Raw genomic sequence first — 228,212 nt, 5'->3', positions numbered from 1 at the left:
CCTTTATGGCTCAGCTCCTGCCCACCAAATGCTCCCTGTGTGCATAGAACAATATGTGTAATTCTGCTCCAGAAAATAGCCACAATGTTTTTCCGATAGGATACCATTTTAAAACCTCTCTTACTCACTTTCTGTCCCATTTAACAAAACTGAAGAGAAACTCCATGATAAATATATATATGGGAGAGATGGGTTATTGGTTTGTTTTGTCCGTATTTATGTTTTTATTATGCATTTTGTACTTTTTTATCTTGTATTTTTATGTTGTGAACTGCCCAGAGATCTATGGATGAAAGACGGTATACAAATTTAATAAATAATGATAATAAATATATTTAAACAAACACTTAAGATTGGTCCTTTGGAAACACTGTGCACAACTGGTATTACAAATGTTTTTGGTTTGAGATGGTGATTTTTCACAATAATTGTAACAACACAATCCTTTTTGAGACACAATGTTCCTAAGGGAGTGGAGTCTTTCTCTATTATAAGACATTGTGAAGGCCACTAACTGTTATTTAAACAATAAACAAGATTAAATGAATTCCTGGTCCACCTAAGGAAAGCTGTCTGAGATACCTCCATGGACAGAGGTACTGTAACTCTGAAGACCAGATCTTGGGAACAAAACGCAGAAGGGTTGCTGCCTTCCGGCCCTCCTTATGACCTTCTAGAATACATTTGGCTTGCCTGCTTTTGGTGGCAATACGAACGCTGGCCCCGATCCTGCGAAGGCGCGCTCTTTAACCCTCTTTGGCACTCCTGGAGCATTGTTTGGCCTACGCTCATCTCTGCAGCGCGCAAGGCAGCCTGCAAGCCGGAGGCTGATGCTGTGCCCGGGCTCCGGCGATAGGAGGAGCAGCAGCAGCTAAATAAAGCCTCTCTTTACTTTTCCTCTTTAGGGGAAAGAGGAGGGAGGGGAGAGAAAGAGAGAGAAAAGATAAGCAACGAGCCTGTGCCAAAGAAGGCCACGTGCTTATGGAGCACTGGCAGAGCAGCAACCCAAATAACATTTAATTTTTTTTAATTTCAAAAGAGCAGGGCCTGCTTGTGTGCGTGTGTTGAACGGCCTCTCCTCTAGCCTGCTTTACGGTTCTTCCTCCGCCGCCAGCAGCAGCAGCAGCAGCAAGCAAGCAAACTCAGCCGCTCCCCTCCCCACCGCTCACCCGGGGGAAAGAAGAGGCGGAGGAAGGAGAGGAGGTGGTGGTGTAGGAGGACGACAGGCAGCCGGGCAGATCCTGTCTGATCTCTGCGCCGGTGATGGGTGGTGGTGGTGGTTTGTTTTCCTTGCCGCCCTCCCCGCGGCTCCCATCCTCTTCCTGCAGCCGGCTAGCCTAAACCAAGGCGAGGCGCAAAAGCGAAGCGCAATTACGCGCGCCTGTTTGTTTTTTTGCCCTCCGGGTTCTTGATAATGGAAAAAGTGCCCAGAGAAATTTCTGGCGGCGATGGTGCTGGTGCCGGCGGCGGCGTCCCTCCTCTTTTTTTTTCCACCAGCAGCGGATCACCATTGTGTGGGAGGAGGGCAGCGGCGGCAGCAGCGGCGGCGACAGGGATGGACTTGGTCTTTGGGATTTCTTGCTAAAGGGAGCAGCACAGACACCCGGCGCACCAGACCAGCAGGGAGGCGGACGCGAGAGGAGCTGCTGCGCTCACTTGCTGCCGTTGCCTCCGCCTGGGCGCACCATCGCCTTCTCTGCCGGCAAAGCCACAAGGCTCTTCCGTAAAGAAGCGCCTGGCTTCTCCCTTCCTGCCTTCGTCTTCACCGCCTTCCCACCTTGCAGCCTCCCCGCTGCGGCAGATGTGTTTGGGGTCACCGCGCAGCTGGGACTATGGTGAAATTTCCGGCGCTCACTAACTACTGGCCCCTGATCCGCTTCTTGGTTCCTTTGGGCATCACCAACATAGCCATCGACTTCGGGGAGCAGGTAAGAGGCCACCCGCGGCCAGATAGCCGCCCATTCTTTTTTTAGTTTATGGATTTATTTTTATTTTTACTTGCAACTCTTTCCTGCGTACTCCCAGGGAAAGGAAGCCGTCGCTGGGCGATGCAAATCGCCTGCAAGGTTGCTACGGTGCTTTTGCCCGGTCTATTTTTAGGCTCCCTAATGCTGAGTGATGACAAAACGCGCAGCGCACTCCTTTTCCTCGGGAGCCCAGAAGCTCTGGCGGAGAGCAACAAAGCGCTGGCTGGATGTTTGAATGTCAGAAGCCAGCCGGCTTTCCTTTTCCAGAACATGCAAGGAACAGAGACCAGGCGCGGGGCGGGGGGGGGGGATGGATTGTAGGGATGGGCTGGAGGGGGTGTGCAGTGCAAAAAAGCAACCAGAGGGAGGGGGGTGATATAACACTCTGAGGAAGGCACAGCCGACCTGCTTTGGGGCTGATTCAGGCCACGATTGGAAATGCAAAACAGCCATTCATCTTCCTGCGTCTTGCAGGAAGGGGCTTTTGCTGTTATCCAATGTATGTGCTTTTAATTCTCCAGGCTCTTAGGCATCAATGTTACTGGGGATGCTCCAGGCATCAGTGTTACTGGGGATGCAGCAAAGGCCTGAAAAGCTGCTCACAGAAGAATTATGTAATTTGGAATGCCACTAAGTACTGGCTACGCGTACATACCTTTAATAGGACACCTCGGCTGAGTTTCTGCAATCTGGGCGGATGTCAGGTCCATTGTTTATTAGTGCTAAATAATGCTCAGGCTGGAGGTGGTGATTATGGGTGTTGCACGCACGTTGTTTTGCAGAAACATTTACAAATTCATCTGCTCACAGCTCAAGCTTGTGTATGTTTACTCGGAAGCAAGTCTCACAGTAATCCCAAATGAGCCTGCCCTTAATTGCTGATTTCCCCCTCCTCCTGGGGAGTTGTGGTTGTGGGTGAGGACTGAAGGCGCTAAACTTTTTTGCAGGCATCCATATTATTTTTCCCTATTCATGGTCTCCCCCTCCCTTCACAGAAAAGCAGGTGATGCTCTAACCCCTTCAGCCACCAATGAGCCAGTGGTGGGAAGGTGTCAGCTCTGCTTGCTTGACTTAAGCTGCCCTTGGATGACTGAAGATGCTGTGTAATAATAGCATTAGGAGAGAGTGAGTGCAGGGGGTGGGGAGGAGAGCCGGAAAGGGATCATGCTGCCAAACGCTTCTGCTTAGAAGTGAGGCCTTGCTTGTTAGGACTTGTGCAAACGTTGTTTTCTACAGAGTAGACTTTGAAAGCCTATTGTTTTAATCCTATAGTATTAGCATTAGCCGGGCCTGTTATTCTTTAGTTGCAGGATAAGTTAGACAAATGGTTTTCTGGTAGTTTTCTGCAGTAAACAACTGTGTGCATTTCAGCTTTATATGTCCGCTTGCTTGGTTCCTGTGCTGAGTAGCAACATGAACACTCTTAGGTCAATGAAGTAATCACAGTGGGAGAGCTGGGAAGCCCCTGTAATTTTCAGGTGTTTGTACCCACCAGAGATGCTTCACATACAATAGTGGTTTTATAAAAGGTATACTACTATATATATTTTTAATATACACCAAAAAATGTAAAGTATGAATGTGGTGAACAGGTGTTTAAAGAAATTCATATCCAGCATCTTCATTGGAGTGCCAGGACTGTGTCTGGCTTTCTGCTGCATGTATCCGCTTTTGCAAACCCAGGTTTGTTGCTGTGCCATGTGTGAAATAGCCCTTATTCCTTTAAGTGCCAGAGTGCGAACTTTGAGCTCCTTGATATTTGCATTATTTGATACTGCTGTGTTGATGAGCAGCAGAGTGTTTTTCCTTTTGTGTTATTGCTCAGTTGACCAGGGCAGCATCACTCATTAGGCAGTGTTAAGTACTCTTTGGGCTGCACGAAACTCTGTGTAAGTGATTAGCAAATGCTAGAGAACAAAGGTTGACGCACCTCCTAGGTAGCTCATGTTTTCAACTGCTGGTTCATTCAAAAAAGTGAATGGAAAAAGAATCCCCCAGAATGCATGTGTGTTAAAGGTGTGACTTGTACTTCCCCATGCTTTCCTCCCTCTGAGCCACTGAGGAGGAGGGAGCCCTCCATCACATACTTAAGAGCACAAGATTGTTCTCCACATTAAGTCACCCAGTGGTGACTCCTTATCAATTCATCCAGGCCAGCTGCTGCCCTTCTGAGTTCCTCATCTCACAGCGCAATCCTACATAGATATACTCAGAAGCAAGCTCTGTTGAATTCAATGGGGCTTACTCTCAAGAAAGGATTGTACTCAACAGTATGCAGTATGAATGAGAAACTGCTTCCCTTCCTTTTTAAGGATGCATTGAAAATGGAAAGCGTAGTTGCAAAATGGTAGTTATAGGGTGCTGATGTGTAACTAATTTGTGTTAACTGATCTTGAGTTTTCTTGGAGGAGGACGAAGATGTATCTTTGACTGCAGGGCACTCTTCATAGCATCATAGTGGGAGTTAATGGGGATTACGGGCTGGGATGGAAATAGCAATGTGATACGTATATGGTTTTTACATGTGGCTTCTTACACTTAAGACTTTCAGTCAGCTGTTATTATACAGAAGACACACAAACCTATTTTTACTGTTTGTAGACTCGAATAATTCTTTATCTCATTCTCTCCCCGCCCCAACTGAACATAATAAAGATGCTTGAAAGGGAAGCAAGGCATGCAAAGTTAGAGAAGTACAGTACATTTTCCTCCTCTAAATCTATTAGGTAGGTAATTGCCTCATATAACAATTCCACTTCAACCATAACATCTTACTGGGGTACCTGGGAGACTGTTACAGTGACCCAACAATCCAAGGTTTACTTTTAAGCTTGTTGCTCCCCAAAGTACCATTGTCAGATCCAAGTGAGCAATTGGTTGAATTTTGTTATGTGAATCTCAAGAGAAGGGTGGGGAAGCATTTGGCTTCTGTGCCTACTCTGTTCTTAATCCCTTTTCCCATTCTGCTTGGCGAAAAGGTCCTTTACAACATACAATGTCTACATACTCCGAACAGCAGCAGATGGGGATCCAGTAAAAATATCAATATATTCCAACTGGGTTTATTCTATAAGAACAACCAAAAAAATAAAATAAAAATCTCCCAATCAAGAGAGAAAATGTCAGTGTTTTTTTTTAAAAAAAATTCATAACATTTTAGTGCCTTCTGGTTTCTTGCAAATTTACTGAAGCAGAGCTAACTAGGAAGCCATAGCCAGCCCCATCTGCACTTCTGAAAGCGTTGCAAATGAATTAGGCATAATTGGCTCAAAGTGTGACCACCCCACACTCCTGAGTTATCAGTCGATTCTTGGCTTCTTACTTTTCAGAGCAAGGTCCACCTAATTCAGTTTTATGTTGCCAGTAGTGGCAGCCAGATACTTGTAAATGCTAAGTACTGGGTCATTGTTCTTTGTCCTCAGTATCTAGAACAGTCATACCTCTGGTTGCAAACGTGATCCAGAGGTCTGTTCTTAACCTGAAACTGTTCTCAACCTGAGACACGACTTTAGCTAATGGGGCCTCCTGCTGCTGCCGTGCCGTGGCGGCATGATTTCTGTTCTCATCCTGAAGCAAAGTTCTTAACCCGAGGTACTATTTCTGGGTTAGCGGAGTCTGTAACCTGAAGCTTCTGTAACCTGAAGCGTCTGTAACCCAAGGTACCACTGTATTTAGAGGTATACTGCCTCTATTCTGTGTAGCTATGGGGGTGGCGGGGGGGGGGGGCTGATAGCCCTTTGTTTAAAGCCACCTAAACTGGCAGCAATCGCCAATAAATTTCATAGTTATGTGTTGAACTACAGTTCTTTTTGGCTACAGCATATAAAAAACAAGTGTTAGAAACTCAGCTATCTATTATAACCCCCAAATGGCACCTTAAACCTAGTTTATGGTTGCCATAATGGAATGTCTAGGTGCTGTTTTGTTTTTAAAATTGAGTTTATTATTATTATTATTATTATTATTATTATTATTATTATTATTTATTATTATTTATTATTATTTTATTTACTGTCATTCATATCATTTCTACACCACTTTATATTTTAAAGAACAAATTTCAAAACGGTTTACAACCCATTTAAACCATCAAATAAAGCAATCCGGAATAAAACAAATTCAAGCTTCATGGAGAATATTTCAGACCCTCCTTCTCTTAAGTAACATCTTGCTTTCCCCGGTTGCAAACCTGGCATCCATAGATCTCCAAGTAGTTGCAGCTGGACCCACACCAGTCACAAAATGCACCCAGCGCCTGGCTAATTTATAATACTGTCAAACACATACCTGGGACCGCAAGTTCTGCAGGCTTATTGGAGGTGGTTATAACAATTGGGGCAGTAGTTTTGATGTGTTGAGAGTAGCATAGTATGTGCAAGTGCAACCAAATAATGCCTGTGCTATACTTTCGCAAATACCGGCACATGTAAGGACAGTGTTGGCAGCCAGTGCCTCTACCTGTGATTGGTAGTATTCTTACTAATGTTACCTTAGGCAGAATTACTCTATATTAGGAATTCCTTCGGTAGAATCTAAGTCTACTACACCATTGTACTGTGACTCATTTAACAGAGTAAAATAAACAAGGCCATTGTGTGATAGCTAGCCAGCTATATGAGCTAGCTACTTTTTATAGAATCATAGAATTGTAGAGTTATTATTGCAAATGAATTAGGCATAACTGGCTCAGAGTGTGACCACCTCACACTCCTGGGTTATCAGTCACTTCTTACAAGAATCGCTTTGCAGAGCAAGGCCCACCTAATTCAGTTTTATGTTGCCAGTGGTGGCAGCCAGATACTTGTAAGTGCTCGAATTTACGTCTACTACACCATTGTACTGTGCCTTATTTAACAGAGTAAAATAAACAAGGCCGTTGTATGATAGCTAGCCTGCTATATGAGCTAGCTGCTTTTCGTAAAGGTAAAGGTAAAGGTACCCCTGCCCGTACGGGCCAGTCTTGACAGACTCTAGGGTTGTGCGCCCATCTCACTCAAGAGGCCGGGGGCCAGCGCTGTCCGGAGACACTTCCGGGTCACGTGGCCAGCGTGACATTGCTGCTCTGGCAAGCCAGAGCCGCACACGGAAACGCCGTTTACCTTCCCGCTAGTAAGCGGTCCCTATTTATCTACTTGCACCCGGGGGTGCTTTCGAACTGCTAGGTTGGCAGGCGCTGGGACCGAGCAGCGGGAGCGCACCCCGCCGTGGGGATTCGAACCGCCAACCTTTCGATCGGCAAGCCCTAGGCGCTGAGGCTTTTACCCACAGCGCCACCCGTGTCCCACGCTGCTTTTCATAGAATCATAGAATTGTAGAGTTGTTGTTGTTATTGTTGTTGTTATTATTATTATTATTATTATTATTATTATTACTACTACTACTACTATTATTTACTGAATGTATATACCATCCTATACCCGGGGGTTTCTGTTGGAAGGGACCCTGAGAATCCTTTAGTCCAAGCTTGTACAATGCAGGAATATGTAGCTTCCCCATACAGGGATCAAGCCCGCAACCTTGGCATTATCGGCACCACGCTCTACCCAACTGAGCTATCTTGTGCGCCCTTGTGGGGAATGCGCTTCTAAATAATCCCTGAAATAAAAAGAAGCTTGCGTATTCCCACCCACCCCAGATTCTCAAGGCCTGTTTTCTCATCTGGGTGTCCGATATTGTAAATGCTCATTGTCACATAGCATTTCACTACCTACCATTACAGAAAGCACATGCACACACATTTTTTTTCCCTGTCATGGGCCAGGAACAACAACAAGAAGAAGCCTGGTGATACTGAGTTGTGAATATGGTTGCATGTTTAGAAATCTGAGATCTGGTTATTCAGTTGACTCTAGAGTTTTAGCACTGATCCGTCCTGAATAAATAGGACCAGCTTTTGGCTTGAGGGGCACCTGTCCACTCTACAGGGGTGTCCCAGGCAGCCATAATGGGTGGTGGCTCTATGTTGGGCCTTTCACAGCATTTTAGGGAAGCTAAATAGGAGGCCCACAGGTGCCCCATTTGAGAGTCCCCGGACACGTATCGGCAACAGGAAGGCCCCATCAGAATTATGAGGCCTAAGCAGCTTCCCCAAAATGGCAGGTATTGCTATAGACCAGGCATGTCCAAAGTCCATTTCGGGGGCCTAATCCGGCCTGCTGGTCCATTTAATCCGGCCCCTGTGGCAGTTTATTTTCTTTCCTGGGGGGAAAACCTCAACAACTTCAATCCTGAAAGAAACTCAATAACTCCAACCCTAAAAGAAGCTCAACAACATCAATCCTAAAAAAAGCGCAACAACCCTGGGGTGAAATCATTAAAAAAGCTCAACAACTACTTCAATCCTAAAAAAGGTCAATAACTTTGGTTGGCCCTTTGGTCGGCCCCCACAGCCCTTCACTTCATCAAATCTGGCCCTCTTTGAAAAAAGCTTGGATACCACTGCTATAGACCATGTAAATAAATGACACATTTGAGGAGGGATGGGGGGGAGGAGGAATGTTCGGCGATAATAAGAGTATTCAAAATGGCAAAAGGCCCAAGGAAGAAGCCTCAAAATAATCCTCTATTAGTTTTGGACATGACAGTGTGTGAATCATAGAACTGTAGCGTTAGAAGGGACCACGGGGTTAATCTGTAATAATAATAATTTAATAATTTATTATTTATACCCCGCCCAGCTGGCTGGGTTTCCCCAGCCACTCTGGGCGGCTCCCAACAGAATATTAAAAACACGATAAAACATAAAACATTAAATGCAGGCATCTTTTGACCAATGTGGGGCCCAGACCCATGACCCCCCAAAGTCTCATGCTATACTGGCTATGTCAGATAATTTTTTTTTTAAAAAAAGCATATATAGTATTACATTTTGGTATGCCTACTTTAAAACAATGGCTGATAACTTTTCAACTTAAACCGATTAAGGGCAGAGACTTGAGGATGGTTACTTTGGAAGCAAGGCCTGTTTACATTATTTGAGGCTTGCTTCTAAATAAATGTGGTTAGAATCGGGCTACAAAAGTTTCTTACCTTAGCATGCAACTCAATTCAGCTTTTATCATTTTGGATGCTGAAGGATTATCTGTAAACTTGAAAACTTCTGTATCCTTTCCCCTGCCAGATGTTGATTTAACAAAGAGAGCATTTTAACTGTACAGAAAGCACACTTGGGGTTGTGTGGGAGAGTGTGTCACAATTTTCTATTGTGATGACATCAGCATATTGTGATGACATGGGTATATTGTAATGATGTAACAATCAACATCCCAGAAGAAAAAGTTGAAGAAAAAGTTGAAGCCTACAAACCTTTCAGTGTAAAAGGAAACATGGAAATAATTTCAAATAACTGTAAAATGGCCTTCTTCCACTTGCGTTGTGCCAGTTTGGAATAATTCTCAAGAAGGTGCCCTGGAATGAATCCAGCAGTAGCTGAAATATTAGGATTTGGCTCATACATAACTGAACGCCGAGAAATGTGAGCTTTTTGTAGAAATATTGCTGGCTTAGCTGCAGTGGAAGACAGCTGAATGTTTCGTTAGGTCAGATTGCTTCGTTTTCCAGTTTTTCTGAATAAGGAGAGTGGAGAATGTGACAGAATGAGCGGATATTTTGAAAGGGACTTGAGAGATGGAGCAGCCACCCAGAAAATCCAACTGACTAGCTGAGAAGCCAAAGTAAGTGAAAATGTATCAAATGATTGCATCTGGCCTGTTTGTTGCTTATGATTCTACACAGGGACGGTCGCTTTCAGATTTACTCCAAACAGCCATGGGTAAAATGGCCACTTGTTTGGTTTTTAAATGGCTGTTGGGTTTAGTGACTATCTGACTTTTAGAAGACATCTGAAGGCAGCGTTGTTTAGGGAAGTTTTTAATGTTTGATGTTTTGTTGTATTTTTAATATTTTGTTGGAAGCTGCCCAGAATGGCGGGAGAAACCCAGCCAGATGGGCGGGGTTGTTGTTGTTGTTTAGTCGTTTAGTCATGCCCGACTCTTCGTGACCCCCTGGACCAGAGCACGCCAGGCACCTCTGTCCTCCACTACCTCCCGCAGTTTGGTCAAACTCATGCTGGTAACCTCGAAAACACTATCCAACCATCTGGTCCTCTGTCGCCCCCTTCTCCTTGTGCCCTCCATCTTTCCCAGCATCAGTGTCTTCTCCAGGGAGTCTTCTCTTCTCATGAGGTGGCCAAAGTACTGGAGCCTCAGCTTCACGATCTGTCCTTCCAGTGAGCACTCAGGGCTGATTTCCTTAAGAATGGATGTTTTTGATCTTCTTGCAGTCCATGGGACTCTCAAGAGTCTTCTCCAGCACCATAATTCAAAAGCATCAATTCTTCGGCGATCAGCCTTCTTTATGGTCCAGCTCTCACTTCCATACATCACTACTGGGAAAACCATGGCTTTAACTATACGGACCTTTGTTGGCAAGGTGACGTCTCTACTTCTCAAGATGCTGTCTAGGCCTGTCATTGCTCTTCTCCCAAGAAGCAGGCGTCTTTTGATTTCGTGGCTGGGGTACGGGGTACGGGGTACAAATAATCAATTATTATAATAGTGAGGTATTCTTTGGCTGATTCAGGTTTCCTTCTGGCTTCCCGAAGGCACTACTAATTTGGTCGCAGTCTTTCCTGTGGACACATTCGGATCACAAGTGCTTTACCATTCATTCGATTCCTTCGCAAAACAGGGATTTATGCCTCAAGGGTGTGGGCGGCAACCACTTTGCACGGGGCCTTCTGTTTCTAGCCCCCGTGTGCGTCAGCAGAGCGCACTTCAGCCCTCCCTATCTTGCTTTCTCCCGGGTCCAAATGGACCCTCACATTGGCGGTCACTCGCCAATTCTGAGGGGCACAAAATGGCCTCCCTCTTGTATAAAGTGCCAAGTCCCACGGGGAGTTGCTCTCAGGCAAGTATATACAGTGGTACCACTAGCTGCGGACACAATCTGTTCTGGGGTGCCGTTTGCACCCTGAAAAGTCCGCAAATAGAGTGGCGCTTCTGCGCAAGTGCAGAGTGCGATAGAGCGCTTCTGTGCATGTGCAAAGCGCGCAGAACGCTTCTGCACACACGTGTGACGAAACTGGAAGTATACACTTTCGGGTTTGCTGCATTCGCAAGCCGAAAAGACGCAACATGAACCTAACGCAACACGAGGTATGGCTGTACAGTCATACCTCTGGTTGAAGTACCGTATTTTTCGCTCTATAAGACGCACCAGACCATAAGACGCACCTAGTTTTTGGGGGAGGAAAATAAGAAAAAAATTATTCTGAATCCCAGAAGCCAGAACAGCAAGAGGGATCACTGCGCAGCGAAAGCAGCGATCCCTTTTGCTGTTCCTGGCTTCTGGGATAGCTGCGCAGCCTGCATTCGCTCCATAAGACGCACACACATTTCCCCTTACTTTTTAGGAGAGAAAAGGTGAGTCTTATAGAGCAAAAAATACGGTACCTTCGGGATAAGTATTTTCAGGTTGCATGCTGTGGTGACCCGGAAGTAACGGAGCGTGTTACTTCCGGGTTTCGCCGCTCGTGCATGCCGCAGGCGGTCAAAATGACGTCATGCGCAGAAGCTGCGACGTGCGGACACAGGTTGCGTTCGCTTCCGGATTCGAACGGGGCTCCGCAACGGATCCCGTTTGCATCCAGAGGTACTACTGTACAGGATTGCAGCCTATAACAGTTGTTACAAGAAAAACTGCTTCCTTTCCCTTAAGAGCCCGTATAGAGCCCTTAAGTAGGTTCCCTATCGGTAGGAGAAATTAACAGAGGCCAACCAAAGTATATTGAGAAGCAAAGCGGCTAGTAAGCGTGATCTTTATTCAAGGAACTGTTGGAACCGGGTCCCCACACCCAGGAAGGAGGAGAACCCTGAACAATGGTGCGCATGCGCTTGTATAGACTTTTGAAATTGCCCATCCTGTAGCCGAAGACACCCCCCCAACACCCCCCCATCATACAAACATCACAGAAGGGAGGTAGTCTATGGCAGAAATCCTGATAATGGTCGCTGATTGCAATACCTGGGCAGCCTGGCCATTCTTTTGTGATGGTTAATACTTTAGTTCCTGAGTCCAGGTCGTAGGCCCAGCCTATTCATACACAAATATGCCCATAAGACAGGATTTGCAAGCAAAAAGACAATGGGAAGGCTTTCCCCCCCAATTTGCCTCCCTTACAGCAGGGGAATATTTGAGGTCATTGGGAGAGTCAGAATGGCGTCAGGATTGCTCTCCCATACTATTTCAGACGCGTGGTTCATATATTTAGATATGTGTGCATTTATGAATATTTATTCTGTATTTGAGACCTTAGAATTCTTATAACACAGACGATGCGCATGATGGCACATACAGGCAGAGATTGCGCATGACGTCATCTCCCCCCCCCCATGTCGGGCGCAACTCTGCACGTGTGTATATGTGTGTGCTTGTTTGTTGGCTCATGTCCATGCACATTGACGGGTGTGTATATCTCAAAAGAAATTACCTGTATTAGCGGCGTGGAATAGGTGGGATAGAAAACTTTTTACTGGAGTTATAAAGAAGAGGGAAAAATCATAATATAAGGATCCCCAAAAAGCGGTGGATTTTTTTTTTTAATTGGTGTATGTAAAACTGAAAAATTCAAATATATATTTTTTAAAAAAGAAAGAAAGAAAAACTTTTTTATTTGATGGAGTTTTCTGGCCAGTTTGATACCACTGATGATTCGGCCCAGGATAAGAGAAATCTCTCGCCTCAGTATATAGTGAGTTTGGTTAAGCGATGCCCCATAGCAGAAACACCCTCACAAACATTTGGACAAAAACAGCTTACAAGGATGTTGTTATTACAATTTTATTAAGAAACCTTATGCATAATTTTTTAATGAACGTTTCCTTTGCTGGTTCCTCCCCTCCCCTTCCCACATTTATGGGAGGAAACATCTTAGTGTCCCTTCTTCTCTCAGGAGATTTATAGGATGCAGGTGTAATTGGACATGTTAATGTGCATTCTGTATAACCCAAAGTAGTAATTAGAATTGTAAAGTGTTCTGGTGGCGGAGCATTAACTTGAATTTTATATCATGACATTAGGAGTGGCTTAATAGTCATAATTTAATATCCCCTGCCAACCCCCCCCCCCCACACCAGGGTTCTGTATGGTGCCTTACAGATTCCTCTAATCCAGTAATTTTGAACTGTTGTAAAAGCACCATTCTTCCCTTGCATTAATATAAGGTTTGTGAACTGATAGTATCCTAACATTATTTGTTGTTCTGGCTCCTTACAAACAGCCTCTGCTTGAGTATGGTTGTGGTTGTTGTTATTTAAATTTCTATCCTGCCCTTCCTTCCAGGTGAGCCCAGAGTGGCAAAAAACAAAGCAGTCAAAATACAATTAAAATAAAAACACACTTAAAAACAAACCACCTACTCTTCCGGCTATTTATTTAATGTTTTAAATTCCTCCTGTATGTTGTTAATAAGGGAAACAAACACAATCCACTGGGGAGGTAAAGGGACCCCAGACCATTAGGTCTAGTCGTGACCGACTCTGGGGTTGTGGCGCTCATCTCGCTTTATTGGTTGAGGGAGCCGGCGTACAGCTTCCGGGTCATGTGGCCAGCATGACTAAGCTACTTCTGGCGAACCAGAGCAGTGTACGGAAATGCCGTTTACCTTCCCACCGGAGTGGTACCTATTTATCTACTTGCACTTTGACGTGCTTTCGAACTGCTAGGTTGGCAGAAGCAGGGACCGAGCGACAGGAGCTCACCCCGTCGTGGGGATTCGAACCACCGACCTTGTGATCGGCAAGTCCTAGGCTCTGTGGTTAACCCACAGTGCCACCGGGGAGAGCATTCTGCAAACCGGTATTGCCGCTGAGGAGGGGTCCTGTCGGATTTCAGCACCAGATTTCAGCTTGCTATGCGCAGACATGGAGGAGACTCTTTATCTCTGTGTGAGTCAGTGTTCTGGGCTTGCCTCCTATCAATCAATAGGCATGCCTAGATTAGTTACTCATTAGAGCCACAGGGGATTGGCTCCTCTGAAGGTGGGCAGTTTTTTTAACACTTACCTAAAAGCACGTATTTCAGAATTTGAAACATGTGTCCAGGTTTCAGGCAGTGTGCCTCAACCTTTTGCAAATCGAAGTCGCTGCCGGCAGCAATGATGTTTCGTTTTGTTATAATTAAGGTCACTTGTGGAGCTTTATTGATATTTTTTAACATTTCCTGTGGCTTCCTTACAGCTGTTTCTTTGTCTCTCGGAACAAGGTAACGAACTCTACAGTTTCTCATTGCAATCCTCCGAGGAGCTCCGTGTTCCTTGCCATCTTATCCTTTGAAATAGTGAAATGGGACTTTTTGTTAATGTGCAACTAGGTCACTAGATTACATTTCTTTCGGGCCGCTTGTAACGTTACATTCTGTTGCTATGTCTTCTGATAACGTGGATCTAAATTAGGCCATGGATAGGGGGGAAAAGAGAGATTGTGTCATGTAAACTGAGCTGAACTACTGGGGACACCAGGAGTTCTTGTGGAGTTCATCTTTTCTCTTGGTTTTTTTCTAGATTAGGGGCTGTCTCCTCATGATTTTTTTAGTTTAGCTGTGAGAGCACAACCCAACATGAACTTAACTGCATGGTAATTCTCCCACTGAATGCAGAGTGTTCACCCCACAAATGGCTGGGGTGTGGTCCTTGATCTGGACTATAGAATGGGCAGCAGTGGTGGTGTTGGTGTTGTTTAGTCGTGTCCGACTCTTCGTGACCCATGGACCAGAGCACGCCAGGCACTACTGTCTTCCACTGCCTCCCGCAGCCTGGTCAGACTCATGTTGGTAGCTTCGAGAACACTGTCCAACCATCTCATCCTCTGTCGTCCCCTTCTCCTTGTGCCCTCCATCTTTCCCAACATCAGGGTCTTTTCCAGGGAGTCTTCTCATGAGGTGGCCAAAGTATTGGATCCTCAGCTTCAGGATCTGTCCTTCCAGTGAGCACTCAGGGCTGATTTCCTTCAGAATGGAGAGGTTTGATCTTCTTGCAGTCCATGGGACTCTCAAGAGTCTCCTCCAGCACCATAATTCAAAAGCATCAATTCTTCGGCAGCAGTGGTAGGATGCTGTAAATTTAACCCTTTGTCCCCACTTCAGTCCTGATTCAGATCAGACCCCACCCCCCAACACCTGCAATTTGAATTGCAGTCTGTCTGTCTGTCTGTCTGTCTGTCTGTCTTTCTCCCAGTGCATGGGGGTCCTCATCTGGATTACAACCACAGCAAGCACGGAGCAAAGGCTTAAAGCTCCCTATCTGCCATGCTGTGGCTCACCTGGGATAGCTCAATTGGTAGAGCATGAGACGCTTAATCTAAGGGTTGTGGGTTTGAGTCCCACGTTGGGCAAAAAAGATTCCTGCAATGCAGAGGGTTGGACTAGATGATCCTTGTGGTCCCTCCCAACTCTACAGTTCTGTGATTCTGTGAAGATCAAGGCCCCTGTCTGGCAATTGGTGGGGGGTAATCCCCACTGCACTTAAAGGGCAAAACTTTACGGTTCTGGCCTCTAACCCAGGCATCCCCAACCTTCGGCCCTCCAGATGTATTGAGTCTACAACTCCCATCATCCCTGAGCTCTGGCCTTGCTAGCTAGGGGTGATGGGAGTTGTACTTCAACAACATCTGGGGACCCACAGGTTGAGAAAGGCTGTTCTAGAGTAACCCCTTTTCCTGCAAACTCTAATTAGGTGCTTTTTCTGTAATAATATTCTGGGCCTACCCAACATGTTGCCCTCCATATGCTGTTGGTTAAGAAGTCATGCTAATTTAGTTGAGATCCTTGCATTGCAGGGGGTTGGACTAGATGACCCTTGGGAACTCTTCCAATTCTATGATTCCAAGTCCCATCAGCCCCACCCAGCTTAGCTGATTGTAATGGGTGATGGGAGTTGTCTCTTTAAACACACGCCCAACGTGAATGCCTTGGACCAGATATCTGGGCCAGATAGCAATAAATTGGTGCCTTACTCATGAATATGGAGGTGGAAACTGTCATTAGGGGTGTGTGTGTTTGCTCACAGTTCATTTAGATGGCATTGAATAAAGGATTAGACTATCTATACCCATTACCCATAATGGCTAAATGGAACCTGAGTGTTCTAGGGCAGTATTCCTTTGAAGGTGACTAGAAGTGGGTTGTTGTATTCATGTTCAATTTAAAAGTTTCCCAGAAGGATCTGGTTGGCCCAGAACAGGGGTCAGCAACCTTCTTCAGGAGGGGGCCGGTCCACTGTCCCTCAGACCTTGTGGGGGGCCAGATTATATTTTTTGGGGGGAGGAAATAAACGAATTCCTGTGCCCCACAAATAACCCAGAGATGCATTTTAAATAAAAGCACACATTCTACTCATGTGAAAACACGCTGATTCCCAGACCATTCGTGGGCTGGATTTAGAAGGCGATTGGGCCGGATCCGGGCCTTAGTTTGCCTGCCCATGGCCTAGATGACGCCCAGTCTCACCTAGCAGCGCCATTTGTGCCTTATGAAACACAGGAAGCTCTGGTATTTATTCTATGACTTGCCCATATTCATGTCAGCTGGCCCAGGACTGTCCTTTGGTCTGGCAATAGATGGCCACTTTTAGTGCAGACCTGATTTAGGACATGGGAAAAAGCGCTAGGCAAACCTTTGTATTCTGCACCATAGCTCATATGTAGAAAATTCTGAGCCACAGAAGCTGTATAGCATGAGAATTATTAGGGACCTGTCCTTTCAGCGACTATTGTGAAGGCCAGGTAGGCCTTTCAAACCTTGCATGAAGTGTAATAACTGCTGTTCCAAAAATCCCCTAATCCCGATGGCTTATCGCCACAACTATTATTGTTGTCTTGACTCACCAGTTTAATTGGTATTTATGAAAACTGCTGACGTTCCATTGATAAAGGTTTGTGTGCGGAGTTGCCCTTCTGTTGGTGGAAGTGATTTTGATTCAGCATGGAGGCCTCTGCTAAGAGAAGGGAGGAAGTAATTTTATCTGGACCCCCCCAAAAAAAGATTGTAAGGGGTAAACTGCCTTGGTCCAGTATACCTGAAGGAGCGTCTCCACCCCCATCCTTCTACCCGGACACTGAGGTCCAGCACCGAGAGCCTTCTGGCGGTTCCCTCACTGCGAGAAGCCAGGTTACAGGGAACCAGGCAGAGGGCCATCTTGGTAGTGGCACCCACCCTGTGGAACGCCGTCCCACCAGATGTCAAAGAGAACAACAACTACCAGACTTTTAGAATACATCTGAAGGCAGCCCCGTTTAGGGAAGCTTTTAATGTTTGATATATTACAGGATTTTAATATTTTTTTGGAAGCTGCCCAGAGTGGCTGGGGAAGCCCAGTCCGATGGGCGGGGTATAAATAAATTATTGTTGTTGTTGTTGTTGTTGTTGTTGTTGTCGTCAGTGGATTGCCCCCCAGAGCAGCTGAGGGGAAGGGCATTTGCATAAATTGCCTCCTCTCTTCAGTTAGCACTGACCTTGCCTCAAATAGGACTTTTTCCACTCTTTGAAGGGTATCATTGGACACAGTCCAATGTTTCAGCTATCCCAAAGGACTTGGGATGGAATTAAACATTATTATCGGCAAATGTGTGGCCCCTTGTACACTGATTCTTCTTTGCAGATGCCTGCTATCCAACAACTGCAACTATATTTCTTCCACCTGGTCCCACACCTGATTTTGAAGCTGGGCTAGAGGGGGAAACAATTTAGAACTGCCTGCTTGGGCATTTGCAGTACAGAATTGGTGAGTGGTTAACGCTCCCCCCTCTCTGCATATTGTAATAAACAAAATCTGCCCTTATTCCCTTATGGGGTACACAAGAGCCCTTGTAGAGTCCTTTGTAGGTTCTCCATCGGTAGGAGAAAATAAGAGACCAACCAGAGAATATTGAGAAGCAAACAGCTAGTTAGCTTGATCTTTATTCAACTATTGCAGCAGGGTGCCCCCTCAGAGACAGGAGAAAGGGGGAGGAACCCCTAACAAAAGCGTGGCTGCCCTTATATAGACATTTAAAGTTGCCCACCCTCAAGTCCAAGACCACCCCCAGAAGCATCATACATACAACACAGAAAAGACAGTCTACAACAGAAATCCGAGTGCGTTGCTTATTTCCTGTCTGGTAGCTTACCTGTTTAATGGTCACTTGATTGGATTACCAGGGGAGCCTGGCCAGTCTTTTGTAATGATAAATACTTCGTTCCTGAGACAGGTCACAGGCTCACACCCTATTCATATCTTAAAATGTACCCTTAAGACAGGATTTGTGAAGAAAGAGACAATGGGGAGGTTTCCCACTTGGGCCTTGCAGATAAATATGAGGTCAATTTGTTGAGGTCAAATATTTGTCAATTTGTTTTTCTGTGGGGTTTCAGACATGTGGTTTATATATTTATGTACGTGTTTGGTTGTTACATTTATGAACATTTATTACATATATAAGACGCGGGTGGCGCTGTGGGTTAAACCACAGAGCCTAGGACTTGCTGATCAGAAGGTCGGCGGTTCGAATCCCCTCGATGGGGTGAGCTCCCATTGCTCGGTCCCTGCTCCTGCCAACCTAGCTGTTCGAAAGCACGTCAAAGTGCAAGTAGATAAATAGGTACCGCTCCGGCAGGAAGGTAAACGGCGTTTCCGTGCGCTGCTCTGGTTCGCCAGAAGCGGCTTAGTCATGCTGGCCACATGACCCGGAAGCTGTACGCCGGCTCCCTCGGCCAATAAAGCGAGATGAATGCCGCAACCTTAGAGTTGGGCACGACTGGACCTAATGGTCAGGAGTCCCTTTACCTTTAAGACCTTAAAATTCTTATAACAGTATCATCACTTCTCCCCTGCAAGTGATATGTAGGACCCATAACACCCACATTCTGAGGGAAACACAGGGTTTTCTCCTCTTGACATCTAGTTCTGCCCTCGAAATATCTACCAATATACAAGAGTTGCTATAAATAAAAGAAGTGTGTTTGCCAGCAGTTGCTAGTACAGTATGCTACCAGAAATACAGGAAAACACTGCTAGCCTCCGTCCCTCATAATGTCCCACAGAATCACACTACTGTACTTAATGGTGTACTTTGTAATTAAAGAGTCGTGCTTTCTTGTGGGATATTTCTGCAGGACATCGGCACCCCTGATCTTTGTTTAGCAGTGTTGGTTCACAGAGAGGCTTGCAGCACTAATAATTCCCCTTTCCAGTTGTTAGTGCCATTGCAACAGGAACTTGTTTAGAGACTTTTAAAAGGGTTACAGGTGTGTGCCTGGACTCACCTGTGTGCAGCCACCACTCATGTATGTTCATAAACACACTGCTGAAATGTTTAGGATCTTTTGCTGGTGCTTGTTATGAACGTGTTAACCTGTAACCTTATGCCCACAAGGAGCTCTCTCTCAGAGAGGAGCAAAGAAAGCTTAGTTTATTGTATGAAATAGGAGTGTCAGAATATATGTAAATGCTGCTTGAGACAGCAAAGTTACAATTTGATGAGGTAGCAAATTCTACAATACATACACACCTTGATTAAATATTAAAAGATTCCCTAACTATTTTTAAAGGCCTGTAGAAACGTGGGCATGAGGATTTTGCTATAACCCGACACTAGAAGTGGGGAGAAGGGAGAAGGAAAGTATAACTACCAGAAAGTATGGGGTTTAAATAACATTCTTGGCTAATGCTTCCTAATAGGGAAGGGAGGGGTTTTGAGATGAGAAATTCCTCTCTTTATCTCCTGCCCATTTCTCCCCTTGCCCATCCTAGTGAGAAAATGACTGAAAACTGGCCATCCTGTTTGTTTAACAAAAGGGTGAAAGACTTTGATAGTGAGTCATTATTTGGCCATCTCTGCTATCTGCATTCAGATCACCTGGCCATTGTGCTGATGGCTCCCATTGAGAAGTTGAGTACATTGTATGTGGCAACTAAATTTGCATGTGTTAATCTTCAAGTCAGATATGGGTGAACTCTGGATATACCTGCATGCCTTTTAGGAGGAGGCTGGAATCAGGTTTGTTCCAGGGTCACCAAAGCTCATCATGGAGGGTCTTGTGTCATATTGGAGTTATGCCAGCCTTATTATTAATGCCATGATCTACAGAGATAAACCGTAAGTTCAGATTCACACACACCTCTTTACAGGAATATTCAGCAGTATATAAATGCTAATGAATGAATGAAAATGAATGAATGGTGCTCAGGTTACCATAACACACAATGGATTCTACAGAAGCAAAATATATTCAGAGTGGCACATAGTTGGATTGTCCCCAGTATTGCCAGTCCCTGGGCCAGCTTTTGTGATGTCACCATGGAAGATTGCAATTTACGTATTTTGATGGATCTTGGGAGCCCATACCTGAAGGTTTCCTCCTTGGAAACCACTCCCATTTTCCTCCTTCTTTTGACTCTTACTTTGTTTGGATTAATTCAGGTGCTTAACGTGGACCGTGTGTTTGTTTGTTTTGTGTGTGTGTGTGTGTGTGTGTGTGTGTGTTGTATGGTTCCACCTTATTAATACAGAGTTCCAGTGGTGTATGAAAGAGGATGGCTTGGATTACTGAAAGGGTTTGCCAAGCGTTCTCCAACCAGCCATGGAATAGAGCAACTGGAGGGGCTCTGTAAGCATGTTGTCTAGCTATGGATCTGTTTGCACAGCCAGATTGTTGACTAAGAAGAACTCTGCTGAATTGGACTAAAGGTCTATCTAGTGCATGGGTAGGCAAACTAAGGCCCGGGGGCCGGATCTGTCCCAATTGCCTTCTCAATCCAGCCTGCAGATGGTCCAGGAATTAGTGTGTTTTTACATGAGTAGAATTTGTGCTTTTCTTTAAAATGCATCTCTGGGTTATTTTTTGGATATAGGATTTCGTTCATCTCCCCCCCCCCCAGAAAAAATAAAGACCGCCCCCCCCAAGGGACAGTGCACCTGGCCCCCTGCTGAAAAAGTTTGCTGACCCCTGAGCTAGTGCATCATCCTGTTGTCCGCCGAAGCGTTCCTTGGAAGAGCATACACAGTGGATGACAAAAGCCGTTGTCCTTTCCTGGTTGTTCTCCAGCAACTGCTATTCAGTACAGTGCTGTCTCTGAACCCGGAGGTTCTTTTTTTGAGCCACCTTCATTCCCAATAGCTATTGATAGACCCGTTCTCCAAGAATTTGCCTAATCCCTTTCCTAAAGCCATGTGAGCTAGTGATCATCAGCACACCGTAGGACAGTAAATTGCATCCAAGAATCATGTGTGTGGTGTGAGTTACTTTTGGTTGTTTGCCAGTTTGATCTGCTCACATTGCCTGTTTTTTTGTTTTGTTTGTTTGTTTCAAAAGGCTTGTTCCACAGGTTAGAACTGTGTATTATTAGTTTCCCTAGATGCTTTCCTTATCAGCATGATGTTGGCAACAGCTAAAAGTAGGGAGCAGGCAAACCACTGAAGGGAATCGGTTTGTGGTAAGGAGGAGCCTGGCAGAGATATCGAATACGTCTAATTGCAGACGTATGTAATCCTTGAATAGAACTGTGTGTTATGCAGCCTGTTCTCCTTTTTAAACTCACTGCTGCTGCTTCTTTGCAAAGCAGTATCAGGGAAAGGAACTATGTGGAAAAGGGAGCAGGACGAAGGATAAAGGTAAAGGTATAGGGACCCCTGACCATTAGGTCCAGTCGTGGCCGACTCTGGGGTTGCAGCGCTCATCTCGCTTTATTGGCCGAGGGAGCCGGCGTACAGCTTCCGGGTCATGTGGCCAGCATGACTAAGCCACTTCTGGCGAACCAGAGCAGCGCACGGAAATGCCGTTTACCTTCCCGCCGGAGCAGTATCTATTTATCTACTTGCACTTTGACGTGCTTTCGAACCGCTAGGTTGGCAGGAGCAGGGACCGATCAACGGGAGTTCACCCCATCGCGGGGATTTGAACTGCCGACCTTCTGATCGGCAAGTCCTAGGCTCCACCTATGTCCCCAGGATGAAGGATACTTAATCCTTTTCTGCCTGCAACTTTACTCTCCCATTGCTTTCCCATGGCCCACCCGGCAAGGAATCCAGACCATTGTTTCCTGCAACCCCACCTAGAAGAAAAGCAGTAAGTCATCCTGCAGGACAAGACACCTCTGTCACCTGCTTCCTGGTTGCAAATCTTGCCTTGTAATGCCAGCTTGCAGAGGAGAAGGGGCGGGCAAGGTCTAAAGAGCTGAAGCTGCCTGGGAAACATTTGATTCCATCCGTGTGTGTGTGTGTGTTTGTGTGTACACATGCACTGCATTCTCTATCTCATTCACCTCGGTTATTTGCTTGCTCCATCATTCCAGCTGCTGCCAACATCTTATTGGTAAGGGAAGCCACTAGGGGAAAAACAACTGCTGTCTGTATAGTCACGGCTGGCTGGGCCTCTTCATACTTCTAATGCACTTAGCCTCCTATCTAGATGTTGTTGTTGTTTTTTTATCTCTAACATATTTAGCATAACAAGTTGTTTCAACAGTTTTTTGGAGCCTTTGATCTTTAGCCTTCCTTTCAGAAGCTGAACGCCTGCGTTATTTATAGCTCTCTGAATCCCGGCCAACTAAAACGAGCGAAATTTCAGATATTATCTTGGGGTCTTGCAGAGCTGTCGGCCAAGGTTTCCCTTTTAAGCTGACCTTTATTCTTTCAGTTAAAATCCTGGAGGTCCCTATCTATGGGGCCTGAACAGCTAGCGACCCACTTACCTTAATGCAGACCACCCAGTGTCTCAGAGACAGTGGAGTGCTTCTCTGGGGGCAAAGTCCAACTGCTGGAGAAGCACAGTGCCTGTTGTGGCTGCAGAGACTGGTAACCCATAACTGCTGCATCCTGCGTTGTTTTTACTGTGTTAGCAGCACTGAAGTTACTTCTCCAGGGCACAAGCCTGGGCAAGTGTGTATGGGGTTTTTATCCTGCCCAGATGATAAGACCCCCCTCTTGGCTTAGCTGATGTGGCCCAAGAAAGCAAAGCAATACATTTGGCACCAGCTTGGCTGCAGGAGTTGCTGGAAGGAGGCTTACATGACGCCATCAACTGTCTTTGAGACTCCACTCTGGATTGGTGAAGCGTTTACTCCTCAGCCTTTTCTTCACCTGAAGGTGTCCCACAAAGCAACGGGGACATACTTTTCCTTGGGGTTTACTCCTGAAGCCTTTCTTACGAATAGCCGCAAGGCGCAGTGGATGTTGGGGTTCAGAGTTTTCCTTCATCTAGGTCATGGCAAACTAAGGCCCGGGGGCCAGATTTGGCCCAATCACCTTCTAAATCCGGTCTGCAGACGGTCCAGGAATCAGCATGTTTTTACATGAGTAGAACGTGTCCTTTTATTTAAAATGCATCTCTGGGCTATTTGTGGGGCATAGGAATTCGGACATTATTTTCTTCAAAATATAGTCCTGTCCCCCACAAGGTCTGAGGGACAGTGGACCGGCCCCCTGCTGAAAAAGTTTGCTGACCCCTGATCTAGGTGGGCCAGCTTCCCAGGTTGACTAGCCCCGTCTGCCGCTAACTTCCCTCAACCGCACGGGCAGAAACTGCCTTCTTGACCGTCGGATCCACTATTGGTCTTGTCTGCTCAATTTGCCAGAGCCTGTATTTGCATGCAGGGGAAGTCCCTAACTCATCAATGGTTTGAGACCTATTGGCTACCCTCACCTGGTTTAGTCGGTCAGTCAAAGCCATTTCCCGGGGTATGGATGCTGTCATATGCTGACAGCTTCAAGGAGCCACAGGTGAGAGCTGAGTACAAGTGGACAAACTACTCCAGAAGGAGCATGACCTGTCCCCTACCAGAAGTCCCCCATATCCTAGTTTCCAGATTAGGGACACATGTATCATGAGGCTTGTCACACTGTTTGGCTGCATTTGGGGCTACAAAATTATATCTTAATCTGCTTGTCAATAATTGGGGAAATTGTAGGGCAGCTGCGTTCACTGAGTTGCAGTTCTTCCCTTCCACTTTCACAAAGCCTCGGCTGTCTTGTCCTGCATTCTAGTAAATGAGTGCTGTTAAAAAATAATAAGCACAAAGTGAGATTTGCCATATTTAAACCTCTGGATTCATGCTGCTGAGTTAGCATTATACAGTACAGGGACCACCTAGCTTCCAGAGACATTTTTCACAAAAATTGACCAGAAGGAACGGAGTCATATGGGGTCAGGGGGCACAGAATAGAGTGCTGTTTTCCAGCTGCAGTAACAATAACCAATAGTTATGACCCACACAGCAGTCTCAACACAGCACTGAACATTTTGCAGAAGAGCCTCCCATTTTCTTATGGTGCAAAACTCATGTGCTTTGAGTGTTTGCAAAATGAATTATCTGCTAAGCCTTGAGAGATGAGAAACAAGTATGCATTCATTATTTAATATACTGGTTGATCCCTACACTGGAATTTAGAAAATGGGTTGTAGAATATATTGAAGTGCTATCCCAGAATAAAATGTAATGCTTTTAGCGATTGCATACTTTCATTAGCCGGCTTTTAGGTGCTCAGTGAGTGCAATTAGATTACAAACGTGGGAATTTCTCTTGCATAACCTGTTGTGTGGATACACTTCAGTTCTTCCCCCCATGAAAAGGCTGACCTTAAATGAACAAATGATGAGAGTATAGTCTTTATAAGCACTGAGTTTGCAAGTTTTTTTCTCCAGGCCTTTTCTTTCCAGCTACTAAAGCATGACGACTTTTCTATATTTGCAGGGTTGTTTTCCCCCCTCTCTCTAAAGAGGTTTGTGAGATATTGACAACGGTCTGTTGGTTAGGCTCAGTTCCAGCATTGTAACATGCTCTTAAAAAAGATCATTGAGGAAAGGTTGTGCAGACCTATGAAGATGTTTATTTTACAAACCAGCTCTCTTTCTAGACAGTAGGACTTCTGCAGGGAGAGCTTTATCAGCCACTTGGTTGGCATTCACAACCTTTTTTGTGCATTTTGAGACAAGGAATAAATTTATTTGTACATATGTGTGTATTCTAGAAAATATTTTAGAAAACACTTACTGCTGTTGGTTTTTTTTGGGGAGGGGACGCGGGTGGCGCTGTGGGTTAAACCACAGAGCCTAGGACTTGCTGATCAGAAGGTCGGTGGTTTGAATCCCCGTGACGGGGTGAGCTCCCGTTGCTCGGTCCCTGCTCCTGCCAACCTAGCAGTTCGAGAGCACACCAGTACAAGTAGATAAATAGGTACCGCTCCGGCGGGAAGGTAAACGGCATTTCCGTGCGCTGCTCTGGTTCGCCAGAAGCGGCATAGTCATGCTGGCCACATGACCTGGAAGCTGTACGCCAGCTCCCTCGGCCAATGAAGCGAGATGAGTGCCGCAACCCCAGAGTCGGCCACGACTGGACCTAATGGTCAGGGGTCCCTTTACCTTTACTATAATGTTTGTGGAGAATGCATGAAAACAGCATACTGTGTCAACTCAAGTAGGTTCTATGTGGGTGTTCTGAAGGATTTCACTGGATGAATCATGCAAATTGTAGAGTCCCTAGGGTCTCTGGATGAATCATGCAAATTGTAGAGTCCCTAGGGTCATCTGGTCCAATCCCCTGCTATGCAGGAATCTCAGCTAAAGCATCCATGACAGATCGCTTGAAAACCTTCAAGGAAGGAAAGACCACCAGCTCTCATGAGAGTTTGCTCCACTGTCAAACAGCTTCCACTGTAAGAAAGTTCTTCCTGGTGTTTAGTCGGAATCTCCTTTCTTGTAACTCAAAGCCATTGGTTTGGGTCCTATCTTCCAGAGCAGTAGAAAACAAGCTTGCACCATTTGCCATGTGACAGCCCTTGAGATATCTGAAGGTGGCTATCATATCTCCTCTCAATCTTTTCTTATCGAGGAGAGACTTGCTATCTCTCCAAACCTGATCCACTCCCCAACCCCCTGCTAATCTCTTCCTTTTTAATCAAATCAAGTAAGCAATGGAAGCCTAAACTGCTTTGGCCTTACATACCTGAAGGAGCATCTCCACCCCCATCATTCAGCCTGGACACTTGAGATCCAGCTCTGATGGCCTTCTGGTGGTTCCCTCACTGTGAGAAGTGAGGTTACAGGGAACCAGGCAGAGGGTCTTCTCCATAGTGGCGCCCATCGTCCCTCAGACCTCATGGTGGGCCGGACTATATTTTGAAAAAGAAAAAAAATACGAATTCCTATGCCCCACAAATAACCCAGAGATGCATTTTAAATAAAAGCACACATTCTGCTTATGTAAAAACACCAGGCAGGCCCCACAAATAACCCAGAGGTGCATTTCAAATAAAAGGACACATTCTACTCATGTAAAAACACGCTGATTCCCAGACCGTCTGTGGGCCGGATTTAGAAGGCTATTGGGCCGGATCCGGCCCCTGGGCCTTAGTTTGTATACCCCTGATTTAAACCATCTGTCTTAGGTTGTGGCTTGCCCTATTCTCTCCTTTACCATGTCATTTTTGTGCGACAACTGGGCTGGACAGCTCCACTAGGCATCCTTCTAAAGCAAAAGTGTAATCTCTTTGCCAGCATTATGACCTCACAGAGCCAAGCCCGTCAGTTTTGGCAGGAAAATGATTCTGTTTCCTTCATCCTTTTCAGTTGTTTTTGGAACAAGTTCAGCATGTACATAGGGACATGCCTGTCAGGAGGTTGTATGCTTGTGACATATGCATCATTCCAAAGGAGGCCATCAATGTGTTGTTGTTTTTTAATTAAAAAAACACTTTCCCCCCAAAATAGTGATGGATAGATTATCTGTATTAATATACAATGCTAAGAATTCTCTGGCCTCTTGTGTCAGGCCTTGCCCCATTAAAATCTCCTAAGGGAGAAAAGTTGTTGAATGAGTGTAGTACGTATCCCATTGGCGATGGCGTTTCTACCATTAAGCTGTTGCTGGATTGCACTTTTATTTATTAGAACGGCTTTGTCTGTTTACAGCCCCATTCAACAAATGCTCTTTTATGGGCGTTGAACATTTCGTGAAATCCTGTGTGATTCCTACAAGGTTTTTTTTTGTTTTTTGTTTTTTGCACCCTTACGATTGTAGCATCAGCTGATGCACTAGAGGTTAACTGAGTTAATGATGTTGCTTGTCAGCATCGGTCAGAATTAGACCACAAGGTGTCCACCAATCCTCCTCCTCTTTCAACCACAATGTAATTGCACCATTGAACAAAATGGAGACGGCCTTCTTTCCTTATGTTTGTACAGATTATGGGTAGAATTCCATGCATCTGCACAAGCTTTTCAGCTTACCAGACAGAATGGTTACCCCATCTTCTCCCCCCCCCCCAATTTTCTGGTGGCTTTCCCACCCCCACTCCTGCCAATTTGGGTGTGGGGTGGGGAAGTTTTGTTGCGCAGACAGTGGAAATCCTTCTGCTGCTGGGTTAAGCCCACCCAGATTTTTTTGCAGAGGCGGATTTAGGACCGTGCAGTTGAGGAGGGTCCATTCTTAAGGAAATCAGCCCTGAGTGCTCACTGGAAGGACAGATCCTGAAGCTGAGGCTCCAATACTTTGGCCACCTCATGAGAAGAGAAGACCCTGATGTTGGGAAAGATGGAGGGCACCAGGAGAAGGGGACGACAGAGAATGAGATGGTTGGACAGTGTTCTCAAAGCTACCAGCATGAGATTGACCAAACTGCAGGAGGCAGTGGAAGACAGGAGTGCCTGGCGCACTCTGGTCCATGGGGTCACGAAGAGTCGGACACGACTAAATGACTAAACAACAACAAATTTGAGGAGGGTGCTTGTTCAGCTTTGAGAAGGAGTTGTGGGGGCTTTGACAGGGTCCTAGAGCCCTGCTTCCTTTGCCAAACCAGGCAAGTGCTTACCAAGCTTTGGGAAAGAGGCCTTTAGGACCCTGCCAGAGACTCACGCCTCCTTCCCAAAGCTCAGCTTAAGCCACAGGGCGGCATATAATCAAGGGTCACCCCTGTGTTTGTTATCCCTAAGTCAAAGGAATGTTGCAAGAGAGCAATTTTTGGAGCAGGACCGTTTTTGCTCTGTCCAGCGTTGAACCCGATGCCAGAGCTGAGGGGAAAACAGGGGCGATAAGTTTGGGCAAGTCTTGGTTATTTGGTGCTTCTTGTTGCCGAAGGAAGAAGCCTTGCTTTCTACCTTGTTTGCATGGCTTGCCATCTGTTGACTGAAACGGAGAAAAAGCTTGATATCCTACTGTTACTGTAAAGTCTTGCACAACTAAACTGTTGGACAGGGACTGTAAGGTGTTTCTTAAGACCAAGGTAAAGCTGTCAAGCTCCCTTGTTATTTTTGCTATTGCCAGAAGGTGTTCCCTTGTTAGTGTAATCTTGTTATATTGATAGAGTGGCTGGGGAAACCCAGCCAGATGGGCAGGGTATAAATAATAAAATAATTTATTATTATTATTAATTAATTTAATTTAATTACTGTACTGTGGTGTTTTTTGTATGATGCTATATTGGCTATTATGTTGTTATGAAATTGTTCTTCCTGTTTTCTTTCTTGTAAGCCACTTTGAGCACAATTTGCTTTCGTGCAAAAGTGGCATGCAAGCAAAATTATGAATAATAGCAGTGAGACAATTCATTGTTTGTACCCCGCCCATCTGACTGGCTTGCCCCAGCCACTCTGGGCGGCTGCCAATATATAAAAATATATAATTAAACATTCAAACGCTTCTGTATACCGGGCTGCCTTCAGATATCTTTGAAAGGTTGCATAGTTACTCGTCTCCTTGACATCTGGTGGGAGGGCGTTTGCTACCACTGAGTGAGAAAGCCCTTTGCCTGGTTCCTTGTAGCGTCACTTCTTGCAGTGAGGGAACCGCCAGAAGGCACTCGAAGCTGGACCTCAGGGTCCGGGCAGAACGATGGGGGTGGAGATGCTCCTTCACGAACTTGGGGGGGTCCACCCCCCATTGGCCCTGTTGTATCCAAGAGCCCATATAGAGCCCTTACATAGGTTCCCTATTGGTAGCAGAAAATAACAGGCAAACCAGAGAATATTGAGAAGCAAAGCAGCTGGTAAGCTTGATCTTTATTGATCTGTTGCAATAGGGTGCTCCCCTCACCCGCAGGACAGGAGGAAGAACCCAGAAAAATGGCGCGCAAGGCCTTATAAAGACTTTTGAAATTGCCATCCTGTAGATCAAGACCACCCCCAGAAACATCATACATACACCACAGAAGGGGGTGTAACCTAAGACCACCCCTCAGATACATCACACCTACATCACAGAAAACAGAAATTTGAATGTTGTTTTTCTCCTGTCTGTTTATCTCCTGTGTGGCAGGTTACTTGATTGGATTGCCTGGGGAGCCTGGCCATTCTTTTGTAGTGATAAATACTTAGTTCCTGGGCCAGGTCACAGGCTCACATCCTATTCATATCTCAAATGTGCCCTTAAGACAGAATTTGTGAGGAAAGAGACAATAGGGAGGTTTCCCACTTTGACCTTGCAGAGACCTTGCTCAGTTTAGGAATCAAAATGGTTCCAGGTTGGTCTTCCTGTGCTGATCTATGTACATGCTTGGTTGGTATGCTTATGGACAGTAAAGGTAAAGGTACCCCTGCCCGTATGGACATTACCATATATCTAAGACCTCAAAATTCCTATCACAGCCCCAATTTTTTTCCTGCCTGCCCTGCAAAAACATAGTGAACCAGAAATATGAGTTTTGGCTTCAATTGATCAGTTTTGCGGGCCCAAAGTAGTAGGGAATTTTGTATTTCGTTTTTGAAACCCATCACAGTCATGAAAGATTTTATTAGTATTTCTTCATGTGGGAACCGTATAAAAACAACATTTATGTTATAATGGAAAATGCCCCCCCTCCCCATGTAGCTGGTTCAGTTTTCACAGCTGCATATTGTTCTCTCACCCAGAGCTGGGGAAGGCCAGCTCCTTGCTTGAGCAGGGCTGCCCTTGCTGGTGATGGTGGACCTGATAAACAAATAGACTACTGTTGAGAGTTTATGGAAGGAATGAGTGGGAGCGGAAGGCAAGGGGGTTCCTGGAAGGCTGCAAGAGGGCTGATGAGAGCGGGCCAAAATTGATAGGGAAAGGATTTATTATCTGAATGTTTGAAGAGCCCAGTGCCACAGGGGAAAGACAAAGAACAGCGCCCTTGAATTCCTTGTATCACGTGCAGGCTTATCTATTCAGCTTCACGTGCTAATTGCGTATCAAAGACAGGCTTCGGTGTTTGTTTTGCCATTGATCCTGGCCTAGAAAAGTCTTCTGCGCAAAGTACCTTTTACGTTTTTCTTCACTTGCGCCGCTATCAGGATCACCGCTGGTTATTTTTGTTACCGGCAGCAAGCAAACGATAGTGCTTTTCAGCCAGATTCATGTACCCAAAATGTGCAGTAGATCTTTCTTTTTTTTATAAAAAATTTTTTATTAAGAATTTCAACACAATAATTTTAACAATAATACATCATCCACGTTATTTCCCCCCCCAGTCCTCCCCCCCCGAACATATACCCACCCTCCCGTCCCCACCCCCCGGCTTCCCTCAGCTCCTATCTCTGGTTTCTCAGCATATATTTTCATCTGCATGTTATAGAGTTGTAAAGATCCTCAATTTATGTGTCTATATTTTACCAACAAAGATTTTGTGAATGTTTATTCAAAACCCGCCAAAGAGTCCAGTTCGTATTGTTGTTTCTTCAGATATTTCGTAAAAGGTTCCCATTCGTCTTTAAAATCACAGTTATCCTTGTTATGTAGTTTGTGTGTCAAAAAAAAAAAAAGTGCGGTAGATCTGGTCTGTTTGGATTTTTAGCAGAGCTTTCCATGCGGTACTGCATTGGAAATCACTCAAACCATTAAAAAATGGGTATACAGTCATACCTCGGGTTAAAGTTGCTTCAGGTTGAGCGTTCTTGGGTTGCGCTCCGTGGCGACCCGGACGTAACCCTTTCTGGTACTTCCGGGTCGCCGCGGGACATAACCTGAAAGAACGTAACATGATGTATGACTGTAGTTGTTTATTTCCTTGACATCTGATGGGAGGGCGTTCTAAAGTGTGGGCGCCACTATGGAGAAGGCCCTCTGCCTGGTTCCCTGTAAGCTCACTTCTCGCAGTGAGGGAACCACCAGAAGGCCTTCAGAGCTGGACCTCAGGTGGCTGAACGATGGGGGTGGAGATGCTCCTTCAGATAATTTGTTGTGACACTTCATCAGTTACCAGGCTTAGGAAAGGCCAAGCATTGGAGCTTCGAGGGAACTGTTGCTTCTGCAGTTGCTCAGTTTAGACTGAGAGCTTATATGGGCTCCCTCCCTTCTGGCTTCTCAGCCAGGCCCTGACCCAAGCAGTTGCTTTCATGAGCTTCACCTTCCTCCTGAGGAGATGGCTATCTGGGTACTTCACCATCATCTTTGAAGATCCTGCCTGAGTGCTCCTCTGCTCCCTTGGGTGTGTGGGTGTCTGATAACTATCCAGGAACCCAGGCAATAGGTGTAGAGACTTCACCTCCAAGAAGACTCCTCTTCTAACTCCTTTTCCACCCCCAAATACACTCATGTGTTTGCAAACCTCCTTTGTAGAACTTGAGTGGAAATATTATGGTGATCTTGTCAAAGGAACAACAAATAGGTGGTTAGATGTATAGCACAGAAATAGCAGCTGCACTTCAGCTACACTTTTGGTTCGCAGCCTTCAGTTACTACTGGTGGTCCAAGGCCCTGAATTTTATCAAACTCCAAAGGAAAAAGAAATGCATTGTATATCTTTGCAGCGGCAGAAAACCCCTCCATTTAAGTCTTCATCTGACAAATGATTGCCTTTGCTGAAGTGGCTCCAAATACCCAACAGGAACAGAACATGAGGTACTCCAATTACTCTCCTCAATAGTGTTTTTCCCCCCTCTTCAAGAATTGCCTGGGTGAGATAAGAAGGAAAGGTGCGGTGTCCACACCTAAACTGAAGAGCAAAGCTTTTCACTGAAAAAGAGGACGGGGAAATACAAAGAAGAGAAAAGGATATCTTAGAATTGGAAAGGAGTCACAAAGTTGAGCGGCACGAACTCTGCAGAGTTTTTCCTTTTTTAAAAAAAACATCTAACACTGTAGTCATCATATTTCCAGTATTTTCAGAACAAAGGGCCTATTATGTTGGGATGCAGAATACAGCAAAAGCACGTAGAATATGCCAGTGAGTAAGGTTGCTGATTGCGCAGAAGAAATATAGGACAGTTCAAGGCAGGAGCAGTTTCCACACAGTGTTCGCCTTCGGCCACCAGCCAGGTTGCCTGTCAGGAAAACATACAATTAAGCAGGCATATTGCTAAACTTCACACGCACAGCAACTCCCTGGCTTAAACGTGTCATTAAATGTTTTCTGCATTTGAGAATGGCTTCTTTGAAAGGGTTTCTGAACCTGTGGCAGAAAGGCAGACTTAGGGCTTGGTTCACACATGACCCCAGTGTGTAATCTTCAGTGGTGGCAGTGGTTCTGTGTAGTACATATTCTCAATGAAGCAATTCAACTCAGCACAGATAGTAATGAAATCAGTGTTTCTGCTTTCATTTCTCAAAATTCACATCCCAGTGGCAAATAGCGTAGACTCAACCTTTTCCAACCATTGTTTAGCAATTATAGGCCACAGCTTTCTTTTCTTTTTTCTTAAATCATCTTTATTGAATTAAAATACAAATATATATACATAAGGTAAAGGGACCCCTGACCATTAGGTCCAGTCGTGGCCGACTCTGGGGTTGCGGCGCTCATCTCGCTTTATTGGCCGAGGGAGCCGGCGTGCAGCTTCTGGGTCGTGTGGCCAGCATGACTAAGCCGCTTCTGGCGAACCAGAGCAGCGCACGGAATCGCCGTTTACCTTCCCGCTGGAGCAGTACCTATTTATCTACTTGCACTTTGATGTGCTTTCGAACTGCTAGGTTGGCAGGAGCAGGGACTGAGCAACGGGAGCTCACCCCGGCGCGGGGATTCGAACCGCTGACCTTCTGATCTGCAAGTCCAAGGCTCTGTGGTTTAACCCACAGCGCCACCCGCGTTCCAATATATATATACATACATAAAGAAAAAAAAGAAAGAGGAAAAAACACACACATACAAAACAAGAATTTGCATTATTATATTGCACCATTGAATTTCTAAATAAGACTTCCAATTCTTCTCATTGTACTTGTGTTGTTATTTACGTTTAATGCATAGCCTTCTATTACCCTAATTCGTTTTTGTAATCTGGGAGGACAGGCAAAGGTGTGTGATCTTGCCAGAGCCAGGTCATAAAACTATAGCTAGTATTTGTGTAGAGCACCGACCAGGTATCTAACCAAAGTTCAACATGCTTTGAAGTCTGATTTCAGGAGAGAAGAGAGTTGAACTTACTGCAAAAAAGTGAGACTTAAGAGGGGCTTGTGTTTGTTTGAATTATTTCCCATGTTTGTTTGAATTTATTCGCCATGTTTGATATTGCCGAATGGTATACAGTTAAGAACCACAACACAAAGAAACAAAGTCTAGCCGGAGTTATTAACTGGCAGTGAGCAAACGTAAAGCGGTTTGAAAACAAATCACTTCGTTTCATGAAAGTTTTCATAAGGGAAGGTTATACAACAGTTAGAGAGAATAGAGAAGATTAGGCTAAAATGATGTTTTTAGAGATTCTTGGTCAGGAAGGCGCAACAACAAAGCCTGACAGCGTAGAATTTCTTGTGAAGTGTGGGGAGGGGAACTCACAAAGTGTTGTGTGCACAAATGTTCACAGTTTGGGAATACCGGTGAACCTGAAGCCTGCGAGTATGTTCTGCAGCAATTTTGATGCTTTGCTCTGGGTATCTACTACCTGCCTTTCTGTCATTCTTGCATGATAGAAGTTTGACATGAGCAAACTGGGGAACATAAATGTTTGGAGAACATAGAAGGTATCATAGAAGGTGAGTGCCTGGAGGCGGTTGGAGGTTGGATGGCGGCTAACAGATTGAGCTTGAATCCTGACAAGACAGAAGTACTGTTTTTGGGGGACAGGAGGCGGGCAGGTGTGGAGGATTCCCTGGTCCTGAATGGGGTAACTGTGCCCCTGAAGGACCAGGTGCGCAGCCTGGGAGTCATTTTGGACTCACAGCTGTCCATGGAGGCACAGGTCAAATCTGTGTCCAGGGCAGCTGTGTACCAGCTCCATCTGGTACGCAGGCTGAGACCCTATCTGCCTGCGGACTGCCTCGCCAGAGTGGTGCATGCTCTGGTTATCTCCCGCTTGGATTACTGCAATGCGCTGTACGTGGGGCTACCTTTGAAGGTGACCCGGAAACTACAACTAATCCAGAACGCGGCAGCTAGACAGGTGACTGGGAGCGGCCGCAGAGACCACATAACACCGGTCTTGAAAGACCTACATTGGCTCCCAGTACGTTTCCGAGCACAATTCAAACTGTTGGTGCTGACCTTTAAAGCCCTAAATGGCCTTAGTCCAGTATGTCTGAAGGAGCGTCTCCACCCCCCATCGTTCTACCAGGACACTGAGGTCCAGCACCGAGGGCCTTCTGGCAGTTCCCTCACTGCGAGAAGCCAAGTTACAGGGAACCAGGCAGAGGGCCTTCTCAGTAGTGGCGCCTTCCCTGTGGAACACCCTCCCACCAGATGTCAAAGAGAACAACAACTACCAGGCTTTTAGAAGACATCTGAAGGCAGCCCTGTTTAGGGAAGCTTTTAATGTTTGATGTATTATAGTATTTTAATATTCTTTTGGAAGCCGCCCAGAGTGGCTGGGGAAGCCCAGCCAGATGGGCGGGGTATAAATAATAAATTATTTATTTATTTATTTATTTATTTATTTAAATGGTTTGCACTCTCCTTTAAGAAAGAAAAAGTAGTCCCCCCCCCAAGGCAGCTAACAATCCAAAAATTTGCAAATATTAAAACAACTCATAATCAACTCAATTCAATCCACCATAAAAACAAACAGCATGAACAAACATGGCAACATGATAAAAACAATCCCAAGCTATAGCAGTATGAAATGTTTATTTTGTACCCCTTACAACAGCTTTGTAGGATAGGTCTGCTTTGGATATTTCCAGGAATAGGGGGGAAAGTAGCAGGCAAATTCCACTAAGATGGATTTCTGTCCTAGGCACCACAGTAGAAAAGAATATTTACCTGAGTAAAAAAGGTATGCATCATAGAAATATAAAATTTTCAGGCATTGGAAACAGAAGCACTTTGATCACTAATATCCATCAATGCTTTGGGATGGAATTTGATTGTGTCACGTTTAGATTTTCTGTAAGATGTGGCCATTTTCTTCCACTGAAGTACAATGTGTTAATTCAGCCAAGTAAATATTCTTTTGTCGCTTCAGGTGGCATGTCACAACACATTTAACACTTGGGTGCACGCATTGGCCGGGAGGGAATTGCAAAGTAGTGTAATAACCTAAGAACCCAAAACCTCAAATCAACTCCATTGTCCTCGGAAAACAAGAATCCTCAGGGAAAGTTTTAAAATAGTCTTGTGGGAATGGGGATACATTTTAAAATGCACTGGAATCGCCTCTAAAACCAAAGCAGCTTTCCACCCTTTTGTTTAGAATGTGGAAGATTAGTATGTTAAAATCTGTGGAAGTTGCATATTTGGGGAGAAGGCTGGGTTAGGGAGAGGAAGAAGGGAGAGGAGGAATGATACTGGCTTGGATGCTAGTACAAGTGTTATAAGAAAAAACTACCTTAGATATCCCTTGTGGGGTATCTAAGAGCCCGTATAAAGTCCTTATTATGTAGGTTTTCTGTCAGTAGGAGAAAATAACAGAGGCCAGCCAGAGAATACTGACAAGGATATACCAAGAGCTCTGGCCACAAGTTTCAATATAAGGAATAATTGCTTTATACAAGTCTCAATGGCAGTCAAAAAGAGTCCATATTATATATATAATATGGACTCTTTTTGACTGCCATTGAGACTTGTATAAAGCAATTGTTGTGTACTGGTATTTTATGTACCTTCATACTATATCACTGCATATTTGAAACTACATTATTTCTGCACTTAAACGTTGTATCTAAATTTACTATTACCTTAAAACTATCGCACTTACACGCTGTGTTTAAATTTACTATTGGCTTCTAACTGTTATTCTTAGCAGAATGCACATGTTTTTCTTTTCAACTCTTGAGTAGGAATTATTCCTTATATTGAAACTTTTGGCCAGAGCGCTTGGTATATCCTTTTCAGAGAATACTGACAAGCAAAGCAGCTAGTAAGCCTGATCTTGATTAAACTGTTGCAACAGGGTGCCCCTCCGCCCCCCCCCCCCCGTGCAGGATGGAGGAGACACCCAGAACAATGGTGTCCAAGCTCTTACACAATGGATCCTCAGGTTACATTACGTTCAGTTTTGCCGCATGCGCAGAAGCATTCTATCGTGCCATGCGCAGAAGCGGTGCCTCTTAGATGCTGAGTTTTCAGGGTACATACGGACCCCCGGAATGAATTAAGTTCGTATCAGGAGGGTACACTGTGTAGACATTTGAAATCGCCTCCCCTGTAGCTCAAGACCCCCCCCCCCCAAGAAAAATATCATACATAGGAGGTGGTCCCCAGCAGAAATTTGAGTGTGTTGTTTCTCTCCTGTCTGCCAGGGTACCTGATAATGCCTTATCTGATTGCATTTTCTGGGTAGCCTGGCCCATTCCTTTGAGATGGTAAATACTTAGTTCCTGAATCTCTTACGCATATTGATAGTGTGCTCAGCTTAACAGATACTTGCCAGACTGTGTTTCCAGGGAGGTGTAAGCCCCTCAGACCAATGACAATTGGAAAGCTTTTCCCATTTCCTTCCTCCTTGCAAATAAATATTTGAGGTCAGTTTGGGAGAGTCAAAATGGCTGAAGGATTGTTCTCCTGTACTATTTCAGCCACATGATTTATATACAGTCATACCTTGGGTTACAGACGCTTCAGGTTGGGTTTTTTCAGCTTACGGATGGTCCGAAACCTGGAAGTACCAGAATGGGTTACTTCTGGGTTTCGGAGGTTGCGCATGCGCAGAAGCGCTAAATCGCGCTTTGCACATGCACATAAATGCCAAATCACAACCTGCAGGTGCGGGTTACGAACGCTGCGGGTTGCGAATGTGCATTCTACACGTATCACGTTCATAACCAGAGGTACCACTATACTTATGTATGTGTTTGCCTTGTGCATTTATGAACAATATACATATATATTATATATGAATGAGACCTTGGAAGTCCTATAACACAAGTTAAGGATGTTCATGGAAGTAAAGTTTATTTCCTTTCCTTCCCCGTGCAGCCTCTTGCACCTCCCTCCCCTCCCAAAAAATCTCTCTGGAGGGGTCAAAGGTCTCTCCTGAACAATGTGGGATGAAGTCAGGGAGGCAGCCAGGGGAGGAGGGATGTTCGCTCACGAGCCAAGCGTTATGAATTGCTTCAGATGCTGCACTTAGGGTACCCAATAGTACTGTGTGATCTTGAGTAGCCAGTCTCAGTTTCAGGATGGCTTTGGAAGCAGTCTCGGTTGATGTGGGAAGTGCGTGTGAGAAGTATTAAAACTGCCTGAAGAAACATGCCATTGGACACTGCTGCCTGCAAGGGGTGCAGCTGGATTTGCTGATAAAGCATTTCTTGGTGACACGAGGGAAGCTGCTTCTTGAAGAAGAAGCAGAAGTTTAAGGTTTATTCTATCTGAAAATGCCCTTCATATTTTCCTGCTAACTGACCACCCGTCTTAATTTCTCTTCGAAAGTTCGTTGCTGTCCAGTCCGAAGCAGACTCCTGTTGAAAATCGGTGCGGCTGTTTTAAGTGTTGTTGTTTAGTCGTGTCCGACTCTTCGTGACCCCATGGACCAGAGCACGCCAGGCACTCCTGTTTTCCACTGCCTCCCGCAGTTTGGTCAAACTCATGCTGGTAGCTTCGAGAACACTATCCAGCCATCTCGTCGTCTTCGCCTTGTGTCCTCCATCTTTCCCAGCATCAGGGTCTTTTCCAGGGAGTCTTCTCTTCTCATGAGGCGGCCAAAGTATTGGATCATTAAATTCAGGATCTGTCCTTCCAGTGAGCACTCAGGGCTGATTTCCTTCAGAATGGATAGGTTTGATCTTCTTGCAGTCCATGGGACTCTCAAGAGTCTCCTCCAGCACCATAATCCAAAAGCATCAATTCTTCGGCGATCAGAAATAACATTAATGTGCCTTGACATTTTCTGTGCTGGCCGAGATAATTTCAAGCCTGGTATTCCAACAGAAGAGACACACCAATGGGTGGAAAATCTGATGATGATTACTACTACTGTTAATTATTAAATTGCTTATATAACTTTAGTGCTTTATTGCCCATTCTGGGCGATTAAAGATGGGAGCAGATGCCTTTCTATGCTAGTAAACATACTGGAAATGAAGCGCTGACGTCAGAGACTAATGGCAAGAGAAAGCAAGCCTGTCTTAATTTTGCTACTCAAATCCAAGTACTGAACATACCAAACAATGGAAAAAATGTATATAAGGAACATTTCCAGGTTAAGGATGACTTGCCCTTTGTGACAAAGTGCTAATCCTTTAAGACACCAAACAAATAAAGCCATTGTATTATTTCTCAATTAAGTTCCAGTGGCACACATTATTCCAAACAGATTTAAGAACTTTTTGGTTCCAACTCCAGAAATTGCAACCCAGTCAAACATTATTTGTGTGGTTGGAGTGTTGCGATTATTGGAAGCGGCACGTGTGTTTTGCTGGTGTATTTTGATAATGTGATACATTTATCCAAGCTCATAAAAGTGGTGGCCATTTAGATATTGTCGTTTTGGAAATGTTTAAATAAAAAAGTCTAGATCTTTGATTCTAGATCTTAACAGACAGGCAAAATAAGGCAAGTTTTATCCCCCCCCCCCAAAAAAATACTAGCTGGATGTGAAATTATTATTATTATTATTATTATTATTATTATTATTATTTACTGGGCTATGCTACCACAGGTTGAGAACTAGAAAGAAAACAGAATGCCTCAAAGTCCATAAAGTGATTTGACTTTTAGAGTCAGAGTTCTAGCACAGTTTTGAATTTCAGTGGAACCACATTGTACTGTTGGTACGTTGATGTTCAAGGTGGCTGAGGTGGGTTGGATGATGATATAGCCAAAAGCATTAAATATATTTGGTGAATTATGTAGACACTATACCATAAATGTAGTGGTTAGTTATACTCAAAAGATCGGGCTCCTGTAATAGTTTGAATAGACTACAGAATTTCACTAGGTGCACATCCCCCCCCCCGTGTCAACAGTGCACCTCACACTGTACAGCAGAGCTTTCAAAATGGTGTGTCACGACACATTAGTGCAGGGGTCTGCAACCCGCGGCTCCGGAGCCGCATGTGGCTCTTTTACACCTTTGCCACGGCTCCAGGGCGGATACTAGCGAGGGGAGGAGGCGCATTGTGCGCCCCGACACTCCCCACTGTGGCGGGCGCTGTACTGGCTGTGATGTCGCATGGGGGCGGTGCGTGCGTTAGTCACGCACCGTCCCAACGTCACCTTTCCGCCCGCTACATTGTAAGGGGCATGTACGCTGGTCACTGTTTTGAAGGGGAGTGAAGAACACACACACACAAAAAGGTAACTTGTTAATTTAACGTTTATTTCTATGAGGAGGAGTAATTCTGGGGAGTCAAACAAAGAAATAATAAAAAAGTGACAAAAATGTTATTTTTATAATGACGAGTTTTGCGGCTCCCAGGTTTTTTTTCCTTCGGAAACGGGTCCAAGTGGCTCTTTTTGTCTTAAAGGTTGCAGACCCCTGCATTAGTGTGTCGGCCGCGTTGTGTTGGTGTGTCGCACGAGCACTCCGCATGCTCCTCCCAGGGCTGGAAAGGGGTCAATTGAACCTCTGGTTTGCTAGTAAAATTGAATTACTGTGTTGCGAAATGATGCATGTCTAAAAAGCGTGTCACCAACATGAGAAGTTTGGAAAGTTCTGCTGTACAGGGTGACACAATAAAACCGGCCCTGATATAAGGAGCTTCCAGGAAAAGATGTCAAGCGAGCCTTCATAAAATAAGTGAATATTTTTTTTTTTTACTTTATTTTTCAGTTTCTGCAGATTCTGCTGGGGTTACGTTCTGGGGATAGCGCCGGAAGCCAAAATCGCATATAGTCAAAACACATTGGGTTCAATGGTGGGTGGGATTGCCAAAGCTCCCTCCTGTACTGAATGCACCATACAGTTACAGAATTATCCTTGGCTTTTTGTGGCTTAGTGCTCTGAGATACTTTATTAGACACTGGAACGTAGCTCCTATGGAGAAATGTATCCCGCCATGCCTAGAGTTAAGTTAGTTGCTGTTTTCACATATTGTGTTAATATATTTCTAGCTGCAGACATGAAAAAGATTAGTTGGTCCTTAAGCAGTAAAATATTATGGTCATATAAAAAACAGATTTAATGAAGCCTGCCTTGGGTCAGGCTGTATCAGGTTGCAGTAGCTATTTTCCTTGTATGGGAGCACAGTATTGACGAAGGATTTCATTGCAGAAAGGTAGCACTAGGTAATGGTTCATCAAAAGTTCTTTGCTTAAGAGGCAACAAGGGACAATTAATGCTATAAAGCATGGGTAGGCAAAGGCCTGTGGGCAGGATCCGGCCCAATCGCCTTCTCAATCTGGCCCACGGACGGTCCGGGAATCAGCGTGTTTTTGCATGAGTAGAATGTGTCCTTTTATTTAAAATGCATCTCTGGGCTATTTGTGGGGCATAGGAATTCATTCATATTTTTTTTCCAAAATATATTCCGGCCCCCCACAAGGTCTGAGGGACAGTGGACCGGCCCCCTGCTGAAAACGTTTGCTGATCCCTGCTATAAAGCAACAGCAGACTTGCTTGTGGCTGAGTGTAGTAGAATTGTTGGAGGAGAGGGGAGAGGCTGAAGTGAGGCCCACATGAAAAAATATATATTTCTAAAGGAATATAATAGAAACGTGAATCTAAAATGCGAAGCCCTAGTGAAAGCGCAGTTGCCCCCTAAATAACTGAGCTGTGTTTCAGACAAATAAACCTTATTTAGATGTAGTGCTGAATCGTGAGAATGAGCTGCGGTTAGTCTCAGACTTTCATCCAACCCCCAATCCCCCTTCTGGGTGCCACGAGGAGGAATTTGGAAATTTCCCCTTCTTTGGGGTTAACCTGTTTAAGCATACTAATCTTAACTGGAGTTTGTTGGAACAAACGCGCTTCAAACCATGGTTTACGAAGCTGATTCGTTACAACACACCATGGTTAAGAATAGCCACAGTATGGTTCAGATGACTCCCTAAACCAAGGTTAATCTGAAACAGAACTGGAATCTATAATTCTCAGCTCGTTCTCATAGCTTCACCAGGGGAGGGGAGAGTAGAATGTGTGAACCTGGGAATCTTACATGTCCGAACGCAGCCACCATAGGATTCCAAAGCGGGGCCAAGAGATAATAATAATAATAATAATAATAATAATAATAATAATAATAATAATTTTTTATTTATACCCCGCCCTCCCCAGCCAAGGCCGGGCTCAGAGCGGCTTACAAGCAATAATAAAAACAAGAAGAATGATTACAACTTAAAAACAAAAATAAAATACAACATTAAAATAATGGAACATTAAAATATTAAAATGTAGCCTCATCACAGGAGGAGAAAGGAAAAAGAAAGGGGGAGGGAATCAAATTGGCTCCAAGCCAAAGGCCAGGCGGAACAACTCTGTCTTACAGGCCCTGCGGAAAGAAATCAGATCCTGCAGGGCCCTGGTCTCATGAGGCAGAGCGTTCCACCAGGCTGGAGCCAGTGTTGAGAAGGCCCTGGCTCTGGTTGAAGCCAATCTAACTTCCTTAGGGCCCAGGACCTCTAGGGTGTTGCTATTTATGGACCTTGAGGCTCTCCGTGGGGCATACCGGGAGAGGCGGTCCTGTAGGTACGAGGGTCCTAGGCCGTGAAGGGCTTTAAAGGTCAAAACCAGCACCTTAAATCTGACCCTGTACACCACCGGGAGCCAGTGCAGCTTGAAAAGCACTGGGTGAATATGCTCCCATGGCAGAGACCCCGTGAGGAGCCTCGCTGCAGCATTCTGTACCCGCTGGAGTTTCTGGGACAGCTTCAAGGGCAGCCCCGCGTAGAGCGAATTACAGAAGTCAAGCCTGGAGGTGACCGTCGCATGGATCACAGTGGCCAGGTCGGGGCGGGAAAGGTCAGACTTGGTCTTACGAAATGTGTTTGGCATCCATCCCAAGCAGATGTTTGCAAATCTTCTCGAATCCCGGAGCCACTGTTGTGATTCTCTAATGTCTTTCGGTCCGAAGTTGAGTATCAGCCCCCAGTATCGTTTGATGTGCCATTAATCCTAACCAGATTTGTTGTTTTGCAAGGAAGTACAAAGGCAAGTGACTCAGCACTGAAAAATACACTTTGTAGCATGTCCCGGAAGGAAGATTAATATGGAGAAAGTAAACAGTGCACAAATGACCCAGCAGATACAATTTATGAAGGGCAGTGAAGCTGGCAAATCTAATGGGAGTCCCTGCAGCTCTAAAGTAGTAACGCACAGCTAAGAAAAAGGGAGCGTTCTGTACAAGGTTTTTGCCTGCATTCTGCAGGAATACACAGGGCCGGATTTAGGTCTGACGAGGCCCTAAACTAGGGAAGGTATTGGGGCCCTTCATATGCCCAGCTGTCCTTTGTCAACAACAAATTGTCGCTGTGTTTTTTTTTTGGTGTTGAATATATGCTATATGGTAATTTATGGACCTAATAGGTACCTAAAGCCATTTGCACATGTTGCAAGCCACCAGTCCATGCAGAATGTATGGGTACCACTGTATAGGGTACCTCAGGTTACATACGCTTCAGGTTACAGACTCCGCTAACCCAGAAATAGTACCTTGGGTTAAGAACTTTGCTTCAGGATGAGAACAGAAATAGTGCTCCAGCGGTGTGGCGGCAGCAGGAGGCCCCATTAGCTAAAGTGGTGCTTTAGGTTAAGAACAGTTTCAGGTTAAGAACGGACCTCCGGAACGAACTAAGTACTTAACCTGAGGTAGCACTGTATATAGAAATGAGCAAACCAGTGATATTTTAGGGAGCAGGCTAGCAGGTGGGTCCCATTACTTACATCATAGGAGCCTACACAACGCAAAACACTGTTGCTGTATGAAGGTTTTATTTTAATGTTAAAATGATGTGAGATATAAAATAATATGGCATTAGTGAATAAGTTATGATTATGCAATAAGGAATGTAATAGGGATGAAAGTTTGGAAATAAGATTTACTTAAATATTTTAATAGATAACGAGATTTGAAAGAGGATAGGGATTTGCTGAATCTGATGGTAAACAGGAACACAAGGAAGGGAGGTGTGGGGAAGCCAAGAAACAGGGTTAAGAAATTCAGAACTTTAAAGGGAAAAATGTTTATTCTTTCTTTTTTTATGTATTCTTTATCTTCTTTGCTTTATGTTTTGTATTGTTTTATTTTTTATATGTTCTTATGTATCTCTCTAAAAAATCTTTATAAATATCTTATATAAAAAAAGAAGGTTTTATTTTATTTGTTTTTTATCTTCTATTTTGGAAATGTACATCCAGGGTTTTTTTTTTCATTTAATTTTTTGGGGGGGCTCCCAAGAGAGTGGGGCTGTAAGCTATAGTTTGTTTAGCTTATACGTAAATCTGGCACTGGGAATACATATGCACAAGCTGCATATACTGTCATAGGTATCTTAGTTTAACTGCAGCGGAACAAGATATGGAAAGGGTGAAAATACAAACTAGCAGAAATGTGGATCATGCAGTAGTTCCAGCATCCCTTGTTGAATTATTGCACTTCCACTCTGTACACGTAGCAAAATACGCCATGTTCTGATGTTCTCGCACGGACTGTTTATTCCACGCACACCTCTCATATCATTGACTTTTGCTGACACAGCGCAACAGGGCGACATAGGGTAAGGTTTCGTCTCATTACAACCAGGTGTGCAGTATGTTGTTTTCACATAGGGCGTCTTAATCGCTTAAATGTTCCCAGTATTGTGTGGTGCGTTCTTTAGAGATGACTGCGCCTGTGCTGATATTCTAAAAATGGAAAACAAACAGAAAAGCACAAACTGTGTGCACCTTACTGTAAGAAATGGCAGTATTAATTCCTTCCATTCAAATTCCTTCCATTCAGTTACTGTGGATTAGTCAAATAGGCAAAGTTGCCGTACAAAAGCTAAGGGTGGATGTAGTACCGTATTTTTCACCCTATAGGGCGCACCTAGTTTTTTTTTTTGGGGGGGAATAAAGGGGAAAAATTATTTCTCCCCCAGGCGTGGGGCTGGGACGGGGGAAGCCCGAGCTTCCCCCGACCCCAGCCCCCAGAACAGGCTGCTATCCGCAAGCCTAGGGATATCTTACCTTCGGATATCTGTCCGAAGCCCAGGGCACGCTCCGCTGCGCGCCCCAGGCTTCGGGATGCAGGCTGCTGTCCGCAAGCCTAGGGAGCCCGGTGGGAAGTCGCGCCGGGCTCCCAAGACTTTTGGAGAGCTGCCCGAAGCCTGCATTCGCCCCATAGGACGCACACACATTTTCCCTTCATTTTTGGAGGGAAAAGTGCGTCCTATAGGGCGAAAAATATGGTAGTTTTCAAGGTTTCTAAACTAATCCTAAATGCTAGGGAAACTGGGTTATAGGTATACCAGAGTGACTCAGAGGTTCATTTTGTTCGTCGAGCTGCCCCCTAACCTTGTAGTGTTGGGAAAATCATGTGCTCTGTACAAAACTCACGGCACTTGCGCAACTATGGGCTGGAAACATTGGCTCTTAAAATATGGGTTGAAAGTGATGGATTTTCAGGGTGTGCCTGGTATGTTATCTGTTTGTCTGTCCATATCTTCTGACAGGATTGATTGATTTTAAGTGAGGAAGAATGAGCTATGTCAGGTATAATGCAGGGAATTCAGCCTTCCTGGACCTGTATGCCAGAGGTCAAGGTTGGTGGAGGAATGCATACAACTTGTACCTTTGTACGGTAGTCTACATTCCAGTTGCATGAAAGCCAAAAGTTTGTGGACGCGCGCACGCGCGCGCGCGCACACACACACACACACACTCGCACATCTCCCTTCATCCGTCCAGGCAGGCAAGAGTTATCATCACAAGGACACATTTCAACAAGTCAAAATCATCTGGAGTAAATGGAGCAGGTCCAGCAATGGGTGTGGCTTGGGGAGAGTTCAGAGGGCCGGACACAGAGGACTGGGGGCCATATTTTGCCCCTCCCATTCGGAAGTTCCCCATTCCTAGGGTTTATTCGTTGTTGCTTTCAATCAAGCTTATAAATGGCCACCTATGGTGAGCTGGCAAGGACACCTTCCTAAATCAAGAAAACAGCTACTTCTCTCCCAGGCCTTCTGTATGAATTTATTAATGCAAATGAGCTAGTAAAAAAAATATAAAATCAAACCAATTACAAAATACAGTGATTGTTCAGTCGAGTTACCAGTACAATTTTGCTCCTACCAAGCCTCTCAATGTGCTTTGGGGGCATTAATTTATGGCTATATACAGGGTTGTTTTAAGCATATGCAGCGCCAGGGTGCAACAATCTCTCTCTCTCCCCCCCCCCCCCCCGGGTTGCCCAGTCTCAGGTGCACAGGAGGACGGAGCCAGCCACCTGCCTCAGCGTCTTGCTGACTTGGTTGCCCCCGAACTCACGGCGCAGAGCCGCCCCGAAATAAACTCTTGGGCCCCAGACTCTTGGCCTGGTGCCCCTGAGAGCTCGGCGCCCAGGTGCCCCACACCCCTAGCGCCTATGGGTAAGATGGCCCTGGCTATATAGTTGTCATTCTAATACACTGAAGTTACGATGCGTAGGGAGAAACTATCACAGGGCTTATGCTATCTATCTATCATCTATCTATCTATCATCTATCTATCTATCTATCTATCTATCTATCTATCTATCATCTATCTATCATTTTTATTAAGAATTTCAACATAGCAAATTATCAAAACACATTATCTTCATTCTTCCCCCCATTTTTTCTCCCTCCCGCTCCCCAAGAAAAACCCTCCCTCCCTCCCTCCCTCCCCTCAGCTCCTCTCTCTGATTCTTCAGCACCTGTTATTCTCTGCATATTGTAGAATTGTAAATTATCTGTCTATTATGTTAACAATAAAAAACTTTGTGTATGTTTATTCCAAACCCGCCAAGAAGTCCAATTCATTTGGTTGTTTTTTTAAGTAATTTGTAAAAAGTTCCCATTCTTCTTTAAAGTTTTTTTTTTTTTTAACCTAGATCTTCTATCTGTCTGTACTTCAGATATTGGTTGTTTTCTTGAACATCTCCTAATTGATGCTTTGCTGTCAACAGTTTGAACCGTTAACCTTTTCGCCAATACAGCCGCTTTACTGAACAAGCAAAGCTCTTTTGTAACTCTCACAAGTAAAAACAAACAAACCTCTCAGCAAGTGATGCTGCGTGCCACATATGCGATAGCTTTGGGGTTTGGTTTAAACACCTATCCCACCACCCCCGGTGTTACTGCTTTCCCACCCTTTGACGTCAAATGCCTTGGAATAAAATTAAACATGCCTGCCGCAACCCTAAAGTAACATTTCTGCAAAACCACTTCCTTTCTTCCCCAGGAGTTTGTTGTATTTTGCTTGGCTGGCTCCTTCACTGAGGGATTCTATAGGCGAGAGGTCACTTGGGTTTCTGCTGTACTATTGATCACAACAGCTATCCTCTCAAGAAAGCTTGTCTTCTGTGACCTAAGAAATAGGTTTTTGTTATGTGGATGGTGATGAAGGCATTCTACCATTGCACTGTGGAGAGCGTGCTAACTTATGGTCTGTGCGTGTGGTTTGGGAGCTGCACGGCCAGGGAAAAAAACAATGCTATCCAGGGTTGTAAAGACTGCAGAGAGAATTATTGGGTGCACTCTTCCCACCTTAGATCAAATCTATGCTGCCAGGTGCCATAAGAAAGCGGCAGAGATAGCACATGATAGTACGCACCCCGGAAATGATCTCTTTCAGCTTCTGCCTTCTGGAAGAAGGTATAGGGTTATAAAGGCCAGGACTAGCCGCCTGAAAAACAGTTTCTACGCTAATGCAATTCTGGTTCTAAACGCAGCATAAGGGGTCTCTGTAGTATAGTGTTTTTTAAAATGGGGTTTTAGAGTTTTTAGGGGTTTTTGAATGTTTTATGTAGTTTTGTAGTACTTTTAAGTAGCTTTTATGTAGTTTTGTGGTAGTTTTAATGTAGTTTTATGTAGTTTTCAATTTCATTGTTCCGCAAGGGACAATGACAATAAAGATATCATATTGTATCGTATCGTATGAACCAAGTCAACCACATAAGGCCTTCTTGTTGAATATTAAATATGTCTACAATCCAGAGAGGGACACTATGAGAAGGGAACGTGAAACCCCGCTGACTGGATCCTCTGTTCTCAGATGTCCAGTAGAATTATATCCATTGCCATATTGGCAGGGTTCAAAATTAGCAGGGGGCCAAGCGCATTTTGCACCACAAGTTTTTCCATTTGCAAGCACCTCCAAAAGTCTGAGTGCCATTTTTTTGCGCTTGGCTGACACTCAAATGTATGTGCTTTGAAGCATTGAAATATTCGTTAAGGAGTTTAACAATAAAGAGTAGAGTGTTTTGAAAATATGTTTTAACAATTTCTGCTAAAAGTGTGATATTAACGTGTCACTTATGTGAATTGCGTATTAATTCATGCTTATCAAAATACAGTGGTACCTCAGGTTACATACGCTTCAGGTTACAGACTCCACTAACCCAGAAATAGTGCTTCAGGTTAAGAACTTTGCTTCAGGATGAGAACAGAAATCGTGCTCCGGCGGTGCGGCGGCAGCAGGAGGCTCCATTAGCTAAAGTGGTGCTTCAGGTTAAGAACAGTTTCAGGTTAAGTATGGACCTCCGGAATGAATTAAGTACTTAACCCGAGGTACCACTGTACCCACAAATTCTTGAAACATCTCCACAGCCCCAGTACTGATCTTTATTCAGAATGAAGAACTGGAATCCATTTAACAACACTGTGCTTACTGGCTCTCAAGCCATTACGGTGTATTTTCAATATCTTGAGAATAAATAACCCCTGTCAAATTTTGAAACGAATTTACAGATAAGGTTAAATTTGGCTAAATGGTTACATCATTCTTCCGAATGCTTCTTCCACATACCTTTTAGTCGATCTATCGTTTATGAAGAATAGAAAAATATGTGCAGAATATTTTTCTCCGCCTTTACTAATTTTAAATGCAGATTATTGGCAACCATGCCATCTTGCAGTCACAGGATACTTTGTTTTTTGTTTTTCTACCCGGCCATCGTTACGCATCATCTGTGCTTCACCATATGGCTCATTTTTCTCTGCGTGGAAAGTGATGCATTTCAAGGGATGACATTGGATAAGGTAGTTACCATGAAATATTTTGTTCATTGGTTTAGACAAATGATGTCAGTTTCTCTGTTTCAGGAGGAATAATACTCTTCCCCCACACCATAAATAAACCATTTCGACCTGATAAATTGATTTAAATTAAGTACAGGTATGATTTTAGTGAAACTATTGTCCAGCACCTGGGGTGGGGGTTGTTCAGTTGCATCCAGCAGAGTACTGTCTAAACCACTGAGCCTAGGGCTTGCCGATCAGAAGGTTGGCGGTTCGAATCCCCGCAACAGGGTGAGCTCCCGTTGCTCAGTCCCTGCTCCTGCCCACCTAGCAGTTCGAAAGCACGTCAAAGTGCAAGTAGATAAATAGGTACTGCTCCGGCGGGAAGGTAAACGGTGTTTCCGTGCGCTGCTCTGGTTCACCAGAAGCGGCTTAGTCATGACCCGGAAGCTGTACGCCGGCTCCCTTGGTCAATTAAGCGAGATGAGTGCCGCAACCATAGAGTTGGTCACGACTGGACCTAATGGTCAGGGGTCCCTTTACCTGTTGCTCAGCGCTGGGGGGGGGGGTTGTTCAGTTGCATCCAGCAGAGTACTGTCTTGTCCCCCATGCTTTTAAAAATTTATTTGAAAGTGCCACAAGGAGATTTGGAGTGAGATGTCACCAATATGTGGATAACACCCAGCACAAGCTCTTTGTTTCACCTAAATTAGGCAAGGTAGTCCAGGAGTTAAATGCTGTTAGGAAGCAGTGATGGGCTGGATGCGGGCAAGCATATGTTAAAAGCTGTGCGTTCCACTTACATTATGCATTTATTTGTTTGTTTATAAAAGTACCGGTATATCAAAGCAGTTGACAGCAACCATTCCTTTATACAATAAGACCGCGTGTAAAATAAAACCTGAGATTGATGACTGAATTGCCCACATAAGCTTGGCGGCATATAAGAGATTCCAGCATCTCCTGAATTTCTGTTGGAAGAGTGTTCCGTAGAATCATACAGTTGGAAGGGACCCAAGGGTCATCTAGTCCAACCCCTTGCAATGCAGGAATCCCAGTTAAAGCATCCATGACAGATGACCATCCAGCCTCTGTCCAGAGTGCGGGGGAACCATGATCCTTTGCAATTCTCCAGTGCATGTCCAGAGAGTGTCGCCAAGTGTTTGGTGATGCAAGTCTCCTTGCAGAGTTTATGAGCGCAACCAATGACTGGTCTAGTTGCAGCAAAAATAATTGTTGCGGGACATATGTTCTCTATGAAACTTCTATGGATGTCAGTTTTGATCAGTTTCCCTTCACATATTGGGGCATTTAAATTAATGTCCACTTCTCTGTACATTGGTAGATAGGAACATGCATGAATACAGTTTTTATCCAATTATGCCATATCTTTACCAAAGACATACCATACATTTCCGTGTATAAGACAAGCTTTTTGTCAGCTAAAATCATCTCAAAAATTGTGGGTCGTCTTATACATGGATAGCACGTAGTGGTGACAGGGGATTGGTTCCTGCTCAGCAGATTGCCAGCAGTGATTGCGCTGTTGATTGGTGTCTGTGACAAGTGCTGCTTTCGATTGGCTGTTGCTGTGGCCAATTGGTGGGTGTTTGGCCGCTGCTGTGGGCAGGGAATTTATGGCTTCCGCGATGCATCCGTTGATCAGGCTGGTGAGCAATTTTCATTGTTCTCCACCCAAAAAAGCTCCACAACTCTGAGAGCAATCCTCCCCCCAAAAAAGTTCAACAACTCTGGGCAATTTCCCCCCATTTTCTGAATTTTGAGTCCCCCAAAATAGGGGGGTGTGTTATACATGGAAAAATGTGGTACTCCAGTCCAGCATTTTCTATTGAAAAGCAGCCAATCAAGCATGGGATATACAAGAGGAACATGAAGTTAATAGCCTTCACTTCTTTCTCCTCGTCATCTTGCATTCGGATGCCTCTGAACATGGACATCGTATTTAGGTAATTGTTGTTGATAGGCATCCATTAATGTGTCTGACCTTTTTCTAGTCCTGTCTTGTGGCAGCAAATTCCATGAGTGAATTGTGTGATGTGCAAAGGCTTCTTATTGTATCTTACATTTCATTTCCATAGAGTCTTTTAGAGAGGGAAGAAACCCCATGCCTTTTTTTAGTCAATAGACAGATGTGACTGCTAGTGTCCACCTGTGCATTTTACAAACACATTTTTTTATCCGACATGTCCTCAAAGTGGCATTTGTAGCCCACTCTCCCTTTTATCTTCACAACCACCCTGTGAGGTAGGTTTTTGCTGTGACAGGTACTCCTACTTGAAGTTGACTCATTGAAATTAATGGACAAGAGTCATGACTGACTTAGGTTCATTTATTTCAGTGGGTCTACGGTGCTGTTTTCCTAGAAAAAGAGGAGCTGGAACTCACTATAAACGCCTCCCTTGTTTTCTTACAATGACAATGGCGCCCACCTGAGAGGTGCCGGAACTGAGTTCCAGCAAGTTCTGACTGGGGAAAAAAGCCCTGATCTACTCTTGAGTAGAACTTGGCTGAAAACAAACCAGTGATTTACCCAGCGGTCTCTAAAGTCAAACTCTCAGGGTGCCGAGCTACAACTCCCAGTAGCCTTTGGTCATGATCGCTGAGGTTGATGGGAGAGATATTTCAGCCACCCCTGATCTAACTGCTGCACCACACTGCCTATTATTACTTTGCTTTCTAGTAACACCTGACACCTTGGCCAGCGACACAGACATCCGCAGCGTCAGTTCCCATTAGTGTTAGGTCTGTCGCTCGCAGAAAATGCTTAATCCGTTGCGCTGTTGTTAAGTTAATTTAATTTTGCCGCCTGACGTAATGTTGTTAAGTGTAGAAGTACTTCCCAGGATGCCTATTAACAGTGTTTGATAAGGGCACCAGCTGCTTTGAGCGGGAGAGGACAACGAAAGGGGCATGACAGGAATATCCTGGAATCAAAACGTCAGTTTTAAAGCTGGTGCAATAACTTCTACCTTCTGATTGCTTTCCTTGGCTTGGTCGCTGATGGACTTTGCTGCATTCCATAGCCTGTAAGAATTCTTGGAATCCTGCCTGTCATTCACGTGGGCGCCACATACCCATGAGATGACCACCCTCATAATTGCTCAGCACCAACATACTCCTTCTGGGAAATCGCCAGGTGGAGTCCTTCTTTGATATTGTACCACTTCAGATGGGCATCTGTTCTTACCAGAGAGCCAGTGTGGTGGTGTGGTTAAGAGCGGTAGATTCGTAATCTGGGGAACCGGGTTCGCTTCCCCGCTCCTCCACATGCAGCTGCTGGGTGACCTTGGGCTAGTCACACTTCTTTGAAGTCTCTCAGCCCCACTCACCTCGCAGAGTGTTTGTTGTGGGGGAGGAAGGGAAAGGAGAATGTTAGCTGCTTTGAGACTCCTTCGGGTAGTGATAAAGCGGGATATCAAATCCAAACTCTTCTACCACCGACCTGTCCTGTGGATTGTATTGTAAAGCAGAGTTGTGCATCACATGCCATGAGATCTATTTATTTTTCCACCATGGTGGCAAATATGAAAATAACCATATTGCACAGAAACACACAACAAGTGAATAGCTGGAATGAATTGGGATAATGATTGTAAGGGGCAGTGAATTAATGCGAAATTAGAGAGGATGGGTACTGCAAAGATCTGGACTCTAGCTTTCCCCAGAATAAAAGCCCTTTCCAATTTGCTATTTTCGGACGGGCTTCATTTATTTGTCTCTGACACTTAGCAGTCCAAGTGTGAATTGCTTTATTCCTCCTTGACGCCCCCTTCCTGCTCTGACAACTGATCAGCTGATGCTCCGCTGTTATTGACCCTTTACTTTCTTCAGCCATGAGTGATTTCCAGCTCCCACACATAATTCATGGTTCAGTGGGTCAGCCTATATTAACCTCTGCACTGATACCAACATCTACCCTGCCTCTTTGCAGGGGAGAGTTCAGCTAGCAACACAGCTGTGCATCTAGACCGATCGTTAATTCATAAATTAATTCTGTAATTGGTGCATTTACAGTCGATACATCTTTGGTGCAGATTGTGGCTTTGTTACAGGGGGAATCAGCATGATAATTCTGGGCAGGAGTTGGGACGTTGGATGTGCACTAAATGATCAAATTTTATACCATCAATAAATCTCTGGGAATGTGCTCTGAGGCAGCCCAAATTCAGTGCTCATCATTTAAATTGCCCATTCTCGGAGCTGCTATTTTCTGCGCGAAAGTGCCATATAGATAGCTACCTGCATATTTTCTTCCCAGGGATAAGTTCAATTGGGAAAAATGCTCAGGGAGAAAAAGTTAACCTCCGACTTTTCCAGTGCAGTGGTTGTGCTATGATTTTGGTCTTCCTTCTCCCCGTAGCTGCTTTTAACTTACTCTTTTTTAAGTAAAGCCCTGGGAGATTTTCATCCTCACATCTCATTTAGTTGTGCCCTGACTGGGGTTGTCAGCCCATGTGTCTAGGCCTGTGCCATTTCATCCTGCACATGGGGGTTCTCATGAAAAAGGAATTTTCACACAGAGAAAATTAGTGTGTCAGGGAGAAGAAGGAAGCTCATCTCCTTTATATCTAGGAGGGTGGAATTTTCAGACACAGAGTTGCCAGTACAAAATGTTACAGCTCAGATACAGGTTTACCACTTCAACAACTAACTACAGTCATACCTTGATTCTCAAATGCCTTGGCACCCGTACATTTTTGCTCCTGAACACCGAAAATTCAGAAGTAAGTGTTCCGATGTCTGACGCGGCTTCTGCTTGAGTGCAGGAAGCTCTGGCAGCCAACTCGAACGTTTTGGAAGTCAAACAGACTTCCGGAACGGATTACGTTCTAGAACCAAGGTACAACTGTAGTAGGTCAGAGTCGCAGCATGGTTGCTGCTCTTTCACATGAGCACAGGAACACAGCAGCAAGAATGCACCGCTGCATCACTCCCAACCTGGAAAACCATAGTGAAGGAAAATAAATTCAGATGTACCCAATTTCTCTGAAGGAGATGGCCCTGATTTAATCTTAAGACTGAATAGTCCTTCTTTGTTCCGCAGAATCGTGAGGGGTATGCCAGCTATTAGGACAAGACCAGGAGACACCATGAATACATTAAAAGAACCACACACACACACACACACAGTGGTACCTCAGGTTACAGACACTTCAGGTTACAGACTCCTCTAACCCAGAAATAGTGCTTCAGGTTAAGAACTTTGCTTCAGGATGAGAACAGAAATCGTGCTCCGGCGGTGCGGCGGTAGTAGGAGGCCCCATTAGCTAAAGTGGTGCTTCAGGTTAAGAACAGTTATAGGTTAAGAACGGACCTCCGGAACGAATTAAGTACTTAACCCGAGGAACCACTGTATATGTGTGTGTGTGTGTGTGTGTGTGTATGTGTGTGTGTGTATGTATATATATATATATGGAATATTATTCCCTAGAACAGTAAGGTGCAAACAGTTAGCAGACATACTCAATAGACCATCGGATATGTTTCCTTGATGAATGGGACCTCACTTCTGACAAGGAATGGAGACCCCCTTCCTATATGAGCCACCTTTTCTTATACCCTAAATTTTGTCAGCACCAGCTTCTTGGGACCTACATAAGTCATGATGCTACCCTTCATCATTCGATTGGCTACAGACCCCAAATCTTCTCATTTTTGCAGAGACCCTTGAAACTGGTTGTTCCTCATATTCTGTCCGCCCGAAAGGTTGACTCATCTCCTGTCTTCTTCCGTCCTCTACTTCGCCCAGGAAAACCAGCGACCTGCTCTGAGTAATGCCCCCACGTGTTCACTTTGCCCCATAAACTTGCAGTTTCAGTTCCCCATTCTTGCGTGAACGTCCATGTTCTCATCACATGTACCCAAACGTACAAGAATATTCTTGCAATCTCCGTTAGTAATGTTTTTCCAGTCTTGTCCTCTCCCCACCCACCCCCCAAATCTCAAGCAGTTTTCAAAAAACCAGATCAGCATATCAATACAGCTTAATACAGGGGTCATTGAGGCCTTCCCCCTGAAAGCTTGAGCTGCTGGGAAGGCTTCAAAACACCCACACCTACAAAACCGTTCTTGACCCCCCACCCCACCCCAAGATGCCATAACTGTTTCTCAGTCTTTGTGCTTTCTCAGCGAGCAGCATGTGTGGGAGAGGTGATTATTTTCTGTGATATAAAAAGTTATTTCCGTCACTGTGTAGGCTTGGCTCCATCCATCATGCCTCGTTTTTTGTTTTGCTTTGCTGCGTCACTCTCTTCCCCGGCCCTGACCTACAGTTGCATGAAGTGGGCACTATGCCCTTAGAATAACGCATTAACCTTGGCCTGGAGCAACATTGTTGGGACGTGAGTGGAGAAAACTGTCACAGGTTACTGGGTGCTTGAAGCTTTATGGTAGTAGAAAAGACTGTTTCTGAATGTCTCCTCTTCGCAACCACCACACGTTAAAATAGATTACCTAGGAAAAGAAAATGCTTCCAGAACGTGTAATTGCTTACAGATAAGAGATCTGAAGAAAGGGGCAAACAGCAGCTTCTGATGGGGTGGGTGATGGATGGACAGCTTTTGCTGGGGGGAAATGGTGCAATGGTTCAGATTTGAAATTGGGCTAATAGGTTTTTCTTTTGGAACCCTTCCAGTTGGGATTCAGGCCTCATCACGGGACTGAAACTGCCTTGGTCGCACTGGTTGATGATCTCCGGCAGGCTAGGGACAAAGGTGAGAGCTGTTTCCTAGTTCTGCTGGATCTCTCAGCGGTGTTTGATACCATCAACCATAACATCCTTCTGGACCGTCTTGAGGGGCTGGGAACTGGGGGCACTGTCATACAGTGGTTCCGCTCCTTCCTCCTGGGCCGTGTTCAGAAAGTGGTGGTGGGGGATGAGTGTTCAGACCCCTGGGCTCTCACTTGTGGGGTGCCTCAGGGTTCTGTCCTCTCCCCCATGCTTTTCAACATCTACATCCAGCCGCTGGGAGAGATCATCAGGGGGTTTGGGCTGGGTGTTCATCAGTATGCGGATGATACCCGGCTCTACCTCTCTTTCAAATCAGAACCAGTGAAGGTGGTGACTGTCCTGTGTGTCTGGAGGCAGTTGGAGGATGGATGGCGGCTAACAGATTGAGATTGAATCCTGACAAGACAGAAGTACTGTTTCTGGGGGACAGGAGGCGGGCAGGTGTGGAGGATTCCCTGGTCCTGAATGGGGTAACTGTGCCCCTGAAGGACCAGGTGCGCAGCTTGGGAGTCATTTTGGACTCACAGCTGTCCATGGAGGCACAGGTTAAATCCGTGTCCAGGGCAGCTGTGTACCAGCTCCATCTGGTATGCAGGCTGAGACCCTACCTGCCTGTGGACTGCCTCGCCAGAGTGGTGCATGCTCTGGTTATCTCCCACTTGGACTACTGCAATGTGCTCTACGTGGGGCTACCTTTGAAGGTGACCCGGAAACTACAACTAATCCAGAACGCAGCAGCCAGACTGGTGACTGGGAGTGGCCGCCGAGACCATATAACACCGGTCTTGAAAGACCTGCATTGGCTCCCAGTACGTTTCCGAGCACAATTCAAAGTGTTGGTGCTGACCTTTAAAGCCCTAAATGGCCTCGGTCCAGTATACCTGAAGGAGCGTCTCCACCCCCATCGTTCTACCCGGACACTGAGGTCCAGCACCGAGGGCCTTCTGGCGGTTCCCTCACTGCGAGAAGCCAAGTTACAGGGAACCAGGCAGAGGGCCTTCTCGGTAGTGGCACCCTCCCTGTGGAACGCCCTCCCACCAGATGTCAAAGAGAACAACAACTACCAGACTTTTAGAAGCATCTGACGGCAGCCCTGTTTAGGGAAGCTTTTAATGTTTGATGTATCACAGTATTTTAATATTCTTTTGGAAGCCGCCCAGAGTGGCTGGGGAAACCCAGCTAGATGGGCGGGGTATAAATAATAAATTATTATTATTATTATTATTATTATTATTATTATTATTATTATTAAAATGCATGAGAATCCTATTCACATAGCTCTCACATCATGTCCTATTGGGCCCTAAGATATACCACAAGACCTCTGCCAGAGGGGGGGGGGGCAGAGGCAATCGTGCTGTTTAGCCCATATACAGAGCTGCCTTCAGATGTCTTCTAAAAGTCAGATAGTTGTTTATTTCCTTGACATCGGATGGGAGGTTGTTCCACACATCGTTCGAAACTCCCATTGTTCTAGGCACATTTTGCGACAGGGAATCTCATTAGCACGAGCAGTTTCTGAGCTCTGGGCGCAGTACTCCGCCTAAGATTTCAGATTAAAACTGCAGAGTGGAAGGAAAGGAGGTCCTTTTTCTGCCTCCCCACTTCCAGCTGCTCTCTGAAGACTGGAGAAGAGACCCTCGTAAGAATATTAGGGGGTTGGGCAGGGGAAGGACTGGACCATGTGAAAAATGAACACAGTATTTTACCTGGAGTTCGTTCATTTTCAGCTTTGTATTCTTGCTATATAAAAAAGCGTGCCTTGACATTCCATTGTTGAGCCCATAACCTCGGCTTAAGGTGCCATCAAGCTCTCAGCCTTCATATCTCAGTTTCTAACACTTGGTTCCACAGGGCAGGGGCCACTACCAAGAAGGCCCCCTGCCTGGTTCCCTGTAACCTCACTTCTCGCAGTGAGGGAACAACCGGAAGGCCCTCAGAGCTGGATCTCATTTCTCCATTCTGCCACAATTTAGATTATCCCCACAGACCCAAATGAAATGTGATTGTCTTGTTTTCCTTCTTGCGTTGCCTGTTTATGGACCTTGCTTGGTGTGGGGTTGTGGGATATGAAGGCATCATTTATAAGAAGTTAAATTTTCCTAAATTAAAAATCTAGACTTGGCTGTCTCTTCAGTTTGTCTGTGGATGCTTTCTTGATCCTCAGGGCAGTTGGTGCCAAAAATATGTTTCCTAGATGAAGAGCAACATGTTTGGGGGATCAAAAATATCTGAGTGCTCTGAAAAGGAACAGGAGTATGTCATGTTTCAGATTTGTCATATCAGCCTGATAGGTCTTGTGCAGTTCTTCCTGAGCAAATTTCTTTGGAAGAGGAAAAAAAAGGAGTAGATAACCTACACAACAGCAACATATTCCCGTTTTTCTCCTCCAGACTTCCTGTTGCTATAGAGACACAAAGAAGGGAGAAGCAGCAGAGGGCAAATTAAGACTGTGGTTTAACGCAGCAGTACTTCAGACATGAAGCACAAGGCAGATTATATACTGAAAGCTTCAGGCGAAAAATATTCATTTCCTGACCTGCTGGGGCATTTGTGATAATTTAAAAATGTCTTCGAACACTTAAAACCATCAAGATTGTAATCAAGAGAGTCTGTAAAAGTGGTTCATGGATTACCTCTTGACTGTGGGTTTTATTTACTGTGTTGGTTGTCAGAAAATTGATGTAGGATGGCTTTGTCTCTTTACATCTATGGAGAATGTGGCAACGACAGAGCAGTTTGCTCCAGAAGCTTAATAAGTCGTAAGGCAGGGTACAAAAGTTTTTTCTTTTCTTTTTAAAAGTGGATTCAGACAGCCCAGGCCTTAATCAAGGAGCAGTACCACTCTGCATCCCTCCAGATACTTGAGATTCTTCCCTCACCCCAGTGTCTGTTTCAGCTTCTATGGGCATGCTGTTGAAATGTCTCTATTTCAGAATTCATCCATATTTCGAATGAAAAGTTTTATTTAGGAAAAATAAGTTGTTTTGAAAGACTCCCATATTTTTGCCCCATATTGTATGCATGATTGTCTCATTGCTTGATGCCCACTTCATAAACTACCATCAGTGATGATCTTGTTCTTATGATGGGGTAGGAAGCAAGGAACAGTCCTTGCTTCTCCCCTGGGTGCAATAGGCATTCCCCTGTACTCTGCTGTAGCCACTATCTTCCACATAGCAAATACTGAGCCAATAGCTCACTCACTCTTTGAGTCGTCAGGCGGTGCAGAGAGAAAGGTCCTGGGTTGCCTTCAGACTTCGCTGTTTTGCATGTAGGAACAACACCCATATCAGTAAATGTGCGTAGGCTCAACAAACCCACTTTTTAAAAAAGCAAAATAAACTTTTGCAGTAAGGAAAGTGATGGGGAGATGCGCTAGAAAGTGTGGGATGCTGGAAGAGTGACGGGAAATTGTACAACCTCAATGCAAACAAATTAGGGTGAATACGCAGTTCAGGAGTGGATGCCATAAACCTCTGCACAAGCTTTGTGAAAACAAATTGGGTTGAATGCTCATTAAGCAGGGCGCATCTGGAAGCAAGCTCCAGGCACCCACGTGTAGGAGCTGAACAGTTTCAAAATCCCATCCTTGGCAGCAGAATTAAAAGCAAAGAAATTAGACAGTGTCCAAGCTATGATAATAGGTGGCTCTCTCCATCTTAACCCTGCTTAACAAAGAATCAGGCAGCAACTTGTAAAGTAAATTTAAAAGTAAGATTTACTTTATTTATAACCATGCATTGGTTCACAGCAATGGCAGCAGTAAAAACTATGCAGGCAAAATACTTAGGTTTACTTATACTTTGGCTTGTGCCTAGAGGTGGAGCAAGTGTTAGCTGGTCAAAGGAAGAGAAGAGGCCTTCTCTACCAAATACATTCTCTATGGTCTGAGTATCTGCCTATCAGCAATACAGCTCTGTGGACTCAACTGCTCATGCTAAGTAAACAGGTCTGCCTTCAGATGTCTGGTAGTTGTTGTTCTCTTTGACATCTGGTGGGAGGGCCTTCCACAGGGCAGGTGCCACTACCGAGAAGGCCCTATGCCTGGTTCCCTGTAACTTGGCTTCTCGCAGTGAGGGAACCGCCAGAAGGCCCTCGGTGCTGGACCTCAGTGTCCGGGTAGAATAATGGGGGTGGAGACGCTCCTTCAGGTTGGATTGGGTCCCACATGTTGAAAGTTCCTGGCTTGAATTTGCCTTTGCTAGGACTCGCCAGAAAAGAGCACATTTCTGCAAAGTTGTGCTCCATTTAACTTCTCGTTAAAAATGAAGTATTTAAAATCAAGGCCCTATCCGATCCCACAGATAAAGCCGGAAACATTTTCACTGTAGCTTTAGTAGTCCCGTAGTCTTCATAATATGTACATATAGAAGCATCTGGAAGGAGCAAAGCCAGAATTGCTTTGATTCACAACTTCCTCCAAGTTTAAGGCCAATGAGAGACTCTTACAAGAAGGCATCCTTTTCGTCTGGGTTGAGTTGGCATAAACAACAGAAAAGTACAACTGCCTGCGTCTAGAGGAACTGAAGCGTTTTGCCTGGCAAAAAAAAAAAAAGGTTTAAAATTAGAAAACACATTAATGTACCACAAAAGCCTCAGAACAAATTCTTATTTAACTCCACCTTCGTGTCGGTGGCAAAACATCCTGGCCACACAAACCAAGAGAGCATCCTTTGTGGAAAAGCTGGCTTCAGTGGCGATTACTCACAAGTCCAAACAAAATGATTGATTTTGTTTTTCAGTTTGATCCTCCACTCCTTCAGTCTTCAAAAGAGAGTGGCTCATTCAACTCCCATTGCTTGTTAAGTATATAGGATGACTGGGGTTGCTATCTTGCCAATTTATAACTGTTTGGACCATTTTATTAAAAAAAAATATTTTAAATACACCCCCGTCTCAAAAACACCACCACCACCACCACCACTCACTTCTATTTTAATGTTTGGCAGTGTGGATTTTGAAGACTGCATATATAGAACTGTGAAAGCAACCAGTGGTTGCCATATGCTATGGAGCTGTGTGCACTTAAAACGTATCCAAAATAATGGGACCATTTGCACATAACAACTAATCAAGATTTTAGCTGGTGGAATTGGCAAGTGTATCTGAAAAACACTCTTCAATGTGCTGCTTTGAGCAGATATTTCAGTATGATGTGACTTATGTAAGGAACGGGGCACTGAAAACCTAAAGGAATATGCAGTTTCTGAGTCATTTATTTAAGGGCATTCGTGTTTACGGGAAGATCTCAGGAGCAACAGACTCCAAATCTGACAAATTCTTAACTAACTACCCTGATTTAATTGCTCCAACCCTAGGCTCATCAGACAATGCCGTAAGCCGAAAGCAAAGAACCCACAGATAATTGAGAGCTCTTATGCTTATCTGTTACATTTTCAAATAAGTGACCTTGGATGGAAATTGTATGAAGTTTGCAGAGGGAGATGGAGTCTCAGATTTACTGCAAAGGCTCCTCGTGTTAAGATGATCATTTTCAAAATGTGTGCACCACCCTATGCCAGTCTGATTTCATTGCAGCTTGCAATCTCATAAAATAAATGTGTCTTGCTGAAACTAGAGTAAAGCAGCGGAATGCAGAAAGAAAACCAACTGAGATCTCTAAAAACTCTGAGTAATAGCCTTAACCAACTGCCTAATAAAAAGCAAGGAAGTTGCCAGTTAGGTCTCCTTTAGCAGGTATCAAGAGCCAAAAATGCCATATGTTTGTCACGACCCACCTGATTGCTTCTACCCATTGTTATGGGAGATCATGTACCTGAATCACCCAGAGATTCTTGCATGGGGAAGACCTGATCTTTTGAGAAAGCAATCCCGTACAAGCCTTTGAACTGTGTAAACAACAATGACAACAGAAAGTGCAATACTAGACAGCAACTGTGGCTCTGTGGTCAATATCCTGTTGACGGTGAGATGTATTATAGCTCTTATCCTTGCTGGCTTTGTTGCCATGGATACAAGAGTCTTAAAAAGGGGGTGATAACTGGGGGACATGATGTTCTAGGAAACGCAGATGGATTTAATTGAGTTAGTGTCTCGGCATCCAAAAGTAACCCAGGCTGATTTCTCAAACAAGTTTGCACCTGTTCTCTGGCTACATTTGATGACAAATAGCAGTCAGGACATCTCCCCACACCCATATTCCCAGGAATATATCTTAACTTTGGCTGCAGGATCAGCCACCACAGAAGGGCAGAAGCTGCAGCAAGCTATTTTCAGCACAGCAAATTTAAGTCAGTTGTGGAAAACAACGCACCTGCATGAAGACTTCAGTATCGATAAGTTATTACTATTATTTATCAAGTTGTATACCACCCTTCACCCAGGGACCCCAGGGCAGTTCACAGCATGAAAATACAAGATAAAAATGTAAAATACATAATGAAAATAAAAAACAAAGCAAACCAATAAACCACCTGCCCCGGTGCTTTTAAAAGGATATAGGACAGGCTTCCTCAACCTCGGCCGTCCAGATGTTTTTGGCCTACAACTCCCATGATCCCTAGCTAGCAGGACCAGTCGTCAGGGATGATGGGAATTGTAGTCTCAAAACATTTAGAGGGCCAAGGTTGAAGTCTGATATAGGATGTTCATCAACCAGAGGTCTGGTTGAAGAGGAACATTCCACAAACAGGGAGCCATTGCAGAAAAGGCCTGTTCTTGTGTTGCCATCCTCTTGGTGTCTCATGGAGGGGTCACACGAAGGAGGGCCAAAGATGATGATTGTAGAGTCTGGGTCTGTTCATATGGGCAAGGACAATCTTTGAGGTATTGCGGTCCCAAACAGATCGCCTTCCTTGTTCTCTTAGAATGTCAATGGCACCCACCTGAAAGGTGCTGGAACTGAGTTCTGGCTGGGGAAAAAAAGCCCTGTAACTATATGGTTAGAGCATGGGTAGGCAAACTAAGGCCCAGGGGCCAGATCTGGCCCAATCGCCTTCTAAATCCGGTCCGTGGACTGTCCGGGAATCAGTGTGTTTTTACATGAGTAGAACGTGTGCTTTTATTTCAAATGCATCTCTGGGTTATTTAGGAATTTGGTCATTTCCCCCCAAAAAATATGAACCGCCCCCCCCCACATGGTCTGAGAGACAGTGGACTGGCCCCCTGCTGAAAAAGTTTGCTGACCCCTGGGTTAAAGTGTTGGACTAGGACCTGGGACAGCAGGGTTCGAATCTCCATTCAGTCATGAAGCTCACTGGGTGACCATCTCTAAGCCTAACCCAACTCAGAGGGTTCTTCTGAGGATGGCATGGGGAGGAGAACGATACATATCACCTTGAGACCCTTGGAAGATAAAGGTGGTATATAAATGTAATCAATTGTGATATATAAAAATAGCTATACGGTGATACCTCGGGTTAAGAACTTAATTCGTTCCGGAGGTTCGTTCTTAACCTGAAACTGTTCTTAACCTAAACACCACTTTAGCTAATGGAGCCTCCTGCTGCCGCTGCACCACCAGAGCATGATTTTTGTTCTCATCCTGAAGCAAAGTTCTTAACCTGAAGCACTATTTCTGGGTTAGCGGAGTGTGTAACCTGAAGCGTATGTAACCCGAGGTACCACTGTATATATTAAACAGCATGACCCTTGCCACATTGCCACATTACCTCGTGAGGCAACAGAGCCTGCAATGCTGGTGTTGGTGAGATGAGAGCATAAGAGCCAGTTTAGTTTTGTGGCCAGAAGACTGAACTCTGAACTGGGAAGGCCCTGGAACCAAAAAACCCCTCACCTGTTCCACAAACTTTCTAACTAGCCTTAAGTTAGCCTTCGTGTTCAGTCTCACATTTGCAGTATGGAGATAATAACATTCTCCTGCCTCACAGGGTGGCTGTGAGACCTCCGACAAGATAACGTTTGCGAAGTGTTTCAAACAGTCAGGAAAGAATGCCATATAAACACTTCAGTATTATTATTCTGCAGCGACACCCAGGATTTATTCGGTTCCAGCTGTAATTTCCAAACAAGTGCTAGGTGATCTTTAAGCAACTCGGGAAAACGTTCCTTCTTCATTGGCAGAACACCGCATTTGTCTAGTTGATCCCAGATAAGGAGGTTTTGCAAACAAGACTGTCTGGCAGTGCTTCGCAGTCAGAATTTAATTTCCTCCAAAGATATTGCCTGAAATCCCCTTTGAGAGTACTTCAGAGACTCGAGGTTGTTTTCCTGATAGGTATATTGGGGTATTGTTCAGTAATTTCATATAGCCTCATACCTTGACAGCCAACTCTACTAGCGATTTCTTCCATATGTGCCTTCAGTTACATTTAAAGTAGCTGTAAATAAATGCTGAGGAGTAATTGCTCTTATTATTTAGACGCTTCAGGAGATCTCTTGAGTGTATCCCTTTGTCCTGAAACCTTAGGAGTCAGTGCTATAATTGTAACAGGTGACTAGCCAGATGAGTTGAGGCACATGATGGAAAAGAGTCGTCATGCGCACTGCAGAAGTGTGATTCCTCGCTGTCTTGTTCCCTTCACCCCTGGTGTTTACTATATTTAACCCTGTCCTACTTCTTATCAAGGCAGAAGGTGTCTAATGCCAAAGGAATATGAATGGCACATATTTTTCTTTTTTCTTCTTTTAAAAAACCTCTTTTAAAGAAGTAATTTGAAGAGAAAAGATAAGTTTGTATCTTCACACAAAGAGCAGCCAGTGTGACAGTTCTGATATGTTGTAGGACTCTGCAACTCCTATCATTCCTTATCACAGGCCACGTTGACTGCACTGACAAGAGTTGTGAGTCCCAACAACACCTGTCTATTACCCCTGCTTTGCACCAGCCTTCCCTGACCTGTTTAAAAACTTTCTGTGGGAAACAGAACTATGTGTGAATTCTAGTTAGTGCACGAAGGGGTTAAGAACACAGAGTTGGATTTCTAGACTCATCTAGGTCACTCCCACTACTTCTCTGATGAGGGAGGTAACCCACCAGGGAGAATGTGTCTTAAGCAAGCTCAGGGCGTGCGTTTGAAGCTATCTTTCTGTAGTTTCTCCCCAAGAGTATTCTGCCTATGTCCTCCTTGCTGCTTGGATAAATTCATGAATCTGCCTTTGAATCTGTAAGTAAAGCATTTTTAACTTACCTATCAGTTTGTGGTCTGTTCATTGCAAGATGGGTAGAAGGAGTGAACTGCCCTGAGACCTCCAGGTATAAAGTGGTATATAAATCACAACAACAACATAATATACAGCTGCTAAACTTTGATGAGCTTACACTCTGCTACCTGGGGGCTCTTTCCTGCTGGAGAGTAAGTTCAGCCCTGTGTTTTCAATCTATACACCCAGCCAATTCTTTTATTATTCACCCCACACACAAGGGTCACAAGGATTCAAATTCTCCCTACACACACTTTCAAGTATATTGCCCATGTCGTTGCTGCTCCCTACTCCAAGGAGCTTACTTGTAATCATTTATTAAGAACTTTTTGACAGTGCAGCGGACTCCCTCGAAAGGTAGTGGACTTTCCTTCCTTGGAGGTTTCCAAGCAGCGGTTGGATGGTCACCTGTCAACGTATGATCTAGTTGAGATTCCTTCATTGCTGTGGGTTGGACTAGATAACCCTTGGGGATCCTTTCCAGTTCTACAATTCTATGATTCTGTGCTTGTTTCCCAGAAGAAGAAAGATACACTGGTACCTCAGGTTACATACGCTTCAGGTTACAGACTCCGCTGACCCAGAAATAGCACTTCAGGTTAAGAACTTTGCTTCAGGATGAGAACAGAAACCGTGCTCCGGCAGCGCGGTGGCAGCAGAAGGTCCCATTAGCTAGAGTGGTGCTTCAGGTTAAGAACAGTTTCAGGTTAAGTACGGACTTCCGGAACGAATTAAGTACTTAACCTGAGGTACCACTGTATCAACACACATCTTTTGTAACACAGCCATGGACAGGTGGCATAACTGTGGCGCTTTACAGTAAACAGATTGGGATGCAATATCTTCTTCATAAGGAGAAACGTGTCATTAGGGTAAGCAATGATCGCTTGACGTTAAAGTAATAGCATTATTCATACACAGGTTATTGGCACGATAAAGCAGAAAGAACTTCAATTATGCAGTAGAACGCGTTGTAAACAGCCATAGTTAGCATGCATAACAGAAGGCAAAGGGAGAGTGAGAGCACATGACAGTAGCTGGATGGTAGACACATGTCTCCTGTTCTGTCGGTAAGGAAGCCATGTAATTAAGACCTTTCCCGTTCTTAATGGGCTTCGTCCAAAAGCCTGCCTCGATGCCAGCCAGTGTGTAGGCGGTAAGGCCTTGCACACCAAAAAAGGAAAGGAGGAAGGCCTAACCATAGTGCGGATAAAGACAGACAGATAAACATCTATAAAAAGAGAATTTGAAAACCATGACTTTCAGGGAGACGGGGACCCATGGAGCTCTCAGGGCTGAAGCATGTTGTACTCCTTGACCCTGCTGATTTATAGGAACAGATTAGTTCCCGAAAGAGAGGAACAGTGGGTTTTCAGGGCAGTCGGTGGTTACCAGATGGTGCAGGGTGAAAAATTCCTCTGACAGGGATCTTGTACCTAAGACGGGGCGGTGTGGGGACAGGCCAAAAAGGCAGGCATTAGAACAGTCTTCATTCTCTGTGAAAATTGTGCTTAGGAGAAACAATATGAATAAAATAAAGGTGTAGCTAAAGGAGAAAGAAGCCTGTTTGCTTTAGAATGAATTTATCCCTCTTTGTTTTTCTGTGATTCTGAAGTTAGAACATTTCCCAATACAGGCACCTTAGTTGTTGTTGTTGTTGTGCCTTATTCCTCAGTTGCACAAGTTTAATGGCCTGCTCCTTTTGTGGGTGAAGTATGTAATGTATCAGAATGCAGTTTTAGTATTAATTCCAGGAACCCACCCACATGGTGTGGTTCAAAAAGATCCACAGAATACTGGGACTGCTGTTAGCTGAAAGCAGCAGTCTTGCATCCCACTGACTTGGTGGAGTTCCATGATGCTTGGTAAGATTGACTTCCTTGCCTTCCTTGTTTTCTAGGCAAGCAGAATAGAAGACTTGTGATACACTGCTTAACAGTGATACGCTGTTTAACAGGAGCCAGTGTGGTGTAGTGGTTAAGAGCGGTGGACTCGTAATCTGGTGAACCGGGTTCGCTTCCCCACTCCTCCACATGCAACTGCTGGGTGACCTTGGGCCAGTCACACTTCTCTGAAGTCGCTCAGCCCCACTCACCCCACAGAGTGTTTGTTGTGGGGGAGGAAGGGAAAGGAGAATGTTAGCTGCTTTGAGACTCCTTCGGGTAGTGATAAAGTGGGATATCAAATCCAATCTACAGGCTATAGAATCATAGTTGGAAGGGTCCAACCTCCTGCAATGTAGGAAACTCAGCTAAAGCATCCACGACAGATGGCCACACAACCTCTGCTTAAAAACCTCCAAGGAAGGAGAGTCCAAAACCCCACAAGGGAGACTTCCAGTGTCAAACAGCTCTTACTGTTGGAAATATTTTCCTGGTGTTTAGTCAGAATCTCCTTTCTTAGAGTTTGAAGCTATTGGTTTGAGTCCTACCTTCTTTCTGGAGTGGGAGAAAACAAGCCTTCACCATCTCCTACGTGACAGCCCTTGAGATATTTGAGGATGGCGATCATATCTCCTCTCAGTCTCCTCTTTTCCAGGCTAAACATACTCAACTCCTTCAACCGTTCCTCATAAGGCATGGCCTCTAGACCCTTGATCATCTTAGTTGCTCTCGTCTGTACAAATTCCAGCATGTCAACTTCCTTCTTAAATTGTGGTGCCCAGAACTGGACATGGTATTCCAGGTGTGGTCTGACCAAGGCAGAACAGAGTGGTACTATTACTTCCCTTGATCTGAACACTACACTTCTGTTGATGTAGCCTAGAATAACATTTGCTTTTTTCTTTTCTTTTCTTGCTTATTCTGTTGCATCACACTGTTGACTCCTGTTAAGCTTGTGGTCCTAGATTCTTTTCCACATGTACTACTACGCTATGGGCTTTTGCCCCTTGTTTCTGCTTTTCCTTCTTTAATTATCAAGAATAGATCATTAGAAGAATAATGCCAGGATTTGAAATAGCAAAGATACGTGCCTAGGACTAAAACCCAAACAACTCTTACCTCGTCTGTGTTTAGGGATGCTTCAAATAACCATGATTTAATGTTTTGATGAGAGAGCTGCACATTTCCTGTGGCTGAACAGGTGACTGGATGTATAAGATGTGTAATGCAGAACAATGAATCATCTGTGTTATAGAGACATGTCTGTGCTTTCCAAAGGGGAACGTGCTACCCCATGAAGCCAGTTGCAGATAAAAAGGTAAAGGGACCCCCGACCATTAGGTCCAGCCGTGACCAACTCTGGGGTTGCAGCGCTCATCTCGCTTTATTGGCCAAGGAACCCGGGTACAGCTTCTGGGTCATGTGGCCAGCATGACTAAGCCACTTCTGGCGAACCAGAGCAGCACACGGAAACACCGTTTACCTTCCCGCCGGAGTGGTACCTATTTATCTACTTGCACTTTGACGTGCTTTCGAACTGCTAGGTTAGCAGGAGCAGGGACCGAGCAACGGGAGCTCACCCCATTGTGGGGTTTCGAACCACCGACCTTCTGATCAGCAAGTCCTAGGCTCTGTGGTTTAACCCACAGCACCACCCGCGTCCCAGATAGTGGCTAACAATTATGTGCAATGAAGTCTGGTATTCAAATATGATTCAGATCTCCATTTCATTGCCTAGAGAGAGATGACTGCTTTTGAATGGGAAGCATGACATGCAGTTAAGCCCAATGCATTTGCCAACGTGTTTTGGAGATACATTGCAAAAACTATATCTGCGTTTGCAGATGTGCCCCCAACATGTAATGTCATGTGTAATGTAGGGATATATGAAGAAATGGACAGGTTTTGCACATTCCTATTGTAGCATTTGCCAGTCAATACCTCTCATGTCTTTCAATGTGCTTTTTCTGCCCGTCGCTTTTCTTCTTCATAAACTCTGTGGAGTTGCACATAAGGATCCTTTACCTGCAGAGAGCCAACTCCAGGAACATACAGTGGTACCTCGGGTTAAGAACTTAATTTGTTCTGGAGGTCTGTTCTTAACCTGAAACTGTTCTTAACCTGAAGACCACTTTAGCTAATGGGGCCTTCCATTGCCACCGTACCATTTCTGTTCTCATCCTGAAGCAAAGTTCTTAACCTGAGGTACTATTTCTGGGTTAGCAGAGTCTGTAACCTGAAGCGTCTGTAACCTAAAGCATCTGTAACCCAAGGTACCACTGTATTCAAGTTAGAGAGCTTGTCTTCATATTCCCTCTCCTTGAGAGCAGATATTAGACCGTGTGTGCACAGGGACTTTGGCTATCTTTAATGATATGGTGCCCTGTGTGAAGCCAAAATTTGGCACTTCCAGATGGATCTTCTCAATTTTTCGCCCCCTTGGCTTGGCGCCCTGTATGGGGGAACTGCCCACACCTCCCTAAATTCAGCATTAGAAACTGAGATATGAAAGCTAGGAGCTAAATGACAGCTTAAATCTAGGTTATGGGCACCACAACGGAATGGCAAGGCGCGCTTTTTTGATAACCAGAATACAAAGCTGAAAATTAATAAGCTGCAGCTAAAATCTTATGTTCATTTTTCACATGGTCTAGTCCTCATCTGAAGACTGCAAAAAAACAACCAAACCAAACCAAACCAAACCAAACCAAACCAAACCAAACCAAACCCATGCTTCCCTTGCTCGCCCCCCTAATATTCTTATGAGGGTCTCTTCTCCAGTCTTCAGAGAGTGGCTGGAAGTGGGGAGGCAGAAAAAGCTCCTCCTTTTCTTCCAGCAGTGGCAGTTTTAATTAGAAATCTTAGGCTCAGTACTGCGCCCAGAGGTTAGAAACTGCTCATGCTAATGAAATTCCCTATTGCAAAACATGCCTAGAACAATGGGAGTGTTGGACGCTTTCTATATTCTATATTCCCATTTAACACTCCCATACCCTTAGGAAACAAAATGGTGGACCAACACCACTTCGCTTTCTACGGTCTTGAGTTGAGGATCTGTCCTTTGGTGCTGACAAATTGTTTGGTACGAGAAGACAACCCTGTGGTGACAAAAAAAGGAGTATCCAACACTAAAAGGGGTTTTCAAATCTCTTCATCAGTTCTCCTCACCACCAGAAAGCCTTTTATCAGGAAAGCTTTTGTCCTTGATGTAAGGAAAGCTTTTGTCCTTGATGCCAACCAGTATCATTTTGACCCCCTTTCACTTAGAACACCTGAGTTATTTCTTCATTACATGTTGATGTGGCAGCAGTTTCTGCCTTTCAGTTGCTTTTTCTTCTTCACCACATAGTAGAGCAATTTTTAAGGGCCTCTCTGACTTGTACCCATCAAACTGCAAAACGCGAGATTGGGATTTATCCTTGGCCCTCTCTAAGCTTTCATACACACCTCTTTGGCCTTCTGTCGTCAGATCTGTGCCATCTCGTTTTTCTGCGCGGAAAGTACAACAGCTCGGCAGGCCTGTTAACTGTGTGCTCTTTGGAACAACCCACTTCTTTATATGAACGGAGGCAAGGTCATAGCATAGCCTGATGCTGCTTTTCTCTGGCAGGTGGGGTCTGGCTTTCATCTTTCATGCGCGCGCGTGTGTGTGTCCTCATGCCTTTCTTTCCTGATCTACCAAACAATAAAGGGAAAAACCTTGCAAACCCCAGATGTGCACTCAGACTTGCCCTTCGCTTTCACAAGACTCTGCAATGGGGCAGCCCAGTCGGTAGACTCTTAATCTCAATGTTATGGGTGCCAGCCCCACATTGGGCAAAAGATTCCTGCATTGCAGAGGGTTAGACTAGTTGACCCCTGTAGTCCCTTCCAATTCTACAACTCTACAAGGAAAAATTGTATGAGAACAATTAATTTGCCTGCTTCAAGAAGGATAACTAGGGTTTTCTTCTCCAAATATTATTTTGGTGTCTTGCTGTTAAGCAGCCCATTCAATCTGGAGTTGAGAATCATTCTGTTGGGGGCTTGCGTTATCACCTGCTTTTTCTAGAGGCATATAGCCATTATCTACAGGTGCAGAGGGACGCAGGTGGTGCTGTGGGTTAAACCACAGAGTCTAGGGCTTGCCGATCAGAAGGTTGGTGGTTCGAATCCCCACAACGGGGTAAGCTCCCGTTGCTCGGTCCCTGCTCCTGCCAACCTAGCAGTTCGAAAGCACGTCAAAGTGCAAGTAGATAAATAGGTACCGCTCCAGTCGGAAGGTAAACGGCGTTTCCGTGCGCTGCTCTGGTTCACCAGAAGCTGCTTAGTCATGCTGGCCACATGACCCAGAAGCTGTACGCCGGCTCCCTCGGCCAATAAAGCAAGATGAGCGCCACAACCCCAGAGTCAGTCATGACTGGACCTAATGGTCAGGGGTGCCTTTACCTTTACAGGTGCAGAGTTGTACCATGTATTCCCCTTCATAAATATTACGCAAATACCAGCAAATGGGCAAGGGCTGACATGCATTTGGCAAGGCTGATCTTCTGCAATTTGTTCTCCAAGGGATACCTGCTCCCTCCTCCTGGAACATATGCCAGCCATGTGTGATTCTGCAGAAACCACACACAAAAAATGGGTTGCTTACCTGTAACTGATGTTTTTTGAATAGGCGTCTCTGCAGTTGTGCAACCCCTGCATCTTTCCCAAAACAGGGATGTGAGTCCCTTTATGCTGTGCTTGCAGAGAGATTGAATAGGAAGCTGCCCATCTTTAACTATTGGGCCTATGCTTCTAGTATGTCTTTGACATATTTCTTGACTCCCTGACTGGAGCCATAGAATTATCCAGGATTTGGCTTTATTGATCTGCTTGCGGGGTTTTACTAATGAACACCTAAAGAACATCAGCTACAGTTAAAAAACCTGTTACCTTTTCCACCTCCAGGACTCTACTCCCAATAAAAACGCAACCATTGTTTTTGTATGTTTACATACTTGGTTGTTGTTTTTTTCTGCTAATTTTATTTTTGTAAACTGCTTTGAGCTTTTATTACAATCAAGAAGCATATAACTCTTTGTGAAATAGGAAAGAAATGAAGAGCAGAACAAATTATTACCTTGTTCCTAGACATGCTTAAATTGCATTGTACATCATCCCGGATGACTTATTTTGTTATCCAGTACAGTTGTGTTTCCAGGGACTGAAATGATGTCCCAAGTTGTTGACGTGGAAGTAATATTTAATACAGGTGCAAACAGTGATCCAGCTGACATTCCCCACAGTCTCATTTTAACTGGATTTATCTTCAATGTTCACAGCCCATTTATGTTTCCAGACGTGCCCCAGTGTGATCCTTTCTGTCCCACTGTGGCACCGGTACATTGCAAATGACTAACCTGGAATTTATTAATTGTATTTGTAGTTGAGGTTCTTTAAATATTAATTGCTGGAGAGAGCGAGAGATACTATTTCAAGACGTTCTGCTGAGATGATGCCTTAACAACATAATTAAACGGTACCAGCTGCGTTGCCTCCATAAGCTATTATTTTTGGATTTCTGGTTCAGATGCGTCAGCTTGCTCTGGACAGACGGTTGGGGAGGATTAAAACGACTTTTTGCATTATGGTGGCTACCTATAAATCTACTAAATTGTGAATGTGAGGTATTGGCCATGGGCAGCATGCAGTTCATGTGGCGATGCAACTTTTGCCATGTTACATTTCAGTCAGAAGAGTGGGTTTGCATTTGATGGCACATATAGAACAACCTTATATGAAGGTGGGCCATCAATACACTTAGTGGGGTGTTAGGGGAGGGGTAGTGGCTCTGGTGTGGGACGCGGGTGGTGCTGTGGGTTAAACCACAGAGCCTAGGGCTTGCCGATCAGAAGGTTGGCGGTTTGAATCCCCGCGACAGGGTGAGCTCTCGTTGCTCGGTCCCTGCTCCTGCCAACCTAGCAGTGAGAAAGCCCAAAGTGCAAGTAGATAAATAGGTACCACTCTGGTGGGAAGGTAAACAGCGTTTCCGTGTGCTGCTCTGGTTCGCCAGAAGCGGCTTAGTCATGCTGGCCACATGACCCGGAAGCTGTACGCCGGCTCCCTCGGCCAATAAAGCGAGATGAGCGCCGCAACCCCAGAGTCGGTCACGACTGGACCTAATGGTCAGGGGTCCCTTTACCTTTACCTAGTGGCTCTGGTACGGGACATGTCATGTTCTTTCTGGGGTAGTTTGTCCATGTTTGGTCCCTATCCTGCACTCAGCTCTCAGGTGTGACTCCCGAAACTATCAGAATACAACAGCAGCCACACCATGGGAACGGCTTCGACTGGCTGACTAAGCCAAGTGAGGGTAGCCAATGGGTCTCAAACCCTCAGTGAGTTAGGGACTTCCTTCTTACAAAGACAGGCTCTGGCAGATTGAGAGGACAAGACTAATAGAGGGTCCAACATTCAAGAAGGCAGTTTCTGCTCGTGCTGTGGGGGGAAGTGAGGGGCAGATAAAAAGGTAAAGGGACCCCTGACCATTAGGTCCAGTTGTGGACGACTCTGGGTTTGCGGCGCTCATCTCGCTTTATTGGCCGAGGGAGCCGGCGTACAGCTTCCGGGTGATGTGGCCAGCATGACTAAGCCGCTTCTGTCTTGTCTGTGCAGCCCAGAACCTCCATGCACACTGCCTAGGCTTACGCCCCAGAGAGGTCACTTGGGTGGTGCTAACACAGCAGTTTGACCACCCCCGGTAGTGCACTCCATTGTCTCTCCCTTTGTGTCTTCCAAGTGCATTCAAGTTCCGACACGTAGATCAGGCCTGCATAACACTCAGCTGCCAGGCAGCTCTCCTGTTTTTTGTAGTCCCAGATAAGAAGACAGATGGTTTATTGAGCCTGCCATACCTTGTCTGGGGACTGCATTTGAGGCGATGGGGTGTCACAACTTAATAACACCTCAGGTGCTAGTCTTACTCTAAAAGACAAATGCAGTACATGGAAACCCAACAATTATACAGGAAGTTTGAAGCAATGTCATTAAGAAAATCCTAGAGATTAAATAGAATTGACTTTAATAAATGTTTTGTAGAAGTGAACTACTAAGATCATGACCACTGGTCCCATCACCTCCTGGAAAATAGAAGGGGAAGAAATGGAGGCAGTGAGGGATTTTACTTTCTTGGGCTCCATGATCACTGCAGATGGTGACAGCGGTCACGAAATTAAAAGACGCCTGCTTCTTGGGAGAAAAGCAGTGACAAACCTAGACAGCATCTTAAAAAGCAGAGACATCACCTTGCCAACAAAGGTCCGTATAGTTAAAGCTATGGTTTTCCCAGTAGTGATGTATGGAAGTGAGAGCTGGACCATAAAGAAGGCTGATCGCCGAAGAATTGATGCTTTTGAATTATGGTGCTGGAGGAGACTCTTGAGAGTCCCATGGACTGCAAGAAGATCAAACCTCTCCATTCTGAAGGAAATCAGCCCTGAGTGCTCACTGGAAGGACAGATCCTGAGGCTCCAATACTTTGGCCACCTCATGAGAAGAGAAGACTCCCTGGAAAATACCCTGATGTTGGGAAAGATTGAGGGCACAAGGAGAAGGGGATGACAGAGGACGAGATGGTTGGACAGTGTTTTCGAAGCTACCAACGTGAGTTTGACCAAACTGCGGGAAGCCTTGGAAGACAGAAGTGCCTGGTGTTCTCTTCTCCATGGGGTCATGAAGAGTCAGACATGACTAAATGACTAAACAACAAAGAAGTGAACTATTATGGTCAGTCTTACCCCCCACCCCAGCCAACTGATACCAGTGTCTGAAATCTGTATTGCTACTTAGCTGAAGAAACTCACTGCCAGAATCTTGTACTGAGTCGACCCCACAAAATATATATTTGTGGATGGCACATGATTTGTGTGATTTGATGAAATGGAATGGTGAAATGTTCATTTCCCTTAACTACTGGTGTGGTCCGTCTCTCTCCTCCCCCCCCTTTCTCTGACATTACACCATGCTTCTTTGCTTCCTCTGAAGCTTCAGGAAGCTGTCTTATGCAAAACATTATTCAGTTGTTCAAAATACATTAACATAGATGGGCATAGATATCAGCAGCTCCTTGTTTCAAAGCAGTCATTCAGAGCTTAGTAAGGAAATTTGATGGATGTTACTGGCCTGACGCAGAGACAAAGAGCAGGTCAGCGCTTCCCTAGGAAGGATGCAGAGACTGCAAGCTAAACTTGTAATTTCATGCAGAATGTTGCAAGTTTGTTCCTGGGTCTACTTGCCAATGCTGTCTGAAATTGGAGTAGCAATATATCCAAAACAGCCTTCATGATGCAGCTGCCCTTGTTTATTTTAATGGAGGGTAGTTTGTTGCAGATGCGCTTTCAAGTTAAAGCTTAATCACGATGACACAAGGGGACAGGCAGTATTGTCAACACTTCGATAAAAGCACCCCGGCTATGTTTAAACTAGACTGTTTTTTAATCAGCTTATTGCAAACCCGCAGTTGGTGATCAAAGGGCCTTAGAGATAATACAATATCCTTTTTATTACGCTACCCGTGAACCGTTTTGAATCCTGCTAATATTTAGAAGTCTGTTAGTAAAAGAGAAACAAAGCCACACTTCCTTTTGGGCAACAGAGCTTATGGTGTGCAGTTTATTCAGGATGTTGACTTTAACTGTGTGTCAGCACCCTGAATAAACTGTGCGGGCTTCACATGGATGTATAAAGCACAAATGCAATTATTTTGTTTGGCATGCCGTAGTATCAAATCATGATGGAGGCAATTAAGTGCTTTCTTAAGTACTACGAAGCCAATACTTCGTATTCCTTGGATTATCATTGAAACTAGGGTCTGCTTCCAACAGGTTCATCAGTGGAAAGTTGAGCACATGGTTAAGATGGTGGTTATGGTACATGAAGGAAGAGGCAGGGTTTTTCCCCCCCAGCAGGAACTCACCGGAACTCAGTTCTGGCTCTTCTCAGGCCATTATAAAAGAATACAGGAGACGATTGATCATGGTGAGTTTTGGTACTTCCATTTTCCAGAAAAATAGCACTAGGAAGAGGTACTTATGGGACAAATCCATGATTTAAATGTTTTACTTAAGCTGTGGCAGACCTGTCGTTAATTACAGAGTTCCTTTTGAAAACCTTTTCCTAAAAGGAAATTTCCTAATAAGTTGTTGCCAAAGCAGTTGCCATCTCTTCTCATGGAGGGTCCTCTTCCCTTGCTTTCTTCAAGTTGTTAAACTTGGACACTTGCCCTGAACACAAAATAGGCACTAAAGATGATGTATGATTGTTACACGTACTAGAATAGTGCTACACCATGGAATGGGATGCGGGTGGTGCTGTGGGTTAAACCACAGAGCCTAGGACTTGCTGATCAGAAGGTTGGCAGTTCGAATCCCCACGACGGGTTGAGCTCCCGTTGCTCGGTCCCTGCTCCTGCCAACCTAGCAGTTGGAAAGCACGTCAAAGTGCAAGTAAATAGATACCACTCCGGCGGGAAGGTAAACGGTGTTTCCGTGCGCTGCTCTGGTTTACCAGAAGCGGCTTAGTCATGCTGGCCACATGACTGTGGAGCTGTACGCTGGCTCCCTCGGCCAATACAGCGAGATGAGCGCCGCAACCCCAGAGTCGGCCACGACTGGACCTAATGGTCAGGGGTCCCTTTAGCTTTATGTTACACCATGGAATATTTTATTATCCATATGAATGAAGGGTGTTGATAAAATGGCAGATGAAAAGCCAAATGGATGGCAGTTTTCTCAGAGGGTTAGTGAAGACTGCAAAGTGGCACATCAAATACAGGTAATGCATTCTTCATGCCATAAACCACTAAAATAAAAAATAAAACAACAACAATAATTTATGCCCGTCTGACTGGGTTGCCCCAGCCACTCTGGGTAGCTTCCAACAGAAAAGAACAAAGCAACAGCTGAAAACATGCAGCAGGCTATAGCAGTGTATCTGAACAGCGATAATTTAGTCTTCTTTGGCAATCACTCGTAGCTGAGTAAGATTGTCTTCCATAAACATGGTTTTAACAGTGAGTCCGTAAGTGACTGTGGAGGCCAATTCTGGATCCGCACGTCCTTCCACAGTGGGGACATGGGTTTCTGGGTGGGAGTTGATCATGGTGAGTGTTTGCCAAGCGTGCCTTCCTCTTATCACATTTCTCCCTTGCATCCTGAGTTCGAGCGTCTTCAAAGCCCATGACACCTTTGGTAAAGTCTATTCTCCAACTGGAGCGCTCGCAGGCCAGTGTTTCCCAATAGCGCCAGACACTCTGGGCAGCTTCCAACAGAATACAACAAGGCAACAGCTGAAAACACAGGGTATCTGCGAGAGTTCAGTAATAGTTCCAGGAAAGGTCCGAATTTAGTAGTAGTTCCTGGTGGTGTGTATGTATATAGATTTGGAGGCCTGACCCAGAAAAAGGACACGAGTAATTGTATCCATGCTCTCTATTAAGAGCACTATTAAGCTCTCTTCGTAGCCTTAGGCAAGTCATTATCTCTTGACGAAGTCTGTTTCACAGGGTTATCATGAGGATAACACATCATTCAGGCAACCCAGTACCATGCCTGTATTAAGCAGGGATGGAAGGATCTGTCAGTTTCAGTTATCTCAGTCTCTCTTTTTTCCGGCGTTAAATTCAGTTTGCAGCCTTTCTGTACCAATTTGTGATTTTTTTTAAAAAAAGATCCTCATGAAAATTCTCCAGCATTTGTTTGATTTTTCTCCTACTAAACACATTTTTTATCTGCGGTTTTGACTAACATACACAATTTTTCAATAAAAAATCTTTTTTGCTGATGTAATGCATTTTGTATGTTACTTCAGTACACGTTTTCTCCTAAAATACGCATTTTTATAAACTGGTTGAAGAAGTGCAAAATTTGGACGATTGCTGTTTTTCAGTTCTCATAGTGTTTCAAAAAGTATTTGATAGCTGGCAGCTTTAAATGCAACTTGGATTTAATTTCCCCTCCATCCCTACTCTGAAGTAAGTCCTACTATGCTTTGTAGGGCCTTCTTTCAGGTAAATGTGGGGAAGGTTGCAATCTGAGTTTATTACTAGAGGGACAGGATTTGAATGAAACTAATATTTAAAATAGTAGTGCTCTCTGCGCATTCTCTTGGCGGAAATAGAAACCATTATTCATAACTACAGTTTGTGTTCCATCAATGTGTTCTTTAGACTCCATAAATGCTTAGTTTAAGGCTTTCGTCTTAGTTTTGATTTATGGTCAAAAAGAAAATCTTGCAGGGCAATATCTCTGGATGTTTGAAGATTTGTTACAGTACAGTGGTACCTCGGGTTAAGAACTTAATTTGTTCTGAAGGTCTGTTCTTAACCTGAAACTGTTCCTAACCTGAAGCACCACTTTAGCTAATGGGGCCTCCCGCTGTCACTGCGCTGCCAGAGCACGGTTTCTGTTCTCATCCTGAAGCAAAGTTCTTAACCCGAGGTAATATTTCTGCGTTAGCGGAGTATGTAACCTGAAGCGTATGTAACCCGAGGTACCACTGTATAGTTTTAATCATGCATTTCTGCTAAAAATGTGTGAGGGTTTGAATAAAGAACTCACAGGGACAGTGTACTAAATTGGTGCATAGAACATACAATTCAGAAGCTGAAAAGCTGACATTTCAGTGTCAGCTATCGAACGCAATTATTGTGCTACTTGCTAGACGTTTGCTTATTAAACCAGTCATGCAACATCCTTTAGCAATGTGGAATAGATAGTTCAGGTCAACCTGTACCCCTCATGAATGAATGAAATATTTACACTGAGTGCGGCATAGAGAGGCTTAATTTCCTGTTTGATTTATGGAATTAGATTGCCGAGAAGGATTAGACAGGTAGACTGCAAACTCCGGTTTCATCATCCTAGCAAATATGTATTGTCAGGAAAACTATTTTGCCTTGTGCTTAGATTTCCAGATGAGTTTGGCTTGTTTCCGTTTGTTAGTGAGCAGCCTTAGATTGTGCATTATGATAAATGCAATTTTGGGGTAGAAATTTGCAACAGAGAGCATGCAAACACACCTTTGGCTTTATCCAATTGTGTCTTTGCACTGGCAGGAAACACTTCCGGTTGCACAAGGCAAGACACCCATTTTTGTTGATTCACACTGCCCAGCACAACTTGTCTGAAAGCTGCTTCTGGCATTTGGGGGACCCTCTAGAGCTGACCCTCTAGGGAGCTGGGTGGCGCTGTGGGTTAAGCCACAGAGCCTAGGACTTGCCGATCAGAAGGTCGGCAGTTCGAATCCCCACAACGGGGAGAGCTCCCGTTGCTCAGTCCCTGCTCCTGCCAACCTAGTAGTTTAAAAGCACGTCCAAGTGCAAGAAGATAAATAGGTACCGCTTCAGCGGGAAGGTAAACGACGTTTCCATGCGCTGCTCTGGTTCGCCAGAAGCGGCTTAGTCAGACTGTGAGGAATTGTTCTCCAGAACATTAGGAAGACATCAGGTTGGAGAAGGCTGGTCTACACTGACAGGCAGTGCCTCTCCCAAGATTTCAGGCAGGAGACTATCTGGAGATGCCAGGAACTGAACATGGGACTTTTTGCAGGAAAACTCATACTTGGTTGGCAATCTGTGGCCTTTCCTTGATTCACTTATAAATTGCCCATCCACAGACACATTTTGTGCAACCTCTTGCCCTCTTAAAAAACCCTGTGTTTTTCAGCCTGATGTGATGAAATATATATATATATATATATATATATATATATATATATATGCAGGGCGAAAGCTTAGAAGCAGAGGGGAAAGCAAAACAAAAAAACCTGAAAGGATAATTTATTGTCTCTGTCTGTTTTGATGCAGTTGATGCTTTGAGCACTTGGAAACGATGAGCTGGGGAATTTGTGACCTCTAATCCCTAGCTCACAAATATTAAGACATGAACTAATCTTGCGGCTCCACAGTCTCTCACTCTTAACAAAACTTCTTTGTACAACCAGTAGTGGACAAACTGCTGCTTTTCTGCTTTTTCCTACACTAGCTAAACAAAAATCAAAGGCCACAGAAGTGTCTCAGGGAAAACACCGGAGCATTGCTAGTGAGTCAGAAGTGGAGGAAAATCAATCTCTAAGAGCAATTTTAATAATATTGCTAGACCAAGATACATTGCTGAGCCAGTTAAGGAGATTGGCTAATTGCTCTTGCAGCCATGTCAGATGATCGCATCAGTATATCCAGTTATAAAGATTTAGAACAAGGTTAGTTGAGAGTTGGAAGATACAGTCCTCTGGTAACTGATTAGTCTGAATACCTTTTGTACAGGGGGGTTCTGCCTCCCAATGTATTGCTTTTAATGGATCATTCCTATTTAAGGAACTCTACCCATAATAAATATTACATGTGGTGTCTGTCCATATCTTTTGTGAAGATAGAATTGTGTGTCTGAGCCAACTTTTCACCAGTCCTTCCTTTTAGATTAAAAAAAGAAGAGTGTGTTTGCTTTGAAAGAGAAAAAATGGGAAGAGCTTCTTCTCAAGGAGGCAAAGATCAATATCATGTTTGCTTTTGAAAACAGGAAACATAACCTAATGAGGGAAATGTTCTGTGGAAAGATATGCACAGTACCTACCAACCCTGTGGCCTGGAGTTTGGCACTCCTATCGTTTTTGTAGTTCTAGATAGGGTTGTCATATTCTGAAGAGCAAAAAAGAGGACACATTTGCCAACTTCTACTTTTAACTATGGATTGCTATGACAACACTCATTTAAGTACCCATGAAAAAGAGGATGAGTCCTGGAAAAAGAGTTCATATGGCAACCCTAAGTAGGCATCGAAAACAGTAGGTTCATCTACTGGGGTGTCATACACCAGTGCTTCTCAAACTATCTGATGTGGCGAACCAGCAATTTCCCCCCTCCCATGTGCAAGGGAACAGTACCATATTTGGTCCCTGAAGTGTACCACCCAAGCTAGGTTATGGTGGAGTTGCCACGGTCTGGTAGCCATCGGCTCACAAACTGGCACCAGTCTGTAGCCCACCACTTTGAAAAACACTGCCGTACATAGCTGGTGGGCTCTGTTTAGCTTGGTGGGAGATGAGTTGTGCAGGGCTGATCTGTTCCCAAGTGCAATGACCCCTTTCCAGCAGTTTGCACAATAAGAATCTTTTGTTACACAAGAGACATGCTCTGTATATTAATATTATTACTTATTATTCAATAAGATGAACTATTGCATCTGATTTCTACAAATTGTGGCATCCATCCTGATCTGTCACTTGATTTCTCCTCTCTCCAGTTGTCCACAGAAGACATCTGGGCAGCTTTGGTCTTGGGTGTTGGTGGAAGAGTTTACAATGGAGGAAGGAACATAGACACCCACACAATGTAGTTTGTCGTTCTACTCCCTGGGCTTCTTCTGGTTGACTATCCTGGTTGTGTCATTAAGCTTCCAGTTCAGCTGTAAGGCACCTGTTGTCTCCATTTGAGACTTTATTTATAATATTATTGCTCTTTCATAAAAACCACAGCCTAGTCCGTGGGTGTAGTGTACTCGGTTGGAAAAAGGTTTCTAAAGTTCAGCAATAGTCTGGAGGTTTAATAAACTTGAGACGTCTGCTAGAAAAAGTATACAGAAAAGTGATCGTGGGTGATTAAAAATAGTCTTAAGAATACGAGGTGGCTTCACGATAGACTAGCAAAGAATTTCAGAGCTTGTAAACATGTTCTAGGATTTTTAGTTAAATAACCGTTAACACTGTGCATCCTCCTTTCACATTCTATGGGAATTGCTTTATTTCCTAATAATTTAGGACATTTGAGGGAGCTTATTTCCCAATAAGTTAGGACATGTGAGAGAGCTTATTTCGTCAGCTGTGGACTAGATGTACCTGGGACCATGAAGGAGGTTCAAGAGACCCTAGGAACAGTGAGAAGATTATCAATGATACCAAAAGATGCTGAACTAGATTGGGTTTTTGCCTGGTCCCACAGAATGATTCTTATATTCTTTCTTGGGAGTTCATTAATCAACTAGTGATGGTTCTGTTAGCTGGAACAATTCCCCCCACAATGATAATGAACCAAAGTTTAACTCCTACTTTGAGTTGCTGTTGTATAAGGTAGCCCGGTAGCATCTTTGACAAAGTTCATAAACATTTCACATAGGATTGTGGTGTTTTGGTCAGACTGTGTCTTCTGAAAAGGCCACATTTGAGTGGAGTCAGGTAAAAGGTAAAGGACCCCTGAACGGTTAAGTCCAGTCAAAGGCGACTATGGGGTTGTGGTGCTCATCCCGCTTTCAGGCCGAGTGAGCCGGTATTTGTCCACAGAGAATTTTCCGGGTCATGCGGCCAGCATGACTAAATCGCTTCTGGCACAATGGAACACCGTGATGGAAACCAGAGCGCATGGAAATGCCATTTACCTTCCTGTTGCAGCAGTGCCTATTTATCTACTTGCACTGTCGAGCTTTTGAACTGCTAGATTGGCAGGAGCTGGGACAGAGAAGCGGGAGCTCACCCCGTCGCGGGGATTCAAACCGCCAACCTTCTGATAGCTAAGCCCAAGAGGCTCAGTGGTTTAGTCCAAAGCACCACCTGCGTCCCAATAGTGAAGCCAACACACCAGTGCAGCAACCCCAATTCCAATGCAGGTGCAGTAGAAGCTGTTAAAAACTTGTGGACCAATATCTGTCTTGTGATCCAGCTGTAATCACCATGCAGGGATATCTTCTGTAGTGAAATACCACAATTCAGGGCTTGTGCATGCAGAAGGCCCCAGATTCAATTGCTGTCATCTCCAGTTAAGAAGGGTCTGGTAGCAGATGACACTGAAGGCCATTGGCTGATACTATGGTGAGCCATTGCCAATCAGAGTACACAATACTGGATAAATTATCTGACCTAATGTAAGGTAGCTTCTTATACACGCACCAGGCAAGATTATGCCCCCAGAGCGCTGAATCTTAAGGAAAATGTAGACAATTATTCAGCAGCACCCTTCCCCGAACTTGATGCTATCCAAGTGTTGTTGGACTACAACTCCTATCATCTTTGCCCATGTTTTCTGCAGTTGACGGGGTCCAACAACCTCTAGAGCAGCCTTTCTCAACCTGTGGGTCCCCAGATGTTGTTGAACTACAACTCCCATCACCCCTAGCTAGCAAGGCAGAGCTCAGGGATGATGGGAGTTGTAGTCCAACAACATCTGGGGACCCAAAGGTTGAGAACCACTGCTCTAGATGGTACCATATTAGGCAGGGTTGTTCTACAGCAGGGGTAGGCAACCTAAGGCCCGGGGGCCGGATGCGGCCCAATTGCCTTCTCAAGCCGGCCCATGAACGGTCCGGGAATCAGCGTGTTTTTACATGAGTAGAACGTGTGCTTTTATTTAAAACGCATCTCTGGGTTATTTGTGGGGCATAGGAATTCGTTCAATTTTTCCTTCAAAATATAGTCTGGCCCCCCCACAAGGTCTGAGGGACAGTGGACCGGCCCCCTGCTGAAAAAGGTTGCTGACCCCTGCTCTACTGCATCTCCTCGGGTCTTCCTGGAAAGGGTAAACATTTCTAGTTTTCCATCATGCTGGTTTAAGGCTCTTCAACTTTTTTGCTACAGAAAACTTGACTTGTCATAAATAAGCTCTCTTCCATTTTATTATGCTTTGGATCAAAGGATGTTCTTCAAACTTACTCATTGCATTGGGATAATATTTTATTTTGGGCAATCGCGGAGGAAGATGCTTGTCACATAAATTCTTCCTGGCACACAAGTATTCTCCGGCTGGCTGGCTGGGCACTCTTCCCAGACAATAACTGTTCAGTTTCTTTAACCTGTGTCATTGAATTATTTTGCAAAACTCAATCTGGCTACTGACACTTGTTTTTCGTGACCGTGTATAGAAAAACTAAGAAGTGAAAGGGGGGGGGACAAGCATTGCTTTATTATTATCTTTTTAATTAATAGATGAACTAAACTGTGGGGCTAATTTTAATCGGCGAGGTTGTGACTTATGGACAAATTTGCTCCTAAGAGTTTGTGTGGTGTAGGGGTTGGAGTCTCAAACTAGATGACAATGTGCACAAGGGTTGTTGGGAGAATAAGGTAGGTAAGAAAAGTAATTTGACCAGATCCTTCCATCATCTGAGACATTTGGGAGATGGGTTTCTGTATGTGTGCCCAAACTCTTGGTTTTGCTTCTTTGCTTCTGCAATCGTCTCTCTGTCATTTCATCAACCTATTTTCTTTTTTGGTGTATTTTTGGAGACAACTTATATTTGCCAAAGGTGTTGAGAATGTACTGTTTTGCTGTGCAGTCTTGGCGAGAGCATAGAAGTCACTTTGACCCACAGTGATTGCTCAGGGTTGAATTTTCTTTTACTGCTGTCATTCATTTCGTTGCATCCAATTGCTCTAGTACTTCCGGGCTTCTGGAGGTGGGGCAGGTTTTAACCAGCATCTAACTAGTCCTGCTTGCTCTGATCTGGGCCCTGATTAAACCATGGTCCTACCTGGAAAACTGACTGAATACAGAAAAGAGGAAGGTGGGACGCCAGAAGCAACATTCAACCAGGGTATTATGCAGCTACAAAGCACATTAATTGTGTATTTTTTTGTGAGGGTTCTGCTTGTACAGTCATACCTCGGGTTACAGACGCTTCAGGTTGCGCGTTTTCGGGTTGCACACCACGCCAAACCCGGGAGTACCGGAACGGGTTACTTCCGAGTTTTGACGCTCGCACATGCGCAGAAGCACTAAATCGTGCTTTGTGCATGCGCTGAATCGCGACCCGCGTGTGCGCAGACGCGGCGCTGAGGGTTGCAAACGCTCCGGATTGCAAACGTACCTCCTGCATGGATCACGTTCGCAACCCTGGCGTCCATTGTATGTGTATTTTTGAGTGTAAGAGTTACTTAGGATGATACCTGCCCAGGTATCAAAAATTTGGGGAGCACCAAATCAGTCTTCAAAATTAGCCAGGTGCCAGGTGCTCATTTAGCACCTGGCTATCAGCCACTTGCGACGCAATCAGAATGAATTTCAGGAACCCAAATGCTTTTTCCATGCGGCCTGAGCAGGAGCACTGAACTGTTGTGAAGGCTATCTTTGTGTTATGAATGGTCCGTATTACCAATAAGAAAAAGAGGTAAAAACAGGCCGAACCTTTCCTCTTTAACTTCTCAAAGCTCGTAACCTAGCTCAAGGTTGTCCTCTGAACTAGCCAGATTTTTAACTGAGAATCAATCACAGTCAGTCCATCATTTGAAAAATAAAACTTTAGAGCCATCTTGCCAGAAAATACCGTATTTTTTGCTCTATAAGACTCACTTTTCCTTCCTAAAAAGTAAGGGGAAATGTGTGTGCGTCTTATGGAGCGAATGCAGGCTGCGCAGCTTTCACAGAAGCCAGAACAGCAAGAGGGATTGCCGCTTTCACTGCGCAGCGATCCCTCTTGGTGTTCTGGCTTCTGAGATTCAGAATATTTTTTTTCTTGTTTTCCTCCTCCAAAAACTAGGTGCGTCTTGTGGTCTGGTGCGTCTTATAGAGCGAAAAATACGGTAGCAACTAGGCATTCCGTTTTGGCAACTGTAACCATGGTTTAAGGAGCCATTTGGCGCCTAGATTACATATTTGAGTTTCTGATACTGCCACTGATTTTTATAGCCTGAAAGCATAGCAGTGAACGTTTGAGCACCCGGATTTATTAGCTCTTCTTCTTTGGCCTTAAAAAAGGGAAAGGCTGAGCCAATTAGTCAAAACATTTGGTTTGTCTGGAGGGAGTTAATTAAGCTCAACAACCAACCTTCACAGAAGAGCTTTCCACCCCTTCCCTCCCCCTCTTTTTTTCAGTGGTCATCCATGGGGATGCCACCCTTGGCATGATGTCATTGTTTTTACAGTGCCAGCTCTCCAGTGATTCAACCCGTCAGCTATTCCTTCTTAGTGGAACAACTGGAGTGAGACGTTCTCTCACTATGAGTTCTTAGCAAAAGAAGAGCTCTGGCAGACCAGACCAAGGATTCATCTATAGCAGTACATTGATTCTCTGCAGTCACACAGATAATTCTGGGGAGCTTTTAAGCAAGGCTTATATGCTGCCTCTGAACAGGGTGGTTCTGTTTAGCCAACGTGGCTAGCGACCATTTTTAAATCAATTTATGCTAGTGGCCCATTGACACCTGCTATAGCAGTGAATTCCATAAGTTAGTTGTTTTTTTGCAGAGTGCCTCAACTCCTATCACCTGTCCATGGACGCTCAAGGAATATGACTTCACTTGCAAATTGACTTGATACACCTCCCAGACTTATCAGAACATAATTACCCTTCAGGGTTTATGTTTCTCCAAATTTGGTAATATAGTTGTCGGCTCAGAAAGGTAACAAAAAGCGTTAAAATGCATATTTTAGGCTGAGATGCTTTTTGAAATGCATACATGGAGAGAAAATATGTCTTTAAATAAGACATATTTAAATAAATAAATAAATAAATAAATAAGACATATTTAAATAAATAAGAATTTAGGTAGGAATTCTTCTGAAGGAAAAAAAATTGCTCACGGATTAATACATACACTTGGATGGAACACATTTATGAATAAAATGGACCCACACTCAAAAAAATAGATAGATTTGTCTATACCTGAGCCAGTCTGTTTAAATGTGTACCTCTTGGGGGAAGGGGGAAGAGAAAAAAATTGTACCCACCATCCGTAATTTTCTGAACCTCAGTCATACCTCCCTACCCCCCATACTGTATTTTTCTGTGTGTAACACGCCCCCTATTTTTGCGGACTCTAAATTTAGAAAATGGGGGGAGATTGCCAAGACATGTTAAGCTTTTTTGGGGGGGAAGAGAGATTGCCCAGAGTTGTTGACCTATTTTGGGGGGGGGGCTTGTTTTGGGGGGGGGATTTGGCGAAAATCACTCACCCAGCGAACCACCGCACACAACCGCTTGCATCAACAAGACCACTCTCTTGCCGCCATCAACTGCCAAACGCCCTCCCGATTGCCGCAGCGGCAGCCAATAGACAGCAGCCCTTGCCGCAGCCACCAATCACCTGCCCAATCGCCGCTGACACTCTCCGGCTTGTGGCTAAAACCATTCACCCGTCCCACCGTGGCACTACCTGGGTATAAGACGCCCCAAAATTTATAACCTTGTTTTCGGGTCAAAAGAACCTCGTCTTATACACGGAAAAATACGGTACTTTTTTGTGCTTCCTAGTAGAAAAGATACTCTGACTTTCCCCTGCCTTCTTGGAAGTTGCTGCATGCCTTGAGCTTGCAGGCTAATTTTTTTATTTTTTATTTTGGTAAAATCAGGGCAGCCAGAGGTGAAAGAAGCGCTGTCTCTGCTGGAGTGCTCCATTGTACAGTCACCGCCAAATTGCGCTTGCTTCTTTCTTCCATTACATCATGGGTTTTCTCCTTCTCTGTACGGTGACACTGCTCCTGTGGCTGTTGGCAAAAACATAGTTATTAGATGGTAATTTTCCTGAGATGCTCTCCGCTGTAGACTTCTTAAATCATTCTTCTATTTAGGCAATTGGAAACTGAAAGGACAATCTCTGATACAGTGTCAGGCTGCCATCCTGTTGGTGGTAAAATCCCTTTTCTCTGCGCGTATGCTTTGACAGGGAATCAAATTGCTGACAGGATGGGAATACATGTCCCAGTAAAGTGAGCGTACAAAGATACACAGCTTTGTTAGTAAATGTCAAGAGGAATGTTAGGACACAGAGCAGAAAAAGTGCTGTCACGGTGCAACCCTATACATAAAGGTAAAGGGACCCCTGACCATTAGGTCCAGTCGTGACCGACTCTGGGGTTGCGCGCTCATCTCGCTCTTTAGGCCGAGGGAGTCGGCGTTTGTCCACAGACAGCTTCCGGGTCATGTGGCCAGCATGACTAAGCCGCTTCTGGCAAACCAGAGCAGCACACGGAAACGCCGTTTACCTTCCCACCAGAGTGGTACCTATTTATCTACTTGCACTTTGACGTGCTTTCGAACAGCTAAGATGGCAGGAAACCCTATACATATCAGCTTCGAAATAAGCCCCCTTGAGTTCAATAGGACTTGCAAGCAAGTGAAAATAGGTTTACAGCCTAAATACTTCTTTCTTGGGAAGAAAAACTCATAGTATCCATTCATTAGTGGCCGAATGATTAAATGATCATTTATTTTATATCCTTGCTTTACATTTACAAAATAGAATAAAACATGACTCAGGAGACAATGGAGGAATGTGCCTTTGGAGGTGAAGTCAAAGTTTAATGTATTTGAACAATTAAAGCAATTAGTTAAAATGTGGGGGGAGATTAGCACAAGATAGATATCGATACACAACACAGATGCAGTATACCTGCCTTATATTAATCCTCATCGATTTTGTTGAGCAGGAAAATGTTCAAAGCATGGTTAAGGGGGACAAACAAATAAAAGGTTCTGAGCATTTGAGTTTTGCCGCAGAGAAAGGTTGACCGCTTGATAGGATAGCACGAATCTGGGTGTTATTTAGTGTGTGCAAATGTTTGGGTCCTAATTTAGCTTTAGTCAAATCTTAGTAGTGCCACATGGGAATGTACATCTCATCAAAAGTGCAATCTATATATGTCAACAGCTAAAGCCCACTCTGTGTGGGGCTTCCCCTGAGGCTAACCCAGAAGCTGTAGCTAGCTGAAAATTTGGGAATCAATTGCTCACCAGAGCAGAATAGCACCGCCAGTTACACCCGCACTGAAAGAATTGCCCCGGCTGTCTATCAGTTACTCAGCTAGGTTCAAGGCAATGGAATTGGTGAATGAAGCCTTATACAGCTTGGGACCAGGATGCCTTAAAATATCATCTCATCCCCTACATAGTCAACCAATCACTATGTTGCACAGGTGAGGGGATCTCACAGATACCATCCTGTCTGGAGATCTGTTTTGAACCATTCTGAAATCAGTGTGGTGGCCCCCGTTCTTTGGAACACCCTCCCACTTTTTCTGTCATCTTCTCGGTGCCTGCTGAAGACATCCCTCTTTCAACAAACCCCTTCGACAGAGCTCTTTATCCCAGTTACTGTATTGGATGTGATTTGTTGAAGTCTGTTCGTGATTTTCTAGCAAGATAGAGAATAATTTGGGCTATCACGTTCTGTTGTCTGGAGTTGGCTTGGCACATCTTAAACCTTTGTATCTCCTTTGCTTTGCTTTCCCTTCAGGCCTTGAACAGAGGTATCGCAGCTGTTAAGGAAGATGCTGTGGAGATGCTGGCCAGCTATGGGTTGGCCTACTCCCTCATGAAGTTCTTCACGGGCCCAATGAGCGACTTCAAGAACGTGGGGCTGGTTTTTGTCAACAGCAAGAGAGACAGAACCAAAGCAGTGTTGTGTATGGTTGTAGCTGGTGCTGTGGCCGCTGTGTTCCACACCTTAATAGGTAAGCCTTCATTCCATTTGCTGAGGGAACAATACTATTTTTGTGTTTATATGACTGGTTCATCCATTTCTCCTCTACATCCTAAAACCTGGTCTGCTTATGTGCATATTTCGTGAAGGAACCAGGGAGACGTTTTGTGGCTAGACTTCTGTGCCTCGACTAGGAGTGGGGAACCTTATGTTTAGGGGTTGATTCCTGCCCTCCAGGCCCCTCTCTGTGGGTCTTCCCTAGGTCATGTGCTCCCCTGTTCCACATTCCCCAGGGTAGCCTTGCTACAGGGGACTGTGTCTTGTTGGTGGGTGGGTGTGTTTCTCGAAACCTCTGTTTTTTTGCGGATCTTCAACGTAGCCTCCTGTGCAACGCTTTTTCCACTTTTATATCTGCCCTGACCACATTTGCACCTGCTCCCACCTACCGCTGGCACGAAGGATTTCCATGGCATCTGGTTGGATGCTGTAAGAACAAGATGGTGGACTTGGATGGGCCACTGGCCTGGGGCAGCAGAGCTGTTCTTAAGTGCTTATGATTCATACACTCCATCATTTGAACCCAGGTAAGAGTCCCCACAAGTCCAAGGGTGAATGGCTTTAAGCAGGGAAGACTCCTCTACCTGTGAAGGCTCCCGGCTCAATTTACAACCCTGATACTGAAGACCTAGCCTTTTAAAAAAGGCCTTTGCTTAGTTATGTCGTTTTCATTGGTTATAAAAGCTACGCTGTGCTGTTTTTGTTCTGCCGGCGTCTGTTGGAACAGGTTGAATATTGTTAGCCTCTTAATTTGAATATATATTGGGGCTTTTAAGGGATTATGTTCTGTTTTTGTTACTTCTTGTTAGCTGTCTTCAGAGAAAATAGGTGGGCTGGAAATGTTTAAAACAAATAAATTCACTGCAGGCTAGATGAAGTTGTGCACAATGGGATTCTCTGTCTTTATCCTCTTTTCGGAATGATGCAAGCCACTTAACTTATGATTAAAATGAGTATACTAATACTTTCCCCTCGCTGTAAGCCTTGTCTTTGCATAATGATAGTGTTCTCAAACGTAAGGCCCTGCATGGCACAGCAGAGTGTATTATTGGTGCTAAGTAACTCAGGGAAAAGCAGTAAGTACTTTTCACATCTCCGAACACCGCACTGTCTTGCATTAATGTACCTTACAGTGCAATCCTATATATGCCTGCTCAGAAGTAAATCCTACTGAGTTCAGTAGGACTTACTCCCAGGCACGTGGGAGTAAGGCACTGCAGCCTTAAAGTTACAAGAGTTACAGTGAGTTTAATGAGGCACTAACATGCCTCTGGACACAATATATTTCCTCAAATTAGATGAGTTCAAGAACCATTAGCTATTGAAGCCCTGAGGCTGTGAGCAGCCGCGATGTGCTAGCTTTCAATTTTAGAGGTTTTCATCTGTTTATTTACAGCGTGGCTAGAAAATGCAGGCTCTCTCCAGAATCACTTGAGATCTGGCAGTATATTTGGCCAATGTTCAGTTACCTGATAACGTCTTTGAAAGTAAATAATAATAGCCTCTTCAAGGAAGACTTTCTTCTGATGATGTAATGGTATTAAATGTAATCCTCCAAGTCTCAGGCTGGGACCTCTTTTTCTTCCAGCTCACAAATGCGTTTTACAAACAAAATGAATCTTGACAAACTTCCAAGACTTTTGCTTAGATTTGATGATCAGATGTTGAATGGGAATAGTGTGATAATTAAACAATGGTGAAAATACTAGCATAAGAATAGCAACACCCATAATACTGCAGTAATGTGTGAATTGGACCCACCACTGAAACAATTTAAGACAGTTTTAGAATGAAGGATTTTGACCTGGTGTAACAAAGTAAACCCAGGTGTGTCCCCCTCCTCCAGGTGTGTTGGTTATTCAGACCATGTAGATTTATCCACTTGGACTTTACACTGTATTTTCTCAGAAGCATCCAGTCCATATTTTTGTACTCTTCTGATTTTGTCACTCCGTAATTGATCCTTTAGTGAGAGCCTCAACTTCGCACTGTGGTCTGAGATACTAAAAGGAAAAGAGGTTTTCGCGGCCAATCTCACAAACCATTTGTTGTCTGGATACCACAAATAAGAACGTTCCTGCTCACAAATGAAGTCTGCTCTCATAAAGCTGCTATTTTCAAATACTTCAGAGGGAGTATTCACAGCTAATGGTTTTATATTGCAACGGTCAGGCATCCATAGATTTTAGTTGGCTGTATTAGGCAACCATTATATTTGATTGCTCGCTCCCAAAAGCCTTTTGGCATATATAGAGAATTTAGAGGAGCTGTCCGCCTCTCATGTGCAGCAGCATTTGAAGGCTCTTGGAAATCGGGATAATCGCTTTTGCAACTTTGGAGGTCTTTTGCAACTTAAGTAAGCTATTCCTTCCCTCCCCTGAGTTCCAGAGGATTTGGGGAAGGACTGAGCGAGCTGCTTCTCATTTTTGCCAGTATGTGCAATTCGTCTTGTCGCTCCCGTAGCACGAAATGAGTAATTTGCTCACTTTCGTGTGCTGTGCTTGCAAATTCTGGCAAAAACAAAACAAAACGAGAGAAAATTCCTGCTACCTAACTTCCCCAAGTCATCTAGGCATGGCAGTGGATTCAAGAAGGGACAGCCTCTGTCTCCCTCATGGCACAAAGTGAAAGAGCTGGCCCCAGGGCAATCCATGGAAAACACCAGAGGAGTAGGAGGGGTCTGTGATGGAACTTGGCAAGCAGTCACCTAGAAGACATTCATGGGTGCTAGTAATAATAATAATAATAATAATAATAATAATAATAATAATAAATTTTATTTATATCCCGCCCTCCCCAGCCGAAGCTGGGCTCAGGGCGACTAACAACAATAAAAATAATCCAACATTCTAAAAACATTCATTATAAAATTAATTAAAATCAAATTAAAATAGCAACATAACAACCCCAGGTAATGGTTTCTGACTCACCGACTGAGTCACAATTTATCCTCCTTGTGCTTGTCAGCAGTTGCCAGTGTTTCCTAGGAAAAGGTGTGTGTGTGTTTTAAAAATGTGTACAGTATATTATGGTAACTTTCTACATTATAATGCAGGGCTTATAGAATAGAATAGAATAGAATAGATTCTTTATTGTCATTACACAAGTGCAACATTGCACAAGTGCAACGAAATTGGATGCCATCCCTTAAAAACAACAAAAGCAAAACAACAACAACAACCAAACAAACCACATTCCAGCCACACCAACACCCATCAAACTCCCAGGTCACACTATCGAGTTACAGCATTCAAAAAGGCCACAGCTCTTGGATAGAAACTGTTTTTCAGTCTATTTGTCCTTGACTTGATGTTTCTATATCTCCTGCCAGAAGGCAGTAGTGCAAACAGACTGTGTCCCGGGTGAGATGAATCCTGCAGGATGTTGTTTGCTTTCCTAAGACAACGGGAACCGTACAGTTCTTCCAAAGATGGGAGAGGATGACCAATAATCCTTTGGGCTGTGGTTATGACCTTCTGGAGCACCTTCCTCTCCCTAGCTGTACAACTGGAGAACCAAGCACAAATACAGTATGTAAGAATGCTCTCTATGGAGCCTCGGTAGAAGGACACCAGCAGTCTCTCACTCAGATTGTTCTTCTTCAAAAGTCTGAGGAAATAAATTCTCTGCTGGGCCTTCTTCACCAGAGCAGTGGTATTTGCGCTCCAAGTCATGCCCTGATCGATAGTTACTCCCAAAAACCTGAATTCCGCCACCCTCTCCACCCGTTCCCCGTTGATATACAAGGGCTGAATGTCCGCCTTTTTTCCCTGTAATCCACCACCAATTCCTTGGTCTTAGCCGTATTAAGAGCCAGATTGTTCTCTCCACACCAAACACAGAGCCGCTCCACCTCGTCCCGATAGGCGGACTCATCCCCTCCTGAAATGAGCCCTACCACCGTAGTGTCATCAGCAAACTTGATGATTTTGTTGCTGGAATAGATGGCTGTACAGTCATACGTATAGAGAGCATAGAGCATGTGAGCTTTGGTATCCATTAAATACTTCTAAAATTTCCCAGTGCATAGCAGCATATTAAAATACATTGACCTGCAGACTATTGCTTGTTAGGTAAAGGTAAAGGGACCCCTGACCATTAGGTCCAGTTGTGGCCGACTCTGGGGTTGCGGTGCTCATCTCGCTTTGTTGGCTGTGGGAGCCGGCGTACAGCTTCCAGGTCATGTGGCCAGCATGACTAATCCGCTTCTGGCGAACCAGAGCAGCGCACGGAAACGCTGTTTATCTTCCCGCCGGAGCTGTACCTATTTATCTACTTGCACTTGACGTGCATTCAAACTGCTAGGTGGGCAGGAGCTGGGACCGATCAACGGGAGCTCACCCCGTCGCGGGGATTCGAACCGCCGAACTTCTGATCGGCAAGCCCTAGGTTCTGTGGTTTAACCCACAGCGCCACCCGTGTCCCTCTTACTGCTTGTTAGGTACATTTTAATCCTAGTTTGGTGATTTTAATTACCCTGGAGCTAGATGGGAGGCCAGATTTGGGAGCTGAGGGTGGAGAAAGAGTGATGGTTTTTTGTACAGAGTGAAGCAAGCAAGGTTTTTAATAAGTGTGTGTGAGAGAGAGGGGGGGAGAGGCTGAAAGGGGTTGGGAAGCGTAAAGTATAAGAAAAGCATTAATGCAACCTCATTTAATTTTGCTAGGTTATGATACAGAATCATAGAATTGTGGAGTTGGAAGGGACCCGGAGGGTCATCTAGTCCAACCCCTTGCAGTGCAGGAATCCTGCTCACAGCTGTCCCTGGATGGGCTCAAACCTGGTTAACGGCCAGACGCATGGACCCATTCTGCCACAGGAGGTTGTCTTACTTCTGAGTAGATATTGTAAAGATTGCGCTGTTAAACCCTGTTGAATTTAGTGGGGGTTACTCTCCGGTAAGTGGGATTAGGATTTCAGCCTTAGTCTGGAAAAAGCTGGTGTGATTTAAAGGAAGTTGGTTTAAGTACACCTGCTAGAATCATCGTTGAATTGGCTTATGACAGCAGCCCATCAAGATGATGATGTTAGTCCTTGCTCCTCCTTTCTCCCTCTTTATCCTGAACCACCCAAAACAGACCTGGGTGCGTTAGGTATGTGATTTTTTTTTTTTAAAAAAATGATTATATTTATTTTTGCAGCATACAGTGATTTGGGGTACTACATAATTAACAAGTTGCACCATGTGGATGAATCGGTGGGAAGCAAAACACGCAAGGCCTTCCTGTATCTGGCAGCCTTCCCGTTCATGGATGCCATGGTGAGTCTACAACTTAGTTTACTATCCTCACTCGGAGTGGCACAATGGATGCCAGCCCTTCCCTTAGTTTGTTCCCTGTTTTGTCCTAGTAGTGGATCCATATAAGCACTTTGCTGACCTCTGATTCATAGGTTTCGCGGTTTCTAGACGCCTGGTTTGCACATCACATCAAACCATAGTTTAAAACAAATTCTGTATTTTATTATTGGTTATTGTATTTTATTATTTTATTATTGGTTATTATTATAGGTTATTGTATTTTAGTGTTTTGTTGGAAGCCGCCCAGAGTGGCTGGGGGACCCAGCCAGATGGGCGGGCTATAAATAAATTATTATTATTATTATTATTATTATTATTATTATTATTATTATTATTTAATGTAAATGAGCAGCATGCGTTCAAAATGTCCCAGGGGCATGTAATGAGGCTGAGGGTACGTTTTATCATATGTGGTGGGCTTGTGAAAGGGTAAAATAATATTGGGAAATGATAATTAATGAATTTAAAAAAATGTTTAAAAGTCCCTCCATCCCTCCCCCGAAGCAGAGTCCTTTTTGTTGGGGATAATTCAGAGGGAAATTCCCAGGTGTCAAAAATGACTATTTATGCATGCTGCTACTGCGACCAGTGTTTTGTTAGCCCCAAAATGGAAAACGAGTGAAGTCCCAACCAAAGAAAATGGCAACTGATGGAATACGCTCAGCTTGCAGATTTAACATATAGAATAAGAGAACAAGAAGAATGTACGTTTAAAGAAGATTGGAAAATGTTTACTGAAAATTGTGTTTATTTAAAAACGCTGGTAATATTAAGATCAATTCAACACTGTAAATAATTTTTGATGGACGTAACAATAGATTACTGAATGGTTTAGTTGATGTAAAATATGCAGGGATGTATGGTATGCATACATACCATATGTATGAGGGACGCGGGTGGCGCTGTGGGTTAAAGCCTCAGCGCCTAGGACTTGCCAATCGAAAGGTTGGCGGTTCGAATCCCCGCGGCGGGGTGCGCTCCCGCTGCTCGGTCCCAGCGCCTGCCAACCTAGCAGTTCGAAAGCACCCCCGGGTGCAAGTAGATAAATAGGGACCGCTTACTAGCGGGAAGGTAAACGGCGTTTCCGTGTGCGGCTCTGGTTCGCCAGAGCAGCGATGTCACGCTGGCCACGTGACCCGGAAGTGTCTCCGGACAGCGCTGGCCCCCGGCCTCTAGAGTGAGATGGGCGCACAACCCTAGAGTCTGTCAAGACTGGCCCGTATGGGCAGGGGTACCTTTACCTTTACCTTATGGTATGCAAAATGAACCACGGAAGGAGAAGAACGGAAGTAATTGATTTAAGTTTGTTTAAATGAATATTTTGAAATGTAAATTAGTGTGTGTGTGTGTGTGTGTGTGTGTGTGCTCCCTTCTTCTCTTTCCATGGTTCATTTTGCATACCATACATCCCTGCATATTTTACATCAACTAAACCATTCAGTAATCCATTCTTACATCCAACAAAACTATATATATATATATATATATATATATATATATATATATATATATATGCAGGTTTTGGTGTCCTCGGGTGTCTTCCCGTGTAAAAGTTGGGGTGTCTAGGCGACGTTTCGACGAGGTCTCACTCGTCATCTTCAGGCTGGTGCTTTTGGCTTCTTGTTACTGGAACAGAGCAGGATCTCAGTGTTTGAGTTCCTATAAATACTGTTGAGGAGGTGTGGTGTATAGCCTCCAATGTTCTGGGCAGAGAGGGAGTTCCCAGGCTAGTGTGCCTTTTCTTCTTTTGTTCCTTAATTGCTTGAGGGATATCTTGAGTGATTTCTTGAGTGATATCCTGAGTATCACTTAGGTGGGTCATTAGGTGTGGATTAGTTGCTAAAGCCTTTGTGTCTTGACCTCTTGAACTTTGTGAAGAGTTTTTCTGAGAAGATGGCTGAACTGCATTTAGTTGTGCTCTGGCTTGGCTTCGTGTATAGGGGCGAGCTGTGGTTTTGTGGCCTGTGCCAGCCAGATCTGTGTAGGGATTGCAGGGGGGTGCAGCATCCGGAGGTGCCACCATGGTTTGGCTACTGGATGGTGTCTGTAATTTATCTGTGGAGAGGGTCTGGGTTTGGGTCTGGTGTGGTTGATTGGTGATGGCGTTCTGTGTGCCTCTGGATCTGGTGTCAGTTTTTGTGGGGAGGGCTAATTTCCAGATGTCTGGCAAGCGGGATGTGTCATCACGCTTGTTCATGTTGTGAGGGTGTTTCTCTATCTCGATGGCTTCCATGATTATTCTCTTGTGGTGATGTTCCATGTTAGAGAGCAATTTGGAATCTGCAAAATTAATTTCGTGTCCTGTTTCTTTCATGTGTTGGAAAAGAGAGGAACTCAAACACTGAGATCCTGCTCTGTTCCAGTAACAAGAAGCCAAAAGCACCAGCCTGAAGATGACGAGTGAGACCTCGTCGAAACGTCGCCTAGACACCCCAACTTTTACACGGGAAGACACCCGAGGACACCAAAACCTGCATTCCTGTACCCGTGAAAATCTACGAAAGCATATATATATATATATATATATGGCTATTGGTCACTTGAGACCAAGTGAAGGTGCCTGGGGTGCCAACCCTGTAGAATTCTATCTGTTATATTTTATCTGCACAATTGGAATGAACTTCAGGAACCAATAATTTACACTGAAAATCTGACTTTCAAGCTGTCTGGCCCCAAAATGGCAACTAGGCATTCCGTTTTGTTGACTGTGACCCTGGTTTAATGAGCCTTTTGGTGCCTAGCTTATAGATCTGAGTTTCTAACACTGGTTGCACGCTGCTCAAAAGTTCTCCTGGCGCTCCTTACCCACAGACAAAACGAGCTGGAGTCTGGCTTGCTGTGCCATTCAAACCCAGGCTTGTGGTTTGTTTCTCTCCAAGCAAACCATGAACAGTAGTCAAAGATTGTCCTTGGTTTACCGCTCATGATTTGTTTGCAGGAAGCAAGCCATGAGCTCTGGTTTCGATGGCACAACAAGCCAGACTGTGGCTTGTTTAGTCTGTGGCATGGCAGCGGTAGGAGCAGGGGAGGAACTTTTGAGCAGCACGATCAGCACATTTTAAACTATGGTTTAGTGTGATATCTGAACTGCGCCTCTGACTATGCAGTCTCAATTTCATTTCTAAATATTTTAGAAAAATAAATAAATTTTCTGTCAATTATTTTGCAAGTGGTTATTAGGTGTGAGCGGTTAGCAAGATACTTAATGTTTCTTTTAAAAGATACATTCTATTTTTTAAAAAAAGAGATACAGTAGTTCATTCCTCAGAAAGGAAAAAGCAAATTCAAAACCTCCAAATGCAAACGACTGCTGAAATCTCAGCTACTTCAGGTTTGGGATTAAAGCAGTTAGTCAGAACACATCTATTTCTCCCTCCCAGCCTTTTCACCTGACCTGGTTTTGTTGTTTCCAGCTGCTATTTTTATAATCTTTATTGTAACTGTTTCAGATTTCCCTTTTGCAAGCGTGCACTTTTTCATCTCACCCCCCATTGGCAATCCTTTGTCATCGTGTTCCCCCTTTGTGCAACGTCGCATATTTGTGCTCTTTTAACTGCACCTGTGAGCATGAAGGGCTTTTGTCCACAAAGGAACATCATCCGGCTGCACATTAGACGTGGAAGTCCGAGCAGGAGAAACTTACGTGCTCCATAGGAGCCAAAACCCTGTGTGATCAGGGTTTCAGCTCCATTGAAGTCTATGCGCATAGAGTTCACAACAGGCTTTGCCATGGCATGCCTTACTAAGCCAAGCCAAGGTTTAACTTAGTCTGCTGTCCAAAATGGGGTTTGTGGTTAAGCTATCTCCTCGCTCATAGCAAGCAAGCTTGTAACCAAGGTTAGCGAGGAGAGATTTTAACCAGAAGCCCTGGTCTGGATTGCACTCTAAGCCAAATCTTAGAATCATAGAATTAGTAGGGACCCCATGGCTCATCTGGTCCAACCCTCCAATGCAGGAATATGGGGATCTAACCCATGACATCTTTTATTGGTTTAGCATGGCAGAACAAAGGACTAGGGAGGAGAAAAGCAGAAGGGGGAAAAGTGGATGTGAACTCCTCTGGCAGCTCTTATGCTATCATCTATCTATCTATCTATCTATCTATCTATCTATCTATCTATCTGTGGTGGGATGATGAGCTGCTTGTGCGTAAAATGCAAGTCCCTCAGAGTTTGATCAGGTTTTCAAACCTCTGCCTGTGACGGAGCCCCTCCGGCATGGCTGCGTCAATCGCTAGTAGAATCCGAAAGTGGTTGCTTTCGGAAACGTTTCCAACATAAAAGCTCTTTCACGGAAACACGTCTTCTGGACTCTCTGCGTGACAGTTTCCGGCGAGGCGTGGGTGTCCCTATAGGAGGTCCTGAGACCTCTCCACTGTTTTCGCTGGAAACGTCTCTGAGCCACCCCTCCGACTCACTTTCCCTGGAAGTTCCTGCTCGCCCCCTACTGGTTCCCTCTTCAGCTGCTCCGTCTCTTTCAACCTGAGGGAGCCTTTGCACCTCCTGTCCTTCCGATGGCAGTTCCCTGACATCCACCTCCCCTCCAGGGCCCCCTTCCCCCCCTCCCGTCTCCTCCCCTCCGGGCTGGGAGGAAGTAAAACCCCTGAAAGAACCTTCCTCATCGTCCGAAGTTTCGAACACTTCCCTCCACCTGCTACTGTCCCTCGTCTCTCGATACTCCTCGTCTTCGGAGTCTATTCCCTCTTCCAACTCCGACTCCGTGAATCCTTCCATTTCCTGTTCCTCGTCGGTGGTGCCGAAGTACTCCCTCCTAAACCTTTCTACCGGCTGTGGTTTCCTAGGGAATCTTTGGTGGAACGTTTCTGTTAAAACCTCGTCATTGACCTCCCCTGCAGTCACCCAGGTGTTTTCTGACTCCGGTTCCCCTTCCCACGCCACCAAATACTCTACCTGATTTCCCTTCCACCTGGAATCGAGGATTTCCGCTACATGGTTGCTGCGTTCCCTCTCTTCCAAGGCTGGTCCCCTGACGTGCTCCCCTTCACGTCCCCCCCTGTATGGTGACAGTAACGACCTGTGGAACACTGGGTGCAATTTCATGTGGTTGGGTAACCGGAGTTTGAAAGCCACCGGGTTGACCTGCTGAATGACCTCAAAGGGTCCCAATCTTCTGGGCCTCAATTTCTTACAACCCCCTTTGAACGGCAACCCTTGGGTTGACAGCCACACTTGATCCCCCACCCTTATGGTTTCACCTTCCCTTCTGTTCTTGTCTGCCTGCTTCTTATATTGTGCCTTGGCCCTTTCTAAGTTGAGCTGGAGCTGATGATGGATCGCTTCCATCTCCTCTACAAAATGTTCAGCCGCTGGAACGCTCCATCTCTCCCCTCCCTCCCCTGGAAATGCCCTGGGGTGACACCCGTAATTAGCCAAAAAGGGGCTCATCCCTGTGGACACATTCTCCGCATTATTGTAGGCAAATTCTGCCAGCGCCAACTTCTCGACCCAATCGTTCTCTCTGTCATTGACATAACACCTCAGATATTGTTGAAGAATGCCATTTGCTCTTTCCGCCTGCCCGTTGGTTTCAGGGTGCCGGGCCGTTGAAAAATTGACTTCCACGTGCAGCAAGCTCATGAGCTTCCTCCAGAACCTGGAAGTAAATTGTTTGCCGCGGTCCGAGATCACCCTCAAGGGAGCCCCGTGCAACCTAAAGATGTGTTCTACAAACAACTTCGCTGTTTCTTCCGCTGTGACTGCATGTGAGCATGCTACAAAGTGGCACATCTTTGTTAACAGGTCTACTACTACCATGATGGCTGTTTTCCCCTTGGACTTCGGCAGATCCGTCATAAAATCTATTGATACCGCTTCCCAAGGCCGTTCTGGTGTGGGTAATGGTTCTAATAACCCTGCCGGCGCCCGTCTTTCCCCTTTGGCTCGCTGACATTGGTCACACCCTCTTACATACTCCCTTACATCTTCCCTCACCTTGGGCCACCAGAATTCCCTGGTAACCAACCCCATGGTCTTGTGTTGCCCAAAATGTCCCGCCGTGGGACTATCGTGCAACTGCTTGAGTACTCTCCCCCTCAATTCACCTTCGGGTATATACAGTGCCCCTTTGTAATACAATGCCCCATTTCTTTCCTCAAAACCTTCGGGGCTCTCGCCCTCCCCCCTGAGTCCTCTGAGCTTATCCTGGGCATATTCATCATTTTCCGTTTCCTCTACCAGTTCTCGTTGCCCCACCAGCGCCGCCCCACACACCCAGCGGTCCTCAGGGATGACATGTCTCTCTTCAATCGCCCCCTCCCCCTCCCAATACTCTGGTTTGCGTGAGAGAGCGTCCGCCCTGACGTTTTCTGGACCTGGCACATAACAAATTTCAAAGTTGAATTTAGAGAATTCCTGTGCCCATCTCACTTGTCGTTGGTTGAGCACTCGAGCTGTTCTCCAATACTCTAAATTCTTGTGGTCGGTGCACACTTGCACCTTGTGTTGTGCCCCAATTAATAAATGTCTCCACCTCCGGAACGCTTCGTGAATGGCAAGTAGTTCCCTGTCATACACCGTGTAGTTCCTCTCGGATTTATTCAGCTTCCGCGAGAAGAAGGCACACAGTCTCCACTCTGACATACTCCTCCCCGGTTGAAGAAGTACCGCCCCTACCGCCCGGTCGGACGCATCGGTTTCCACTCTCATGGGTTTTCGTAAATCCACATGCAGAAGTTGTTCTTCCGAGGCGAAAGCCCTTTTCAGTTCTTCAAATGCTCGCTCCGCCTCCGCCGTCCAAACAAATTTCTTCTTGCTGCTGAGGCAGTCGGTGATGGGCGCCGTCAAGTGGGCAAAGTTCTTGATGAACTTCCGATAAAAGTTCCCAAACCCCAAGAATCTTTGCACATCCTTCTTGGTCTTCGGTGTCTTCCATTCCAGTACCGCTTGGACCTTGCCTGGATCCATGGCCAATCCCTTGTCTGACAAGCGGTACCCCAGGAATTCCACCTCCTTGGTATGAAACTGGCACTTCTCCAGTTTCACCCACAGCTGGTTGGCTTGCAGCCTGCCCAACACTTCTCGAACGTCCCTCACATGCTGCTCCTCATCCTCCGAATACACCAACACGTCGTCTAAAAAGGCCACACAGTTCTTGTAGAGCAAAGGCCCCAGAACGTGGTTAATAAACGCTTGAAAGCACGCGGAGCCTCCTTGTAGACCGAAGGGCATAACGAGGTATTCAAAGGCTCCCAAAGGGGTGAACATGGTGGTCTTCCATTCATCTCCCTTCCTTATGCGTATCAGATTGTACGCCCCCCGCAGGTCCAGCTTTGTAAAAATCTTTCCCTTCCTTACCCTGGTCAAAATGTCATCAATACGGGGCATAGGGAAAGCCAGGGGTTCCGACACTGCATTCAAGGCCCTGAAGTCACACACAAGTCTCGGCTTATCTGTGTTTTTTTTTGTCCACAAAAAACACTGGGCTGCCCCCCACCGCTCGGGACTCTCTGATGAAACCTCGCTTCAGGTTTTTGTCAATGAACTCCCTCAGCTCCTGCATCTCCCTGTCGGACATGGCGTACAGCTTGCCCACTGGGAGTTGGGCCCCAGGGAGTAGGTTGATTTGACAGTCAAAGGGTCTATGCGGCGGCAGTTTGTCTGCTTCCCTTTCGCTGAATACGTTGCTCAGATCTGCGTATTGCGGGGGCACCTTCCCTCTGCCCATTACTTCCATCCCGGCTAGGGTGACTCTGTCTCCGCCCTGAACCTTCCCCTGCTTGCAGTGTTCTAGGCAATGCGCTGACCCAAAGGAGACCACCCTCTGATGCCAGCCCACTAGCGGATCGTGTAGCGCCAGCCAGCTCATCCCCAAAATGATGGGAGCTCCTCCCAAGGTGGCCACATTAAACGCTATCCGTTCGGTGTGCCTTGCCACCCTCATTATCATCGGGACAGTCTGTTGGCTAACTTCTCCTCCCAACAGCTCTCTGCCATCAATCGTGGTCACCTGCAAGGGATTACTTAAAGGGATGGTCTGTATCTGGTGCTCAGCTGCAAACTCCTTACTCATAAAATTACAGGAGCTGCCTGAATCCAAAAGCGCCTTGACCTGTAGGGGGTGTCCATTTGGCAGCTCTAGTGACACTTCTATCACTAAAGCAGGTCTGGGTGGTTCTGGCGTGGGCACTTTCACTGCTCTTTGGCCTGGCTGCTGTGCCCCGACGGTGGTAGCCAGGCGTTGGCTTTTACTTGCTCCTTGTTTTCCTCCTCCCTTTCCCCCACAGCTCCTGCCATCCCTTGCCATTCCTTTCTTTGTGGGCAGACTCTGGCAAAGTGCCCTGGCTGTTGGCAGAGATAACATTTCTTGGCGCTCTTTCCCTCCTTCTTCCGCCCTTCACTGGGATTTGAAACTGCGCGCGCCCGCGCTGTTCCAACTTCCATCGGCTCTGCCGGCGGGAAAGGTGGCTCTGGAATGTCCGGAATGCGCAGTTCCCTCCAACGTTCTCCTTTCCCTTCCCGCCTTTCCAAAGCTCTCGCTTCCTGGCGCGCTCCTATGGCCAGCGCGGATTTGGTCAGCTGATCCATAGACTCCGCCCTTGGCCCCCGGGAAAGTTCATCTTTAACGGCCGAAGAAAGCCCCTCTTCAAAAAGCATTTGGATGGGTTCCGCCGATAGGTCCCACCCCAATTTATGAATCAGCATAGTAAACTCAGTCCAGTACTCACGGACAGATCGGCTCCCCTGTTTGCAAGCCATTAACTGCCTTCGTACCACCCCCTGCTCAATGTCACTGGAAAACATCAGGTCCATGGCACGAAAAAACTTCCTCGTGTCCTTTAGTATCTCATTATTCACTGCCATCAGGGGTCGAACCCAATCCTTCGCCCCCCCTTCGAGATGGCCAATTACAAAAGCCACTCGCGATTCCTCGTCGGGGAAGTCATCATACTGCAGGTTGAGAGCGTATTGCATCTCAGTTCTAAAGGCATGATAGTTTCTGGGATCTCCCCCGAATTTCTGCACCAATCCTGGCACCTTTCTGGCTATCGAGGTGGTTTTCTCCTTTCCCTTTTCTGCATCCTGAGCCCTCCTCTCCTCAAGCCTCGCCGTTTGCATGGCCAGCTGGATCTCCAACGCCCTGTACCTTTCTTCCAGGCTTGGACCTCCTCCAGCTGCTCCTGCTCCTCCGGTTCCGGCTGGGTCGCTCATGATGCCGCTGCTTGCACAAGCTGGCTTTCAGGGACTTTCGGATTGCTGTGGTGGGATGATGAGCTGCTTGTGCGTAAAATGCAAGTCCCTCAGAGTTTGATCAGGTTTTCAAACCTCTGCCTGTGACGGAGCCCCTCCGGCATGGCTGCGTCAATCGCTAGTAGAATCCGAAAGTGGTTGCTTTCGGAAACGTTTCCAACATAAAAGCTCTTTCACGGAAACACGTCTTCTGGACTCTCTGCGTGACAGTTTCCGGCGAGGCGTGGGTGTCCCTATAGGAGGTCCTGAGACCTCTCCACTGTTTTCGCTGGAAACGTCTCTGAGCCACCCCTCCGACTCACTTTCCCTGGAAGTTCCTGCTCGCCCCCTACTGGTTCCCTCTTCAGCTGCTCCGTCTCTTTCAACCTGAGGGAGCCTTTGCACCTCCTGTCCTTCCGATGGCAGTTCCCTGACACTATCTATCTATCTATCTATCATCTATCTATATCTTCTTTCTTTCTGTCTTTCTTTCTTTCTTTCTTTCTTTCTTTCTTTCTTTCTTTCTTTCTTTCTTTCTTTCTTTCTTATTTTATACCACCCTTTAACCAAAGATCCCAGGGCAGTGTGCAACATTAAGAACCTAATTTACACAGCATAATAGTAAAAACCTAAAGGGACGCAGGTGGCGCTGGGGTCTAAACCACTGAGCCTAGGACTTGCCGATCAGAAGGTTGGCAGTTTGAATCCCCGCAACGGGGTGAGCTCCCATTGCTCGGTTCCTGCTCCTGCCAACCTAGCAGTTCGAAAGCACATCAAAGTGCAAGTAGATCAATAGGTACCACTCCGGCGGGAAGGTAAACGGCATTTCCGTGCACTGCTCTGGTTCGCCAGAAGCGGCTTAGTCATGCTGGCCACATGACCTGGAAGCTGTACGCCGGCTCCCTCGGCCAATAAAGCGAGATGAGCGCCGCAACCCCAGAGTCGGCCACGATTGGACCTAATGGTCGGGTGTCCCTTTACCTTTAATAGTAAAAACATAATGCACAACACAATAATATACAGCATGATAATAAAACAATCATAATAATAACAACCTCTGCCGCAAATTTATCAAGCCATAGATTATTTAACGGCCGGAGGCCTGGGTAAAGAGGAATGTTTTCGCCTGATCCCTAAAGATATGTAATGATGGCGCCAGGCAAGCCTCTCCAGGGACAGCATTTCACAGGAGGGGAGCCACCACAGAAAAGGCCCGTTCTCATGTTGTCACCCTCGGAACCTCTCAGGGAGTTGGGACGTAGAGAAGGGCCTCGGATGACAAGGTCGGTTTGAATGGGGAGAGGCAGTCCTTAAGGTATTGAGGTCCTGTGTAAGACTTTATAGGTCAGCGCCAGCACTTTGAACTGAGCCCAGAAACTTAAGCCATAGTTCAGCTTTTCATGATGTCCAGACGCGGCAGATGTCTGCCTGGTCTTGCCCAATGATATTTCCAGTTTCTCTTACTCTCCATACGGTCTGCTTCTTCAGAGAGCCCCTCAACCTTCTGGAGCAGGTTTGGAGGGTGAGCCAGGAGTTGCAGGGGAAAGGAGAAGCAGGAGAAGACCCATTGCCTGAGTTTGTAGATCTCACTCACTCTTCTGTTCTCTTCAGGCTTGGACCCACGCAGGTATTCTTCTGAAACACAAATACAGTTTCCTGGTTGGATGTGCCTCCATTTCAGACGTCATTGCTCAGGTAAGGATTTATTTATGTCACGACTATTTCTGTTGCAGAAAGAGCCGTGCCAAATTTGTAGGATAACCGTGCTTAGAACAGTCTTTGCAAGATTATCTATATCTATCTATCTATCTATCTATCTATCTATCTATCTAGGACCCTTTTGAAATGGAGTGGAAATAGTTCTGCTTGCTGACATGGGGACTGAAGAGTTGACACTAAATACATGTTAAATCCTCTCAATTATTGCTTGTTGGGTTGCATTTCTCGATAATATAGTGGTACATTTTTTCTGATAATAATTATTATTGTGTTGCTGAATAGCTGGATCTAGCTAAGCTACTTCCTGCTCATGTCATTATAGCCAGTATGAATTAATCTGCTGTGCATTAGACAGCTGCGGAATAGATGTAATTAAATCCAATTTTGACTGTCTTTGTGCTTATGCTATACTTTGGCGTTCTTCCTTTCCCTCTGAGCCAGTTCACACAATTGCTTTTGGATAGAAAAGTCACAACAGATAAATTTTCTCTGTCAACTTTCGTGCGGTAAAGTAGATGATGTAGAAGCATCCTTTAGTGCTAAAAGCGCAAGTAACAGCATTAGGAAATGGGAATTCCTTAAAAATGTTGGTGTGAGTTCTCTTTCAGAAAGTCCTACTTGAAGTAGACCCATTGAGATTTTAAGTTCATTGATTTCATTGGGCCTGCTCTAAGTATGACTTTGTCAAATATCGCCCCTGTCGTTCCTTGATTTTTGACATTAAATCAGCCTAATGGTATAAAGGCATTCACTATTTAGCTTTTTGCTATTGGATTTCTCTGCGTTTGTCATTTGATTTCTCTGGGTAGTATTCTTTAAGTGATGCATGCTACTAGATGACATGTATTATATACTTCGTTGGAACATATAGTTCAAGAATTCCATTCATTTTCTCCCTCATACTGCATATAATACAATCTTATTATAGATACCCTTTATCTCTACATTTCTTTTAAATAATAATAATCTTGGGCCTTCTAGCCATACCCATAGCCCTTGATGAATAAGCTCCTAACATCTAAAGAAAATAGCCTCCTCTCAAATTAATGAAATCGTTGGCTTATTCAGACAAGTTTATTGAGGGCGGGGAACAGACTCAGAAGCTTCTCTTACATATTTATAATAGAAAATCAAAATAAGTAGTTTCTTGAAATTAGAGGACCAGAGAATTTCCAGAACTGAACATGCATTTCCAGCAAAGACCTCTGAATAATAATTAAGAATTGCATTATGTTCTGAACACTATGACTGTGTCCGAAACTATTTAGTTTTCACATCAGAATTCAGAATCTTGTTTTCATAACCAGTCTTTCTTTCCCTTTCTCTTGACAGGTTGTTTTCGTAGCCATTTTGCTCCACAGTCATTTGGAGTGCAGAGAGCCCCTCCTCATCCCTATCTTGTCGTTGTACATGGGAGCCCTTGTCCGATGTACCACCTTATGCCTGGGCTACTACAGAAACATACATGATATTATTCCGGACAGTAGCGGGCCAGAGATGGGGGTATGTTTTGATGCATTTGTCGATCTTGCTATATGATTACATTCAGTACACCAGGATTGCAAAACAGAACCTAAAAACCACTGGCCCTATTTACTTTAAACTACTTGTTCATCTGCCCACATATACTTGTATCATGTGAGAGACCAGAACTGAAAAACAACGCTCTCCATTTGCTAGACAACAGGGGGAAGCTTTTGAAAGTGATTGTTAATTGCTAATTGCTAATTGTTAATTGGCAGCTTAATTGCTGCTTAACAGGCTTACAATGCACCCCGCTAAGGGGTTGCTAAGGTTATAAACTTCATTTACAGTGGTACCTTGGGTTACATACGCTTCAGGTTACAGACTCTGCTAGCCCAGAAATAGTGCTTCAGGTTAAGAACTTTGCTTCAGGATAAGAACAGAAATCGTGCTCCGGCGGCGCAGCAGCAGCGAGAGGCCCCATAAGCTAAAGTGGTGCTTCAGGTTAAGAACAGTTTCAGGTTAAGAACGGACCTCCGGAATGAATTAAGTACTTAACCCGAGGTACCACTGTATAAACGAATACTGGCACTCCTTTTATACCCAAAAAACACACTGATTATTATTATTATTATTATTATTATTATTATTATTATTATTACTACTATTACTATTATTATTACTATATTTGTGCTAAGGGTAACCTCCACCACAATGCTATACTCATTACTTGGCAGCAATTAATTGCCAGTTTAACGTACTTCTCTTACATCCTTCGATATATGGAAGCTGTGACGATGCCCTGATATTTTATACAAAATATATTTGTATTTATGTTGCTGCCTTGTCTATGCTGATTGCAGTCCTCTTGCCATAGCCTCTCTCTTGGCCATTTCTTGTAACCACAGTATTTTCTTCAGTGTAGTGAAGCTCAGTACTGGATTTAGAAAAAAAACAAAAACACATTTCTTTCTGTGCTGTTATTTTAAGATGTCAGCATGATTAGCATAGAGCCAGGGAAATACACCGATAGTTGCAGGACCATTTCTGAGTCACTCAAAGCCACATACCTTTACGAATGCTTCCTTGCAGGAGTGTATATCAGAATGGATTTAAAAACATTTAAAAAATATGGCACTTCTTAAATCCGTAGTTGCAGATAGTACTTTTGTTAGGTGCCAGAACACTTTTTCTCATGAATTGAAAGCCCACTGCTGCAATAATCCAAATCACATACCGTATTTTTTGCTCTATAAGACTCACTTTTTCCCTCCTAAAAAGTATGGGGAAATGCGTGTGAGTCTTAAGGAGTGAATGCAGGCTGCGCAGCTATCCCAGAAGCCAGAACAGCAAGAGGGATCGCTGCTTTCACTGCGCAGCAATCCCTCTTGCTGTTCTGGCTTCTGAGATTCAGAATATTTTTTTCTTGTTTTCCTCCTCCAAAAACTAGGTGCGTCTTGTGGTCTGGTGCGTCTTATGGAGCGAAAAATACGGTAGTCTAAAATCTATATCTTCCTTTTAACTTACTGGCTGGTGATATATGCATGTTTATGTGTTTCCTTGCTCTTCTTTCTGCTTGCACAAACCATATCCAGCATTTGAAAAGGAGATTCTTTAGCTATTCTGTTGGCTGCATTCAGGTGCTGTCGTTCACAAGGACTGCATTTTCTCATTTTACCCGCAGGGAGATGCTACAATAAAAAAGATGCTCAGTTTCTGGTGGCCTTTGGCATTAATTTTGGCTACTCAGAGAATCAGCCGGCCAATCGTCAACCTCTTCGTATCCCGAGATCTGGGTGGCAGCTCTGCAGCTACAGAGGTAAGAGTCCTTGATTTCCCTGTATTTATTCAGAAAAGTAGAAGACCCAGTTCCCTCTCCAGTTGTCTCTGTTTTCCTGGTTCTTTAGGAATTCATTCTGCTGTTGTTAAATGTCAACTTCCCCAGGGTTGAAACCTGCAGGCATTTACGTGAAGTTTCCCCCCCTAAGTCTGAGCATCTTTCCCAACCGCTTCTGAAACTATAGCATTTTCTTTCACCCCCTGTCATGACCTAAGGGCCAAACTAGATGCTACATGGACTTCTATATTATTTTTCCTCAGCGTTTTTACTTTTGGAAACGTAAGCAGCCTCAGCCAACTGCTGTCCTGAGGGAAGGAAGTGAAAGTGGATCGTGGCTGCTCAGCCCTTCCCCCTCCAGACATTTTTCACCTCACAAAATACTTGGACCCCATATCTCTTTCCCCATGGATAGAAAAAAAGGAAACCTCATTCTTCTGTCCTCCCCACTACTACCATTTGAGTCTGTTTTTTTATTATTATTTTAAAACATGAAGGAAGAGAGAAACAGAGTTCTGTCCATATTTTCTTTGGCCACTAGCCAAGCATTAGTGTTTCCCCCCGGTTTCTCAGATCTTCAACAGAGTATTTGGTAACTCAGAAAGCAAAACAAAGACACTCATTTAGAGTCTGATTCTTCGCTGACTCATCTCTTGTGTGAGCAACGTTATTGGGCGAGATTCAGAGAACTGTGAGTGGTGTTGCACTTACGGAACTGTCGTCTTCTGCTTCCTGCCGCATCACCCAATGCCATCTGTGTTGCTGGTTCCGAGGGTATACTGACGTTCGGGAACGGCATGTTTCAAAATATGGCGGACTGTCAGTGGAGGGAAAAAGCATACTCTCCTCTAGTGCAAGTGTAAGTGCCTTTCAGCTTCTGCAAGGAACATTTAGATGTAATACCTGGCCAAAAATGTTACAAAAACCCTCCTCCCCAAATTCTGAGACCTCTCTGTATGCATACCCTAAACCACTGGAGCTTCTTCAATATGGCACGATCCCATGGGCATAAATGGGAATAGCACGACTACATGGGCTGGGTTAATTGCACAGGACTCTTTTATGAAAAACGAAAAACCCCGAAGGTGTTAATTCTGCAGGCAAGTCAATATTATTGGTCCCTCCCACGTGGCCAAGCTGTGAGCAAGGTGCCTGTATCGTGTTGACTCTTTTATACTGCATATAGTAATTTTAGGCACTTTACAAACAAACAAACAAACGAATGAATGAATATAACCGTACCATACTTCAGTGGCTCACATATTGCAGAGTGTACATGCAAGGGAGGGGGTAAGATTTTACCAGATATTGCCCAGATGTTTGGAAACCTATCATTGCAGCCCATAGGAGCTGGAAAGATTTATTTTTTTAAAAAAAGCTCAGATTCTTAGTATATTTCCCCTCACTGCTAAATTCCACACACTTGCAGAATCACCGAATATGCACCACCCTTATTATAAGATTATATTCCTGACAACTTAATAAACATTAAGGTGACAGTCTTTTTGTGTATATTTCTGCTTGTGATTTAAAGTAGAATAAGAGGAAGTATATAGAATTGTATCATGTAGTTGAACGTCAGAGTTCAGGCACCTGGAAATACTTAATTGCACATTTCCCAGTTACTGCCCGAAATGTTTGTGCGATTAATATTTTAAGCATACCACTTTAACGTGGTTTCAGTTGCTAAGTGCAAAGAATGCATTCACTCGAAAGCAAATACTTCTCATATTATCTATCAGCTGATAGCTGACTTCATTAGGGCCTATTGTCCATTTGTTCTTTTCGCTTCCGTTTCTGAAAGCATCACTACTGAAAGAGAAAGCGCTGGCAGTGCCAACAATCGGATAAGCCTGCCAGCGCACAAGCTGAGTGTACTGCAAATTTCTGTACATGGCGCTGCCAGAAGCCCTTGATTTTGGCAGGAGGAGAAAAGAAGGAACTCTATGAAAAATAATGAGTGTGCATGTTTTACTTTGTTCCTGGATTTTTTGGTCAGGTGCTGTATTTGGCTTAGATTTGGCCAAGTACAGATGTAATCTTCTAACCATGGTTAGAAATTTGGAAATATGCCATGAGCTCATTCTCCCTGAGCATAATTCTGTGCAAATCCCCCTCATTTTTTGATGCTAGCCACTGTTCAGTGTTCGCTCTGCAACAGTACTTGTGCTATGAACCATAATTCATAAATATGGTTTGTCTCCTAGTGCCAACACGGCTATCTTTTGAGCAGCAGGCAAAACTCTTTCCTATTTTCTCAAGCTTTTAAGTTCTGGGCGTTTAAAAATAATTCTTTATTTATTGAATTATAAAACAAACAGGAGCATAACAACACATGCAATTGGGGAGAATTCATCAAAGAATAATTGTTTTCAGTGTCACATTACAAAGCCACTCATCTAGTATTAACAGTGCAACAACATCAGTAGAGGAGTGCGTTTTTTAAATAAATCACAGTGATGAGGTCCCAGTTTCATGCTCTGCTTATAGTCAAAGACCTTTGCAGATCATTTGCAGGAGCATAAGCAATAAACTCCCACCTAACGGGGTAGTAATGGGCTGGGTCTTCAGATCCTTTTGAGACTTCTAAATTGTGTGTTGCTTTCTCAGATGCCGCCAGACTCCAGACATGATTATACCGCAAACGCAATTGTAAATCAATTAGATTTTGTTGATTATCTCTGCTAAACACAGTGCAAGCGCTCTTTTTGCTTGTGTGTAAGCAACCAGGTGGGACGCGGGTAGCGCTGTGGTCTAAACCACTGAGCCTTGGGCTTGCCGATCAAAAGGTCGGCGGTTCAAATCCCCACAACAGGGTGAGCTTCCATTGCTCAGTCCCAGCTCCTGCCAACCTAGCAGTTCGAAAGCACATAAAAAAGTGCAAGTAGATGAATAGGTACCACTCTGGCGGGAAGGTAAACGGCGTTTCCGTGCGCTGCTCTGGTGTCAATGTTCCATTGTGCTAGAAGCGGCTTAGTCATGCTGGCCACATGACTCGGAAAAACTGTCTGCGGACAAACGCTGGCTCCTTCGGCCTGTAGAGCGAGATGAGTGCCGCAACCCCAGAGTCGTTCATAACTGGACTTAACTTTCAGGGGTCCCTTTACCTTTAAGCAAGCAGGCATGGGGCAGTGTGGCCATACCGCTAGGCTGTGCCCCCTCATATTCAAGGCCATTATCACTTTTAGAGCATAGCTGTCAACTTTTCCATTTTTTAAGGGAAATTCCCTTATGCTGAATAGGATTCCTCGCAAGAAAAGGGAAAAGTTGACAGCTATGTTTTAGAGTTTGAGGACAGGTTTGAAGCAGGGGCTTCATATCTGGGAATGCTTCCTCTGCACTTTACAGACCTAACTGCTTAGCACCCCATATTGGATGGGATTGCTTCTTCCTGCTTCAGAACTCCATCCTCAAATTCATGGAGGACTTTAAACTCAGGGATAGTGATGTGCCAGAGGGGGCGGAGCTAACAGCCCTCTCTCCCCGCCCTTTCTCGCATATTTAACTCACCCTCAGCCACACCCACCCCTCACATCTGAACAGGGCTCTACTTGCTTTTGTTTTTAATTGCACATTTTCATTTCTGTGGCCACAGTTGTGTAAACCACCTGGAACCAGCTTCAATGAAGGGAGGTATAGAAGTTTTTTAAACAAACAAATAGCTTTAACCGGGCTTTGCAAGCCGTTTAATGATGCTGGCTGCAAATTTTGGTTTGAAGCTAACCATGGTTAACCAAGTAATCTTGGTGAAGGCAGAGAGCTGAGCTAAAAATGGTCTTAAATTGTTTCCCTCCTTTTCTGGTTTTAGGATTAATATCTAAATATAATACTGAGGAGAGCTCACCCTATTCCTTTTTTTAAAAAAAACAACCAACCATCTCTATTAGCGTTTATTAACATACAAAGGAAATGCTTTATATTTCATTCAGTCTTAAGATGGCACACCAAGACCATTATTATTTTATCATGGAAAAGTAAAGGTAAAGGTACCCCTGCCCGTACGGGCCAGTCTTGACAGACTCTGGGGTTGTGTGCCCATCTCACTTAAGAGGCCAGGGGCCAGCGCTGTCCGGAGACACTTCCGGGTCACGTGGCCAGCGTGACAAAGCTGCATCTGGCGAGCCAGCGCAGCACACGGAATGCCGTTTACCTTCCCGCTGGTAAGCGGTCCCTATTTATCTACTTGCACCTGGGGGTGCTTTCGAACTGCTAGGTTGGCAGGCGCTGGGACCGAGCAACGGGAGCGCACCCCGCCGCGGGGATTCGAACCACTGACCTTTCGATCAGCAAGCCCTAGGCGCTGAGGCTTTAACCCACAGCGCCACCCGCATCCCTTATGGAAAGGGAACAATAAATAAAGAAGAAACACGAGTGTATGTGTGTTCATAAGCTACTTTTTTTTAATCTCTACTGTGCAGGAGCCATTTTCTTGCTTGACCATCTAAAATGTTACTGGTGTAACTCATAGGATTATGTGAATCTTGAGCGAGAGGCAACCCTTACGAGTTTTTCCAAGGATTTGACCTGTAATGTTCTCTCTCCCCTCTCCTCTGCTATAGGCGGTGGCAATTCTGACAGCTACATATCCAGTAGGGCACATGCCATATGGCTGGTTGACAGAAATTCGAGCTGTTTATCCTGCTTTTGACAAGGTGAGCTTGTTTTCTTTGATGAGAGCAAACCCTTCGCCTCTCTTTCAGATGCATCCTTGCCAAGTGTCAGTTTTATAAGCGTGTGAAGCGTATAGAAAATGAGTCAGATTCCTAGATTCTAGGAAACTTCAAGGTAGTTTTGTTGTTGCTGTTACGCTGTGCAATGCTACACTTCTACCATTCTATAAAATACTGTTGATGAGTTTTACCCATCTGTCTATCTGTAAGTTCGGCATCTCCATCTCTTGGGCCTGTTTGATTTCTGTAACGGCCAGGAGATGAAGTCCTCCAGCTGGTTTCTTTCTGCAGGGAGAATTATCACAGGGAATTGTTGGCCATTGGGAGTTGGAAAGCACAATTCAGGGGGCAGCCCCATGCTGGAAGCAGTGTGCAACTCCAAACTGATGCTACTTGCATGTGTCAGCGCAGGATGTAGGGCAGTGCAGGCTGAGCTGACGGGGTACAAAATTCAGAAAACCCATAATTGAGAAGATCCATTTGAGGGCACCAAATTTTGGCCTTGCATGAGGCACCAAAAGATTACCTGGATGTGAAAGCCCCTGGATGTGTGCTCTGAAGGTGGGCACTGTGGTCTAAACCACTGAGGCTCTTGGGCTTGCCGATCAGAAGGTTGGCGGTTCAAATCCCCGCAATGGGGTGAGCTCCCGTTGCTCTGTCCCAGTTCCTGCCAAACCAGCAGTTCAAAAGCATGCCAGTGCAAGTAGATCAATAGGTACCGCTGCGGCGGGAAGGTAAACGGCGTTTTCATGCGCTCTCGTTTCCGTCCCAGTATTCCATTGCGCCAGAAGTGGTTTAGTCACGCTGGCCTCATGACCCGGAAAGCTGTCTGTGGACAAACACCGGCTCCATCCGCCTGAAAGCAAGATGAGTGCTGGAGCCCCATAGTCACTTTTGCCAGGGGTCCTTTACTTTTACCTTTAACTTGCTCTGAAAGTACAGCTCCAGAAGCTTCTGATAATTGTGGGGCATTTCAGGACACCCCCCCCCCCCAGTTTATGCCAGGAGCCCACCACCCCTCCAGAATCGAATTTTAGCACGGCCGGTTCCCTGTGCTAATTAAGAATATGCACCAGGATCTTCTTTGATGTCATCGGGAGTACCAGTGTCCCATTGTGCATGGGAAGCCCAAAAAACATTGAGCTAGTCTCAACCTGGCAGAAGTTTGGATGAAGAACAGGTTGGAGGGTGGCCCTTCAACTCCTTGCTCTCCAGCTCCAAGCTGTTTCCTTCGTCCTTAACGGCCTGATTGGCATGCATCTCTCCCTGCCTCCCTACCCGCAGTATGTCCCTGAATGCTAACACCTCCACTTACATAAGCCAGCCATGAGCGATTGAGATTCCCCTGTTGTGTTCCTTGGGCATCGGCAAAGAACATGCCCATGGTTGCTTAAGGGTCAGAAAGCCAACTTTCAATAAGGAAGTTTCTCACAGGGCCCAGAGCATACATTTAAAGCAAAGGGTTCGCATATTCCTGCAAAGGACCCTGGGAGCTATAGTTAGATAAGGGCACTGAGAAGATGATTTGGGGGAAACAATGTGCTTTTCAACGTATGCTGTGTATGCAGCCTTTATATACCTATTGGTCCCTCTTTTTTCCTAATCTACGAGACTCATTGTTTGGATGAAAAGAACGAGGAAGCGGTGAGTAAGGAAGATTTCAGTAGCACACTTGAAATTTCTTACTCCTTCTGTGCCTTTTAGCTGTAGTTCTTCATTGACAGATCCTGTTGAAGATTCCACGACTTCAGCTACATTCTGCTTTTTGCTGTTTACGGAAACAACATCTGCACATGTAGATTGAGGGTGGGCTCTGGGGAGGGAGATGGGGTTTGATGTTTGCATAGCGATACGTGGAATCTCTGGGCAGGACAGAACATCGAATCCCTTAACTTGTGTACAGATCATTAGAGTGAAAAGGAACCAGGTGTTCGGGGCTGTTTCTGTAGGTTGCTTCCTTTGCTAATTGGGGGTGTAATGACTCAGGAGCTGCCAGTGATTTGGATCAGCTTGTACCAAGCTGTATTCCTGGAGCAATATATTTATTTAAACAGAAAAGGAAAAAAGGAAAAAAACAAGCTTGCAGTGTGATCAGCATCTGCAGTAGCATCTTCCTGCTTCAGACCACAAGGATTGCTTGTTTAAACTCCGTTAAGAGCTAGGAAGTTCAATTTTTGGACAAACAGGGCAAGTTAATGAACTCTGAGCCAATCTGCACTGTGGTTGTTGACATGGAAATATATCCTGCCGTCCCTTGTAAAAATCCTGTTTAGAAGCTGCGCCCATTTGACTACGACCAACCAAACCACAAGTCTACTCGGTCTGTATTATTGTTTATGGCACTGCAAAAACCCAAGCTTGCACTTTAATATCTAAAATGCAAACCTCATTTGCTTGTCGCTTGCCAAATGCCTGTGATGCAGCCCACAGCTGAAATCCAGAGACCTGCATGTGTGTAGGTTCCTCAGTGTGGACAATGGCAAATGCAAGCATATAAGATGCCTTTCATTTCAATTCCCAGTAATTATAGAGCTCTGCAAGTACCTACAGAGCAGCACCACTGGATTGTGGCCAGTATTCAATATTATTCAGATATTCAGATTGTGGCAGTATGCAATAATCAGAATTTCAGCCAGGTTTTTTCCTCCGCTCCTTCATGCTATGAACACAATAGCATTTGGGGACCACGTTATTCATTCTGTAAGCAAAAGCCAGCTAATGAGATGCTCCTAGTTTATTGCCTAGGAAAAGCTGATGCTCCAGGAAACCAGCTGTTTTCTACGATTCACACCACAACCCTCTGCATGCTTGTACAGAAGTAAACCCCACTGAAATCAATAGAGCTTAGCCGCATGAAAGTGGGTTTCAGATTGCAGCCTCATTGCTGCTTTTTGCCGCATGTCTAGAAGGCTAATGCCTGTTTTTCTTTCCCTTTTCACCCTAGAATAACCCCAGCAATAAATTGGTGAATACCAGCAGCACCGTCACAGCAACTCATATCAAGAAGTTCACCTTTGTCTGCATGGCCCTGTCTTTAACGGTAAGGCATCAATCATCGCATGACTGTTCCTTTTGATTTATGTATTAATGCTTTTTTTTATCCCACTCTCCCACCCAAGAGCTCAGATCGGTACACACTATCCTCTTTCCCTCCACCCCCCGGTTTTTCCCTCACAACAAACCTGTGAGGTTGGCAAGGCTGGTTCATAGCCTTAGCAGGATTTGAACCCAGCTCCCTCCTGATCCAGCATCCTAACCATTGTATCACCCTGGCTGAAGTGAAATGAAATATTGGGCTTTGAAGCACGGGCATCGAGCTTTGGGTTCATCACTTTGTGGTGCTGAAACGGGCCTTTCACTGGGGAAAATAGCAAAATATTCATTTCCACCAATGTGTGTGAGAGAGAAATTGTGTGTGCATCTGGCGTTAAGTATAACGTAGAGGCTAAGTGCGAACTATGAGCAACAAAGCTCACATTTCACCTCAAGCCTGCACTCACTGAGTAGCCTCTGGCATGCCATCATTTGCCTGCCATAGCTCCTCTGCAGTGTGGAAACAGTAATGCTGACCCGCCTTTAAAGAGCGGTTGTAAAGATTACGGAGATCACTTCGAGCACTGAAAAGCACTTACAAACTCCTCAATATTATTGTGAGCGCTCGCAAACAATAGGGATTGCTTTGTCCTGGGTCTGGAGTAAGTCAACTCCTTAAAAGCAAAGGGTGTTAACGTGTGGACAGGAGCGGTACTATAGTTCGGGTTTCGCGCTGGCAGCCGCCGCACATTCTTTGCTTTCCCGGCGCTAGAAAAGGTGGTTGCGTAGGAACTTTCAGCGACTGAGCTGAATCACTTGACAATTATCTGCTGACTTGGTCTGGTTCATTACTCACCTCCCTGTTTGTTCTTGCTCACTGTGGAGTCACCTGACGGCGTTTGCAGAGGGGAGAGCATATTTTCTGGGTGTCAATGAGGGAGCTGGACATGCCTGGAAGAAACCAGTACAGATAGAAAGAGCTCCTCTTTGAAAGCCCGGTTTTGGTTGTGGCGGCAATTTTCCTGCCCCAGAGAGAGGAATTTCCTGCAACAACATGCAGCGGCCATGCTTGCTGGCTGTTGACTGCTTATGTCCTGTTGCGGGCTTCCCATAGTCCTCTGGTTGGCCCCTCTAGGAAACAACTTGCTGTCCTTCGTAGGCCTGTGGTCCATAATGTGTGGCACACAAAACAAGAGTTGGGTGGAGGACCGCCTCTCCCCATATGAATCTACCTGGACCCCACAATCATCATCTGAGGCCCTTCTTCGTGTGCCTCCTCCACAAGAGGCCTGGAGGGCAGCAACACGAGAAGGGCCTTTTCTGCAGTGGCTCCCTATTTGTGGAATGCTCTCGCCTAGCACTTTCATTATACAGCTTTAGGCGCCAGGAGAAAACATTCCTCCTCAACCAGGCCTTTGGCTGATCAACATCCTATATCCATTTAAATGTTCTTGGGGGTGTTATTGTTCCATTTTTGCCTTTTCTTCTGGTTTTTATTATGTCTTTTGTGTTTTTATCTTATATTTTCATGCTGTGACGGACCCTGAGATCTTTGGATGAAGGGCAGTATACAGATTTTAAAAATAAGAAATAAATTCCTGGGCAGTGGCTATGTCTGCACTCCTCCCCGCCCTCTCATACCACCAGTGCCAGATTCATGTATAAGCTAAACAAGCTATAGCTAAGGGCCCCACTCTCTTGGGGGCCCCAAAAAAGTTTAAAGGGAAAAACAACAACTGGATGAACATTTCCAAAATATAAGATAAAAAAACAAATAAAATAAAACCTACATACAGTTAGAGCTTAATAATTATTTCACTATTAAGATACTTCTTAATTGTATTTCAGTTCAACAATTACTTTGATAAAATACATATTTTGTTAGTTGCAAATGGCTTTAGATACCTATTAGGTCCATAAATTACCATATAGCATATATTCAACACAAAAAAACAGCAACAATTTGGACTGCTGGACATATACAGGGCCCCATTACCTTCAGTAGCTTAGGTAAAGGTAAAGGGACCCCTGACCATTAGGTCCAGTCGTAGCCGACTCTGGGGTTGTGTTGCTCATCTCGCTTTATTGACTGAGGGAGCCGGCGTACAGCTTCCGGGTCATGTGGCCAGCATGGCTAAGCCGCTTCTGGCGAACCAGAGCAGCGCACAGAAACGCCGTTTACCTTCCTGCCGGAGCGGTACCTATTTATCAACTTGCACTTTGACGTCCTTTCGAACTGCTAGGTTGGCAGGAGCAGGGACCAAGCAACGGGAGCTCACCCCGTCACGGGGATTCGAACCGCCGACCTTCTGATCAGCAAGTCCTAGGCTCTGTGGTTTAACCCACAGCGCCACCTGCGTCCCTTCAGTAGCTTAGGGCCTCATAAAACCTAAATCCGGCCCTGCATGCCACCACAAATCTTGACTGGGAGGTGGAGCATTTAGCAATCATGTGAAGAAACTTGCCATAGCACTCCTAATAGTGAACTCTGTTGGAGTGTTCTGACAGGATTGTAACCAGTAAGAAAGAAGTTTGGGGAGGGGGCAAGCATTGACGTGCTCAGGAGGATTCCAAGGTTTGCAAAAAGCACATTAAAAACAACAACCCCCTAAGCAGAAACAGTCAAATGAGGACTCAGCATGCTTAGTCTCTATGGGGAGAGAGAACTAGAATGCCCTTGTTGCGTTTCATATAGCTTACAAAATATCCTGTTAGCGGGGGGCATAATTGACTGGCTAACTGGAACTTTGAGTATAAGTCATGAGCGTTTGACACCTTTCGCTGTCACTGCAAAGGCTGAATAAAAGAAAAAAGAATTAGAAGTCCCTTTCAAAGAGGGGTCCATCTCGAAACATGGACTTCATTCCCCAAAACAGCACAGGGAAGAAGCATGTAACTTTCCAAACTATCAGCTGATTACTTCAAAATACTGAAGAAAATCCTTGCCGATTACTCCAAAATTGAGATTGTGGGAGGGCAGTTTGACTGGGGAGCAGGACTATAGTGTGCTGCCCTGGCTTGGATTGAAACAAACAGTGCTGTGAAAAGCAGAGCTTGGGAAATGTAAGCACTCTGTTCAGCTCCATCAATTCATCAAGTTTCCCAGGAGAGGTAAAGATGGGGTTCTTAGCACTTCTGCAGCACTGGAGCCATAATTAGCGATATTGCTTCGCGCTAAGAAGTCAAGGTATTCACATATGTCTTATGAGAAGGGTTTCTTACGCAAGGAGTTACATTTCAGGGCTGTAAAGACCTCAAGCAGATAAGAAACAGCTGTCGAGACTTAAGGATGAGTGAAGGGCCTGTCTAATTAATCAGATTAATGAGACTCTTGATTAAGAACAAGCACCAACTTATCCTGAGCAAACTGTTTTTTTCGGAAGCTAAGCTGAACCATAGTTGTTCAAATCAAGGAAGAAGATTAATGGCGCTGAAAAGGGTTCAGACGATGTCTTTAAATAAGAGATTTGAGTTATAGTGCCACACTCTTAGAACAATTACATCGTCTAAACAAGCAAGTATTTATAGTGAGGATTCACTACTTAAATCACTCCAAGGGCCCCTTTTTCATATTTATTAACTGTTGCAAAAGAAAAAGAAAAATCAGTAGGGATAGATTTAAAGACATGCTAAACTCTCAAGCTGAAATTGCTGGAAGTTAAAACTTCTTAACTCAGGGTCGTATCCTGAGATTTGTTTTTCAGTGGTGCTGTTTAGTCGTTTAATCGTGTCCGACTCTTTGTGACCCCATGGACCAGAGCACGCCAGACACTTCTGTCTTCCACTGCCTCCCGCAATTTGGTCAAACTCATGCTGGTAGCTTCGAGAACACTATCCAACCATCTCGTCCTCTGTCTTCCCCTTCTCCTTGTGCCCTCCATCTTTCCCAACATCAGGGTCTTTTCCAGGGAGTCTTCTCTTCTCATGAGGTGGCCAAAATATTGGAGTCTCAGCTTCAGGATCTGTCCTTCCAGTGAGCACTCAGGGCTGATTTCCTCCAGAATGGAGAGGTTGGATCTTCTTACAGTCCATGGGACTCTCAAGAGTCTCCTCCAGCACCATAATTCAAAAGCACCCATTCTTCAGCGATCAGCCTTCTTTATGGTCCAGCTCTCACTTCCATACATCACTACTAGGAAAACCATAGTTTTAACTATACGGACCTTTGTTGGCAAGGTGATGTCTCTACTTTTTAAGTTGCTGTCTAGGTTTGTCATTGCTTTTCTCCCAAGAAGCAAGCGTCTTTTAATTTCATGGCTGCAGTCACCATCTGCAGTGATCATGGAGCCCAATTTCTGGCTTAGCGGAGTGTGTAACCTGAAGCGTATGTAACCTGAAGCATATGTAACCCGAGGTACCACTGTATTGCAGAGGGTTAACCAGTGCAGTGGTACCTCGGGTTACATACGCTTCAGGTTACAGACGCTTAGGTTACAGACGCTTCAGGTTACAGACTCTGCTAACCCAGAAATAGTACCTCGGGTTAAGAACTTTGCTTCAGGATGAGAACAGAAATCATGCTCTGGCGGCACGGCGGCAGCAGGAGGCCCCATTAGCTAAAGTGGTGCTTCAGGTTAAGAACAGTTTCAGGTTAAGAACGGACCTCTGGAACAAATTAAGTACTTAACCCGAGGTACCACTGTATTTACTTCACTGGGTTCGTATGACTGGCCATGTAGTTGTGCACCCTTTGCCAGTTTCAACTGCTGTTCTTATAGAATTTGCTTAAAGCTGCAGGGGGAAAGTGGCTTTGTGTACGCAGGTTAATTCAGTCTTCATTTGCATTTCTCCTGCCCTGCATTTTCTGCAGATGCAGCCTGGAGCGCAAGTTGCCCGTTTTGTTGCTGAGCAAACCAAATACAAAGAGCGGCCCATTAAGGGGCAAATGAAGTTCTGCATCATTATTAGAATGCTGATGTTCTATAAAAGACACACAGACCCATTTCCTCTTGCTTCTCATTCCTACTGACATCTAAACAAAGGGGGGGGGGGAGGAAAGCAGTTGGGTAGTAAGGGGTTTCTTCCTCCCTCCTGGATGTGGGATAAAGAGGAAAAGCACAGATTTGTACTGGGATGGAGAAAGGAGACACTAGAAGGGGATATGTGCAAAGGCCCTTTGCAAATAAAGAAATAGTTGGAACCCCCCCCCCCCCGGGTTTCGACTACTGCAGCTGCCAAAGATGAGGAGTCAAGCTGTGGTTTTGCCTCAGCTCCTTCATCCGCATGGATCATGGCTACTGAGAGCCACATGCAGCGCTCTAGGAAGCTGGTGGGTTTTAAATAAAGATAACTTAGGGCAGCGATGGCGAACTTTTTAGAGATCCGAGTACCCAAACTCCAACCCAAAACCCACTTCTTTATCGCAAAGTGCCAACACGGCAATTTCACCTGCAAATCTCGTTTTTTCTGTGTGTTTCACATTTCTTCTTTATGACTGCTGTTGTAATAAATAATCCTTCATGAAAGTTATAGCATTACATTCTTCATTAAGTTATTTTTCCGTTGATATATAATTTTATGGGATAACTCAGTGCTTTTTCTCTCCATTCAGTTCCTTTCTCTCTTAAGCCCCTTCTATTTATTCATTTATTGAATTTGCATACTGCCCTTCATGTGTTGGTCCTAGGGAAGTTCACAGCATAAAAATACAAGATGAAAAACACAAAATACAGAATGAAAGCAAGAACCAATAACCCTCCTCCTTTCCAAAACTTATTCCGCATGTAAACATCTACATTCACAAGATAAAAGGGTGAACACAAACTACACAACTCGAAAAGGGTCACTCTTCAGCCTGCCAAGAATTAAGCACCTGTTCCTTGCAAAATGCAACCTGCACAAGTGTGTTTACATGCACCCCTATCAGTCCCAAAGGAAGCCGGCTGGCGGAAGTCCTGTTGACCCACCCCTCAGATACTCTTTATTATGGGAAACAACCCTCCAGAGAGGACACCCATCCCTCACACCCCAGTGTCGCCCACCATGTCGCTCTTCATTCCCTCGCCTACACCTCGCCCCCTTTGAATCCCTGCCTGTCTTCCCTCCTCCTTATTCTGCACACCCTTACTTGGGAGTAAACCCCGCCAACCTCAGAGACGCTTCCTTCCCGAGAAAGTGTGGGAGGTTTCAAAGGCCCCCCGCGCACAAATTCTCATGCAAGATCACCTCCTGTCTTGGATTTCTTTCTCCTTTTTTGCACTCAAGTCCTGTCCCTTTGTCTGGGGAGGCCGCTGCTTCGACGACGCCCCCTCTCCTTACCCTAACCCTAACCCAGCCTGTTATGTACTGAAGTTCTCACCCTGGGCCAGCAGGGGGATACTGTAGATAGTTATGCAAATAAGGGATCGAAAGTGACGTTCAGTGATTGGATAGTTTTAGGAAATTGTTACAGTTACATTGTACTGGAGCTCTATATAAGCAGGCTGACTGAACCCTTCAGTTCAGTTCTGTCCTGGCCTGGCCTGTGAATAAACAAGAGCTGCTTGAAGAATCGCTGTGTCGTCTGATATGTTCACCCACAACTTAACACAGCCCTCCTCTCCTCCTCACTCCTCCCCTACCCCCCGGCATGGAAGCTACGCCACCAGGGCGGCATGCTTTGGACTTTCGCGTGAGATCTCCCACCTCCAGCATGGTGGGGCGACTGTGCGCGTGCCCACAGAGAGGGCTCTGAGTGCTGTCTCTGGCACCTGTGCCATAGGTTCACCACCACTGACTTGGGGGGAAAGGTCTGTAGGCCAGTGGCAGACGTCTTGATCTGCATGTATACGGGAGCAGCATCTCTAGGTAGGGCTAGGTAGCATTCTACCTCAAATCCTGAATTGTCACTGCACATAATACTGAGCTAGAGGAGCCAGAGGGCTGCCCCTGTAACAGGTGGCTTCCTATGTTCCTTCCTCATTCTGATCCTGAAGAGATATTATTAGAAAGAAACAGGACCAGGCAGAACAATATCTGCTGGAGATCTTTGTGACGCTCCATTTGATCTAGGTGTACGCATTGGCACGGCAGGTTTGTGTGCTGGACTGTTTGCCCCTGAGGTTCTGCACCTCTTAGCATCTCCAGGAGTTCTCAGTTCTGCATATTCCGTTCTTTGTTCATGAAAGTGCTGGGTGTGTTTTTATATCCGATCAAGTTCACTCTTTGGAGATGGAAGCAAGTTGATCAGCCCTATTTTGTCCTGTCCCCTGCCTTTTTGAAGCTGAACGAATTAATGAGTGCTTTATTGAAAAAGGCGCGGAGGGAGAAGTTTAACCCCTCTCTTTGTACCGGATTCAATTTGAGGACCTGCGTGGCTATTATATTTCTGAATGTGGCTTTTAAGACAGCACGGATAACATGTTTGGCCCTCAATCTCTGAACCAGGACGTGTTTGAGGCAAACTACCTTTTAAGTCCTCTTCTGCCAGGCAACTGGCCCATCTGGAAGACGTCCACAATCCCATTTGTGTCTGCCAACTCCTAAAATTTCCTAAACTCTCTGCTTTAGAGTTTTATGGCCAATTCTCCTGAGTTTGCTTGCTATAAAAGGAGCTGCAGTTCAACTGTGCGAAATACTTCTTTTTAGGTATTCTAACAGCATTTTTAAAAATTATTGCCTGTGTTTAGAATAAACTTGCAAATACAGGAGAGAGTATATATTTTCCTTCATATTGCATGCATAATGCAATGAGGAAAGTTATCCATTGTGCTTGTATGAGGAAGGAACAGGGGACCACTTTGAGAGCTGTGTTTGTACGGAAGAGAGTAGCTGACATTTTTACCCCATGCAAGAAGTTGGCAGCTATTTAAATCTAATTTACCAAATCATGTTGAAATAATTTAGATATAAATCTTTGCTGGGCGTGTGAGCCCTTGGAACAAGTTTAAATTCACTGAGGGTTTGTCATTTCCAAACACATTCAGATGGTAAATGAGAAGAATACAATACGTTACAAAAAGAGCGGGGAACGTTCCCTTTAGGGATGCAAATGGATCTCTTTATTCATGCAGGGAATAGTGCCTTCATAAGAAAACCAACTTGTCTTGTCAGGGCAAGCAATCCTTTCTTAATTCTCACAATAATATACTAATCTTTAAATTCAAGTGTGACATTGCTTCCCCGGCACCCAAATCCAATCTTGTAAATGTCTTCTCTTCAGCCATGAAAGCAGATAAATCACTTCCAAGAATCAAGAGTAGTAAAACAGAAAAAGAAAAAAGGAGAGCTTTTACAAAGCCTTGAACTTACTTTAATCCTTCATGGCTGTGTACATTTTCACCGTAATAAAATTGTTGCCATTTCAAAAGAAGGTTTTAATTAGAAAACGATGTGCTCGACTCGCACATCTCCATTTTCAAAAGCAAGGTCACCTTTAAGGTCTCGAGTTACCTGTCCCAGTAAGAAGAAAAAAGTACGCTAACTTCACTGGAATTGCGAGATAGTGATGGCCGTGGCAGAGCAGGGAAACCCAGCCAGATGGGCAGGGTATAAATAATAAATTATGATGATGATTTATGGATATTCCTTCGGTGTGTAAAGTGGCTAAGAACAGGCAAATCTACTGTATTGGCCTAAATATAGACTGCACCCGGACATAAGCCGCACGTTTAAAATTAGTAGGGGAAAGAGAAAAAATATCTGAATACAATGGACGCTCTGGTTGCAAACGTGATCCATTCGGGATGCACGTTTGCAACCACCAGTGGCGCATCTGCGCATGCGCAACCGCCGAAACCTGGAAATAACCCGTTCTGGTACTTCCAGGTTTCAGTGGCCCGTAACCCGAAAAAACGCAACCTGAAGTAGCTGTAACCCAAGGTATGCCTATATAAGCCGCTCCATTCCTTGCTGCTCCTGCCTACAAACTGGGCGCGCGCGCGGGGGGGGGGGGGGCGCACTGCGTTGCCGGTGTCCTTTCCCCTTCCTCGCTCTCTCCTGGCCTTGGGGGAGAGGACGGGGGACTATGCGTGGGGTGGGTGCCTCTTTGCCGCGCTCCTGGCGCTGTTTGCCCCACGCTCCTGGCTGCATACCATAAGGTCGCGAATATAAGCTGCACTTCAACTTTTCACGGTCAGAATTGGGGGGGAAAGTGATGCTTATATTCAGGCCAATACAGTATATGGGCAGAACTGACTTCTGTGGTTGGGAAGAGCTGTAACCAACGGTAAGAGCAGAAGATCCCAGAGCCCCTCTGCTTCAGTCAGTGCCAGTCAGTGTAGCAGGCAGTACTGAACTAGATATACCAATGGTCTGACTCAGTATAAAGCAGCTTTCTATGGTCCTGGTGAATAGAATCTTGGACTGAAATCCCCTCTTAGTCTTCAGGCTCACTGAGTGACCTTGGACTGGCATCTCTCAGACTTAATTTACTTTAGAGGGGTGGTGTAGTCTTCTAAGAGTGGATAAAAATCAATGATTTTTTTTTTAAAAAAATTGGTTGTTGTTTTTTAATTTAAATCGGATTTTTTAAAATTTAAATTGGATTTTTAAAATAAAATGCTTTTGGAGGAAAAAATCTTTTTAGTTTTCTATTTAAGTTATGTTATAGTCCAAAGGCTATTCATCAGGAAATAAGGATTTAAGTTTTTCATGTGTGCTAAAATTCAGGGTTTTTTAAAAATTGTTTATCCCCATCAGGTAACAAACATGGATACATATGCTATAATGTTATTCTTTCAGTTAAATAAATTGTTTAAATTGTTATTAAGGAAATGATTGTTTTTCTCCTTTCAATAAAGTATAGCAGAAAAGTTGCCCAAATATAAACTGTTATTAAACCTCACAATAATTTCATAATTGTCTATGTATTTCTAATAGTATAACCAAATCAGTAATTTTTGATATAACTGTAAAAACCACACTGAAAATTTATTCTTCCAGAAATGAAACCTTCATCCAGTTGTAAATATTAAGGTTATACTAGCAGGAATGAGTCTTTCTGTTAAAAAAAGAGATTTAAATCAAATCTTACTGACTGGTGATTTAAATCATGATTTAAATCATGGTTTGAATTGATTTGATTTAAATCAAATCCACCCAGATCTTCCCTGACTTCCTTGGAGGAAGAGGGAGATCCAAATGTAATAAGCAAACTCCATGGGTTGTACCTTGTGCTGCAGGTACAGAGTTCAAATTGTGCATCTGGATTTCCCCTTCTCCTCCTCTCCACTGAAGGGTCCTCCAACTCTCTGGAGCAAATGCGCAGCGAGAAGGGGGAAGTTCTGTTGTACACATGGAAATCTGCTGCACTAGCGGAACAGCAATGCTGTATTTTTGACCCAACCCTGTATTTTCACAGCACTTAAAAAAATAATAATATTAGTTTTCTATTAAAAACATCCAATTAATAACAAATCAAATCCAATCATAATCCAAATCAAGAAAAAACACCAAATTACAATCCGAATTATTAGATTTCAGATGGACTTCCCATATTCTGGACCTCTGAAGCAGTCATCTCACACAATTATATTTTCTGCTTTCTTCTTGTTCTCATATTTTCAACATTCTGATCTTAAACTCTCAAAGTCCTCAGTCCCTAGTTGATTGTCTCATCATGTTAAACAGCCACGTATCCTGTCATCTGCCGAGTACAGTTTTGAGGGTGTGTGTGTGTGTGTGTGTGTGTATATATATATATATATCCTTCTGTCCATATTTTTTTCCTTCTGTGTTTTCACAACACTTATTAATTGCATTGGTGCTTTCCCACTGTTGCTTAATTTATAATCACTAGGCATTGGGCTCTTTCTAGTGGGATTGGCCAAGGCATGCAAATATATTTGTACATTTTCCAGTTTAGTGCACAACTAATTGTTGCTGGCCAAATTTCACCTATTGTACAAAACAGCCCGAAAATTACCTTCATTCATGAAGGTAATTTTGGGGATTCTGCAGGGAGAGTAAAGTACCTTAAGAAATCTGAAAATGTTTTTTCTTTGAGTGTTTACTCTTTGAAGAGAAGGCACTAAAATCATTCCTAATAGCCCACCCCAAAGTGCAGGGAACATATAGTAAAAACCAAGGGGGCAGTGGCGTAGCGTGGGGGGTGCAGGGGGGGGCCGGCCGCACCGGGCGCAACATCTGGGGTTAGGGCAAATCCACAGGTTAGGGGGCGCAAATCCACGGGTTAGGGGGCGCAAATTACTTGCCTTGCCCCGGGTGCTGACAATCCACGCTACGCCACTGCAAGGGGGAAATGAGGGACCATTTCCAAATGCGTTTAGAATTGAGAGTATGGGACAATGTGAAACGTTTAACCGTTTTTGTCATCTTCCGGTTCTCCTCCCCCAGCTCTGTTTTGTGATGTTCTGGACTCCAAACGTGTCTGAGAAGATTCTGGTTGATATCATTGGAGTGGATTTTGCCTTTGCGGAGCTCTGTGTCATTCCACTTCGTATCTTCTCCTTCTTCCCAGTTCCAGGTATGGGAAAAGGGGAGGGAGGGAGGGAGGGAGGGAACCATCCGTCAGATTATACATTAATCCTGTGCATTTTCATTTCCTTCTCCCTGACCTGTGTAAGTGTCTAGCCTGGTTCAACTAAAGAGACTCTAGTGATGGCACCATAATTTATATCAGTGGAGGCTGGGTGCTTTTTTATATATGGCGCTGTGGTCTAAACCACTGAGCCTAGGGCTTGCTGATTGGAAGGTTGGCGGTTCGAATCCCCGCGACGGGGTGAGCTCCCGTTGCTCGGTCCCAGCTCCTGCCAACCTAGCAGTTCGAAAGCACACCAGTGCAAGTAGATAAAAAGGTGGGAAGGTAAACGGCATTTGCCTTCCTCCAGTGGGAAGGTAAACAGCGTTTCCGTGTGCTGCTCTGGTTCGCCAAAAACGGCTTAGTCATGCTGGCCACATGACCCGGAAAAACTGTCTGCGGACAAACGTTGGCTCCCTCAGCCTGTAAAGCAAGATGAGCGCTGCAACCCCAGAGTCGTTCGCGACTGGACTTAACTGCCAGGGGTCCTTTACCTTTACCTTTAGTGCAATGTCACCAAGAGGCAGCACTTGGGCCTGGTTAATGGAAACAGCAGAGAAAGTGGCAAGCCTCTCTGTATTGTTCTGGCCCAGAGGTGTAGCGTGGGGTGTGCTGTGGGGGCCGTGGCCCTGGGTGCAATTTTGAGAAGGGCCTGACCTGGCAGCAGCAGCTCTTCTGATCCAGCGGAACAGGGCAGCTCTCCTCAGCCGCAGCGTCTCTGTCGCCAGGTCAGGTCTGACCTGGTAGCTGAGAGTGGGTGGCACCTTTCTCCTCACCTCTCCTACACTGAACTGTGGCACATGGGAGGGCGCCTTCTGCACCCCACACCCCTTAGGGGGCGCCCCATCCCAGACTGAACGGGCATATGCTTCGCCGATGTTCTGGCCACAGGTGGGCAATTGCATCATTGAATGCATTCAGGTCCTGAATACCTGAAGGAGCGTCTCCACCCCCATCGTTCAGCCCGGACACTGAGATCCAGTGCCGAGGGCCTTCTGGTGGTTCCATCATTGCAAAAAGTGAAGCTACAGGGAACCAGGCAGAGGGCCTTCTCGGTAGTGGCGTCCACCCTGTGGAACACCCTCCCTTCAGATGTGAAGGAAATAAGCTGCTATCCTATCTTTAAAAGACATCTGAAGGCAGCCCTGTTTAGGGAAGTTTTTAATATTTAATGCTGTATTGTTTTTCACATTTGATTGGGAGCCGCCCAGAGTGGCTGGGGAAATGCAGCCAGATGGGCGGGGTATAAATAATAAATAAATTATTATTATTATTGTTATTGTTATTGTTGTTTTTATTGTTGTTGTTGTTGTTATTATTATTAAAGGGTTTCCCGCATGTCAAAATCTAGCACATTCAAGAGATTTTTGGCTAGAACCTTTCTCATGTTTTTGTTTTCTATGTGCAGATATAAAACGAATAGAAGTAAAAACAAAATGTTCAGTTTTTTATCGGCAAGTGAGAGTGCTGTGGTACCTCGGGTTAAGAACTTAATTTGTTCCGGAGGTCTGTTCTTAACCTGAAACCATTCTTAACCTGAGGTACCACTTTAGCTAATGGGGCCTCCTGCTGCCGCTGCACAGCCGTCACGCAATTTCTGTTCTCATCCTAAAGTAAAGTTCTTAACCTAAGGTACTATTTCTGGGTTACCGGAGTCTGTAACCTGAAGCATCTGTAACCCGAGGTACCACTGCATTCTAATTGTTTTGTCCAGCAGGGCTTTCCCCACCCATTATACTTCTCACAGGCAGGACTGCGATTATTAAGTGGCATCTTTTAATTGCGTACCTGCTGTCCTCATATCTGAAATGTTGGTGGTTTAATTGCATGGACTATCTGCTGCTTTTAATAACAGCCCATGGGGAGCTGTTATTAAACGTCCATCCATATTAAGCTTGAACTTCCATCATGCAAACTACGGATATTGTCGTGAACTTGTCAGCAAATGATCTCTGAGGGCTGCAGGCGGTAGCACTGAGAGCTTGGGCCAGTGCAATGCGTTGGATTGGTTCCACAACCACGGACCACACTGGACTATGGTTCCTGTGCCTCACCCCTCCATATCAGCAAGTGCCAATGACCCACTGTGTTAGGAAGCCAGGGGAGCGATGGTGCTGTCCCTCTGCCAGCTGCTACTGGCCACAGGAGACCAATTGGTTTATCCAGAGAAAGTCAGAGATTCTGCTACAGGCAGGATGCGCAGCCAAACTCTCCCTGCAAGTATCTGATTGTTCTTCCCACATTCTTTTTACAGTCACAGTAAGAGCACATTTGACAGGATGGCTGATGACATTAAAAAAGACTTTTGTGCTGGCCCCCAGCTCAGTACTGCGGATCATTGTCCTCATCACCAGTCTGATTGTGTTGCCTTACTTGGGGTAAGTTCGTCTGGTTCCCCTTTTTTCAGCCCCTGGATAGCACATCACCCAGAACATAAGAGGCCCACGAAATCTCCCATGCATGAAATAAAACCACAGTATCATCCACCCACATGAAATTGCTGCACTGGTAGGTAGAAGAATGGCAGGTGAAGTTGACAGATTATGCCAAAATGGCAAAAATGACTGGGAGTATCAGAAATCATGAAGACCAAAATTTTAATCAGGGATGGGGAAAATTTATAATTTCTCTTAAAAACCATTGTAAACTGCTAAAATCATAAGTAGGATTGGACTAACGCTTGTAGTTTAATGTTGAATTTTGGATATAATGGAGATGTAAAAGTTTTGGGTTATTATAAAAGATACAGGAGGAAATGGTTAACAAAAGGGAGGAATGGAAGTCCAGGAGATTCTTTGGAATCTGGTTTTTTTGTTGGTTGTTGGATAATTGACTGTAAAACTTTAAACTGAAAAACTGAATATATTTTTTTAAAAAAGAGATTGCTGCAGTTCTGTTGCAATGCACACCGATGCCAATTTGTCCAGTGCCATCATCTCTGAATTTATTCATTAATGAGATATCTAACATGACAGTTGGCCCTTTATCTTTCTACGCATCCTCATCTGTGTGGTGCAGCATGCTATATTATTCTATTATACTATAACTAAACCTAAACTTCTGCTCTACATAAATTTTGCTACACCACCGAAATGAACCACTGTTCAGCCACGGGCCTAAAAACTGGTAGCTGCAGCCTTCCACCCAATCCAGTCCTTTGCAGTTGGCACCATTAAGATACACCTTTACAAAAATAACCCCAGAACTATTCTTATTAGGTTTATTCACAACAGACATTCCAAAAGATAATAAAAGATTTTGTCTGTACGCAATAACGACCGCCAGTATAGTGATTGCAAAATATTGCAAAAGCAACATAAACCCAACGAAAGAAGAATGGTTATTAAAATTAAGCGAATACCTCGAACTGGTGAAATTAACAGAAATAGTAAGAAACCAACCAAATGAAAAAATCAGGAGAGAATGGGGTGTCTTTACAAATTATATGAAGAAAGTCGGTTGCCAAAATTATAATTGGCTCAGTCTGACTAAAAATTCCACAGGTAAACAAATAGTCTCTCCATTAATGAAAAACAATTACAGACAACTAAAGATATGAGATCATATAAACAGTATAGTGGTCAAAGGAAGTCAACTTTTTCTATTTTTCTATTTTTCTATTTTCCTTTTGACTTTTTTATTTTATTTCTCTTTATTCCCCTTCCCCCTTTTTCTTTTCAGTATGTATCATTTTCTTATTTTCTGTATTTTTTCTTCTTATAGGTAGCTTATTATTATTTGGTAATGTATTATTTGTATAACTGTACTCTTTTTTGACATGTATGTAATATTTATATAGAAAATTTTAAAATATTGTGGAAAACCATTTGTTTGCTACACCACTGAAATGAACCACCGTTCAGCTACGGGCCTAAAAACTGGTAGCTGCAGCCTTCCACCCAATCCAGTCCTTTGCAGTTGGCACCATTCCCAGTTGTTTCCACAAAGCTATCGGCTGATCAGTTCACCTGTGTCTGGTTTCCAGGGTCAGCTCTGCCTCTCTTGCCTTGCCCCTTCTTCTTTTAGCCTTTACTTCTCAGCTCTCATTCAAAAGCTCTCAACAGAAAACTGCCTCATACCAGATCAGGCAGCTCTCTTTGTCCACCTCGCCTGCCATTATCTGTTCTGGCTGATGGTGATTTTTCCAAGGTCTCTCTTGGCAGAGAGTGGGGTTTCTCATCACCTGCAACTGATCCTTTGAACGGGAGATGCGTGGAAAATATGTTCTCTTCTATTGAGCTATATAGCCTGTCCTCAAGTTCACCTGGAATTTATTTTCTTCTTCTTCAAAGAGATTTTCCCTCTCATTCAAAGATTTCATTTCGTTGGCCCGGACTTAGTGTATCATGGTGAATGTATCCATGCACAGAAATATCAGCCCCCAACCATTTTGCTCTATGGAGGGGGCACCATTAGTTGTTTTTGCTTGTACACTCTTGACAGCAGGAAGAATGAATCTGACACACGGCCCTCAAGATTCTTGAGCTGACAACATGACAGTGCCCTGATGATCCTTCAGAGAATACGCATATCTTGCCCTGTGTCCATCATTTCCTTCTTCTATTCACCTGCATGCTATTTGTGCGGGCAATGGGATGTGGGTGGCCCTGTGGTCTAAACCACTGAACCTCTTGGGCTTGCTGATCAGAAGGTCGGCAGTTCGAATCCCCGCGACTGGGTGAGCTCCCGTTGCTCTGTCCCAGCTCCTGCCAACCTAGCAGTCCGAAAGCATGCCAGTGCAAGTAGATAAATGGGTACCGCTGCGGCGGGAAGGGAAACAGTGTTTCCGTGTGCTCTGGTTACCGTCACGGTGTTTCGTTGTGCCAGAAGCAGTTGAGTCATGCTGGCCACATGACCCGGAAAGCTGTCTGTGGACAAACGCTGGCTCCCTCGGCCTGAAAGCGAGATGAGTACTGCAACCCCATAGTCACCTTTGTAAGGACTTAACTGTCCAGGGGTCCTTTACCTTTTTTTCAAAAAAACCTATTTTTGCAGGATGAGGAGATCACCACTACAGAGGATGGCATTGTTAATGAGTTGATTTTAATACCAGCACTTTGCTCTGCTGTCTGTGATATATTTGCTGAAAGGGATCTGCTTTTCATATTAGAGAAAACAAAGCTAACATCCGTGTTTTGCATAAGAGAAAACAGCTTCTTTTCCATTTTCTAACAATTTATTATTATTCTTCATTAAATTTGTATACCACCCTTCATCCGGAGATCCTAGGGTAATCCGCAACAGAATTTAGAGTGCGTTCCTTAGTTGTAGTACGATGATTTGGGCTTTCTAGGAAACTCTTGACAGGATTACTTTAAACGTCAGAAAAAGATTATTAACACCCACCTTGCACTTTAGCTAGAACACTGGCCTGTTTGAAGGCATGCTTTTGCTGCAAGATTGATTCTCTTTTTTGGTTACTAAATAATAAAAATCATCATTCACCTAGCTGCAGCTGCCAAGGTATTGTACGATCATTTCAAAGCAATGCAGTCGTGAAATTCAGCCTCGTCCCCTCTGCTTCTTTTCCCTTGATGTTCCTTGGCTTTAGCCCAAAGGCTTAGCCCTTTCTCCCCCATGTCTTCCTCAAGTAGCAAGCAAATCTTCTGATCACTGTTCACTCTTCTCCGTGTCCCTCGCTTCTTCAAGTCCCTGCTCCTCTTTTGCTGCCTATTCTGCCCCTTCATCCACTCAGGTTCCCGAACTTACCTGTGCTGCTTCTCGCAATTCAAGCTCCCTTCCTAGCTGAAGCCCTTTCCTGCTTAACTCTGAAGCCACACGGATATCATTGGCACATAGCCTCTCCTGTCTTTATGTCTAGTGTAATTTTTTTCTCCCTGCCATGCCCTTGTTTCAGCTTCGTGCAGTAGCTAGCGATGGTTATAGTTGCAGGTTGACAGCTACCAGTCAACATTCTGTGCCACTGGAGCCAGTGACTAAGAGGAAGGAATTGTTACAGACGACAAGGCAGCTATTGTTAGCCTCTTACACTGCAAGAGACAACTGTGTTTAAAATGTCTGTAATGCCTATCCTTTATCATTTTAATTCTACCCTTCCTTATAGTAGCACAGTGACCATGGATTAAGTATATATGTGAGAGAGATGATAATGAAAGTTGGTGTATTTTTTCTTCTCCTCGTGCGATTAGGGTTCATGGAGCCACCTTGGGAGTAGGATCACTTCTGGCGGGCTTTGTAGGAGAATCTACCATGGTTGCAATAGCAGCTTGTTACGTCTATCAGAAACAGGTAAGAAACTGCTGTCGTAGCTCTCACTGAGATGACCGTTTTTGAAATTAGCTTGAGATGGAGGGAACTGAACATGCCCTTGAAACACAGTTTGGATGTTCTGTTCCCCTATTTTCAACAAATGGGGGTGGACCACTTACCGTCACTTATTGTACTGCATTAGGTAGCCGTGGAACCTTGTTTTCCTCTTTCAACACTGTATAAACAAAGCAGATTCGAGTTCATCAGAACTTCCTGGAAAGCCCATGTGACTACTGTCAGCCAGTGTTCCTCAAACTTGGATCTCCAGCTCTTTGTTGGACTACAAATACCATCTTCCCTGACCACTGGTCCTGTTCACTACGGATGATGGGAGTTGTAGTCCAACAACAACTGGGAACCCAAATTTGAGAAACTGTAAACTGACATACAGAGATCTTTGTGCTGCTATGAGTGCACACATGGTTTTGTCCTTTACAATTCTTTTTACAAAAGCGAGGGGATGACGCAGCACTGAACAATATAAGCCTTTCCCCACTGAGCCCAAAGTCAGCCTCTTATTGGTGACTACAGCCTAGGATCCTGTTTTGTGGAGGATAGGAAAAGGGCACGATTGGGGGGACTCCCGCTTGATTAACATCATGAGTAGTTTCCAGTGAGAATTAGGCCTGAGCACTTGGGGATTATTTGGTTCCCTTGATTTTAAAAGCCAAGCAGACTGGCAAGGCCGCCTTCCCACAACGCTCTTGTCTCTCCCCACTAGAAAAAGAAGAGGAACGACAATGAGACGGCAACAGAAGGCGAGGACTCTGCAATGACTGACATGCCTCACACAGAGGAAATGACGGACATTGTCGAAATGAGAGAGAACGAATAGCAAATGACAGGTGACTGTTCTCTGCAGGGACAACTGGAAGCATATTTCTCTCTCTGTTTCTCTCTCTCGCATACTTCATTGTTTCTTTGTAATAAAGAAGCCTTGATTCCAAAGGTTTCCGATAACGAATTCCCTAGCATACCAAGTATGCAGGCATGGATGAGGGACTGAAAGGAACAGTCTCTGCTTCCCTTCCCTCTCCCTTCGACTGAAATTCTTCTCTCACCACATGCAAACTCAAGAGAACGTGGCCGCTACACGGTAGTTGGGATCTCCCTTCTTTCGACGGTCTCCATTTCTCAACCAAAGTCGGCTTATTCGTGGATTCTGCTGCCGTCCTTTCTGCCTCTGCCAGTGCTTCCCACACACTTCCTTTTTAAAATAATAATAATAATAATAATGGAAGGTTTGAAATGCAGCCTTTGGGACGGGGGAGACACACATCGTTAGCTTTATTTTATTTGCTTGAAAATGACTTTGATCTGTTGACCTGTACCACGGTGGGTTCTTCACTATGGTTTTCTCATTGTTCCGTGTAATCTGTTGTATACCGCTGCAAAGCAGAATTTTGAGGCGGGGGTCAAGAAAATGATAGGTGGCATACATTAAATAGACCATGATAAACACAGGACAATACTTTTGTTTAGAGTTTATGATAAGATGCAAAATAATCTTTCTGTTCTCTGGTTTCTCAGTTGTTAACTGTGCTACACTAACCTTATAACTGTCTGTTTTTTTTTAAAAAAAATCAACTATGGACATTTAAATCAGACGCTTTATATAGAATATTAGGGTCCAGTCTAAAATCCTTTCTTCACGAGACTTTGGCTTCCATGCTCAGTGGTGTGCGGGATACTGTTGTTTAAGGTTTGAGGCAAGCAATTGTTTCCCAAAAGGAAGGTGACGAAAAATGGCAAAGGGGGGAAATAACCCACAGCCAATACTTAGAAACCAAAGTTGTAATCCAGTGTTTTGAAAATATGGCTGTTTGTACTGTCTATTCAAAAAAATATACACATGCTAACATATACAGAGAATATCATGGTATATCCCTTTAACGGAGGTAACTCTGTATAGGGTTGTCGCTTCCAACGTTTTACCAGCACTGCGTGGAAAAAAGCCTACTGCATTGAAAGAAGGCAGGCATTTTGAAATGCTGTGTTTGGTGTCTCTGGCCAAAGGAATTAGTATTTCATCTGTCACCCATTAATCTGGTTGGGCTGGGAATGTCTACATGGTACTCTGGTGACTGAATGAGCTTATGCTTGATCCGTCACAGATACAGGTCACAAAAGCCCAGGATTTCAGCCTTCATGTGGCAGGGCTGACTGTTAGAACCAGCAAAGGATATCAGATTTATGCAACCAGCTTCCTGCTGTTGGTGCGGAAATGTGGTGGGGAATGTACCTGTTCTCCTTGGGACCTTCCTGCGTTTCTGGGTGTTGAATCGGAAACGCCAACACTTTCCAAGCCGGTGTGTGCATGCGTAGACAGGGCAAAGTGGGTCTCCCAGGTGCCCGTCTAGGAACTTACTTTTGACCACATGACATGATGTAATCATAATCCGAGAGGAAATGTCTTGAAATGTTCCATTTCAAGGTTTCTTTAGCCAAATTATATTTTTCTATAAGGTGTAGAGCAGTAAAATGACTTTATTTAATTGTGCTCAAAGCCATTTTCTAGATTTAGGGTGGGGGCAGGTAGCTTAGAACAGATGAAATCTTACAATTGCGATCCTTTATCAATATATGTGTATATATACATATGAATGTGTATAAATATATATATTGTACATTATTGTGTAATTTATTTTAGGCTGCCACATGTTTCTTATTTTTCCAAAGCTCAGTAAAAAAAAGAGAGAAAAATTCTAACGCAAAGCGAAGTTTGATTGTGTGCTGAAACTTAACCATTAAGAAGCGTACTTTTTTTGGTAAATGTTGCATTTCTGCAAAATGGATAATTCGGTTTGGCACGTGCACACAAACACACATGTGCAAACGCAATAAAGATGTCAGGGTCACTTTCACAACCAGCAAGAATTCTACAAACCTGTTTGGGAATATGGATCAACAACTTGGAGACCCCAGAGATTGAGCCAGCCAGCCTGAAGAGATCACCAGCCAGCCTTCAGTTGCTGAACCAATGGCAAGAGAGGTGTGTGCAGAATTAATGGGATTCCTCAGCACCTTCCTGTGTGAAATGGAAAATAATCCTAGCCTGCCACTCTTCAGAGTGTCTCAACTGAAATAGTTTGCTGATGAATGATGACAGTGCTGTTCAACAACAGGTTCTTTTTGCTTGCCACGAAAATATACTGGATAAAAATCAATACTGCGTAGTTTATATTCTGTCTTCACATACATGTGGCTCATGTATGTATCATATATCTGTGTGCGTGTCTGTAAGCACTCACACAAATGTTGGCAAATGTTACCGATTTTTCTCGGCCAGGACAATACTGATTTCTCTAGCATGATCAGACTCAAAATTTGCATCTCTTTGGAAATAAAACGAGAAGAGTATATTTCTTGTGACAGTCCCTCCGATATCGTTAACAAATGTATGCTGTAATATTATTTATTTGGGTCTAGAGCCGGATAAATATTAAAGATCTAATATTTCAGTGCTGAAATACTTATTTAGCTAGATGTTTGGCTAAATGGCAACTTTTTAATTATCTGTGTGGCTGGAATATTTAAGATTTATTTTTTTTACCTGAGACTGTAACTTCAAATGCAGTCATCTTTAAGGAAAAGGTCCTTAATTCCAAGAAAGAAAGAAAATACTATTGACTATAACAAGTACAGCTCAAAGTACACCAGTTTGACAACTTATATTGAGCAACGTGTGGCTTGCAAATCATGTGTTGCTTCTATTTTTCAGTAGGTTATTCGTGTTCTGGCCTGGTGTAGGTTCAACTAGGGGATGTGTACCTTTCTCTGAACTCAAAAGCCAAATGTTTGTGAAGTTATGAAATCCCTGCAGTTCAACCCTTCAACTTCCACTCTGCAAACCATTATGTCTGCGCTATTGATTGACATATAGGCATTTTCTAGCTCAAGGCCCTTATTAGTATTTTATTTCTACACATTGCTGTAAAACAGAGAACAATACATATGATGTGGCCATGCCAAAGACACACATTGCTTTTAAAATTGCCCTTGATCCTTTTTGAAAAGGCCATTGTTTGTTTCTACTATTCTAGTTGGGCCTCACATCTCCCGTTCATGGCTGAACTTCATTGGTTCAAAATTTAATTCCAGTCAATCTGTAATAGAAGCATCCTTCAAACATTACTAGCAGACATAGGTAGTACTGTAAAGTTGTACCTTGGATCCCAAACGCCTTGGTACTCAAGACATATTGGCTCCTGAACGCCGCAAACCCGGAAGTGAGTGTTCCGGTTTTCAAATGTTATTTGGAACCCGAACATCCGACGGGGCTTCCAATTGGCTGCAGGAGTTTCCTGCAGCCAATCAGAAGCCGCACTTTGGTTTCCAAACATTTTGGAAGTCGAAGAGACTTCCGGAATGGATTCCGTCCAAGGTACAACTGTACACAATTGTTTATTTTTGAAAATGTGTAGCAGTTTGATGGGACAAGAGCCCAACTCAACGAAAGCTGGTTTGCAGATTGCTCAGAGACTTAGTATATCTCCGTAGCAGAATACAGAGGAAGGAACTTAAGGATAAATTACTGTTTGTGGCTTTGTAAGTTAATGAGCAGGTGAAGCTGGGAAGTCAGATCTCAAACAGATTGGTCATGCTTCCGCCGCTTTCCGGCTGTTGCTCCTTGCACAGGATCTCCTCTTGGCCATCATGAAATGTTTTTGAGAAGCATAGGAGCCTGCTCTCACATGGGGAATCCTGAAAAGTCACAATGCATTTGTCAAAGTCATCTCTTTTGTTGGTCTCAGTCCCTGTGGAGATGTGCTTGAGAACCTTGAGTCTTCTGAACTCCCAAGATGGACATCCATCAATGTTCAGGGACATGCTTCTGCCCATCATATATGTATGTGAATACAAAGGCAAGGAAGGTATTTTGAGAGGGATTTTGTGTGTTGGCCAAGGCTCCCCTTGACACCCACCCAAACATCTGCTGGTGCTTCGCTTCCAGTTATGGAGCCCAGCTTTGAAGGGGAAAACCACAATAAATTCATGGCTGAGAATGGCATTTGCAAGTAGAATGGAAAGGAGCAGGGCAGGATTGTTCCCTCACCTCTGGTCTTCTAAATACTCCTGCAAATGGCCCCCATTTTAGTTGGGTACCCCATGTTTGCTTCGTGCTATGTATCTCTGCCCCTAGACCTGAAGTGCAGTTCCAATGAGGCTTATTACGGACAAGCAGAAAGTTTACTGCACCTGAGGAATTGACCTGAAAATTAAGAGGGAGAATAAATGAATGACTCCCAACACATGGCTTACAACATATTCATTCTCAGAAACTTACCAGCATCCACCATTTTCAGAAGTGAATAAATAAACGCACAAGACATTGGAGGGGAAAGTCACATGCAGCTGCTTCTACAGATATTCTAACACTCAAATAAATAGATATAAAAGATTGCTTCAGAATGATTTCTCCACCTTCATCATAAATTTAAAGGGTGGTTTGTTTCATGTCACAGATAGGTTTATGTTCTGTCTTCTGTTACTTCACTTGCCGTGCAGGAATTTACCTGAAAGGTCCTTTTTTTTTTTTTTGGCATTCGATGGCTTTCCTCATGAAAAAAATAAAAATGTTCTTGACTAAACGTCGATTCATGCAGTGATTTAAGAACTTTTAAGGATCTTTTCTCTGGGTAGGTGTTTTCAGTTTCAAATCCTGATTCTATATTTGCCGCCTCAGTGAGTTTTTCCTGCCTACACTTGAATCGAACCTTACTTGCAGCCCATCAGAAATAGGCCACAAGCAGTGAGGGGGAAAGAAACCCCCAAATTCTTATTGACTCGGGGCAGAAAACACTAAAAGCTTCTAAATAATGAATCTGCATCTATGTGATCCGAGTATCCCATCAGCACAACCGTTTAGTTCAATAGTTGAGGACAGAAGGTGCATGTTTTTAAAAGGCGACTGTCCCCTGAGGATCTTGACAATTGGACGCGTTTTTCCACCCACCAATCAAAGCCTTTCTTTAAGAATTAGAAATAAGAAGCAATTAAGATTTCTGGAAGGGAAAATTGCAATGGTTGGTGATAGACAGCTAGTAATGGATTGCATGAAAGATGGCATCGGAAAGGCAAAATAACCCAAAAACACCTTTGAAGCTGTAAAGCAATGAATTTTTCATTTTGTTGCAAGATGTATGGATGTATCACCATCCGGTGAGGGGCGCTCTTATTCAAATTGGGAGGAAAAGGTTGCTTCAGATCTGATTTATTAAGTTTCAAGTTAATAGTGCCTCAAGTATGCAGCCCATTGTCCAGTGTTTGCATTTTAATATCTTTTAAAAGGCCAGTCACTAATAAAGGGTCACAGCCGAGTTACAACTCATTTTATATTAATTCAACCGATGAGACTCAGTTGGAAGACATGGTCTAATTTGGTTGTGCTCTCAAAGCCCTGTGATGGAGCGAAGGTTATTTTCAGAGTGTCAGTGTGTGACTTTTGTGAAATATTTTTGCTGTCCTTAAAGTTATGTTTTTTTATATATATAAAAATAATCTATTATCCAGGGCAGAAATGGCTAAAAACCTCTAAATAATAAATAGGCCTCTACATAGGGGTCAGTATACGTTCAACGTGACATTTTAGTTCAGTGGTGACTGTCACAATAAATATTTCAAGACCTACGCAGAGAAACGAAGGCGCAATCTGTCGAGATTTCATCGGGCCTTAAGGCAGAGATGCTGCTTCAGGATGACTTGTTATTCAGATGACTAGATGAAAGCACACACTGCTTTAACATTTCGCCCACCTAGCCAAAAAAGGGGCCTGAATGTCAAATTGTCAGTGGTTCACTGCTTTGAAGACCAGGCCGCACTCTGCTTGAAAGCTATGCCGATATACTAAGATATCCTCTTGCATAAATTCAGGCAAAGCAGGGGGTTCTCAGTGGAGTCACTGTGCTATTTTCCTTAGCTGTTGCTCCAACCAAGCCGTACTAGAAGTTGCAGAGTACAGTGGTACCTCAGGTTAAGTACTTAATTCGTTCCGGAGGTCCGTACTTAACCTGAAACACTTCTTAACCTGAAGCACCACTTTAGCTAATGGGGCTTCCTGCTGCCGCCGTGCCGCCAGAGCACAATTTCTGTTCTCACCCTGAAGCAAAGTTCTTAACCTGAAGCACTATTTCTGGGTTAGCGGAGTCTGCAACCTGAAGCGCATGCAACCCGAGGTACCACTGTAATGCGGATTTATAAAGGCCTATTTTATATTGGCAAATGCAGAGATCACACCTTTGCCGCCTTTTAACGATTGGACTGTTTAGTTGGGGTCAGTTTAGTCAGCTTTTAAACACTTTGGTGGCTTAGCTATCTCATGCCTTGGAGGGAAGAGAAATGATGGAGATAATACATATTAAGTAATTTTAAATTAAGCTTCAAGTCTCAAGGGGAAAGAAATTTAACCCACATTCTGCCTTATTTGTAAAGTGCTCCGTTTAAAATCTAGAGATTCGTATCCTGCTCCAAGTGGTCTCTCCTCCCAAGTTGCTAGCAAAGTCCACACATATACAGTCACAAACACATAGCTTTGCTAAAGCCAGTACTTGCTAGGCTTAGAAAATACAATACCCATGAGCCTGGCTCTCCAGATGTTTTTGGCCTACAACTCCCATCATCCCTACCTAACAGGACCAGTGGTCAGGGATGATGGGAACTGTAGTCTCAAAACATCTGGAGGGCCGAGTTTGCCTCCCCTTGAGGGAATTGTGGTTGACAGCCTTCATTCTGCAAGCATACAGACAATGGTGGATTCAGGTAGGTAACCGTGTTGGTCTGACGCAGACGAAATAAAGAAATAAAAATTAAAAATTGTCCAGTAGCACCTTAGAGACCAGGTAAGTTAGTTCTGGGTATAAGCTTTTGTGTGCATGCACACTTCTTCAGATATACTGAAACAGAAGTCACCAGACCCTTCTATATAGTGGAAGAAAACTATCTTAGCTGGACAATTTTTTCATTTTCATTTATTTAGACAATGGTGGAGTTAAAGTATTTGTTTTTAACATGCACGCATGAGGGAAATATTGGTAGAACCGAGCATCAAATGCAATTGTTCCATCTCATGGTTAACTGGAATTACAATTCTTGTTCCTCTTTCAGCAACAAACACTTCTCTGCGTATAACTTTTTCCTATAAAGAAGGGGAACGACAGAGTACAATAAATTCACGCTTCTGTACTACAGCAATTAAACCAGAAACGCATTCGCTGCCCATCTATCATGAACAAGCCAGCACTAATGGTAGAACGAAGATTGCTTTGATAATGGCCTTTACAGGGGGGAAAAGAGATCTGCTTTCAATCTCGCCACGCTATTCAACAACTAAGGTCCACGACCAGCCACAGACTCATGTTCTCTTGGCTTGTGATATATGGAGCAGCCCTAGCAACGGCTGCAGCATCTTAAATCAGTGGCATATGAATCAGGATTACTACTTTGTCACATTAAATAGCAAGGGTGACATGAAGAAAGGCTTTGGCTTTACATCAACCAGCCCCCCAAATTCAGTAAAATTTACTGTTATGGAAGGAGTCACTTTCAGAGAGAAAGCGTTTCCATTAACACAGTCACGATGAACATACCAAAACTCCAGTAGCTGATAACTGAGTTACGTACACATCTGTCCGATGAGTCTATTGCATTATAAAGTGACAACTATACCACCATTTATGAGATAGGATTGTAGAGTTGGAAGGGACACCGAGGGTCATCTAGTCCAACCCTCTGCGGTGCAGGAAACTACCGTATTATTCGCTCAATAAGATGCACCAGACCACAAGACTCACCTAGTTTTTGGAGGAGGAAAACAAGGGGAAAAAAATATTCTCAATCTCAGAAGCCAGAACAGCAAGAGGGATCGCTGCGCAGTGAAAGCAGTGATTCCTCTTGCTGTTCTGGCTTCTGGGATAGCTGCGCAGCCTGCATTCGCTCCATAAGACGCACACACATTTCCCCTTACTTTTTAGGAGGGGGAAAAGTGAGTCTTATAGAGCAAAAAATAAGGTAAACTAAATCATACATGACAGATGACCATCCAACTTTTGTTTAAAAACCTTGGAGAGTCCTCAGATTCTGTGGAGACTCTCCTTGTAATCTTCTCTCCCTCTCCTTCAGCTTAATGAAATGATTAAAGTCTACATCAAAATTCAGACATTTAACTTTTTGGATTATGATATAAAAAATGGGGGGGAGGGGTGGCTTTTGCTGCCCAGCATCCCAAGGGACTGAATCCCCCAAGTCTAGGCAGATTACAAAGCCCCCATCGTTCTGCCCGGACACTGAGGTCCAGTGCCGAGGGTCTTCTGAGAAAAATACAAAACATTAAACAAAGCCACAAAGACTTGCGAACTACCCAGCCTAAAATGAACTTATAATGTCTGGTTTCAATAGATTTTTCAAATGCTTAACTCGGTCTTTTAGATAAGTTCATGAAGATACCAACAAAAGGCTAAGATCGGTGATATTGGCAATACCGAGAGATCCTAGTAGAGTTGGAGATAGATGTTAATAAAATTGTAGGCAATGAAGTCATAGACAACAGGGTGCCGGCGTTTTGCACCTGCTTCACCCTGGCAGTCCAAGTAATCAAGAGGCCGCTGTTCGCCTTTTACTGGGGCTTGCAGGTAGCACACTCCCAAGGTAGTTTTCCAGGCTTCTTCAGTGGTCTAATCTCAAAGTCCTATACAGTGGTGCCTCGCAAGACGAAAAAAATCCGTTCCGCGAGTCTCTTCGTCTAGCGGTTTTTTCGTCTTGCGAAGCAACCCTATTAGCGGCTTAGCGCTATTAGCGGTTTAGCGGCTTAGCGGCTATTAAAGGCTTAGCGGCTTAGTGGCTAAAAGGCTATTAGCGGCTTAGAAAAAGGGGGGGGGAGTGAAAAAAAATCGCAAGACTCACAAGACGTTTTCGTCTTGCGAAGCAAGCCCATAGGGAAAATCGCCTTGCGAAGCAACTCAAAAACGGAAAACCCTTTCGTCTAGCGGGTTTTCCGTCTTGCGAGGCATTCGTCTTGCGGGGCACCACTGTACTGATATTCAATCTTATAGAGAATACTTTTTCTTGGCTTAAGCTTAAGAGACTGATTTGCTTAGACTTGAGTTAAGCATTTGGAAAATCTATTGAAACCGGACATTGTAAGTTCATTTTAGGCTGGGTAGTTCGCAAGTCTTTGTGGCTTTGTTTAATGTTTTGTATTTTTCTCAGAAGGTTGGTATAGTATGTATAATTATTGTTCAGTAAAAACAGGGCAGCTCTGGTCTCTCTCGTAGCCTTCCCGTGCCTGCAAATGTGGGGGTTAAAATAACCCTGAAGAGGATTAAGAGTAATCAGCGATAAGCTTCCTGTTCAATTTCTCCTAGAAGCTCTTAAGGTCACCGCAGCAGCTGTGTCCTGTGGACGAAAAACATACCAATGTTTCAACCAACCTCTTAGGATGCACATAATGGCTCCACTCCACACACATGGTTACACACAGCAACGTGTCAATTGCTTGGGAAAAGTGGCTTGGAGATGTGTATTCTCATCTGCATTGCAAATGCAAACTCATAAGCCACACCTACAGTGGCTGGGGCAACCCAGCCAGATGGGCGAGGTAGTAAATAATAAAATCATCATCATTATTATTATTAGTGCAAATGGGGATGCTGTCTTGAGACCGCATGTGCAAATTGATACACACAATGTGCCTCCAGATCCAGTAGGAGCATCTCTGGGCAGAAACTGCTTCTGTACTTGAATCTCCTGGGCTTGGTCACAAATATTGCAAAAGTGAGTTCGGAGTTGATTCTTTCGGTGTCTTGATTCGTATGGCAAATACTGTTTCGGAAATCGACACGTCTTGCATTTCAAGTGGGCATCATCGCTTCCCATGGAAGAGAATGGCTGCATCTTGGTTAAAAATTAACCTTTTAAATAAATTTATCCAATAGACAGGACAAACTATTTTTGCCTATTAGTGAGACAAAAATACTTGGAACTACAGTGGTACCTCGGGTTACATACGCTTCAGGTTACAGACGCTTCAGGTTACAGACTCCGCTAACCCAGAAATAGTACCTCAGGTTAAGAACTTTGCTTCAGGATGAGAACAGAAATCGTGCTCCCGTGGCGCGGCAGCAGCAGGAGGCCCCATTAGCTAAAGTAGTGCTTCAGGTTAAGAACAGTTTCAGGTTAAGAACGGACCTCCGGAACGAATCAAGTACTTAACCTGAAGTACCACTGTACATTGTATTAGGATTTTAATTCCAGAAGTTTGCACCAAAGTGTTGAAAATTTAACTGCCTTTGCCGGAAAAAAAATAAACCGGAAACTAAGAAGATTTGCTGTTAAGTTGTTTATTCCATTTACGCACCTGTTTTGTTTTGTTTTGTTTTGGTTTTTTTACAAACTAGTCTCTTCGCACACTCGAGCAGGGATATTATAATGTCTGTCATCTTCAGTTATAAGGGTTACAATTGGCCAGGCCTCTTCTGGGTCGTTGGGGTAAAGAGTGATGAATTCATCTGTGTTGTACTTATAGAGTCGATAGACCTGGATGGTGTGCTGCAGGGCATAAGCCAGGAGAAACATCTCCACCTAGGTATCGAGGGGAGAAAGTGGGGAAAAAAGTGCCTGCATTATTTTAAAAGACAAATAACCAATTTGGCCAAATGTATTCTGGACATGTATTCTGGGACGTGGGTGGCCCTGTGGTCTAAACCACAGAGCCTAGGACTTGCCGATCAGAAGGTCGGCGGTTCGACTCCCCGCAACGGGGTGAGCTCCCGTTGCTCGGTCCCTGCTCCTGCCAACCTAGCAGTTCGAAAGCATGTCAAAGTGCAAGTAGATAAATAGGTACCACTCCTGCGGGAAGGTGAACGGCATTTCTGTGCGCTACTCTGGTTCGCCAGAAGCGGCTTAGTCATGCTGGCCACATGACCCAGAAGCTGTACGCTGGCTCCCTCGGCCAATAAAGCGAGATGAGCGCCACAACCCCAGAGTCGTTCGCAACTGGACCTAATGGTCAAGGGCCCCTTTACCTTTACCTTTAATATATGAGATAGACTCATGACATGCAAAGCGAGATATGTCAAGCCTTTATTTGTTACAATTGTGATGATTATGGCGTAATTTGTTATAATTGTGGCTGATGAATATTCTGATATTCTAAATTTTTGAGTTTCACCTGTAGTTATATACTCAGAGGGAAATGCCAGTGTATGCATTGGATTTGTTTTTTCAGTAATCCATGCAGCTGGCAAGGACCTTGGAGGTCTTCTGGTCCAAGTCCTGCTTCTCAGTGCAGAATGCAACCTTCAGCATCCCTGACCAATAGCCAGCCAACCTCTGCTTAAGGAGAACGCCCAAAGGAGACTGGAAATTGCAAGACCACAGATTTCGGTTATGCATTAGGAGAAACATCAAAGTCAGAATTGTAGACTTGAGATTCTCTTGAGATTCCCTGCTACTTTGCTTGGCAGGTCCTGCTTGGGCCTATATAAAGGTTGAGTTCTGGACTGCACCAAATCAACATCTGCTTCCCCTGCTCCTAATGAACGGCAGGGAACGAATGTTAGATCCCATTTTGGTTGGACGTGAGGAACTTACTTGTTCAAGGCCTCCCGTGTGACCGAGTTGATTCAAGTGGTTTTCCATCAGTTGGGAAGGATTGCTGGATGTATCCCGGGCAAAGAGAAGCCAGGCGAAAACGGGGACCTCCTTCCCCTTCTCGTTGTCTTCGTACAAATGGATCGCCGTATTGAGCATGAGAAATTTCACAGCTTCGTAGAGTTTGTATTCGTCCTCCTCACTTCTGAAAAGCTCGTCGCAAGCCACTTGCCTCTCGGCGAAGGCCTTCATTTCACTCATACGTTTCCACTGTAAAGGCAAACACACGAATGAATGGAATTGCAAGAATAACAGCAAGAAATAAAAGTCCAGTGTGAACAACGCTAAAGAATGCGAACAGTATCCCTTCTGGCCAGCTTGGATTCAGATCTCTAAAACCATCAGTGAAAGCTTTTATCCATAAAGGTAAAGGGACCCCTGACCATTAGGTCCAGTCGTGGCCGACTCTGGGGTTGCGGCGCTCATCTTGCTTTATTGGCTGAGGGAGCCGGCGTATAGCTTCCGGGTCATGTGGCCAGCATGGCTAAGCCGCTTCTGGCGAACCAGAGCAGCGCACGAAAACACTGTTTACCTTCCCACCAGAGTGGTACCTATTTATCTACTTGCACTTTGGCGTGCTTTCTAACTGCTAGGTTGGCAGGAGCAGGGACCGAGCAACGGGAGCTCACCCCATCATGGGGATTCGAACCACCGACCTTCCAATCGGCAAGTTTAACCCACAGCGCCACCCGCGTCCCTTTTATCCATAAAGGGCGACATTAAATTGGTGAAATGTGGAACTGACAGTAAGGTGAGCTAAGAAGGCATAATTTGTCAAACCTTGCTTTTTAGTAGCATTAAACAGTCTTTAATTTCATCCACCAAGTTTTCAACTTTGCTGGTCCATTTTTGCCTGAGCTGCCATTGCGCGATCCAGCCGTATTTCTCCATCAGTTTCTCTGGGAGCTACAATTTTCAGAAGATAAAAGTTAGTCTTTATCAGAAATTTGACAAGGCAACTCATTATCTAGTGATTTGTTTTTATTTAATCAGGGCATCTAATTCCTGCTGGCCAGAAGTTCTTTGACCGGAATGGGTACTTTAGAATACTGCACAACGAGAAAATAAACTTGTGTCGTGTGCCTTTTGCTTTTGTGTTTTCTCCTCTGAATGCACAGGTATTTGTTAAAAGATAATTTGTGGCAGGCGAACAATCCTATACAAATACCTGCTAAGCAAAAGCTACCATCGTTTTGTTCTGTCAAGAGACGTGCTGGAAGTTGGTGACCTACCAACATCATGTCCTCTCTCTTCAGCCAGTCAGGAAGCTGAACAGCTTGGCTCAGGGCTTGAAACAGCGTCGCTCTGACGGCACAATAGTTATCCCCTCGCACTCTCCTTATCGAAATAAATTTCTGTGAAACTGCTTCGTAGCCCTGTGCAAAGAACAAAAAAAGTACTATTAGATGCACACACCCAAACAAAATAAATAAATCAAAAACTTCATGTGCAGGAGCACAATATGAGGCCTGATTTATAGAAGCATCACTCAAGAATTTGAAATCTCAATGGGGTTGCAGACCCTCAGATGACGAAGCACATACTGTGACTCTATCTGGAGAGATCAGGCCACAGTAACCCATGCCCTCATTGCATTTAGGCTTGACTACAACAACAATAGGGACGCGGGTGACGCTGTGGGTAAAAGCCTCAGTGCCTAGCACTTGCTGATCGAAAGGTCGGCGGTTCGAATCCCCGCGGCGGGGTGCGCTCCCGTTGCTCGGTCCCAGCGCCTGCCAACCTAGCAGTTCGAAAGCACCCCCGGGTGCAAGTAGATAAATAGGGACCGCTTACTGGCGGGAAGGTAAACAGCATTTCCGTGTGCTGCGCTGGCTTGCCAGATGCAGCTTTGTCACGCTGGCCACATGACCCGGAAGTGTCTCCGGACAGCGCTGGCCCCCGGCCTCTTAAGTGAGATGGGCGCACAACCCTAGAGTCTGTCAAGACTGGCCCGTACGGGGACTTCCGGGTTGGCGCCATCGCCGGATGGCGGACTCCCTCCGAGCTCCGGAGGGAGTCTGCTCGGCAGGGGCTGGGTCCTACCGCACCGGCGATGCGGGGACCCTTAAAAACCACGGCCACGGAGGCCGTGGACATGGAGACTCGGCTGGCACCGCTAGCGCCCTCCCGACTCGTGAAGGAGCCTTTTTAAAGGCTACGGATCGGGTGCCGGGGAGAAGCGTGGTGCTTTGAGTCCTCTGCTATCCCTGCCGAGCGAAGCCGCATGCCATCCGGCGGAGAGCGCTGACTTCTTCCATTGAGAATTCGGACTTCTTAACAACAACCCGTGAGTAATTTGGAAACCGGGTTCAAAAGGAGAAAAAAAGAAATTTTTTTCGGATTGGACACGAGCGGGGGGGGATCCAAAAAGGAAGTCAGTCCCCCTCCCTACTGTAAACCTGCCAAAACAAGGATTGGGAAACCAAGGTCCAAAAAGATTTGTATTGCTGATAAAAACTAAGAATTCCATGATGGGAAACTACAAGAACTGTGCTGGAGGAAGAATTGAGGGAGAAGGAAAATGTAACCCCCCCCCTGGGAACCGGGGTGATTGAAGAGAGAGCCTGGTGAAAAGAGTCGGAGATTTTGACAGCTGTCAAAGTAGCTGTCAAAGTCGGAAATTCAGAGAGGATTTTATTATGAGAGCTTGGCTGGTTAAATTTGTTACAATTTGCTACAACCCGTTAAAACTTGGATACAAAATGGCGAAAACATGGATAACAATCGGACTTTTGGACTAGAGAAAACAAAGTTACAACAATCCCCCTAGAGGAGCTTCGGGACATTACAAAGATGGTCGTAAGTGGAAAAATACCATTGGAATTTTACAGGACTGGTTATCTTCTGGGAAAGCTGCAAAACGGAAATAATATTTTGTCTACAGGGTGTTCAGCTAAAGAAGACAATAGAATTTTCTATTGAAGAAAGGAAGGGACTGAACGCAAGTTTTTGTTCCTGAATAACAATAATCCCTGCAGAGTTACTAAATTTCTGAATTAGAACGTTTTAGCAGTGGAACAAGAGGAAACTGGACTACAACTTGGAAAGAACAATGGGGGGAGTTTTATTAAAGATTTGAAGTTAAATGTCTTAAGAATAATTTTAAAAATAACTATAAAAAGAAAAAGCCAGCAAGGAGTTGGGGGAAATATGTGATTTATGGACTTTAAGAATTCCAGGCAGATAACATGGTTTGGTGGTCAGGGGGAAATTAAACCGGGGACGGGGGGGGGGGGGAGAACTAAAATCCAAAGGCTTGTCAACTTTTTTCTGAATTGGTTCTTTTTCATCTATTATACTTTTTATTTCTTATTTCTTATATTTCTATTGTGTGGAGTGTCCTTACCATTAAAAAAAGGGAAATTGTGGAATGAAAATGGGGGGGCCCTGGGGAGAGAACTTTTGTCTTTTATTAAGGGTATTGATGAGGAGTGTATAAATTTTAAATTCGAATAATGGTGTAAACAAATTAAGTTTTAATTAGAACTGAGAGCTTGTGGAGCCAACAATATGAAAGGGGAATATGGTAGGGGTGGGGGAAGGGGGGAGTCCCAGAAAGTGGATGTATGAAAATAAGGCTTTGAATGTACTTTAATCTTTACTTTCTGTATTTCTGAAAATCTTAATAAATATCATTTAAAAAAAAAAAAAAAGACTGGCCCGTACGGGCAGGGGTACCTTTACCTTTTTACAACAACAACAACAACAACAACAACAATAATAATAATAATAATAATTTATTATTTATACCCCGCCCATCGGACTGGGTTTCCCCAGCCACTCTGGGCGGCTTCCAACGGAACACTAAAATACAATAACCTATTAAACATTAAAAGCTTCCCTAAACAGGGCTGCATTTAGATGTCTTCTAAAAGTTTGGTAGTTGTTTTTCTCTTTGACATCTGGTGGGAGGGTGTTCCATAGAGCGGGTGCCACTACCGAGAAGGCCCTCTGCCTGGTTCCCTGTAACTTGGCTTCTCGTAGCGAGGGAACCGCCAGAAGGCCCTCGGTGCTGGACCTCAGTGTCCGGGCAGAACGATGGAGGTGGAGATGCTCCTTCAGGTATACTGGACCGAGGGCATTTAGGGCTTTAAAGGTCAGCAGCAACACTTTGAATTGTGCTCGGAAACATACTGGGAGCCAGTGTAGGTCTTTCAAGACCGGTGTTATATGGTCTCGGCTGCCGCACCCAGTCACCAGCCTAGCTGCTGCATTCTGGATTAGGTGTAGTTTCCGGGTCACCTTCAAAGGTAGCCGCACGTAGAGAGCATTGCAGTAGTCCAAGCGAGAGATAACCAGAGCATGTACCACTCTGGCGAGACACTCTACTACGATGTGTTCTACATGGCGCTGCCTTTAATGATGGCCCAGAAACACACGATGGTTCAGAATGAGGTCACTGAAACATGCTGGCTTTAATCTTTCAAGCAGAGAGGGGGAGAGGAAAAGGCTGCCAAATTCAAGAAGTTCGCTCCCAGTTCTTCCTTTTGAATTTGGCGCCGAAGCTTAACTTGTCCAGCGTTTGAGATCATGGCCCTATCGTCCAAATGGGAAAGCCCAAAACAGCATGGGTCAGATTTATTTGAAGGATACATATGCTATAATGTTATTGCTTTAGTTAAATAAGTTGTTTAAATTGTTATTAAGGAAATGATTGTTTTTCTCCTTCCAATAAAGTACAGCAGAAAAGTTGCCCAAATATAAACAGTTAACTTATTAAACCTCACAATGATTTCATAATTACTTGCCTACGTATTTCTAACAGTATAACCAAATCAGTAATTTCTGATATAACTGTAAAAACTACTCTGAAAAGTTATTATTCCAAAAATGAAACCCTCATCTGGTTGTAAATATTAAGGTTATACCAGCAAGAATGAGTCTTTCTGTAAAAAGATGATTTAAATCAAGTCTTACTGACTTAGTGATTTTAAATCAAATCCACCCTGCTACCAGGTAGGATTTTGTTGTACACAAACCTATGCACTATTGAAAGAAAATGAGATCAGACCTTCCTTATACATTTGGCCTGCGAGGTGGTTCCTCTCCATTCTTTTTGACAATAATCCATGATGCCGACTTCTGGTTCAACACTTAGCTTATTTTCTGGAAAATCTGAATTGCAATTAGGAAAAGAGAATCCATTTTAGTGGGGGAAAGTCAAAAGAAGCACAGTTCTCATCTGCATTACAAAAAAAAATAAATTATAGAAATTGCAGGCCTCTTTGGCTGCAAGACCCCTGAGCCTGGGTGAAGGGCACTCAGGAAGATTTTCAGCTTCGGTACAAACTACTTAAATTTCTTCAATCTATTCCATTTTGACATTTAATCAAGTCTTCTCTAAAGAGCTCATGCTTATTTCTGACGAGCAAAAGGAGTGTCTCACAGGTGGGTGCAGGACTGGTGGGGTGTGGGGCAAGACTTGCAGGGAAATCTTCCTTGAAAATAAATAAGTCGAGATGAAGGACTGCCCACCCACACTGCTCTTGTCCCTTTTAGGATATTCTGGTCTAATATTTGCTTCCTCCAGCGTGAAGCCTGGCTTTACATACCTAGCTTTGTTGGGATTGCGTGGAAAGGCTAATCGCAGTCTTTCTGCGATACGTGGTTTTCAACATTGTGATGTATCACCAGCTAAACATGATCATAATAAATAACAAGATGAAAAAATCATTTTTTAATAATTCCAGTAGCACCTTAAAGATCCACTAAATATAAGCTTTCAAGGTATGGGCTTTTGTGTGTAATACACACTTTGTCAGATACTCTGAAGCAGAGGAAACGAAGTGTGTATTACACACGAAAGCTCATACCTTGAAAGCTTATATTTAGTGGATCTTTAAGGTGCCACTGGAATTATTAAAAAAGATTTTTTCATTTTTCATCTTGTTATTTCTTATGACTATGACTGGTCAACACGGCTATCCACCTGAATCAGCAGCTAAACATTGCAATATATATTGATATATCACAATGTCTGAAAAAAGGATGGACCTATGCAGAGGCTGGCTTCAGTTTTCCCCACATTGTGTTTTTTTGCATAGCGCGTGCACGCGCACACACACACACATCATGATTTGTAATAGATTGGCAGGTCAAAAAATCATGAAACCAATATCACAATATGAACTTCAAACTGGTTTTAGATGAAATATCATGATTTGTTATATATTGCCAGATCAAAAGCTATGAAACCAATACAGTGGAACCTCCGTGGTCGAATGTAACCCATTCCAGAAGACCATTCGACTTCCGAAACGTTCGACAACCGAGGCCCAACAGGCGGGCAGCAAATTCGATGGAGAAAATGGAGAAACGTGCCTCAGAAGCCGTTTGACTTCTGAGGCACGTTTGAAAACGGAACCATTCACTTCCGGGTTTTCAGCGTTCAGGTTCCGAATCGTTCGGCTTCCGAGACGCTCGAAAACCGAGGTTCCACTGTATCACGATATGGACGTTCAAACCGGTACTGGGTGATATATTGATATATCGCCCAATCCTACTCTAGAAGGCAGCAATGGACTACCGCTGGGAATGAGGGTGTGTTTGGGGCGAAACTTTACAACTCATTTTGCTGCAAGGCGTTAAGGTGGGGGCAGTCAAGGCTCCGGTCCCACTGCCCCCCAAGTCCTGATGCTATAGGTTCTGTTATTTCCTCTGGGGTTGGCAGGTGGCAGGCTGCTCCCCTGAGGGCAACGCTCACAGAGGCTGCTGACCTCTACTTTACACAGAATTCAACTAATACATCATGCTCTATATGCGTAGCGCTGAAATGTACCTGAGGAGCCTGGCCCACACACAAGCAATACTTTTTCTCTCTCTATTTCTTCCGCATCACGGTACATGTCCTCCTCGCTGCAACAACATCAATACACACTTCACATAATGGCAAAGGGCTAATCCGTAGACATTTCTTTGAGTTAACTCCGGAGTGGGGAACCTTTGGCCCAGGGACAGGATGTGGCCTTTAAGACCTCACTAATTGGCCCTTGGCACCACCATTCTAGAATTATGATCATGGCTCTCGGTTGCATAAATGAGGAGAGGCAAGTACAGTATAGAAAACCCTGGATTTTGTGTGGGTGTAATGCAGAATTTTGGGTAAAGTGTGGAGTTGCACCTATTGCTCCGCCCACTTTTGGTTCTGGCCCTGCCCACCACCACCATACTGCCCCCAGGAGACTCCCTAAAAGCCAGTGTCAACCTTGGGCTGAGAAAGATTTCCCATTCCTGGAGTAAATAGCTATTAATAAGAAACAAGGTTGTTTTCTGCGATTGTGGGTTGTATCCAATGAAGTCGTCATATGAGCAGGACAATATCTGCAAGCACAACAGAACTCTTGCCTTCCCTCTCATCCTCCCCCTGAGTGTCTTCCCGCAAAAAGAAGAAGACAAACTCTGTTCCTTCAAGCCTCTGGAGGAGATTTGGGTGTGGAGGGTCAGGTGTTTCCTTAATAATTTTGTTAGCCCCAGCCACCCTGCGCAGCTTCCTATACAGTCGTACCTTGGTTCTCAAACTGAATCCGTTCTGGGAGTCCGTTCGACTCCCGAAACTGTTTGAAAACCAAGGCGCAGCTTCCAGTTGGTGCAGGAGCTTCCTGCAGTCAAACGGAAGCTGCGTCGGACCTCCGGCTTCTGAAAAACATTCGCAAACTTACTTCTGGGTTTGCGATGTTCGGGAGCTGATTTGTTCGTCAACTAAGCCATTCGAGAACCAAGGTATGACTGTACAGGGCTGCCCTCAGATGTCTTCTAAAGTTTACATAATTACTTATTTCCTTGACAACTGATGGGAGGGCGTTCCACAGGGTGGAAAATGTTCCCTCGCTTCTCGCAGTGAGGGAACTGCCAGAAGGCCCTCGGAGCTGGACCTCAGTGCTCATGGGATTCTACCTGCTCACACAATGACTTGGTTGGAGTCAACCAAATGGGCGTCGACTGTACATTCATTTGAGTAACAGTAAAAAAGAAAAGAAAAAACTTTACAAGTTGCAAATACTCCAAAAAAAAGTCAAAAGCAAGTAATAATGAAGACACACCTTTTCTTAAGATCTTAAGATCTCTAACAGTATCAGATTGTTGCCTCCCAGATTTAGAATGCATTTTGTTGGTGATGGCAAAACCTTTGGAATCATAAAAGAAGGGAAATAAAAAAAATCACATTATATTCAAAAAGCAGTCTAACAAAGCTTCTGCTACATTAAAACAAAAAACAAATCCACACATGTAAAACAGAAATCTTGTGTTCAGGTAAAGGTAAAGGTACCCCTGCCCGTATGGGCCAGTCTTGACAGACTCTAGGGTTGTGCGCCCATCTCACTCAAGAGGCCGGGGGCCAGCGCTGTCCGGAGACACTTCCGGGTCACATGGCCAGCGTGACAAGCTGCATCTGGCGAGCCAGCGCAGCACACGGAACGCCGTTTACCTTCCCGCTATAAAGCGGTCCCTATTTATCTACTTGCACCCGGGGGTGCTTTCGAACTGCTAGGTTGGCAGGCGCTGGGACCGAGCGACGGGAGCGCACCCCGCCGCGGGGATTTGAACCGCCGACCTTTCGATCGGCAAGCCTTAGGCGCTGAGGCTTTTACCCACAGCGCCACCCGCGTCCCACAGATACTTGGGAGTAACATCCTTCTGAATTCATATGGGGCTTAATTTGAAGGCAATCAGCATAAGGTTACATCACATCAAGGGCATCACATCTAGGACACATTATGGCCCGCATCCCAAGAGACTCAGGTACCCGCCTAAAGTTGTGGAATGTCCCCCAAGTGAGACACATCTGTCTCCACCATTGTTAACTTTCAGGAGGAATTCAAAAACATTCATGTTTATTCAGGCTTTTAGGTGGCTGAATTGAAATTGAAATTGGAGACAATAGTTAGAGTTGCCATATTTCAAAAAGTGAAAATTCAGACACATAAGTTCTTGAGCTATTTTAGGTAAGGTTGTTGAATTTGATGCCCTGCTAAATTTGCCTGTTTGCCCTCTGACGAAGAAATGGCCAGTCCATAATTTTAATGGTAGGTTTATTGTAGCTGTGAGAGACAGAATAACAACAGGAAAACCCCCGGAAACCCAGAAGACAAAAGTCAGAGATTGATGTGCGTTATAATGAGTGAAATAAGTATTTGATCCCCTATCTTTGTCAGGGGGCAAACGGGCAAAATTTAGCAGAGGAACAAATACTTTCCCCCCTCACTGTAGCTATTAATGATAAATTAACATGAGGCATTAAGGTAAGACGGGGAATACGCCAGAGAAATAATTTTGAGGAGATATGGAAGGTGTGTTTGGTGAATACGTACTGTTGAAATGGAAAGGGGTCAAACCATCGCAAGAGGTGTTGAAAATTTGGGAGGTTGAATAGTTGCGATGGAATGGAATAAAATAAATAAAAGTGAGATATAAATTAAGAAGAAATACAATAGATCTGGCTTCCTCAATCTTGGCTCTCCAGATGTTTTTGGCTTACAACTCCCATGATCCCTAGCTATTGGGACCAGTGGTCAGGGATGCTGGGGAATGTAGTCTCAAAACATCTGGAGGACCAAGTTTGAGGAAGCCTGGGTTAGTTCCAGTGCGGATCTTCCAGGAGCCCTTTTCTGTGAGCAGAGAGAGTTTTTCCAACTTAACACAAGAAAAGAGAACTAGCAATGTGCATCCGTATAGTTAAAGCTATGGTTTTCCCAGTAGTAATGTATGGAAGCGAGAGCTGGACCATAAAGAAGGCTGGAGGAGACTCTTGGGAGTCCCATGGACTGCAAGAAGATCAAACCTCTCCATTCTTAAGGAAATCAGTCCTGAGTGCTCACTGGAAGGACAGATCCTGAAGCTGAGGCTCCAATACTTTGGCCGCCTCATGAGAAGACTCCCTGGAAAAGACCCTGATGTTGGGAAAGATGGAGGGCACAAGGAGAAGGGGACGACAGAGGACGAGATGGTTGGACAGTGTTCTCGAAGCTACTAACATGAGTTTGACCAAACTGCGGGAGGCAGTGGAAGACAGGAGTGCCTGGCGTGCTCTGGTCCATGGGGTCACGAAGAGTCGGACACGACTAAACGACTAAACAACAACAACAATGTGCATCCACTAGCTTCTGCAATCTCTGGTCTATACTTGTGCTAAGCCCATCTGGTATTTGTAGCTCTTCTCCTGGGGCTTGTGCAACACTCCAGAGAATCATGCCACCGCGGGATTTCCTTTTGCTTCTGCGACTCTGGATCCAACCCGACAGTTTGGCTAATTCAGGTGGTGGCTGATCTGAAGGAGAGTGTCTCAACACCAGAAAGAGGTTGCTATCAAATGAATCTAACCCCAAAATTAATCTCAGAAGTACTTACTGTGGCCGGGCGAGCAAGCAGCAAGGGAGCTGGAGGAGCAGGTACATCATCGCCATCAAAATGCATGCTAAGTCATCCTACTGGGCAGGAGAAGACAGCAATCCGTGATGGACAGAGACTTGAAAAACAAAGGTAGCTTTTAGGTCCTGGTATTTGGCTTATTTGTCCAACAGCCTCGGCCTCTAAAACGACACCTCTCCTTTCAACGAAAGAAGGCTTGGACAGTTGGAAACACTGTATGCTTTTGTCAGAAGTTTGGTCGCCTCATCTGATTTGTTTCAAAGCCCTGGACAAGCTGCCAAGTACGGGGGCAATTTCCATGGGAGCTAGATCCGTTGGGATGAATGGATCCAGCGGATCTCCATTTCCCATCCTTGGCTCAGCGGTAACTACAGAGCATCTCCCCCATCCTTCCTGAGCCAGGTTCAGTGGATCTTAAAGAGAGAAGGGACTTAGGCTGGATCCCAAACCCGTTCAAACTCAGTCATATGTCCTGGCAACCTAGCATAAATTAAGCCAGCAACGCAGTACAGTGGTATCTTGTTTCTCAAACGCCTTGGTACTCAAACAACTTGGAAGCCAAACACTGCAAACCCAGAAGTAAATGTTCTGGTTCGCGAACATTTTTCGGAAGCTGAACATACTGTTTTGAATGTTACGCTTCCGATTTGAGTGTTACGCTGAGGTCTGTCTGCTTTTGCTACTTATTTTGCGTTTTTGTGGCTTTTTTGTTTTGTTTTTGTGACTGTGTGGTACCCAGTTCAGCTACTGATTGTGTGACTGCAGTACATTGTTTATTGCTTTCATTTTATGGATCAATGGTCTCGTTAAAATAGTAAAATTCATGTTAAAGTGCTGTTTTAAGGGTTATTTTTTAAAGTCTGGAACGGATTACAGTGGTACCTCAGGTTAAGTACTTAATTCGTTCCGGAGGTCCATTCTTAACCTGAAACTGTTCTTAACCTGAGGTACCACTTTAGCTAATGGGGCCTCCTGCTGCTGCCGCGCCGCTGGAGCACGATTTCTGTTCTCATCCTGAAGCAAAGTTCTTAACCTGAAGCACTATTTCTGGGTTAGCGGAGTCTGTAACCTGAAGCGTATGTAACCTGAAGCGTATGTAACCCAAGGTACCACTGTAATCCATTTTGCATTACTATCTGTGGGAAAGCGCGCCTTGGTTTTGGAGCGCTTTGGTTTTGGAACGGACTTCCGGAACGGATTAAGTTTGAGAACCAAGGCACCACCTTATTTTAAAGGCTTGTTTCCCTCTCTGCCAGGCGTAGGCAGACAAGTATCAGCTCCTCTGCTCCACTGCTGAATGGAACTAGAGTTGTGTAACTTTATGCTGGCTTTAACTTACAGCAGCTTGCTTTTCGCCAGCTTCCTGCACATAGGGCTCGACCCCTTCGTCTTTCCACACCCTGGAAGCGAAATGGGTACAACATTGCTCTAAAAAGGTGCCAATTGTTCTGCCTGGGGTACTAGGTTGTGTCATTTTAGGGGTGTGAGGCTTAATTTATGTACATTTCTTCAGTGAGGGGTATTAACAATCCATTTGAGAAAACTTGCTATTGTTTTTGTGACTGGACAATATTTAGCTTGGCAAGTCTACACTTGAACTGCTTCTGCTCAAATGGTTACTCTGTTTGCTATTCACATAAAGGTAAAGATAAAGGACCCCTGACAGTTCAGTCCAGTCATGAACGGCTCTGGGGTTGTGGCATTCATCTTGCTTTACTGGCTAAGGAAGCCGACATTTGTCCGCAGGCAGTTTTTCCGGGTCATGTGGCCAGCATGACTAAGCCGCTTCTGTTGAAACCAGAGCAGCGCACGGAAACGCCTTTAACTTTCCTCGCCAGAGCAATACCTATTTAGCATCTCAAATGCCTGACTGGATTCTACATGGGCAGAAGTTTTCGTTACATCAGATTTCTAACCTCTGCGGTAATATTGGCCACCAAACAACGGAAAATACTTAAGCCCTCTTTTAGTTGTTTTACATTTTAATATAGCACTTTATCTTTTACTAGGAACATTTGAGAGGTTTTGTACATAGGCTTTTAAGGTTTGGCCTAGAAAGAGAGGCTGGGTAATCAGAACGTCTTATCTCCCAAACAAAGGATCAAATCAGAATTTCAGGTTGGCTTCTTCATCCTGCAGTTACTTATTTTCTACAGGCACCAGAACACTTACCATGGTGATTTGCAAGGTGAAATCAGTATCAACACACCAAACAGGAAGATTTGCTGAAAATAAATGGTTTTACCCATTGGTCCCCCAATACAAAGAAACACTTTGAAAGAACAGATGAACTGAGGTTTAAATTGTGATCAGGATTTGAAAGCAAAGCTTGAAATGGCCTAGCAATTCTAGATTAAAGCAGCAACCGGGTTAGCCTTAACCATGGTTAGTGCTGGTGCAGAAGTAAATATCAAAGGGTAGTTAAGGCAGACCATGCAAAAGAGAAGATTTGTGCTAGACAGGGAAGGGAAAAGCCCATGTTTTTCCAAGCAAACTTTCTATTCGCAAAACACAGTTTGCAAGGACCACATTTTGCATTTGTCTGAAGAACGAACCCATCGCACATGGAAACTTGCTCATTCTTCCAATAAAATAACTTCTATTACCTATTTAGCATCTGGAAAAATATGGTAAAGTCACAGGTCTGAAAAGGCTTCTTCAGCAAAACTTTAATGACAAAAACTCACTAGTCTACAGATGATTCCATTGGGGAAGTGATGAGCGAGGCAGGTAGGTTTTCTTTACTTCTGTGAGAATTATCTTGGTGGGGTCGAGATACTTTTGAGACCTCTGTCTGGGTCCTCTTTGTACAATTGTCGCCATCTTCTTTGACGGTCAACGCAGAGCTCCCTTTGTAGCTCATGCTGGAACTTACGGAAGACATTTTGTCATGAGGAGTGCATTTTTCCTTTTTGTTTTTAGAAAACTGTATACCAAAAATACTTTTTTTCCGCTTCTCTTCTGCGGTAACGGAAAGACCAGTTGCCTTCCTCGCCATTGGCTGTGACATCCCAGGGCTATGAGAAAAATATATGAAAAGCCTCTGTGAGGCTTAAAAGCTTATTCACTCTTACACAGTTCAAATAGTCCTAATGAGACACGAAGCAACATGGGATATGGTGTCTGAATAATGGATCGAGCACGCTTAATTTGCAGAGCATCATTTCACATAATTAACTGAACTTGCATGTGGTCTTAACTCCCAGGTTTACGACCAGATGTAGACACAGCATTTAGTCTGCAATATTCTTATAATGAAATCAGTACTCATTTGTAAGGTAAAGGTACCCCTGCCCATACGGGCCAGTCTTGCCAGACTCTAGGGTTGTGCGCTCATCTCACTCTATAGGCCGGGAGCCAGCGCTGTCCGGAGACACTTCCGGGTCACGTGGCCAGTGTGACAAGCTGCATCTGGCGAGCCAGAGCCGCACACGGAACGCCGTTTACCTTCCCGCTGGTAAGCGGTCCCTATTTATCTACTTGCACCCGGGGGTGCTTTCGAACTGCTAGGTTGGCAGGTGCTGGGACCGAACGAGGGGAGCGCACCCCGCCGCGGGGATTCGAACCGCCGACCTGACGATCGGCAAGTCCTAGGCGCTGAGGTTTTACCCACAGCGCCACCCGCGTCCCCTCAACTCATTTGTATCAGCTCCTTAAAGTAAAAAAACCAGACAATGTAAACCGTAATTAATGTGGGCTTGTTTTTCACATATATTCCCTTTTCTCTTCTCTTTCGGCATATTCAAAATTAACTCACTAACTACAAGTGGTAGAAGTTTGCTTCCTGAAGCAAAGAAAACGGGCATCTTCAATATTCCAGGAAGAGCCGTTTCTTCGCAAGTTACAGAGCAGAAAACCCAAGCTTGTCATTGAGCATAAACCCAAGAGGGATTTGCAACCAGTCTTGGCTGCATGAGAATTGTCCTTGCACAATAAGCGTGCTGATCACATTTTTACAGAAAGCGCCCAGCCAATAATCTCAGTATTTTAGAAACCAAACCTCCACTCACCCCATATTTTTTAATTAATTGATCCTAGGAATTTTACCACCCTCCTCAAATGTTCACATTCTCTCTGTGCCTACAAAACAACTTTGCATCATCTCTCCTTGAAAGTTAATCAACAGTCAAGGGAACAATGGCTGCATCTGCTTGGTACATTTAAAGCCATTATCATACCACTTTTAATTGCCCTACTCTCCTGAGAGCTGTAGTTTGTTAAATGTCCTGAAAGTTGTTAGGAGACCCCTATTTAACTAACAGAGCTACAATTGGCACAGTGGTTTAGCAGTAAATCTCTCTTTGGACTCACAGCTGTCCACGGAGGCGCAGGTTAATTCTTTGTCCAGGGCGGCTGTCTACCAGCTCCACCTGGTACGCAGGCTAAGACCCTACCTGCCCGCAGACTGTCTCACCAGAGTGGTACATGCTCTGGTTATCTCTCACTTGGACTACTGCAATGCGCTCTATGTAGGGCTACCTTTGAAGGTGACCTGGAAACTGCAATTACAGTGGTGCCTCGCAAGACGAAAATAATCCGTTCCGCGAGTCTCTTCGTCTAGCGGTTTTTTTGTCTTGCAAAGCAACCCTATTAGCGGCTTAGCGGATTAGCGCTATTAGCGGTTTAGCGGCTATTAAAGGCTTAGCGGCTAAAAGGCTATTAGCGGCTTAGTGGCTTAGAAAAGGAGGGGGGGGGAGCGAAAAAAAATCGCAAGACTCGCAAGACGTTTTCGTCTTGCGAAGCAAGCCCATAGGGAAAATCGTCTTGCGAAGCAACTCAAAAACGGAAAACCCTTTCGTCTAGCGGGTTTTTCGTCTTGCGAGGCATTCGTCTTGCGGGGCACCACTGTAATTCAGAATGCGGCAGCTAGACTGGTGACTGGGAGTGGTCGCCGGGACCACATAACACTGGTCCTGAGATCTGCATTGGCTCCCAGTACATTTCTGAGCACAATTCAAAGTGTTGGTGCTGACCTTTAAAGCCCTAAATGACCTCGGTCCTGTATACCTGAAGGAGCGTCTCCACCCCCATCATTCAGCCCGGACACTGAGATCCATCGCTGAGGGCCTTCTGGCAGTTCCCTCACTGCGAGAAGTGAGTTTACAGGGAACCAGGCAGAGGGCTTTCTCGGTAGTGGTGCCCGCCTTGTGGAACGCCCACCCTTCAGATGTGAAGGAAATAAGCAGCTATCTTATCTTTAAAAGGCATCTGAAGGCAGCCCTGTTTAGGGAAGTTTTTAATATTTAATGCTGGATTGTTTTTAACACTTGATTGGAAGCCGCCCAGAGTGGCTGGGGAAACTCAGCCAGATGGGCGATGTATAAATAATAAATTATTATTCCTAGGGAAAGCTGACAACTGTAGCTCCTTCCCAATATTTTATATATGGTGAAGTAAGCACTCCTGTGTAGGAATTGGTGTTTCTCCAAACATGCATGTAATTGTATGTAATGAGGCTGACATATGTGCTAATTTAATTACAAAAGACCATCAGAACAATGTCTCACATCTTGCCTGTGCACAGCAAAACAGACGGCATGCGCACAAGTGATTTTTTTAATAGGAAATTTATCATACACAAAGCAGAATAGTTTACTCTTGCTGGGTGCAACACAACCAGAAATCAAATGATCGAGATTATTTGCAGTTTCGCTATTTATGAAGTGCATGTGTGCTTTGTGGGAGCCAGTCAGACAAACAGGACTTTATTCTCTCTGCACCGGCATTTTACAGAGAGAAGGGGAAGGAATTCAACTACGAAGCTTGTATGTGAACTATTCAAAATGTTCGTGTGTGTGTAGGGGCAGCTGGCAAAGGGAACAGATATGTCTATTCCTCATCTCTGAATCTTACCACCTTTTACTATGACAAATAATGCAGCTTAGATGTTACCCAAAGCGTTAACACACAAATTGAATTGATCAAACAGAAACATAAGCAAATCCTTGGCTTTATTTTTAAACCCTATTAATCCGCGGTTAACGAAAGCGCTTACCTTTCTTGGGTGGCCTGGCTGCTACTTAGCTTAAATCGCTTAGTATTGTCTGTAAGAGTTGCAATGCCGGGGCTGGTGCAAACCTGCCTTTCCAGAACTGGTTTTGGCCCAGTCGGTTTGTTCTCATCTCCCTCAGCAGCAGCGAGGACAGTCTTTCTCCCATCCGGAGGCCTGCAAAGCTGTCGGTCCTTATCTGCGCTCATCTCTGCAGGGCAGAAAAGCCTCTTTGAAGTTGCAAGCCACCACTTTAGAGGAAGGGGAATCAGGAAAAGAGAGAGAGATCCATCAAAATCCGCAACCAGAAAGTGGAGGAGTACCAAGATGAATGGAAGAAATTTAAGGATTATTTAGTTAAATATGCTGAGATAATATAAGTAGAATTACTTGTGAGTACCAGATTGGCCTAGGAGTTAAGTATGTTAAATTGCATAACACTATGGATAGAAGTAAATATGAAAAGAAAGAAAGATGTTAATTGACCAAGTTACTTTTATTTGAAAACAGTACAGTGGTGCCTCGCAAGACGAAATTAATTCGTTCCGCAAGTTTTTTCTTCTTGCGAGTTTTTCGTCTTGCGAAGCACGGTTTCCCATAGGAATGCATTGAAAATCAATTAATGCGTTCCTAGGGAAACCGCCTTCAGACCAGGTCCGGGGACAGTCTGTCCCCCGACCTCTTCTGAAGGCTGGGGGGGGGGGGGAACAAGGGCTTCTGAAGGCTGGGGGGGCTGGGGGGGAACAAGGGCTTTGCTGCCGACCCCCAGCATTTTAAAATCTCACCGCGACACGGGGAGATTTTAAAATGCTGGGGGTCAGCAGCGAACGCTTCGCTGATCCCGGGACGGCAGGCAGATCTGCACCGCCATCCAGAGCGGGGCGGGACTTAGCCCCGCTCGGGATGGCAGTCCCGGGACGGCAGACAGCTCTGCGCCGGCATCCAGAGCGGGGCGGGACTTCTCTGCTGTCCCGGGGAGATTTTAAAATGCTGGGGGTCGGCAGCGAACGCTTCGCTCCCGCCCGCCAGCATTTTAAGATCGCCCGGGGCAGCGGAGAAGTCTCCGCTGTCCCGGGAAGGCAGGCGGGGGGGAGCAAAGACTTTTGCCCCCCGCCGGCCTTCAGAAGAGGTCCAGGACCTCTTCTGAAGGCCGGCTGTGGGCGAAAGTCTTTGCTCCCGACCGCCAGCAATTTAAAACAGGTCCCCGGAGATTTCCCTATGGGCTTTCGTCTTGCGAAGCAAGCCCATAGGGAAATTCGTCTTGCGAAGCGCCTCCGAAACAGAAAACCCTTTCGTCTTGCGGGTTTTCCGTCTTGCGAGGCATTCGTCTTGCGGGGTACCACTGTATTGGAAAACTGCTGCAATGAGTTATATGGAAACTCAGCTAGGGGGATCTGAGGAAGTCATATAACAATGGTAACAAAGGTGGGATTATAACAGGATAAATGTTTGTCTGTTTGTTTGCTTCTTTTTTATACTGTAATGTTTTTCTTTTTTGTTGTTTATGTTTGCTATAAATTTGGAAAACCAATTTAAAAAATTGGAAAAAAGAGAGATCCATCAGGAGGAAGGAATTTTGAGAAATCCTAGGTAATAATAATAATAATAATAATAATAAAATTTATTTATATCCCGCCCTCCCCAGCCGAAGCCGGGCTCAGGGCGGCTAACAACAATAAAATAGTGCAACATTCTAAAAACATTTCATTATAAAAATTAATTAAAATCCAATTGATGGCAACCATTAAAATAATAATAATAAATTATTGTAAAAGGTAGTCCCTTTTACAGTTTGCTTTTTAAAAAATGAGTGTAAACAAGGGCTAGGGAAGTTTGTAGTAGTAGTAGTAGTAGTAATAATAATAATAGCAATGCTGGGAGCAAGCAAGGATCAGTTTCCCAGGTAGTTCAGTCGGTAGAGCATGATACTCTCAGGGTAATATGTTCGAGCCCCGATTTGGGGAGAAAGATTCCTGCACAGCCGGGGGTTGGACTAGATGACTCAGGGGGTCCCTTCCAACTCTACAATTCTGATCACGCCTTGCATTACAAGCCACAGCATTTGCCACTGTCTCAGAGGCTAGACTTGGAGGGGGAAACACAACCCCATACCCTCCAACATTTCTCCGATGAAAATAGGGACACGTCCCATTCTATAATAATTTGACTACAGTGGTACCTCGGGTTAAATACGCTTCAGGTTACATATGCTTCAGGTTACATATGCTTCAGGTTACAGACTCCGCTAACCCAGAAATAGTACCTCGGGTTAAGAACTTTGCTTCAGGATGAGAACAGAAATTGTGTGGTAGCAGCGGGAGGCCCCATTAGCTAAAGTGGTACCTCAGGTTAAGAACAGTTTCAGGGTAGGAACGGACCTCTGGAACGAATTAAGTGCGTAACCAGAGGTACCACTGGATTTATACCCTGTACATCTTACTGGGTTGCCCCAGCCACTCTGGGCAGCTTCCAACATATGTAAAAACATAATTAAACATTTTTTAAAAAACACTTCCCTATGCAAGATTGCCTTCAGAAGGCTTGGAGGGGGTCGGATAACTCCATAAAGGTAAAGGGACCCCTGACCCCTGACCATTAGGTCCAGTCGTGACTGACTCTGGGGTTGCGGCGCTCATCTCGCTTTATTGGCCGAGGGAGCCGGCGTACAGCTTCCGGGTCATGTGGCCAGCATGACTAAGTCACTTCTGGCGAACCAGAGCAGCGCACAAAAACGCCGTTTACCTTCCCACCAGAGTGGTACCTATTTATCTACTTGAACTTTGATGTGCTTTCGAACTGCTAGGTTGGCAGGAGCAACGGGAGCTCACCCCGCCGCGGGGATTCGAATTGCCGACCTTCTGATCGGCAAGTCCTAGGCTCAGTGGTTTAACCCACAGCGCCACCCATGTTCCATGGATAACTCCATACCCTCCAACATTTCTCCAATGAAAATAAGGACATCTTAAGCAGGGCTTTTTTTCAGCCGGAACACTCCGGGACTTTGTTCCGGAACCTGCCCTGAGGGTTCCATCACCTCTCTGTGCCCATAATCATCCAGATGCTGTGGGCAGGCGGCGCATTTTCTGGGTGGGGAGATTTGGATGGAGTTGGCATGTCACACGCTTTTTTCAGCGATTCTCTTCTCTTCCAAAAGAAGCTCTATAAGGGAGGCGCAACGCGATGTGTGTTTTTCGCGACTCGCTAAAAAATAGCCTAACCCCTTTGATGGCTCCCTTAAAAAATAGCCCAACCCCTTTGATGGCTCCCTAAAAAATAGCCCAACCCCTTTGATGGCTCCCTAAAAAATAGCCCAGCCCCTTTGATGGCTCCCTAAAAAATAGCCCAGCCCCTTTGATGGCTCCCTAAAAAATAGCCCAGCCCCTTTGATGGCTCCCTAAAAAATAGCCCAACCACTTTGATGGCTCCCTAAAAAATAGCCCAACCCCTTTGATGGCTCCCTAAAAAATAGCCCAACCACTTTGGCATCCTCTTGAAAGAAGCTCAACGACTTAGGGTTGTCCGTCCCAAAAAACGGCGGTGGGAGTTCCTGCACCCCCTTTTTCTAGGTGGAGGGGGGGGGGGAGAACTGATCTTAACTGGGATCAAATCAGAAACCGGGACGTTTTCTCTAAATTAGGGACGTCCTAGAAAATTAGGGACACTTGGGAAAGGTCTGCAATCCTAAGCGAACCCAGCGGGGGTTGCTTCCAGGAAAGCGAGTTCGGGGCTGGGGCGGTCCGCAATCCTGATCAGGCACGCTTCTCCTTTGTGGTTTTACTCGGGAGTAAGCCTCGGCGGAATCAAGCAGCCGCGTGTCGGGAGAGGGAGCCCCTGGAAGAGCCGAGATTGCCCGGCCGGGGTTCTACTGGGGCGGCGGCGGCGATGCGCTTTCCGCCCAGCAGCCCTTTGAAAACCTCCGGGCAGATGCGCGCGGACAGGATCGGGCGCAAGGCGCGGGGCGGGGCAATCGGATCTCTCGCCTTTTGCAGGGCGCAGCGGAAATAATAATAATAATAATAAGATTTGAAATTACCTCGGTCGCAGCAGTGGTTTCATCATTCAATGTCCGGCTCTACTTTAAATATATATCTATATCTATAGACTGCTCCCTTTGCTTCCGCGTTTCCTCTATAAACTTACAACCTACAGACTCACACGTGCCGAGCTAATTTCCGGGTACACCTACGAAACCAAGTTCCGGGTTGCATTGCATTGCATTGCTAAAAACTATAAATATCCAAGTAGTTGACTTCACCCCCTTCATGGTCTCCTGAGACAGTCGGATGCAGACAACAATGATATATATATTATTATATCGTGTAGAATGCATGTATTATTTTATATCATATTGCACATGATTAAAAAATTGTATTACTGTAGATCAACATGCTGTTCTATTATATAGAATTATATATATGATATACTGTAATTTATATCTTCTTCTTCGGCGATCGCTCGTAGCCGAGTAAGATTGCCTTCCATGAATAAGGTCTTAATATTACATTACTGCATATATAATGTATATAATATATATCTATATGTGTGTGTGTATTACGCCAGGGGAAAATGCAGGGTATGAATAAATGAACAAATGTGTAACAATAAAAAATAATAATAATAATAATAATAATAATAATAATAATAATAATAATAATAATAATAATTTAAAAAGAAAAACGAACCAAGAAGTTCCATCTCAGGCAGCACCGGTTGCTGTTCTCTACTTTTCGTACCTCTTTGGTGCTTCTTCCCCCTACTTCTCCCCGCCCCCGCCCCTTGGCCTTAAGCGCCAAAGCCGCAATTAATAGCTCTCCCACAATGCTTTGCGGGAGGAAGGGAAGGGGGTGGCCTCTGCCCTTGCCCAAGATGGCAGCTCCCTGTATCTTTGGGGTCGGCTCTCCTCGCTGCCTTTGCAGAAGCGATTGAGGTCCTTAGTTAGCCGCGTTATTTTATTTAATTATTATCTATTTTTTTATTTTATACCTGCAGAGGGAGAGAGAGGGCTGCGTCAGGGGCGCCGCGCCTGCTTGCAACGGCGTGTTTTGGCAAATATTTATTTTCTTTCCGAGCGGGCAGGACACCCGCCGTTCCATAGCAGGGATATTGCAGCGAGGCTGCAGTCTTACGCACGCTTCAGTTGGGACAAGAAACAAACAAGCGCAAAGGTGTCCCTTAAATAACCTGACATTTCAGCATGTTGCAAGCTTCCTTGTCCCTGGAGGGTCCTCTTTGCAAAGAGTAGGACTTCTGCAGGAAGCGGGTGCACCCTGAGCCGCCACCCGGCTTGCGCAAAAGGCCCAATAAAACCTGTGGCGCATGGTATGCAGTCGGGCTGGTCGCTCGTGGCAGAGGGAAAAACCCATAATATCTGGGGCAGGGCACAGACCTTGAGAGGAAGGCTTGCGATTTGCAGGGGAGAAGTGTTTTCTCAGCCCTGTCTACCCACAGTAGGGCTGCTAAGAGCGTTGACTCGATGGATATTGTAGTTAGGAAAGGTTCGGAAAATGGCAGCCAAACACACACACCTCAACCTCAACGGGAAACTGTAAAAGCAGATAGATGTGAAGTACACAACTCCCAGTCTAGTACAGAAGACAGGCATGTTGTTGCTGTTGTTAGACTTTATATACCATCCTATACTCGGGTCTTGGGGCGGTTCACAGAATAAAATCAAGATGGGTTAAACCACAGAGCCTAGGACTTCCCAATCAGAAGGCTGGCGGTTCGAATCCCTGCGACAGGGTGAGCTCCCGTTGCTCGGTCCCTGCTCCTGCCAACCTAGCAGTTAGAAAGCACAAAGTGCAAGTAGATAAATAGGTACCGCTCTGGTGGGAAGGTAAACAGCGTTTCTCTGCGCTGCTCTGGTTCGCCAGAAGCGGCTTAGTCATGCTGGCCACATGACCCAGAAGCTGTACGCCGGCTCCCTCGGCCAATAAAGCAAGATGAGCGCCGCAACCCCAGAGTCCGTCATGACTGGACCTAATGATCAGGGGTCCCTTTACCTTTACCTTTTATAGAACCAAAAAATACATAATAAAAACAACAACCTAATAACCCCCCCCCCCCCCCAATATGTGGCCAAATTAAAAGTGGAGGAAGAAAAAGCTTGCATTTCTGCCCATCAGCTGTGCAGGAGAAAACTCCGCAATAAGCGTTGATTCAGTCCCGCTCTGTGTTCCCCTTCGCCTGCCAAAGAGCCGGATCACACAGGACTCCAGCTGCTTCTCTTTCTGCGTGGTATGGAGAAAGTGACTAGAGACAATTTTTCTCCCTCGCTCATGACACTGAAGCTGAATGTTGGAAGATTCAAGACAGACAGAAGATAGTGCGCAGTTAAAACAATGGCATTCACTTCCACAAGTGAGGGCCGCCAACCTCAATGGCTTTAGAAGAGGATTAGACAAATTGATGGAGGATAAGGCTAAATTTTACCTCCAGTATTGGAGACACTATCCCCTGGCTTGTCATGCCTAAGATATCATTTTTAGGACCCACCCTCTTCTCTTGACTGTAACTTGTTTTAATTTGCTTTAACATATTTTCAAAGTAGATGTGGGCGGCGCTGTGGGTTAAACCACAGAGCCTCGGATTTGCTGATCAGAAGGTCGGCGGTTCGAATCCCCGCGATGGGGTGAGCTCCCGTTGCTCGGTCCCTGCTCCTGCCAACCTAGCAGTTCAAAAGCACGTCAAAGTGCAAATAGATAAATAGGTACCGCTCCGGTGGGAAGGTAAACGGTGTTTCCGTGTGCTGCTCTGGTTCGCCAGAAGTGGCTTAGTCATGCTGGCCACATGACCCGGAAGCTGTATGCCAGCTCTCTTGCCCAATAAAGCGAGATGAGCGCCGCAACCCCAAAGTCGGTCACGACTGGACCTAATGGTCCGGGGTCCCTTTACCTTTTAAGGCTAAATTTTACCTCCAGTATTGGAGACACTATCCCCTGGCTTGTCATGCCTAAGATATATCATTTTTAGGACCCACCCTCTTCTCTTGACTGTAACTTGTTTTAATTTGCTTTAACGTATTTTCAAATTGCTGTAACCTGGATGGGAAAGCTTATGGTGAAGGGTGGGTAACACGGTGAGGTAATAATAGTAATAATTCACCATTCATTAATATTGTATATTAATGTGTTGTGCAGGGATACCCCCATTGCACCACAGTTTTAGGGTGCTGGGGGAGAAGGTGAAGAAAATGAGGTAATTGAATTAAAGGATAAACTGTGGCAAGATCAGCAACACTGTCATTGAGACAACAGGTGGTTGTCAATCTTAGCATCAGGCAGACCTGAAGAAGTGGAGCATGAGACTGCCAGCACCTTGGCCCCAGGCATGGGACTGGCCAGGGTTAGTGGCTACGACCTGCTTGAGAAAAAGCCTACTCATGTGTAGGAAGGTGGCATGGTACAGGAAATGGGTGTGGCTTGAGCTGCCTGTAAGAGTCCAGCAAAGAGAAGTTTCTCTTGTCTCCCTCTCAGAGCAAGCTGGGAGATGGGGAAGGGCAATTGGCTGGGAGTAGACTTCCGAAGCAAAAGAAGCTGTGTTGTATAAGTCTGTGACCTGCTTTAGTATTTGTGCAGCTGCAAGAGCTCGGTTTTGAACTTGGTGTTGGAATCACAAACAGATTTCTGGCCAGTACTGTATATACAATTCAGTACAGGCAACTTCCAATTTATGCTGGGGTTACGTTCCAAGGCAGCATACATTTAAGTGAAATCACCTACAGTGGTACCTTGGTTTACGAACTTAATCCGTTCCGGAAGTCCATTCTTAAACCAAAGCATTCTTAAACCAAGGCGTGCTTTCCCATAGCAGTGGGAGACTCAAATTACACTCAACAGGAAGCAGAACGTGTTCTGCTTCTAAGGCAAAGTTCACAAACCAAAACACCTGCTTCTGGGTTTGCAGCGTTCTTAATCCAAGTTGTTCATAAACTAAGCTGTTCTTAAACCAAGGTACCACTGTATATTTGAAATGCCATTGAAAAAGCTTGCAAGCACCCGGTTCTGACTTGGCCCCGCCCTGTTCCTCCCCTTTTGTGACATTTTAAAGGCCATATTTGTGATGATATTTGGTTTCTTTTTTGTGGGGGTATTGTTTCTATTATTTTCAAAGAGGCTTGTGTAGGTCAATCGCCCCCCTCTTGTGGCTACCCCTCGAGTTACAGCATTTAAACTGGTTAACTTTTGTCAAGAGATGAGACCCGCAAACCTCTCTGAGCCTTACGTTTGGGGACTGGTACAAGCCTACCTCAATAAGAGGCAAGTTTTTAAAGCCCCTAGGTTATAGTTGTTGTTTAACTTGGATTATAATACTGTACAAGCCACAGAGGAACTGATGGCATCCTTTGGCTTACCACCACTCATCCAATCGCCCCAAACATCCCCCTTATGTTTACTTATGTTGGGAGTAGCATTGCTGCCATTGCAGTTGTACTGAGGAAAACAAGAAGTCCAAAAACCATTCCACTTTTCAACTTGGGGCACTGAGATTGAGGGTGACGAAGGTTTTGAATCAAATGTGCGCACTAGTCAGTATGTGCCCTCCTCAGCTGACTTCTCTGGTTTCTAGAGAGTGCAAGGGAAAAAAGCAGTTGACAGAGCGGCAAAGATTATATCAAACCACCTCTACATTCCTAAAATTAGCTTTGACTTTACAATGGTACCTCGGGTTACAGAAGTTTCAGGTTACAGACACTTCAGGTTACAGACTCCGCTAACCCAGAAATAGTACCTCGGGTTAAGAACTTTGCTTCAGGATGAGAACAGAAATCGTGCTCCGGCGGCGCTTCAGTATGAGAACAGCGGGAGACCCCATTAGCTAAAGTGGTATCTCAGGTTAAGAACAGTTTCAGGTTAAGAATGGACCTCCAGAACGAATTAAGTTCTTAACCCGAGGTACCACTGTATTTAGGAAGTCTATTTATGTTTATCTTGCATGTCAAAAACCCAGTGATTCAGGTATAAAACAGCTGAATGGAAACCAGGCCTTAGGAAGAAAGGTTGAAGGAGCTGGGTTTGTTTAGCCTGGAAAAGAGGAGACACAGAGGAGATATGATAGCCATCTTCAAATATTTCAAGGGCTGTCACATGGAAGATGGAGCGAGCGGAGGGTAGGACTCGAACCAATGGCTTCAAGTTACAAGAAAGGAGATTCCGACTAAACATCAGGAAAAGCTTTCTGACATTAAGAGTAGTTCAACAGTGGAAAGGTCTCCCCTGGGAGGTTGTGGACTTTTTCCTTGGAGGATTTTTTTTTAATTTAAATTGATTTTTACAAATAATTTCCAAAAATCATATAACATACTTTCTTATCTTATACAATATTTTGGACTTCCATCAACTGCATCTGAAGATTTTTCAGTCTTTATCACTTAATCTGCATTTCGTTATTTTCAATATTAAATTTAATACTCCTTCACTAATAATCCTTATCATAGTTTTCTCTGCAATATTTTGCATAATCCTCCTTACAAAACTTCTTGCAATCCTACTAATGTAATCTGTTGATTACAATTGCTTTTCAAATAAATCATATATTTACTCCAGTCCTCTGAGAATCTCTGATCCAGCAGGTTTCGAATCCTTCCTGTCATCTTATCCAATTCTGCATAGTCCATTAATTTCGTCTGCCATTCTTCTTTCGTCGGTAGTTCTTCTTGTTTCCATTTCTGTGCCAACAATACTCTTGCTGCCGTTGCTGCATATAAAAACAGTTTACTGTCCTGTCTGTTAATGTCCTCACTTACAGTGCCAAGTAAAAATGCTTCTGGTTTTTTAAAATAAATGTATACTTCAACATCTTTTTCATCTCATCATATATCATTTCCCAGAAGCTTTTCACTTTCTTACATTCCCACCACATGTGATAAAATGATCCTTCCTTTTCTTTACATTTCCAACATTTATTACTTGTTTTATACATTTTAGCTAATTTCACTGGTGTAATATACCATCTATACATCATTTTCATCACATTCTCTTTTAAGGCATTGCATGCTGTAAATTTTATTCCTTCTTTCCAAAGTTTTTCACAATCTTTTAACTGTATGTTGTACCCCAAATCCTTGGCCCAGTGTATCATAACTCTGACTTCTCCTCAGATCGTATAAATCTTTCGCCTTTCCTTGGAAGTTTTTAAGTGGAGGATGGATGGCCATCTGTCATGGATGCTTTAGCTGAGATTCCTGCATTGCGGGGATTGGACTAGATGACCCTTGGGTCCCTTCCAATTCTGTGATTCTATGAATGTACTATTGAAATGGAAAGTGGTTGGGATTCAGACCATCAATATGGAAACTCCAGATGCACACCCTAAATTTCATTGTCCTCTGCTATCAAACACGGGAAACAATACGGTTTAAGCCCCCTTTTTGCAATTAAAGTATAAACACTGGAAATGGTAACACAAGAGTTGTATTCTCCAGGTGGTCTTTGTCCTCTTTTTTTGACTATCAGATTTCAAAAATGGAGATCCTCACACAAAGCCCATGCTCTCCTCCAAGCCACATCTTTAATAACAACCCAGAGTCAAGCAGAGATTTCCTCTTCCAAGAAATTCAATTTAATTAAATTCCATCTTGAGAGAACCCACCGGTATATGTCTAGACAACCGCTGTGATTCTTTCTAAATTACTTTCACATAATATCATGGGGAAAGCAGGACTGAGCAAACATGATTGTCTTATTATGTGTTTTAAAATAAGCTTTTCCCTGGAGGGAGTTTAGTACTGCAGTATTCATTCATAATCCAAACTCATCGAATTGCCTGGTGTCCTCCTTCATAAATGTCACCACAAGGTGACCTAGTAAGAACTTTCTGAGTCCACTCTTCCAATTTGCATCTAAGATTTTATTCCATTTATCACTACAAAGACTATTCCTGGCCAGCGTTGGGTTTCTACGTCTACAGGCTTGTGGTGGAGAGAAATATGGCAAGTGCTTCTCCATCACTTCATGTGTAAGAGTGATTGGTGAGGTAGCTACCTAAAACTCAGTCTCACAGTATCTGCAATGTTAATCACAGCTAGCTGAGAGTAAACCACATTGAACTCAAGACAGAGGGCCTTCTCGGTAGTGGCGCCCGCCCTGCGGAACGTCCTCCCTTCAGATGTCAAGGAAATAAACAACTATCTGACTTTTAGAAAACATCTGAAGGCAACCCTGTATCAGGAGATTTTTAATGCCTAATGTTCTGCCATTTTTAATGTGCTGTAAGCCACCCATAGGGACGCGGGTGGTGCTGTGGGTTAAACCACAGAGCCTAGGACTTGCCGATCAGAAGGTCGGCAGTTCGAATCCCCGCAACAGGGTGAGTTCCTGTCGCTCGGTCCCTGCTCCTGCCAACCTAGCAGTTCAAAAGCACGTCAAAGTACAAGTAGATAAATAGGTACCGCTCCAGCGGGAAGGTAAACGGCGTTTCTGTGCACTGCTCTGGTTCACCAGAAGCGGCTTAGTCATGCTGGCCACATGACCCGGAAGCTGTACGCTGGCTCCCTTGGCCAGTAAAGCGAGATGAGCACCGCAACCCCAGAGTTGGCCACAACTGGACCTAATGGTCAGGGGTCCCTTTACCTTTACCTTTTAAGCCACCCATAGGGGCTGGGGAAACCCAGCCAGATGGGTGGGGTATAAATAAAATCATTATTATTATTGGTATTACTTCTGAGTAGCTATGCATAGGATTGCACTGTAAGCCTTAGGCAAACCTCTGTCTTTCAGTCTTAGCTTCCATATGGGAATTATAATACCTGCTTTAGGTGTTGTTTGCAAGGTTTAGTGAGAGAATACAGTGGTACCTCAGAAGTGGAATGGAATCTGTTCCAGAAGTCCGTTTGACTTCCAAAACATTCGGAAACCAAGGCACTGCTTCCGATTGGCTGCAGGAAGCTCCTGCAGCCAATAGGAAGCCACGGAAGCCATGTCAGATGTCCGGGTTCCAAAGAATGTTCGCAAACCAGAACACTCACTACTGGGTTTGCGGCGTTCAGGAGCCAAAATATTCAAGTTGCAAGGCGTTCGTCAACCAAGGTACGTCTATGTGCAAAGTGCTTTTAATAATAATAATAATAATAATAATAATAATAATAATAATAATAATTTATTTGTATCCCACCCTCCCCAGCCAAAGCCGGGCTCAGAGCAGCTAGCAACAGTAAAATAATACAGCATTCTAAAATCAATTCATTATAAAATCAGTTCAGTTTTACCACTTTAAAGCACTATTTATTGTAAATATTAAGCATTGTTTTTACTTGGATCTGACACTTGGTTTACTCCCCTGTGTGGTTTTCATATTTCCACAGTTTTATATTAATTGAAGGTCAAAACTACACATTGCCCTGGATCAAACATAACACTAAGCCATCATCACATACATCAATAAACCTTGGACCCCTGCATTCTCCTCCACTCCTCCAGACATTTTCTATTAACTACAGTTTATCATTACCCCCATGCTGCTCTTCCAGTCCATGCTGCCCTCCTTCCCCAGTACTAGCCCACCTTGTGGCAAAGATGGAAGCCCTTGTTCACCAGAAGGTGTATCATGGGATCAACATAGTCTAGAACCAGCCTTTAACTTAGATAAGCACCTAGTGTTTGTGAGGGAGCAGAATGTGCCTTTACGGTGCCTAGGTAGCAAAAGGGATGTAAACTATTTAGAGATTTTCCTTGCAATCCCGCAGTATATAAATTTTGTTAAATAAATGAAATAATGTGGGAGAGACCTAATCCTTCTCCTTTCCATGGATTCTCTGCAACCCAGAGGGACATGTTTAAGATATTAGAGGCCAGCTGAAAAGTGGGGAAGGAGTTCTGGGCAGCAAAGACACATGGACCAGGAAGTGTGTTCCTTTTGTCATTAAATTTGCCCTGCCCCCCCTTCATTCACGATTGAAGCAGGCCCAATAATGTATGCCCAAGACATAAAATGGTCTGCCACCTGTAGTTCCAGCCTAAGTCTCATTGGAATGTGCTTGCTTTCATATAGTGTATTTGGAAACGTGTAACACTGCAATACCTCTTGCTGAAACCTTTGTGTAATTTTATCTATCTGCTTCATGAATCAACATAAGGTAAAGGTAAAGAGACCCCTAACCATTAGGTCCAGTCGTGACCGACTCTAGGGTTGCGGCTCTCATCTCGCTTTATTGACCAAGGGAGCCGGCGTACAGCTTCCGGGTCATGTGGCCAGCATGACTAAGCTGCTTCTGGCGAATCAGAGCAGCACATGGAAACGCCGTTTACCTTCCCGCTGGAGCGGTACCTATTTATCTACTTGTACTTTGATATGCTTTCGAACTGCTAGGTTGGCAGGAGCAGGGATTGAGCAATGGGAGCTCACCCCATCGCGGGGATTCGAACCGCCAACCTTCTCATCAGCAAGTCCTAGGCTCTGTGGTTGAACCCACAATGCCAGCTGCGTCCCATGAATGAAAAACTCAATAGGTTTTTCCACAGTGGTGCTGTATCCTTGCGCGTGGAACATCATATCAGATACATGGAAACAAATGACAGTATTCTGGGACAATTTCTTTTGCGATCACTCGTAGGCAAGTAAGATTGTCTTCCATAAACATGGTTTTAACAGTGAGTCTGTAAGTGACTGTGGAGGCCAATTCTAGATCCATGTGTCCTTCCACAGTGGGGACATAGGTTTCTGGGTGGGAGTTGATCATGGTGTGGATTTGCCAAGCGTGCCTTCCTCTTGGCACATTTCTCCCTTTCATCCTGAGTTTGAGCATCTTCAAAGCCCATGACACCTTTGGTAAAGGCTGTTCTCCAACTGGAGCACTCGCAGGCCAGTGTTTCCCAGTTGTCAGTGTTTATACTATATTTTTTCACAGTTTCTCGTGAGTTTGTGTGTGACTTATACCTTAAGCTTTAAAGATGAGCTACAACCCACTGTTCTGCTGTTCCAAGAGAGGCGAGTGAAAGCGGGATGTATTTTATTGCGTGGTTTTGCCACAAGATGTCACTAAATACTGGGTTTGTTTGTTTGTTATATGGTTGTAGCTGTCAATGAGTTGTTATGGGCATATAAAATGTAGGTAGGGTATTTTGAGACTGAGAGATGGATGAGAAACAGGCAAGACTTTAGGAAGAGCATGCTTCCTACAATACCACACCTGATTCATTCTGCATTGTGAGACCTAAGGCAAAATCAAACAAATGAGCCATCATTTAAAATTTCCCACCATACCCACAATGGGTATAGTGGGGAAAAGGGAATGGTGTCTCCCAGGGACTTTTAAAAAGCAAAGCTCACAGGGAAAGTCTAACTAGCAAGAGTCACAACTGTTGCTGTATTTACTTTAACTTCTGGCCATGGGGGGGGGGGGGCCATCGGGCTGAAATTTTTTTCCCACCCCTTTACATCCACATGCTTCTTTCTGTGGCACAGTGGTTAAAAGGTTAAGAGTAGGATCTGAGAGACCGGGGTTCAAATCCCTACTCAGCCATGAAGCGAAGAGTTTTGGATTTGATATCCCGTTTTATCACTACCCGAAGGAGTCTCAAAGCGGCTAACATTCTCCTTTCCCTTCCTCCCCCACAACAAACACTCTGTGAGGTGAGAGAGGCTGAGAGACTTCAAAGAAGTGTGACTAGCTCAAAGTCAGCCAGCAGCTGCATGTGGAGGAGCGGAGACGCGAACCCGGTTCCCCAGATTACGAGTCTATCGCTCTTAACCATTACACCATACTGGCTCTCCAGTGGCTCTCTACATCACACTGGCCCAAGGTCAGTGGGTGACCTTGGGCCAGTCACTGCTTATCAGCCTAACCTACCTCACAGGGTTGTTGTGGGGAGAACCATCTATGCCACTTTGGGGGGGGGGGGGAGGTGGGATATCAATGAAATAAAGAAATACTTATCACCACCCCAGATCCTGTGCATTTCGGCACTGGCGTTGCATTTTAAAGACGTTCTGTCCTTTTAAGCGTGGTTGCCATTTGAAGAAGCATTCAGAAAACATCCAAAACTTATTACCTGCTCCCATTATGTTTTTAAAAGAGCTAACTCCAGGATGCTGATTGCTTTAAAGTAAAACAACAACAAAAAACTTCACTGCAGTGTCGTTTTGCCAAAAGCTTGTGCAGGCTCGGTGAATTCCACCAGGGAATATTGGAAATAAAATTTTAGTAGGCTGTGCTGTTTCTTTTGGGAAAGTTCCAAGCTAAAGTTCTTTTTCTTCTTCTTTTTTTGCTCAGTGGAAGCTGTTGCAGATCTGTCTGAAAGCCGTTGCATGGATTATTCTGGAGCCTACCCGCAGTATCTGTGGGGAAGGGAGGGGGGCAAAATATTGTCACATACCTTTGAACGACTTTGGGAAGGTTGTCTTGCTGCTGCCAAAACCTTATTTTGACAAGTTCAGCTTCATGGGATTCTCGCTAGCTCTCTGGGGACCTTTTGAAAGCAGCAGAATCCAATTGTGAAGTATTTCTCCAGAATACTATTTAGGGAAATTGACAACTTCCTGATCTGTTCTTAGGTTCTCTTCATATACTGCACAAAGATTCTAAACGTGCTAAGCTGAATGTGCTTAGAACATCCCTTGAGAGCTTCTCGCTCAACTTGGGAGGTCCTGAAGTGGAGCAAGGATGTTGGGGCCCTACCGTTAGGCAAAGTGAGGCAGCTGCCTCAGGCGAAAGATTCTGAGTGGCAGGAAGTGGACAGAGCAGCGTTGGCCACACACCCTGTTGTACACTCCCTAAGCTAGTCTACTTGCCCTCGAGGGCAATGGAGGATGCTATCCAATCACTAGTGTTGAAGTAAGATTCAGCCAGCCTGGTTGACTTGTATACATGGAATGAAGGAGGCGCCATTTTGTCCTTCACTTCAGGCAGCAGAATGCTTTGGAGCCACGTCCCACCCCTTCCCACTTTTTGCCCCGAAGAAGTGTGCATGCACACAAAAGCTCATACCAATAACAAACTTAGTTGGTCTCTAAGGGGGATGCGGGTGGCGCTGTGGGTTAAACCACAGAGCCTAGGACTTGCCGATCAGAAGGTTGGCGGTTCGAATCCCCGCAACGAGGTGAGCTCCCATTGCTCGGTCCCAGCTCCTGCCAACCTAGCAGTTTGAAAGCATCTCAAAGTGCAAGTAGATAAATAGTACCTATAGTACTCCGGTAGGAAGATAAACGGTATTTCCGTGCGCTGCTCTGGTTTGCCAGAAGCGGTTTAGTCATGCTGGCCACATGACCCAGAAGCTGTATGCCGGCTCCCTCGGCCAATAAAGCGAGATGAGCGCCGCAACCCCAAGGTTGGTCACGACTGGACCTAATGGTCAGGGGTCCCTTTACCTTTACCTTTAAGGTGCTACTTGAGTGCTCACTGGAAGGACAGATCGTGAAGCTGAGGCTCCAATACTTTGGCCACCTCATGAGAAGACAAGACTCCCTGGAAAAGACCCTGATGTTGGGAAAGATGGAGGGCACAAGGAGAAGGGGACAACAGAGGACGAGATGGTTGGACAGTGTTCTCGAAGCTACCAGTATGAGTTTGACCAAACTGCGGGAGGCAGTGGAAGACAGGAGTGCCTGGCGTGCTCTGGTCCATGGGGTCACGAAGAGTTGGACACAACTAAATGACTAAACAACAACAAAGGTGCTACTGGAAGGATTTTTTTTCCCGACTACAGCAGACCAACGAGGGACGCGGGTGGCGCTGTGGGTAAAAGCCTCAGCGCCTAGGGCTTGCCAATCGAAAGGTCGGTGGTTTGAATCCCCGCGGCAGGGTGCGCTCCCGTTGTTCGGTCCCAGCGCCTGCCAACCTAGCAGTTCGAAAGCACTCCCGGGTGCAAGTAGATAAATAGGGACCGCTTACTAGCGGGAAGGTAAACAGCGTTTCCGTGTGCAGCTCTGGCTCGCCAGAGCAGTGATGTCACGCTGGCCACGTGACCCGGAAGTGTCTCCGGACAGCGCTGGCCCCCGGCCTCTTGAGTGAGATGGGCGCACAACCCCAGAGTCTGTCAAGACTGGCCCGTACGGGCAGGGGTACCTTTACCTTTACTTTACAGCAGACCAACACGCCTACCTACCTGTAAAGCGAAACACCAGCGAGTCAGGACTGGTAGCAGCTTCTTGAAGTGGGGCTACTTATTTGCAAGCCAGATTTGTCTTGCGTTGTGCATGAAGCATGTCTCATAGCAAACACATATCATTCCACTAAGTAAGTTTCCTTTAAAGAACTCGATTGAAGACTAACCATGAGAAATGCCTTTGTTCCCATATCTCTCTTTGAGCCAATCTCAATGAATCCGAGCCTATATATTATCTCTATGAATCTGGCTATCTACAGAAAGCGTTAATAAGATCCATCTCTTACTTTAGCATTTGAACAAAAAACTGATCACATCTATGGCGATGTTAGTTCTCCTACTAACCATAGTGAAACGCTATCACCGCCAGTTAGGAAGCATTTTGAGTTGTTAATAACCCAATTTTTGTTCATTATCGAGGTAGCTTTCAACTGCTAGTGGTGTGAGATATTTTTAGTATTTTGCTCAGACAGCAGATTGTGAGTGATAAAACACTTGTTTTCTTTAAAAAGCAAAAGAAGTTTTTCATTGACTGTCTCTGATTTAAGGGACTACAACTCACATCAGCCTCAGTCAGCATGGTCAATGGATGATGAGATTTGTAGTCCAACATCTGGAGGAAACTCCATTGGCTACCACTGGGAAAATAAGCCCAAAGGTCATCTAAGCTCTTTGGTCACCTGACAATGACCTAATGTGCTCTGCAGTAAGCCAATGCTTATCCTTGTTATTTTAAGATGTATCTAGAGTTAAAACTATTTAACTCTGTCCCTTTTTCATTGTCCAATATTTGCTGGACGCTCAGCAAACTTGTCTCACTTAGATGGAAAATGGTTTTCCTTTTTACTCCTCTGAAGCCTATTTTTAGACTTGCCAGAAGCCTATTCCGCATGGTCCTCAAGCTTTCAAAGTGCACATCGATCTTAATTTTTTAGCAATTTCCTCCAGCAAAAGCAAGTTATAATTAACAGTCTCCTCAGTTTCGTTGCCAAGAAATTCTGGCCACGGTCTTGCGTTTCCTCCTAAGTGCTGCCCTCCCCTCAAATAAATACATACTTCTGCACCTTGTTCACACATTATTTTGTTTCCTTAACATCTCACAATTACTGCCTTTGAAGGGCTGAAAAAGAGAGGGGAAGCCTTTTTCCTATGAAGGGACAATTGGAGTCTGCAACCGATGGTGGTGGAGTCAGTCGCATTGTGGGATTGCTACCGCATCTCTCTCTTTGACACTCCATCTTGGGGGGTTACATGAAATTAGACACACAGGGGTGTAGCAGGGGGCCCATAGCCCTGGGCACACAATTTTGAGGGTGCCGTGAATGTAGGGAACACTGCTGAGGGTCATTGGGCCACAGAGCATAGCTTGTTTACCCTGTTGGAAAGAAGATAAAGTCCCTACCAGAGAAGAACGGCAGATTAAGTTGATGGATTATGCCGAAATGGCTAAAATGACCGGAAGAATCAAAAACCAGGAAGGCCAAAATTTTAATAAGGAATGGGGGAATGAAGGAATGGGAGAACAGCACAGAGTCCAATGAAGCACAGCCCACTAATGCAAGAGGGAAACATTGGTGTGACTCGTGTGTGCAGGCGCTGATGTGCACAGGCTCTGAGGTTGTGTGACTTACTTGCCTAAGGCAGCAAGTCGGTTCATCACAGCTAAGCTGAGATTTGAACCCAAGACTTCCCAGCGCATGATCAACTCTTAACCACTGTGCTATGGAAAATCTTTGTTTGATAGGTGCCATTAACATTGTTTCTAAGAGTTCCATAGCAGATAGTTTGAGGCAGTATTTATGTTTGATCAATAGCTTGGATATATTCATATATTTTCTACCTTGGTTAACTGCTTTTTCTTTTACCATTTGCTTCATTTTTGTCTGCTTTGGCACCGTAATTCCAGCTCTCTGAGCTATCCCTCTTTTGTTTGCTTAACATGCTTTCTTTTTGCCCTTTTGTTTTTCCTGGATGTTCCCGCCATGTTAGTGAATGTAATTTTTCCATTTATAGAAATCCTGTTAGTTGTTGAGTCTAGGAACCACTCACCATTCAGCTATTGCCATAAAAGTAGTCTCTCTCCCTCTTTCTTTTTCAGGAAAACCCAGACAGTTGGGTTCGGGCAGGGAGCGATCCACTTGGCAAAATACGTCAAATTGATTTTATGGATAGATTTACCATTTAAGTCACACCAGGGATGATAACATCTGTCCGAGGAAGAAGCCAACTTGCTTACTAAGGGAAACAAAATATTGTTGCTCTTAACTTTTTACTCCGAGTTGTGTAAGACAAACTGACATTAACAACGGCTTACTGTAACAGCAACAACTGCCACTAAGTTAAGGTAAAGGTAAAGGTAAAGGGACCCCTGACCATTAGATCCAGTCGTGACCGACTCTGGGGTTGCGGCGCTCATCTCGCTTTATTGGCCGAGGGAGCCAGCGTAGAGCTTCCGGGTCATGTGGCCAGCATGACTAAGCTGCTTCTGGTGAACCAGAGCAGTGCACGGAAACGCCATTTACCTTCCCACCGGAGCGGTACCTATTTATCTACTTGCACTTTGACGTGCTTTTGAACTGCTAGGTTGGCAGGAGCTGGGGCCGAGCAACGGGAGCTCACCCCGTTGCGGGGAGTCGAACCGCCGACCTTCTGATTGGCAAGTCCTAGGCTCTGTGGTTTAACCCACAGCGCCACCCGCGTCCCTGCCACTAAGTTAATGCAGTTCAAAATATACCGTATTTTTCGCTCTATAAGACACACTTTTTTCTTCCTAAAAAGTAAGGGGAAATGTCTGTGCATCTTATGGAGCGAATGTGTGGTCCCTGGAGCCAAATTGCCCAGGGGCAAAAAGCAGATCATGCTTTTTTTTTTTTTTTTTGAAAGAGGGAAGTGCGTGTTGAAACAAAGCCGCTGATCGTTTGTCATAAGATCTCAGGGCGGTTCACAGAATTCAATACAGGATAAAAGCAAGTAAATAGTTAAAAACAAAACAGCAAAACAATAACTCCCTCCTTCCTACAGACACATTTAAAAGGCTGTAGAATATTAATCGGCCCAAGGCCTGGTCGATGAGGAACATTTTCACCTGCGTGTTGTGACGCCAGGCTGTTTTGTGCAAAGCAACTCCTTTTTTGCTTGTGAACCTTGAGTGGCAGGTTGTTGGGGGCTTTCTTTTGCAATCCATAACATGACAAGCTGCTGGCACAGCCCTGCTTGCCTTGCAAACGTTTTTAATGGCTTTTCAGTTGGAACAATTTCCATCCGTGCAAGTAAACGCTGTTTCTAAGCATTACCTTTTACTTTCCCAACCCCTTGCCTGCCTGCTCTGCTCTATCATGAGCTGGGGTTCCCCTGCATCGTAAACACCAGCACCGATTTGGCGCTGGAGGAAATTGCTGATTAAAAGTCCATTTCCAAGGGCCAAGGGTGTGCTGCTCAGTCAGTCTAGACTCCTAACTTGCCTCAATTAAAAGTTAATTTCTTCACAATGTGAATAGAAGGCCGTAATCCTGTCCACTTTACAACTTGACGTAAATCTGAACTGATGCCTCTACCTTCTGAAGTCAAAGCGAGGTCACAGAGATCATTATGCTGGCAGCCGACATTGGCTAATCTTTTAGGCTTAATGGGTAATCAGTGGTTAGAATTCAATTTAACAAGAGAGGTCCCTCCCCTTAACTTTTGCCACCATTATCCATAGCACAGCCTTTTGTATATTTACAGAAATATATTCTGTGGAATGAAACACTTTGCGTGTCGAGGTCCCCAGGGCCACCCCAATAATTCACACATCACACCAATATTTTTGTTTAAGGTTTTTGGTGTAATTTTGGCAACAACTTTATTAAAATACAAAAATGTGAGTGGTTGCTTAGGCATTGGTTGCGACTGACATTCCGCACGCCTGTGAAAGTCAGAAAAGGGGAATACACTTGGGGGTAGCGATGGAGCAGGGAACCTGCCCTCAGCCCACCCCAAATGCAGCCAGGAGCTCTTGCAGTGGCCCATGCCCCCTTGACAGGGTGGACAAGCAATAGTTAGCCCCCAATTCCTTTAACGGAATCCCTTGCAGCAGCAGCCTTAGAGGGGCAGGCACAGCCAATCCATGCCCCTCAACCAACCAAACCATACACCAATGACGAGCCGCAACCTTACAAGTTGTGATGATTTGCTACCCAGTAGGCAAAAACCAAATGGCCCCAGCCAATCAGCCAGAGGGACAAAATTCCTACCGGGCCCCCGCTCCAAGAGCAGACGACTCCATGACAGGCATAGCAAGGTCAATGCGAACAACCCTAATTCTAGGGAGGGGGAGACGGGCAATCCGATGCATGGGCGAAAAGAGGAAGCCCTAGCCTCGTGCAAGGAATTTTAGCATTTCTGGCTGTCAATCAACAAATGGCAACATTAACTTCTTCCCAACAACAAGGGAAGCCCTAATCGCATCAGTGGCCAACGATCAATTAGCCTGCCCCCAACTTTGGAGTGTCCTGGCGGCCCCCACCGCAACACGTGCTCTCCATGAAGGAGAACATGCTTTACAGAAATATATTCTGTGGAATGAAACACTTCCCCACAGGAATGAGAGAATGGATGGAGAGAAAGCTACACAAGGGAGAGAAGGAAGCCAGTAGGGTTCACAAGCACCTGTTGCCACTGTGTGAAGCCCCATGACGTTTGGGAACCCAATGCATAAAACCAGTCTGTTTATTTCTGGGTGAAAGGAGACAAAGGTCCAAGGGTGAAAGGAGGGTAGACATACCAAGATAAAGGACTCAGCTACATTAGTAAAGAAACAGTGATTTGAATGCGCTATAAACATGGAACACCAGATGGCACCAGAGAGCAGGAAATTTTAAAATGCAGTTTTCCATAGAGATTTTTTTCTTTTGTTAAATAATAAAAATAAAAATAAAAATAAAAATATATTATTTATACCACGCCCATCTGGCTGGGCTTCCAACACTCTGGGTGGCTTCCAACAAAATATTAAAATACAGTAATCCATCAAACATTAAAAGCTTCCCTAAAACAATCTAATTTCTGATTTATTTATCGCATGGTCCCCCCCCCCCCGGCCGTGTTTAGATCCACCGAAGACTGTAACACATAAGGTTCTTGAAGCCTTAACTCCAGATTTCGAAACTTTTGCTATTTATGTACAAAGTGGGACCTGTGAACCCACAAGCCAAATCCAAAACAGAAAATGTGGATTTTCAGGTGCGGTGCAGATGAGCCTGAAAAAGAGGAGTGGCTAAATTATTAGGAGAGCTTAATCAGAGGCTTGTTCCTAGTGGTGCTAGAAGAAATTGTAGGTAGTTGATTTCTAAGGCGGGAAGTGTCTCCTCACTGAGTTCTAGTAACTTGGGACCTCAGCCTGCAATTTCCCTGAACGGGTGGAAATGGAAACATATATCCTGTTCTGCCACAAGAGTACAAAACACAGATATGACATATTTGCCTAATTTGTTATTACTTGGTGTGATGGAAGGCACTAAAGTCTTTTCATTTTTCAAACTGCATCTGTTTAGCCACCTTAAAGCTTGTTCATTCTTCGGCTTGCAATTTGAATTCCAGCCTTCTGTTATTCTCATTGCTAAAATTAGGCAGCAGTGGATTTAGTCCAGAATTACCATTGGACTTTTATTTCTCAATCTTGCTGTAGTGTGGACATCTCCCTTGGGCAGGGCTCTGCGCTTAAAGAGGTAACAAACTATTTTGTTAGGAACCATAGACAATATGTCTGGCTTCTTACATGAATCAAGAAAGGGGAGATTTTAATTGCAGATGTCTTCCAGATGATCCTAATTTAAACAAAACATGTGCATGGAACAAAAGGACTTAAAAAAAACTAGAATGAGTGGTTGGTGGCAGTGAGATTTTATGCACTCCTTCACACACATCAGCTTTGCTTTGTATGTGTTATGCAGTACTAAAACTGTCTCTTTTCCTTTTCTTACCAAATCGTCGTTATTTATATGCACATTCATTTCTGCAAGGTCTTCAATTCAGTGATAACCTTTCCTTGGCTTATTACGCATATGAATCTGTACTTCAAATTCTGCTTCCTGGAATGCAAAGTGAGGTCCAATAAGCCTGGAGGCAGATGAGCAGCCTGAGGAGTGAAAGGAAGGAGAGCTCTGTGTTTATCCGAGTTTATCAAAAAGCAGCAAGCCAGTTCAAAGTTAATCTAATCAGCATGTTATTGAATTAAAGGCTAAACGGGTATTTCAGGGCTTAGCTAGACATGAAAGTAGCATGACCTGCATCTTAAAATGTGGGTTGCACCGCTGTAAAGGCAGGGAAGGGGTAATTTAAAATGGAGTGGCCAGCTGCTAGACTCTGGCCCTTCTTCTGGTGGGGTTCATAAAGAAAGTAGGCCACCGGAAAATGGTAGCATTGTGTAATATTTGGGTTTATTTGCAAATACTGTATACAAGCAGAGAATAGATGGATGCAAGCAGTTTCATCATCATCATCATCATCACCATCATCATCTTCATCATTTATTTATTTATTTATACCCTGCCCATCTGGCTGGGCCTTCTCAGCCACTCTGGGTGGCTCCAAGCAGAATATTAAAAACATGATAAAACATCAAACAATAAAAACTTCCCTAAACAGGGCTGCCTTCAGATGTCTTCTAAAAGTCAGATGGTTGTTTATTTCCTTGGTATCTGATGGGAGGGTGTTCCACGGGGTGGCGCCACTACTGAGAAGGCCCTCTGTCTTGAGTTCAATGTGGTTTACTCTCAGCTAGCTGTGAATAGCAGTGCAGGGCAGCGTCACTACCAAGAAGGCCCTCTGCCTAGATCCCTGTAACTTCACTTCTTGCAGTGAGGGAACCAGCAGAAGGCCCACGGTCCTAGACCTCATTGTCCGGCCTGAATGATGGAGGTAGAGACGCTCCTTCAGGTATACTGGGCCAAGGCCGTTTAGGGCTTTCAAGGTCAGCACCAACACTTTGAATTGTGCTGGAAAACGTACTGGGAGCCACTGTAGGTCTTTCAGGACTGATGTTATATGGTCTCAGCAGCGACTCCCAGTCACCAGTCTAGCTGCCATATTCTGGATTAGTTGCAGTTTCTGGGTCACCATCGAAGGTAGCCCTTCGTAGAGTGCATTGCAGTAGCCAAGTGGGAGATAACCAGAGCATGCACCACTCTGGCGAGACAGGCTGCAGGCAGGTAGGGTCTCAGCCTGTGTACCAGATGGAGCTGGTACACAGCTGCCCTGGACACAGAATTGACCTGCACCTCCATGGACAGCTGTGAGCATACTTGTAATACCAACAAAATCCATTGCCTCACATCAGATTTCCAGAGAAGCACCCCAACCTGCAAATGTCTTTCACTTTCCAAAGTTCAAACCTTATTCTCTGCAGTTGTAGATGAAACAAGAAAGAGGCTGGTTGGTGCTGAAGGATAAACTTTTAAAAATATATCAGAAATGGCAAAAGGCAAACAGTTGCAGTGATTTTCCGGTGTAACTCAATACTTATATTTTCAGCTAGTGAAGTTGGTGTTAAAGCATTAGTCCTAATAGAAGGGAAATGCTGGCAAAACCACCACCATATCAGGATGGAAATAGCACAGCTTCTTTCTGCAGGTGGAGTTAATTTTATTATTGTGATTTTTCACTAACAGATTAAACATCTATCCCAAGCCAGATACATACACTTAAATGTTTATTAAAATTCATCATGCTGATCAATTTTCATGATGATTAAGAAAGAATAAAATTGCAGACTGCTACAATATGTGGAGAGAATTCAACATTGAGAAAATTAGAGGCCAAAAGAACAGTAGTGGAGAGATTCTTCCATCCCTATTAGCAGGGCTGCGAAGGACCTTTGTCTGTGAGAGAGGCTTCAAGATCTTCCCTGTCAGTCACAGAGTACTAGGTTAAATAGATTTGACTGATAAGAAAGCTTCATGTGCAGTTCTGGAGTTTGAGATCAAAAACAGTTTTATTCCAAAACACTCCAGGGCTCTTGTCTGATCCCTGTGAGAGCTGTTACGGGAATTCAGAGCACATTCCTTATGCTTTGTGAATTATACAATTCAAAAGTGTAATGAAGAAAGATTATATATATATATATATATATATATATATAATGGAGAGAGGGAGTTTTCTAGCAATCCCTAAGGGATTCTTAGTTAGGGAAGTTCCATAATTGTACAAAAGCCCCATGACTATATTTCAACACACCCTTTGCTTTTCAAACATGGAACTCAGTTGGGCTTTGAGGTATTTCAAAATGTGGTGGGAAGGTTTATAGGAGACAAGTGTGTCACATTTTGAAAAGCTCTTAGCTATGTGTTTGTGTTGGCTTAAAATTCAGCGTTACATTTTACAGTGGCAATATCTGCTCAGTTTTATGGTACGTTATAAAGGCAGAGTTAACCACGATAAATCTAGATGAGGCTATAAAATTCAATGTGACTGTAACTTAAAGACATGGAATGGGAGGAAGCATAACATTTGACACATGGTCTCTTCCTAATGCATGTTTGCACTGGGAAGTGAGTATGAATAGTCAGAGAATACCCTGCTCATATGCAATGGCGATTCATTCTAGTACCGACGTGCTCCTGTGATGTTGTTGCCAGTCAGACTAGCTTTGGTCAGAACATCCCCCATCTTGGCTGGGGACGATGCGCTCTGCAGTTCAACTACAGCCTCAGGCATGCTCTCTAAAAAATGGTTTGCAGGTATAGAAATTGAGAAGCAGGAAAGGGAGCCAAACAAGCCATTGTTTACTGCAGCCTGCATTGCTGTGTTTCTGGCTAAGATGGATCAGCTGCCTGCACTGTTCCAGGTGGTCCAGCCACCAGAAACAGAGACATCATCACCACCACCACCACCATAGTTATACCCCACCCATCTGGCTGGGTTTCCCCAGCCACCCTGCCCGGCTCCCAACAGAATATTAAAAACACAATAAAACATCAAACATTAAAAACTTCCCTAAACAGGGCTGCCTTCAGATGTCTTCTAAAAGTCAGATAGTTGTTTATTTCCTTGACATCTGATGGGAGGGCGTTCCACAGGGCGGGTGCCACTACTGAGAAGGCCCTCTGCCTAGTTGCCTGTAATCTCACTTCTCAGAGTGAGGGAACAGCCAGAAGGCCCTCAGCGCTGGACCTCAGTGTCCGGGCAGAACAATGGGGGTGGAGACACTCCTTTAGGTATACTGACAAGACCCCCTCTTGGCCTCACTGATGTGCTGCAAATGAAAGCCATGCAATGCATTTGGCACCAGTTTGTGCAGGAGTTGCCGGAAGGAGGGGTACAAGGCGCTATCCAACTGTCTTCAGGACTCTTGATTTGTGTGGATTTACTCCTTAGCCTTTCCTTCTCCTGAAGATATTCTTGCAAGGCAGTGGAGGTTTAGGGTCAGAGTTTTCCTTCTCCTTGATGGAAGACCTTTGCAGGTTGGTGAGCCTCATCTGCCTCTCACTTCTCTCTATGGCACATGCAGAAACCACCTTCTTCACCGTTGGACCCACTATTAGTCTCATCCGCGCAATCCGTCAGAACCAGTTTTTGCAGCAAGGGAAGTCCCTAACTCACTACAGGTTTGCTTGAGACCCATCGGCTACGCTCACGTGGTTTAACTGGGAGGTTAAAGCCATTCCCAGGATGTGGCTGCTGTCACATGCTGGCAGCCACAGGTGAGAGCTGAGTGCAGGGTGGGGGACCAAAGGTGGACAAACAACCCCAGAAGGAGCATGACATGTCCCCCACCAGAGGAACTATCTCTCCTCGAAAGATTCCATCAACGGTGTCTCCAAAAATTTTTACACATCACTTGGCAAAACAGGCGAACTAATGCAACGTTCACCAGTGTCAAAGCGATCATTCTTCATGTAAAATCTTATAAATTAAGTGTTGATTACTAAAAAAAAAAAAAAAAAAAGTGAGAGCCAGTATGGTGTAGTGGTTAAGAGCAGTGGACTCGTAATCTGGTGAATCGGGTTCACTTCCCCGCTACTCCACATGCAGCTGCTGGGTGACCTTGGGCTAGTCACACTTCTCTGAAGTCTCTCAGCCTCACTTACCTCACAGAGTGTTTGTTGTGGGGGAGGAAGGGAAAGGAGAATGTTAGCCACTTTGAGACTCCTTAGGGTAGTGATAAAGCAGGATATCAAATCCAAACTCCTCCTCCTCCTCTTCTTCTTCTTCAACATCAACTTCGTTGGATTGGTCATGTTGTGTGGATGCCTGATTATCTTCTTCCATAGCAACTACCCTATTCTGAACTTAAAAATGGAAAGCGTAATGCTGGCAGTCAACAAAAGAGGTTTAAAGACTCTCTCAAGGCAAATCTCTAAAAATGTAGTATAAACACCAACAACTGGGAAACACTGGCCTGCAAGCACTCCAATTGGAGAACAGCGTTTACCAAAGGTGTCATGGGCTTTGAAGATGCTCAAACTCAGGACAAAAGGGAGAAACGCGCTAAGAAGAAGGCACATTTGGCAAACCCTTACCACGATCAACTCCCATCCAGAAACCTATCTCCTCACTGTTGAAGGACATGTGGATCCAGAATTGGCCTCCAAAGTCACTTATGGACTCACTGTTAGAACCGTGTTTATGGAAGACAATCTTACTTGGCTACGAGTGATCACCAAAGAAGAAGAAGACTATCTCTCCCCTAACACCCCGTACATGTCTACTGAAAAGTAAATCTGACTTGTGGGTATAGCAGGGGTGGGGAACCCATAGCATTCCAGATGTTATTGGACTGAGGTTACCATGAGCTCTAGCCAGCATGGCCACTGGTCAGGGATGTCTTTCTCCCTGGGGTACAGGATACCAGCTAGAATCCACTCCATTTCCCCCCCTAAACCTGTTTTGGATGCCTGCCTTCTCAGTAGAGGCCAGAGCTTCAGGTTCACCCCTCTTTCCCCAAAAGAGCCAAGAGGACAATCTCAAACCCCAGAAGCCCTGCTCCTCTGATTGCAGGCAAGGTGGTGTTGGCTGTGCCTATAGCTGAGGATCAAGGTGCTCTGCATGGGCTCAACAGCAAGATAATCCACAGAAGATAATCTACATGCACATTTTAACAGGGCTCAATTTATATGAAGTCATTAGAAAACTACTGAAGCAACCTGATTGCGGGCAACAGCTGTCAGATTTATGTAGACACAGCTGTACGTCTCTTCGAACTGAACGAGCACAAAATTGTTCTTGCAAGATAAACCAGATTATCTTTAAGTGAGGAGAAAGCTGTTAAGTGAATGATATATAAATGGATGTGAATCATTTGGCAGCCGCCAAGATGAACACCTGACGTACCCTCTAGGCTGTGGTGTAGCTAATAGCTAAATATGCTTCTGCTATGAACACTGATATCTAGGAGATGCTTCCTACCGCCTTCCCCTTGCCCCTGAGTTGAATCAAATAGCATTTGAAGCATGGATTTGTTATTCAGACACTATGTACACACCATACATTTAAAGCATATGCTCCCACAAAGAATTCTGGGAACTGTAGTCTACCCCTAACAAAGCTACAATTCTTAGCACCCGTAATGTATGGTTACCAGATTTTTTTCAATGAATCTGGGGACACTTTTTTTTTTTTTTGGAAGCTGAGTAGCAACAGGGAGTCAGTAGTGGGGATGGTGAGGCAAAAGACCCTGGGCCCAAGCACACATGCAGATTGTATAAAGGTGCAAAGCCCCTCTTTTGCACCCTGTGAAACATAAATAAGGTAAGGTAAAGGTACCCCTGCCCGTACGGGCCAGTCTTGACAGACTCTGGGGTTGTGCGCCCATCTCACTCAAGAGGCCGGGGGCCAGCGCTGTCCGGAGACACTTCCGGGTCACGTGGCCAGTGTGACAAAGCTGCATCTGGCAAGCCAGCGCAGCACACGGAACGCCGTTTACCTTCCCGCCGGTAAGCGGTCCCTATTTATCTACTTGCACCTGGGGGTGCTTTCGAACTGCTAGGTTGGCAGGCGCTGGGACCGAACAACGGGAGCGCACCCCGCCGCGGGGATTCGAACCGCCGACCTTTCTTTTTTTTTTTTTAATATATATTTATTAAGATTTTTCAATACAAAAACATATTATAAAAAACAGCATTAGTTATTTAACATCTTTCCATTATTACTTTGGACTCCCCCACACCTCCCGCAGACACTTGCATCATTATATAATTGTTTTCAAGCAAATTATCATTTTGTCCAAGATCTTAATTTTGTTCATTGACATATGATTAGTCTTAAATCTAATTTAGTGGTAGGCAATTGTTTCTATTCTGACATCCCGGTCAACATTCAGTCAAATTACAATACTTTTGTAAATAGGTCTTAAATTTCTTCCAATCTTCTTCCATCCTTTCTTCTCCCAGGTCTCGAATTCTGCCGGTCATCTCAGCAAGTTGCATATAGTCCATCAGCTGCATCTGCCATTCTTCCAGAGTGGGTAGATTTTGAGTCTTCCAATTCTTAGCGATCAGTATCCTTGCTGCCGCTGTTTGAACCGCCGACCTTTCGATCGGCAAGTCCTAGGCGCTGAGGCTTTTACCCACAGCGCCACCCGCGTCCCGTGAAACATAAATATGCAGTTTTTTTAAAAAACTGGGCAACGGCATGCTGCCTGCCCATGACTCCCAAGGCTTCCCTGATCTCCTACCCCTTCCCCCCTTTGTTTTGACAGATCAGGGGAGGCTCGGGAGTCGCGGGCAGGCGGCCGTTGCCCAGTTTTTTAAAAACTCTGAGCATTTATGTTTCACAGGGTGCGAAAGAAGGGCTTTGCACCTTGCCTGGCAGAGAAACCGTGTGCCTTGCACCCCTCCTGGGCAATGGACACCCGCCCGCGACTCCTAGGCCTCCCCCAATCTGTCAAAACAAAGGGGGCAGGAGATCTGTCCCACCGGACATCCTGGGTTCACCTTTGGCAGTGGCGACGGCAGCGAGCAGCTCCTGAAGCCAGCCAGAGCCAACTGCGCTACCGGGCTGGCTCCAGGCTGCTGAGGCTGCCACTGCCACGTTTCCTGGGGACAGATTTGCAAATCTGGGGACATTCTGGGGACGGAATTTGTCCGGGGAGAGATTTGCAAACCCGGGGACTGCCCTCGGGAACCAGGGATGTCTGGTAACCCTACCTTAATGTCCTGATCCCCTGGCCTACCTAGCAGACAGACAGTGTGCCGAGACAAGTTCCAAGTCCAGAAGCCAATCCACACAAGCCAAGTCCAAAAACCAGGAAACGCAGTCCGGGGTCAGTCCAGGTAAGCCAAGATAGGAGTTCAGCAGTCAGGTACGGTCCAGAGTCAGTCTTGAAGCAGAAACCCATGAAGGTCCAAGGAGAATCCCAGGTGAGGTCCCTCAACATGGGCAGTTGGCCAAACACAGCACCTCAGCTCTGCTGCCTTCATACACTCGGACTGCCATACATCCGGGTTTTCCCATCCGGGAGTCGGACTGTCAAAATGGCGTCTGGGCAGATTTTTGCCGAGTGATCAAAATGTCTGGGGAAACCCGGACTTATGGCAACTTGGCCATTATCCAAAATCCAAAAGAAGCCCAAAGACTTATGTTTTTGGGGAGATGTTCAACAACTTTGACCCCCCCCCCCAAAAAAAGGTCAACCAGAGAAAAATGGCAAATGAAATTAGTGGACTACGCTGATATGGCTAAAATGACCAGAAGAGTCAGAAATCAGGAAGACCAAAATTTTAATAAGGAATGGGGAAAATGTATAACTTATCTTCAGACCATTGTAAACAGTTAAAATTGTTAGTAGGATTGGAATATCCCTTGCAGTTTAAGGTTGAATTCTGGACATAATGGAAGAGGCAAAGTATTTGGAGCATCATAAAAGATGCGGGAGGAAATGATAACTAATAGGATCCACAAAGGGGAGGATGGAAGTCCAGGAGATTCCTTGGAATCTTGTTTTTATGATTTATGTTTGCTTTTTCAACTTGAGGCAAGTTGAAAAACCAAATAAATGGTTTAAAAAAAGGTTTAAAAGGTCAACAACCTTGTTCGGATTTTCACTTCTGGGGATATGGCAACCCTATACTGCGTCTGCTGATTGGAGTTTGGATTTGGATTTGATATCCCGCCTTTCACTCCCCTTCAGGAGTCTCAAAGCAGCTAACAATCTCCTTTCCCTTCCTCCCCCACAACAAACACTCTGTGAGGTGAGTGGGGCTGAGAGACTTCAGAGAAGTGTGACTGGCCCAAGGTCACCCAGCAGCTGCATGTGGAGGAGCGGAGACGCGAACCCGGTTCCCCAGATTACGTGACTACCGCTCTTAACCACTACACCACACTGGCTCTGATTGCAGCACCTGGGCTTGATGTGGCCTGGGACCCTCACCTGCTCTCAGCTTGCCCCAGCTGATGAATCACATGCCTCCTTGCTCACCTGGCCAACTAGTGATCTAGGCTCCAGGCCCTCTGCTTCCTGGAGTGCCCCATCCACTGTTCCCTACGTCTTAGGACCTGCCATGTTCGTGGGCAAGGAGGCCTCTCTGGTTCTGGCGAGGGGTCCTGCTGCCCAGCTCCCTGTGCCCTAGCCCCTGTCCCCTCATCATCCTCTGTCACACTGTAAGTACTATCTCCACCAACCTCTCCTTCCCCCTCCCCAGATTGTTGCTGCGTGACCCGCTCTCAGCCGCCCCCCCTCGCTGGGATCCTCTTCCTCCTCCCTGAAATCATGACACTTAACAGACGACAGTTTCCAAGATTCTTTTAGGACTGTGTGTGCTTCCCATGCACTTTAAATAATGGTTTGTACACAGCCGTATAATCGTAGGAATGTGTAGCTCAGATTTTGAGAATATACACATTCTCATGTTTTGGACAGTACCGTTTCTTAAAGCACGCCAGATAGCCACAGTTAGCTCATATTGAAAGTATTAATCTAAGAGTTGTACATTGTTTCTAACTCCTGCCCATTCTTTTCTGAGTAAAAGAAAGTTTCCTGAGACTCACTGTGTGGTGTAGGATGGTAACTCTGCCTCTAGATAAAAGGCACATACCATATTATTGCCCCTTTCTTCCCCCATTAATTTTCTTGCTGCCATTAAAAAGTTTACAGCCCCATTCATTTTGGTGGGGTTCTAAAAACATAACAAAAAAATGATCTGTGGAGTCGTTCGCCAGATCAAGAACTCAAATGCACTATTCTCCTACTTCCCAGGATCCTTAAAAAGGCAAAATGCCAGTTTAAAACGTTAATGCGACTCAGTTTAGACCTGTTTTCCCCCACAACTTAAGCCAGCCCAGTAAACACACGTCTTTGTGTAGATGTCAGCCAATATTGTTAAGGCCTGCATGTTTTAGTCTAAAGCTATTGCGTCTAAACACTAAAAGGATCCCTGGCAGGGGGTATATATTAGCAGAGGGTTTTGTTGTTAATTTATGGTTTGAGACAGCTCTTCGTGGAAAGCAACCGACTGGGTTTGCTGCATTTTAAGAAGGAGTCTTATTATTTGGTATTAGTGTTAAATTGCCCATTTTCATCTTCGCTAGTACTCAGTAGGCAGACGTAATTTTAGGCTTAATGATTCTCACATGCAATTTTACTAGGATGGAAATTTTAAAAAAGTAAAACAGGAGTATTCATTGTCTGTATGGGAATGAATTTCCAAACCCGAGGGATTGTGAGACTCTTCACTTGGTTATTCCTTTTGCCTCTTTCCTGCGTTACTCACATTCACAAGTGGCGGTACAAGCGAGGTTCAAACATGCTTTTTAGTGTGGATTTAAAGAGTAAAAATGTCAGGCAAACATTCACGAGGCTCTGCTTAAAGGTGTGTAAAGTTATCCCTAAGAGAGAGACCTGCTGATATAGAATCCATAAAAAGACATCTGTAGAATAATTGTGGAATAATACTTTGTTTCTTACAATAAAGGTACCCCTGACCATTAGGTCGAGTCACGGACGACTCTGGGGTTGCACGCTCATCTCGCTCTGTAGGCCAAGGGAGCCGGCGTTTGTCTGCAGACAGCTTCCAGGTCATGTGGCCAGAATGACTAAGCCGCTTCTGGCGAACCGGAGCAGCGCACGGAAATGCCATTTACCTTCCCACTGGAGCGGTACCTATTTATCTACTTGCACTGGCGTGCTTTCAAACTGCTAGGTGGGCAGGAGCTGGGACCGAACAACAGGAGCTCTTCCTGTCACGGGGATTTGAACCACCGACCTTCCAATCAGCAAGCCCTAGGCTCTGTGGTTTAGACCACAGCGCCACCTGTGTCCCTTACTTCTTACAATAAGCATTTTTTAAATAACAATTTTTTAAAAAATTGCCAGGTCCCCAAATTCCAAGACCATGATGATGATGATCCATGGCTGCATGCTCTCAGCCAAACCTCATAGTGTTGAGAGGCTCATAAATGCAAGCAGTTGTGCTGAAAAGTAGAAGCAGAGCCCGACTCTCTGTAGAAACGGAAAACCTCTGTCGTTACATCCATTATAATATGCCTGCCTTTGTCTGAGTGGGACTCCAGCCCAGCTGTTTTGCATTGGCTGTAGAAGGAGAAACATAGAGTGCAGGATAGGACAAGGGCTCAGGAGCAGGGGTACTTTGAGGGTATTTCCAAGGAGGTGATGAAGCGTTAGTTGCCTGAAGGCAAAATAGGAGAGATTCTGGCCCAAAATTAGGAGGTATTTTAATATGACTGGGCAGTGTAAGTATGGGAACTGCATACAGTCTGCCATAATATAATTGGTGTGCATACTGTTCCTGATATTGCCTGTTATTTCTGTGCTTAATATGCCTGACATGTCTAGTCCCCCCCCCCCCCGCTTTTTCATCAGCTTTCCCCATCAGCGGCGCAATTTGTGTCCAACTGCACCCTAAAAAAAATCCCTGAGAGGTGTGTACAAGCATTCACAACTGTGTTGTATGTTGTATTCTGGCCATAATATTCAGACATTACACTACGCCACATCCCATCATCGTCATCATGGTTAATTAACATTTTTCGACTGCTTTCAAGTGTTCAGGGAAGTTTTTAATGTTTAATGCTGTATTGTGTTTTTGATATTCGATTGGGAGCCGCCCAGAGTGGCTGGGGAGGCTCAGCCAGATGGGTGGGGTATTAATAATAATAATAATAATAATAATAATAATAATAATTATTATTATTATTATACCCCGCCCTCCCCGGCCAGAGCCGGGCTCAGGGTGGCTAACACCAGTAAAATTACAGTAAAAACATAATAGAAAAAGAAAAAAAAACCAATTTAAAAAACAGGTTAAAATGCAATTTAAAATGCAGCCTCATTTTAAAAGTAGCCCATAGATCAAAACCATAAGGGGAGGGAAACAAAAGGGTCAGATTGAGTCCAAACCAAACAGTTCTGTCTTGCAGGCCCTGTGGAAAGATGTCAAGTCCCGCAGGGCCCTAGTCTCTTGTGACAGAGCGTTCCACCAGGTCGGGGCCAGTACTGAAAAGGCCCTGGCCCTAGTTGAGACCAATCTAACCACCTTGCGACCTGGGACCTCCAATATGTTGTCATTTGTGGACCTTAAGGTCCTCTGCGGGGCATACCAGGAGAGGCGGTCCCGTAGGTACGTGGATATAATAATATATTATTATTATTATTTATCAAACCACTTCATATGCATTATTTAGTTGGAATGCTTACAATAACCCCCCAAAATGAGTCTTATTCAGCATTTTGCAGATGGAGGGAGGGGACCTCAGGCGGAAAGAAAGTTGCCAGCTGTTGAGTTCATGGCAAAAGCAAGATTTGAATCAGGGACTTCTTGGTTTGTAGTTCAGTCCCTTAAGCTAAACTAAAAAGTGGGTATTTCTGCTGTTTTTTATGTTCAAAATGATAGAATCATAAAATTGTACAGTTGGAAGGGACTGTGAGGGTCACCTAGTCCAGCCCTCTGTAATGCAGGAGTATTTTTGCCCAGCACAAGGCTCGAACCCACAAGCCTGAGATTAAGAGTCTCCTTCTCTACTGACCGAAGCAATTCAGTGGTTTAAAATGGTAGATTCCTTTTCATGCATTAGAACATTCTTTGCATTGTTCCAATGCATTAACATGCTGAACAAATAGGCACATTGTTTTGTAAACGATCACCAGATGTGCTTAATAATATATACTTTTCAATAGGCATTGAGCCTGCATCTACACCGTTCCTGCTAAAGATAGGAAGAGATGGAAATAGACAAGCACTGGGAGAGCATGTCTTCTCTATAGGCATACACATCCCAAAATCCTTTGGAACAAACTATGGCAGCTTGAGAAAGTAAGGTAGGCAAGCCCTGTGTGCTTGACTGGCCTAGCTCAGGAACGACAAGATGCTAGTTTCGGGAGCAGATTCTGTGTATACAAAGCTTTTATTAGACATAAATAGAAGCCCAATCCAAAAATCATCTGTTGTACTTAAATCCATTGAGATAAATGGGACAGGTTTAGCGTGGCTTAAATAGGTTCATTCGGCTGATCACCGAAGAATTGATGCTTTTGAATTATGGTGCTGGAGGAGACTCTTGAGAGTCCCATGGACTGCAAGAAGATCAAACCTATCCATTCTTAAAGAAAGCAGCTCTGAGTGCTCACTGGAAGGACAGATCCTGAAGCTGAGGCTCCAATACTTTGGCCACCTCATGAGAAAAGAAGGCTCCCTGGAAAAGACCCTGATGTTGGGAAAGATGGAGGGCACAAGGAGAAGGGGACGACAGAGGACGGAATGGTTGGATAGTGTTCTCGAAGCTACCAGCATGAGTTTGACCAAACTGCGGGAGGCAGTGGAAGACAGGAGGGCCTGGCGTGCTCTAGTCCATGGGGTCACGAAGAGTCGGACACGACTAAACGACTAAACAACAAATAGGTTCATTAATCTCAACAAGACTTCAGTGCAATTTTTTACTGAATTCACTAACTTTTACTGAATTTAGGTCAGTGTTTGCTCACCCAGATTGGCTTATGAGAACAAAAAATCAAAATGGAAGCATCCTTTCCAAGGTCAATTAAGAAGACAGCAGCAGCAAATACAAACAAACAAACAAACCAACAAACCAAGGCAGTAAACATATGCCAGGGCTATACCATTTCTTACTCATATAATTGAATAATCCTCCATACAAAATAATTCCCTTCACATAGAAAGGTTCTTTCCTAGCTTACTAGGGGCGCAATTTTTAATATTTTTATTTCAATGGAAGAGCATTTCACTATGGACTCAGCTATACAGCTGCAAATAAAAGCTGTGCTGTAACGTGCAATGTACAAATGTTGCACTAGATGGCGACAGTGAGCTATGCCAAATTCAATGTATTTTTCAAAACGTTTCCCCAGCGTTTTTTATATGTGTGTAGATTCCACCTATGTGAGTGCTCAATTGTTGACTGAAGTGGTAAAGGTTGTTTGACCCACCAGGTCAGCCATGTTGAGATGGTGTTGCCTGGAATAGTATCTTCTGGGAGCTCCCCATAACACAAAACAAAATTAATGGGAATATTATACAATATATTGACAATCATTTATTTATGCATTTATTAAAAATTATTGTACAGTATGTATGTTTTTATGTACTTATTAAGATTTTATACATCCTTTCAAGCTGACTTAAAAGAAACATTAAACTGCATTTTGTAAGAAACCACAGCAAACAATATTAACATATAAAAAGGTGTCAAAAACAGGGCAGTTGTCATCCAGGATGGGGAATCCAACTGGAGCAGACTTTGTGTTTTTTGCCTATATTTCTCTCTCCTCTACAATACTTCCCAGAGGACTGCTGTTGCAGGGAGGCGGGTAGTCAAACTGGAGCAGGCTCTGAGGTGGTCTTTGTCTGTATCCATTTCTCTTCTCACTGGATAGTTGGAGGTAAAACGAACGTGTGGTAGATATGTTTGCTATACTGATGTCATATCAAAGTTGACTTTTCCGTGGCTTTGAAAGTGCTCATGTGAAAATGCTCTATTGTATACCCAAGTCACAACTAGGGATGGAATTTCTCGATTTCTCATTTTTCCAGTCTTAAATTCTGCTCTCCACATTTCTGCATCAACTTTTTATAATTATTTTTAAATCCTCATGAAAATTCGCCAGCATTTTTGTGTGAATTTCTCCTAATAAACACATTTTTAATGCAGTTCTGGCTATGTACACATGGTTGCTAGTAATTTCTCCTAATATAATTCAGTTTTGGATGTTATTTTCACAAATATAGTTATTCTGAAGCACATTTGCCCCTAACATGTATTTTAGTAAACACTGGTTGAAGGACTGCATCACAAAATTCAGATAAGTGCGAATTTTGAAGGCTGGTTATGTTCCATTTGTCATATTTTTTTAACCAAGTGTGAAAGAATTGGCTTTAAATTCTCCCCACACCTAGTCATGACTTGTCATGTTCTGGTTCAACCCAATTTCCCCAAGCTGTTTTCAAGACACAGTGTGTTGCAACACTCACTCAGCATCTCAGAACCTACTGAAAAATGTCAGCTAAAGCAGACTTCAAAACAGGCTTTTCCATTACTGAATTGAAATGCAATTCTGTGCCCTTTATCAGTTCCATTAGAAACACATGAATACACATAGGCCAGTAACTGTAAATCTGCCTGGGAAGATCTCTTAGAAAATGCACTTTTTCTCCTCACATCTTATTCTTTCTCTTGCCCAGGTTTCCTGCGCAGCCGGTATACCTGCTGAATGATGACGACCTTGCAAAGTACAATTATTACAGCATCGACCCAGCCTAACATTTTCAGAATCTAATCTCCTTAGAGCCCAGCAGGCAGTTCCCTTTGTAGGCTGAGCTGTGGCAAGCTGCTGGGCAGCAAAGGTGATTTAAATCACACAATCAAAGGGAAGCATAATCCGCCCCATATGTTGAGGCTGCAATCCATGCAGACAGGAACGTGGGGAGAGAAGGCCTGAATCAGCAGTAGGGAAGACTGAAACCTATCCAAAACAGATTGTCTTAAGAACTGAGGAGAACGTCGAAGACTGCGGATGAAGGGAGACTGTGGAGAAAAGGGGGTGGGTGGGTGAAGGTGTAGAATTTCGTAGACCAGCGGTTGTACCGTGAGAAAGGGAGACACAATGAGAGGGATGCAATCTGGAGCATTTTGCTTTCAATATGTTCTGACAGTTGTAAAGTTTCTCAGAAAGGAAGACAAGGGATTTTGAAGTTGCACCGGGCGCTGTGCAAAATGTGACATCCCCTTTTCTCCTCTATACAGTTTGCCCCCCCCATAAGAACAGATGTTTTGGTTCAATATTTCAGGCTTTTGGTTTGTGTGATTGCAGAGGGTGAACTGCAAGTGCCCAAATGTTGTTGTTGTTGTTTAGTCGTTTAGTTATGTCCGACTCTTCGTGACACCGTGGACCAGAGCACGCCAGGCACTCCTGTCTTCCACTGCCTCCCGCAGTTTGGTCAATCTCATGCTGGTAGCTTCGAGAACACTGACCAACCATCTCGTCCTCTGTTGTCCCCTTCTCCTTGTGCCCTCCATCTTTCCCAACATCAGGGTCTTTTCCAGGGAGTCTTCTCTTCTCATGAGGTGGCCAAAGTATTGGAGCCTGTGCTGGTCCCGGGGGGAAGCTTACTGTTACTGTAGTCAAAGTTCAGTCCTGAGTCACTAGCCTGGTAATAGTTCACAAGGTGCGAGGCGAGGTCCGAAGCAGGGAGCCGTGCGGGGACAGGGGCACTCGAAGATCAGAAGCAGGAAGCCGGGCGGGGAACAGGAACACTGGAGGAACAGGACTGGATGCTGGCCGAAACAGCTCTTCAATGACGACGTTGCTCCCGCAACCTGGGACCGGGCTGACTGGCCTTTATCTTCTCTGAGGCCAGGGGCGGTCCCGGCCCCCAGGAGCCCCGCCTCTCCTGGCCTTAAGGCGAGCACTCCTCCTGGGAGAAACCAGTTCCCTTCGCCTCTCTGCCCTAAGCCTCTGCAGTTCAGGAGAGGCTGAAGGGTTACTGGGCCCAGGGGGAGACTCACCTGTAGGCACTGAGTCCTCAACCACCTCTGGAGCCAGAATGGATTCACCTGATGCCTGCTCCTGAGGATCCGGCACAGGTGCAGGCTCCTCAGAATCAAGGCCTTGCCCCAGTTCAGCCGGCCCTGGAGGCGGGGACTCCTGTGCCGGCTGGGATTCCTCCGATTCACTTTCTGAATCGGATTCCCAGGCCATCACAGAGCCTCAGCTTCAGGATCTGTCCTTCCAGTGAGCATTCAGGGCTGATTTCCTTCAGAATGGAGAGGTTTGATCTTCTTTCAGTCCATGGGACTCTCAAGAGTCTCCTCCAGCACCATAATTCAAAAGCATCAATTCTTCGGCAATCAGCCTTCTTTATGGTCCAGCTCTCACTTCCATACATCACTACTGGGAAAACCATAGCTTTAACTATACCGACCTTTGTCGGCAAGGTGATGTCTCTGCTTTTTAAGATGCTGTCTAGGTTTGTCATTGCTTTTCTCCCAAGAAGCAGGCTTCTTTTAATTTTGTGGCTGCTGTCACCATCTGCAGTGATCATGGAGCCCAAGAAAGTAAAATCTCTCACTTCCTCCATTTCTTCCCCTTCTATTTGCCAGGAGGTGATGGGACCAGTGGCCATGATCTTCGTTTTTTTGATGTTGAGCTTCAGACCATATTTTGCGCTCTCCTCTTTCACCCTCGTTAAAAGGTTCTTTAATTCCTCCTCACTTTCTGCCATCAAAGTGCCCAACTAGGAAGGCACTAATGTGAGCAATTTTCTCGTAATTGTCTCATGCGGAGCTAATTTGTCATGTCCCAGATCTTCCTCGCTCTTGCCTCTTGTGTACCCAACAAACTAGTTCAGCGTGCCCACAATTCTAGACACAGCTACTCGAGAGTAAGCCTAATCAGAGGTGTAGAGAAAGAGCGGTTTGACCCAAAAGTCATGAAACTGACCCAGTAATGTGAGGAGAAATGGGTTCGATCATTTGGCTCCTCCTTGTATGAATATAGAGTGATGATCTAAATACTATTATATATATAGTACATTAACTGATTTACCCCATGAAAAATAATACAGTGGTACCTCGGTTTACATACGCTTCAGGTTACAGACTCCATTAACCCAGAAATATTACCTCGGGTCAAGAACTTTGTTTCAGGATGAGAACAGAAATTGTGCTCCGGCGGCGCGGCGGCAGCAGGAGGCCCCATTAGCTAAGGTGGTGCTTCAGGTTAAGAACAGACCTCCGGAACAAATTAACCCGAGGTACCACTATACATACATTATCCCAGTGTTTCCCAACCTTGTGCCTCCAGATGTTTTTGGCCTACAACTCCCATCATCCCTGACTAGCAAGACCAGTGGCAAGGGATGATGGGAATTGTAGGCCAAAAACAGCTGGAGGCACAAGGTTGGGAAACACTGCATTATCCTATATATAAGACATCATTATGTCTTCCCACTCCACGCACAGATAAAATGTTCCGCTGAATCATTTCACCAAGTTATCAGCTTGTTTACTTGGAACTGAGGCAAATCCCATTGAACTCAGTGGGGATTACCTGTGATCTGACATGTATAGATTTGACGGGCAGCTTAGACCCCACACCTAACACGATGAAATCAGGTGTAGGGTGGTTGGCTATGGCCTCATGAAAGTGGCCTCAAGGACCAAATTTGGGGGACCGGTAGGTCAAGTTTGGCTTGCTGTCCAGACGTTCCCCACCCCTGGCTTGGAGACGATTCAGAAAGGTCCCCGTCTTATTCATTCACAATAAATAATCACCATAATTTTATTATTCATATGTCTGTGTTGCCCCAGCCACTCTGGGTGGCTCCCAACAAAATATTAAAAACATAATTAAACGTAGTTAAACGATTAAAATTAGTTTTTTCCTTTTACTAATTTGGAGACGCGTCTAATAGTTTCTGCGTAAAATGGACACACAATCAACAAAGAACACCAATTTCCCAGTTGGTAATATTATATGCTTTATCTTTTCATTAACACTTTCTTCTCTTTTTTTTACTACAGTGGTACCTCAGGTTACATACACTTCAGGTTACATATTCTTCAGGTTACAGACTCCGCTAACCCAGAAATAGTACCTCAGGTTAAGAACTTTGCTTCAGGATGAGAACAGAAATCATGCTCCGGCAGTGGTGCGAGGCCCCATTAGCTAAAGTGGTGCTTCAGGTTAAGAACAGTTTCAGGTTCAGAACGGACCACCGGAACGAATTAAGTACTTAACCCGAGGTACCACTGTATTTGATGTGCACTTGTCATCATTAATAAACCCTCTGTTTCCTGCACAAACAATCTGCAGCATGGTATCTATTTTCCTTCCTGCAAAATTCTGAAACATCTATTTCATTGCTCTTATCTGGAATGTCTATTTCATTGGTCTATTTAGTACAGTACAGTGGTACCTCGGGTTAAGTACTTAATTCGTTCTGGAGGTCTGTTCTTAACCTGAAACTGTTCTCAACCTGAAGCACCACTTTAGCTAATGGGGCCTCCTGCTTTCACCGCGCCGCCGGAGAACGATTTCTGTTCTCATCCTGAAGCAAAGTTCTTAACCCGAGATACTATTTCTGGGTTAGCGGAGTCTGTAACCTGAAGCATATGTAACCTGAAGCGTACGTAACCTGAGGTACCACTGCATAGTCTATGCTGATTGACAAACTTTAAGGTCTCAAGCAGAAGTCTCCTTCCCAGGCTGTTTTCCTGAGACCCGTTTAACTGGAGATGCTGAGAACCAAAATTGGGACACCCATCCGTCTATGGCTGTTTGAGCATCCATAGTGATGAGCGGCTAAAGAAATAACTGATCGTATACAATAGTTTGCATTTTCTAATACTTGAGACAATGACCACTTGTAATTAGCTTTACATTTTTAAGGGTCATGTTAACGGAACAGCAGTGGAGTTTTAAAAAAAATGTTTGTTAAACTGCCTGATCTTTGCATTTAAAATAACCATCAACTGAGAGAGCTGTAGTAGAATTGATCAAGGATTAATGATAACCCAAATTCGTCTCATGGATCTCGCATTGCTCGTGGATAATTCCGTCGTATACGTCTCACTCTAGATCTGAAGATTGCAGATATCGTTGGCTCCATTGACCTCCTTTTATCATAAATATTCTATAAACAGGTGTTCCTTTACATTGGAAACAGGAACCCTGTCTTGACTCCCATTCTGCCCCAGCAAAGTTCGTTGGAAGTGATGGAGACTGCCGTAATGAAACTAGCACGATAGTGTATTTGTGCTATAGACGGCACATCTGTTATCATTTTAAGAAGGATTTTCTGCTTGTCTTCTCAGTTACACCAGGATAGGGGTGGGGAGTAAATGTTGTCCTACTTAAACAAGAACCTAGATAAAACTCACATGGTGGAACATTCCATTGGCAAAGTGGTAAATCTTCAAGGTATACTTCATCTAAAGTTACTTTCTCCTTGGTGCCCTCCTTGAGAAGACATCCTAAAAGTAAGTTAATCTGATGTGGAGAATTTGGAGAATGAACCAGAAGAGTAGTGACAGGGAGCGAGCCACATTTTACAGAAATGAGTAAAACATATTCTGGTTCCAGGCTTTTTTTTTGGGAAGTTTTGTTCTGCTGCAACCAAAGTGATGGAAAGAAGGGTTGGGGATGGGAGATACAGTAGATGATCATGAGGAACAGTATATTTTGTGGAGAGAGTAGTGAGAACAGCAGGGAGCAAATCGTCATAGTGGTACCTTGGTTCTCAAACGCTTTGGTACTCAAACAACTTGGGACACAAACACTGCAAATCCGGAAGTAAATGTTCCGGTTTGCAAACTTTTTTCAAAAGCTGAACATGCTTTGTTTTGAGTGTTACACTTCCGATTTGAGTGTTACGCTGAGGTCTGTCTGCTTTTGCTATTTATTTTGCATTTTTGTTTTTGCAGCTCTTTTTGTATAATTTTTGTGACTGTGTGGAACCCAGTTCAGCTACTGATTGATTGATTGTGTGACTGCAGTACATTGTTTATTGCTTTCATTTTATGGATCAATGGTCTTGTTAAAATAGTAAAATTCATGTTAAATTGCTGTTTTAGGGGTTGTTTTTAAAAGTCTGGAACGGATTAATCCATTTTGCATTACTTTCTATGGGAAAGCGCGCCTTGGTTTTGGAATGCTTGGGTTTTGGAACGGACTTCTGGAACAGTTTGAAAACCAAGGTGCCACTGTAATTGCATCGGAGGACCAACTCTCTGCCCATGTGCAGAGAGGTAAAAGAAATGTCAAGTATATTGTCAGGAGTTTCTCCCCTACAGCTTCAAGAGGTAGAAATTTGTTCTCCAAAAGCACAGAAGGAATATTGATGTGCCCAGCATGATTATGATGAAGCTACCAGAAAGCTGGACTCTCCACTCTGCTAAACAGTCACGGCCATCAGCATTTGAAAAATCCCAATTTTTAAAAGACGAATATCGGTTATTTAAATAAATTAATGAAAAGTGTGTGTGTGTGTACACACACACACACACACACACACTGGAAAAGGGAACTCTTGCAAAAGTTGCATTTTTCTTCTAACAATGAAATCCTGTAGAGTGGTACCTCAGTTTACAAACTTAATCTGTTCCGGAAGTCCATTCTCAAACCAAAGCTGTTCTTAAACTGAGGCGCGCTTTTCCTAATGAGGCCTCCCGCTGCCGGTGCCCTTCCACCGTTCGGCTTCTCTTCTTAGACCGAGGTAAAGTTCGCTAACCGGGAAGCTACTTCCGGTTTTGCGGAGTTCTTATACCAAATAGTTCGCAAACAGGGCTGTTCTTAAACCGAGGTACCACTGTATATAAAATGCCCAAGACTCTGGGTGCTTCCAGTTGTAGGGTGCTCCTTCCAGCTGCAATCCATTGAAATGAATGGGGTTTGGGCAGGAGCACAGAAAATGTTATTTTCCAGAGTGGGTTTCTCAGCTTGTAAATTTGCTGGCTCCTGTTCCAAAGCTGTTTTGTTCGAGTTTGGAGTAGTTGATTTTTTGCCTCACGCACTTCATTTGGGAAAGCTTCAAAGCTTCAGTGTCAGGACTGATTTATATAGTTGGGTGTATTCTAGAATTATTTGTCAATAGCAGGAAAGACACCCTGCAACCATTTAGCCTCAGGGAGATGTTCTTTTATATCTGCTGATGGCTAATGCGTACATAACGGCATAGAGTTGCATGTGGACTGCAATGTTTGGATATATTGTTGCTCTCTGGTTTTTATTAAGAATTTTCTAACAACTACTTATTTTGGGCTAATATCTTCTCTGAAAATCAGGAAAGATTACTTTTTGGAAAGAAGACAGTGGTTTGGCAAGGGAATGTATACCTGATGCCAAAGGCTTGCCGAAATGCAGTATTATTGCCAATTAGTGTAGTCTGAGTACCACAACTGTTTGCGTTTTATGAGAAAATGAACCAAGAATGAAACTGATTATGGCTGCATACTTACTCGTGAGCAAGCACCATTGGTTTGTTTCCCCTAAATTTTAGAACGGGACCCAACATGTGGAAATATGGTTTACCGAGAGGTTTCAACAAAGTTATTCATACAATGGTTGCCTGCAAACCTCAGGAAGTTATTCTGAAAGAACTGGTTGTATTAGTCAAACCTGAGTACTTCTGCTTTCTAAATAATTGGTCTCCATTTTGATTATACCCAGATTTAGTCTTTCACATTATCTGCTGAGCATTTTCCCAGGAGAGTTTTAACCTGGGACCTTCAGCATGAAAAGCATGAGTTGTACCACAATTTCAACCTCAAATTGTATTATTGTCACAGGGGAGGGTTTTCCTCAACCTCTCTTTTCCAGAAGTTCAGAGTTGTTACATTCAATTTTCCTGAGCGAACGCTAAATCCCTGACAGAAAACCACTTTTGTCTGTTAAAGTATATTCTATGCAGTAACCCAAAGATCTGCTTCTAACTTGTCTTACTAAGGTTACTAAACATGGTCCACAAACATATCAGCTTTACAGGTAGCCATGATAGCCGCTATCATGGCAGCTACACTCCCCTTCCACCTGGATGTGACAAACATTCACGTAAAGGCAATCCTGTTTTCCTTTCTCCAATCTAGAATAATGCAATACAGGAAGTGTTTCCCTCACTCTGAGTTGGCTACTTTTGCCCTTAAAGACAGGCAAGCCAGAAAATCACATCTCATTGGCTTTTTGGAATTGTGATGTCATTCCATTCACAGTGTGATCCCTGATTGGCTGGGATCACATTGTGATGACGCGGGTGGCGCTGTGGGTTAAACCACAGAACCTAGGACTTGCCAATCAGAGGTGAGCTCCCGTTGCTCGGTCCCTGCTCCTGCCAACCTAGCAGTTGGAAAGCACGTCAAAGTGCAAGTAGATAAATAGGTACCGCTCCGATGGGAAAGTAAACAGCATTTCCATGCGCTGCTCTGGTTTGCCAGAAGCGGCTTAGTCATGCTGGCCACATGACCCGGAAGCTGTACGCTGGCTCCCTCAGCCAATAAAGCGAGATGAGCGCTGCAACCCCAGAGTCGGTCACGACTGGACCTAATGATTAGGGGTCCCTTTACCTTTTACCACTAGGCAACAGGAAATAGTATCAAAGCAACTTCCCAGAGAAGTTACAACCAGCAGGTAAAGAAACATAAAAAGCTCTCCCCCCCCCCTGAAGAGGTAGGTGAAATAATAGTTTGGTCCCTCCCACAGCCCACTTTTCATGTGTGGGAACACTTGGTGCAATGTTTCATAGAGAAATAAAAGTACCTGCCCACTGAAATGGGAGCCTCTGGTACTCCAGCACCATCTTCTGGCCATAGAGGAGGCAGCAGATTATTAAAGAAGGTTTGACCCAGAACCAGGAAGGAAGAGGAGAGGCGAACCTCATCCAGGGCTGTCTTTAGCATATGTGGTGCTGAGGTGGAAAAAACTGCCTAGAGCCCCCATTTTTTTGGGGGGGGAGGCCAAAGTTGTTGAGCTTTTTAGGGGGGCAGCTCAGAAGCTCAGAGTTGTTGAGCACCTGTTTGGTGTTTTGCAACTTTCTGACTAGTTGCAGGACCTTAGCCAGACCTAGCAGAGTACACGCAGAATCCACAGAAGCAATTGGAAACTTGGCTGCAGACAGGGTAGATGAATCAGGAACCAGGAACTTGTAGTTAGGTGTTTATTATATACAGTGGACTATTTACAGGAACAGAACACGGATCTTTTGCTAGCTCTCTCTGACATGACTCACAACTCCTCCACTGACACAGAACTACTGAACTATGAACACTGAAATAACACATTCCAGTTAGTAGGCCATTAATTATCACTCCCTTGAGAGAGCTTGACCAATCAGGGAGTTGTCTCCACGTCTCTGTTATCACCAGGCAGAATTACTCCTTCAGATTGCTTTCTGGCTATCTGCCAAACCTTAATTGACTCTGTGTGAGTAGCTGCACGTACACAGTTTCCCAACAGGCTACACAACTCTCTCCCATGCCTCTGCAGGTAGAGGGAGGAGAGCAATCCCCACAGAGGCTTGGCAGGGAAGCTGTGCGCCTCATGTGAGCAGCATGCATGCGCTGGGCGAGCCTCTTGACGGCCCGCCAATCCCAGGTGCACAGGAGGGCGGAGTTGGCTGGCTGCCTCAGCGCCCACAGCAGAAAAGCCTGCGGCGCTCCAACAGGCTCTGCTCTGCTCAGCGGCAGCTGTCGGCTGACCTGGCTCTTCAATCCCCGGACTCCAAATCTCCACCCCGGACTCTCAGCCTGGCACCCCTGAGAGCCCGGCGCCCGGGTGCCCCGCACCCGTAGTGCCTATGGGTAAGACAGCCCTGACTTCATCTCCTCCAATATGAAGATAAAATATACAGGCCTCCATTGATTTCCATGGCCACCACTTTCATGCGCTGCTTGTCAGTATGGACGGCTTCTAATAACTGGATGCTAGACTAGACAGACCATTAGGCTCAAGTTACATCTTATACCAAGTACTCTCTGTGGTTTCCCCCCTGCACTTTTTTTTAAAGCTTCTTTTTTTTTTAATTACTTTTTTATTTAAAATTAAAACAAAACGTATTATCCAAAACCATATCATCCTTATCACCCCCCATTTTCCATCCCTCCCCTCCCTTCCCCCACAGAATCCACCCCCCCCACCCCCCGACTTCCCTCAGTTCCAGACTTTGATTTCTCTAAAAATGCTTTTTTCAGCATGTTACACAGTTGTATAGATCCTCAAACTATTTAGCTGATAAATATCAATAAAAAGTTTGTGGATGTTTATTCAAAAACAGCCAAGGAGTCCAGTTCGCTTTGTTGCATCTTCAAATACTTTGTAAAGGGTTCCCATTCATCTTTAAAGCTTCAATCAGCCTGGATTAGCTACAAAATGGTTAGAAGAATGGTGGCCAGAGAAAGGCAGAATCTTTTTCCTCCAAGGTGTTTCCAACTCAAGATTACCCTGCCAAAGATGCTTTTTTGGCCCACAGGGGAAAGTTAAAGGATCCTCGGATAGTTTATCAAACTCAGCTTGGCAATAAGGTTACGAGCTACAGAACAACCAGGCACTACAGGATTAAGCAGCCCTTTTAAAAAATGCAAGGTGCGGACAATGTTTCTCTCCCTCTCTCATACTGAGCCTCTTGGGCTTGCCGATCGGAAGGTCAGCGGTTCGAATCCCCACAATGGGGTGAGCTCCTGTTGCTCTGCCCCAGCTCCTGCCAACCTAGCAGTTCGAAAGCATGCCAGTGCAAGTAGATAAATAGGTACCACTGCAGCAGGAAGGTAAATGGTGTTTCCGTGTGCTCTGGCTTCCGTCACGGTGTCCCTCAAGTCCTGACAGAGGGCATCTGGTTGGCAACCGTGAGAACAGAGTGCAGGACTCAATGGGCCTTTGGCCAGACCCAGTAGGCTCATCTTATGTTCTTAGTATAATAAAAAGGTTATAAAAGTCCAAGAATAATATATGCAACCAGCAGCTACTAAACCCAACCATTAAAAAGCCTAAGAGAAGTAGAAGGTTTTTCTGGAGAGGAGCTATGCCAAAAAGACTTTGGGTCTGTTCCCTTAAACCATTATTTATATTGCCCTTTGTAATCCCACTAAACTGGCCCTAGGGTGAACTTGGCTGGTTAGTTTTTAAGCAACACTGTCTGCAGCACCGAAATGCTTTGCCTTTCTTGAGAATCCCAAAACGTTTCAAGGATTATACTGTATTCAAAATAATACTGCTTTGCTTTATATTTTATTTATTTCTGAATTATAATAACAGTAGCTGTTGGCGGTATGTGGACATCTGTGTTTGAATGTTGACTATCAGTTGCCCTTTTCCAGGTTTCTCTGCAAAAGTAGCGTTCTGATTTCAGTTACAAGGGCATAGTTAGTACCTTGGTGTTTTGATTTTTTTTCTTCTGGCACTGGTGTTTCAGATACAAATGGTAAGCTATTAGTCTGTCAGAGGAACATTCCTTTTAGTCAACCTCAGAGTCAAGAATGAACAGAAAAGTTCAGGTTATTAGCTTTTGCCAAATGTGCTTGTACATGTGCTACATGAACTACAGGAACAACATAGCTACAATGTTAGCTAAATGATCCAAAGCAAGCAGACTACATTCCTCCTGTTGTAGCTACATTAAATATAAAGTATGTGTACGATCCAGTGGCAATACTTGTAACAGAAATCTGGTGTTCTAGGACTGTTGGGAAATCTCATACCAGTGGATAGCACCTTTACCTTAAGCTAGGAAGGGGAGAACGTATGGCTCTTTCAGATAATGGATTCCTGCTCCCACAACTATCATAGAATCATAGAATCATAGAGTTGGAATAGACCACAAGGGCCATCGAGTCCAAGCAGGAAACACCATCAGAGCACTCCTGACATATGGTTGTCAAGCCTCTGCTTAAAGACCTCCAAAGAAGGAGACTCCACCGCACTCCTTGGCAGCAAATTCCACTGTTGAACAGCTCTTACTGTCAGGAAGTTCTTCCTAATGTTTAGGTGGAATCTTCTTTCTTGTAGTTTGGATCCATTGCTCCGTGTCCGCTTCTCTGGAGCAGCAGAAAACAACCTTTCTCCCTCCTCTGTATGACATCCTTTTATATATTTGAACATGGCTATCATATCACCCCTTAACCTCCTCTTCAGCTGACATCCATGATGGAAATCAATCCATTAACATTTGGGTGGCCAATTGTTCCCCATCTTTGACATAAGCGATGGACTCCAAAACAATTCCTTGCTCTAGTTGAACGTTCATCGATCTGAATCAGAATTAGAAGAATCTTTATTTGCATCAGCCACTAACCATAACAATAAAATAAAATGTACCGAAGATAGAGGCAAAAACGTAACTATAGAAAATACATTTGGGGGTTTTACATCAAGAATCAAATAGTAGATCTTATTCTAATTGCCCCCACTAAAAACCTTGCAGTTTTTGCTGTCACCTGATCATCAGGATCTGCTAAAAGATAGGACACGGTAGCAATGGTTGAGTGACCAAGTATGGACCAAGTAGAGGGGTAAGAACCTCACTCCTCAAATCTTTATAAAGAGTGCAAGCCAGAAGTACATGAGCCACTGACTCAATACTGCCATCTCCACAGGGATATAACCGTTTTTCCAGCATAATTTTTTGAAATTGATCCTCAAGTACAGCCGAAGGCAGTATATTCAATCCTGCGAAAGTGAAAGTGCACCTGTATTTTGGAATTGTTAAATTTTGCAAAGAGGGTGCCCAAGTGTCAAAACGACTAGGTGGAAAATCATCATACTATGGACAAAATTTCCTTATTGTGGCCAAATTATTCTGTCGCTCGATATCATATAAGCACTGTCCAATTAAATTATTTGCTTTACTGAAGCCCAGTGTTAACAACTGTTGTGGTGATTAACCAGAAAAGTAAAGTAATTCTCTGTATTCTCAGCTTCTGTTCAATGCAGCTCCTTTTTTTGTTTTTTGCTTTTGTATCTCGTCTATCATCCAAGGAGCTTAAGGTGATCTACATGGCTCTCCCCCTTCCCATATTATACTCACAAGGCTGGGATGAGAGATGGCGACTGGCCCAAGGTCACCTAGTGGTGACCTTGGCCAACTGGGGCCAACTGGGGATTTGACCCTTGGCCTCTCCCAGATCACAGTCCAATTCCCTAACCACTCCCCCCCCCAAATTTTTTTATTGCTTTTCCAAATTTATAACAAATATAACATACTAAAAAGAGAAAGAAAAAAGAAATAGAAAAACATACAAATAAGCACATATTCCTTCTAGAATCCAATTTAGTCTTCATTGTTAGGTGACCTCCTCGAATCCCCCCTAACTGAATTTCATTGTATCCCCTTGTAACAGTTTTCCAATATCCTCTTTCTAATAAAATTAACTTCTTCAAATTACTATCTTCCTTGCTTTTCATAATATTCTCAAATCATAATGTTATACAATTCATCATACTTTACTCCTAGGCCAATTTGGTACTTACAAGTAGTTCTACTTATCTTATATTACAATATCTAGCTAAATAATCTTTAAATTTCTTCCAATCTTCTTGGTGTTCCTCTTCTTTCTGATTGCAGATTCTTCCAATCAGGTCAGCCAGCTCCAAAAAGTCCAACATCTTCATCTGCCATTCTTCTACTGTTGGTATTTCTCGTGATTTCCAATTTTTAGCCAGTAAGATTCTTGCTGCAGTGGTGGCATACAAAAACAATCTAACATCCTTTTTGAGCAATTCCTATTATTCCAAGTAGAAAGGTTTCTTAATAAATGTATATTTCAACATTTTTTTCAATTCATTATAAATCTTTTCCCAGAAGTCTTTTACCTTAGGGCATGTCCACCACATATGATAAAAGGTACCTTCTTTTTCTTTACACTTCCAACATAAATTATCAATCGTATGATAAATCTTTGCTAATTTTACTGGGGTTAAGTACCATCTATACATCATTTTCACAATGTTTTCTTTTAACACAGTGCAGGCAGTAAACTTAACCCCTTTCTTCCACAACCTTTCCCAATCTTCCATCATTATATTATGTCCAAAATCTCTTGCCCAATCTATCATCACGATTCCCTAACCACTGTAACACACTGGATTCTCACACGGAAAACCCAGCAGCTAAATAGCAGAGCTACTCTGTGTCCTAGAATTCCAATGGCAAGCTGTTCCCACCCACACCAGTCCTGGTTAGACCACTATGAGCTACTGTACACGGCTCAAGTTAATTCCACCTGAGAGTGGCAATTTTCGTTTTCTAGCCAAGGCCATTCGTGACATACAATACAGAGCAACAGGGGCCCACAACTGGGGTGGAAATGAGGGAGCAACATCCAAAACCAACAAAGAATGTCGAGATCTGGGACCTGTGTGCTAGGCTGGTCAGTAATGGAAAAGGAAATTAAATTGCTTAACAACACGCTTTGAAAACATCGAGGCACCTTGCTTGGTCTCTCTCCTGTTTTGTGCATCTGCAATGAAAGCTTGCAGATACTGAGACCTGAAATCCTTTCCACAATTTGCATGCCTCGTAAGATCAGCTGACGTGAAAAGACTCTGAACAGGGCTCTGTTTTTGCATTGTTTTAAGTCTTACGTAAACCTAGAGGAGGCCCAGAAAGGGCAGACTCTGCTCAGTTTCAGGGCCTGTCCTTCATTTCTCCCACCCTGCTTGGGGTAATGCAGATGAGAAATCCATCTCTAATTAAAAGCAAACAAAACAAAAAAATGTAGCTTTCCCCCCCACTCACATTCTTTGCATACATTTTAAGCAGAGCTATGTTGTTTTCTTTGAACTCGACCAAACTTTATCCAGAGAGATTCGGCTGAGGAGGAACGCTGAGACGTTAATGAGAAGTAACGTTTAATTTTTCCTCTGCGAAAAGCAAAATGTTGTGCTAAATTTTAACGATTGGAGCGTGAGAAACAAAAAAAGAGCAAAGCCTTGTGTTTTCCTGAGAACACAAAGTCCCTCCCAAAAAGTTCTTTTTGCAGAAGTTCAGCTGGCTGAATTATGATCCACTCTCAAGGTGGTCCCCTTGTTGGGAACACTGGGTGGGGTGTGTTACGTATGAGGGCATAATTGCATATTTGTAGCATTGTTTTAGGGTGGGGTGGGAATCTTCCGATCCTGCAGTTCCGGGTGGGAGGAAGCGCATGTTCATAAGAAATACAGGGGAAATACTGTCAGGATATTTGAAGGGATGACTGTCATGAGTCCCAAGGTGTCACCAGGCTCAGGACTGAAGTGGCAGGTTGAGATGGAGGAGGAGGGTATGGTGATGGGGTACTGAAATTTGGGGGAAGAGGCAGAAGGAAGTGGATATTTTCACCTCCCAGGATGCAGCTGCCCTGGCTGGGGAAGCAGGACTCCCGTCTCTGCTCTTCCCTCATGAATCTGCAGGGGGCATTACCCATAGTTGGTAGAGGAAGAACCAGAATCAGAAAGGGTAAAAACTGTGGTCATGGTTTGAGTGGGGACCATGGCGATGAGACTGCAGAATGCAAGTGGGAGTGGCCACCAAGACCATATAACACCGGTCCTGAAAGACCTACATTGGCTCCCAGTACGTTTCCGAGCACAATTCAAAGTGTTGGTGTTGACCTTCAAAGCCCTAAATGGTCTCGGCCCAGTATACCTGAAGGAGCGTCTCCCCCACCCTTGTTCTGCCCAGACACTGAGGTCCAGCCTTTTCTGGTGGTTCCCTTGCTGCAAAAAGTGAGGTTACAGGGAACCAGGCAGAGGGCCTTCTCGGTAGTGGCGCCCGCCCTGTGGAACACCCTCCCATCAGATGTCAAGGAAATAAACAACTCTCTGACTTTTAGAAGACATCTGAAGGCATCCCTGTTAAGGGAAGTTTTTAGTGTTTGATGTTTTATTCTGTTTTTAATCTGTTGGGAGCCGCCCAGAGTAGCTGAGGAGGCCTGGCCAGATGGCTGGGGTATAAATAATAAAATGATGATAATTCATTATTTTTACCCCAGCCACTCTGGGCGGCTTCCAACAGAAGGTTAAAAATACATTGAAACATCAGTCATTATAAATATCCTTGATGTCTTCTAGAAGTCGGATAGTTGTTTATTTCCTCGACATCTGATGGGCGGGTGTTCCACAGGGCGGGTGCCACTACCGAGAAGGCCCTCTGCCTGGTTCCCTGTAACCTCACTTTTCGCAGTGAGGGAACTGCCAGAAGGCCTTCAGCGCTGGACCTCAGTGTCAAGGTTGAACGAAGGGGGTGGAGACGCTTCTTCAGGTATACTGGGCTGAGGCCATTTAGGGCTTTAAAGGTCAGCACCAACACTTCGTTGTTGTTGTTTTTTTTATTAATATTAAGTTTTTATTGTTAAAATGGTTCATCATTAATACACATATACAAGCATACAAACATACATTTCATACAATCCTTAAAAGTGTTCAAACATACTTACATTCAATCCCACAAATAGTTCCTTTCCCCATCACCATCCACCACCCCTCACCCCACCTTTGTGTTTGACTTCCAATCTACTCAATTACAATTTCTTTCCACTTCTATTACTTTCTTTCACACACCTTTAGCCTAATTTCATACTTCTTTATCTATTACACATTGTCATCCATCTTATTTGATATTTCAATATTTGAAACGGAACTTGTTTATTCTAATAGGAGTTCTGATTTTTCGATATGATTTTGCAAGTATCTTTTAAACACCTTCCAGTCCCTATCTCTCTTTTCTTTTGAAATCCTTCCAATTTCTTCCATTGTTTTGGATATATTGTAATACTCCAATAATTTGGCAAGCCACTCTGTTTTTGTCGGTATTATACCACTTTTCCAGTTTTTCGCAATCAACAGCCTTGCTGCTACTGTTGCATATAAGTATAAGGTCTTATCTTCTTCCTTTAGGCTTCCTGGTACTATTCCCAATAGAAAACCTTCTGGTGTTTTCCTAAATGAGTATCTAAACATTTTTTTCATCTCATTATATATTATTTCCCAAAATTGTTTGATGTTTAAACAATTCCACCATATATGTATCATCGTACCTTTTCCCATGTTGCATCGCCAGCAGACATCGCTACAGTTTTTATTCATTTTTGCTATTCTTTCAGGTGTTAAATACCATCTATGTTGCATTTTAAGGTAATTTTCTTTCAGTATATAACACATAGTGAATTTCATATCTTCTTTCCACAATTTTTCCCATTGTTCAAACATAATATTTTTCCCAATATCTCGCGCCCATTTGATCATTGATGCTTTAACTAATTCATCCTTTGTTTCCCACTCTAAAATCAGATCATACAATTTAGATATATTTTTTGATTTTTCTTGTATTAAGTATTTATCGAATTTTGATATTTCCTTTTCAAATCCTGACTTTTTGTCTTTTGCTAATCTATACTTAATTTGAATATATTGGAACCAATCACTAATATGAGCTTTAATTTCTGTGTAATCCTTTAATTCCAATTCTCCGTTTTCTTCCTTTAATACAGTTTTATAGGTAGCCCAATTTTCTTTCATATTTAATTTTTTCACTGCGACAATTTCTGCTGGCGATGCCCACCAGGGAGTTTTCGGTTCTAGGAGTCTTTTATATTTCTCCCATATTTTATATATAGATTTTCTGATTATATGCCCTAGGAAGCCTTTATGTACTCTCACTTTTTCATCTATTAAATAGGCATGCCATCCAAATCTCGTCTCTACTCCCTCTAAATCCAATACATCCGAGTCATCTAATTTGATCCATTCCTTTAGCCAGGTCAGACCCACCGCATCGTGATATAACTCCATATCTGGGAGACCAAATCCTCCTCTCTCCTTCTTATCTATCATTATTTTGTGTTTTATTTTTGGCTTTTTCCCTGACCATATGAATTTAGCCAAATCTCTTTTCCAGTTATTAAAACATTTATCTCCTCCTAGTATTGGGATACTTTGAAATAAAAACATCATCCTTGGTAATATGTTCATCTTTATTACCGATATTTTCCCTAGTAAGGAAAGATTTAATTTTCCCCATACTTGCAAGTCATTTTTTATTTCATTCCATGTTTTCCCATAGTTCTCATTACTTAGATCTATAGTGTTTGTTGTTAAATTTATTCCAAGATACCTTATTTTCTTTTTAATTTCCAATCCTGTAATTTCTTGTAATTTCACTTTATCTTTTTCTTCCATATTTTTCACTAGTATTTTGGTTTTTCCATAGTTTAATTTGAATCCTGCTAATCTACCATATTCGTTTATGCATTCCAATATTCTAGGTGTACATTGTAGGGGATTTTCTGTTGTGATCATAACATCATCTGCAAAGGCTCTTAACTTATATCTTTTTTCACCAACTGCTATTCCTCTTATTTGGTTGTCCTGCCTTATTTTCTTTAATAGAACCTCTAATACTATTATAAATAACATTGGGGATAGGGGGCATCCTTGTCTTGTACCTTTAAAGATGTTGATTTCTTCTCCAAACTCTCCATTAATAATAATTTTTGCTTTCTGTTGGTTATATATTGCATTTATACCTTTTTGGAATTTTTCACCTAGACACAATTCTTTTAATAGTTTTTTCATAAATTCCCACGAGATTTTGTCGAAAGCCTTCTCCGCATCGATTGAAATCAGGGCTGCTTGTTTGTCTCTTCTTACTTGTAGATATTCTATTATGTCTATTATATTTCTGATATTATCCTTTATTTGTCTACCTTCCACAAATCCAGCCTGATTTTTATGTACTATTTTTCCTATAATTTTCTTCAACCTATTAGCCAATAATCCTGCATAAATTTTATAATCGCAATTTAACAATGAAATGGGTCTATAATTTGAGACAGATTCCAAATCCGTACCTTGTTTTGGCAGGAGCGTTATATACCCTTGAGTCCAAGAGTCTGGAATATTCCCCTTCTCTACAGCTTCCTCTATTACTTCTTTTAGTGGGTCGATTAATTCATTTAACATTTCTTTGTAGTATTCTGCTGGTATGCCATCTGGACCTGGGGATTTCCCTATTTTTAATTTTTGAATTGATTCCTTAATTTCTACAGTTGATATGGGGTCATTTAATAATTTATGGTCTTCTTCTGTTATCTCTATTAATTTATTTTTCTTTATATATTCCTCTATTTCTTCTATTGGCGCTTCATCTTTTTGATATAATTTTTTGTAATATTTTTCAAATTCTTTTTTAATTTCTGTCATATCCCTTATTGTCCTCTCTTCTACTTTTATTTTATTTATTAATTTTTCATTTCTTTGTTTCTTTAGTTGCCAGGCAAGGATCTTGCCCGGCTTATTTGCCCATTCAAAATTTTTATATTTCCAAAATTTGATTTGTTCTACCTCGTATTCTATAATTTTATTATATTCTACTCTCAGTAATTTAATTTCTTGATCTAATCTCTCTTTATTTTTGCTTGCATAAGCCAATTTTTCCTTCCTTTTAATTTCTTCTAAAAGCCCCCTTTTCTTTTTTTCTTTATTCTTATATGCTATTGAGTTTTGTTGTATGAAATACACCAACACTTTGAATTGTGCTCGGAAACATACCAGGAGCCAATGTAGGTCCTTCAATAATAATAAATTATTATATTATAAATTATAAATTATAAATATTATAAATTATCATTATTATTATTATTAAAGTTTAGCCTTTGACAAGTTCATTCCCATTTATTTGTGCCCTCATAGCTTGTCTCTGTCCATGGTAGTTCATGTGCCCTGTGCCAGCGTAACATCAAGCAATATCCTAAACTGGTGTTTTTATTCAACCTACTTCTCTAGGACCCTTTCCGTAATTTTGTGTGGACCTCAAAACACCTATGTGCTGCCATTGTTCCAGAAGATTCTCTGGCACGTTCTAGAGCAGGGTTTCCCAAACTTGGGTCTCCAGCTGTTGTTACACTACAATCCCAACAATTCTCCACCTGTTTTTGGATTACAATTATCCCTAGCTAGCAGTCTGCCTGCCTGCCTGTCTAATCTGTTGTAGCTGTTTTTCTTGCCCTACCATGATAGACATGATGGCTAGGCTTATTCTGATGCCGTTTTGGATCCCAGTCTTGTACTCATCTTTTCACACCCAACATTTATTTTTATTTTTTAAAAATATTTTCTTATAAATTTTACATAAAGATTATACATAAGAATTCCAACCAAAAAAAAAACAAAACAGAAACAGAAAAAAGGTTATCTCAAACCTTCAGACCTCCCTCCCTCCCTGGGTTCCATTTCTAAATTTTATTCCTGCATTTTTTACTGTAATCTATCTATTATATATCCATCAGATCCAAAGTTCATGTTAATTTAGATCCAAAGTTCATGTTACTTTACAAGTGTCATTGTATTACCACCAATGATTTCAGCTGTTTACAGTGGTCTCTCAGATATGTCAAAAAGTTATTTCAGTCTTTCACAAATACTTGGCCTTCCTGGTTTCTGATCTTTGCCATCAATCTTACCCTTTTGGCATATTCCACCAGCTCGGTCTGCCACTCTTCTCTGGTCGGTACTTTTTCTTCTTTCCATCTCTGGGCTAAGAGCATTTAGCCACTGCTGTGGGGAGCTTACAAAGTGACTGCTATTGTTGTTGACTCATCATTTTGTCATCGAAAAGCTGAAAGGCTTTGTTTGGGCTTTGGTAGCCAAAAACCACGTGACCCCATCTGACTCTGAGTAGACACCCAAGGTCTGTGGCATCCAGATTTCCACATCATCAGTCCCCCATTTGTAGTATAGAATCTGTCAGTTCACTGTTTTGGAAGAGAAATCTTCTCCTTTGAGATATTCTGTTAAGTGCACTCCAGTCTCTGAGTGGGGATTACCAAGGAGCAGGTCATAGAAATGTTTTGTTATGGTTATCAGCTCAACTTTTATTATTTCCTGCTTGGATTAAAGTAGCATTTACCGATTTTTGTCAGGAGCAAGCCAGCAGGAAATCACACCGAGTAAGTTGGAGTTAACTCTTTATTAGCCAAAACAGGATCTTCACAGGAGTATCAGGCCTAATGAGCATAGCTACTCTTCTCCGACAATGACAAACCTAGACAGCATCTTAAAAAGTAGAGACATCACCTTGCCAACAAAGGTCCGTATAGTTAAAGCTATGGTTTTCCCAATAGTGATGTATGGAAGTGAGAGCTGGACCATAAAGAAGGCTGATCGCTGAAGAATTGATGCTTTTGAATTATGGTGCTGGAGGAGACTCTTGAGAGTCCCATGGACTGCAAGAAGAACAAACCTATCCATTCTTAAGGAAATCAGCCCTGAGTGCTCACTGGAAGGACAGATCCTGAAGCTGAGGCTCCAATACTTTGGCTACCTCATGAGAAGAGAAGACTCCCTGGAAAAGACCCTGATGTTGGGAAAGATGGAAGGCACAAGGAGAAGGGGACAACAGAGGGCGAGATGGTTGGAAAGTGTTCTCAAAGCTACCAGCATGAGTTCGACCAAACTGTGGGAGGCAGTGGAAGACAGGAGTGCCTGGTGTGCTCTGGTCCATGGGGTCACAAAGAGTCGGACACAACTAAACGACTAAACAACAACAACAACTCTTCTCCGACAGATCTTGCTCCTGTGAAGCAGTTGCTGAGACTCCCCACAGCTGCTTAAGTTTTCCCCAAGCAATCTGAGACTGCGCCTGCATGAAGCCAACTTCTCCTCCACCTTCTTCATGCCTCTCCTGGTTCTGGGAGACCAAGGGGGAGGGGAGCTTGTTGCAGCAGGAGGCGGAGACCCCTGTGCCTCTTCACCTCATCTCTGCCTCTTGGCCTGCCTTCTCTCCTGCTTCAGCTTCTGCCTCTGAGTCTGGACTGCTCTCTGTCACAGACTCCCCCAGCTCACTATACCTTGTTACCTCTTCAGCTTCTGACACCCTCTCCTCCCAGTCTTCTTCCTTGGACCACTCATTTTCATGACTCTACCAATCCTCTGGCTCTGAGCCTTCTTCCCTTTGGGGGGGGGGTTTCCCCGGCTGGTTCCTCCCACCATTCCTTTGCATCCAAGCAGTCTGTGACACTTCTTTCTTTCTCCCCCCACCCCAGATGATCTTTATTGACATTTGTTCTTGCTCTCCCGAGCTGACTTCCCTCCTTCCTTCTTCTGGCTTTTTTGTGTCCTCTTTGACTTGTCGCATTGTCTTTGTCCATTTCCCACAAGATAGTTCTTCTTCATTTTTTCCATTAAATGTCCGTAAACAAATAAATCTTTCTATATATACAAATTCTTGCTGTCTGTCTATATTCATTTACAAATATTGTACAATAATAATCCTAATGTACATTTTTAATTCATTTTGATATTATTATCCAGTAAATTTCTTGTATTTTCCCGTTATGAGATATTATTTTAATTCTACTGGTTTCCCTATTTCACATCATCTTCTCTCTATATAACATAAAATTTCCCCATTCTTTTTGATATGTTTCATCCCCCTAACGTCGACTTTTTGCTGTTAATTAGGCTATTTCTGCATACTCCATAACCTTGTAATGCCATTCTTCTATTGTAGGCAATTTTTGCTGTTTCCATACCTGACACTTCTTTCAATGCTACAAAAGGATGAAATGCCTATGGGTTGTGATATAGAGCCCATCTGCTGTGATGAGTAAAAGAGAGGATTCTGAGATATGGAGATACAGCTGGGAAGGTGACGAGACTAAGGGGAAACCGAATGGAATCCCTGTTAGCAGCTCTGACTTTCTTCAGCATAATTCATTTCATCTGTAATATAAGTAAAGCTTATATTTTTCCATGCCCCTTCCTTTTCACCTCTGCCTCACAATAGGTGGAGCATCCCGTAGTGTGAGGGAGTATCCTCGATTTCTCAGGAAGAACATATTAGTTGCTCTGCTGAATGTGTACCTTCTCATTTTCCCATGGCGTAGCTCACTTTAGAGCAGAGGGCTTCTTTTGCTCTCCTACTGAGAGAGCCGCATTGAACTTCGCCGCGATGAAAAGATGATTAATGAATCGCTAAAACAGCATGCAACACCCTATTTACTGGGGGGAGGGGAGGGTGGAACCGCACAGGAAAATGTGACATTCAAGAATTGTGGTCAAATGGTGTGTGAAATTGTTAACAAATTGCTTTCATTAAGCTTTCCAAATTGGGCGTTTTCTCCAGGATGTCAGCCCTGCATCCGTACGTGTAGATTCCTGTTAGAAAGGGCTTCTGTGTGTGAGTGGTGTGTGTGTGTGTGTGTGTGTGTGTGTGTGTGTGCGCGCGCGCACGTGAGTGAGTGTGTGTGTTTTGGTTGAGTATACAACCACTTACGCTTCCATCCTAAACAGTGTAAGAAGTTGTTACACAACAGTTATTACATTTTGTCTATGTCAGTGCCGGGCCATAGCGATATTTGGAAGCATTTAAGGAAGCTGGCAAACCTGGTAACATTTGTGAGGGAATTGAAATCAGCAGTGCCAACCTATGCATGTCTTCTCCTCAGAAACAAAATAAAAAAATTCCTTCCAGTAGCACCTTAGAGACCAACTAAGTTTGTTATCGGTATGAGCTTTCGTGTGCATGCACACTTCTCCTCAGAAGTTAGTCCTGTTGGATTCAATGGGAGCTTACTCCCTACTCGCAGATAGGAGAGAATGAGATCTCAGCCTTGCAGTCTCCTTGGCGATAAATTCTACTGAGACTCTTCCAATTATATAAGAGTAAGATTGCAGTTTGCAGGAACTACACACTGAGCCAGTGAAAAGGACAACCATGCGTTTTATTCTATCTTCCCCCGCTGTGATATCCAGGATACTTTACTTGACTGCCAATTCACATGGTGGTGATGTCAAGACATAGGTAAGTTGTCTTGAACGTTATGGGGTGAGGAAGGAATGAAATTGGTGGCTGCTGTTCTCCACAGCAACCATGCATTTTATGCAATGTGTCGTTTTGACCTAAAAATTCCTGATCTGAGCCCCATCCTTATTACTTCCTTTTGGCACTTAGTGCAAGAGGCCGCTTTTCCGCCACTTGAAATCAGCTCAACCTTTCCCCCTGTGCCTTGTATCTTTTCAGATATCATCCTCTGCCTGCTTCATTTCAGCCTCCTGCTTACGTTTTATTAAATACAACTGGAAAGCGAGCTTTCCATTAGGGAAGCTTAATTGTTGCAAAACAGCAAACTGGTGAACTCCCATCTCTCCCCCAAGTAATTTATTAATTCCCCTGTCCATTTAAGTCACAAAAACCCTAGAACGGATTTGCAAAATAAGGGAGAGAGGGGGACATATGCAAGTGATTTTAATGCATATACTGGAGAAAGTTCGTCCGGATGCCAGGAATGAAGCAATGCTGCTATACTGTCCAGAAGCAACAGCCTGATTTTAATTAAGCCAGAAATTAGTCTTCTATTACAGCACTTGTAAACTATGGGAAATTGTTAAACACATACTAATTGGGCTGGCGTTACATCACGCCCCATGTGTAGAATGCCCTTCTGGCGAGGCCCAGAATGAATCACAGGGCATAGAAGATGTCTCAGGCTTGTTGCGGAGGAGAAAACAAAAGGTCGCTTTCCGCTCTGTGCAGATCTGCTGCGCTTACAATGTGCATTGATTGTATCAGATGCGTTGTCTTGCCAGCTGCTTTCTTCACAGCCCAAAATGATGGCTATGATCTGCTCCATCTTGTATACAGAGCGAAAGAAAGGTTGATGTGCTATTCTTATACTCCTAGTCGCATACTTGGGAGATTTGGACTCACAGCTGTCCATGGAGGGGCAGGTTAATTCTGTGTCCAGGGCGGCTGTCTACCAGCTCCACCTGGTACGCAGGCTGAGACCCCACCTGCCTGTGGACTGTCTCGCCAGAGTGGTGCATGCTTTTGTTATCTCCTGCTTGGACTACTGCAATGCGCTCTACGTGGGGCTACCTTTGAAGGTGAGCCGGAAACTGCAATTAATCCAGAATGCGGCAGGTAGACTGGTGACTGGGAGTGGCCGCCGGGACAACATAACACCGGTCGTGAGAAATCTGCATTGGCTCCCAGTACGTTTCCGAGCACAATTCAAAGTGTTGGTGCTGACCTTTAAAGCCCTAAACGGCCTCAGCCCAGTATACCTGAAGGAGCATCTCCACCCCCATCGTTCAGCTCGGACACTGAGGTCCAGCGCCGAGGGCCTTCTGGCAGTTCCCTCATTGCGAGACGTGAGGTTACAGGGAACCAGGCAGAGGGCCTTCTCGGTAGTGGCACCCACCCTGTGGAACACCCTCCTTTCAGATGTGAAGGAAATAAGCAGCTATCCTATCTTTAAAAGACATCTGAAGGCAGCCCTGTTCAGGCAAGTTTTTAATATTTAATGCTGTACTGTTTTTAACACTTGATTGGGAGCTGCCCAGAGTGGCTGGGGAAACTCAGTCAGATGGGCGGGGTATAAATATATTATTATTATTATTATTATTATTATTATTATCTTAGCACATTTCATCAAACGGGGGCTTTGCAAGTTGGGAGGGGGAGTGGGGAGTGACCATGGGAAAGGAAGCCCAGGTTAGGGGCTAAACTTTGGTCGTGTTTTATTTCTTTAAAGGAGAAAATGGCAACTACTAGTTTGCCTGTAGGAATCAATTTGACAGAAGCAGCAATTTTCTCCTTTACAGGAGTGTATTAATATGCTGCAGCAACCAATGTTTTGGCAAAAATCCTGCCATTAAGAGATTGGTCCCTTTATTACAACCTGTCACAATCTGGTGAGCTTTTGTTGAATTACGGTGTGATGTTTCCCCATCAGGTATACTCAGTGCTGTTTTTCTAGAAAAAGAGGAGCCAGAACTCACCCTGAACGCCTCACTTGTTCTCTTATCATGGCAATGTCTCTCACCAGAGAGGTGCCCGGACTGAGTTCTGGTGAGTTCTGGCTGAAAAGAAGCCCTGGCTTTACTACTTACCAATTTCATTTCTCAAAACTTTATTGCATACCCTCCAACATTTCTCCGACAAAAGTGGGGACATCCTTTTTTATTATTTTTTTTAATGGTATTTATTAGAAGTTTAATAAGTACAAAAAAGGAAGGGGAAAAAAGGACAATAAAAAGTTACAATACATCAAAAATAAAAAGAAAAACAGAAAACAATACAACAAAACAATAAGAAAAACAAAAACACTTAAAAACACATCCAATATTTCCGTATCTTTACCTTTCATTTACTTGTTTCATCGACCTCCTCACACCTCCCTTTTTTGTATTCTAGTTCAATTAGCTATTTCAGCAAATCCTTTCCATCTTTCTCAATTTTTGTTCTATAATATATCTTAACACAATCTGACCTTAAATTTTACACTTTGGCCCATTAACAATCTATTTTTACTTAGTTCTTTATAACATTTCTGCTAAAACCATGTAGCTTCATTCCAGCATCCTTCTAACATTCATTAATTTTACAGTATTTCTGTAAATATACTTTGAATTTTTTCCAATCTTCTTCCACCGACTCTTCTCCCTGGTCTCGGATTCTGCCAGTCATTTCCGCCAATTCCATGTAGTCCATCAGCTTCATCTGCCATTCTTCCCGGGTGGGTCGATCTTGTGTCTTCCAGTGCTTTGCGATGAGTATTCTTGCTGCTCAAAAAAGTGGGGACATCCTATTGTCATGCATACAAGATTCCAATAAGGTTCAGTATAATAAAATCACTTGGGGAAATCAGCATCTAACCCTGAAGTTAATGTTCTGTAACATTCACGAATCTTGCCTATTTAAGAGTTCTGGAGAACTTAACGCTTGCCACTATATCTGACATTTTGGGTTGGCCTAATAAAGCTATTGCCCAACTGTGAATTTTGGAGGGTTTACAGACAAATGTGACCACCGTTGCTTTTTATGGGTTTTGGCTTTTTGTCGTTGTTGTTGTTCAGAAGGAGTGGAGGGAGAAGGAACCCCCACCTTGAGTGAGGCTGAAAAAGGAGGAGAATCTGTAACTGATTTGCCTGTTGTGGAATTCTCATAATTTCCCAGAATTATTCTTTGGACAGATGTACCGTTTCCAAGCAAAGGCTTGTAAAATGCATAGTATGGACAGAGTTCCTCCCCTTTATATATGTCAGACATAACCAGCTGTCTGAGAATATGCATCCCTATCTTGTATGTACACTGTTCCATGTGTGTGTGCTTGTATAGGAATTTCCGAGAGGCACAAACTGGCATATGTTTTCTTTTTGTTGCTTTGTGATTTCCCCTCTCACATAGGGTTGCCATATTCCAAAAAGTAAAAACCAGGACACCCCAAACACCTGAACATCCCAAAATTATTCAGCTGTTTTTAAGGAAATCACCAAGATTGCTGAGCTTTTTTAAGGAGAGACCAAAAATTGTTGAGCTTTTTTTTGAAGAAAACACAAACAACAAAACCGCAATGGCAGCCCAAGAATAGGGGTCTCTCTCTCTCTCTCTCTCTCTCTCTCTCTCTCTCTCTCTCGTTAGCATGCCCAAGCAGGGCTGGATTTAGGTTTGATGAGGCCCTAAGCTACTGAAGGTACTGGGGCCCTTTATATGTCCAGCTGTCCTTTGCCAACAACAAATTGTCACTGTTTTTTGTGTTGAATATATGCTAGACGGTAATTTATGGACCTAATAGGTATCTAAAGCCATTTGCACCTGTTGCCATGCAACCAGTCCATGCAGAATGTAAGCACCCTATATATAAAGGTAAAGGTACCCCTGACCGTTAGGTCCAGTCGCAAATGACTCTGGGGTTGCGGCGCTCATCTCACTTTATTGGCCGAGGGCCAAGGCCAGCATGACTAAGCCACTTCTGGCGAACCGGAACAGTGCGTGGAAACGCCGTTACCTTCCCGCCAGAGCGGTACCTATTTATCTACTTGCACTTTGACGTGCTTTCGAACTGCTAGGTGGGCAGGAGCAGGGACTGAACAATGGGAGCTCACCCCGTCACGGGGATTCAAACTGCCAACCTTCTGATCGGCAAGCCCTAGGCTTTGTAGTTTAGACCGCAGCACCACACACACACACACACACACACACACACACACACACAGTATATATATGAGCAAACTAGTGATATTTTAGGGAGCAGGCTAGCAGGCGGGGCCCATTAGTTACATCATAGGAGCCTACACAACACAAAACACTGTTGCTGTATGTAGGTTTTATTTTATTGGTTTTTTATCTTTTATTTTGGAAATGTACATCCAGGTTTTTTTTCCTTTAATTTTTTTTGGGGTCCCCAAGAGAGTGGGGTCCTAAGCTATAACTTGTTTAGCTTATATGTAAATCCGGCACTGTGCCCAGGGAAGGAGAGAGATACTTACGTATTTTTTGCACAATCCCCAGGACCACCTTAAGCCATCCCCTCTGGGCCCCTTCTGTGCAAACACTTTTGCCGGTGTGGACTAGGAGTGTCTTTCCTGCCACCTTTCCCAAGCCTGCCTGATTTTGAGAAGGCAGTGTAAGATCTCTTGCAGTGCTAACGCAGCCCTGCCACTGTATTCCCAGAGACGCCGGGCTTCCAGGCACAGGGGAGCTGGGTGCTATGGGCCTGGCTCTCAGCAGGAAAAGAAGCGACCACTTGCTTCCACTTCCAGGGCACAGCTTTTTGCACTCTCAAACCTCTGGACATTTGGGTGTTTTTTAAAAATCCTGTCCATCCCCCCCCCCCCGATGCTATTTTTGTCCTTCGAATCCCAGACGTGTCCCGGAAAATTCGGATGTATGGCAATCCTACCATTGTATACCACTGCCCTCAGATTTAACAGCCTGACTACTTAGATTCCCCAAGAGCTTCTTTCCACCAATGGAAAATGTTTCTAAAACTCCAAATTATAAACAAACGCTGTTTGT

At 44.3% G+C, this 228,212-nt stretch overlaps 2 protein-coding genes across 5 annotated transcripts; one reads left to right on the top strand and one right to left on the bottom strand.

Moving 5' to 3' along the window:
- Positions 1-910: 910 nt before the first annotated feature.
- Positions 911-136,934, top strand: ANKH (ANKH inorganic pyrophosphate transport regulator). The gene is made up of 12 exons (XM_028737955.2): positions 911-1,928; positions 88,298-88,514; positions 93,680-93,798; positions 104,634-104,717; positions 106,074-106,244; positions 107,890-108,024; positions 112,602-112,694; positions 115,657-115,752; positions 127,020-127,149; positions 129,458-129,581; positions 133,353-133,452; positions 134,195-136,934. Exons 1-12 carry the CDS (start codon positions 1,833-1,835, stop codon positions 134,306-134,308), a joined length of 1,479 nt encoding a protein of 492 aa, XP_028593788.1. The 5' UTR covers positions 911-1,832; the 3' UTR covers positions 134,309-136,934.
- Positions 136,935-137,359: 425 nt separating this feature from the next.
- Positions 137,360-166,633, bottom strand: OTULIN (OTU deubiquitinase with linear linkage specificity). 4 transcript variants are annotated; one of them, XM_028737957.2, is made up of 10 exons: positions 166,506-166,633; positions 162,479-162,723; positions 159,171-159,500; positions 152,897-152,973; positions 151,130-151,233; positions 147,351-147,494; positions 146,899-147,024; positions 146,059-146,328; positions 144,824-145,047; positions 137,360-138,685 (listed from the first exon to the last, which is right to left on the bottom strand). In XM_028737957.2, exons 2-9 carry the CDS (start codon positions 162,679-162,681, stop codon positions 144,853-144,855), a joined length of 1,449 nt encoding a protein of 482 aa, XP_028593790.2. In that variant the 5' UTR covers positions 162,682-162,723; positions 166,506-166,633; the 3' UTR covers positions 137,360-138,685; positions 144,824-144,852. The 4 variants fall into 4 exon arrangements, with proteins under 4 accessions (XP_028593790.2, XP_028593791.2, XP_077789484.1 ...); XM_028737958.2 differs by lacking the exon at positions 137,360-138,685 and having other exon boundaries at positions 144,791-145,047; XM_077933358.1 differs by lacking the exons at positions 137,360-138,685; positions 162,479-162,723; positions 166,506-166,633 and adding exons at positions 154,158-154,241; positions 156,463-156,580 and having other exon boundaries at positions 144,791-145,047; positions 159,171-159,292.
- Between the last annotated feature and the right edge of the window lie 61,579 nt (positions 166,634-228,212).

This window comes from Podarcis muralis, chromosome 8 (assembly GCF_964188315.1).
Source record: "Podarcis muralis chromosome 8, rPodMur119.hap1.1, whole genome shotgun sequence".
NCBI lineage: Eukaryota > Metazoa > Chordata > Lepidosauria > Squamata > Lacertidae > Podarcis > Podarcis muralis.
The sequence above is the reverse complement of the archived record's forward strand: the minus strand, read 5'-3'. Positions and strand labels throughout refer to the sequence as shown.

Coding starts and splice junctions, on each gene's coding strand:
- ANKH (XM_028737955.2), top strand. CDS start 1,833: ATGGTGAAATTTCCGGCGCTCACTAACTACTGGCCCCTGATCCGCTTC. Junction 104,718..106,073: donor TTTCAGACGTCATTGCTCAG/GTAAGGATTTAT, acceptor TTCTCTTGACAG/GTTGTTTTCGTAGCCATTTT. Junction 112,695..115,656: donor TTTATCCTGCTTTTGACAAG/GTGAGCTTGTTT, acceptor TTTTCACCCTAG/AATAACCCCAGCAATAAATT.
- OTULIN (XM_028737957.2), bottom strand. CDS start 162,681: ATGAGCGCAGATAAGGACCGACAGCTTTGCAGGCCTCCGGATGGGAGA. Junction 147,025..147,350: donor AGAGAGAGGACATGATGTTG/GTAGGTCACCAA, acceptor TGAAAATTGTAG/CTCCCAGAGAAACTGATGGA. Junction 146,329..146,898: donor TAATGCTACTAAAAAGCAAG/GTTTGACAAATT, acceptor TTGCCTTTACAG/TGGAAACGTATGAGTGAAAT.